This window comes from Anas platyrhynchos, chromosome 27 (assembly GCF_047663525.1).
Source record: "Anas platyrhynchos isolate ZD024472 breed Pekin duck chromosome 27, IASCAAS_PekinDuck_T2T, whole genome shotgun sequence".
NCBI lineage: Eukaryota > Metazoa > Chordata > Aves > Anseriformes > Anatidae > Anas > Anas platyrhynchos.
Window position 1 is genome coordinate 3,336,822 of NC_092613.1, and position 240,802 is coordinate 3,577,623.

Consider the following 240,802-nt stretch of genomic DNA (forward strand, 5'->3'; position numbering starts at 1 on the left):
CTCCTACATGCACACGCACACACAACTGCGTAGCCATGCAGCTGTGTGCACACCTGTACATACCCGTTGCACACATGGGGTGTATAAACACAGTCCCTGTCTGGGATACAGAAACGTGCTCATACACAAACACACACGCCAGTGCAGCACATGTGACTTTGCGCCTTGCTTTTTATCCATGCCAGAAGTTTTCCTGCAGGATTTCCTGCAGGAAAAAAGCCCTTGTGAGAAACTTCTGCCATGCAGAGGGTTTGGGACAGGGTGCCCCCCGCTGCACCTGGCAGGGTGCAGGTTGCAGGGCTCCTGGGTGCCCTGGATGCTGCTCAGGGCAGCGAGTGCCAGCAGGTGTGAGCAGGGCAGGAACAGAGGCATCCCGGGACAGGAGGATGATGAGAGACCCCAGGGCATTCGGCTGATTCCGGCTCCCCCCAGCTGCTTTTCCTATTGCTGGTGTCAGGCAGCTAGTGGGCTTGGAGGTGTGGGAATGGGTCTGCGTGCATCGTCACGCAGCGACAGATCCATGTATGCATGAACGGATGCATTCACATGGGCATGCGAGGACAGATCTGTGTGCACAGGTGTGCATGGATGGCTCCACGTGTGCATGAACAGCTCCACTTGTGAGGGTGTGCATGAAGGGATCCGCGAGTGCACGGACCTGTCCATGTACTCCTGTGCACAGAGATCCATCTGTGGACAGATCTGGGGACACGCCACCGCCAGGGACACAAAAGCCACCAGTGTTAGGCACTCAGCATGCAGAAAGCCCCACTCTCTGCTTTTGGGGTTTTCCTGCTCTTTGCCTGTTTGTTTTGCAAGCAACTGGAAACAATTAGTTGTCAAGAGGCAAAATGTTTGCTTGCAAAGTGTTCGTCACACCAACAAGGAAGCAGAAAGCAAAATACTCTGCAAACGCAACTAGATGTAAGCAGTAGCCCTGGGCTGCAGCGGTGACAACGGTGCAGTGACAAGGGGCCACGTGTCGGTGACAGCCACCACATCCGAGCTTCGAGGAAGCAGCAATATCAGCTCCTCGAGGCCGGAAACGCTAGCGGGGTTTCAGAAGCTGCTGAGGGTTTTTCTTGGAGCTGAGATAACCCCAGAGAGCGGGGGGACAGGGCTGGGGAACTGACAAGGAGCGATGGGGATTTGGGGTCAGGGCAGACCTGGGAGCCATCCCAAGATGGGGACAGCAGTGACAGCCCCCAGAGGGCATCACATCTGCACTGGCTCATGGGTGCCACAAACGCAAGCTCTCTTCTCACCCATGGGTGCCCTTTAGGATCCGTGCTCAGATAAACATCGATGCTGAGGATGGTGGGGAAGGGAGAGGAAGGATGCTGGGGTTAAAAGCGAGCTGCACTCCTGAGCACCCTCCTTCTCCCCCCGCTGCTGAGATTGTTCTCATTTTCCACCATGAGCTGTCAGAGGCTTAGCGGCGCCTGGCAGTGGGAGGAAGCCGAGGTGGGCACCCAAGGGACGTGGCCGGGTGACGCCGGCCTGGGGGTGACTCACGGGGACCCCGTGCACATGCTTGGGGCCCTTGTGTGCCCAATGAGGGCTGTGCTGCTCCTTCTCTCTTGCACACTCTCCCCCCTCCTCCTCTTTAAGTGACCAGATAATTGTCACAGCCCAGAGTCATGGGACAGTGTTGTATTGCTGGTGAACGCGGGGTTTGGACGGACTGCGCCACGCTCGGGTTAATAATCCACCCCCTGCGCGCGGGAAGCAGAGGAAGCAGACGCCTCTTTTATTTTGGCAGGGAAGTGCTGTCATGCCTCCTCCCCTCCCAAACCTGCCGAAATCCCTGAGTCATGGGGCAGAAATAGAAACGGCAGCAGGAGCTTAGGGGTGACCAGCAGCAGCATCTGCTTAGTGATGCCAAATCTGTGGAAGGGGGGAACAGGGCAAGGGCCCCTTCCCAGTTGCAAACTGGGACCAGTGGCCCCATCACCACCCTGGTATTGCCTGGTGGCTGCTGTCACCATCTCCCCCACAGCCATCCCCAAGCCAGGGGCTGTTACCTGGGGGAGAAAGGCAGGATGAAGCCGTGGGGCTGAGGGCATCGTCCTGGGCTCTGCTCAGCTCTGGGCTGCCGATGGTGGCTGTGGTCCCTGCGGCTCTGGCGGGGGCTGGTGGTCTGTGTCTGCTGGCCCCCAGCCCCAGCCAGCCCCAAGGCAAGGGGCAGGATGCAGGATGCTCCCGGCTCCAAAGGGCCAGGCACCAGCAAGATCCCATCTGCAGCCACGTCTCCTCCTCTGCACCCAAGGCTGGGGCACCCAGGAAACCTCAGCACAACCCGAGCCACGCGGGGAGCTGGGGGGGTGCGGTGTGGTCAGACATTCCCCCTCTTCCCAGCCCCGATGGGAGCAGAAGCACAGCACAGCCCAGTGCCTCCGTCTGGCAGGCTTTTTGGGGATGGCAAACACCAAGAGGATATTGGGGTGAACCCTGCAGCACATCCAAAGCCATCCCAGCTCCCTGCATGGGACATGCACTCAGGCTCAGCCCACGTCTCCATCGGCTTATCTGGAAATCTGCTGAAGTCACATCTGCCCACTCACCACACTACAGAGAAAGTTATTTCCAGCAAGGAAGTGCTGCGAGCTCCTCATCTGTTCCTTTCCTGCTGATTCACCCACGGGCTCAGGCTCTCTTTCAGGCTCTGCTTTGCCCCTGTGCCAGTGCTGCTGTGGGACCGGGGTGGGCAGGGAGGTGCATGCCAGGCTGGAAATCCCCGTGGGAATGCCCCGCACCAGTCCTTGAGGAGCCGGAGGAATGTGGCCAGCAGTGCTGGAGACTGAGGGTGTCACGAGAAGATGACGGGACAAGGCTGAAGCCATCACCCCACAGCAATCAGTGCCACAAAATCCCTTCTTCTTCCCTCCTGCACCCTCTGCCCCCTGCTCCTCAGAAGGACCCACCATGCACCTTTGTGCACCCCCTGTGCACAGGGCCCTACGCCCCCTTCCTGGGTGGGTGCTGGGGTCCCCATGGGAGGGCAGTGCTGCAGGACAATAGTGCAGGGATTTGGGGATTTGGTGGCTGCTGGCAGGACAGGCTGGGAACCGCAGGGTCAGGCTGCATCTGCAAAGAAAGTCCTGTTTATAGTTATCGTAACCCAAGGTCCAGCCGCTTGCAACCACCGTGACTCTCAGGGGATTTCCTCCCCGCCTCCCCCCAGCATGTTGGGGGGTCCCTGGGCAGGAGCCAGCAGGATAAATCCCATCCCTTTCATTCAGGAACATTTCCCCACACCAGCGGTGTGTGCCATGTGGCTAGGGGGGACAGAGGACAAGTGATGGCCCCAAACGCGTCCCCAGCGCATCCCCAGCACGCCGTGGCTGAGTCACGCCAGGCTCCAGCCCCGCTCCTCCCTCCACTGGCACTCTCAAGGCCGAGGAATGCAGCCAAGCCCACGGCAAAAGCCTTCCCGGCCGTGGCCCCAGCACCCATCAAGATTTGGGGGGAAGGGAGAGGGGGCAGGAGTTGCCACCAGCACCCCACGGCTGCAGCAGTTACAGCGTGGCAGCAGGAGGCTCTGCACCCCGTGCAGGTCCATGCAGCAACACGGGGGCTGCACCCATGAGCGCCCAGGGCTGCAGCCAACGCTGAGGTGCTGGGGTGCTGGGGGGGTGTGCAGCCCCCAGCTCCCTCCACCTCCTGCATAGCCCTGCGCTCTGCTGGCTTGGCACCAGCCGCTGCCTGCGGTGTGGCGTGGGCGCAGCCCCAGCACCCTCCGGTCAGCCCGGCTGGAGCCAGGCGGGTGCCACCCCACGGGGGGGTCCGGGGGCTGTGCTGGGAGCAGCTGGGCACAGATGGGGAGGGACGGGACACAGTGCAGCTCCGTGCCAGGAGCGGGGGATGGATGGGCAAAGGGCTTGGGAGCACTCCAGGGAAGCCCAGCATTGGCGCCATGGGGGGGGGGAACCGTCGGCACCCAGACCGGGGGGGGTCAGGGGCTCCCGGATGCCGCAAGGGCCAGGCAGGAGCTTTGCCACAGCTCTGGCTGCTGCATTCAGGCTGCTCTGCTGCACAACACAATCGCTGTGCTTTGTGTGCACCCAGATGGCCGAATCCCCACCACCACCCTCGAGTGGGATGCCTGCACCCCACAGGGGACAGTGCCCAGGCTGTCAGGATGGCACCCCCGTGCCGGCCCCACACACGGGGCAGGAGGGGTGCTCTGCTCCACCAGCCCCACTCTCTGCCATGGAGATGCTGCCTGGGCAGCGCGGGGAGGGTCTGGATTGGGCCCGGCTGCCCCGGGCGCGAACAGAGGAGCTGCTTGTCCTCCCCAGCAGGGCTGGTTGTTTATCTGCAGCCAGAGCTGTTTACATCAGCCACTGGCCCCGATCACACGCAGGCCCCGTCCCCGCCTGCGCCCCCGCCATGGCCCTGGCTCCCCAGGTGCCGCCGGGGCTGTGCTGGGGACGAGGGAGGAGAGGGACGGGACAGGCTGTGTGCGAGAGCTATGCAAGGGCTGAGTCACGGCCCCAGCCTGCTCCACACCCACCTCCCTCCTGCTCTGGGGCCAGGAGCTCTGCCCTGTGCAGGATCCATCCCCAGGAGATGCTGAGCCCCTTCCCCTGCGCACATCCATCTTTGGCATCTGGGGTGGCCCCCAAAGCAAGGGCATCTCCGGCTTCTCCCTCCTCTGCCAGGCAAAGTCATGCCCCGGGGGACAATGACCTGTCCCCGGGGTGCTGTGGTCTGTGCTGGAGGTTGCAGAGTGCAGCGGGACTCAAACGCCATCATCTTCCTCACTGGGGACGGAGGCAGAAGGAGACAAACATCGATGGGGCCATCTGGATGGAAAGGCAAATGGACAGACAGACAGACAGCTCAGCTACAACATTGACCCCCTTCATGGCACAGAAAGCCATAATTTTACAGCCTGGTGCTGTCCTCAATGTCTGGAGGCTGCCCCATGCCTAGGGGAATGCCAAGGGCCTCGCTCGCCAGGGAAAGAGCCCGCGCCTCCAGGAGGAAGTGGCTCCTGCCAGGAATGCGAGGCATTACTTAGCCTGCCGGCCGCGGATCAGCTGTTTGGCCACTGCGAGGCTGTTTTTCATTAGGAGCAGTGATTTCAACAGTTTCGCCATAAAGCTGCCTCCTCCCTCCAGCGCACGGCTCCAGGACAGCCCCCAGAGCCCCAGCCCTACCTGGGGACCAGGGTGCCAGTGCAGCCTGCCAGCGGTTTGGCCCTAACGAGCCTTGGCTGCAGGAGAGTGTGGGCTCGATGCCTGGATGCAGCCCTCCTCCACCACAGGGCCATGTTCTGAGCTGGTCTGGATGTGCACTTGCCGGCTGGGATGCTCAGAGGGACCATGTGGCATCGAGGGGGCCACCACTGCCACCACGCTTTCATGTGCCCTGTGGCACACGAGCCCAGCTGGGCCCCAGCACTGGCTGAGTCAAACGGGTCGCTTTGGGCTGAAAAGGGGAGATTTGGACCCACTACAACTGCGTGAAAGGGAGTTGGGGGTGTTGCATAAAGCTTTCCAGCCTTATTCTCCAGCCAAACTCTCTGCTTGGAAATGGTCTGGAATCCACTTGCTTTTATTAAAATCATCTTTTGGGCTCTGGGAAACCAAATGCCTCACAAGCAACACCAGTTCCAAGGCCCCGCTACTAGGCAGCCCATGCCCCGTGTCACGAGGGGGGACACGGCGGGACCGAGGAGCAGCCAGGCTCTCGCGGTGCAAGGCTGCCGCACAGCACACAGAGCTGCTCCCACGCTCCCTGGTGCTAAATTCGGCCTCCCCTTTCCTCACAGCTGGCTGAGGCTTCCCCAGCCTCCATCCTGGTGGCCTCAGCTTCCCTCCTGTGGGGACGTTTCCCACCCTGACACCTTCACTTTCCCTTTTTCTCCATCCTCTTCCATGACCCCCATCCACAGCCAAAAGCAGAGCTGAGCAGCCTATGGCGAGGGGGTGAGGGGACTCGGACTGCTTGCATCGTTGTGGTTGTAGATTCAAGTTTTTGATGCAGTTTTGTTTTTGTTTTTCAAAACAGGGCCCTTTCAGCATGTGAATTGTTTCCCTCAGCCTGCAGGAGCAGATGCTGCAGCGCAGCCTCGCTCACCCTCCTGCCCGGTCGATAGAGCCTCGTGTGCCCGGCCGCAGGGACATGCACCTACGCCAAGAGCATTGTATCATCCCCGGGACAGCACAAACAACCTTCATCCACCACCAGAAAAACAGTCTGATGCATCTTGGCATGTGCTGCTACGCCTCCACCCATCCTTCCGCCGGCCCCTTGCATCCCCCGTGAACCCCGCTGCAGGCGGCCGAGATGCATCGGCAGCAAGAAAACACCCGGGGGCTTCTTCCAAATGCCCCTCGCTCGTGCTGGCGCAAGGATGGCTGCGGAGAGCAGAAGCCTGCAAGGGGACATTTGGTCACCCCGATGGGCTCACCCCAAGCTGTGTCGTGCCTGGGTGCACGCTCTGCCCTGGAGAAAGGTGCTGTCGCAATGCAGCCAGCGGAAACAGTGCCCAGCGAGGCTGAAGGGCACGAAACCATGGTGGGGAACCTGCGAGGGCAGGGCCGGCCCTGGAGAGAGGGCAACGCTCAGGGGCACGGGGGGCTGCTGGGGCCCCTCGCCTGCTTGGCCTGACCCTGAGTTTGGGTCATCCTCTGTGCCTCTGCAAGGGTGGGATGCAGGACGGGGGCGGGAGGCAGGGCTGGGACAGGAGGCTGAGCACCTCCGAGCCAGGGAGAGTCAGCACCTCCCAGCGGGATTCCTCCCATCCCAAGCAGTGTCAGAGGACTGGCCCCAGGATCCCTGAGGATCAGGGGATGGCTCAAATCTGGGGGGGTTGACAAGAGCCAAGCAAGTCCCAGCTCAACATGGGACCCACTTGCCCATCCTTCCCCAGGGGCTCCGTGCTGCTCCCCCTGCCCAACGGTGCAATGGGGCCAGTCTGTCAATGCTCCCCCCACCCCCCTCAGTGCTCCTAATTAAGCATAATGCAGCGGAATTTAATCCTGCGGCCACTGCTGTCGTATCTGGAGGCTCGTGTGGTCTGCTTGCAGCCCTGCTCCATTCCTGAGCAACCACAGGAGTTTTCCATCCTCTTTTGATTAGCGTGCGGTCGCCGCCCCACAGCTCCCCGCCAGTTTGCCCCGAGCGGGGCCAGCAGCCCCCCGCGCACCCGGGGAGGTGGGCCCTGGCCTCACCAAGTGGTCCCCTTCTGACAAAACTCACAGCCTCCCCCCAGCACGGCTGTCCCATCAGCTGGGGGGGACTTTTCTTCTGCCCCAAATCAACTCTTTTTTCTCAGAAAACCATCCCAAGACGGAAGTCAGCTGCTAATCAAAAGGGAGCTGGCCCCTGACCTTCCACCGCGGGGCTGCCAGGCCAAGCTGGAGGCTTTGCCGGGCTCTTAAGCATAGCCAAAGAAACAGGGCTTTGCTCAGCCAAAGGCAGTGGCACCACCCCACAGGCCAATGATGGGGGACCTGGGTGCTTCCCCCACCCCCTTTGGGGATCACCCAGCTGTGGAGGGGACACGGCCCCCCCAGCCCAGACTCCCTGATGAGATAAACCCTACCAGGAGCTGTGAGGTCCCGGCCACCAGCAGGTCTCTCCTGCTGTCCCTATGCCCCCAAACCTTTCCCAGCTCCCCCCCAAACCCTCCTGGGCCTTGTCCCTGCTCGGAGGAGCTGCAGCAGCCGTGGTTCAGCCACATCTGTGTCTGATTTTCCAGGCGAAGCCACATTCGCCCGTGGGACGCAGAGGCTGCTCTGGGAAGCCCCGCGGGAGCAGAGGACGCAGCCAGATGCCAGGCTCAGGATGTGGTCACTTGGCCAGGAGGAAAGTGGGGCTGGAGGGGCACGGACTGAGCACCACTGGTTTGGGGCAGAGGCAGGAGAAAGCTCCCCCCCCAGCCTGCTTGGAGGGGCCCAGCCAAGAACAGGCTCAACATGGCCCTGGAGAGGGGATGACGCGGAGCTGGAAGCACGTCCTGCTGTGAGCCGAGGCGCTCCATGACCTCATCACCACATGCTCCTGATGAGGAAGGAAAAGCATCTTTTATAAAGAAATAACCTTTGCCCGGGCTTTTCCTCGGGGAGAGAGTGTGACCCAGGGCCAGCACCATTCACCCTTTCCACGACAGCGAGCGATGATGAGCCCTCCAGCCACGAGGTGCCCTGACTCTGCTCCCCCATGCGCAGGACATGGGGACAAATACAAGGACGGGAGGATAGATATGGGGACAAGGGGATGTAGCTCAAAGCCATGCCATAGCTGAGATCCACCTCCCCAGCCCACCTCTGCCATGTCCCTGGGGCACCCCAGGTTGCCACCGTGCTCCTGTGGGTGCCGCGTCCCCCCCATGTCCTCAGCAGGCACAGAGCTGAGCTGAGCGGCTTCGCAATGCAGTGGCCAGCATTGGGAAACAGGGGCAGGGGAAGTCGAGCCTGGGCTAATAAACACATCGAAACCGTTTGTGGTTTCCGTGTGGATCATGTCCCTCCCCCCCTCCATCCACTGGAGACGCCCCCACGCTCCCTGAGCATCCCCCGCAGCCAGCCCCATGCCAGCACAGCCAACAGGCGAGCACAGGAAGGGAAATGCCAATTAATGAGAAGGAAAACAAATTCTTTCCAGGGAGCATGACACAGTGCTGGGCCGGGGCCCATCTCCATCCCCAGGGATGCCCAGCCAATGTGAAGCTGCTGGTTCCTCTTCCCCAGCATCAGGGCGGTTGCTTGAAAGCTCCAGGGCACTCTGCCTTTGCCCCATCCCTTCCCCGTGTAGCTGGGGCTCAACGTCACCACAAAATGTTTGACCCCAAAAGCAGCACCTTTGCTTCAGGGGGAAAAAACAAACAAACCAACTGAACCCCAGGGAAGCCATGGGGTTGCTCTGCCTCCCCCCACCCCAGATGGAAAAATGCGGTTTGAAACTGGGGCCACTCATGGGCTGACATCCCTTTTTGGGGGAAGGTTTGCAAGGAGCAGGGATGGGAAGCACGTGTGCCTGTGCCGCCCCCGGAGGTGCTTCACCCTGCTCCCCATCCCGTTCCCTAGGTGAAGGTTTTGTTTGGACCAAAACCCTCAGAGGCAGAGTGCTCGGGGCTGCTGACGGAGCCGCTGAGACACCGCAGGACCGGAAAGCAGAGGGGAGACCTCGAGGAAACGCCTGACTGCCAGCCTCAAACACCCCACCAGCCGCGTGGTGACAACGGGTGACACCGGTGACTCAGAGGCAGCGGGGAGGGAGCACATTCCCCATTCCTGCCTTGGTGCCACTGTGCTGCCCCCGTCCCCAGCACACCGAGCCCAACACCTGGCCCAGGCTCTGCGGGGACAGACTGGTGCTGAGGATCCTGCCCACAGTGCCCACAGCCAGGGCAGGAGGCACCTGCAGCAGGACCATCTCCACGCTGCAGGTTTCAGAAGAAATAGAGCCCCAAAAGGTGCAAACAAATCGCTAGCTCCTCTTCACATGGCACCTGGCACAAGGCACGGGGCAGGAGCTGAGCTGTTATTGCAATTGAGAGAAGATGGATAGGATTTAGGGGCAGGACTGGGACAGGAGCCCAGCAGCCTCCCTCCTTCTCTCCAAAAAATCATTTACTGAGCCTGGAAGGCAAATTTATCCTCCCCAGTACCAGGGCAAACACTTGCCCACTGTTTTCTATTAGCTCCCAGGATTCACCTGGACCCAAGTGGCTGAGCAGCAGCCAAGCAGTTTTCTCCCCTCTGGAAAGGGAAAACTGGATCCTGGCGGGGGTTTGCTGGGCAGGCTGGGAGCGGGGGGGGTAATTCCTGCGAAAAGGCAAGCACCGGGGGGGTGAACTCAGCACTATGCCCACACACAGCTCTCAGGGCTGGGCTGGGAGATGGAGCCATGAGCAGGATCCGTCCCCAGTGGTTCTGGAGCAGGTGGCTGCGTTGGGGGATGCTTGGCGAGCTGGAGGCACGGATCACACCTCCCCACACACAGCACGCTGCTTTCAGACCGTTTCCCCCTGGGTTTCATGCATTCCAGCCAGGCTCCGCTGCTGAGTCACACTTGGCCGGCAAAGAGGACCTGGCGGAGGAAAAGGGACTCCCCCCCCATCTGACACCCTCTTGGTCGCCCAACGGGCCAGGGCCATGCAGGGACACCCACATTAATGGGGTGCTCATGTCACCAGGGGTCCCGGATTAATGGGGCACCCTCACCTCTGGGGTCCCCTCACCTCCAAGGAAATCTTCATGGGACACCCTTGTCCCTGGGTACACATGGTTCTGGGGCACCCTCATCTCCAGGTCCACTTTGGCTCGACAACGTCTCTGTTAACAGGGAACCCTCATCTCTGAGACACCCTTATTAATGAATTGCCTTCATTAATGTGACAGCCTCCTCTCCAGCACATCCCACTCCGGTCCCATCGCTGAAGGTTGCCAGCCCTGTCTGGCAGCCCTATGGTGCTGCATCCCTTGGGTTTTGGGGTTAGATGCCTTCGGGGTACTGGAGGTTGCATGGGGCTGCCAAGCATCACCTCTGCCCCCCAGCGTGTGAGCAGCTCTGGGCCTGGCTTTGCACTTGCAGAGCAGGAAAACAGCTGTGGCTTGGAAGAAAGGAAAGATTTAGTTTTCCTCCTCCATAGGAATGAGACCAGGGGAAGGAGAAGCAGCTCTGTCCTGGGCGGTCCCAGCAGCTGGTTTACTTTCCTCCTTGCATATTTGGGAGGGTTTTTATTTAGCTGATACAAACGATGTTTGAGGTCCTTTTTATTCTAGTTTCCTCCCGGCAACAGTCCGAGATGAGTCAGAAATAAAAAAATAAAAAATAAAAACAAAGAAGAAGGGAAGCAAAGGCAAAACTCTCATCTCTCTCACCCAGCTGGTGCCAGAGCTGCCAGTGGAGCCACAGAGGTGTTGGGTGCTCAGCCCCAGATGGGTCTGGGGGGATTTGGGGGAACACTTCTGTTCCCTGCACTTGGGGTGCTGGCATCAATTACTCAAGGCTGTGTTATGCTAGGCGCATTCCCTGGTCTGTGCCGTTCCTGAGCAGGATTTTGGCAGGGGCGAGGATGGGCTTACTCAGGCTGGAAGGGAGCTGGCTCCTCTGGGGAGCAGGGAGGAGATTTAACCCCTCCGGCGAGCTGGGCACTGCTCCCACCCCACTCTCATCCCAAGTCCTTCCCAGGGACCAAAGGTGACGCCAGCAAAACCCTGGTGAGAAGCAGCACACTTCTTCCTTTGCCCCAAATATTTGGGGTGATGAGGCCAGGGAGGGGAAAACCAAGCCAGGCAGTGAGTCCCCACGTGTGTTTCAAAATAGCCAGCAGCAGGGTTTGGCCAGACACAGCGACCGCTGACCCGTGCATCCCGTTCTCGCCGTGGCCACAGATCCCCACCAGCGCCAGCACCATCCCTCCAAGGGATTTTGGCAGAAATGAGCCCAAATCAGTGGCAGGAACTGGGGCCACTGCTGTGCTCCCACTGGAGAGCAAAGCCACGCCATGCGAGGGAGCCGTGTGGAGCTGCTGCTGAGCGCCTGCTCCATGGCTGGTGTCTGTCCCAGCAACAGGAAGGCAACTCTTGCCAGATCATAATTAATGAATATTATCAAAATACCTGGAGATAGCGTGAAAAGCCCTAAACAGAGAATATTCCCCCATCACAGCTTTTTCTCTCCATCAGTGCCACTCAAGCGGCCCCGTGCTGTGGAGTGGTGCCAGAGGCAGACACGCAGCTGCCCCACACCACTGAGCAGCGCTGTTTACAGCCAAAGAAACCCGCAACAGCAGTCAGCACCCTGAGTGGGACTTTGGCAGGCAAAACAGGCTTATGCAGGCTGGAAGGGAGCCAGCAATTCCCAGGAGCAGAGGAGGAGATTTAACCCCTCCGGTGAGCAGGACTGCAGGTCAAATGCACCTCAAGCCCCCTTTTATTGGCACAGGGTCACCCTTGTGTCCCGGGGAGACCTGGAGCTGGGGGCCACCTTGCTGTATGTAGGGACACCTGTGCTGTGCGTCCCATGGGGTGGTGTCCCCTCCCTGGGGCTGGTGTCCCCAGCTGGGACCTGCAAACCCTTTTCCGTTCTTCTGAGAAGTGGCTGCATCCTGCACGCTGGGGCTGGCTGTATCTGTCCTCCCTGCAGCCACGAGCTGTTGCTCACAAATAAAAACAAAAGGGGAGAGTTATAAATAACCAGCCTAGTAGCCAAAAAAGCTATCTGCGAAGGCGACAGTGAGGATGGTGCCGTATGGAGCATCGCTTATGTGGTCTGAGCTGCTGCAGAACTGGGCTTTCCTCTCCATCTGCTGCTCCTCAGCCTTCCCCAGACTGCCCATGGCCCCAGGACTTTGCCGTCTGTGTTCTTGATGTCTGGCTTTGCACCACCCTGAAAGCTAGAAGCATGCTGCTTTATTTTTTTTAGTGCAAGCTGACATTTTCAAGCAGTCACCCAATTTCAGCATCTGGAGCCAGATGCTGAAGCCTTTTTATGGGCTGGAGTGCCCATGTGCGTGAGCCGTCCTGGCTGGCACCCTCTGCATAGCCCTCCGGTGTGGCATCTCGCAGAGAGGCTCGAGGAGCATCCTGCAGCACTGCTCTGGACATCACCTTGAGGGCACCTGAACCCCAGCACGTCTGTGGACATCTCTTGCTGGCAGGGACTGAGACAGCTCAGAGCTCCCCCTTAGGCTCAGCTCCCTGCAGTCCCATGGGCCAGCCTTGGCCAAGGCATCTCCAAGCAGACGGGCAAAGACCAGGGAGGCACCAGCAGGCACTCTGCAGGCACCAGCATCACTCCGGTGTCAGGCCCAGCTCCGACACACATATCGCTCTAGGACCACCTGTGTCCCATGACAGCAGTGACACAGACACTTAGTGGCCCCAGGACGTTCCTGGAGGCATCTCAGGAGGCCTCCATGGTCCTCTGGCCGGGCTGGCATGATCCATCCCCTGTCTCCCAGGGCCTGGATGCAGAGGTGAGACATTCAAGCATCTTCATGCACAAGCAACTGGAAGACATCAAATCCTAAGCTCCTTTCCCAGCCCTGTTGGCATATTCAGCCCTTGCTGATGAGAAGCCTGGTGACTTGTAGTTATCTTCTAAACAGTTGGTTAACCACCTGGTTTTACTATTCTCTTACTTTTGCCATGTCTGTCGGTACCACAGACAGCAAACACCTTCCAAACAAGGAGAAAAAAACACCAGCTTTTGTTTTGGTCTATTCCGAACAAGTTGCTTGGGTCTTGCAGATAAGACAGATTGAGATGTGCCAAAAAAGACAGAGCGAGCATCCAAGTCCTCAGAAGTTTGGAGAATCTTTTATAACAGTTTACACAGAGCATTTTTAGGACATTGATCAGGCCCTTGCTGGCTGGCAAAAGGTCTTGGATGCTCATGGCATCCAGGCACACGTCCCTCCTGGTGTCCAGCAGAAGCTGCACTGGGCTGAATAAGACTGGGAGCCAGCTCCTTCTACTCCCTGGCCAACTTCCCATGGAAGTCACACAATAGGGAAGGTCAAACATTTTTCCATTCTGAGTATTTATCGATGGAATGACGTTTTTCTGGCAGGAAGCACTTGCCTTTCAGGGAAAAAACAGCCATATGTGTCCACTCAGCAACCGCATGTCCCCAGTAAACCCCAGCTGCATTGGTCTGGAAGCAGCACAGGGGGACTGGGGACCATGGGTGTCTGCACCCATCCTGGACCAGGGAGCACCGGGGAGTGCAGGAGATGCCACCTGATGGTGAGAGCAGCAGGAAAGGTGAGATTTGGGTTCACACACTCACCGCCCCACTGCTGTTTCCCCTCTCCAGTTCTGCCCCCTTTTTGCAACCAGCTTTGACCATGTGGGGGTTTCACTCAGCTAGGCAGCTGAGCTCCACCACAACCACTCCCTCACTCCTCCACCTCAAAGGGAAAGGGGGAGAAAATTCGATGGAAAAGGATCAGGGGTTGAGATAAGGACGGGCAGATCACTCAACAGTTATCGTCATGGGCAGAACAGACTCACCAGAGGGAGATTAATGTAATCTATTACCTATTTCTAACAAGCTAGAGCAGTGAGAAACTAAAACTAAAAACACCTTCCTGACATCCACCCTCTTCCACCTCCTCCCCCAAAGGGGTGCAGGGGAACAGGGGCTGCGGTCAGTCCCTGATGCTTTATCTCTGCCACTCCTTCTCAGTCCCTCTCTGCCCCTGCTCCCCGTGGGTCCCTCCCATGGGATGCCGTCCTTCCCGAAGTGACCCTGCAGGGGCTGCCCACAGGCAGCAGCTCTTCAAGCAAGGCTCTGTAGCACAGGGAGCAAACTGCTCCAGCACAGGGCCCCCACGGGCGGCAGCTCCCCCCAGACTCCCTGCTCCACGTGGGCTCCTCTCCACAGGCTGCAGCTCCGGCCCGGGGCCTGCTCCTGCAGGGCTCTCCATGGGCTGCAGCCTCCTCCAGGCCACATCCACTGCTCCAGCGGGGGCTCCTCCAGCCATGGGGGGGCTGCAGCGTGGAGATCTGCTCCATGTGGGACCCATGGGTGCAGGGGGACAGCCTGCTCCACCAGGGGCCTCTCCACAGGCCGCAGGGGAACTGCTGCTGTGAGCCTGGAGCACCCCCTGGCCTCCTGCTGCACTCACCTTGGGGGCTGCAGGGCTGCTTCTCACTCTTCCCTCTGTCAGCTACTGTGTGGCAGTGTTTTTTCTTCCTTAAATATGCTCTCAGAGGCACAAACAACATCCCTTATGGGCCCAGCTTTGGCGAGCAGCAGGGCCCTTATCTAACATGGGGCAGCTTCTGGATTCTTCTCACAGAAGCCACCCCTATGGTCCCTGCTACCAAAACCTTGCCACATAAACCCACTACAGACCCAGCTCCTCCAACCTCCAAGGACAGACTGGACCCAAGTGACTCCCCATGGCAGGTCTGTCCACCTCAACCTTCCCTCATCCCGCCCCGGTGACACTGTGGGAACCTCCTGGCATGGGTTCCCCGTAGCTCGCACTTCTTCCACTTCTCGATGCAGACGGCATCTGGCCGCCCTTTCACAATTTCCTCCAGCATTACTTGGTCAAGTGTCAGCCCGGTGCACGCTGCACCCACGTGCTCGGTGGCACGGTCCCCATGTGTCCCTGCTCTCAGCAGCCCCAGGCTCAACGCACCGACCACGAGGCCACGTTGGGCTTTGACGCAGAGGAGCGCGTCACCAGTAGGGTCCCCTCGTATTTTGGGGAAGGGAAGCACTTATTGCAATTAAACACAGCGTTGCCTGGTCACAGCCTTTTTTGGCTGCATCCTCTGCATCCCGACCAGCTCAGAGTCATATGTTCGCATCGCCTGCTGCGTCCTTATTCACAGCCCTCATCACCCACCCGGGCTCCTGGAAAGACCCCCTCGCAAGCACCATCACCCCATCCTCCCCCAGCCACAGCCACATTCACCCATGCATGAAAGCAAATCAGATGTCGAGGCTGCATCAGCAATGGGACCAAGTCCCCTGACCGGCTCTGCCTGCTCCACCCAGGCAAGAAGTTTGACTCACTGTCTTCGAGGAAAGCACTGGGGCTCCCAGGATCTGCAGGGTTGCTTCCTCTGCCAACCCCATGAGGGATTTGGTGGCTGAACTTTGATGACCTCTGAATTTGTGGGGTTTTAGGGGCAGAGGGAAGTGCCTGGCATCCCTGGGATGCTGCCAAGGGCCAGATCCTGCTGCTAGGAAGGGTGCTGCTTGGGAGGGAGGGGGCAGGTTGGAAGCTTTTAGGTTAGGCTCACCCCCAGGCTGGGCAGCAAGGATAAGGAGGAATGGGGTGGGATGCAAGGGATGGGCCTGTGGCCATGGAGATGCCAGCTCTTCCTGTGGGGGGATTCATCCCAAACACCAAACAGGAAGCAGAATAAAAGCCTGGCAAGCTCTCCCTGGGCTCACCGTGCTGCTCAAGCCTCCCCACACTGTGCACAGCAGGGAACGATCTTGTGTCCCCAGGAGGGGCACAGCCCCGGGCATGGACAACCCCTGAGCTCTGCCCTTCTGCCCCCCCCCCGCTGCACCTCTCACCCACCACTTCCCCCAAAACCCATCCTCCCGACTATTCCAGGGCCTGGGAAACACCAAGAAGCACCTCCAGCGCCTGCAGCCATTTGCAGCAGCTCAGCCGCCCCCGGCTTGGCTGAAACCTGCTCATTTGCATGCTCTCATCGCCTCTAATTAAACCCATGTGCTGCCACTGCCCGTTTGTCTCCCACCGCCTCTGGAAATCCCCGGGTGCCGCCGCTGTCTGCGGGTGCTGCTCTGTGCTGGGGCTCGGCCGCGGGTCCGGGGCAAACCCCTTGCTGCTGGCACAGGGAGTACAGCTACACCAGCAGCGGGTTTGGGGGGCTTCTGACCCTCATCTGGGGGCAGGGGGGTGAAGCCTCCCTCACCTGTGGTGGTCAGAGAGGAGTAGGGAAGCAATGAGGGGGTGGCATGAGGGTGGCCCCAGGGACGCCAGCTTTCTTTCTTCACCCCAAAACCTAGCTGCTTTCTGCAGGTGTGCAGCCAACGCTATGGGTCTGGCTGCTTCTCTGGAGGAAAAAAAATTAATATATATAATATAAATATATAAATATAATTAATATAATATAACTTTTATATAATTTATATAATATAAATATATAATTTATAATTATATATATAATTATATAAAAATTATAATTTATATATATTTTATATAATATAAATATATAAAAAATTATTTTTTTTTATATATATATATATATAAAACTTTTTCCATGGGTTTCTCCTTCACCAGGGGTCGTATACCACACCTAGGTGGCTGGGACAATGGCCTGGGACTTGGAGGGACCCGAGCAGTCCCTGCCCTCTGCCCCGCAGCCTCCCGGCACTCCTCAGCCATCACAGCTCTGTGGCTGCTGTTTTACTTTTTGGCCTCTGCAGAGCAAAACCTTAACACATGAAGATTACCAGCCTGCCAGGTCTCTGCAGCTCAGCTGGGGCCACCAACTGTGCAGCTGTTCTGGCACACCGGCCGCCTGCGAGCATCCTCTTGGGCACCCTGCAGAAATGAGAGAGAGGAGCAGCAGCGGCGGGGTAACAGAGAGGAGAGGAGGAGGCTGCTCAGGTGTGGCTTTCAAAAGCCTCCGAGGATGCTGCAGCAGGGATCTGGGGAAGCTGGTGCACCAGTAACACCCTGGAGCTGTCCTCCTGCTCCTGCAAAGGGAACACCACCCAAGGACTCACAGGAGCGAGTGGTTTGGTGGGCACACCAAGAGGTCCCTCTGGGGATGAAGGTGGAGGGGAGGCAGCACCCCCAGGGCAGAGAGCCACAGCGGGGTGACAGGGATCCAGCTCTCATCACCTACACCAGCTTCATGATGCCCTCATGTGGCAACCGTGCGGTGCAGGCGCCACCCAGGCAGGATGCGACCCAGGAGTGTCACCATGGCTGCACACTCACCATAAGAGAACCAGATGCGCCCCAGCCCAGGGTGACAGCGGGGAATGAGCCAGCAGGACATGAAGAGCAAGCAGGGACAGTGATGTCAAGGCGTCACTGAGCATCCCTGTATCTCTCCACTTTTCACCCCAAAATGGCATCCCAGCCCATTGCCAGGACAGCTGGGTCATCTGGGCACATTGTCACTGCCACTTGGAGAGGCCACACAGTGGGCAGGAGGACTTGGTGGATTTGGGCATCGCCGACAGGGACATCCCGGCCCTGGGGGCTGTGCCAAGCAGCACACTGAGCCATGCCAAGCTGTGCTGAGCCATGCCAACCACTCCTCTGGCCCAGGCAGAAAGGTTCGGTGCAGTTTCCCAGCCCCCGAGGGGTTAACGGCCCCCCACGTCCCTGCCCGGTGGTGAAATGACGAGGAGCTGCCAGTCCCCAGCAATTAAGCAGCAGGTCCGGGTACACCGCGGCCCACCCCGCGCTTCGCCTCGCTGACGTGGGGACGGACCCGGGCTGCCGGTGGTTAGCGCCGCTGGCCAGCACCCAGCCACCAGAGCCGCAGCTGCTCCCCGGTGGCACCTGGCCGGGAGCGATGTGTCACCGGCCCTTCCCGGAACCCGCGGCCCTGCTGTCCCTCTCTGCCTGCACACCCCCAAGTCTGCCCCAACCCTGAGGCCGGATCCTGCCCCTGCAGCCTCAGCAGATGCAAGAGAAAATCCCCGCACTGGGATCAGGACGTGTCCCCTGGGCTGTCCCCTTCGCATGTGCCTGTGTCCCCCCCCCCCAGTCTGGAGCAGAAAATTCCCTCGGGGCTCCTATGCAGCAATGCAGGCCAACGCTGAAAACCTAGCCGGGGGGACACATGGGAGCTGCAGGACGGGGCCTTTTCCTCCCCAAAAGCGCCGTGTCTGGTGGCCAACCCACTGGTTTTGCTCATTTTGACACCTGGGGGTTTCCAAACCCAAAAATGGCCCCAGGAAGGGGAATGGGGGGGCAGCAGCCCCCACCAGCACCCAGCACTGCTTCTAATGTCCCTCTGGAAAAAAGCAGCCCCCAGGTTTTGCTCCAAGTCCAACTTGTTTGGGTTGCCTGGAAACGGCGTTTTCGGATGGCGGGCACTGGAGCGGTGGCCAAGTCCAGCTCCTTGCTCTGTGCTCTGCCCCATCCTCCGCCTCCGCTCAGGGCCGCTGGGCTGGGAAAGAGCCTCCAGCTCTGCTCTTGGCTCTTCCCAAGGATGCTTTTGGTCCCTGGGGACTTTCCGAGCCTGGGGAAGGGCAACGGGGCCCAGCGGGGCTGAGCACTGGCAAACACCTCTGGTTGTGAGCCAGGGCGGTCGGTGGGGGAAGAAAAAATAAAATAACACATTTCGTAATATTTTACAGTAGTGCTGCAGCTGATGCCATCCCCAGCTTGCCTAGCGGGGTGACTGGGAGGTGTGGGGCAAGAGGATGGGAGACAGCATTGGAATTGCCAGAGAAAAACCCCGCATGGGGTTTTCACGATCCCTAAAACAGTGATGAAATAATTCCCCAACATAAATCCCCGGGGGCTGCTCTCCTGTCCCTGCTGGCACCCAAGGCTGAGCCGGTGTCACTGTGTCCCCTGCGGCAGGGACCGGGTGGTGCCGGCACCTGGGTTAATGAGTGCCCAAAGGACACAGGGTTTATGGCCAGTGTGGGGACTTTGCTTCCTCGCAACGCCACGGCGCGTCACATCCCCAGGGCCACCGCTGGGGACAGTCCCCAGGGCAGAGCCTGGTACCACAGGGCCCGGCTGGGTGGGAGGGGGCACCCCAGTGCTCCCAGTAAGGGTCACTGGGTGGCCCCCTGCCCGCTGCATGATGCAGTGCCATCGTGCCACAGGGCAGCCAGTGCTGGCTGGTGGCAGTGGGGGCGTCATGGGGATGGCACACTGGGTGGCCGCAGATCCCAAACACCATGTACGCTGCCCCGAGCAGAACTGGGCTTCACAGGATGGGTGGGAGGCATTTTGCCCCGTACCCCAACCCCCTCCCCGTGCCCCCCCTCTCCTCTAGGTCCCCTCCCCCTTGGGGACAGGGAGGATGAGGTTGGGGACACAGACACAACCCCTCACCTTGCGTGTCTCTATCTACTGTTGGGGTTGGCATAGCAGGGGGTGGCGGTAGCCCCAAACCTCCCCCGGGCTCTGTGATGCCCCACAGCAGGACCCCCGTGTCCCCCTTGAGAAGTGTCACACAAACGTTCCCAGCAGCAGGGAGCAGAGTGGGGCCGACAGGACCCGGGCTGGCAGCGGGCACATCTGGGACCCTGCAGGCCCGGGGGGCCGTGAAATGGGGGGGCGCGACCTCTGGGGACGGGGAGCACGGGGCCGCGCTGCCCCCTGGTGGCCAGGGCTGCGGGCTGCGCCGCGGGGAAACTGAGGCACGACCCCGACCCCTGCACCCCCCCCTGCTCCCTGGGGCCGCCCCCAGCCCCCTGCCCTGCTCCCACCTGTCCTCCAAGGTGAGGGGAGCCGAGCGAGGGGGGCACTGGGGACAAGGGCCTCTTCTGAAGTGTCGGGGGGGGTCAAAGGGACATGGTGACTGCAGCCCTGCCACCCCTTTATCTGGCCCAGATGCATCAGGATCAGGTCGGAGAAGCCAAAAGCCTCAAACCAAACCCCAAAGCCCCACTGCTCCAGGAGCGGAGGCTTGGTGTGTCGCCCCCCGGCACAGGGACACGTGCCTGGCCACAGCCCGGCCAGTGCCCACCTCCCCAAGGACCAGTGGTGGCATAGAGCAGGGCTGGAGCAGGGGGGTCTCCTCCCTGATGGGGGGGGAAGGAGGTAGCAGGAACAGATCCTGCAAGGGGGAGACCCCCCCGGGACCAAGCGGGGCTGCCTGCCCACGGACAAAGGATGAAGCCCCACACTGCGGGGTCACCACTGGGGACCCGCACGCCGAATCCAGCCCCTCCTTGGCACCCGGGAAGGGCTCCCCACCCGTTCCCTTCCACTTGCCCAGTTTCGGCCGGGCCAGGCAGGCCAGGGTTACCCAGAGGGCAGAGGCGCAGCGGGTTGTGGGAGAAAGGCTTGGGTGACATCGGCGTGAGACGTCACGGGCTCACCCAGGGGCGGGGGGGGAGCCTGGGCTTGGGGTGGGGGCACCCAACCTGCTGGGGGCTGCATCTCCCCAGGTGCCCCCAGGGCAAGGGACCCACGGCACAGGGCAGGTACCCCAGGGATGCCCAGGGTGAGCGGGGTGGCGGTAGCTGTTTGTGCCAGGTGTTCACACCCACCCCCCTGTTTTCCTATTCCATCCCCCCCCCCGCCCGAGGCAGATGCCTTCGGGCAAAGAGCAACCGGGTGTGGTGCCGACGTCAAGCCCTTACCCCTGCCCTGTGCCACCCTCAGCTGCGCAATTCCAGCCCGGGCACCCGAGGGAACAGCACCGGGATTGGGGTGAGCTCGGACCTCTGGGTGTCCCCCAGATCGGGGGGGGGGGGAACAGGGGGGGCTCCGGCCACTGGGTGAACCCTGCGAGGCTGGGATGGGGCAGGGGTCCTGCTGGTGACCATTGGTGGGAGGGGGGGGATGGATACAGGGTGGGTCCTGGGCCACCAATGTTTTTGGGAACCCACGGGGGTGACGCAGCAACCTGGGGACCTTGCTGGGTGGTGGGCTCAGGACCTCGCACACAGACCGAGCCCAGTCCTCGAGGCCAGATCCTGGACTCCAGCAGGGCGCTGCCCACCCTGTGTGGCCCTAAACCAGTTGGGTCCACACCGGGTGCCCCGTACGGGGCTGGTGCAGGGGCAAGCACACCGTCTGCATCCCCTCCAGCAGCCACACACGGCCTCCCTCTCTCCCCCCCCCCCCCCCGGCCGGCGCTGCCATCGCTGCCCAAGAAGATGGGAGACCCCTTTGGCCGCTGGAGCGGCCCCCCGTCCCGGTGAGTGCCCAGCAGGGTGGGTGCCCCCCCTGCCCCCCCTGCCCCCAGCGATGGGGGTGCCGTGCTGCGGGGCACGGTGGCCGTGGGACTGTTGGACTCACCGCCACCCGTCTGTCCGGCCAGGGGCGAAACCGAAGACATCTCCCACCTCCACCGCTCCAACAGCTTTGCCCGACCCAGTGGGAAAAGCATCTACAGTGAGTAGCAGAAGCCCCCCGAAACCCAGCCCCCCCCCCGCGTGCCCACCCCTGACCCTGTGTGTCCCCCCTAGACCAGCGCAAGGACTACAGCCAGAGCCTGCTCAAACCCCAAAGCAATTTCCAGCACCATGTGGAGGTAGGAGCTCCCCCCGACTACCTCCCTGGTGCCCCACGCTGTGGGGAGGTGATGGGCGCCCCATGGCACCCTGTGACCCCCCGTGACGTGTCCCCCCCCAGCACCTGCTCACCATGCGGCTGGACAGGGACATCCGCAACACCGATGACTGCCTGGCTCGCCTGAAGGCGCTGGAGGCCCAGGGCCGGGTCTGGGGGCAGGACCTCGTCCTGCAGGTCAAGAACCAGGAGCTGGTGCTGAGCGATGTGGAGAGCAAGGTGCTGTGCGGCCAGGGCATCCCAAAAAGCTGGCAGCCAGCCAGGAGCAGGCACCCACCCCGGCAGCCACCCATTCTGGACCCAGCTCCCCATAAATGCAGTGTTCCCCCAGCCACGGCACCCCTGTGTGCCTGGCACCCCCCTAAACCCCAGCACAAGCATCAGCCTTCCAATGCCCCCTGTCCCTGGCACCCACCCTGGCCACAAAACCTACCCTGGACTCTTCACCCCCATACATCTCTTATTGCCCCACCCGTGGCACCCCACATAACCCCGGTACCCCTGCCATCACAGCCCTATAAGCTTGGCACCCTCTTTGCCCTGGCGCCTCGCACAAACCTTGCACCCCTCTAAGCCTGGCACCCCGCTGGCCGTGGCACCCGCAGCCCTGCCTCGCGGCACCTTCCCCAGGAGCCCGATATCCCCCTCACCCCCTGCTCCTGCCTGGGCACCACATAACCCTGACACCCACCTTCTGTGCACCCCAATAATCCTGTAATCCCCCTGGCCCCTTGCACCATGATAACCCTGCCCCTTGTGCCCCTATAACCCCTTGTGCCCCTATAACCCCTTGTGCCCCTATAACCCCTTGCGCCCCCGTGTGCAGGAGGAGCTGGAGAGCTACCCGCTGGGCAGCGTGCGGGACTGCGCGGCCCTGCTGGATGCCTGCAGCTACGACTCGGTGCTGGCCGTCAGCGTGCAGGAGCAGAGCCCCCCCGGCACCAGCGTCCTGCTCTTCCAGTGCGACCGCATCGGGGTGAGACAGGGCACGGGGGTTGAGGGGGGGGAGGGGGGGGCTGCGCACCAGGGTGGGAGGCTGATGGTATTATTGGGGCTGTGCCAGGCCCAGACGCTGAAGAGCAGCCTGGAGAAGCTGGTGAAGCAGTGCAAGGAGGAGCAGAACCAGTATGGACACAGGTAAGGGGGCACGTGCCCCCACCCCCTCCATGGGGGCAACCAGGCTGGGCCCTCCCCAAGCCTGCCCCTAGCCCAAGCCGGGGGACCCCAGGTGGCGGGGTCTGGGGGGGGCTCTCCCTTCTGGTGGGGGACCCCCGCTGCGCCCCACCCCGCTCCAAAGGGTCCCTCCCCATGGGCACGGGCCCCTTCTGCCCCTGCCTTCCTCCCTCCCGGTGTAACCCCCCCGCACCCTCCTGGCGGGTGGCCCCCTGCTGCCCCAGCCCCTGGCTCTGCACCCACCTTCCCCTGCCCATGGGTACAGACCCCCGGCACCCCCATAGCCAGGGGCAAAGCCCCATACCACAGGCACCTCAGCAGCCCCCCCCCATCTCTCCTTGCCCAGGGCCCCTTCGGACCTGTCCGACACGATCCCCCCGTACATGTCAGCCCCCTACAGAGCCCCGGAGCGGTGGGCAGGCACCCCAGAGCCCACCTCACCTGCACTGCCCCAGCACAGATCATCCTCCTTGGACTACAGTGAGTCCCGGGGGGGCCATGTCGGGGTGTGGGGAGGGTGCTGGGCACGCCTGGGTCCCCTAAAGTGTCTCATCTTCCCCGGGAGCAGGGGGGGGCAGCTGGGACCACCCCCCAGCACCAGCCACCCAGCAGAACACCTGGGTCAACCCCTCAGGCCAGGCCATGTCTGAAACCGACCGAGACGTGGTAAGTGGCACCCTGTGCACCCCCATCCCCACATCCCCCCCCATTGCCCCCTCCCGGCTCACCAGGCCCTATGCTGTTCCCACAGATGGTCCTCAACCACGTGCTGGACGACATAGAGCTCTTCGTGAAGCAGGTGAAGGATGCCCTCAGCCTGACGAGCACCAAGAACCAGAAAAAGAAGAAGAAGAGCAAAGGTGGGAAGGGGGAGGGGCTGTGCCAGGGGGCGGTGGGGAGATGCTGGGGGGCTGTCCCAGTGCCAGCCCCCCTCTCTTCACCCCTCTAGCTCTGCCACCCGAGGCCAGCTACAAGGACTTTTTCCAGAAGGTGAAATATGCCCTGAACCTCCTGGTAGGTCCCACCCGGCAGGACACGACCCCACGGCTCTGGGGCATCTTCGCTGGGGCTACGGGGGGTGTGGGGCTGGGGGGGGGGCCACACGGGGCCACGCTCTGTGATTTCTCTCTGCGCAGGGAATCACCCACCAGCAGCTAGAGAACCCGGACCCTGCCCAGCTGCTGCACCTCATCTTCGATACCCTGTCCTTCGTGAGTGCCCCAGGAGCGGGACCCCCCACCCAGCCAGGGGCTGCCCTCAGCACCCTGCCTTTGGGGCAGCTCTCGGGGTGCTGAGGGAGCCCCCCCCCCGCCCATTACCCAGGTCCTGGACAACTGCCCCAACCACAGACTGGCGCCAGCGGTGGATGCACCGCTGCTGATCCCGGAGGCGGTGGAGCTGCTGGAGAAGACCCTGCACCCGCAGGAGTACAGCACCTGGAAGATGCTGGGCATCGCCTGGAACAAGACCAGGTGGGCTCTGGGCCTCCACCACCGAGGGGGGCTCCGAGCGGCACCCCCCGGCTGGGGACACCCCACTTTGGGGGCCGCACACCCACCACCACCTTCTTTGTGCTTTGGCAGGGCCGAGTACCCCAACAGCGAGCAGGTGCCCCCCTACATCCCCACCTTCTCTGACGGGTGGCTGCCCCCACCCATGATGAATCCAGAGCAGCAGCAGCAGGTACGGGGCATGGGGGGGGGCAGCAAGGACACCCCACTGTCTGCCTGTGTTTCCCCACCTTGCTCTGAGCACGCGTCCCTCTCTGCTCCCCGCACAGTCACCAGCCACCAGCTACAAGAACACCCCCAGCTATGGGAACATCCCCGGCCATAGGAACGAGGACATTCCCAGCTACGGGGACGTTCCCGGCTACGGGGGCACTCCTGGCTATGGGAGCATCCCTGGCTATGGGAGCACTCCTGGCTACGGGAGCACTCCCAACCGGGGGGACGTTCCCAGACGCGGGGACATTCCTGGCCAGGTGTAAGTGCTCCCGCTGCCCCACGGACGCTGTAGGGGCAGGACTGCAGGAACAGTGCTGGGCGGGACCCAGCCAGGGTTGGGGGCACCCCTGGGTGCTCACTGCTGCCCCCCCCTCCTTCAGGCCCTTTTCGCCCCCCCCCAGGCTGGCGCGGGCTCTGTACGAGTTTCAGGGCAGGAACCCCCAGGAGCTGAGCGTCAGGATGGGGGACACGCTGGAGGTACAAACTGGGGACCCCCAGCGGGTATTCTCTGGGGAATCAGAGCGGGACCCCCCCCGTGTGTGGGGGGTCGGGGGAGCTGCCACATTGTCACCGCCTGCCCTAGGTGCTGGACCAGCAGAAGAAGTGGTGGCTGGTGCAGAACAGCATGGGGCACAAGGGCTACGTCCCCAGCAACATCCTGGAGCCGCTGGGGCACGAGGACGGCTGGAGCCAGGTGGGTCCCCCCCGGATCCCCCCCGTGCCTCCTCCACACCGACAGCACCCGGAGGGGGGGTGCAGGGATCACCCCACCACCCTCTTTCCCTTTGTCCCCCCTCCCAGGTCAGCCCCCCCAACCTGCACATGGGCTCCTCGCCGGCGGAGGTGACGGCCTGGCTGAAGGACAAGGGCTTCTCGCGGATGTGCGCTGCCCCCCGAGTCCCCAGAGCGTGGCCCCCCCTTGGAGGGGTCACCCCCCCTGGCTGAGCCAGGCCCCCCCGACCCCTCACAGTCTGTCTGTCTGTCCCCAGCACGGTGAGGTGCCTCGGGGTGCTGTCGGGCCACCAGCTGCTGCAGATGACGCCGGAGGAGCTGCGCGCCGTCTGCCCCGAGGAGTGGCGACGCGTCCTCTTCAAGCTCTCCTCCGTCAAGACGTCCCTGGGGGTGCGTCCCCCGAGCCCCCGCACTGTGACACCCCCCCCAGTGGGTGCTTTCAGGGAGCAGGGTGACGAGCCCCGGGCTCCCCGCTCCATACTTGTTCTCCCCTCCCTACAGATGAGCCCCAGGGACTGAGCCCCAGGGACCACGCCGACGCCGTCCCCAACATCCTCCTGCTGCCACCCCAGGACGGAGCGACCCGGGGGGGGCAGCCCTGCAGGACTGGGGGGGCCTGGCAGCAGGAGGTTCCCCAGCCCCTTAGGGCACCCATTCCTCCCAAAAGCACCGGCGGTGGGAAGCTGCTGGGGGGGCACCAGGGATCCCCCGGGGAGAACTGCTCTGCAGAAGCCGGGGGGAAGCCGGGTACCCCCCCGGGGGGGCCACGCACCGCGAAAGGCTCGCACGAGCCCTGCAAGGCTGAGCTGCTGCTGTGGAAAATAAAGAGAATGACAGCACCGGGCTCTGCGTGGAAATGGGGGGCCCCACACCCCTGCCCCACACCACCCCCCCTGCTCCACCCCAGCCCAGCAGGGAGGGGGGCTGGGGGTGACACCTCTCACAGGGGTCCCAAGGGGCACGGCTGTCCCCATGGGGGCACAAAGCCCCCCCCAGCACCACCTTGTTAGTGGGCAGATAAGTGCTAATGAGCACCCCCCCCAGTGAGAGGGGACTCAGGGCTCCTTTCCCACGGGGACATCGGAGGGGACAACCCACAGAGGAGCCCAACCCCTAGCAAGGGGGTGCCGGGGGCACAGCAGGGTGACAGCCCCCTCCCACCTCGCTCTGCCCCTGGCCTCAAGCCCCCCAAGATGGGGAGGGCCAAGTCCAGTGCCTCCCCCCACACACACACTCAGGAGGGACTCAGGGTGCTGGAGCTCCACAATTTATTGTGTTTGGGGTCCTCACACCCACAGAGCCCCCCAGCCCCAGTATGGGGGGAGCAAGCCCCCCCCACCCCTACTCCTTCTTGTTGCCCCACTTGGCCATCTTGTTGTTGATGGGCATCTTCTGGAAGCGGCTGGACTTCATGTAGGCAGCGACCTTCTCCAGGGCCTGTGGGAGCAAGGGGAGTGCTAGGGACCCATCGCCCCCCCGAGCCATGACCTCAGGGGTCCCCACCCACGGCCCCCTCCTACTCACCCCGAAGCGGTCCATGAAGTCCTTGAGGTTCTTGTAGGGCTCCAGGCACTTGGGCTCAAAGATGCTGTTCTGCTCCAGCACGTCAAACATGAGGAAGTCCACGAAGGTGAGCTGCAGGGGGGGGGGACACACGGTGAGGGGCAGCGTGGGGATGAGGATGACCCCCCCACCCCATTCCCCAGCCGTACCTTGTCCCCTGCAAACCACTTGCGGTCCCCCAGGAAGTTGGAGAAGAGCTTCAGCTTCCCTGGCAGCTGCTCCAGGTACCCCGGCTTCAGCTTCTCCTGCGAGGGCAAGGAGGCAGCTGTGGCTCCCGCTGCCCAGTGGGGTCCCCGAAATGACCCCCCCCCACCATGCAGCCCCCGGGGGGTACTCACGAAGTCGGGGTTGTAGCAGACCATGACCAGGCTCATGCGGAAATCCATCACCTGGTTCTCCAGCATGTCCACGCGCAGCTTCTCCTCCTCCGTCTCCCCGCCTGAGGGATGGGGCAGGCGTCAGCCCCCCCCCGACACCCCCCCCCGCCCCGCAGCCCCCCCAGCACTCACACATGTTGTGCTTGCGGGCGATGTAGCGCAGGATGGCGTTGCTCTGGGTCAGCTTGGTGCTGCCGTCAATGAAGTAGGGGAGCTGGAAGGGACATCGGGGTATGGGGACACTGGGGGGGGGGGGCAAGGGAGGGGACACAGAGCTGAGTGCCCCCCCATGGCTCCCCCCAGCCCCTGGCCACCTACATTGGGGAAGTCCAGCCCCAGCTTCTCCTTCTCGTTGATCCATTGGCTCTTGTCGTAGTCGGGAGCTGCGGGGGGAGCAGGGGGGTGAGGCCGTGCTGTGCCCCCCCGGTGGGGCAGGGAGCTGGGTGCCCCCCCCCAGGACACAGCCCCTCTGTTTGGGTCTTGGGAGAGGGCAGAGGCGCTGGGGGGACCCCCCCCCCGACACCCCCCAGCCCCATTAATTACACATCGCCCCCCCCGGCGGCGGAATCGGGGCGTGGGGCCCAGCCGCGTGCCCCAGGGGAGCAGTGGGGGGGCTGAGGGGGTCCGGGGGGGTCCTGGGGGGGGGTGAGATGTGCCGCCCCCCCCTCACCTTCCCCGCAGCTGTACAGCTTGTCCTCGTACGGCGTCTCGGTGTGCTCCAGCAGCAGGCGGATGGCGTGAGCCAGCTGGGGGGGGGGGGGGGGGGGGGAAGGCGGAAATGAGCCCCCCCACGGTGAGAACCGAGGCACGGAGCAGAGCGCAGAGAGCAGAGCCCTTAACGCCCCCCCCCCCACAACCACACCGGGGAGACCCCCCCCGCCCTCCCGTACTGGGACCCCCAAACCCTCAGGGACCCCCTCAGGGACCCCTGGGCACAGCACGAGGCACTGAAGGGGGGGGGGGGGGGGGCTTCACACACACCCCCCCCAGCAGCATCAGGGTCCCCCCCGGCCTTGAGGAGCCCCCCCCGGCCCTGAGGAGCCCCCCCCGCCCCCCCGGCCCCCCACGCACGCCGCGGATGTCCCAGTATCCCAGCACCGCCATGGCCGCGATCGCTGCGCCCCCCCCGAGCCCCCCCCCCTTCCCCTTGCCCTTCGCCTTCCCGGGGCGGGGTTTGGCGGGGGGGGGGGGCCCTTAAAGGGGAAGGCGGCTGCATGCGGGGGGGGGCCGCGGGGCGCAGCCTCAACCCTGGGCCCTACGGTGTGCGTGCGGCCCCCCCCCCCCCCTCCACCCACCCCCACCCCCACCCACCGGGGGGGCTCTGCACTGCCCCAGATTGCACGGGGGGGTCTATTTTCTCCTCCCCCCCCCCCGGTGCAAAGTAGCAGCCCCTGTCCTGGGGGCCCCTTCCACCCCCGCACGGTGCATGGGGGTCTCATTACCCCGGGGGGGGGCGTGGGGGCCCTCCCGCCTCCCTTTATCCGGGGGGGGGGCATGGAGGGATAACCCCCCACCCCCCCCGGGATGCGTGAGGGCGCCGTCACCCCCAGGAGCTGTCCCCAGGGTCCCCACCCCTCCCGGCACCCTGCGGCAGCTCCATGCACACAGAGGGCAGGGTGCGGACCCCCAGCTTTATTCTGCAGGGGAGGGGGCTGGGGGGGGGCACATGTGGGGGGCACACATCTCGGTCACTCCTTCTTGTTGCACCACTTCGCAGTAGGCCAGAAGATGGGGGTCTTCATGAAGCGCCCCGACTGCATGTATGCCCGGATCTTCTCCAGAGCCTGTGGGGCGGAGAGGGCATGGGGACTGGGGACAGGGGACAGGGACGGGGACAGGGACAGGGACAGGGACGGGGATGGGACGGGATGGGGATGGGGACAGAGCTGGGACAGGATTGGGGACAGGGACAGGGATAGGGATGGGACAGGGATAGGGATGGGGATGGGGATGGGATGGGGATGGGGACAGGGATAGGGATCAGACAGGGATGAGGATGGGAACAGGGATGGGGATGGGATGGGGACAGGGGTAGGGATAGGGATGGGGATGGGACAAGGATGGGGACAGGGACACTGGGGTGTCCCCGCTCACCTCGAAGCGCTGCAGGAACTGGCTCAGGTTGCCCTGCAGCTCAGGGCAATCGGGGACAAACATACGCTGCTGGTCTAGCACGTCGTACGCCACAAAGTCGACGAAGGTGAGCTGCGGCGGGGGGAACAGTAGGGTCAGAGTGCCACCCCCCACCCCCAGCCCCCCCAGCCCCCCCAGCCCCCAGCACCCACCTTCTCCCCAGCAAACCAGGCCCGGGAGCCCAGGAACCGCGACAGCTCCCGCAGCTTCCCTGGCAGCTGCTCCAGGTACGCTGGCTTCAGCTTCTCCTGTGCACGGGGGGGGGCAGAGCTGGTGCAGGGCCCCCCCAGCCCCCCCAGCACCTGGGGTCCCAGCCCCATGGCCAGGACCAGGCAGGAAGGGGCCCATTCCCAGCGCACCTTTGCAGTGGCAATTAGAGGTTGTGTTGTGTTTTGTGATGACCCCATGTCTCCAGCTGCCCAGGGACCCCAGGGGGGGTCCTGTCCCCCTTTCCCCCCCCCCCCATGGCACTCACAAAGTCAGGGTTGTAGCAGAGCCGGATGAAGCTCATGCGCAGATCCATCAGTTGGTTCTCCAGCATGTCCACGCGCAGCTTCTCCTCCTCCGTCTCCCCGCCTGAGGGATGGGGCAGGCGTCAGGCCCCCCCACACCCCCAGCAAAGCCCCCCCCCCCCGCCCCGCAGCCCCCCCAGCACTCACACATGTTGTGCTTGCGGGCGATGTAGCGCAGGATGGCGTTGCTCTGGGTCAGCTTGGTGCTGCCATCGATGAGATAGGGCAGCTGGGGGAGGCAGCGGGGGGGGGGCGGAGGGGGGGGTCAGTCCTGGAAGGCCCCAGCCCCACCGTGCGCCCCCACCCCGTGCCCAGCCCCCACCTACGTTGGGGAAATCGAGGCCCAGCTTCTCCTTCTCGTTGGTCCAGTCACTCGGGTCAAAGTCTGGGGCTGGGGGGGGAAAGGAAGATAAGGGGAGCAACGAGGGGGGGGAGCAGGGAGGGAGGGGGGGCACAGGGAGATGGGTCCCCCCGGCTCCCCCCACTGCACCAAGGAGGCAGGGGACTCGCAGAGGGGGCTCCCCGGGGGCAGCCACCCCCCCCCCCCCGGCTCCCTGCCCTCCAATCCCCCGCCTGCAGGCACTGAGCCAGGGCCGAGCTCCAGGGCCGGGGGGGGGGGGGGCAGCCGGGGGTCCCCTCCTCGGGCCGTGCTGCCCCCCCCCTACCTGGCCCGAGTCTGTACTGCCGCTCCTCGTAGGGGGTCCCGCTGTACTCCAGCAGCAGGCGGATGGCGTGGGCCAGCTGGGGGCAGAGCAGGGGGCCGGTCACCCCGCTCAGTGCCCCCCCGGATTAGGACCCCCCCCCGGATTAGGACCCCCCCCTCCGGACCCTCCCCTGTCCCCGCTCACCCCGCGGACGTCCCAGTAGCCCAGCGTGACAACCATGGCGACTGCGGGGACAGCGCTGGGGACAGCGCCGGGGGCAGCCGGGACGGGACGGGACGGGGCGGGGCGGGGCGGGGGCGGCACCGAGAGGCCGAGCCCCCCCCCACCCCCCCACCCCCTCCCCCTGCCCCTCCCCGCCTCACCCCCGGAGCGCGAGCGGCCCCCGCCCCCCCCCGTGCCTCAGTTTCCCCCGAGCTGGGGGCTGCGCTGTGCCCCCCCCCGCTGCACCCCAAGCTCACAGCACCCCGGCTCTTACTTAAATACTTTTATTTCTCATGCTTTTTTTTTTTTTCAGTTGTTTTTCTTTTTTTTCTGGTGGCCGTGTGGTCACCAGCACTTGACCTCGGAGCCCACAGCAGGGGCACAGGAAAGGGGGAACACACTCGGGACGGGGCGATGCCCCCGCGGGACGAAGCGACCCCATAGGGCCCGGAGCCCCCCCCAGCAGCACAGGGGATGGGGGCAGGCAGCGCCCCAGCCCCACGCCTCCCTCGAGGCAGCCCCTGGGCCACCAGGTCCCCAGCAGGACAAGGGCACAGCGTGGGCGAGGGGCTGGGGTGGGGGCTGCACCCAGCCTGCCCCCACAGCCCCTCGTCGCAGGGCGAGAAAGAGGACGGAGATTGGGGCAGGCCCTTCACGGGCAGCAGGACCCCCCCTGCCTGGACACGGTGGGGGTCCCGCACGGCATCCCCGCACCCGGCACCAGCAGCCCCCAGCCTGGCACCGGGAGGCGAAGCCACAGCCCCCAGCAGGGCCCGTGCCCACACCAGCCCCCGAAGGCTGGCCCCAGCAGGGCCCAACCCGGCTGAGAGAAAGCAGTGGAAAATAACCAAGAAGGCACAAAAAAAAAAAAAAATAACACTACCAAGAGAAGGGAACAAAGCCCCCAGGGCAGAGGCACTGGCACAGCCCTGGGGAGGAGCAGCTCAGGGCACTGGGCAGCAGGGGGGGGCAGCAGCGGCAGAGCCTGGCAGGGACACGGGGCCGGGAGCAGGGGGGGGTCAGCGGGGGGGCAGGGTGGAGGTGATGGTGAGCGCGTCCTCCTCCTGGATGGTCTCCAGCTCCTCGCTCTGCACCGCCTGCGTGATGAGCGTCAGCTCCTGGCACAGCGTCTCGAAGCGGTAGCTGACGCGGATGTCGGGGACGTTGGTGCGCCGAATGTCATTGCCCTCGGGGCCCTCCTTCAGGTAGTGGGGGCCCAGCCAGTAGCTCTTCACCTGGGGGCAGAGCGAGGGGAGGCTCCTGCAGCCGCCCGCCCCCTCCCCACAGAGGGAGGGGTCCCGGGGGGGGGGGCCAGGGGCCAGGTACCTTGTGGGAGAAGCCGCTCATGAGGACGCTGTTGCGGGCCAGCTCGCACATGTCGCAGGAGCTCAGCTTCCAGACCTGCGTGGCGATGCTGTACTCCTCCATCAGCGGCTCCTGGGGGGCACAGCCTCAGCACCCACCCACCCAAAAAGGATGGGGGGGGGCCAGCTTTTCCCCCCGCTGCCCTGGGCCTCCAGCAGCCTCCGCAGCCCACTGCCCTTTTCTTCCTCCAGGCCCCCATCCTGCAGCCATGGTGGCTGCCCCATGGGGGTTCTGGAGGGGTCGGGGGCCCGTGGTGCCCTACCAAAGCTCACCTTGGTGAAGTGGAACTGGAGGGGGTCGTCGGTGGAGAGGGAGACCATGAGCCCCCGCGAGAGGTACTCGGGCAGGGGGTTGCGGTGGTAGCTGAGGAAGAGGCTGTTGTTGCTGAGCGGGGACATGGCGATGCCGATCTGCGCCAGGTAGTACAGGTACTGCAGCACGGGGGCCTGGGGGGCACAGCGGGGTGAGGGGGGGCCCGGCCGTGCACCCCAGCGTCCCCCCAGCGTCCCCCCCTGCCCTGCTCACCTTGCGGAGCAGCAAGCCGTGTGAGATGTTCTCCGACACCATGAAGCCCGAGACGAGGTGGTGGATGGGGCCGGCCTCGCCGCAGTGCGGGCGCAGCACGAAGGTGTGGAACCCGCGTTTCCTGCCACGGGGGGGGGACAACCATCAGCACCCACCCCCTGCCAAGACCCCCCCCCCGAGCACCCCCAGGCGCGGAGCCTTACCGTCGGAGGTGGTTGAGCACCGTCATGTTGGCGTACATGTAGTACAGGTAGTAGGAGTAGGGCGGGTTGTCCTCCTCCACCCAGTTCCCGGGCAGGGGGCTGTCCAGGTTGAAGATGTGGTGCTCGGGCTTGGACTCGTCATCCACGCTGTCGAAGCCGTCCACCTGCAGGTGACACACCGCCGCGGTCACCCCCCCACCAAGGACGCCCAGCCCCAAAGCTGTGAGGAAGGGAGGGAGCGGGTCCAGGCTGGGGGTGCCGGTGCCACTGGTGGCCCCCAGCCCCCCTGCAGGAGGCGGCGCTCACGTGCTCCAGGAAGAGGTGCAGCTCGGGGTGCTGGGCAGGGTGGATGGTGGCCTCGTAGAGGGGCAGGAAGATGTTCTCCAGCATCTCCTGGAAGTTGGCCAACTGCTTCTTCGTCCGGTAGACATCGCTGCTCGGGGACGGACGACTGTCAGAGCACGGTGCCCCATCCCAGCCCAGCCAGCCATCGGCTGGGGGTCCCCAGTCCCCACCCCCCCCCCAGGACATGGCCCAGGTGGGGGCAGCTGCCCCCCGGCACTCACAAGAGCCGGGGCACCTGCACAAGCCAGCGGACGTTGTTGGAGTGGACGCGGTGGTTGACGGCCCAGCAGGCCAGCTTGTCCCACTCATCCCGGGAGCGGCCGTAGATGGAGAGCCGCAGCTCGGCGTTCTGGTACTTGCTCTCCTCCAGGTCGGACATCACCTCCTGCCAGGGCGGGGGAAGCGTCACCCTTCCGCCAGCAGGAACAGGGACATGGGTGGCATTGCCACTGCGAGCGCTGGAGGGAGGGAGGCACGGGACCTCACCTTGATGATGTGGGCAAAGTACTTCCCCGAGACGCGGTTGTCCGTCTTGATGAAGATCTCCCGCAGGATGGACTCGCCGATGGGGTTGTACTTGGCGTTGAACTTGTCGAAGCGGTGGAAAGTGTTGCGGTCCTGAAATGGGGGCACAGACGTGAGCTGAGGCTCCCCAGCACCCTGGAGCCACCAAAACATCCCCATCCAGAGCTTTGGGCACCCCCACCCCACCATGGGATACCCCTGGAGATCTCCCACCCTGGCCAGAGACGAGCTGGAGGACCTGCTCATCTCCAAGATTTGGGGATGTTTCCCCGTACCGCGTGCACATCCAGAGTGTCCACGCTGAGGTCATAGGCAGTGAGGTTCATGGTCTCAAACACCTCCTTGAGCGTCTGCTCCTTGCCCTTCTCCACGTGGACGATTTCATCCAGGTGCTTCTTCATGGCCCGCTTGATGAAGCGCAGGAGATGCTTCTGGTTCATGCAGGACGAGGCGTGGATGTGAGTGTCCACCTGCAAGCCAGAGGCGATGTCAGCCCTGAGAGCCGCTGGGTGCTCCCTGCCCGAGCCAGGACCCCCCCACACGCCAGCAGTACCTTGCGGATGTTGTAGAAGTCACGGTGAGGCACCTTCTTCTGGGCCGCCAGCTCCTTCATCTCGTTGAGCAGGACGTGCATCTGGAACTTGGAGCTCAGGTACTGCAGCCGGCGGTAGCAGAAGGATTTGCTGCCCGAGGCAAGGAGCGGGCATCAGTTTTGGGGAGAGAAGGGAGAAAATCTATCCCCAAAAGGCTGGTGCCCACCAGGAGGAGGGGACATGGCTCTGGACTCTGGGGCCCCCCACCCCTTGCATGGTGACCATGAGCCAGGACAAATGTGGGGGCTGCACCAGGACCAGGTGTCACAGACACAGCCACGTCCCCCGGTGCTGTCCCCAAGGTGCCCACCCCCCATGGCAGGGCCCTTCTCCTCACATGGGCCCGTTGATGATCAAAGCCATGAGGAAATTCATGTCGGCGATGAACTCCTGCAGGTCCGGGTACGGCAGGTCCAGCTCCGTGCTCCTGCCAGGCACACAGACGGGGCGGTGGGGTCGGGTCCCCCCGTCCCCAGCCACCCACCGCAGCCCCTCGCCCAATCCGTCCCAGCGGCGAGCCTCCCCATCTCACTTGTCGGTGGGGTCCTGCTTGGTGTAGACGTGCACCACGCCATCCACCATCTTCAGCCCGAAGCCCAGGTCGGCCGGCATGGTCTGGGGGTCGCACTTCTCGTAGGGGTGCTGCTCTGCGAACGGGGGGTGCACGGGGGCATCTGCGGCCAGGAGAGACCCCACGGTCACGCACTGGACGGCTCCCCACCAGCAACCCCATCCCCAGCGCAGGGATGTCCCGTGCTCACCAGCGGCCACGGGGGTCTCGGGCACCTCCTCGTAGCCGCGGGTCTCCAGGGGCTTCTCGGAGAGCTCCTGCAGGTAGCGGGCGGTGGTCTTGCAGAAGCTCTGCAGCGACAGCCCCATGTACTTCTCCCGCAGGAACAGCGCCTTCACCACGCTCTTGGCTGCATCCAGCAGGTCCGTGAAGGGCACCTGGGAAGGGACACAAAAACAAAGTGGGGGGGATTTCACCCCAAAACCTCCCATGGGTGCGGAAGGGTGCCCCTCGTGGGGGGCAGAGGCTCACCCCGCACTTCTCCTCCCCGGAGATGGTGACGCGCTGGAACTCCCGCTCCAGCAGCGCGTCACGGTCCTTGGGGACATGGTCCACCAGGTCCTCGCTCTGCTCCTTGAAGAGCCTGCGGGCACGGCCAGTGGCCAGTGAGATGGGGACACGGCCTCGCGCCCCCCCACCGGGGGCTGCACCCGGTCCCCAGAGGCAGGAAGGTGGCGGCGTCCCCAGGAGTGTCACTGCTGGGTGCCACATCCCGGTTGGAGGCAGTTGTCCCCCCCCCTCCACCCCCCTATGCCCAGACGCATCCCCCAGCCCCACAGGAGCACAACGAAAAGTTGGGGGGGGACAGAGAACGAAACAACTCGTGACAGAGACAACTCCCAAGCGGAGACAGGAGGGAGGGGACACGCAGCGCCGGGGGGGTGACAGGGCCAGGCTGGGGACAGATCTGTCCCATGCCAGCAGCAGGGACCCCAGCTCACCCCAAATCCCCCATCCCTAAACCACCCCCGGGCGCATTAACCCCTTCACTACCAGCCTCGGCAGCAGGGCTGGGGGCACCTCTCGGCTCTGTGCTTGGGGGAGCGGTGGGGGGGCCAGAGTGGGGCTGGGGGGACCCCAAGCCCCTGGTGTCACCGAGCCAAACACTCACTGTAAGTCCGCGGCACTGTCAACTTTCAGGAAGTCCTGTTTGGCTCTGAGCAAAATGTCGGGCTCGAGTCTGGGGACAGCGGAGGGGACAGCCGGGAGGGGACAGCCAGGAGGAGAAAGGGGCCAAGGCGTTGTGGGGGGGGGAGAGAAAACATCCCATTAATGCCCAACCCAACACAACCACACAGAAACCAGAAAAAAAAAAAAAGAAAAAAAAAGAGAAAAAGAAGACAGCAAGCGCAACACCCACGGGAGAGGAGAGGACACAGAGCTGGCACAGAGGACTGACAGCCCCCAGAGCAGGGCCGGGGTGCCCGCAGTACCCGGGGCGGTGGCTGTCCCCGTGTGGGGACCTGTCCCAGGGGGACCCGGCTTACTTCACGTCCTGGCTGATCTGGCGCTCCAGGCGCTGCCGCCGCTCCTCCAGCTGCTCGATGGGGCTCTCCTCGGGGAACTCGTATGGCGCCGTCCGCATCTCGCTCTCCGCCAGCGAGCGGCAGAACAGCTCCTGCGGGCCCACCGCTGCCATGAGCTGTGCCGGGTCTCAGCCCACACCCAGCCCTGCCACCAGCTGGACCTGCTCTCAGCCCGTGCTCACCGCTGCTATGAGCTGTGTCCAGTCTCAGCCCACAGCAGCGAGGAGGCCACGCTGTCGGGCTGGGGAGACACAACCTTGGGGGTGGAAGGGGAACAGCCACGGGGCTCCCCCCCAGCCCCAACCCACTGCAGAGCCCTGAATGGGGGACACAGGTTTGGGATCAATCAGGGGCGTGGGGTCACTTCCCTGCCACCACGGCCCCTGCGCGGGCAGGGGGGTGGACGCCAGGCTGTTGCTGTGCCCCAGGGAAAAAGGAGGTAGGTGAAGCCCCCCCAGTGTGAGACCTGGTGGCAAACCCGGGGTGCGGGGAGGACCCACCTCAGCGATCTCCTTATATTTGCCATCCATGGAGGTGCGCAGGTCGACAGGGAAGTGCTTCAGGCAGTGGGGTGTCCCGGGCAGGGAGCGCGCCGACTGCAGGGGCCGGGACCCTGGCCCCCCCCGCAACTCTGCAGGCACAGGCACAGCGTGAGCATGGAGCGGGGGGCTGCCTGCGCCCCCCCTCCCAGGCAGGAAGGGGTTAACCAGGCCCCCCCGCAGCCCTCTGGAACTGGGACCCTGGTCCCAGCGTGGTGGGGGAGAAACTGAGGCAGCGCAAGGGCAGGAGCTCCCTCGCCACCCATCGGGGGACGTAACGAGTGCCCGTGTCACCCCACGGCACCGCGGGCTGCTCCGGTGCCACCCAGCGAGCCCTGTGCTGCCGGGACATGCCCAGCGCCCTGTGCCACCTGCAACGCCTCTGTCACCTGGTGCCACCGGGATGTGCCCAGCACCTGGTGCCACCCCAGTCTGAGAACAGCCCCCTCTGAGCCCCCCCTGAGCATCCCCACCGGCGAGGTGCCGACCATCACCTGCCCTGTGCCACCATCACCCCGTGCCACCACCACCCAGCGCCTCGAGACCCCCAGGGGCTGACACGCGAAGCCCCCCCCAAGCCCCAGCACCCCCAGGGGCCGCTGCCCCCCCCCGCTGCCGGGTGTGCCGGGGGGTGCCCTGGGCCCCCATCCAAGCCAGCCCCAGCCTTCCTCTGCCTCCTCCTCCTCCTCCTCCTCCTCCTCCCCGCCAGCGCGCACAGCCGCTGCGCCACGGCACCGCCGCAGAGCCCCCCCCCGGCCCCCGCTGCCATCGGGGGGGGGGGCACCCGGCACTGCCCGCGACCACCGGCACCCCCCGGCCCCCACCCCCGGCAGAGAGGAGCCCCCGCCGAGCAGCCCCGACGCCACGGTGATGGGCGCACAGCCCCCAACACCCCCCGCCCCCCCCCCCCCCAAAAAAAAAAAAAAATCCCCCAAAGCACCCCCCCGGGGGCCACCACCCGAGCTCCCCCCCACCCACCGCAGCAGTGCCCGCCCCCCCCCAGCTGCCTGGGCCGCCCTAGGGGCTGCGGGGAGGGGGGGGGGGAGATCTGGGGAGGGGGCACCCCTAGCCGGGGGGGGGCTCACCTGCGGGGCCGGGGGCCTGCAGGCTGCCCCGCTTCTTGAAGGGGAACTTGGCCGGGGCGGCCGAGGACATGGTGGTGGCTCCGGGGGGGCGGCGGGGTAACGGGGAGGGGGGGGTGAGGGGGGGCGGGAGGGGGCGGCCCCCGGGGCCCCGCGGGACTCTTACGGCGGCGGGGCCGAGCGCTGGCCGCCGGCTCCCTCCCCGGGTTGATGATTGATGCGGGAACCGGGGCTGGACCAAAGTCCCCGGCGGAGGCAGCCGGAAGCCGGCCCGAGGAAGAGGATGGGGCGGAGGGAGGATGTGGGCGCGGGGCGGGGGGAGGAGGAGGAGGAGGAGGAGGAGGAGGGGGGGGGAGGAGGCGGCCCGGGGTTGTCGCAGCAACCGGCCCCGCTGCAGCCCCCGGGGGCGGTGCTGCCCCCTCCAGCCCCCGCCGCAGGCATCGCCCCCCCCCTGGGACGTGGAGTTGCCCCCCCCATGGCATCAGCACCTCCAGCAGCCCCCCCTCTGCCGGGGACACGGCTCTGACCCCCCCCCCCCAGCACCGCACCCCCCCCCGTCCCCCGGCCCATCAGCGCCCCGCAGCGAGACCCCCCCCCAAGACGAGCATCACCGCCCCCGGACCGGGTGCCCCCTCCCCAGAGCCAGGCCTCGAAGCCCCCCAAAGAGGGGTACCCTCATCCCTGCCCCCCCGCACACACAGCCCCCCAGGAGGGGGCCTCCCCCCCAGCATCACCCCCAGACCCTGCCCGGGAAGGGGGGGTCTGTCCTGACCCACCCACCCCCGGCCACCCCCCCTCTGTCCCCCAGCCAACCCCCCTCAAACAGGGCAGGGCTGGGGAAGGGCTCGTGCTCCGGGGGTGTCGCCCCCTGTCCCCCCCCCCCCGTCCCGTACCTGCGCCGCTGCTCCCGGTGCGGTGCCGGTGGGTGCCAAGTGCCCCCAATCCGGCACCGGAGCCGGGGGGATTTTGAGCTGCCGCCGCCCCCCCGTGCCCCCCAGCCCCAGTGACGGGGACAGCGAGGGGACAGCGCCCTTCAGGGCCACCCGGGGGGACACGGGCTGTCGGGGAGGGGGCGGTGGGGCCCCCCCAGCCTGAGCTCTGGGCTAAAGCCGTGCCCCCCCCCCAGCACCACCACCACCCCCCACGCCTCTGGGTCGGGAGGTTGGTATTTTAATTGGACCCCCTTCGTAAGCGCCAAGTTCATTAGAGGCTCAGAAGGGGCTTTGTGTCCGTGGGGACAGCGGGGACAGGCTGTCCCCATGCCACCGCCGCTGCTGGGCATGGCGGGAGCAAGTTTGTGGGGGGGGGAAACGCGGGGATGCCACCCCCGGTGACACCACAGGGCGCGGGGGGGTCACAAACAAACCCCTGGGGCCTGCAGCACCACCACGGGGACCCAGCGGCTGTCCCCTGTCCCCAGCACTGCCACCTCCCCGGAGCCAGCCCCAGCAGCGCGGGGAGGGGGCACCCCCCCGGGGGCCCTGTGGTCCTGCTGGGCTGGGGAGGAGGAGGAGGAGGCAGGGGGGAGGAAGGCTGAGCACCGTCCTGTTAAAGAGCTTAAGGCAGCAGGAGGGAGAGGGGCCCAGCGAGCGGCACTCAGCAGTGCAGGGTTACGGGTGCTCGTTACTGCCCGCAGTAATTAGCTCCATTTCCCCAACAGGAGGAAACCCCCAGCCCCGCCATCCCCCTGGCACCACCCCGGCAGCACCCGGGGTCCCTGGGTGTGACGTGAACTGAGCTGAGCCCATCCCCAGCACAAAGCCCAGCCCTGCAGCCCCACGGGGGGGCACCCAAAAGTGGGGTGCCCCAAACCCACAGAGCCCCCCAGACACCCCACAGGACCTGGGGTGTCCCCGTCCCCGGCGGGTGGGGGGTGACATGCCACCTGCCCCCTTACGTAAGGCACCGTGCCCACCTCCCTGGCCGCCTCCCCGAGATGCTCTTTCTTTTCCGAGCCCTAATCTTTGCCATCTTGGGCTAATTGGATTTCCTGGGTCACATGGAGAGATAAAAAGTCCCCAAATCCGTCAGCCCAGAAATTGGGTTATCCATGGGGAATTAAGAGAGAGCTCGGGGGGCAGCCAGCCCGCGAGCACCCAGGCGAGCGCTCCAGCACCCCTGGCACGGCGCGGGGCAGCGGGCGCCTGGTTCGGCCTTTCGGGGCTTCCCTTTCTCCCCCCTCGCCCTCCGCCCGCCCCTGGGGTGCGTGCGCACCCCCTGAGAAGAGCTGGAAGAGCCCGGGGACCTAGAGGAGCTCGAGGCGTTGGAAGAGGAAGACGACGCCATGGGGAGCGGGGCGAGCGCAGAGGATAAGGAGATGGCCAAGAGGTCCAAGGAGCTGGAGAAGAAGCTCCAGGAGGACGCAGATAAGGAGGCGAAGACGGTCAAGCTGCTGCTGCTTGGTAGGGTGGAGGGGACATCCCCACAGGGGGTGGCTGGGCACAGGGAGGACACAGGAACTGTCCCATGTCCCTACCTGGCACAGGGACCCCATCGGTCCCCATCGGGAGCTGCATCCTCTGGGGATGGGCACAGAGCAAAAGCAACTGGGGCAAGGGGACAGAGAGGGGCTGGGGCTGTGGTGCCAGGGGTGCCGCGTGCCCCAGAGGTGTCGGTGCAGGGACACGCAGCCCCTGGCCCCATCCTCTCCTCTTGCTGCCCCTTTTTGTCCCCAGGAGACCCCCTTCCCCTCAGCACTGGGTGGGTTCTCGTTAGTCTGACGAGCTGTTCTTAGCGAGCAGAGGGTTGTCCCCCCACTGGGTGTCCCCCAGGGTTGTGCCTAAGAAGAGCCGGGGGTGGCATCTGCTCTTGGTGGCATGTAGAGGGGTGGCGGGGACCAAGGGGACACCATGGGGTTGGGGAATGGAGTGGCTGAGGCCAGGACACCTTGGTGACACCTGTGGGGATGGGCGTGGGGGGGTCAGTGGGACCCTCAGCATCCCCAAACCTTGCCCCACTGCTGGGCACAGGAGGGGACTGTCCCTTGGAGGACCCTGTTCCCCGCTCAGCCATCGGGGTAACCCCGCGGGGCGCGGGGGACAGGAGCAGCAGCGGGGGCTTAGCCAGGTGAGGGGGGGCCAGGGTCAAGGCGATTAGCACCCTAATTCTAAGCAGCTTCCTGTGCTGCCCTAAGCCGCTTAAAGCACCAAGGCAATCGCCGAGGCAGCGCAGGGATGGTGGCAGCCTCTGCAGGCCTGAAGCCACGGTGATGGGCAGGGCAGGGGGACAGAGCAGTGCCCATCACTGCGGTGTCAGGCATGCGGAGTGCCCCAGCCACCTCTGAGGTTTCCTTTGACTCCTTTCCAGGGGCTGGAGAGTCGGGCAAGAGCACCATTGTGAAGCAGATGAAGTGAGTACGGCTGTGGCAAGGGCTGTGCCCCATGGCGGGGTACCCAGATTTGGGGGAGGGGGGACAAGGACTGAGCTCCGGAAACCCCTGGCAGAAGCATGGGGCCGTAGGAGCTGGGGGTGTCCCCAGCGCCATGCTGGTGGTGGGCTCCCAAAGAGGGGGTGATGCTGGGGAAAGGGGGGGCACCCCAGGGTGCCGGGCTCTGGGACTGAGGCTGACGTGTGGCCCCCAGGATCATCCACCAGGACGGCTACTCGCCCGAGGAGTGCATGGAGTTCAAGGCCATCATCTACGGCAACATCCTGCAGTCCATCCTGGCCATCATCCGCGCCATGTCCACGCTGGGCATCGACTACGCCGAGTCGGGACGGGCGGTCAGTGGGGGCGTCCCGCCCCGGGGGACGAGGGGAGGGGACAGCGCGTGGGGACGGTGGCAAAGGGCTCTCTCCTGCAGGACGACGGCCGGCAGCTCTTCAACCTGGCCGACTCCATCGAGGAGGGCACCATGCCTCCCGAGCTTGTCGACTGCATAAAGAAGCTGTGGAAGGACGGGGGGGTGCAGGCTTGCTTCGACAGAGCCGCCGAGTACCAGCTCAACGACTCAGCCGCGTAGTGAGTGTGGGGGCGCGCACGGGTCCCCCGCCCACTGCAGTCGCTCCCAGCTCCAAAATCCCCTCCCTGCTTCTGGGGACAGCCGCAACGCACCACATTGTTCTTTGCCCACCCAAGGGCCCCACGGGTGCTGTCTGGCCGCAGCCCCCCGTGTCCCCATGTCCCCACTGCGTGGGCAGGGTGAGGCCAGCTCAGGGCCATCTGTGCCCAGCTGCAGTCCCGCTGTGCCCCTCAGGGTGTGGGTTGGAGCCACGTCCTTCACCAAGCCCCAGCCCCAGACACCCCTTAAAAGCCCAGCTGTCACCCGGGGCTGGCATCGCACCCCCCGCAGGGACCGGGATGTCCCCAGCCCCTCCACAGCGTGTCCCCTGCTGTCCCCGCAGCTACCTGAACCAGCTGGACAGGATCACGGCCCCCGGGTACCTCCCCAACGAGCAGGACGTGCTGCGGTCCCGGGTGAAGACCACGGGCATCATTGAGACCAAATTCTCTGTCAAGGACCTGAATTTCAGGTGGGCGCACACACACCCACCCACACACACACACACCCACCCACACACACACACACCCACACACACACACACACACACACACACACACCCCCCCGTGAGCACGGGCAGCCCCTCCAGCCCCGACAGTGGGAACCGGGTCAGGGACGAAGGTACCAAATTGTCCCCCTGATGCTCTGGGGCCACCTAGACTAGGGGGATGAGAGATGGGTCACCGAACCCGTGCCCCCCGAGTGCTATGGGGGCACCGGCACCATCCCAGCGGGGGTGGCAGGAGCAGACGTGTCACCGCCCCGTCCTTGTCCCCTCCCCAGGATGTTCGACGTGGGAGGGCAGAGATCCGAGCGCAAGAAGTGGATCCACTGCTTCGAGGGCGTGACCTGCATCATCTTCTGCGGGGCGCTGAGCGCCTACGACATGGTGCTGGTGGAGGACGACGAAGTGGTGGGTTTGGGGCTGGGGAATGGCTCAGCAGCGATGGGGAGAGGAGCTGGGTGACAGCACCCACGCGGGTTGACCGCAGTGGGGCAGGTGAATGCTCTGGGTGCCTGGGGCACAGCCACGGGACGGGGCGCAGCGGGGGTGGCTCAGCCCGGCCCCAGCCCCTGCGTGCACCCGCGCTCCCCCCGGGGCAGGAACAGCCCAACCAAGCTGACGCTGGGGCGGTTGTGCCATGGGTTTGATCCTGCTGACCTTGAGGAAAAAACAGCTCCTTCCAAGGAGGCCTGGCCAAGAGCTGCCATCCTATGGGAACAAACACCCAGGTGCAGCAAAGCCCCGCGAGCCAACCCAAACACACCGAGACAACGCAGGAGGGGAGGGAGCCCCAGCAGAGGGGCCCAGAGAGCCCTGGTGGAGGAACGAAGCAAATCAGGGTGCTGGGGGGTGGAGGAGCAGCAACACGGCACAGCTTTTACCCTCCTCTGCTCCCCACGAGCAGCAGCACGGGGAAGGAGAGCAGAAGCTCACCAAGCGAAGCCTCTGGGCTCTGGGCAGGGGCTGCTCCGGCAGGGCCGTGCATTGCTCGGGGAAAGCAGCTTTGAGGGCAGAGACCTGGAGAGCAGAAACACGATGGCCCCAAGAAGGTGCCTTATTTCTCATCAAAAATAAGGGGCGAAGACAACCAGGAAAAGCAGGCTGCCATCTCCCCTGCTCCACGGCTTGGGGCAAAGTCTCCTTGCTGCTGTCTCCCGTAGCAGACGGTCCCGCGGATGCTCCCCGGTGTGCTGAGCTGGGTGCTGCCAGAGCTCGGCTCTGCTGCCTGGGGCTGGGTGACACCGGGTGTGCCTGGGCTGCCGCCAGCCCTTCCCCAACCCCTCACAATGACACCTTACTCACTGAAGTCCTTGGGAGGGGCTGTAATGCTTCCCCTGCAAAGGACAGGGCAGGATTAAGCCAAACTGTAGGAGCCGCAGACACCGAAGCAATACAGGAACGCTGCCACAGCAGGGACCTAGATGAGGAAAACCCATCCCCATCAAAGCACCTGCCTGCAGCGGGCAGCTGCAAAGGTCCAGCTGGAAGGAGCCTTGTCCTCCCTGCAGCGAACTGCAAAATGCACCTCTGCCCCCAAACCAGAGCAGGGCGATGCTTCCCCTTTCCGTGCTCCTTCGAAGCCAAGCTGTGGGTAACAGCTGAGGACTGCAGTACCCCGGGGAAATCCTGCAGCATCGCAGCACCGCATGGCCAGTGTGGAGAGGGGCACGGGGCCCTCGCTTGGGGCTCCTCCTGCCAACGATTCTCCCATGGGGATCAGTGCAAGCTGGTGCTGCTGACCGTCAGGACCAGAGCCCCAGAGCCCCACACTGCCTGCAGCTGCTTTGCTCCCCACCATGAGCAGCACCCCAACACACCTGGGTCGCTCGCACCATAGTGCGGGGGCTTTGCAGCTCTTCAGAAGAGCAAGGGGGCTCTTTGGAGGGCAGAGCCATTTGCTGCCGTAGCAAACAGCACAGCCCCAAGGGTTGCTCCACTGCTGCTGCCCTTTGCTTTGCAGCTTGGGGCAAAGCACCCGTCATAGCACCGGGGCACAAAAGGTGGTTTGGTTGTAACCAAGCGCCCATGCCCTGTCCCGTTTGCTTTCAGAACCGCATGCACGAATCCCTGCACCTATTCAACAGTATATGCAACCACAAGTTCTTTGCCGCCACATCCATCATCCTCTTCCTCAACAAGAAGGACCTTTTCGAGGAAAAGATCAAGAAGGTCCATCTCAGCATCTGCTTCCCCGATTATGATGGTGAGTGGGTCTGGTGCCCCTGGGGGCTGCCCTTCACTGGCTCCATTACGCTGGGAGCAGTCCCTGGAGCCGGGAGCAAACCGGGGGCAAGGCCAGCATGACTGGTGCCATCTGGAGGATGGAAGCAGGGCAAAACGGCTTCTTTTAAAACTGAGTTGGTAGCTGCGGTTAGCACCCAGCTGGGAGGCAGGCTGCGGGGCTGAATCCCAAACACAAGCCCCAGGCGTCCCCAGGTCCCCCAGCCCCGAGCGTCACCACCCCGGCAGAGGCGCCTGCAGCGAATCGCTCCCCTCCCTCCGCAGGTCCCAACACATTTGAAGACGCAGGAAATTACATCAAGACCCAGTTCCTTGATCTCAACATGCGAAAGGACGTGAAGGAAATCTACAGCCACATGACCTGTGCCACAGACACACAGAACGTCAAATTCGTCTTTGACGCAGTCACAGATGTCATCATCAAAGAGAACCTCAAGGACTGCGGGCTCTTCTGAACATCCGCGTGGCAGGTACTCCCCGTGGCAGCCAGCAGCCACGAGCAGCAGCCTCTGAGCCACAAAAAGCGCTGGGGAAGGGGGGTGGGGGGGCACAGCCAGCAGGGTGAGGGCAGCCCCTGAGCCTGGGGCTGGGAACCTCCGGGGGTGAGGGACGTGCTGGCAGCAGCAGGAGGGCAGCACTGCCTGAGCACGGCTTCGCTGCGCTCCCTGAGCAGCCCGGTGCTTGCTGCAAAGCAGCCTGACAAAACACGTTCACACCCCTGCTTTGTGGAGAGAGATGGAAACAGCAGATTATAGCCCAAACTATGCACTTCAGCAGGATCAGACGCCTTTATCTCAGGCCTCCTGTTGCCACAACACTCTGCTCACTGCTCCCTAAAAACAGCAGCAGGAGCTCCCCTTGTGCCTGACTGCTGAGAGCTGCAGGGGAAATGGGGCAGGCGGGCGGCAATAGGACAGGGAGAAGCCTTGGGCCAGGGCTCCCCACACCAAGGCAGCCCCCTTCTGCTTGGAGCACGCGGCAGGCTTCGGCTGCGAGCCCGCTGCTGGCACCACGGAAAAGATGAGCACATCGAGTGCTGGCAGCAGCCGGGGGGCCCTGCCTTCTCCCTGGGTTACAGGCAGCAGCGAAAGCTCCAGCCAACGATCAGCTAGGGAATAACAGGTTTACACCACCCTCACCCTCCAGCTACGTGCTGCCGCCCGGGCCCTGCTTTTGAGGCCGGTGGTGCAATGCAGATCTGCCTCTACAAGAGCCCTTCCCGGGCGTTACGCTGGGAACACCTTTGCTGTGTTTAATACCCTCTTCTTTCCTCCTCCCTGCCAGAAGAGAAAATGACTTCAGCTTCACATCGCCGTTCTGCTGAGCAGAGCCAAAAGGATTAAAGAAAAAAAAAAGCTACCTGGCCCCCACTTTTTCTATGACCTACTCAACCAACCACCTGCGTTCAAGCCCGTAATAGGCAGGGGCTGAAGCCGAACTTCCTGCTCCCTTTCACGGCCATTTCCTCTTTTTAAAGAAAGAAACCCCGGCTCCCTGCAGTGCTGGGAGGTCAGCGTTGATCGATGAGATGCGGAGCGGTTTGACACCAAAGAGCACACAGACCCCAGTGCATCAGAGAAATTAACGCCGAGCTGCCACACGCCCCCCTGCACAGCCGAAGGTGGCACCGCCACGGGACCGGTGCCAGGCACCCGCCCTGCCCTCGCCCGCTTTGTCAAACCTTAATTGGGTTGAACAGGGAATTTCTGGGCAAGGGGGGTGCCGCCTCCGAGTCATGCCTGGTAGCCAGCCCTGTGGCAGGAGGAATGAATTATTTTGTGCTGTACATAAGTCCCGAGACTTCGGTGAATTTCTCAGAAAAATCTTCCTACTGGAAAAAGGTCGAGAGCTGCTGCTGCCCCCCCTTGTGCTCTGCCCCCAGACAGCCTTAAGCAGACGAGCGGCCGGTCCTGGCCACCTTGCCCCGTGCCCACCAGCCAGGGCAGGGGACGCAGGAGCACTGGGGGCCAAGGGATGCCACCACGCCTCCAGCGGAGGAAGGGGTCGGATAAAGAGGAAATGGTTACTTGAAAGATTTTCATTCTGCTACTTAGAGCTGTATTTGCTCTTACTGTTTGTAAATAAATCCGTGTCGGTACTGTAGACAAGTCCCGTATCCTCTCAATGTCTACTGCAGGGTCACCTATACGGCTTCACTAAACAGTAGGGGAAAAAAATAAAGAACTATGCATGACATGGATGTCTCATTTCTCCCACTTGCATGTCTCTGTGATGATTGCTCCCAAGCCCCTTTCCTGTCTCAGAACGCCTGAAGCAAGGAACATTTTGTGTTCTTTGCCTGAGCTGCTCTCCCCACGTGCTGCACACACGGGTCCCCCGCCACCATCAGCTGTGCCCAGGCGGCACGGAGCAGGGCCACCACCACCCTCCTTGTCCAGGGGTGCACATGGGTGCCACCAAACCACTGCCAGCTGGAATTAAGCCTTCCCAAAACACCCCCCCCATGATAAGGGACGTACCTGGGGCTGCCCTCCCGCCCGGCTCCAGCAGCGGTTGGAATGCGATTGCAGGGAAGCTTTGCATTAATTTGTTTAAAAGACAAGGCGAGCTGTGTCATGCATTAGAGTGAAGCTCAAGTAAAGCCTCGAGGCCTTGCTAAAAGGGAATTGTCAGACAGGCAGTAGAGCTCAAGGTAATTTGGGAAAAAAAAATCTGAACTATAACCACAGTCTGTAGAGCTGCTGGGCACTGCTGCATGTTTGGCACCCAGCAGACACCGTGACATGGCCATTTCCCACACCCAGAAGCACCCCTCAGGTTATCTTGCTCTTGCAGCGCTGCACTTCTAGGCAAGAAGCTTCAGAACGGGTTACAGCCACGTCACCTAACAGCAGCCCAGAGCAGTGAACAACTGGATGGATGTCTGCTCTCTGCCATCTGTGCCAGCACAACCCCAGCCCTCGGGAGCAGCAGAGAGCACCAAGAGCCATGTGTTACACGGCCCGAGGAGCCCTCCCAGGCACATCCCATCAGCTACGCCCGCTTCCCAGCCAAGTGCGTGCCTTCCTGCAGCTGGACGGGCAAAGCGCAGAAGGGGAGAGAACTTCTGGAGGAATTACAAAAACTAGGGAAAAGGCTCAACTGTTTACTCACCATTTTAATACTGCCAACAACTATAACAGATTGAAACTGTACACATGACAAACTGGGAAAAGAGTCTAAATGCAATGGTTCAGCAAAGGAATGTACTGACTGGTTCTGAACATTACTACAGTAAAAACAATGGCAAACAAGAATTTGGCACCACATATACAAAGTAAAGGCATGCTGTCAATACAGTTTAAGAGTCTCCGAACAGAAAAAGCCATGGTAAATGCAGAACAAAGTGCACCCTTTAAAAAATTGCCCACCGGTTTAGACCAAAAATGCACAAGAATCTAAGTGGTTGATTTAGTAGCTCTGTAGCAGCACACATTTTCCATCTAATTTGGAGCTCGGCATTTCAGCTCTCCAACTGACACAGCCCGGGTACATGTCCACCACAAAGCTGGCTTGATGCTTACCACACAGTATAAATCCCATTTGGATATCAGCATAAATCAGGTTCACCCCTAACCATAAACTAAAAAGACTTCATATATCCTGCTGCAGAAGCTTCTTTAAAAAGCCTTATGGTAGCAGGACGGTAACAAACTACACATCAGAAAAAGCCGAAGCTATCGCCATAAGAGCTCTAAGGATCCATTAAGTAGTTGCAGAAATATTAAATTCTGACCATACCAAGTGTTAAAAACAAAGAGTTCCTGCTAAGAGGAATACTTTCTGCATGATCTGGTCACATGTGCATAGTTAAGTGATTTTTTTGTTTTTATTTTTAAAACAAGATTTGTTTGCAAATAAAGAAATAAAATTTAGTAAAGTTATAGTTTTCTTGATGGAAAAAACCTTAAAAACAGACTAGTGGTGGCTTGTTAACCAAAGAAAGAGAGAAAGCTACATATCGAAGGTCTGGAATCCAGCACCTTAACTTCACAACAGCTGTACACATTTGAGATTACACCATCCAAACGATGCCAGGATGATCTAGTCACACTAACAGTTGTTCCATCTTGACCTAACTTCAACATCCCATATCAATAAAAAGGTCCCTAATACAGAAGATTGTGCTAAAGAATGCAACGATTCTGCATGCTGTTTTCGTTTCCCTGGTCCTGTTCATGCTTGCAGCTGTCCCCATGAGGCAGCAAAGAGTCTGGTTCTCAAAACGCCACATCATAAGAACTGAAAAGAGAACACGGAGCATTAGTGCAGTACAAGACAAAGCCAGACCAAGCTGGTGTGCAAAGCTTAAACTCTGCGCGCAGCCAAGCAGCTTAGCTTTACCTTCTTCCCACGCCCCTTCTCAATAGAGTCCACATTCCTTCAGGTTGTTCTTAATGATAACATCTGTAACAGCATCGAACACAAACTGCACGTTCTTGGTGTCAGTGGCACAGGTGAAGTGTGTGTAGATCTCCTTGGTGTCTTTTCTTCGGTTCAGATCTTCAAACTGACACTGGATGTACGCAGCTGCTTCCTCGTATGTGTTGGAGCCTGACAAAGAGAAGAGCCCTTACTTTAGCCAGCAGTTCACAGCAGAGAGTTTTTGCACAGATCTTTTAAGCACATATTAAGCTGCTTGCAACCATCTGCCTTATCCAGCTACAAATCCAAATCCACAATTAACCCCTTCTTGCAAATCTGAACTCTATTCCCAGCTTCTGCCCAGTGACCTTGGACAAGTTGTTCACTGCTGCACATCTCCGACTGCTCCCCACCCCAGACCCTCCGCTCAGAGACTGGAACATCACCATCACGCCTCTTCACGAGCAACCTGTGAGATCCAAAAGGGAACGCTGCACATCGGCTACCAAAAGGCTTTGTGCTAGAAACTGTTATATTGCAAGAGCGACAATGTCAGGAACAACCAGGTTTGAGGGAAGGGCAGCTTCAAAAATCTAAATGCCTCAAGCACTGACCGTGTAACACACCATCCCTGTGCAGGTGGCAGCAGGGAAGGGCTGCAGAACAGACTATTGCTGAAACAGACACCAGAGTGAAGAAGGGCCTTACCCAGGATGCGGATAAACTTGATAGCCTCGAAAATAGAGGTTAAATGGAAGCATTGTCCTAGTACAACGTGGAAAACACAGTGACCTTGACTTGCAGTGCAATACTGTTCAGTGTCTTTGCTTTTCAAACTCCAGGCCATAAAACACGTGGACAAAGGCTATTCCAAACCACAGACATGCACAACCACGTCCCTCCTGAGAAAATGAGTTATCAGCTAGCTGGACAGCTCAGAGATGCTGCCCGAGAGACAGAGTGATGGGAACAGGGAAAAAGATAATCTTGGATTTTGTAGGCTTTAACTGACTCATTCCTGGCCCTGGTGATGCAAACAAGATGCCATTTCATGAGCCCAGCCTTACCTGTGTATTCTGGATAGCAGATCGTTAATGGGCTTTTCTTAATCTTTTCCTCAAACAGGTCTTTCTTGTTCAAGAAAAGAATGATCGAGGTGTCTGTAAACCATTTGTTGTTACAAATGCTGTCAAACAGTTTCATACTCTCATGCATCCGGTTCTGAAAAGTAAAAAAAGAAGAAGGCGATGCATCACTCCGGAGTTATTTAGGGAGGATGAGGTGGGGGCAGACAGGCTTTACTACAAAGGCCAGACTAAGGCACCAAGCATTACACTGCTAAACACGCACGTCCTCACTGTCACCGCATCAGGAACAGTGCCCGTGGCCCTGAGGCTGGTGCTGCCTCACCCCGCTGCTCCCCCAGCCCATGCCCGATCCTCCATGGAGGAGCTCCCACCTCGGGAAGCAGGCTGCGGGGCCAGCACCACGAGCCACCCTCCTGTACACAGGCCCTGGGGAAAATTGTGCATTACCGTTATCTTTTTCTGGGGCAAGATACCGCAGGCTGCTGCAAGGAAGTGCTCTTCAGGGAACAACCACCACATAACAAAGGGACCGATCTAGAGACGTGCCCGTCCCACACAGGACAAGGTCTGCACTTGCTTCCACCTCCCTTCTGCTACAGGGCCACCCAGCCAGGCGTTAGCAACTCCTCGATGACATACCATTTCTTCGTCCTCGGCCAAGACAAGGTCATAATCACTGAGGGCCACACAGAAAATAATTGCTGTCACACCTTCAAAGCAATGGATCCACTTCTTCCGCTCTGACCGCTGGCCACCGACATCAAACATCCTGGGAGAGGCAGAAGAAAAGTCTCAGAAGCTAAGGAGACCTCTCTCCCCGGCCACCACCCCATCCACAAGAGATGGGGAGGCTCAGCTAAGGACTTTCCAACAAGCGGGGGTTAGGGAAAAACAGGTACACAGCCTTCCATCAGCAGGGCCAACAACGCGGAGCCTCCCTTCCTCAGGAGAATTCACTGAATTCTTGTTAGAGCAATTTCAGCACGAAGAAGTAGAGGTTCACCTACATCACTATCCAGAAGTCTGCTGATTCATCAGGGCATGCTTATTTTGTTCTCTGTCTCCTATTTCCTTAGCAACAATCCATTTGCTTGACTGGACTCCAAACACCTACTCACAGCCAGCTCTTCCAGTTCATTTACACTGCCTCTCACAAAGGATTATCTGGAACACACTACCTGCATGCTACTGCTGGGACTCGGAAGAATTAATGAGGTTAAGAAACAGCTTTTGTTTGTTTGTTTGTTTTCAAAAAGAAGTGTCTGTTGTCTACTGAAGTTTAAAGGCTTCAGCTACTTACAGAATTTCTGGCTATAGAAGAGAGGCAAGCACCTCGGATAGTTACAACACCCTGCTCACTGAAGCGTTTTGATGAGATGCAGGGTTGCCCACTATGTTCTGATGCGCTGTGACTTAATTAAATGAAGCCAGATACAAGTCAATATCCAAGAGCTATGGAAATCATAAACATCGATTTGTTATCACAGCAAACACATAGACAAGAGACACTACCCAGTGTGGGCCAAAAGCAATACAACTTAATGACAGCAAACGAGGGAGCCAGAAGAGCAGTTCAGCTAACTCCAATTTTCTATTTAAGGTAAACTGTCCCAGTGGAGCACGGAAGGAAAGATGAAAATCTCTGCAAAGATACCGGCTGTTTACTTAGTTTGCATTATTCGCCATTACTCGCTGCTTTTAGCACACAGTCATCTGAAGAGGAATAGCATCCCTGACAACTCAGCTTCTCCACACTAATCCAAATTCAAGTCACAGTTACACTAAAGCTACCTCAGCCCATTATTAATGTCTGAGATTTAACATCAAGGCTTCCGTCGCAGGAAAGATGGCAGCTTCAGGGTTTAAGATGCATTAATGCTTTCCTTTGCAGAGCAAATCCCTCTGAGATGAGACACCTTGTGTGCCTCTGGGGAGGTGGGGGAAAGAGCAACCCCCTCTGAGGCACGTGCACAGAGTGCTCAGTCATTTCACTTTGAAAGAAGGGCTACAATGATTAAATCAAATGTGCCTGCTACCTCCAGCTCACTCTCCCATTAGTCAGACGTGATGATTTTTGAAAGAGCACCACACACTGCAGCTGGAAATACTAATCCCAATACATCGTGATGGAAGACGAGTTTTCCCTAGATGAACCACAAGCCATATAAATAGTTCCGAGACGCCAAGTGTTTGGGCATTTTTGTTAGAACAGTTCATAAGTTAAGACATTTCAGAAGCCAAAACGTACTGCTCTCCCAAACAGCGTGCAAATGGATCCAGTTTTATAATCAACGCCTGGATTTTTGCTATAGCTCTTCCAAACTGTTTTCAAACACAAACTAAAAATAAGCCAATAAATGCTTATTTAAAGGTTTTCAGCAACAAAGGCTTGAAAACATTGCTACAGGATGAAGGGAATTTGCCCAAGATACAGACACTGTTTTTCTACATCCACGTCCTGCAACAGCACTGCTCACCCCCAGGGCCCCAGGCTGGTTGTTAGGAGCGCGATCGCGACCCAAAGCGAGGATTTTCTAAGGAGCAGACCAAGAGCAGGGAAGACAGCTCGACTGCACACTAGCAGCTGCTAAGAGGTTAGAGGGAGTTTGGTTAGTGATACTGAAAGGGACACTGCCAGCACCAGACTTGGTAGCTGAGCCCCTCAGGGGCTGAATTTAGGAGGCAGAGAGGGGAGGCAAGTCCCATCCTCCGCAGTGCCACGCGGAGGCAGCCAGGCCCCAGCACTCCTGCTCTGCAGCAAGTGTCAGTCAGCAATCACTGGCTTTGTGAACACCATGCACCCCAGAGCCAAGGCTGGGTCTTCAGGGAGAGCCCTGCTCTTCCACTTCAAAGAAAGGGGTTAAATTCAAACTCAAAACCCAGGAGTCAGTGTCCTTTTAGTATTTTTTTTTCTGATCCTGTAAACAAGCAGTCAGTACCTGTGTGTGCGATCCCAACATAAAAGCAGCTGAAAAGAATAGAAGAAGGCAAATAAAAGTCAAACCAGTATCTCCAGTGGGCAACACCAGTAGAAAGGGAGTACAACGGAGGCGAGGACACTTAAGAGTACGAGGCGTTTTGCACCGGGGGTGCAGATCTTACTGCCACGCACCGAGGAAATCAGCACAGTCCACAGGGACACGCTGCCCTGCACTTACTTGAAGTAGAGGTCCTTGAAGGTGAAGTGAGTTTCCACGATGCCTGTAGTTTTAACTCTGGTCCGCAGAACATCCTGCTGAGTCGGAATATAGGTCGGCTGGGATATTCTATCCAAGTCATTTAGGTAACTAAACCAGAAGAGACAACATAAGATGAGCTTTTTTTAGCCTCTGTGTTTGCTGTGAATCTTTTATAAACTGCAGAAGAAAGTCATCACAGAACTTCTTCACACAATGCAGACCTCAAACACGCAGCAAACAGACAAACCCCCTTGGGTCTGCCTCAGGATGGTTTTTATCTTTTTTTTTTTTTACCCCCCTCATGTGGCCTTGCAGCACGTGTTAGGTTGAGTTCAGCTGGTCCGGAGCAGTGCTTAATCAGAGGCTAGCACAAGAGGCTGATGCAGAAGCCGTGCCAAGACTGGTATCTCTTGGGGCAATTCAAAGTAGTCAAGGCTTTTCACATCAAAGCACAAGGCAATAAATCCAGTGGCTCATTTTAAAGGGCAAGAATACATCAAACAAACTAGCAGGAAGGAATTAAGCACAAAGACCAGTGCCATAGCAAGCAGACTCATTCACCTACTTCAGCAACAGCAAACTAACAACCAGAGGTGCCTTAATCCCAGCTTTTGGAAGGATGCAGCAGGAAGTTGTAACTCTTTCAAGCTGCAAACATGACATGCTGGGAAGCCCGCGTGCCTGTGGGCGGCCCCACAGAGCCCAGGGCTGCTGGAAGCGCCCGTTTCTCCATGGCACCACAGCACCGTGCTCACCAGGACCCCGACTCCATTTCAGCTTCAGAAGATTCCCTTTGAGGTTTGGCTCTCGGGTACATCATTTCCTGCAGCACCATAAATCGTGCCCTAACCAGCAACACCTCCGAGCTCGTTTTTGCCCGTTATGAGGACGGTGAAGCCTTCTCGCTGGTGGAAGCAGGAGATGAGCGCAGCTCCATTTGGAAGGGACCCGAGATGAGAGCATTACCTCTCACAGCTACGGGCACACCTTTTCCCTGAGTGTCTTTTTAATCAGCACAGAACCGTACAGCTGTTACGGTGGCACAATGGTGTTACGCTATCTTAACGACCTTGCCATGCCAAGCGAGCAGCATCACAGACCATTAGCGGGCAGAGTTTGCTCACAAGCAAACGTTGTGCCCAAAGTTCACTCGCCTTTTTCACCAAGCAGGCAGCCCACCGAGCGGCATCTCCCTCCTCTGCCAGGAGCACCAGCGGGTGCTGGCAGTGCTGACCTGTGCTGAGCTATTTTCTGAGCCCCAGCAGAACGCAGCCCACCCGCCAGCCTCCTGCCGGTGCTCACCCTGCACCGCAGGGCTCTTCTCCAAGCACTGGGATCTGCAAGCAGTTTTAGCCCAGGACAGGCCAACTCCCCTCGTTCCCTCCTCCTGCCCAGTGGGATGAGAGGTTTGCAAACTGCTCTTTCACAGCAACACGGCGCCCGGAACTCACACTTGGGATTGGCTTTAGATTCAGTTTGGTACAACGGAATTTGGAAGGCAGCTCTCTTCGTTAGGCTTCTCGTAAGCATTTCTGCTGAGGATTTAACTTGCCCAAGTGGTTAGCCTCTTTCCTACCAGTGTTAGTTCAGCTGGGACACTGTGGTTGAGAACCAATGGAAGAGATGGAAATGAAACCTAGGAACTGACCCAGCAACTTTTAACAGCTTGGCTTTGATGCAGGTCACAGGGCTGCCCCAAATCACTGAAACGATAAATGTGCAAGCTGAGGCCGTAAAGCATCTGCTCCTAATTGCCAGCTTTCAGCATCAGGAGTTTGGGCAATGAAACTGGCATAATTCCCACTTAAGGCTTTTTAGGCAGCCAGGAGTGAATAGGGGCATCTCCCATCAACTGCACTGCAAAGTGCCGCTCGAACACTTGCGTATCGATCAGCAGAACAAGGTGTATCAGGTTAAGCAGTACCCCATCTGCACGTTCCCTTAAAAATAAACTCGGCTAGATTAATTCAGAGGGACTCCAAGGGCAAGTAAATACCAGACCCCATGACAGTGCCGAAGCAGTTGGATTTTTGAGCAGGGGATTTTTTGGTACCAGATCCCATGTACACGCAACCCCCCACCAGCTATCTGGGGCTCGCCAGGGGCAGATGACTTTGTGGGCAGAAGCCACCGTGCTGAAAAAAAGGAAAAAGCATGGTCTGAGACTCATAGCTTTGAGCTACTCATCACTCAGTTTGCCTCAGAGTTTACAGATGTTCCTCTAAAATCCTGTTTCAAGAACTGAAAACGCACACCTTACTGAATCTTGCCACATCCCACGCAGCCTGTGCAGCCCTGTTCACGACCTCCTTTGTCACTGGGCTGCAGTCATACGCTGAGGCTGTGACACTTGTTCCCCACCTCGTACCCGTGTGTTTACAGAACCAGCTATTTCTCATGCTCAACACCACCTTGCAAATGCAAGCGTGCAAAAAGGTGGTTTTTTGTTTTGTTTTGTTTTTTTCTTTTTCCACACTGAAAACTAGGCTTTGGGCACAGAAGTGCTGACCAAAAGCCTGCAGCATAACTCATGTTTGCGTTAGTGACCCTCCAAGCCTTCTCAGGACAGCCCTGGTTCGATACCGACGTGTGTGTGGATGTGTAGTTCCAGCCTGATCAGCTTCAGCACCATCCTGACACGCTCAGGCCGACTGCTCTGCTAAGGAGCACTGACAGCAGCGGCAGGACTCTGGAGCGGGCAGCTTTCAGGAGGGGAATAAAACACAATTCCCCTCCTCCACACACTCACACGAACCCTGGAGTGGCATTTTCCTCACAATTCAGTCATGCTTCTTCCTTTCAGTGCTGGAAAGAATGCTCCCAAGGCCAGAAACGGCTCTGAAAGATTCATACAAAGCATTTCTTACGAAAGGCGCTCGCAGCCGGAGCTGCGGGAGGGAGGGGCGGCCCCAGCAGCCGGGAGGCAGAGCCACAGACAAAGCCTGCCTCGGCCCTGCTGCCAGGAGAGGCGCAGCCTGGTGCCCAGCTGGGTTTTTGTCTGCAGCCACCGAACGCCGAGCTTTCCAGAAGCCTTATCACAAGAACCCATCCGTGTCAGCCTGAAAATGCGAACGGTATTCCTGCTTCCACAGGAGGTCGGTTCACACAGACCTGATCTACAGCCAAGCCTTCCTGCAGCAAGAAGAAAAAGGGTGAAGACCTGGTGAATCCTGTACCTAAAAGATGTCTTTTTCGGAAGTTTGCCTCCTCTTTCCCTGCATCTTTAGGTCGGTTTTGGCAGATGTTGACATTAAACAAAGCAGAGAACATGGTAACAGAGCAGGATTTCCAGGAAAAGGGAATGCTGCGTGTTACCTTTATCAATACAAATGCTCATTTGGAGCAGTTCAGACAGACCCGAAGTGTACCACACAGACCTGCAGATGAAAAAACTCTCATCTGAAACTTGAGCTGTGATCCCAAGGCGGTGTGTTACTCGAGAGGAATCACAAGAAAGTAGCGCCAGGAGACACACGGGAGAGGTTCTATTTGAAAGTGAAGAAAATAAAATAAAAAGAAATCTAGGTTTTACCCAGCATCATAACTGTAAGGGAATTCAGGCCAGAAATGGCACTTGGGAGCATGACAAGAAATGCCAGGATACGGAACAGTTCATCAGAAAGCGTGCTAATTGCCTGCAGATAGCTCCCAACAGTATCTGCAGTTTGGTGCCTGCATGACCTTTGGAAAAAGCAGCAATACCAGCAAGCAAAATATTTAGAGCATTATCCGCTTTCCAACACTTCCAAGTATCAGATAGAGGCGACTGCAGAGATGTGCAAGACAATAAGCCTTAGCATCCACACTGCTGCCTCATCGCAGGTTTTTGTTTGCTGTAGCTGTGACACCAAGAATCGTGCACAGGGTTCCCAAATGCTTCTCCACAGCACCCACAGGAGACAGGAGAGGTGATCTAGGGAGAGCTGTTTGTTCGTGTCAGAGGTAAAGAAGAATAGGAAACAATATGACAAACAGGGACGGTCAGAACATCACACCAAAAGAGCACAGCAGTTGCTAGAGGGACGTTATCAGATGGTGCCTAAGAGAAGACACGGAGCATTATGCCAGTGTTTGAACATCCACAGCTTACACCAAGAGTTAACTCAGCTGTTCTAAAAACTAAACCACGCACAAGAGAAAACGTGCAGAACACTCGGGTTCCAGGACAGATCGTTGGGATTGGTGTTACCGGCGGTTATCTTCAGCAGCTTGCCAACACCCTTTGCATATGCACACCAAGCACACCCTTACAGGGGTGATGTCCACGCGATGGGCAGGATCCACGCTGCACAAGGGGAATGGCTCAGGCAGGCAACAGTGGAGAGAAGAGTTTTCAGAAGAATTTGACACAACCTTCAAAATCCTAGCACTCCGCCATCGCACTCCTGTCAGTTCCCGATGATGGTCAAACCACCTCGTTTTCACAAGTGATCATTTGTATCTTGCTCTTTTTCCTTTTCAGGTGTCTCAGCAGAGGCCCTCAGGTCTGATCTGATGCCAGGAGCCCAGCACCAGGGTTGACGCACAGTGCAGTGCAGAATTTCAGCTGGAAAACCAGCCACCCCAAAAAGGGCATGGGGCCAAGCCCAGTCCTGCTTGTAACAGCCACTGAAAGGACCAGAGAGGTGACGCTCCCCCAGCAGTACTGCACACAAAAGCTACTGCCTACAAGAAGGGATTGCAAGCCAGCCATCCTTTCAGCATGGACTTAAGAAACACCAGAAGATAAGGCAGGCCAGGGGCCACGTGCTGAGCAAAGAGGAGCAAATGCTGGCCGCACGCTCACTTGGCCACTCGTTCTGTACATTAGCAAGGCAGGGGGCCCATGGCAGAAAACAGGTCCTGAACTGTGTGATTGTGCTGTGCGCTCGCTCGCAGCATTTCCTAACCGCGGAGTTGCCTGGCGACTGACTCAAAAAACAAGGCTGACTTCATGCAACTTCCTGCTGTCTTAGGACAGGAAGCAAAATTCTGACGCCTGTATCAGAAAAATGCCACACGGGTCATCACCAGCCTGAAATCTCTTTGCTGCAGATTTGACGCCAGCCCATTAGAGCAACTCCTCACAGCAGGGCTCCACACATACCCGAGATGGGACATGACGCAGATACTGAGGAACGGGAACAACCCGCTAAAGCCCAGTCTTTGAAAAGCAGGCAGGTGAAGCCATGCAAGCACTCAAGCAGGCTTACACCCTCTCTTCCCAAAGCTGCTTTGTTGCTGGCCCCTCAATGCCCTGTTCTCCAGCCTGCCTTCATTCACATTATCTACCCCGGCAGACCATCAAGACCACATCAAGCCAGGGCTCCCCATCTTCGCTTCCTCCTTAAGCTCCACTCAACCTCTTAGGTTTTCTGCCTTAGATCCTGTGCGCAAGAACTTCAGCTTTCCTTCTCTCTCCCACGTCTTTTTTTTATTAAATCTATTCTCTCACTCATTCTCATCTATCCTTTTTTCTCCCTTTGAATATGAAGCTTCCTCCTTGTGTGCTGCAAAGGTACTCAAGAATCTGAGCCTCTTCTTGTCAACTCACTTAACCTTGATCTAAACCCATGATCATCTGCCGAGGTGTTACAATTTAAAAAAAAAATCTTGCTTATTTTCAAGCTAAAATTTGCTCTGCACAGACAGAGCCTGCAGGCAACTCAGCTGTGACTCATCTAAAGTTTCTTTATAAAGCACTTCCAAACTAATTTTTCAAAGGCATAAAACTTGGCCAAACTGAAGAATTTTCAGGTGGACATCAGGAAGCATGCCTGACCCCAAAGTCATCCCTTCTGACTTATAAAACATTCGCTCTAGAGAGACCAAGCGTGCAATTTTTTCCATAAAGAAAAAAGCAACAACTGTCTTGTTTTTTTACAAGCAACAGTTTCCCCTCCCTGCACCAACCTGCCTCTTAGAAATAGATGAGGCATTCTGGTCAAAATTCTCATTAATTCCAGCCAGCTGCCAGCAGCAGCCTATAGCGTTCCTCTCTATTTATCTAGTCATAACTTTCCAATTGTTAAGCAATTGTGTGCATTTTAGAAATAGAACAGTAAGCAGGTTTATAGCTCGCCTGCAGCACTGCCTTTGTGATGCTAAGCACAGAAACAGAAGTGTAGTGAGAGCTGCAAAGAAAACAACTATATGAATATTGAATTGCCAGTATCAGGAGAGCCCAGTATTGGAAATTGTTGGTCACTGTGAATTTGGTAGTTAAATCAGAAGCTCAGTTTCAGGAAGAGTTACTCCCTTCTGCAGGGAAGGAGTAAAGGTCATGTCGCTGATCATCTGCTGCAACAATTGATCTTAATGCAAGGTGGTGCATTGTTCTTCCACTACAAGCAGATCGCCAAGTTCACCTAGGCTCAAGGAATGCTTTTTCTTTTTTCTAGTCTTATATTCAGGGAAAAGATAGAGTAAAACTGACTGATCAGCTAAAGCTCCAAGTCAGCTTGAGAGCCAAGCCCTGAGAAAACCCAGCCCAGCTAACTACGGTTTCTGTCCGCCCACTCTGGAAGCGGTTTCTGTCTGCTTGCAGCCACGGAAATCCTTTTTGAGGACCAGTGTTTGGTTTGCTGTGAAGAACCCAGAAGCCAGTAACGGTCTCTTACTATGATGCAGAGTCATTAAGTTGATATTCTCTTGATCTGCTGAAGCAGGCCTGAACCCCAGCATCTCTCCATAATCGCTTGATCACACCAGCTAGCTCAGCAGTCATCACTCCCTCCTCTGCGCTTCCAGCTAATACAAACAGCTGACGGGCGTCGTCCTGCAAGGAGAGGTGAAGAAAAAAAATAAAAATCAAAACTTAGCATCAGAAACTGTCTTAGAGGCTGCAGCAACTGCACTAAGGAGTCATGTTCCCCTCTGCCATGCTGTCCAGTCTTCTCCCCCAAATCACCACGTTCTTCTTCATCCTGCAGTCAGAAAAGTGAGATCTGTGCCAGAAACCACCTCCTCCAGCCTGGGGGGTGGGATGCACTGCTGGCGGGTGGCAGCCTGGGGCACACAACACTTCTGTAGCACCAGCACCACAGGGATCTGCACCCCAGCGCAACAGGCAGCATTCACATCAGAAATGCTGCATTTCAGTAACGTGGCACACGATGCCATCATCAGAGGAGAGGTAAGAATGCCAATGTGCTATTGTAGGCTAAACCATAAATAATGGCTTATAACTGAAAAAGCTTTATTAGAGCAGTGTCATACAGTATGGTAACAAGGAAAATCTCAGTATCAAAAGCAAGTTTTGGATGATTGCAGGTTTAAAGCTTTGAGGATACGCTGTTTGCTGCAACAGCTGTCAGAAGGAAAGGAGACTGATTTCCTAATCAAGTGTTTCATCAGGAGATAGGACAGACTAATCCGCATTTGACTCTCTGCCCCAGAGCACAAAAAATTCTTTTCAGAAGTCTTAACGCAGGACCTTACTTCCCAAGCAGAAAAGCAAGCTTTTGCTCAAGCTTTTCAAACTAAGCAAGTTAACAAGCAGAATTTGAAAGTGGAAAACAGGCTGACCTACATCCCACACTGATGTTTACTTCTGCAGTGATCAGACCTGCCAGCTTCCTTTCAGATGTAAGAGACCTTTCACTATCCCAACAAGTTCTCAACTGCAGCAGACTGTCTCCCTCCTAATATCTGCTCCTCTCCAATGAGCATCTGTACCTCTACTGTCCAGCATTTACAAGCAAAGCTTGGAAAACAGTCAAATCTGCCTGCTACTCCAAAGGGTACTTCTCCCGAGCACAAGGCAACAGCCACCTAAATTAATTTAATCAAGGTTTAAATCACTGCAATACAGAGCTGGAGCTCAGTTATGAGTCTTTGCACGTGCTGCACTTATGGCTACAGCGCTATGCTGACAAGTCATAGGCTGTGGTTTGCTGGGAGGCAGTAGATTTAGTTACCCTGGGTCTTGTCCTACAAAACTGTAACAAGTTGTTTGCCCTTCAGGGTAGTTTGGGGCACGGGAAAATTCTTGGCATTCAGCTCTTGTTCTGCTTTTGCAAAGCAAGCTAAGCCTGGGCAGGTCAACTGAAAAAAAGGAACTTGGATTTTAACATCTTCCTCCTTCCAGCCACATTAGCCAGGCTGAGATCATCACTCAACCTGAACAAGCTCACAGGAAAGGTGGAGCAGAATGCCAGGGTGGGTTTGGAGAACAGTTGAGTAACAGCATAGGTTAGTGTGCAAGTGAACATATGCCCTTCAGCAAGGACACTTTGTATCTTAAGTTCCCAATATCTGCAGTTGCGACACAAAGAAGCAAGGTGTGTTACTTCACTTACCGTGTATTAACTGTAGCACCAGGAATCAGTGCAAGTCAGCAAACGTCACAGGCTGTGCAGCCACCGCCCAGAATACACAGTTCCCATCTCCTACTCATTTTCAGGAGCTTCTGACTTCCCATTCTGCCTGTGCCTTCCCCCACCTCGACAATTAAGACTTCCTCTCTTCAGTTTCTACCAGCTTGAAGTACTGATGGTGAACACCAGTAAGAAAGAGCACATGGAATCAGCAGAACTGAATGGTAAAGGAGGGCCTCCAATCCTCAGAATGCTAAGACTGCAAGTGTGATCAAGGTTTATTCGGTTCAGCTTAAAGCCTAACTGGCACAACGCCTTGAAACACTAATGAGGACTGACGTCCAAAGACAAGCAATTTAAACCAAAACTAAGAGCGTTGTTAAAAATTCAAATACCTTATACAAACGGTTGGGGGTTTTTATTTATTTATTTGAGCATTCAAACTACAGATTGTGAAGTGTCCCACTAATGCGTCTTGTAACAAACGTACTTCCACTATAAGCGCCATGGGCAGAATTTCCAGGATTCATTAACACAAGTCACAGCACCAACTCAGACCAAGGGAAATAAGTGAAATACTTACTGCTCTGGCAACTTCCCCAAAGTCTATCTTTAGCCTTCCCATGGCTCTTATGATTGCAATGATGGACTGGATAGTATTGCTGTAGACAACCACTTTATATTGTTTGCATTCTTCCTCCGAATAGCCATCCTCATGAATAATCCTGGAAGAAAACCAAGCCGTCACTCCCAAGCCAAAGCACAAGGGCACCACAGGCTTCTTATTTCATCTTGCACTGAAATGCAGTTCACATGACTGCACTCTCACTTACTTCATCTGCTTCACAATGGTGCTTTTGCCAGATTCTCCAGCACCTGAAAAGCACAAACAAATTCCAGTTAGCAAAGTTAGAAAAAAAACAGATTGTGCCCTCCTCACTTCCAACAGAGAGGTTGACAGGGTTTGGAATAAGATGCCTCCTGTGCATTGCTGCCGCTAGCAGAGCCCCACAGCAGCTGTACCGTCCCCGGGGGAGGGATGGCACCCATAGCTGCACCCTCCTCAGGTTGTATTTACAGATGTTGCTGGTCATTGTGCATCCATCTGCTCAAAAAGTAGAACTGCTGAACGTCCAGAGCATGCTTCCTAGTCAGCACGGGTAGCCACCTGAGAGGCACATCTGAAAAGCTGGGACAAGGATTTATCTAACAGACTGCCGGCCTGCCACCCCTCCTTTCCAGCTCACTAACTCCAGTCCGAGGCAGCCCAACAGCTAAATGCATGGATGCCATCAGGTCCTGGCCACTATTGCCAGGCTGAGCAAGAGAAAAGCATTGGCCTTGAACAACCAGGTGGGGATAGCCACAGATCCTGGGGCACTTTCACAAGGAACAGCTAACTCAGAGCAATATTGCGTAGCATTCAGAAGAAGGGAGCAGACTCAGAAGAGAGCTCAAAAACATGCACAAATTCTGCGCACAGATCCAGGTGAAGCAGCTCAGGACATTAAAGGCCAGAAATGTGTTACTGTGTCAGAGCAGGAATACCACGATAGATCTTGCAAGGTCCCTCGGCCACTTTGCGGTCAGCCAAATGCTGCCCATAATGTTCTAAACAGGAAAAACCCAGGCGCGCTCCTGTGCTCCATTAACACAGCACAGTGGTAAAAGCACAGCAACAGCACTCCCGAGCCAGGTGCCTCTCAAGAAGCCGCAGCAGAATCCAACGAGGCCTGCCCAGACTTGCAGTGGCAACTCCCGGCCACCCGTGAGTCACCAGCAGGAAGAGCAGGGACCTGGCCTCACGCTGCAGCCGCTCGCTGCTTCCCACGGGGGAGCACAGCCACGGGACAGGTCGGGCACCTCCGCCACGGCACGGCACACCCACAGCGCACGCAAGGCAAATTGCAATTGATTAACAAGTTCTATTCTCCACCATTTCCCACAATACAAGCTTTATTATTCTGGGGAACTGAGGACAAAGAGACCCGCAGGTTTACTTAGGAAATGAGCGCTTGCCGCAGGATGACTTCCAGCTGAAGTATCAGAGCTGTGGGCAGCAGCACCTGGCCACGCCTGCATCGCAGCCGGCTTCCCTTCAGAGGATGGAGCAACCTGCCCTGCTGAGCCCTGCACACCCCGGGGGGCTGACTTATTCCAGCCCGCCGAGTCAGAGGCTCTTTTCACCAATGTTGCTTTCAATCCAAGGCATCGCAGAGCGCTCTGCACCCACTTCCCAGGGTGCAGCAAGGGCAGCAGCCACCTCTGCCCACCAGTGCAGCGGGCACTGGCTCTGTGCCCCAAAGCCACGGCATTATCACAGCTCGTTATCACAGCTCACCCAGCCCCGCAGCAGCAGCAGCCAGGGGGCATTGCCCATGCGAGGCCCGTGCCCGTGATGAAGCACGCAGAAAGCACGCAGCAGTCCCTGCGTGCCAGCAGACAGCTGGCTCTGCTCTGCCCCGTGCGACCACGCAGCAGGAGCTGCCTGCAAACAAGCTGGACCAGCCGTGGGTTTCAGGCTGCTCGGCCTAAAGGGCTCGCTCCGAGCTGCAGAACTGGGTTTGCTGAAGCCCAAAGAATGAAGCTGAGCCTGTCTGGATTTGGTTACGTGACTAAAGGTGTCCTGGCTGGGCCAGGGGACCCAGCCTGCCGTTCGCTTCCAGCACAAGGACTGCAGGTGCCCCAGTGCGCACTGAGAACTGGCGGAGTGGTGACCCTGAGCAGCATTGCTGCCAGCAAGGCGAGTTTTGTTGGGAGAGGAGAATCCCTTTTAGGTTATCAGACTGATGGGGAAAGACCAAATTTCAGGTATAAAAAGAGGCTGTGAGAACCGGGCTGTGGCGTACTTCTCCAGAAAAAAGTAGATGAAATGCTCTTCCAGAAAAAGAGCATTTCCCAACCTCTTGCAACACCCAAAGCGGACTGTGCTGCATTCCAGTTCCACTCCTGTATCCCTGGAGCCTTGGGAAAGCCGGCTCCTAGGTACAGCACCACAACTCGGGCATGAGAGCAGTGCTGCTGCTCAAAAACAAACAATTCACTGCCCGGCCTCACTGCTCGATGCCATGCTGGCATAGGAACCCAGAAATCCAACTCCCAAAGACAGAAGGTTGCTCTGTTGGGTTTGGGAGCAGGATAGGCACGCTGCTTCCTCGCTTGGAACTGCACACATGTTCTAGCTTGCTCATTTCACCTGCCCTATTCAGCCAACAGGGTTTTGGTGGAGGAAAGGGCAATACTGCAGAGAACCTGGAGGAACACGAAGTACTTGCGAGAATGTCAGGGTAGGGCTTACAGCACGGGCTGGGAAGGAGCACACAGGACGGCTGCTTTCTGCCAAACACAAGCTGCCGTTCACCGGCTGTGAGCGCGCTGTGCCAGCCTGAACCCAGATCTGCCGTCACCCTGGGAAGAAGGCAGCAATCGTCCCAGGACTGAGCGAGGACAACGCTGCCTTTACAGACACGCACTGTGCCCACTCCCAGCGCATCCGTCAGTTCCCAGATGTTGACGTGGATTCCTGAGGCTCTGCTGCTGTATTAAATTACAACAGAAAGCTTCCCCAACATCAGACAAGGTCGTTTTCAAGCTGAATGTGCATTTCCTCCTAGGGAGCTTCAAACCCAGCAAGCGGTCAAATATTTTTACAGCTCTTGGTGGCTGAAGACAGGAGATGCAGAGCTGGTTCTTCACCCAGCAAGAGCTTTCGCAGCAGGACAAGCAGCTGGATGACAGGTTCTCAGGCTGTCAGGTGGGAGGAAACCAAAGTCAAATGAGGCCTTAACATGTTGTATCACAGGGCTGTGCCTCCAGCCTCCGTACGCAGAGTGGCTGGACGAGGGTTTCTGCTTCTTCGGAGAAGTGCTGAGGGACACGCCGGTGTCTGAGCAGCAGAGTGCCACTGCCTGGGGCACGCGGCCGCTCTGCTTGCTTCGGCTGGGAGCAAACACCTTTAAGCACCGATTTTGCAGATACTGCTTTGAGTTTAGCTGCTTCACCATCCCCCTCGGGGACGGCAGCACTAGCAGCTGCCCTGTGCAGCAGGGAAACTGCTTCCGAGATAGGGCATGTGGTGCAATTTAAATCAATTAGCCTTTAGTCTAGGCTGAAGGGTTACCAGATGAGAGTCTCTCATGACAAAGTACTTCCATGTCTGGAAACCAAAGAACTCAACTTTTAAATTATTCCTAAGCATAAGTCAATTCATTATTTTTCCTTCCCTCAAGTCTTAAAGAGAAGATATTGCCAACTCAGCTCCAGGCAGAACAGGCAACATAAGACACATTCCATCTTTAAAGCCGTTGAAGAAACGTTAGCAAGAAAGCATAACGAGGCAAGCTTTAAGCAGAATCCCCCAAACCTTTATTCAGATCTCCGAGGGAATTAACACCTTACACCAAGCAAACCCCAGAGGCCTGAAGCGCACGACGCAGCAGGGCTTCCCCCCACAGCCCGCTTCTGTGGGACTCCATCCGAATCCCAGAGCTTGCAGGAAGCCTCCTCCTGCTGAGCGGGCTCTTTCGTCTCGTTGTGCCCCCCGGGATGCCTGCCTCTCCTGGGGCAGGCACGCTTCTAGCAGGGGTGACACCCAGCGCAGTGACCTGCTGGCTGCACGCTGGTGACAACCCCAGGCACAGCTGGGTGCAGGAGCATTAGGGCTCCGTGTACCCGGCGCCTCCGCCCCGCTCTGCACAGGGGCTCCTCCACGCAAGCCCTCGTGTTTCTTTCCGCAGGTAAGCATTCCCCTCGCTTGGCCGTTGTGATGGGAAAGCCGCAGCGCTGCCACCTCCCCGCAGAGCCCTGCGCAGGGATTCGGGGGAGGCTCCTGAGCACAACCTCTGGCTCTTTTCTCATCGCCAGACTCGCTGCCATTTCCTCAGATTACCTTAAAATAATCCACTGCTGCAGCAGGCATCGCCGAACTTGCACTGCCTGTCAGCTGAGTGACAAAACAATATCAGATACAATTATGCCATGACAACACAGCCAAGTTGGTTATACAACACTAATTCGAGCCACATTCGTTTAACTCTTTCCCTTCTCATTTCCAACCCCACGCACCTCAGCAGCGGCCTCAAAAAGCAGCAGCCCGTGCTTCTGGGGACCGGGGTGCCCGTTCCTCACCCCACTGCTGCTAAGGGACCGAGAGGCAGGAAAAAGGGACTGACGCCCTCTGCCCCTTTCCCTGCCAAGAGGCAGCCCAGGACAGGCTCCCAGGGCTGCCGCGTGTCACCTCCTCTGGGAGGGGATTCCCGAGGGAATTTTTCCGTCTGTTCCCAGCCTGGCCCCCTGGCCCTGCACCTCATTAAGCCCTCGTTTTAAAGCGCCTGCCCTCCAGCACCACAATCACTCGCCAGGAGCTCCTGCTGGGGCAGCAGCTGCTTACCAAGGCAAGGGCTGGCATCAGGCACGGTCTCCTCCAAATTGCTCAGGAAAAAAACCAACACATTTAACACTGCCCCAGTCTATTCCATGACACCAGTGCTGCATGCTGCCGTGCAGCTCGTGGCATTTTCAGGGGCCCCCTCTCACTGCCTACCTGTGCTTTTATCTCCCTCCTCTCCAAATTTTCACAGTTGTTTGCATTTTACTTAGTTTCCAGCCCCAGCTTGAACATCTCCAGGTCTCATTTCTGTCCTCTGACACTTGCCGTTTGTCTAAATATTTGCACGTACTGTGCAAGCTGCTGCTCTGCCTCGTTCCAAGTCACTTGAGTGGCTGCAAAGGGTTTGCACAAAGCGATGCACATCAGGCCCTGGGGAACCAGCACTCAGCGCACCCTTTGCTCCCGGGCACACACAGCTCCATTTACCCTGATGCCTGCTGTTTGCACTTACAGCAGGGCTTAAGCTTCAGTCGAGTACCTTTAGCAGGAAAAAGAGCAGGGACTGGAACGCTTTGCATAGCGCGAGAGGGCAGCGTGGCATTGGAAGCGCTCGTGGGCCTGCAGGTCTCCAGAAGAGCAGGCAGCCGGGAGCCGGAGTGCTTTGAGGAGCTGAAAAAACAGGAAATGAGCCACTGGATGTCACTGGGCCCAGCGACACCAGGGCTGGAACACTGCTTGGGCACTTCTCACTGTCACACAGCGAGCCTCTCCTCTGTGCTTCAGGTAGCAGTTACAGGGAGATCGCCTTTCGCCAGCAGAAACCACGGCTGACCGGAGCAGGGATGCGCAGAGAAGGCTTCACAAGCCCAGCGCCTCTTCTCCCAGCCTGGCAGCAAGGAACACGCTGATCCCACAGCTCTGCCTGCACGCCCCAGGAAGGGCAATTTCCCCTCCCAAACCTCCTGCTGCTTTTGGCAGAAACGGCTCCCCCCCGACTGACCCCGCAAGACCCCCCTGCAGTCACTGCTCCTCTGCTCACCCCGCAGGGCCAGGATCGCTCCCCCAGAAGCCGGCTGGGACGAATGCCCCCAGCCAGCCCCTGCTTACTCCCGGGGTGGACGGGGGGGAACCTGAGGCAGCCCCGGGCCCTGCTGCAACAAGCGGTGCAGAGCCAAGCAGCCCCGCACAGCCTGGAGCTCACAAGATTTCGGGGAAGAGGGCAACGAGCATGGCACCAAAACACAGAGCGGACCGGGAACTGCAGCCCTGCACGGCTGTGCTCCAGGTACAACAGCCGCTTTTAAAGAAATTACCTCTTCATTCACACCGCCGAGGAAATGAGAAAGGGAGGCCAAAGACTGCCTGCACCTTCCAGACACGAGCACCGAGCAAGCTCACTGTTTCAGAAGGTATTTTAAGCAAAGTGCTCTTTCTAAAGCTCGATCAAAACTTCAGGTGAGGACTTTTTCCCCCCAGTTAAGGGGAGAAGCCCTGAAGCATCTGAAAGTTTCAGGAGGGAAACCAGGTTACTGCCAAAACAAATTCTTACTCGAGACTTGGAAGAGATGCACCTGGAATATCCATTAAAGCCCAAAAATTTAGCAGGCTGACACGCTGCTGATCCCTAGCCTCTGGAGGAGGCCACGCACAGCTCGTAACTACAGCAACAGCCCGCATCCGCTGCGAAACCACAGCAGGAGCTTGGCAGAAACCTCGGCAGACCGCTGCCGAGACAGGGGATGCTCAATCCTTGCCGAACCCCAAAACCCACCGAAGCTCACAGGCACTGCCAGAGCCAACAGCCTGGGAACAGCCCCGGGAGCGACGTGGGGTCACCCAGCTGGGAAGGAGCCCAGGGGCTGGAGCACGGAGCCGGGGGGAGCCCGGCCCCTCCAGCACCGGGACCACGGCAGAGCAGGGGCTGCTTGAGCGCTCGTCAGCATCCCCGGGGGGACGCTATCTCCCCAACAGCACAGATGTTTCCTTTTGTCAACATTTATTCTAGCCCCTCCCTAGCAAACAGCCGTGGATATTTGCCTTTATACACAAACACGCTTCTAGGACGCGGTTTTCCAGGAGGCCACGTCCCTGGCACGCGCTCCTCCTGCGCAGGCTGCACCCCCGGCCCCAACACCCCCCCCTGCTGTGCACACTGCTGGCCCCGCCGATACCCATCACATCTCCCCTTGCAGAGATGTTTTATTTATTTCAGCGCAGCCCCGGGAAGCTCTCGGATAGCACAAGGCCAGGAGAGCTTGGCTGACTCCAGGACCCAGCCCCGGGAATCAGGGAAAGGAGATGCCATCAGAAAGGAGGGCAGCGGTGTCAGGCCAGCGGGCCCCACGAGACACAGCTATTGTTAGAAAAGTCAACAGGAATCAGAACGGCTGCGGCTGACACGCTGTGACAGCGACAACCACACGCTGGAAAAAAAAACAACACCCGTACCCAGACGGGCCTGTGGGCTGCCTAGGGCCCGGCTCTAGCAGGAGCCAACGGTACAGGACGAGCCATCGCTGCCTCTGCACACAGCAGAGGATCCTCTGCAGGAAGCCCTTCCGAAAACCTCACCTCCGAGAGCCCTGGCACCACGCTGACTCCCGAGGCCCCCCCGGCACCCAGCACGATGTGGGGGGTTCCCGGCACAGCCCCGCAGGCAGCCCTCACGCTGCATGCCACTGTGCATCTTTGCCATATGAACCCCACCTCATCCCTGTACGGAGAAGGAAGGGAGAGAGCCTTGCCTGCATTATTTGGCCATCGATGTCTGTGTAAGCCTGAAAAATTAAGGCTTGAAACCACAAAGCTGCAAACGGCTCGTAAGCAACACGAGCTCCTAAGCACCCATCCTTCACCTTTTTCTTTTTGCCTAGAACCTTCCTAGGGCATCAGCCTTATTTTACATGAAGGCTTTGAACGCCTGAGCGCTGCCTTAAAGCTTCAGGGGAAATTTTTAATGCAGCCTCCACGCGGGGCTCACAGGGAGCTGGGGGAGAGACCCGGGGCAGGGCCAGTACCTGCAGCACGCGAAGCAGGCGGCATCACCCCACAGCCAGGCAGGCGAAGCCCTCACTTTGAGGCTCCTCGGCCAAACATGGCCAAAATCGTTGCTCAACCGTTCCGGGGGGGCTGGATACAGCCCAGGGAATCCCACATCCACCCAATAGGCTCCAGGCTGGCCACAGCTGGAGCAACCCCCGGCACCGAGAAACTGCAGAAAGAGGCACAAAACCAGGCAGAGACATACCTAAAGGTGTCAAAAAAAAAAAGAAAAAAAAAAAAAAAAAAAGCTCCCCTTTGGTAAAATTAACAGTTAGAAACTGGGGAGAGAAGAAAAGGCCAGCGCTGGCAGGACGCAGGCTGCTCTTTGTCCTCGCACGCTGCTGCAACAGGGCCAGATCCTGGTGCCCACGAACCCAGCGGCTTCCAAGCAGGCTGCAAGCGCTGGTGAAGCGACTCCGGCTGCACCCGGTGCGGGATGCCAGGGGGGCCAGGGGAGCCTCCTGCACTGCAAAAACTGAAGGCTAGCTGCAATAAGATTTGGGAGACAGCGTGAGGTAACGGGAACAGCCTGAACTCTTGCGACGTCCATTTTACCTTTGATACAAAATTTTTTCTCCGGAAGGAAAACAAACAACAGGAACTATTTTCCTCCATGGCAAGAACCAAATCAAAGTTCATGTCTGATTTACAGCCGCTTCATCTCATCCCAACCCCCCAGCGCACAGAAAGGCTGGTGGAGCTGACCCACTGCTGCGAACCACAAACTGAAAGGCCCAAGAACAAGCACAGACAGCGGGACAACCGCCCAGTCCCCACCATTAGATGGCCAGCCGGCCAGAACCACCTGCACCAGCCGTGCCCTGCAAAGCTGGCACCAGCTCCCGGCAGCCCCACGAGCACCGCAGCCAGCAGCACCCTGACCCCCAGTGCTGTGCCAAGGGCCCCGACCCCCCCGCCCCACCCACAGCCCCGCAGCACGCTCTCGTGGTGCGGCTCCCGGCCGAAAAGCAAGCGACCCCCCCTCCTGGCTGCCTGGGCGCCCCTCCGAGCCCCCAGCCTTTTGCCTTCAGCCTCACCACGCGCTGCAGGAGCGGAGCTGAGCGCTGCGCCTTCCCCAACCTGCTGCAGAGTCAGCCCAAAGCCACGTTCAGCCTGCACGGAGGCAGCCCTTCTGGGCAGGACCCAGCACGGGGGTGCGTGTAGGGCCACGGGAGGAAAGGCACAGGCCAGGGACAGGGGTGGGGGGGGCAGGCAGACCCCGCCACCAAGGCTCCCGAGGTGGGAGCTGTGCCCCAGAGCAGCAGAGACCCAGGCTGGGCAGACATGGAGGGAACGATGAAGACAAGGGTCTGAAAAAAAGTTCCTCGCTAGCACTGCTGCCTGAGTGTCTCATTTTCCTTGTGACCCGGGTGAAATGACGTTAAATAACCGCTGAATTTGATGGAGGAGCAACAGCCCTGAGATTTTACAAACAGTTATCAAAAGGAGCAGGCGGGCAGGGGACAGCCCGCGAGCCCCCCGCCAGGAAGCAGCACGTGCTGCCTGCTCGCTGTTTGCTTTTAGAGCTGGCCCAGTTGGTGCCACCACGGTAAGGAGAGAAGGGTAAACGAGTCCGAGCGGTTACCAAACACCAACTGGGAAAACACGAAACAGGAGACGTGCCTCTGGTGATGGCCACGGCTGCTCGGGATCGCTGTATGGGGCCGGGAACAAAAGGCGGTGGCACGGCGAGTGAGGGAGGAGCACCTTGAGGACCAGAAGCGAGGAGCACGGTGCCTTTGCAGCTGCACGCAAGCTCGTTGCTCAAAACTTTTAAAAAAGCTGTGTTCAAATTAAAAAATCCCTCTTTGTTAAAAAAAAAAAAAGTTATTTTGATGCTCTGCCTCTGTGTTTAATGAAACTTGAACCTTGTCCAGAGAGCCCTGGGAGGATGGGGCACAACACTGAACCCCCAGCCAGCTGCTCCGCCTGCAGCGCCATCAGCACCGCGCCCCTCGGCTCTGCACGAGCACACGGCTGAAGCAGGAGCCTGCCCGGCACAAGGAGCTCGCGCTGTGCAGCGGCACGCGAAGCTGGCCCTCACCCTGAGCGACCAGGGCCAAGCCTCAAAGACTGAGATGGATTTTTGTGAAATCTCCCATCACCGCTCTGCGGTGAGCGCTTCGCACCTCGCTGGCCTTCACCTGCCTGTACCCCATCCTGGGGGGTGAAGACCAAGCAGCAGGGTTTGGATCCTGCACCCGACCCCTGCGAGGTGCAAAGTGGCAGCAACAACACGGGCACAGCCCGGGAGGTGGTGGGCACACAGAGAGCCTTCCTCAGCCCCAGCCGGGCACCAGGCGCCACGAGCCGGGTTCTCATTCACACAGAGCTGCTCCCAAACGCCCGGCAGAGCTAACGGCACGGAGATACTGAACTGCCTTCTGAAAACATAACCCTGACTGCTGCGCCTGCGAGAAAACCTTCACGTGGCCACTCACGAGACCAGAGCTTGCAGGAGGAGCGCTCCAGACGCGAGGGCAGCACGTGGCAGCCACCACGGGACGGGGCCAGCACCGCCCCGCAGGGAGCACCGAGCAGCTCCGGAGGCGAGGGGCAGCCGGGCCCGGTGCCCCAGCAGTCCCCTGACACCATCGCTGTGAGAAGCAGGGGAAAGCTGCCTGTAGGGACCTGTGGTATGGACGGCAACAACAGCTTGGCCTGGATTTGCATCCCTAGAACGGCCGTCTCTGCGCTTCACGCGAGCACAGCCACGGCCGGCTGAGCACCATGAGGTGAACTGGGGGAAAGGAGGGGGGAACGGCAGCCTTGGAAAACAGCTGAAGTCTCCAGGAGTAGCAGAGCTCGCAGTTTGCTGGGGTAGTTAGGCAGATGAAGGCTATTTTAGAACAAATTTATGCTTTTAATTATTTTTGCACGAATTAGCAAGAGCCCTTCCATGTCACCACGCAGAGCATCCCAACCCCGTAGCACCGCAGCGCGCTGGGTACGGGCACGTTCTGCACACACGCGATTTGGGGCTGGCTGCACCCACCCACCCCAGGCCTTTTCCACACCTCTCCGCAGCGTGCAGCGGGACAGCCACACGCACCCGGCAGTGACTTCGTGCCTCGGAGCTGCCCAGAGCCCTCCGAGACCCGGCGCAGCCCCTCTGGAAGGTGCAGGAGCACAGAGCCCCCGGCCCTTCTGCGCTTTGCTGCTCACCCTGGCTGGAAAATCCCACGGCTTCCTACGTCAGGCAAATCGCATGCCCGCGCCTGCACAATGGCACTGTCCCAGGGGCAAGGTGGAGCGGGGAGGCAGCAGTCGGCGGGGCTCTGGGGTGAGCCCTCGCCCACCGCCACGCGCTCAGACCCTGCCCGGCCCCGCTGGCGGTGGGCACGCACCGAGCAACCATCGCCTCGCAGGCAGGGGGTGGCAGGACCCGGGCTCAGCTGCTGTGCACCGCTCACGTTTATTTCTGGGAAACACCAAAAAGCCTCGCAGGAGTTCCTCAGCAGGCAGTGCTGTGGAAGCGAAACGCTCCGGGTGACCTGAGACCCCCACGCGGGAGCCACCGCACAAACCTGCAGCTCCCGGACCTTCACCCAGTGAGCGGCGCTACCTCGGCCAGCACCCAAACCCCTGCGGGGTCCCATCTCCCACCTCAGTCCTGGGGAGGCTCTGGGAAGCAGAAGGGGACACGTCAACCCCCTCTCCTTCCTCCTCTGCCAAGGAGGAGAGGCTGTTTAAGGAACAAAAGCCCTGGGGCTGGGCGCAGCGCTCACTTCCCACCAGACCTGGCACAGAACGCACGTGAGCCTCCCCTTAACCTATGGGGCTCTGCGGAGCCCCAAGTAGGGCAGCGATTTTCACAGGGCTGGGGAAGAACATACGGAGTCCAAACTTTTCTCTCTAGAGAAATGCGTTTCTGCTAAACTTCACTGCATCAGCAGAACGGCGGGAGGCTCGCTCCGGTTACATAAACCACCGCAGGAGCTCCGACGAGTTAATGATACGAGACACTACTTATCCGAGACATCTTAATGCTACGTTGGGAAAAAAATGCTTGCTCAAACAATGGAAAAAACTCGTGAACTTTTCCATCAGCTCCTCGATGCCTCCCCGAAAGGGCGTTTGTTCCCACTGCAGATTGTTTTCTGCTGGCAGCTGGCTGCTCTGCTCTACCTGCTCATTAACAGAGCTGCACGTGGGGAGGGCACATTTCAGCGCCACCAAACACCCTTTGATCAGCAGGAATCCTTCCACTGAATTTTCAACTAGAAAACTGTGACAATGGGGACAGGATGCAGGTCACGGCCAAGCGTGAACCCAATCCAAGGCCCGACACAGATCTCCTCCCAGTTATCCCAGAAGAGCTTCACTGGGCTTCAACGTACGTGACCCCACTACTGACAAAGTACCCGAAGGCACAGCAGGCAGGCATTTCGCTGCCTCCAAAGCCATCAGAAACCCCAAAACACAACTGCTGCTTGGGTTCTGGAGTCTCACCCGGGCTCTAGGTTAACGCGCTCTGAAGACAATTATTGGACAACCTTTTGGGTAACTCTGTCACCCGCTGCCAAGGTCAGGCAGTCCTGCCCCAAAATCCTTACAGCCCTTCCCACGTTGCCACAGAGAACACCAGACCGCAGAGAAAAAACCTGGCACAGGAAACACAAAGGGAGAACTGTGCCGGGCGCTCTCCCTGGGAATGTGCGAGCGTTGCTTACTGTCAACAGCACAAATCCCCGCAGAATAAAGGATTATCCTGCCCCTCGGCCGGGAAGCTCTCCGTGTGCGCAGATCAGAGCTCAGAGCGCGTTTCTCGAGGACAGGAGCAAAAACAAGTTAAAAGGGGGAGAAGAAGCGTTCACAGGAGGAGGACCCCTCGGAAGGCAGGATCCTTCTGTTCGAAGGGGAGGACCCAGGCGCCTTTGTTCTGGCCCTCAGCGACCCCACCCGCCCCCACCTGGGACGGGGCCCAGCGGCGCTGCCCCAAGCACAGGCCCCGGGCGGCACAGCACGAGGGGGCCGTGTCCGGGGGGGCTCCCCCTGCCCCGCCCCACAGCAGAGCAGCAGCGCGGGGGCAGCCCCGTGCCCAGCGAACCCCCGGCGGGGCAGCGCCTCCTCCTCACGGGCAGGAACCCCCGGCACGGCCCCGGCCCCGGCACGGCCCCGGGCTCAGCGCCAGCCCCGCCGGGAGCGGGGCCCTGCGGGGACGGAGCCCCCAGGGGAGGGGGGGGTTGGAGGGGGGATGAGGGGGGGCCGAGCCCGGGCAGGCGGCGCCCGCTCCTCACCGAGCAGCAGCAGCTTCACCTCCTTGGCCGCCTTCTCGCCGTCCTCCCGCAGGTTGCGGTCGATCATCTTGCTCCGCTCCACCGCCGCCTTGTCCTCGGCGCTCAGCGTGCAGCCCATGGCGGCGGCGGGCCGGGGCCGGGCCGGGCCGGGCCGGGCCGGGCCGAGCGGAGCGGAGCGGAGCGGGGCCGCGCCTCTCGCCTCCCTCCCTCCCTCCCTGCCGCCTCCCCCCCGCCCGGGCGGCGCCGGATTTCCGCCCGCCCGCCGCGACCGTTACGCGCGGGGCCTGCCGGGAGCTGGGAGGAGCGCGCCGCTTCCGGCCCGGGGCCGCGGGGCACGACGGGAAGCGAGGGGCACGCGCTGCGCTTCCGCCCCCCGGGGGCAGCGGGGCACGACGGGAGTTGTAGTCCCGAGGCCGAGAGGGGCCTGGCAGCCCCCCTACGCCCCCCACACACCCCCCCCAACCCGGTCAGGCGCTGGGGGCCCGGCCCCGAGCTCCCCGGGGCACGGGGAGGAGGCCGAGGACGGGGCACGGGGCAGCAGGGCCGGGATTCCCCCCCGCTGCTCCCCGAGGTCCCCCCTGGGACCCCCCCGGGACCCCCCTGGGACCCCCCTGGGACCCCCTTGGGACCCCCCCGGGACCCTAGAGCCGGGGCTGGGCTGGAGCACGGGGCCCCCCTGGGACCTGCCTGCGGGGCCGCGACCCCCCCTCAGCCCAGGGAGCCCGGAGGCCTCGCGCACCCCAGGGTGGGGGCACGGGGCACGAGGAGGGAGCACCCCCGGGAGGTCCCCAAACCCCCCGAGTGCTGTGAGACCCCAAAGCACGCAGAGCAGAGCAGAGCAGAGCGGAGCGGGGCAGCCGTCCCCGTGCAGCCGTGTTTGAGCCGAACGCGACCGCGGGGACGCTACAGCCCCGGGGGGACGGGGACGGGGGCGGCCGCGTGGGTCCCGTCAGCACCGCGCCGCTCCGGCCCCTCGGCCCCGTCCTCGCCGACCTGTCCCGGGATGCGGAAGTCAACGGGGGGCTGGTCCCGCTTGGGGCTGGGGGTGTCGAGGCGGGGCCGGGGCTCGGCGGGGCAGCCGGTGCCCTGCAGGAACTGCAGGAAGTTCTCCTCGATGGAGCCCTCGCGGCTGGGCAGCCGCAGGTCCTCCTCGGGCGGCTGCTTGAAGAAGCAGGTGAGGAGCCGGCCCAGCTCGCCGCGGATCTGCCGGTTGAGGCACCCGTAGAAGAAGGGGTTGGAGGTAAAGCAGAAGTAGCCGAGCCAGGTGACCACGGTCTCGGCCGCTGGCCCCGCCAAGGGCTGGGCGCTCAGGGCCGTGTAGAGGTGAAAGGAGAAGTAGGGCAGCCAGCAGAAGAGGAACTGGCCCCCCACGGCCAGCAGGATGGCGGCTGCTTTGCCCCCCCCGAACGTCCTCTGCGGGGTGGTGCGGGGGGCCCCCGAGGTGGTCACCATGGTGGAGCGGCTGCTGAGCGACTCGGAGCGCCGCCGCGGCGTCTCCATCCAGGTGGGCAGGGGACCGTGGTGCATGGCTGCCACCCGCGCCACCTTGAACATGCTGCAGTAGACCACCACGATGATGAGGAGGGGCAGGAGGAAGTAGAAGGCTGCGAAGAAGACCACGAAGAACTTGCAGTAGGGGCCGCGGCTCCATTGCAAGGAGCAGCCGCGGCCGGCGGGCGCCGGCGGGCGGTCGGGGGACAGCCAGCCCAGCACGGGCACGAGGGAGGTGGCCACGGCTTTGAGCCAGACGCCGACCAGCACGCAGGCCACCAGCCCCACCGTCATCCGCACCTCGTAGCGCATGGGGTGCACCACGTAGTAGTAGCGCTCCACGTTGATGGTGGAGATGGAGAGGATGCACATGCTGATGAAGCAGACGCTGAGGAACAGGTAGACGCGGCACATGGCCTCGCCGAAAACCGGGCTGTCAAAGATGGACGAGCCGGAGAGCATCTCCAGCGGCATGAGGGTGAGGGCGGCCAGGAAGTCCACCAGGCAGAGGTGGAAGACGAAGACGAACTTGCGCAGCGCCGGCGTCTTCACGATGACGGTCATGACGGCGGCGTTGCCCACGATGGCCGTCAGGTCGATGAGCAGCATGAAGAAGAGCCCCACCGACTTGGAGGCCACGTCCTTGGGCTTGCCGTCGGCCGTGCTGTTGGGGGGCATGGGGCCCGGGGAGGGCTGCAGCGCCCGCGCCGCCCTAGAGCCGTTCCAGGCCCAGGGGGCGGGCAGGGAGGGCTCCATGCTGTGCCGCTGCGCTCACCGGCCCATCGCCCATCCTCGGGGCCTCCGGCGCAGGGCCGCGGGGCATCGCTGGGTGCTCACATCTCTGCCACCCTACGCCCGACACCGGCTCCGGGCCATCTCCCGGCCCCGCTGTGCTGGTGCGGGATGGGTTCTGCCGAGCCCGCGGCACTCAGTGCACCCAGGGGTGCCCCCCGGCCCCGCTCATCTCCCCGCTCCTCTCCGCCGGGCAGAGCCGCGTGCCTGCGGGGAAGGGGAAGGCGTCAGCGGCGTGGCACGGCGGGGGTGCTGGGAGCAAACTGGGGCCCGCGAGCCCCCAGGTGGGTGTCCCAGCTCCGCTGTGACTCCCAAGTGCAGCCCCCCACACCCTGGGCACTGCTGCGTTCCCCCACATCACGACCCCCCCGCCAAACCCCTTTTCCAAGGAAAACCCTTGCTCCCCTGAAAAATGAGCGATTCTGGGGCTAAACCCCCCCAAAGTCCCCTGCTTCATCCCCAAACACCCACCTGCATCCTTTGCCCAGAGCCTGGGCACCGTGCGTGGCTGTGCCGGGACCGGCTCGGGGACACCAGGTCCTGGGCGCCCGGGTCCCCCCCTCACCTGGGGGGGCCGCGTGTGCCCCCACACCCCCTGCCCGTCCCAGAGGGGAGCCCCCCCACACACACACACCAAACACAGCCCGGAGAGAGTGGGGACCGGGGCGGGGGCCCTCCGGGAACCCCCCCCCCGCCCCTCCCCACCCATGGGTGCTCCCCCGGTGCAGGGTGTGGGGGGGTCCCCGAGACCAGCCGGTGCCCCCCGGTGATGGAACGGGGGTGCAGGGGGTGCCCCCACCCCCGCCTGACCGCCCCCCCCCCCCCCACCGCCCCCAGCCCTGCCTCCCCGACCCCCCCCCCCCCGGCATCGCTCCGCCGCGGCCCCGGCACCTACCCCGGGGGGGGCTCCACGGGCCCCCGGCCGGAGCCGGGCGGGGATGCTCGGGGCCGGGGCCGGTGCTGGAGCCGCTGCGGCGAGGGATGCTCCCGCACCAACCGGGCTGCTGGGTCCTAAACGCCTCCCGCCCGCGCCGCCGCTCCCCGGGACCACCGGGCCCCGGGCAGGGACACGGGGGGGGACCCGGCCCCGCCGAGCCCCCCTCATCTGCGGGGTCTCGAGGGGGGGGTCGCGGCTCTGCCCAACGCCCCCAGGGGATGGGGTTTGGGGGTGGGGGGGGGAAGCGGCCCCGAGCATCGGCCGTGCCTCAGTTTCCCCAGCCCCCCCCCGAGGCTGGGGGGTCCTCGTGGGGGCGGGGGGGGCGCTGTTGGCCCGGAGGGTCCGTTCTGAGGGTGGGGGGTCGCTGAGGGGGTGGGGGCGTGTAGTGAGGGTGGGGGGGTCTCTGTGAGGTGGGGGGGTCTCTGTGGCACCGGGGTGGTCCCAGTGGGGGTGTGGGGGGGCAGTGCCCAAGGCTGGGTGCTGGGGAGGGCTCTGGAGGCACTGGGGGAACTGGGAGACCGAAGCCCCTGGGGGCACGGGGGGAGACAAAGGGGCAGGCGTGGGGTGAGGGGGTGCAGGGGGCACCTGGGGGGGATCTGGGCCCATGGGGCAGCTTTGCAAGGGGGGGGCACAGAGTGGGGATGGGGACGGGTGCAGGGGCACAGGGCCAGCAGGGTGAGGGACCTGGGGGGGTTGCAGGGCACCTGTTTCTGCCCCCCCCCCTCCCAGCACCCCATCACCTCCTCCCAGTTCAGCAATGAAGCCACTGGGATGGGGGTGGGGGGGTGCCCCCGCCGCGTGCTGTGCCTCAGTTTCCCCAGGTGCCCAGCCCGCAGTTTGCAACGTGGGGGAGTCCCCACCACCCCCCGGGGGCCGGCACCCCCCTGAAGGCCTCCGCAGGCCGGGAGCTTCCCCCGGCAGTGCCCTGGGCCCCGTCCCCCCCCCGGGACGTGCGGGTGGGTGGGCGTCGCGTGGGGCCGCGTGGCGTGGCGGCCGTGCCGGGGGCAGGCGGCGAGCGGGCACCGTGTCCCTGCCGCAGGCCCGGCGGTCACGTGCGCATTGCTAGGCTACGGGCACCCGAAATAAACCTGGCCGCACCGGATTAGGAACGCAGGACCTCGTGTGAACCGGCACCACCGGCACCGGCACCGGCACCGGGCTGCCCACATAACCCAGCGGCACCCCGGTGGTGCTTTGGTGCGGGCGGGGGTTCGGCCGTGCTGCTCCCCCCCCATCCCCCAGCACCCCAGCATTTTGGGCATGTGGAGGAGCAGGGCCAGGCCCAGCACCCCGAAACCATCCCGGAGCTGGGAAGGCACCGGGAGCATCCCCCCCAGCAGGGTGCCCGCAGCGGGGCCATGCAGCCCCCCCACAAATGGGTGCTTCAAGGGGAGGGGGGGGGAGACCCCAGGCCCACCCTTGACCATGCTGTGGCAGGGAAACTGAGGCACGGGGGGGCAGGAGGTGAGGCTGCCGCGGGGGGGCTCAGTGCAGGGCGGGGGCCGGGCTGGCAGTGGGCACAGGGCAGGGATTAGCATCTGGATTATGGCAGAGAAATTGAGGACGATCAAAGGACAAAAATCCCGGTCCAGCAGCAGGGGACAGTGGCAGGGGGGGGGCAGGGGGGGCAGCATTGGTGTCACCCGGCTCGGGGCGTGCGCACGGGTGCAGAAACCCCAAGTGGGGCAGGGAGTGGGCAGTGGGGGCGGGGGGGGGACAGGGTGAGGGGCAGCCCAGGGACACCCCGCTGTGCCTCGCAGGAGCTCCCCTTTAATTACTCCCCCCCCCGCCCCCCCCCTGCAAATAAAAAGCTGCATCATCACGGCGCTGTTTGTTCCAGCTCCTTTCCCTCTAATTTTGGACCCAAAAAAACGGCACAAATGTTTGCATCTAAAAATACGCCCGGGAGGCAGAGAAACAACTGTGCACATCGGGGAGGGGGGGGAAAGGGGGGAAAGGGGGAAAGGGGGAAAGGGGGAAAGGGGAGAAAAGGGGTCACCCTCTGCCTGGCCGGGGGCAGCAGCCCCAAGGGTGCCCCTCAGGGGGGACCCAGGGCAGGGGGTCCCCAACTCATCCTGAGGGTGGCAAGTGGCCTGCTGAAGGCCAGTGCTGCTGGGATGGGGGCGGGACTGGGGAAACTGGGGTGGGACTGGGGGGTCTGGGGCAGCACTGGGGGTACGGGCTGGTACCGTGGGGGTCGGGCTGGTACCAAGGGATGCGGGCCAGGGCCTTGGGGTCTGTGCTGGTGCTGGTGGGACCAGGGATAGGGATGAGATGGGATGGGATGGAATGGGGATGGGGCGGGGATGGGAATGGGATGGGGTGGGACCAGGGATAGGGATGGGGATGGGATTGGGATGGAATGGGATGGGATGGGGTGGGGATAGGGATGGGGATAGGGATGGGGATGGAATGGGGATGGGGCGGGGATGGGAATGGGATGGGGTGGGGATAGGGATGGGGATAGGGATGGGGATGGAATGGGGATGGGATGGGATGGGATGGGATGGGATGGGATGGGATGGTGTAGGGATGGGGTGGGGATATGGGATGGGGATATGGGATGGGGATGGGGTGGGGATGGGGCTAGCATGGGGATGGGATGCAGATAGGATGGGATGGGCCCAGGGATGGGATGGGGCTGGCATAGGGTCAGGGTCAGGGTCAGGGTCAGGGTCTGATGGGTGCTGCTGGGGCCGGGGTCGGGGCCGGGGCCGGGGCTGGGGGCGGGGCGCGGCCCACGAGGGGTTAAGCGGGCGGCGCTGCCATTGGCCGCGTGCGGCGCGGCGGCAGCCAATCAGGAGCCGCCGTGCGCGGGGGCCGCCGCGCCGGGGCCGCCCCCAGGCTCTGTCCCGGGGCGGGCGCTGCAGCCCCGCGGGGCCCGGCTCGGCCCGGCCCGGTTCGGCCCCGTTCGGCCCCGTTCGTTTCGGCGCGGCCCGGTTCTGCTCGGCCCGGTTCCGCTCGGTTTCCTCGCCTCAGCCCCGTTCGGCCCGGCCCGGCCCGGTTCGCGTCGTCGTGCCTCGGCCCGGCCTCCCCCGCTGCCCTCCTCGGCACCGGCCCGGCCCCGGGCCCCGGTAACGCCCGGTGGGGAGGGGGTGGGTGAGGGGGGGGTGGGGGGGGAGCCGGGCATCCTCCCGCCCGCCGCGGGGGGAGCGGGGCCGCGGCGCGGGGCTGAGGCGGGGGGGGCGCGGGGGGCACCGGGAGCGGCGCGGAAGGGCCCGGTCGGTGGGGGGGGGGTGGGGGGGAGGCAGCGGGAGCGCGGAGCCGCCCGGTGGCAGCGGGGCCTGGCACCTGCCGGGACACCGGGTGGCCGCAGCCACCCCGCGCCGTGACCCCGGGCCGCACGAGCCCCCGCGGCCCCGTCCCCAGCCCCGCGGCGGGGCCGGGGCCATGGCGGGGCCGGGGGCGCTGCTGGCGGTGCTGGCGCTGGCGGCGGGGGCGGCGGGCGGGAGCTGCCCCCAGCGCTGCGTCTGCGCCTCCAACATCCTGAGCTGCTCGCAGGCGGTGCTGAGCTCCGTGCCCGCGCCGCTGCCCCGCTTCACCGCCGTGCTGGACCTGAGCCACAACAACCTGAGCCGGCTGCGCGCCGACTGGGCGCCGGGGCGGCTGGCGCACCTGCACGCCCTGCTGCTGTCCCACAACGGGCTGGCCTTCGTGTCCACCGAGGCCTTCGCGCACGTCCCGCACCTGCGGCACCTCGACCTGTCCTCCAACCGCCTGCGGGCGCTGGAGGAGAACCTCTTCAGCGACCTGGCCGAGCTGGAGGTGCTGCTGCTCTACAACAACGAGATCGCCGCCGTCGACCGCACCGCCTTTGACAACCTGGGCCGGCTGCGCAAGCTCTACCTGGGCCAGAACCACATCGCCCGCTTCCCGCTGGAGCTGCTGCGCGAGGGCAGCCGCCTGCCGCAGCTGGCGCTGCTCGACCTCTCGGCCAACCGCCTGCGCAGCCTCCCCGTGGCCGAGCTGCAGGCGCTGCCGGCCTGGCTGCGCGACCGCCTCTACCTGCACGGCAACCCGCTGGCCTGCGACTGCCCGCTCTTCCAGCTGGTGGCCCGGGGCTGGCGCCGCCGCCTCAGCGCCGTGCTGGACTTCCAGGAGGAGCTGCGGTGCCTGCCGCAGGACTCGGGGGTGCCCGTCAGCATCCTGGCGCTGGCCGGCCGCGAGCTGCTCAACTGCAGCGAGGCACGCGAGGCCGTGCTGGAGGCGCACCTGGGTGACACGGTCACGCTGGGCTGCGACAGCCGGCTGCGGGCGGCGCACAGCCGGCACTGGGTGACGCCGGGCGGCGAGCGGGTGCCGGAGGAGGCCGGCAACGGCAGCGCGGCCGTGCTGGCCAACGGCAGCCTGCAGCTGCGGGCGCTGCGCCCCGAGGACGCCGGCACCTACGCCTGCCGGGTGGCCGGCCCCGCGCTCAACGAGACGCTCTACGTGGAGCTGCTGGTGCACAACTTCACGCTGCACGGCCCCCACGACGGCCTCAACACCGCCTACACCACGCTGGTGGGCTGCATCCTGAGCGTGGTGCTGGTGCTCATCTACCTGTACCTCACCCCCTGCCGCTGCTGCTGCCGCGGCGCCGACAAGACGCCGGCCCCCCGTGACGACAGCCTCAACTCCTCCGTGCTCAGCGCCACCCCCAACCACGCCGCCGGGGAGCCCCCCCAGCCCCGCAGCACCGCCGGGCCCCGCGCCCCCCCGGGGGGGCAGAACGGCAGGTTCAAAGCGGGGGGCACCCCCCCGGCCGTGGCGGTGGCGGGAGCACGGGAGGGCCCCCGAGCGCAGAGGAAGCTGTCGGACCCGGACTCGGTCAGCTCGGTGTTCTCGGACACCCCCATCGTGGTGTAGGGGGGACACCCCGGTGTGCCCCCGCCCCCCCTCAGCACCCTTCCCCTGGTCCGTGCTGGATGGGGTGCAGGAAGGACAGCCGGCCCGCCCCCCCCGCTGCGTGCATCGCAGCCCTGGGCTCCACAGAGGTCGCCTCCGCCACGCCGAACACAAGGGACACGGGGACTCTGGCGGGGATGGCGCGACCTGGAGCCCCCCCGGGGGTCCGCGCACTGCAGGACCCCCACTGACGGCACCCAAGGACACGGAGCCACCTCTGCCCCCCCGCTGCACGGGCACCCCAGGGCCAGCAGCCAGGTCCCGGCCCCCCCTCCCCACGGCGCTGCCCCCCCGCATGTTTATCGCGACGCATGACCCCCCCGGGAAGCATGTCCCCAAGGCCACAGCTGCCACCCAGAGACCACCGGGGGGCCTCGGGGCACGGCCACCCTCGCCCCCCCCCCCACCCCCCACCCCCCGTTCAGTGCAGAGCCAGGAGCAGACCCCACTCGGCGCCCCCCTCGGGGTCCCGTCCCGGGGTGGTGACGCCGCCGCCCCACGCGTGGGGGGGTCCCGTGGCCGGGGACCCCCCCAGCCCCTGCCTGCCCCCCCAGCCCCCCCCCCACGCCCCCTGTGCTGTCCCCTGGCCGCGCTGCTGCATCGGTGACAATAAACGTGAGCTCCCCGCCCGCTGCTGCTGCCACGCGCCGAGACCGTGACCCCCTCAGGGCCCCCCCAGCACCCCAGGGACCCCCGGGCGGGACGGGGCCAAGCCGCGGGGGGGTCGGTGGGAGGGGCCTGGCAGGAGGGGGGGGGTCTTACCTGATGGGGGCGGGGCTTGGGGCGGGGTCTGCCCATCCGCAGGAGGCTGCGGCGCGGGGACAGCGACACCGCGGGGCTCCGGAGGACGCCCCCGCGCCCCCCCCCTCGTCCCCTGCGGTAACCGGGGCCCCCCCGCCCCGTCCCCGCTCGGCTCCCGGGGGCGCCGCCTTCCCCCTTCCCCCGCCGTCCTGGGGGGCCACGTCCCCCCCAGCAGCCACCCCTGGCACCGCGGGGACCTCAGGGGGACCCCCCCACCGGGACCCCCGGGCCCGGCCCCAGGCACCCTGTGCAATACGGATTTTCTTTTTTCCTTTTTTTTTTTTTTTAAAAAAAAAAAAGAATCAACCAAAAAAAACAGCAATAGGAATTCTTATAAATATCCGCAGCCGGCGGTGGCCCCGTGGAGGCCCCGTGGCCGCTCCTGCACCGGGACCCCCGGCCGCGGCCACCTCCTCTCCCCGGGGGTTGGGTTAGCAGCAACGGAACAGGAACAAAGAGTCTTGAGGTATTTTTCTGGAGGTTTTTTTTTTTCATCTTCTTCTTCTCCTCTTGTGTTTTTCTCCCCTCGGCAGCTTTTCGGTGCTTCCTGGCGGCAGCGCGGGGCTCCATGGCGCACAGCAGCCCCGGGCGGTGATGGAAGCCCCCGGCCCCTCCGTTAATGGGCTTTGGACTGCGGGGAGGGAGAGGCGTCGGTCAGCCACGGGGTGACCCCTGTCCCATGGTGTCCCCCACCCAGGGACAGGGCATCCCTGTGGTGTCCCCAGTACAGGGTTAGTGTATCCCCACGGCAAACCCATCCCAGGGTTAGGATGTCCCCAGAGGGTCCCCATGCCGGCCACCCCCTGAGGGCAGCCCCACAGCACCAGGATAACCCATTAGGACCACGGTGTCCTCCATGGAGTCCCCTACCTGGTGCCAGCACCCCCAGTCTGGGACATGGGTGTCCCCTAGGGGTGTCCATGGCATCCCCAGCCTGGGGCCAGGGTATCCCCAGAGTCCCTGTGGCATCCCCAACGTGGGACACGGATGTCCCCAGAGGTGTCCCACACATCGGGATGATGGCATCAGCACGGTATCTCCCCTGCCATCCCCCACCATACCACATTGTCCCATGGTGTCCCCCAACCAGGACCAGGGTGTCCCTCATGGAAGGGACACACACAAGTGGCCCTGAGCCCCAGGAGGAGGTAGGTGCCATCCCATCCCCCATATGTGCCGGCGGCCCTGTGGGGTCCCCCCATTTCCCTGCCCCGTGCGACCCAGCTGATGCTGCTCGGCTCTCCTGTGGCCCTTAATATGCCTGGGGGCACCCCAAAAACCCACTCGCGCCCTCCAGATCGGAGTGGGGACCCCTCCAGCGCCCCCACCACCTCCTTAGCCCTACCTTCAGGGCGCTCCGCTTCTCCTCAAAGCCCAGGGGGGTCCCCGGCTTCTTCCTGCGGACGGAGCAGCCCGGGTCAGGGGGCGCCGGGCCGGGGGCGGGTGGGGGAGCTGGCGGGGGGGCGGCGTGCTTGGGCTTCCCGGGCCGGCAGTACGTGGCCGTGTTCTTGCGCTTCTTGGCCTCGTCCTCCGAGATGCAGCGGGGGGGTGGGGGGAGCACCCCGGCCCCATGCAGCGGCGAGCCCTGGGGCTCCGGCGTGGTGCTGGGGGGGACGCGGCAGTCCGGGGGGGGGCCCCGCTTCAGCCGGCCGCCGGTGCACACCGAGCCATTGAGGGCAGCGGTGGCAGGCGATGACACCGGGGTGGCTTTCGTCTTGCCGGGGGGGTGCGAGACCTGGCAGCCGGGACTTTTGCTTTTCGCCCCGTCCCCGGGGCAGGTCCGTTTGTAGGGGGGGCTGGCGGCGGCGCCCAGGGGCTGCTTGCGTTTGCGGGCGACGGCGTCCGGCTCCGTGCTGCCCGCCGCCTCCTTGGCCCGGGAGGATTTGCTGGCCTTGGTGGAAGGCAACTTGCTGAAGGAGGGCGAGGGGATGTTGGCTGGCAGCGGGGAGGTGATGGACTGGCTGCCGCCCCCCCCGCACTCCGGCTGGCTGCAGGCGGCCGCTGCGTGCGGGGACCCCACCGTGTAGTTGATGCTGGCGGAGCCCCGGCTGTCCCGGGGGCCGGCAGGGACTGGGGGTGTCCGTGTGTGGGGCGGGGGGGCCGGGGCGGCGGGGCCGCAGGGGGAGGCGGCGGGGCTGGGGGGCGCCGGGGCGGTGTGGAGCTGGGGCTCGGCAGCCGGGGGGATCTTCCTGTGGGGTGGGACAGGAGATGGTGAGAGGGACTCCCAAATTGCTGCTCCCTGCCCAGATGGGACCCCCAGCTCCCCACCCCTCTCAGGGAGCTGCAGAGAGCAATGAGCTCTGCCCTGAGCCTCCCCTTCCCCAGCCCAAACACCCCCAGGTCCTTTTCCTCTGCACAGCTTTCCAGCCACCCTGCCCCAAGCCCATAGCACTGAGTGGGGTTGTTGTGGCCAAGGTGCAGGACCCGGCACCGAGCCGTGTTGAACCTCGTCCCCATTGACCCAACCTGTCCTGCTCCCCCTGCGGGGCCTTCCTGCCCTCCAGCAGATCGACTCTTCCCCCCAGCTTGGTGCCAGCTGCAAACCTACTGAGGGTGCGCTCAATTCCCTCATCCAAGTCATCAATACAGCTATAAGAGGATGGGCCCCAACACAGCAACCCCGCAGAGACCTCGCCCTGCAGCTTTGGCCCCACTCGGTGCCCTGGGCACCCCTGGGTCCCTCCCAAAGCGCCACGCTGGCCGGCAGGATGCCCCCCGGCTCCCCCCTCACCTCCACATGTGCGAGCTGAGGTGCCGCTCCAGCATGGAGCCCAGCGCCGAGCAGAAGCGGTCCAGGCGCCGGTTGAAGACGTAGCAGCCCGGGCTGACCAAGCGGCTCCCAAAGGTGCAGAACTGGGGAGGGGGAGGGCACAGGGTGGGGGGCGTCAGGGTGGGCACCCCAAAGCCCACCCACAGCAGTGCGAGGAGGCACCCCCCAAACTCACCGCTTGTGGCCGCGGCGGGCGTGCCGCGTAATGGCAGTCGGGGCGGTGGGCGTCCTCGGCCCCCTCCTCCTCGCTCTCCTCGCTGGACCCCCGGCTGCCCCCCTTGGGCAGGGGCAAGGGGAACAGCCCCGCGTCCCCCTCCTCGGGGTCGCTGTCGGAGGAAAGCCTGGCCCTGCACCGGAGAGGGGCGGTGAGAGCCGCAGCCACCGGGCACGGCCGGGGCTGGTGCCGGTGGTGGGGACGGCGGGCGCTCACCTGGGGGGTGGGCAGTGGGAGTGGGGGGGCCTGGCACGGCAGGGGGACGCGCTGGGTGGGACGGCGGGGGGCTGCGGCAGCGCGGGGGCAGCCGGGGCCGGGCGCTCGGGGAGCGGCTCCTTCCTCACCGGGCTCTTCTCCTTCGGGGACTCCCGGCGGGAGCTGGCCTTCAGCTCGGCCACCAGCACGTCGAAGTCCTTGGCGCGGCCCTGCACCTCACGGCGCTGGTGCACGGAGTGGATCTGCGGGACAGGGGGGGGTCACACGAGGTGGGGGACACCCTCTGGGAGGCACCGCGTCCCCCCGCCCAGGGCAGCCGAGGCGCTACCTTGCAGGTCAGCAGGCGGGTGCAGATCTTCTTGGTGTCGGGGTTCAGCACGCCGCACTGCTTGTTCAGGTCGCACTCCTTCCCTGCGGGCAGAGCGAGGCAGTGGGATGCCGGGGGGGCTGAGGGGGGCGCGGGGCTAAGCCACGCACGACGACCGGGCTGCCGCCGCCTCTGCCAGCCCCGGTGGAGGCTCCCGCGCTGCCTGAGCCCCCCGGTGAGATCAGCACCGGGCTCCCCGCCGGAGCCGGGCGAGACCCCCCCGGCCCCCGGCCTGCGCCTAGGTTGTGCCGTGGCATCGCTCACTGTAGCCTGAGAGTGCCCGCGAGCGCCGCAGCATCTGTCCATGTCCCGCTCGCGGGGCTCAGCCCTGGCTCGCGCTCTTGCTCACGGCGCAGGGCTCGCGGCTCCCGCGCCGCACGCAGCTCTTCCGGGCACCCCCGCGGCGGGGGGCCCCAGACCTGCCGGGTGAACGGGGGGGCCGCCGTCAGGGGCCGCCGCGGCTCCTCCGCGGGCGGGCGGAGGGACGGAGCCGCCGAGGTTACCTACCCCGCCGCTGCGCCGAACCCAGCCGCCGAGCAGCCGGACCCGGCCTGGGAGCCCGCGCCACGGCCCGCAGCTACGCGGCCCCCACCGGCACCCCCCGCCCGCGGCCGGCGGGGAAGCGGGACTCACGCGCCGGCTTCTTGTGGGACCTGGGGGGCGGCTTGCAGGCGCCCGGCTCCTTCTCCCCCGGGGCGGGCACGCTCTCTGGCTTGTGCACGGGGCCGGCGGCGGGCAGCGCCGAGTCCCCCCCGACCCCAGCCGGCACCGGGGGCTCTTTCTGCGGCGCTGTCGGGGAGGGTCTCCCCGGGGGGTCTTTGGAGCTGGAGGAAGGCTGCGCGGGCAGGGCTTTGGGGGGCACTTTGATCCCATGCCCGTCCGGCTTGGGGAGGCTGGGGATCTTCTCCAGGTTCACCACAGGCATGAACAAGCTGGGAAGAGAAGGGGCCGGTGAGAGGCGCCCGGCGGCACCGGGGGGGCCGTGCCGCGGCCCGGCTGCTCACCAGAGGTTGTCCTTCTGCGCCTTGTCGGGCAGCGGCTGGGTCCGGCCACGGGCGCCCGGCGGCTTCTCCCGCAGCGCCTTGGCCACCGGCTGCCCGTTGACGGCGTGGCACTTGGGGGTGCCGGCGGCAGCACGGGCGTACAGCTTGCTGAGCGGGCCGTGGCGCCGTTCTGCCAGGGAAAGGCCCACCGTCAGCCCGCTGCAGGGGGCTGTGGCCCCTCGCCCACCCTCCCCGTGCCCCCACTTACCGCAGTGCTTCTGGAAGGCCTGGGGCTTCACCACCTGGCTGCAGTGGTTGCAGACCACCAGGTAAAACTCGTCGTGCGCCGGGCAGTGGCCGAAGATGGACATGTCTGCGGGGCAGAGGCTGGTCAGGGGCCTCAGGGCACGCGTGGTCCCAAAACCACGGGTTTTCTCCCCAAAGCGGGGAGCTTACCTTCCTTAATCAGCGTCATGGCGTCCAGTTTCTTGCTCCCGCTCTTGCTGCTCTCCTCCGGCTCCAACCCTGCTGGGGACCAAAACTCATCAGCGGCACACCTGGGCTGGGTCCTGCAGCAGCACCCAACGGCTGCCGGCCCCATCCGTGGAGAGAGCTCAGGACCCCAGGGTGCCGTGGGCCGGGAGCTGCTGTTGGCTCCGCCACTCATTGCCTCCGTGGGTAAAACCTGGGCTGCAGTGAGTGGGTGGCTCCTGCTGGAGAGCCATCGCTGTCACGAGCTGTGCCGGCCTCAGCGCCCGTCTGCGCCGTCCCGCAGCCAGCACCGGGCACAAAGGCGCGGGTGCTGCCCTGTCCCCAGCCCCGCAGCTGCAGCCACCGAGCCCTCACCAGCAGCACTGCCACCATGTCCCCTGGCTGGCAAACACCAGCCAGCGCTCCCAAAATGATGAAAAGAGCTAAAATTACATGCGGACGGGTCCCTCAGCTGACCTCGGGATCAGGTGATGCCGTGGGGTACCCGTGGCCCCCCATCCCCTACCCCCCTCCAGGCTCAGGGTGGCACCCGGTGGGTGCCATTCAGCTGCTCAAGGCCTGGACCCACGAGGGCTGGGGACAGGGGGTGGCAGTGACCATGGCACCACAACAGGCACCAGCAGGGAGGGGCTCCTGGGCACAAGGGGAAGGGGCAGAGACCACTGAGAGCACCCGAGACAGAGGCTGGTGCCCAAAGCCACCACGGAGGTACCCAGCTATCAGGTGCCCGGCCCTGCAGTGACCGCGGACATGGGGGCTCCTGGGGACAGCCCCCCCCCGGCTGTGACACGCTCGGTAGGTGGCCAGTGCCACCCGTGTCCCCACCAGCTGTGCCAGCAGCACGCAGCCCTGCTGGCTGCACTGGGTGGCTGTCCCAGCACTGGGACGCGCTGTGTGGTGTCCTGCATGGCCGTGCCGTACTGGGCACCCAGTGCCGTCCAGTGTCACCCAGCTGTGCTGTACTGGGCACCCAGTGCCATCCAGCCACGCTGTACTGGGCACCCAGTGTCACCCAGCTGTGTCATACTGCGCACCCAGTGCTATCCAGCCATGCTGTACTGGGCACCCAGTGTCACCCAGCTGTATCATACTGGGCACCCAGTGCCGTCTAGCCGTGCCGTACTGAGCACCCAGTGCCGTCCAGCTGTGTCATACTGGGCACCCAGCTCCGTCCAGCCGAGCCCGTGCAGTTGGAGCAGGGGAGCCGATCGGGGCAGTGCCGGTACCGGGGCTCTCGGTTCCCTGCCGGGCGCGCAGCCCTGCTCGGTGCCCGGTGCCCGCCTCCCCGTGTCCCCGCCGTTCCCGGTTCCCGCTCCGCTCCGCTCCGGGTGCCCGCTGCAGGACGCCCGCCGCCCGGTGCGGGGCGCCCGCCGCCCGGTGCCCTCCGCCCGGTGCCCGCCGCGCGGCGGCGCTAGGACCGGGGGGAGGTGGGGAGAGGGTGGGGGGGGGGGTGGGTGGGAGCGGGCGGGCGACGGGCGCGGCCCCGTCCGGCGGCGGCCCCCCCGCCCCCCCCCCAGCCCCCCGGTGCCCCCCCCGCCCCGCCGCCGCCCCTCACCCGTGTCGGCGGGCGGCCCGGCCCGCTCCACCCATGCGCTCCAGCTCTGCCCCGCGAACTCGTCCAGGCTCGGCAGCCGCCGCTCCGCCGCCGCCATCGCCGCCGCCGCGCGCCCACGCGCCGCCATCGCCACCGCCGCCGCCGCGGGAGCGCGCCCCCCCCGCCGCCGCCGCCGCCGCCGCCCCCGCCCCGCGCGCCCCCGCGCATGCGCCGCGCGCCCCCGCCCGCCCCGCGGCCCCACGGGCGGTGTAGTCCCGCCGCCGGCCCCGCCCCGGGGCTCCCGGGGGCAGCGCGGGGATGGGGGGGGGGAGCACCGGACCCCCCCCACACCTCCCTCCCCCCCCAAACCTCCCGCCGGGCCCCGGTTGCCGGCGGCGAGCCCCGTGCCGGGGGGTGCCCGCGGTCGGTGCGCGGCTCCCGGCACGGCCCCGGGCAGCGCGTCCGGGAGGGGGGGCACCGGGGCGGGCACCGGGGCTGCGAGGGGAGCCCCCGCGGGGAGCTGCGCCCCCGGGCGCGCACACAGCCCGGGAGGGACCCGCTTAAGGACGGCCCCATAGGGACCCGGCCCCATGCACAGCCGGGCCCCCGGGGCGTGAAACGCACCCGCACGGAGCGCTGGGCACAGCCCCACAGGGAGCTGCCCCCCCCCTGCTCGGGGATACCCCCCCAGAGGACCCCCCAGGCTCACGGACATCCCCCGGGAGAGCCGGGCCCCCAGGTGCCGGCCGTGCCCTCTCACCGAGCTGAGCACCCCAGCGCTCCAACCCCCCGCAGCCGTGCCACGAACACCCCCACACAGAGCCGGACACGGGGGGGCTCCACGCACCCCACACAGAGCTGGGTACCCAGGACCTTTATGCGCCCCCGCACAGGAGCGGACTCGTGGGGTGCAGAGCAGGACGCCCGGACCCCAAATACAGCCAGACAGCAGCGGTTAATGCCCCGACCCCGTGCCCCCCCACAACTGGGGGCGCACGACTCTGCAGCAGCCGCCCCCCCACACCCCCAGGGCCCGCAGCACCCCGTGTCCCCGGGCTGGTGGCCGGCGCGAGGGGTCCCCCGGGGACAAGCGTCACCCCCCCCGCGTCCCCATGCCGCTGCCACCCCGGGGCGGCTACTGCTTGTCGATGGCTCCCTGCTCGGCCGCGCTGTCGCGGGGCGCAGCCTGCACGTGCCACGCCGTCTCCTTGAACACGAACCAGCAGTTCCCGGCCCACAGCAGGAAATTGATGAAGCCGAAGAGCTGCAGGGAGAGAAGAGACCCACGGCATGGGGCACCCAGGGGTGACCCAGCCCCAGGCACCTCCTGTGTCCCCCACCGCCATGCCAGGGGCTGCGGTGCCACCGCCTGCCCCGGGGACCCGTCTGGCTGGGGGGGTCCGTGCTGTCCCCGGGGGCAGGGGGTGCAGGACGGGCCCCCCGTCCCGTGCCAGCAGCAGGCTCCGTTAGGAGCGCAGCTGCAGTGTGTGTGTGACAGCTTCCCACTGCCCTCTCCCGGCTGAGCTCAGGAATCCCACACGTGTGTGTGTGGGCACAGCTGTGCATGCGTGTGTGTGCACGTGTGCGCACGGCGTGGCTGTGTGCTTCTGCGTGAACGTGTGTGTGCAGGTTTGCAATTCGTATGCACAGGTTTGCCGTGTGTGTGCGTGTGTGGCCCAGCAAACAGATGAAGGCGTGTGCCCGCATCCACGTGTGCACACGGCTGTGTGTGTGTGCGTGGTGTGCGCACCGTGCCCTCACCACCGAGATGTTGGCCAGCCCCATGGCCGGCGTGGCGCCCGCGTTGCACACCACGTCCTGGCCCTGGCACACGCTCATGGAGGCGATGAGGCTGGAGGGGCGCGTGGCCGCCTTCACGTCACTCAGCCCCTTGCCCCACGCGGCCGCCGCCACCAGCCAGAAGAAGGCGAAGCAGACGGTGACGCAGAAATCCTGCCGGGACGAGGCACCGGGCTCAGCCCCCTCCCTGGCCAGCGCCGGCTGTGGGGCAGGATCCGGCCCCGGGGCGCAGCCACCTTACCACGAAGGGGAGCTTCTTGTTCTCGCCGTAGAGGGAATGAAAGCGCAGGTAGAGCACCAGAGCTGCCATGGCGTAGAGGAAAGAGAAGACCCCCAGGGTCACGAAAAATTCGGCGGGAGCAGAGAAGTCACCGACGAGGTGCAGGGTCCGGGGCTCAGATTCGCCCCCGCAGTCCGGCATCTCAAAGGGGATCTGGTATAACCTGGGTGTGGGGACAGCGGCGGGGTGATGCCGGTGGCCCAGGAATGGGTGGTGTGCTGGGGACAGCTCTGCTGCCCAAAATAACTGCTCTGGGGCATCCCTGAAGGATGGAGGGGAGGAGGACTGGGCATGGACCGCAGCCAGGTCTGATCCATGGCGACTGAGGGAAGGGGCTAATGCTGCAGCTTGTGGCTGGCACAGCTCCCTCCTCGCTCTCGCTGCTTAATGAAGATCCCTACGGGAACAGGGTGCGGCGCCAGCAGGAGGACGGGGCCCTCACAGAGGGATGCGCCCTGGGACCGGGGAGACCCAGCAGCTCCCATGGCCACGCCTGAGCTCCTGCGTGACACAGCAGAGGAGGCTCCTCCAGAGCAGCTTGCACTTCTAAGCCATCACCGATGGGGTGGACAAAATCCCACATCCACCCAAAATGCACCAAATCCCTGTGCTGGGCAGGGACCCTTGCTGGATGCGGCCCCTTCCTGGCCACAGTGCCACAGCCACAGAGTCACAGCCAGCACTGAGTGCTGGGGACAGGGTTTAACCCCCAGCCAGCACCCCGTGCCCCCCCAGCCACATCGAGGTCTCTGCGGGGCCATGCTATATTCACTGGGGGGGACCCCGGTCTCGCCCCCCTCACCTGAAGGGGTACCCGAACTGCACAGAAATGGCGCTCATCTCCTTGGTTTCGCCGTTGCACTTCACCGTCGCCCCGGTCTCGCCGCTGAAGGAGCCGCACGCCCCGAAAGCGAAGATGGCGAAGAGCTGAAAGAGGGGAGCAGTGGTCGGGGGGTGCACAGAACCCTGGGGACCCCCCCCGGACCCCACAGCTGGCCGGGTGTCCCCCTGGCGCTGAGTCACGGCCGCGGCGGGCAGGGCGCGCTGCCACCCCGCAGCTGTCGGCCGCGTGCGCCAGCTCCTGGGCTGCCGCCTGCACCGGGCGGGGGGCGAAACGGGGACGAAACGGGGCAGCGGGGGGGGGACAGACACCGGGAGCATCCCCACCGAGGGACCCCGTGGCCTGTCCTGCCCTGGGGGTGGCAGCGTCCCATCCCAGGAAGATGTCGGCAGCGTCGGGGAAGCCACCCGGCCAGGGGACGCTGTGGGGGCACCGGGCAGCTCCCGCCACCGCCACGGGAGTTTCCTCGCCGGGGCAGGAGTGCTCCCGGCTGCCCCACACCCCCCTGGCACGGGATATCCCCGCGCTGCCCCGCTCCAGCGGGGCCTTTGCCCCCGTTCGCTCTCCGTGGGTTTTCCACCCGCATCCCGTTTCAGGCTGCCCTTGCTGGGGGGCCTCATCCTGCCCGGCAGCCACGAAGGCGGGGGGTGCTTGGTGCCTCCCCGGGGGGACGCTCCGGAGCTGTGGGGTCAGCACTGTGGGAGAAGCCCCCTCGGGCAGCAGACACCCAAAGGTGCACGGCCTCGGCCCCGTGGGCCCCGTGGCCGGGCTGCCCCGTGCCTCAGTGTCCCCAGTGCCGGAGCCCACTGCCCACTGCGTGGCCGTGCTGCAGAAATGCCGCCCTCCCCGCAGCCCTGAAATACAATCCTGGAGCCATTCATAGCACGGCGGGGACGGGGCCATGGAATTGGCCCCCCCCATGCCCAGGGTGCCCCCTCTTGGGGCTCGCTGCCCCCCCTCTGCCCCCTTCCCTGCACGCCCGCTGCCCCCCAGACCCCATGGGAAGGAGGGGGCCCCAGCACCCCGATGGCACCGTCCCCCCCGGCGTGGCCAAGTGAAGCCACCTGCTCAAGGTCACCGGGGGGGCCGCGGGGCCCGAACCCAAGTGGCCGAGCGGCCCCGCACCCGGAGCCCCCCCAAGAAGCTCTGTTTGGGGTCCCCCCGCCCGCAGCTGCTGGGGTGGGGGAGGATCCGGGTGGGCTGGGGACTGTGGGGTCCCTGGGGGGGGGGAGGGTCCCGCAGGCTTTAGGAAAGCAACGGGGACACCCCAAATCTGGGCTTGGGGTTAGGGCCGGATGGGGGCCGCAGGGCGGCAGCACCCATGGGTGCCGGGGAAGGGGCCGGGGGGGTCCCGCTGCGCTGGGGGCGGGGGGGCACTCACCCACTCCAGCACCTTGACGAAGCCCAGGGGCTCCAGGAGGCGGCCCCAGCGCATCCCGCCCAGGACCCGGTCCTGCGGGAGGGAGAGAGCGGCGTGAGCCGGGGGGGCCCCGGGGGCTGCCCGGGGCGGGGGGGGGGGAGCCGCGCCGGGCACCGGGCACCGGGCGGCCGCGGCGGGGACGTGCCCCCGGCAGCGGGGGTCGCCCCGGGGCCCCCACCTGGAGCCGGGGCGCTTTGTCGCCGGCCGCGGGGGCTCCGGGCTCCGACATGGCCGGGCCGTCGGGGCCGTCGGGGCTGCCTCCGCCGCCCGCTGGCGCCGCGCCGCTGTCAGAGCCGCCCCGGCGCCGCCACCGGGAGCCCCAGCGCCCCCCGGGCAGGCAGCGCCGCCCCGCCCCGGCTGGCCCCCGGCCCGCCCCCGGCCCGGCCCCCGCCGACCACCGCGCCCGGGACGGCCCCGGCCCTCCCCCCGGCCCCCCCCTACCCCCCCCCCGAGTCGGGCGGCCCCGGGGCTCCGGGCGGGGGCTGGGGGCGGCCCGGGGGCTGCCCCCGGTGTCCGGCCCCCCCCCAGCCCCGGAGCAGCGCGGGGTCGGGGTCGGGGTCAGGACCGGGACCGACGCCCCCCCCCCCCCGGCCAGGAGACCCCCGCCCCCCCCCCCCATCCCGGCCGGGGATGGGGGATGGGGGAACCCCCGGCCCCCCCCGCCCCCCGCCCCCCGCCGCGTGCTGCACGGACCGGGAGGAAGCGGCGGGGGGAAGCGGAAGGGTGGGGGAGGGGCGGCCCCCCCCGGGGCTCCGGGGCCCCACGCCCAGGAGGGGGGCACCGGGGGGGGCACCGGGGGGGGTCCGTGGGGGGCTCCTGGGGCCGCCCCCCGCCTCCCCGCCCCCCCCCCGGCCCCGCGCCCCCCGCCGCGCCCCCCGGCCCCGCCCCCTGCCCGTTTGGCCCCGCCCCCAGCCCCTGGCCCCGCCCCCTTCCCGCTCTGGCCCCGCCCCCGAGCCGTGGCCCCGCCCCCTCCCTCTGGGTGCCCCCGGGCTCCTCCCCCCCGGCTCGGCCCCGCCCCCTCCCTCCCCTCAGCCAATCCCCGCTCGCCCCCGCTCCTCCCCTTCCCCTCCCCTCCCTGTCTCCCTGAGCCCGCCCTCCCCCCCTCCCTATTGGCTGCGCTTCCCCCGCGGCTGCCCAATGGCCTTGAGGCGCGGGCGGAAGCCGCGCGAGCGGGACGGGACCGCGCATGCGCGCCGCGGAGCAGCTTGGCCGGAAGTGACGGCAGAACCGGCTCGGGCACTGCGGCTCCCGCCTCCGCCGCGCTCCGGCCCCGGCTCCGCGCCCCCGCCCCGCCGCCGCCTCCCCCCCTCCCCCCGCCGCCATGTTCCTGACGCGCTCCGAGTACGACCGGTGAGTGCCCGCCCGGCCCCGCCGCGCCCCGCCCGGCCCCGCGGCCTGCGGCTGAGTCAGCGGCCTGCGGCCGGCCCTGCCCGCGGGGCGCCGCCGGGCCCGGGGGCTCCTGGCAGGGCCCTGGGGGCGGCGGGGCCGGGGGAGCCCCCGGGGAGCGGCCACCCCCCGCCCCCACAGCCCCGTCCCTGAGCACCGGGCCCAGCCCCGAGCACCCCCGAGGACGGCGCCGCCCGCCCCGGCGCCTCCCGCCCCGTCCGAGCAGCACCGGGCGCTCGCCCCGCACCGGAGCCTCCCCTGGCACGACCCGAGGCCGCTCCCCCGCGTTCTGCCCGGCGCAGGCCCGGGGAGCAGCGCTCGGTCAGAGCGGGGGGCAGGGGCGTGGGGGTGCCCAGGGTGTGCTGTGAGGCAGAGCCCCCGGCCCCGGGGCAGGTCCCGTGTTCTGCTTTTTACACCATCTCTGATGTTTTCCTTGCAGGGGGGTGAACACTTTTTCTCCGGAAGGGAGGCTCTTCCAAGTGGAGTATGCCATCGAGGCCATCAAGGTACCGTCTGCTCTCCTGGCTGCCCCCCTGCGCTGTTCAGGGCCCTTCCGAAGTGGCTCTGCCCAGAAGGAAGCCGGGCGGGTTCTTTGCTTTGGTTTTGCTCTGCAGAGAAGCAGGGTTTGGCCGGCTTCCCAGGGCGACGCAACACTGAGCAGGACCAGGAGGACGCTGCTGCTTTCCCAATAGGTGCTGTTGTTGCCTGTGGCTGCTGGCAGCTCTTTCCTGGCCTTTTATGTGCAGTCTGGAGAGCAGGAGTTGTGCCAGGGTTCAGTCCCTTCCATCCAGCTGTGCCTCCTGCAGCTCCTCAGGAGCTGCTGTTTTGCGCTCCTTGAAGCATCGGCAGCCCGGAGGGGCTGGGCCGTGCTTCCCTCTGCCTCCTAGGCAGTGATTTACTCACCAAGCAAACTCAGTCCCAAGTTGCTAATCCCCAAATCAAACCGCTAAAAGCTAGCGCTGAAGCGAGAGGTGCCGAGTGCTCACATGCTGTGACTCTAACTGTGCAAGCTGGCACCTGTGATGTTCCTAAACGCTCCTCACACAGCAGAGGAGCGCTCTGCTTTCTCTTTGCCATCCTCAGCCAGTGAAGCTTTGCGTTCTGCTCCGTGTGCTTTAGGATTGTGGAATCACTTTTAAACAGCAGCAACAAAGTGTCAGGCCTTCTCTGGGTGGGCTGCCTTTCATGTTCGTAGCTTGCTGCTGTGGGGGCTCAGAGCGGTTCGTGGTTTGCTCAGGTGGAGTGTGAACTTCTCAGCAAAGGCAAGAGGCAGCGTGCTTGTGGGCAAACTAACGCATGGCTGCAGAACCACATGGCCTCCTCGGGTCAGATGGATGTCCTTGTTCCTGAGGATTGGTGTGGAGGTTGGGAGCACGATTAAACTCAGGGAGAACTGGTGGGGTGATGAAGCTGAGAAGCTGTCAGCAGCCCTCTGTGTGAACTGGGGGGAGGGGGAGTGTGTGGTGGGGTCTGCTAGCTTTGTCTTCCCTCTGCTGCTTTAGTTCGGTAAAGCATTCTTTAAACGAGGAGGCAAAAAGTAATTCGTGTTTATCAAGGCGCCAAGAGGTCAGAGCTCTGGAGTGCCCGCCAGTCGTCACGCCACGTTTTGTAACTGCAAATACTTCTGGCAGAGTAGAAAGCGTCTGGAAGCTTTTAGAGTTTGCTGGTTCCCAGATGAGCTGATAAGCTGCAAACACAATTGTTTCAGCTTGGGTGGCTCCTGTGACGTGTTATGTGCGGTGCCTGCGCTCTGGGGATGTGGGATGAGTTGTTGTTCACATGCAGTGGCTTCATGGACAAAAATACTCCTGGAATAACAGCAGGTGTCCTTTTTTCACTTGGGGTTGGTGCCCAGCTGTGGCAGGCGCGCGCTTAGAGGACAGGAGCTGTTGGGTGATGCCTAAACCCACGAGCACTGCGGCGGGGAGACTCCTGCCTGCCCCTGGCAGAGCCATGGTTACAGATCTGGACACGCTCACTGCTCAAATTCCCCCTGGTGCTCTGATCTGAGCATTCCTGAGCAAGCTCCTCTGCACGACATCGGCATAGTCACACCGGTAAGGCCCAGAGCTCCGGTGTGACTGAGCCCCGAGGCGCTCGTGCCGGCCGGTTTGTGGCTGCGCTGGGTGTTTGCACCACCTGCACAGCGGGGGAAACACCTGCAGGTGGCTGACCTCTACCTGGAGCGTGGTGTATGTGCGGTTCACTCTCATTCACGGTAAATTTCACAGACAAAAGGCGTTGAGAAGAAAAGGAGCTAACTGAAAGAACAGCGCCTGAGCCAGCAGCCAGGTACCGTCAGAACTAAAGGCCGTTCTGTGAGCTCCATGTCTCATGTCAGCATTTTCTGTCTGCCTTGCAGAGCCAGGTTCACACGGCCTTTTCTGATCATAAGGCTTTAAGCTGTAAAAATTGACGTTGCTCAGGGAAGAGATGGAATTATTTGCCCCAGTGCTGCTGGTCCTGAGGAGCTGATCAGCAGGAAGTAGCACGGGCTTTGCCCTTCCAGCTCCCCAGTTTGAGCTGTAGCACTTCCAGTTTGGTGTGCAGGGCTAGACAGTTTTGCACACTGGTTTTCTGTCTCCATGATGTGTCTGGCCCCAAAACAATGTCCCTATAAATAGCAGAAAGTGGGATTAGCATTGCACCGTGGTGTTGATGCTCTATCGTGGTTACCCTGCGTTGGGCGCGGCGCTGTAACTGTGCTTGTTTGCAGCTTGGCTCCACGGCCATCGGGATCCAGACCTCGGAGGGCGTTTGCCTGGCTGTGGAGAAGAGGATCACCTCCCCGCTCATGGAGCCCAGCAGCATCGAGAAGATCGTAGAAATAGATTCCCACATAGGTAAGGAGAAAGGAGAAACACGCGTCTGCTGCCCCTGGGCATGTCCCTCAAGTTTTGTGGGCGTGTACGTAGTAAAGCTGTCCCCTGCGAGTTTCAGAAGCTGCATTTCAGGCCTGGCCTTTCCTGCAGGCAGCTCTGCCGAGCCAAGTGGGAACTCTCACCCCTCACGGCGAGCAGCAGGGCCTGGTCACTGGTTTTCCAGGCTGCAGGCCAGCAGGACATAGCTACGGGAGCAGGAAGAGGCAGCTGAGGCACCCCTGCCCCCCGCCTTCCATGACCTCCCTCGTGAAGGCTCATCCCAAAATTAGCTCCGGGAGGGCAGGGAATTACTGCAATGTAAAGGCTTGACTCTGGGCCAGGTTCCCTTGGAGCACCAATGCCCGGACCTCTGCTCGCAGCAGCCTTCTGCACCCTGACGGGGCCCACCAAGTTCTCATTACCAAATATGTCACTTGAGGAGCGGGAGACCTCCAAAATACCCGTGTTGCCGATGATCTGGGCTGTGGCAGCCTAGGAGCCCTTGCAGAGTCTGATTTCCTCCTCCTGTGTGCCTGCGATGTGCCCTCCTCAGAGCAGGGAGCAGCTCCATGCTGCGGGCTCCCCAAAGGGCTGCTCCAAAACCCCCAGCGCGGAGCGAGCCAGCCCTCCCCACAGCAGGGCCCAACGCGTTCCCCTTCCCGTGGGCTGTTGGCTTCTCTGGGAAGGCCTCGAATGTGTCCCCTCGAGCTGATCCAGACCTGGGGTGGGTGGGAGGCATGCCTGGGAGCAGCCAGCCACGTGCCTGCCCCTCGGCTGCGCGTCCATCCCCTGCTCCTTGCTCCCTGGCGAGCTGCTGCGTCTTGGGACGCCCCCACACAGGGACCTGCGTGCTGTGGGAAGTCTGGGGCAGAGCGCCTTGCAGATCGGTGCTGAGGTGACGCCTGGTTTCCCTCTGCTTGCAGGGTGTGCCATGAGTGGCTTAATAGCTGATGCAAAGACTTTAATTGATAAAGCAAGAGTGGAGACGCAGGTAAGACTTGATGTTTCTCTGCTCAAAACACCAGCGTTGGTCTCCGGGGCGTCTGCCGTGGGAAGGTTGTTGCAGCAAAGGAACCGATGTGGGGTGGGAGGCCTGTGGGGAGCCTGGCTTCCCACATGGGGCTCTTGCAGAACAACCAGGCGGAGTCTCCCACGCTGCGTATTTTCCTTTCTGGTGTTGAATGTTTGGTGGGGATCTTAGGGCGTGTTGTCCAGTGCCCATGTAGCCTCTTAACGCTGACAGCGCCTGCCACTGAGTGTGTGGTGACGTGTGTGTCAGGCTTCACTTTGTCAGAAGATTGGCTCAGTTGTAATTTTGGACCCTTAAAATTCCTATGTACTTCAGGTACTCAGGTCCTGGTACAAAGCACTGCTCTGTATTTAAAAACTTATCCCGGGGGGGCTTTCCTGTGTGCCAGCACTGCTCCTGTGTCGGCAGAGTTGGATCACCCCACCCATTCAGAAACCCGCCCTGGAAGCATGGGGGCAGAGTGCCCTGGCCTTGCATCTTCCTCCTTGGGATCCCAAGGCCCAGATGGCCGCAGCTTTTCTGTGGGATTCATTCTGAGCTTCTCAGCGTGTCCTGCACTAACGGCTCCTTTTGGTGCTCCCATCTCGGGGCTCAACGTGCAGTGCCCCGCGTGCCACCACCTGCCAGGAGCAGCTGGGCGAAGCTGTCTTTGTGGCTGCACGGGGCGTTGCTCTGGACCACTGCGAGTGATCCAGGATGGTCATTTTAGGGGAACAAGGCAATAATTCTAATCCTTATGTTTTCTGCAGAATCACTGGTTCACCTACAATGAAACCATGACAGTGGAGAGCGTGACGCAGGCCGTCTCCAACCTGGCGCTGCAGTTTGGAGAGGAGGACGCAGACCCCGGCGCGATGGTGTGTAGTGGCAGGGCTGGGGTGCTCCAGGAGCCTGCTCTTGCCTCTCCTCTGACTTTGCCATCAGCCTTGCCTAACCTGTTGGCTGCTTTCTGTTGCAGTCTCGCCCGTTTGGTGTCGCGCTGCTCTTTGGAGGAGTTGATGAGAAGGGACCCCAGCTGTAAGTTCAGCTCTGTGATCCAGGCCAGCTTTGGGAAGAGAGGAAAACCTCAAACTGAATCTTTCCAGGGCTCTTTAATGACTTGATTCTGTGGTTTTCTATAAGCTAAACCCTTGGGGTTTATCCCATTGTGTACCTGACGTGTTTGTTAATGCTTTTAAGCCTGCCTTTCAAAACAAGGCTTACAGCAGTGTGAGCACAGCCTGCTCCTTCAGGGTTGAAGAGTGTGCTGTGTCTACAGCGAATCTTTGCTTTTCTGTATGTGGCTTCCCGTGCAGGAGGGAGGTGTTAAAGCTCTCCTTGTCCTGAGTTTATTCTTACCTTTCCCTAAAGGACTAGCAGAGCCACCGGTAACATAATATCTGCAGCCTGCTGTAACATTCCTTGGGGAGGTGGAGTGCTTGTAACCTGAACTCGTGTGCTTGAAACACAGCCTCTGCTGGAGGTGGGATTGGCTCTGCAGAGCCAGCCCAAAAAAGTCTCCCTCCCGAGAGCAGTAGTGAAAAGTTGCTGATTTTCTTAAAAGGGAAAAGGGCAAAAAATACTCTGCTATGAGCATGGAGGGCAGTGTCAGGAGCGCACAGCTCCCTCCGAGCTTACCAGCCCCCTGGGGGGCTGCAGGAGACCCCTGGACACTCCTCAAGCCTCCTCTGGGTGCCTGGAGGAGCAACCTGCAGCTGCGTTGGTGCAGCAGCCCCTGAGGCCAGGCACAGCAAGCGGCTGCTGTGAGCTCAGCCACATGCTGGCAGACAAGCTGCTGCTCCTGCAGGGGCCTTGTTCCTCCCCAGCTTTGTGCAGTGCTGAGCACTCTGCGGGGAGGCTGTGGGCCTGGCAGAGGAGAAGCCCTCGTGATGCTGCAGCGCGGAGCAGGGTGCACCTCTGTTCACTGTCACCTGTGTTCCCGGCAGGTTTCACATGGACCCCTCGGGGACGTTTGTTCAGTGCGACGCCAGAGCAATCGGGTCCGCCTCGGAAGGCGCGCAGAGCTCTCTGCAGGAGGTTTACCATAAGGTAAAAGGCCGGGCTGGGTTGACGTCGCACAAGTTAGAAGTAGCTCGTGACTCACAAGGATCCACTCGTTTCCTTACTGATGAGTGATTCGCGAGACTCGAGTGCTCTGGAGGAGGTGCGTGAGCCTGGCAGGGTTGGGCTCGGTCCTTGGCAGCTGATCTGGTGATTGGATGTCAGCCGGGGAGCTGCTGGGGAAGGATCTCTGCGGTGAGGAGTGCTACAACCAGCAGCTTCTCTCCAGGCTGTGGCTGCTGAGGCAGCTTCGTGGAACGCGAGCCCAGAGCCCGAGATGCCGGTTTCTGCCTCCAGCGGGTGATAATTGAGTCCATGTCGGGAAGTTCTCTATAAATAAAAGAGCTGCTGCATGAGCATGGCCAGTCAGCAGCAGGGCTCGGTATGGATGCAGCCCAAAGCATAGGGAAGTAAAGCAAGAGTTGTTTCGCTAGGCTTGCAGATCTGTTGAGCCACTGAAGTTGATGGCTTTGTACTGCAAGTCCTTGTCCTGTTGGATAAGCAGTAAAACATTCCTTCCCTCCGTGACGGGGGGCTGCCTGCTCTGTGTCAGAGGAAATCAAATACTGTAATGAAAAGTGTAATTGATGCAGTTGATTGCCTTGAAGACTTCCAGCCGAAGACTCAATAATCTAATTTATTAAGTAGCAGAATTGCCAGAGTTCTGGGCTCCGTAGCTTGTTCACCATCTCCCAAGCGCAGGGTTATTGCAAGCACAGCTATCATCCCTCTGAACACCGCACAGCCGTCAGGCTCTAGTTCCCCTCACGCAGGGATTTACGATGCTAAAGCATGAAGACTTCTGCCAAGAGTCCAGCTTTTCAGAGCTTCCAGTGGAGCTTGGGGGGGAGCTGCTTGACAGACAGTAACTGGTGAAGGGAAGCGGGCCCTCGTGCCCTGGTCCCGACAGCAAGGTTTGTGTGCCCAGATTAACAGTTCTTAAGCTTTATAAAAAGTTATACAGAAACAGAAAGTCGCCATCATCGCAATTGCCGCTGTCCTGCCTGAACTGCGCGCTTTGATCTCTTGTTGATACTGTAGATAATTTGATAAGCTTTTAAGTTTGCTGCCAGTGACAGCTTAAAGGATTTGAGAAAAAGAGCAGGGAGAGAGCAGCGCACTTCTGCAGTCAAAGGGGTAGCGACAGTACGAGTGCTTGCTTGAGCATCAACAATGCAACTAATGAGTGATTTGTTTTACAGTCAATGACGCTGAAAGAAGCAATCAAATCTTCCCTTGTCATCCTGAAACAAGTTATGGAGGAGAAACTGAATGCAACCAACATTGAGGTAACTATGACTGTTACCAGCACGCACTTGTGGCTTGCGACGTAAATTAGTCTGTGCTGCACGTAGCCCGGGCTTCCTTGGTGCAAATCCCACCGGCTGCACAGCAGGCGTGTCAGTAGCGTGCTGTGTTTTAAACACCCGGGTAAGAAAGCTGTCTGCTTGGCTGCTGGAGAGGAGGGCTGCCTGCGCTTGTAGAGCAAGGGCTTGGCAGGCAGAGTAGCTCAGGACTCCCCAAGCCAGTGGCTGGCTGGCTGCGGATGGTCTTGTGATTTGAAACTGCTCGTTGTAGTACGTTGTAGAGTGCACTGGAAAGCTTTTGGAGCTTTCTTTGGTTTCTGGATGTGTGCAGTCAGGTGCATTTGCCTGGCTTGAGCGGGGTGCTGGTGCAAGCAATTCTCCCTGGGCTGGGGCTGGGTGGGAGTGGAGCCCCCCCGACCGTATGCAGGCAGGCAGCCCGCGTGAACCTGTCGTGCCAGCAGGATTGCTTTTTCTTCCCCTGGGTTTAGCCATTCTTTTTTTCCCTGGTACTTGTAATATTAGAAGGAATGAAAATTATACAGCTTCTGGACTTGCTATATTCAGTCCTGGATGGGTGCCAAAAATCTGTCGGACAGAAGGACCAAAGAGGTGAAGCCTCCAGCAATGAGTTTGCTTCGCTAACCTCCAGCTCTTGCCTGCGAGGCTCGCAGAGCTCAGCCTGACCCAGGCGTGCAGCTCTCGGAGATCACCATGGGAGCAGTTGTACCTGTCCCCTCAAACCTTGATTGTTGGGCTGTGACGGTTCTCCTTAGGTAGTAAAGGTAAACCAAACAAACTAAACCTTCCAGTTTGTTAGTGATAATGGACAGATGATGAGCAAGGCTGGCATATAGAGTTTGCTTCTATTTCTGGCAGGTTATGAGACACTAGACCTTTTCAGATTATGTCGTTCTGACTCAAGCTGCTCTTCTCCTGCTGTTCTCCCCTTCCTTTCCTCTGAGCACTGGGAACCCATTTCCCAAAGACCCTGACAGTGTGCACCCCATTGTTTTTACCAAATATTCCTGCTGGGGACCCCTCTGACATCATAACTGGCTTCCTTTGAAGGGAAGGGGCCCGCAGGCAGGGAGCAGCATGCTGGAAACTTTGATGCTCTCTCCAGAAACGATGCCAGCCACCCGAAATCTGCTTCCCCAGCTGCGCTCCCATCATGGGCAGATCAGTTCTCTCCTGATCAGATTCAGGGCTCTTCTGCAAGATCCGCAGTACAGTGCAAAGGAATTTAGCATGTACAGTATCCTTATGTCATGTCCCCGTTTGACAGGGCTTAACTGTGCTTGGCAAAGTGCTGAACGTATTGAGGAATCATATCGGGGTTAAGTACGAGAGGAATGTGCTGAGGATTAAAAGGTCACTATTGACTCAAGTCACCCTTCTGGTTGAAAATCTTTCACCTGAAGTTACTGCTTTGCTTTCTAGCTTTTGCAGAAGTATGTGGTGCTTCACTTCATTTACTCAAGTCACTTCTCTTTCTTGTGTGTTTTTTTTTTCTTTTTTTTTTTTTCCACCTAGCAGCAAAGGGAAGGGGAGGGGGAGTGTGGTCATGGAACAGTTAAATCCATTGGCAGCCACGTTCAGGAACCTTAAACAATGTTATGCTTTTTAAATTAATTACTCCCCTGTGAAGCCTGTAACGCAATAGTTAAGTAAAGTTTTGGTGTGCGGGCAGTGAGGTACAGGCTCGAGCAGACATGGAGAAGCTGAGCAGTGTCTGTGAGTCCTGGTGTGGGTAGCAGGGTGCAAACACGCGTGTTCAAGGCTGTTGGGTCCATCAGGGCCGGTGTCAGCACACGCAGCAGTGGCTCGAGGTGCTTGTAGGAGCACCCGATGTGTCTGAGAACGCCTGCTGAAACCTGGGCTGCGCAGGGGTCTCACCCGGAGCATGCAGGCTGTTCCTCCTTGGTGAAGGCAGGCGCCTGCCCTCCCTCTACCTGCGCTGTTCGTAGGGTGACCTCGCGATCCAGGAGGGGCTGTGGGACACGCCAGGACCCCCTGAGCCATGCTCACTGCAGCCACGCATGCAGATCCCTCAGCAGCGCAGATGTGGGTGCGGTGCTGGGTGTTGAGGGATTTTTTGAAACAGCAAAAATCCCATGGCTTGCTGGAGCTGAGCAAACCAAGCTACCAGGGCAACTCTAAGAAGTTCCCATGACAGTGTTCCCATATCGCCCAATTGAGGAATTCAGAAAAATATTGTTACCAGCAGCTGGCCTCAAGGACAGGGTCTACGTGACTGCTAATCACAAGGGGTTGTTGGGTTGTTTTCTTGCAGGTGGGGTTGTTTTCTTGTAGTTGTTTGTCTGAGTGCTTTTGACCAATAATCTTGTGTGAAACACTGTCCGCCCCTGTTAAGTTCACTATAAAAGTTAGGCTATTCGGGCAATAAAAGGGGAGCATGATCTGACTCTACTACTGTCTGTTGTGCGTTTGGCCGTGCTTCCTGCAACAGCCGGGGGCATCTGCGAGCGAGCTCTGGAGCATCCCCGGAGCTCCTGCAGCTTCTTGGCTCGCCCGCCTGCAGCAGCTGCCTGCGCCTTGGGCTTCTGCGCCGTGAGCTAGGTGCAAACAAAAGTCCCACTTGCATTCCTCTGGCAGTCTCACAATTCTTCAAGTATCTCTTGTTCTGGTGCTTGCCCTGTGAAATGTCTCAGCTGTCTGCCCTGGACGCTGCCTCACGCTGTTCCTGGCACGGTGGCAGGGCACTGTGTTGTCCCCTGCTCCGTCCCTTGGGCTGTGCCTTGTAAGACGTTGTCCTGGCAGTGTTTGGCCCTCTTGGTAGGGCACCAGGCAGTTACAAGGTGCATCCTGGTGACCAGCTTGCTTACTGGTGGTGTTTAGTGATCAACAGGCAGTTTGCCTCAGTTCTGCAGAGCAAATCTGCATTCCCCTTAAGAGTATTTTGCTGCCTCTGTCCCCTTAAAGCCAATAATGGGCCAGGATTTGTACCTTCGGTTGCTGGAGGAGAAGAGGCTGCAGGGGTGGGCTGAGGTGCAGCGCAAGGAACCCCTCTTGCAAGCAGTGTTTGATGCAGAGCTCGTGTTAACGGGGTCTTTTTCCACAGCAAGCAGAAGCAGGGCCTGAGTGTTCCCAATAGATGTTCCCTGCTGCTGCTACTATGAGGAGACTGAGTCAATTAAAAGCTATTTCTGCAGCAGGCGGCTATTTTAGGGAATCAAAGAGCATGTTACGGGGTGGAATGATCTTGCTGGGCTGGCAGATCAGGCCGCCGAGAAGGAACAGCTGTTCTGTCTGCTGGGGCTTCTCTCTGTTCCCTGCCCCATGCTGTCACTTCACATATGCAGGCACACTTAACCCCTTGCTCCTTCTCTTTCAGCTTGCCACTGTGGAGCCTGGGATGAAGTTCCACATGTACACGAAAGAGGAGCTTGAAGAGGTCATCAAGGATATTTGAAAGGGAGAGAGAGACTCCCTCAAAGGCTCATTCCCCCGATCAAAGAACCGACTCTCAGTTCCTTCCAGTACCTGTGATTTTATTTCCAGCAGCATCTGTAATTGCTCTCCTCAGAAGGCTCTTGAGGTTTTTTTTTACAGTTTCTGTACATAACTGATCTCTACAATAAGAGGAAATGATAATAAATCATTTTGTTACTCTACCCTGGGTTCCTTTTAACAGGGGGGTGCTCAGAACGGCCACGGGGGGGGTGGGTGAGGATGAGGACACGCTGCAGCCGGTGCCGGGCAGGGGTTGCGCTGTCCCTGTCCCTGCAGCATGCGGTGCTCGCCCTGCGCCGGTCACAGGTCTCCCTCTCGTGGAGGATGCGGAGCTGGGCTCTGACCCAGGGAGGAAATCCACAACGGAGGGCGTTTGTGTTTCCTCCTGGTGGGAGGCTGGAAATGCCCATAACAGTAACAGAGCCGGGGTGGGATGGATCTGGGTTAATGGGACAACCCCTGCCTGTTAAATGGGGCAGACACCACTTCGTTTGGAGAGCAGGCTGGCAGACTGGCAGACTGCTCACCCACTTAACGGGGCGTATTGCTCTTGTTTCTGGTTATCTCCTGCAGCTATCTCTGTCCTTATCCTCGAAACAACATCTCAGAACCGGAGGCTGGTACAGGCGTGGCAGTAAGCGGGGCTCAGCGCAGGACTGCGCAGCCTCGGGCTCTGCCCTGTGCCTGGTACCCCGGGAGGGCAGCCCGGTCCTGTGGGGCCGCTCGCTCTGCCCTGCTCCACGAGGTCACGGCCTCATCCCAAACAAAACGGCGTTGTCTGCTGCGGGAGAAACAGCTGCTGCCGGGGGGAGTGCCCTGGCACGGGGCCGCTTCCAGCGCTGCGTTGGGCTGAAAGCACTGGCTTTCTGCTCAGCTCAGTAGCGGGGACTCTGCGTGTCCCTGCTGCCCCACAAAGCCACACGCAGCCACCTGCTGCTGCCCATGGCCCAGCAGCCAGCCTCGGCCCATTGCGGAGGGGAACAGGCCGGTCCTGCTCATTTTTCCCCTCTTTTGCTCCTGCCAAACAGACGCAGGAAGGGAAGCTCTGGAAGAGCAGTGCTGGGATAATGCCAGTGCTCAGAGCTGAGCCCCCTCCTTGTGGCACAGCAGCCAGCGGGATCAGTGGGATCGGCCCGGCCCTGCAGGCGGCGGAACAGATGTGGGGAGCTGTGGACTTCGTCCCGCAGGGCGCTTCCTGCAGCCGTGCCTGGCTCTGGCTCTGCCCACTGAGCCCCCAAGCTGCTGCCCTGGTCCCCAAAACGAGCCTGGGCAGTGGCAGGGGAACGTCCCTCGTCCAGCTACTGTCCTATGTGATGTGCTCATAAAACTGCCCCGGGAGCAAAACCGGGGCTGGTACCGGCCCGTGGGGGTGGAAGAAACAAACACCCCGCAGCCCCTCGTGTGAGCTCAGCCCCGCTGCCGCGCTGGACCCCGCGGCGCTCCTCCCAGGCTTGTTTGTGTCCTGGAAAACACAAAAAGCTGATTCTTCCTGCTGTGCTCCCTCCTGCCCTGCCCTTGTCACGCGGCTGCTGGCGGCGGTGGCGCACCACAGAGGCTGCTCCGTGGCCATCCGGGCGCTGGGCCCTGCTGGGACGGGCGAGGGGCAGCAGCCACATCCCAGCCACGCACCCCCGGGGGTTTCCTCACAGCTTTCACCCGGCCACTTCTGGAAAAGCCGCTTTTCAGGGGGGAAAAAAATAAAAACAAAAACCACAGAAGGCTGAGGCGGCAGGAATACGGGCTCCAGCTCTGCACTGACAAAGGGCAAAGGGAGCACGAGGCCGGGCAGCTCCTGGGCCTGAGAGCGGGGAGCTGGGCCCACAACCTGGGGCCGTGCCCCAAAATGTGGGGTTAGGTCCCAAAACTCGGGGTTCTGCCTCAGAACCTGGCGTTATTTCCCAACCCTGGGGTTTATTTCCCAAAATCTCAGGTTATTTCCCAAAACCTGGGGTTTTGCTCCAATCCCAGCCCTTGTGCTCCTAACTCGGGAGTTACGTCCCAGACCTGGGGCTCTGTCTCAAATCCTCGGGCTTTGCCCCAGCACCCGGGGCAATGTCCCAAAACCCAGGGTTATGCCCCAAAAGTTGGGGTTCGGCCCCAAAACTCGGGTTTATGCCCCAAACCACGGGGTTATGCCCCAAAACCTGCATTTGTGGCCCAAAGCCTAGAGGTATGGCCCAAAGCCCGGCGTTGTGCCCCCAAACCAGCACCGTGCCCCACCCCCGCCCCTTTTGCCCCAAACCCCGCGGTTCTGCCCCAAACCCGCCGCCCCCCCCACCTGCCGCCTCGGCCAATCAGAAAATCGCTCCGCCGCCCCCCCGGGCTCCACCAATCAGAGCGCTGTCGCTAGGTGGATTAGAGCCCGGGGTCAACGCAGAAGGGGGCGGGCTCGCCCCCATCGTGCTACGGCCGTTGGCCAGTGGCGGGAGGAGGCGGGCTCTGACTGACGCGGCGGGCGGCGAATCGCGAGGCGCCGGAGCGCCGTCCGGCGAGGGGGGCGGGCCTCGGCGGAGAGCGACATCCGCGCTGACCAATCACCTCAGGGGGGCGCGGCGCGGGGGCGGGGCGAGGCGCGGCGCCGACCAATGGGGCCGGGCGGGGCGGGCTCGGGGGCGGGGCTTGGCGGCTGCGGGCGCGGGGCGGCGGCGGCGGCCGGAGTCGCCATGGGCCCGCGCGGGGCGGCGCTGGGGCTGGCGCTGGCGCTGGCGGCGGCGGCGGCGGCCGCGGGGCTGCGGCCGGGCCCCGGTGCCGGGCAGGCGGCGGCGGCGGCGGCGGGAGGCGAGGCCTGCGGAGGCCTCAGGGGCGTCCCGGCCGCGCTGGGCAACAACACGCACCCGGTGAGCGGGGGGGGGCGGCACCGGGACGGGACCGGGACCGGGACCGGGACGGGGACGGGGCCAGGCCGGGACGGACGGGCCGGGGGCGGCGGGGGCGGGGCGGCGGCGCTGTGCTGCCCGTGGGGACACACGGACACACGGACGGACCGAGCCCCCCGTCCCCACGCCGCAGGGCCCGGCGGTGCCCCCGACCCCGGTCACCCCCAGGTCCCCGCCACCGCCCGCCGCAGGGTGCGCCCGTTCCGCCGGCCGGGCCGGTCGCTGATTGCCGCTAATTGCCGCTAATTGGCACCCGGCTGTGCGCTGGGACGTGGTGCGCAGGCGGTGCCGGTGTCCCCGCTGTCCCCACCGCGGCCAAACCGCCCCCAAACGGCCACGGGCAGGGGCAGGGGCAGGGGCAGGGGCGGGGGTCCCGGCTCGGCCACCCGCGTCCCCCGGCCGGGCGCTGCCCCGTGCCCCGGCTCCGTTTCTTCCCCCTTTTCCCCCCCCCCCGCCTCTCGGGGAGGGCACAGGGTGGCACAGGCTGGCGCGGGTGCGGCTTGGGCAATGGGGACAACGGCGGCGCTGGCCTCATTTCCTCCCCTTCCTGGGCAGGGCTTCCCCGCGCCGCTGGCACAGCCCCGCTGCCCGCTCCCCGCGTCCCCAGCCCGACCCAGTGCCGGGGCTGGGGGCAGCCCAGTGGCACCGAGGCAGCCGCGGGTCCCTGTCCCCAGCCCTGTGCTGCGGCCTCGGTCCCTGCGCCGACTTAGGGTCACTTCTCCCTTCTCCCCCCGCAGTGCGTCTTCGACGACCTCAGCGGCTCCGTGTCCCTGTCCTGGGTGGGCGACAGCACGGGGGTAAGATGGGCCGAGAGCCCCGGGGGCCGCCCAAGGGGTCTGGGGGTGCTGGCACCCGTGGGCAGCCCCCCACCACGGGGGGCTGTGGGACCTGGTGCCAGGCCCCGTGTCCCGGGTGGGGGGCTGCCGGGGGTGTGAGTGCTGAGCCCTGCCCGCTGCTCCCTGCCAGGTCATCCTCGTCCTGACCACGTTCCAGGTGCCCTTGGTGATCATGAGCTTTGGCCAGTCCAAGCTCTACCGCAGGTGAGCCCCCCCCCAAACCCCTCCCCAGATATTTTGGGGTTGCCGCACGCGGCGGCACGGTGACCCCCCTACCCGAGGGCTCCTGGCGGTGCTCACGGCGCGGCCGCGCTCCCCGTTGCAGCGAGGACTATGGGAAGACCTTCAAGGACATCACCCACCTCATCAACAACACCTTCATCCGCACCGAGTTCGGCATGGCCATCGGACCCGACAATTCGGGGAAGGTGAGCGGAGGGGGCGGCAAGGCGGGCCCCCCGGCAGCCCCGTGCCCTGGCCGCGGAGGCTCTCAGTGGCGTTCCTGGTGAGCGTCCCCAGGCCTGGGGCTGAGCCTCCCTTGTGCCCCCCAGGTCATCCTGACGGGCGACGTGTCCGGCGGCAGCCATGGCGGCCGCATCTTCCGCTCGTCCGACTTCGCCAAGAACTTCGTGCAGACGGAGCTGCCCTTCCACCCGCTGGTGCAGATCTCCTACCACCCGCACAACTCCGACTGCCTGCTGGCCCTCAGCACCGACGTAAGGACCGGAGTCCACACGGGGCTGGTGCCGGGTGCCGGGGCTGGTGCTGAGCTTCGGGCGTCTCTTGCAGAACGGCCTCTGGGTCTCCAAGGACTTCGGGGAGAAGTGGGAGCAGATCCACAAAGCCGTCTGCCTGGCCAAGTGGTGAGCGGCCGCTCGGCACCCCTCAGCGCCGGGAAACGCAGCGGCACCCCCGTGCGCTGTGACACCCCCGTGCGCTGCGTCCCGCCAGCGCTCTCATCCCCGTCTCTTCCCAGGGGCGCGGACAACACCATCTTCTTCACCACCTACCTGAACAACTCCTGCAGTGAGTACTGCCCGCTCCCAGCTGGGGCGCTGCGGGGACGCGGGGGCAGCTGCGGGGACGGGTGACGGAGCCCCTGGGGGGCTGCTGGGCCCCAGCAGCATTAACCCCCTGTCCCTTCTTCTTAAGAAGCTGATCTTGGGTTACTGGAGCTGAAGAAAACCTCCGACTTCGGCAAAACCTTCAAGGTCATCGGCACCAAGATCTACTCCTTCGGGCTGGGCGGCCGCTTCCTTTTCGCCTCCGTCATGACAGAGAAGGTGGCTGTCCCACCCCCCCCCCATCCTGGGGCACCAGTGGCCCGTGGGCACCAGCAGCTCCTCCACGCCCCCTTTGTCCCTGCTGCCACGCGAGGGGAGCAGGGCTGAGGGTGCTTTGGCTCCACAGGGCACCACGAGGCGCATTCACGTCTCGCTGGACCAGGGCGAGACCTGGAGCATGGCGCAGCTGCCCTCGGTGGGCCACGAGCAGTTCTACTCCATCCTGGCCGCCAACGACGACCTGGTCTTCATGCACGTGGATGAGCCGGGCGGTGAGCGGGGACAGGGACGGGGACAGAGCTGGGACCACCTGCGGATGGCTGGGGACATCCCAGCAGCAGCAACGTGAACTAAAAGCCGGCTCCGCTCCGAAGTGTGGGGCTCTCCAGCTCTGCTGGCCGGCCTGGGCAGGGCTGTGCCTTTGAGGAAGGAATTTCTCATTAAGACGTTGCTAATTAGCAGGCAGCGGGTGCAAGAAACCTTGTTCCTCTTTGCGGTGTGCGGGGAGCGTGGCCACGCTCTGGGGCACGGGAGTTACTCCTTGCCCTTGGTTCCTCTTCCTGCATGGAGCTGGGTCAGTGCCCGCGGAGCCCCCGTTACCTCTGCCCTGTTCCCTCCCCAGACACGGGTTACGGCACCATCTACACCTCCGACGACCGGGGCGTGGTGTACTCCAAATCCCTGGAGCGGCACCTCTACACCACCACTGGCGGGGAGACCGACTTCACCAACGTCACCTCGCTGCGGGGCATCTACATCACCAGCGTCCTCTCCGAAGGTGAGGATGTGGCAGTGACACCCCCCTGGGGTGGAGGCGCGGGGGACGTGGGGGCTGGCGGTGGCTCTGTGGGGACGTGCTCGGTGTCCCCCCAGCCCTGCCATCTCCCTCTGCTCCCACCAGACAACTCCATCCAGTCCGTGATCACTTTTGACCGTGGCGGGGAGTGGGTGCCGCTGAGGAAGCCGAAAAACACCACCTGCGACTCCACGGCGAGGAACAAGGAGGAGGTGGCTCTGTCCCTTGTCCCCAGCTAGGGGCTGGTGCCCACACGGTGCCCGGGCTCCGTGTCCGTCCCCTGTGGGTGGGCTTCGGCCATAAACCCCTGCTGTGAGCGGGGGCTCTGCCCTGGGCAGGGCTGGTGGCCACGCGCGGTGCTGGGGGGCTTGGGGGCATGAGGATGCGGGAGGGCAGGGACCGATCCTGCAGCCCCTGCCCAGGGGGTGGGGTTGCACCATGGGGGGGTGCTGGGCATCCCCCAGCAGGTGGGAGGGGTCCCGGTGCTGCCCGAGGCGAAGGAGCCGTCCTGGCAGCTCCTGGACGGGCTCGGTGCTTGCGCTTGCAGTGCAGCCTCCACATCCACGCGTCCTACAGCATCTCCCAGAAGCTGAACGTGCCCATGGTGCCGCTGTCCGAGCCCAACGCCGTCGGCATCATCATCGCCCACGGTACCCGGTGGGGACGGGGGTGGGCAGCTGAGGGTCCCCACACCCCGCTCACGCTGCCCCTGTCTGGCAGGGAGCGTGGGGGGGGCCATCTCCGTGATGAGCCCCGACGTCTACATCTCGGACGACGGGGGCTACACGTGGGCGCGGATGCTGGAGGGCCCCCACCACTACGCCATCCTTGACTCGGGCGGCCTCATCGTGGCCATCGAGCACACCAGCCAGCCCGTCAACGTCATCGAGTGAGTGCTGCGGGGGCGCGGGGGGCTGGGGGAGCACCGCCAGGGCGGGCGGTGGCCCACGTTTGGGCACTGCTGTGGGTCCCGGTGGTGTGAGGTGGCGGTGGCTGTGGGTCACCCCGCGGTGGCTCCGGTCCCCAAGCGTCCCCTGCGTGCCAGGTTCTCCACGGACGAGGGGCAGTGCTGGTACAAGTACACCTTCTCCAAGGACCCCATTTTCTTCACCGGGCTGGCATCCGAGCCCGGCGCCCGCTCCATGAACGTCAGCATCTGGGGCTTTCGGGGGAACTTCTTGTCCCGCAAGTGGGTCTCCTACACCATCGACTTCAGCCAGCTGCTCAGCCGGAGCTGTGAGTGCCGGGGGGACGGGGACACCCGCGGGCCCTGGGGTGGTGGCAGCGGTGCCACCCACGGGTGCTGAGCCCTATTCCTGGCAGGCGAGGACAAGGACTACACCATCTGGCTGGCGCACTCCAGCGATCCCAGCGACCCCAGTGACGGCTGCATACTGGGCTACAAGGAGCAGTACCGGCGCCTGCGCAAGTCCTCGGTGTGCCAGAACGGCCGCGACTACGCTGTCACCACGCAGCCGTCCGTCTGCCCCTGCACCCTGCAGGATTTCCTCTGGTAGCCCCCGGCCCCGCGTCGCGCCCCCTCCCTGCCCCTCTGCGCCCCGGTGCCGCCCGCCTGGTGCCAGCAGTGCCGGGGGGACGCTGAGCTGTGCTCCCCCCTGCCCGCAGCGATTTCGGGTATTACCGCCCCGAGAACCAGTCCGTGTGCGTGGAGCAGCCGGAGCTGAAGGGCCACGACCTGGAGTTCTGCCTCTACGGCCGCCGCGAGCTGCTGCGGACCAGCGGGTACGGCCCCAGCCCCGGCCCCTTCCCCAACCCTGACCCCAGAGCAGCCGCGAGGCGCAGGGGGGGTCCCCGGGGCTCATCCTGCGTCGCCCCCCCCAGGTACCGCAAGATCCCTGGGGACAAGTGCGCAGGGGGGGAGAGCCCCAGCCGGGAGGAGACGGACATGAAGAAGAAGTGCACCAGCACCCTGCTGAGCCCCAGCCAGCTGGTGGGTGACACGGACGTGGCTGCCCCCACCCATGGGTGCCACCGGCCTGGTGCCCCCCACCCAGCCCCGTCCTTGCCCCCCGCAGGCGGCGTCCCCCAGCTCCGTGCCCATTGTCCTGGCCGTGGTGGCCGTGCTGCTCATCACCGCAGTCACCGGGGTGCTGCTCATCAAGAAATACGTCTGTGGGGGCAGGTGAGCCCCCCCCCGGCCCGCGGGGCACCCTCGGGGACAGGGTCCCCACCTACGGGGGGTGATGGGGAGGTCCCCTTCGTGCTCTGGGGCACTTCTTGCTGCTGCTGCCCCCCACCCCGATGCCTGAGGGGGGTGTTCCCATCCCTGGGGGGGGCCACGCGCTGCCCCCAGCCCCCCCGTGCTGTGCCCCCCCCCAGGTTCCTGGTCCATCGCTACTCCGTGCTGCGGCAGCACGCCGAGGCCAGTGGTGCAGAGGGGACGGAGGGGACGGACCCCAGCTCGCCCCCCCGCAAGGGAGGGTACCATGACGACTCGGATGAGGTGAGTGCCCCCCCCCTCCCCCCAAAGACCCCCCTCCCATTGGGGTGTCCGTGGCTGACGCTGCCCTTCTCCCCCAGGACCTGCTGGAGTAGCGGCGGGGACGGGGATGGTGCCGAGCTGCCCCCCCCCGGCGGGCAGGGCCTGGGGGGCTTCGCTGCTGGGGGACACACGGGGGGGTTGAGTTAATGCTGCTTTAAGGTTTCTTTCTGGCTGGTGGGGAGTCTTTTTTTGGTTTTGTTTTGTTTTGTTTTATTTTTGTTTTGCTTTTGTGGTTTTGGTTTCTTGGCGCTTTTTTGGTTCTTTTTTTTTTTTCCCTTTTCCCTCTCTTTTTCCATTAGCTTCTTCAAGGCCCCCGACCTGGGGGTCCTCCACCTGCAGCCCCCCCAGCCCCCTCCCAGCCCCCCTTACAGCCAGCACCCCCTGGGGGTGTGCCCCCCCCGAGCAGCCCCCCCCAGCCGCTGTCGGGCCCCTCAGGCTGCACCGTGCAGCAGTGCAGGAGGGCACGGGCAGGGAGCTGGGGGCCAGGGGCTGCCCCCCCTTCTCCAAAGCAATACCCCCGGGCTGCCCCCCCTTCTCCAAAGCAATACCCCCGGGCTGCCCCCACTGCCGGGGGGGGGGACACATCCCAGCCTGGCCCCCCCCCAGGCTGCCCTTGGCCGAGGGAAACGCAGCAATAATGAATTCAGGCTTGAAGCTCTTTTAACAAGGGGCCGAGGGGGGGCTCGGTCCTTGCTCCCCCCCCCCAGCTTTTACCCCGCCAGGTTTTGGTCCCAGCACTGTCACAGTCTCCTTACACTGGAAATGCCCCCCCGGGGGTCCTGGGGCTCTCCGTGCCCCCCCCCGGCCGGGGTGCAGGGTGGGGGGGCGCAGCCACGCCGCTTGCATGTGCTTCAGCAGCGCCGCGACGGGGGCAGCGTGTGCTCCCCCCGAGAAGCCATAGCCCCCCCCACCCCCCCAGCCCCTGGCCGCAGGGAGGGGTTGGGGGGACGGGGGGGGGGCGAGGCCTGTGTAGAGCCCTGTAAATAAACCTGGATGTGTAATAACTTTGTACTGGCATTTTTCTGTATATTTGCAATATTTGGGTTATTAGAAATAAAGCCAAAAAGGACCGTGTGTGACCTGATCTCTCTTGGGGGGGGGGGGGAGGCACGGGGGGGGGGCAGCTCTTGCTGGCAGGGGTGGGGGCTGCTGTCAGCGGATTAAAAAGACCGAAATTTATTGCAGTTTAAGGCAACGCACCACGACCCAGCGCACAGGCACACAACACGTCCATGCACGTAGAAAAATGATGGGGGGGGGGGAAATGTAGGGACCCCCCAACCCTCACTACAGGGACAAAGGGTGGGTGACCTGGGGTCGGGGGGGGTGACACAGGTGGGCTCTGGGCATGGGGGGGGGGGGCACAGGGGGTGCCCCAGGGGCTCCCTGTGGGCAGTGGGGGGATCCTCATTTCCCCCCCCCATAGGTACAAGGGGTCAGGGTCCTGGTAGGGGAGGAGGGGGTGCAGGATGTGGCCAATCCCCCCCCCAAATCCAGTTTCTGTGGGGCAGGGAGGGGCTGGGGGTGCCTGGCAGTGATTTATCCCTCAGCTGAGGATGGGGGGGGCTCCGGCCACGTCCCCAGGTCCCCACCCATCACCACGGCTGGAGCGGGGTCCTGGGGGACACAGCGGGGCCGGGAGCCGTCAGGGCTGGGGGGGGGGCGGCGGGGGGCCGGGGGGGTCGGGGCTGGGGGGCGCGGGCTGGGGCTTGATGCCACGCGCCTTCATGTAGGAGATGAACTGGTCGGGGATCTCGGCCAGCACGTCCTTGGCCAGGCGCGCCATGCTCAGCACCTGGTTCCCCGTGCGGTCGATGTAGTCACGGAAAGGAACAAACTGGGGGGGGGGGGGGAAAAGGGGGGAGGGCATCGGGCACGGCCCCATGGCACCCCCCAGGCCCTGGAGCACCCCCATAGCCCATTGCATCCCTACCTGCCCAGCACCCCCGTGTGCCCCCATGTCCCGGGGCACCGCGGTGTCCCACAGTGTCCCCCGCACGTCCCCATGTCCCAGCGTCCCCCCCCCCCCCAGCTCCCCATCCTCTGCCTCGCCCTCATGCCCCAGCACATCCCCAAATCCCACCCCGCATCCTGCTGTGCCCCCCCCAAGCCCAAGTGCCACCCCCATGTCCCACGGCACCCCTCCCGTCCCCATGCACCCATCACCCCATAACCCCCCCCCCATACTGGGACCGGCCAGTGGCCCCCAGGAGAGCAGGGCCTGGTGGGGGACGCTGGGGGGGGGTCGCGCTGTGCCATGCCGTGCCGGGCTACCTGCACGATGTCGCGCTCGGCCACCTTCCCGCGGGAGGAGATGCGGATGTCGTCCCCGTCCAGCTCCACCATGGCTGCAGGGGACACACGGGGGGGGCGGGGGGGGGGTGAGCAGCACTGGACCCCCCCCACCACCACCACCCCAGCGGCACTGGGGCAGTTGCCTGCTGACACCGCACACAGGCAGGGCCGGTTCGTCAGCATCATCTCCTCGGAGAGCTTTAATTGAGCTTTTTGGCGTGCCCCCCCTCCACCCCCCCCACCCCCCCCCCCGAGGGAGGCGAACCCAGCCATAACGAGCGCCGCAGCTCATAATCACCGGCTGTGGGCTGCGGCGCGCCACGCTGAGCCGGAGAAAATTAAACTCGGATTTCCCCCGTGGCCAGAGGCAGCTGCAGCCCCCCCCTGTTCAGCACCCCCCCCCCGCAGGCCCCGCAGCACAGCCTTACCATCAAACTCGGCCTGTCCGACCCCCACGATGATGATGGACATCGGGAGCTTGGCAGCCTGCCGGGCCCGGAGTGTGGGGGGGAAAGGCACAAGATTTATTGCGCGCTGCTGCGCCCCCCCCATGTCACTAGCAGCACCCCGCGGTCCCCAGGGTGCCGGGTGTTTGCCCGCAGTGACCGTGGGGGTGGCAGCAGGCAGTGGCGTGTGACACCCGTGGGGCCCCCACATCGCTCCCCATCATGTGTCTGTGTCCCCCCCCCCCAGGCACCGAGTGCTGCTGCTGCTCGGCGTGGGAGCGCGGCAGCTCGCGGCGCTTTGTGTGCCCGCTGCTCCCGGCACTGCCAACACCTGCGCCCGGTGCCACCACGGGCATCCCGCACCCGGCACCACGCATCGCGCCCCGGTGCTGCGCTGTGGGTGCCGTGTGGGTGCCGTGTGGGTGCCGTGCCGTGCCCCCCGTGTGGGTGCCGTGCTGTGCAGCCTGCCCCGGGTCTGCGGTGTGCATCCCGCGTGGGTGCCGTGCTGTGCCTCCCGCGTGGTTGCAGTGACGTGCAGCCCGCGTGGGTGCCGTTCTGTGCATCCCGCGGGGGAGCTGTTCTGTGCAGCCCCTGTGGGTGCTGTGACGCGCATCCCGCGGGGGTGCCGCGCTCTGCATCCCACCTCGGAGGCACGGAGCGCATCCAGTGCTCGCCCCTGCGCCCTGCATCCTGCCTCGGGCCCCGTGCACATCCCTGCACTGCCCCCCCCCAAACAACCAAAACACAGACAGGAGCCCCTCATCCTCCCGGGACCCCCAGCCTCCAGCCCCAAACTCAGCACAACCACGGCAGCCGGAGCCCTGTGAGCCCCCTGTGCCTGCTGCCAGCCCAGTGCCACGTCCCCCAGCCTGGCCGGCACGGTGCTGGCAGCTGGAGGGCAGGGGCCAAGGGCCCACAACACGCCCCAGTGCAGGTGACGGCACTGAGCTGCCCCCACCACCCCCGCACTGCAGCTCTGCCACGAAATATTAAAAAGCAGCAAGCAAGAAGCACAAAAGCTTCTCGCCCTCCTGCTCTGGCCAGCAGCCGAATTGCTGGGAAGCGTGGACCCAATCCTCCTGCCTGGTGCGTGGCAGGGGGGGGGCAGAGGACAGAAAAAGTTCATTTATTAGGTTATTGCACGTTCCCCCCCTGCCCCTTCTTGTGCACCAGCATCCTGCCCCCCCGAACCCCCAGCATCTGCCTGGTTGGAGCACCCCAGCTCAGAGCACCCCCTGCGCCCGGACGATGACTGCACCCCAACACCCCGGGGTGTCCCCTGGGGGGAGCGCACCCTGGTGCCTTGGGACTCCCCGTGTCCCCTGTAGGTCATTGCACCTTGCAGCGAGCCCGAGCACCCAGCCTCGTGCTGCACCCTAATGCTTTGGGGCACCCAGCCACACACTGCTCCCCAGCGTTTTGGGGCTCCCCATGCACTCAGCCAGGCACCCCCCACCCAGCCCCGCGGCGCAGCACTCACGTTGACGATGGCCTCCTTGGTCTGCGCCATGTCCGAGATGACGCCGTCGGTGATGATGAGGAGCACGAAGTACTGGGAGCCGTCGGGCACCGCCGCGGCCGAGCTGCGGGACAGCCGGTGAGCACGGGGCACGGGGGGCCGGGCACAACCCCCGGGCACAACTGGGGGGGGGACTCGGGGCAGCAACGCCCCCCTCCTTACCGGGCCACATGGTTGACCACGGGGGCGAAGTTGGTGGGGCCGTAGAGCTGGACGCTGCGCAGGCTCCGGTGATAGGCCTCCAGGATGCCCTCGATGCCGCTGCACGAGGGGTTGGCGGCGTCGCCGTTCTGCGGGCACGGCGCCGGGTGACGGGGCCGCCGCCGCCTCCCCCCCCAACCCCCCGCGGCACCCCGGGGCTCAGCCTCACCAGCGGGAACTCGTGGGACACGCGCCCGTCCGGAGGGATCTTGGCGCCGAAGCCGAGCGCCGGGAACATCTTGTCACTGTCATAGTCCTGGATGATCTCGCCCACGGCCTTGAGCGCCATGGTGTAGGCGTTGAGCTGGTAGGGGCTCAGGTAGTGCAGCGAGGTGGACTGCGAGGGGTTGCCTGCGCCGGGGGGGGGTCAGCCCCTGTCCTGTGCCCCCCCGGCCCAAACGTGGCACCGTAACGAGCCCCCGGGCTGTAGCCAGCGGCTCCGCTCACCGTTGGACGCGGTGAAGTCGATGGCCACCGTGAAGTTGATTTGGGTCCTGGGGAGGGGAAAGCGGCTCTGAGGAGCTGGGGGGGGCCCAAGGACCGGCCGTGCCCCCACCCTGTTCAGAGCACCCTCTCTCAGCACCGGGGTTTCATGAGGGACCCGCTCTGGGCACCCCACTGGGTTCTGGGGATGCTGGGCCCATTTCATGGGGGGGCTGCTGAGGCTCACCCGCCCCTGATGTAGTCCAGGAAGGTGTGGTCGGACTCCACGGCGAAGGACAGCAGCGTCACCTGCCAGGGACAGCGGGCTGAGCAGGATGGTGGCAGCACCCCCGCGCCCCCCCGCCCGGCCCTCACCGTCCCCGAGTTCAGGTACTTCTTCTTCTTCATCTTCTTCCGCGGGTTCACCACCTGGGAGAGGGGAGGCCGGGGGGGCACTGCTGGGCTGGGGGGGGGCCGGCCCCAAATCGACCAGGAGCCGCGGCACCAGGGTGCAGTGGGGGCACCCCGGTGCCACAGCACCCATCCCCGCGCCCCGTCCCCCTCCTCACCTCGTAGACGTTGAACTGGCTCTGCCCCCGCGCCAGCTCCCGGTAGCTGGTGGTGAACTCGCCGATGAAGTCGTGGCTGCGGGGCATGGGGGGGGCACCGTCACCCGGGGCGCGGGGACGTGGTGGGTGACCCCGGGGCCCCCCCCCGGCTCACCTGCCGTCACGGTCCCAGTCGTACACCTCCACCTTGATGGCCCTGCAAGGAGCGGGGGGGTCGCGGGTGGCAGCTGCAGACTGGCCCCGCGCTCGCCCTGCCCCGTGCCGGGGGTGTCAGCGGGCACAGCAGGGGCACCCCCAGCGCCCGCTCCCGGCGAGTTTGTTTTGACGCCTCCGTGGGCCTTTTCTCCTTCCTCCTCCTCCTCCTCCTCCTCCTCCTCGGCCGTTTTCGGTGGGATATTTTTATCCGCCGTTGCCACAGCAACGTCCGACACGGGGCCAAGCCGGCGGCGGCAGCGCGACGCCGAGCCACCGCTCACCGGGAGCCGGCACCGGGGCTGAGTTGGGGGGGGGCCGTGACGGGGGCGCGGACCCATTGCTCAGACGGGGAGCCCGAGGCGGGAGGAGGAGGGGGGGGGTCAGGCACAGGGCGGCCCTGTGGTGCCGCGGCCCCCGGTGCTCACCGGTCGTAGTCGCCGTTGCAGAGGGCGCGCACGGGGATGGCGAAGGCCGGCCAGACCGGGTTCAGCGTGTTCCTCACCACCTCGGTCTTGTGGCAGATGGTGAAGCTGCGGGGATGGGGTGGGGGGGACACAGGGTGGTCACCCCCCAGTGGCTGACCCCCCACCCAGCACCCAGGGGTGGCTCTTGGAGACCCTCTCCCAGCGCCACCCCCACCCCACTGGGACGCACGGGGGGTCCTGTGCCAGCCTCAGGGCTGTGACCGCCCCCCCCAGGTGGCAGCAGGGCCACGTCCTGTTGTGTGTCCCCCCCCACCCCCCAACCCCAATGGCCGCGTTTTGGGGCTGCTCACGTCCCGTCCTCATTGCTCCGGTAGAAGACCATGAAGGGGTCGGACTTGCCGAAGAAATCCTTCTTGTCCAGCTTGTTGGCGCAGAACTGCAGCGTGGCCACGTCCTGGGGCGAGGGGGTGTCACCGCCACGGAACCCCCCCCCACGGACCTCAGGGTCCCAACGGGAGCAGCCAGGGTGGGGGGGGGGGGGGCTCCGGCCCCCGTCTTCACCCCACAGCAGAGTGGAGGAAGGCCCCAGGCATGGACGTGGGGCTCTTCCCCCCCCCCACTCACCCAAGTGGCACAAGAGGGGGGTCCCCAAACTGCCCCCCCCACCCCTGGGGCCGCTCACCCTGCAGTTGCCCAGCTCCTCGGCGAGGAGGATGATGGTGCCGCACTTCTTCCCAGGGATGCCCCTGTGGGACCGGTGGTGAGGGGGGCACACGGTGACACGGGTGTCCCTTATGGTGGGGGGCGCAGTGACCCGTGTGTCTGGGGAGCCGGGGGGGGGCACCCCAATGCTCACCCGTTGGAGAGGGCCGGAGCCGGCTTCTTGCCGCGGGATTGTGCTGTGACCGTCCCCATCCTGCGGGGACACGCAGCGGGGTGACGGAGGGGGGGGGACATCGCCCCCAGCCAGACCCCACGGGGAAACTGAGGCAGGGCTGGGAGCAGGGGGGGGGGACACTCATCCTGGGGGGGAGCAGCCCGGAGCCGCGCTATCTGCACCGGGCTCTGCTCTCCATCCCAGACACCGCCGGGGCGCAAGATAAGGACCCGGGCGCCACCACCGTCACTGTCACCCGCGGGACGCCGGGCACCCAGCCCGCTCCAACCCCCCCCACACCCCCCCCTGCACCCCCCAGCCCTGCTCACGTCAGCGGCTTCTCCAGGCGGCTGCCGGCCGAGCCCACGATCTCACCGAGGGTGCAGAAGGCCTGGCCCAGGAAGTCCTGAGGGAGTGTGGGGTCAGCGCGGTGTCCCCAGCACTGTCCCCATCCCCATCCCATCCCATCCCATTGTCCCTGTCCCTGTACCCCGCAGCCCCACGGGGCTGGTACCACACTCACGTGCTTGGACAGGTCGGGGCTTTTGGAGTCCACATCGTACCTGTGGGATGGACGGAGCGTGGCAGGGGGACGGGGATGGGATGGGGCCGGGGCTGGGTGGCAGCACGGCACGGTGCCGGGGGCCGCGGCACTCACAGGTCGAAGCGCAGGTTCTGCTTCTCCTCGAAGAAGTAGTCCAGCACGAACTTGCGCACGAAGTCGGGGTTCAGGGAGTTGTCGATGACCTCGGTGCGGCCGAACTGGGGGCAGCGCCGGGGCCGTGGGGCCGGGGGGGCCGGGGGGGGGCCCAGGTGCCCCTTTGTGCGGCAGCGCGGGGCTGCGCCGCCCGGCCCACCCGCTCATTACGGCCCGGAGCCCCTCAATTAACCAGGCGCTAATTACAGGGCAGGCGGCGGGGCGGGAGCAGGGGCTGTGGAGCTCCCCCCCCCCCCCCCCCCGGGGCTGGCAGCGCTGCTTGGCCGCCTGCCCGGCACCCCAATGTCCTGATTGGCTGCCTGCCAGGCACCCCAACATGCTGATTGGCTGCCTGCCCAGCGCCCCAACATGCTGATTGGCCGCCTGCCCGGCACCCCAACATCCTGATTGACCAGTGAGCTGACACCCTGACATGCGGATTGGTTGGTTGGGCAGCACCCCAGCATGCTGATTGGCTGGTACCCCAACATGCTGATTGGTTGGTTCAGCAGCACCCTAACATGCTGATTGGCTGACACCCCAACATGCTGATTGGTTGGTTCAGAAGCACCCCAACATGCTGATTGGCTGGCACCCCAACATGTTGATTGGCCAGCTGTGCAACACCCCAACATGCCAATTGGTTGGTCTGGCAGCACCCTGACATGCTGATTGGCTGGTTCAGTAGCACCCCAACATGCTGACTGGCCAGTTTGGCAGCACCCCAACATGCCGATTGGTTGATTCAGCAGCACCCCGACATGCTGATTGGCCAACTGGGCAGCACCCCAACATGCCGATTGGTTGATTCAGCAGCACCCCAACATGCTGATTGGCCAACTGGGCAGCACCCCAACATGCTGATTGGTTGATTCAGCAGCACCCCAACATGCTGATTGGCTGCCCAGCAGGGCAGGGCCGGGCTCTCACCTCCCGCCACTGCTTGGTGTCCAGGCCCTGGGTGTAGAGGACGCAGACTGGGGGCAGAGGCGGCCGCGCTCAGCAAGGCCCCGGCCCCTGGGACCCCCCGGGATCCCCCCGGGACCCCCCGGGCCCCCCGGCCCCAGCCCCACTCACGCGGGTCGGACTTGGAGAAGGTGTCCTTGTCCAGCAGCTGCCTGCGGGGAGAGGCCGGGCCGCTGGGGAACTGCAGCATGGGGGGGGCTGGGGGTGTCCGTGTGTCGGGGCGCACCCCCCCGTGCCGGGGCGCGCACCCCCGAGCTGCGGCACGGAGCAGCGGCTCGGGGAGTTGCTCCAGTCCCCGATGGAGTGGGAGGAAAATAGGTCGGAGCGGCCGCGGGCAGCACGGCCGGGGGGGGGGCACCCAGCACCGCACCGGGAACCCCCCCCCTGGGCACCCCAACCCCATGCCCCCAGCCTTCATGAAGGGGTGCGGGGGTCCCCAGGGGGTCCCAAACGCAGCGGGGCTCAGCCCTCGCTCAGGGCTGGGGGCTGGGGGGGATCTGAGGTGGGGAGGGGGGTGGTGAGGCCCCCCCCGGGCAGCGAGCACAGTGCCAGCGCGGGGGGGCCCGGGTGTCCCAGGGTGCGAGGCGATGGGTGACAGGTGGCAGCGAGCCCCAGCGGGCACCGGGCACGGGGGGGACACGGGGGGGGGCTGTGCGGGGAGCCCCCCCCCCAGAGGGGGGCAGGATGGAGAGGAGGAGGCTCAGGGGGACGGGGTGGAACGGCCCCCCCCCCCGCACACCCCCAGAGCCCCCACTCCCTGCCCCTCCAGTTCTCCCAGTGCCCCGCACCCCTTTGCCTCCCAGTGCCCCCAGTGCCTCCCAGTACCCCCCCCCCGTCTCCCAATAACACCCCCGTGCCTCCCAGTGCCTCCGGCCGTGCCCTGTGCTTCCCAGCACCATCTGCTCTCCCAGTGCCCCCCAGTGCTTCCCAGTGCTCCCCAGTGCCCTGTGCTTCCCAGCCATCTCTGCTCTCCCAGTGCCCCCCAGTACCCCCCAATAACTCCCCTGTGCCTCCCACTGTGCCCTGCGCTTCCCAGCGCCATCTGCTCTCCCAGTGCTCCCAGTGCCTCCCAGTACCCCCACAACCACCGGGTTCCCCCAGCGCTGTACACCCGCTGTGCTCCCCCCGGCTCCCCAGTGCCTCCCAGTACTCCCAGTGCCCCCCTCCCGCATCCTCCCCGGCTCTCCCATTCCCCCCCTCGCCCCCAGGTCCCCCCGGTACCGTTCACCCCCTGACCCCCCCGCTCCCCAGTGCCTCCCAGTGCCTCCCAGTGCCTCCCAGCGCATCCCAGCGCCGCACAGCACCAACCGCCTCCCGCTCCCCCCGGTGCCCCGCGCCCGGTGCCGCTCCCCCACCTGCAGGACACGGTGAGCTCCACCTTGGTGGCCGGGACGGTGCCGGTGCCGGTGCCCGGTTCCAGCGCTCCCAGGCCCGCCATGCCCCGGCTCCGCCCCGCCCGGGGCCGCCGCCGCCGCCGCCGCGCTGCTCCCGGGGCTGCCCCGGTGCGGCTCGGGGCTCCCGGTACCGCGCGCTGCCGCAGCGCCGCCGCCCCCGGGGCTGCCCCCGGAGCCTCCTGCGAGACCGCCCCGGTACGGCCCCGGTACGGCCCCCGGTACGGCCCCCGCGCCGCCCCCGGCATCGCGCGGGGCTCCCGGTGCCCCCCCCCGCTGTGCTCCCAGTATGGCCCAGTGCTCCCAGTGCCGCTCTGCTGCGCCCCTGGTACCCCCCAGTGCCACCCCACTGTGCCCCCAGTGCTCCCAGTGGTGCCCCACTGTGCTTCCAGTGTCTCCCAGTGCTTCCAGTGCCGCGCTGCTGCACCCCCAGTATCTCCCAGTGCCACCCCACTGTGCCCCCAGTGCTCCCAGTGGTGCCCCGCTATGCTCCCAGTATGGTCCAGCGCTCCCAGTGCTACTCTGTTGTGCCTCCAGTATCTCCCAGTAACGCCCCACTGTGTCCCCAGTGCATTCCATTGCTCGCAGTGGTACTCCGCTGTGCCCCCAGTATCCCTCAGTGCTCCCAGTCCCACAATCCTGCATTCCCAGTATGGCCCAGTGCTCCCAGTGCTGCTCTGCTGCACCCCCAGTATCTCTCAGTGCAACCCCACTCTGTGCCCAGTATGGCCCAGTGCTCCATGTGGTACCCTGCTGTGCCCCCAGTATCTCCCAGTGCTCCCAGGGATCGGTCCTGCTGTGTCCCCAGTACAGCCCAGTGCTCCCAGTGCCATGCACACAGAACCTCCCAGTGCTGCCTCACTGTGTCCCCACTATCTCCCAGTGCCACTCTACTGCATCCCCAGTATGGCCCAGTGCTGCTCCCAGTGCCCCCCAGTCCCACCACCTGCAGGCCCAGTGTCCCCCGGTGTCCCTATGTCCCCAGTGTCCCCCCATGTCCTGCTGCCTCCCAGTGCCTCCCAGTGTGCCCAGTTCCCCTGTGCTCCAGTGCCCTGCGGTGCTCAGAGTGTCGCCCCTGTCCCCATGGTGGGGGTGTACTGGGCGCACCGGTCAGCTGTACTGGACCCATGGGTGACATCCTCGTGTCCTTATGGGTGACATCTCTGTGCCCGTGGGTGACACCTCCACGCACATGGGTGACACCTGTGCCCTCAGGCGGCACCTCCACGTCCCCATGTGTGATATCTGTGTCCCCTTATGGGTGACATCTCCGCACCCACAGGTGGCACCTCCACACCCTGTGGGTGACCCCCCCGTCATCAGTGTCCCCCCATGTGTGACACCTCCATGTCCTGCAGGTGACACCCCCAGATGACATCAGTGTCCCCCCACATGTGACTCCCCCCCCCATGAGTAACCCCCCCATATCAGTGTGCCCCCGGGTGCCAGCTCCATGTCCGGTAGGTGACACCCCCCAGATGACATCAGACTCCCCCACGGGTGACACCTTTGTGTCCTGTGGGTGACACTCCCCCAGATGACAACAGTGTCCCCCCCATGGGTGCCAGCCCCATGTCCTGTAGGTGACACCCTCCCAGATGACATCAGTGTCCCCCAAGGGTGACACCTCCACACCCCATGGGTGACCCCCTCCAATTGGTGTCCCCCATGGGTGTCCTGTAGGTGACCCCCCCATTAGTGTCCCCCACGGTGCCACCCCCCCGATGACATCAGAGTCCCCCATGGGTGACAACTCCCCCCGGATGACATCAGCATTCCCCAAGGGTGGCTCACACCCCATGGGTGCCCCCCGCAATCAGTGCCCCCCATGGGCGTCCCGCAGCTCACCCCCCCATCAGCATCCCCCGGGGTGCCACCTCCGTGTCCTGTGGGTGCCACCCTCCCAGATGACATCAGTGCCCCCCAAGGGTGACACCTCCACACCCCATGGGTGTCCCCCCAGGGGTGCCAGCCCCACATCCTACCGGCGACCCCCCCGTCCCCATAGTGCTGTCCCCCCGCCACCAGCCCCGTGTCAGTGCCGCACTCCGGGGCCGTTCCACGCCTTTATTGCCCGCGTCACCCCGCGGGCACGGCGCGCAGCACCTTGACGTCGTCCAGGGGCCGGTCCTGGGCGCTCGTCTCCACCATGCCCACGCGGTTGAGGACGCCGATGCCCTGGCAGACGCGGCCGAAGATGGTGTGCTTGCCGTCCAGCCACTGCGCGGGCGCCAGCGTCAGGAAGAACTGGCTGCCGTTGGTGTCCGGCCCCGCATTGGCCATGGCCAGGATGCCGGCGCCTGCGGGACGCACCCCGAAAAGCGGGAAAAAAATATTATTATTTTTTTTTCCTATTTTTTTTTTTTTGGGGTGGGTTTGGTGAAAGCGGGGTTGGGGGAGCGCTCACCGGTGAATTTCAGCTCTGGGTGCAGCTCGTCCTCAAACTGCTTGCCGTAGATGGAGGCGCCGCCGCGGCCTGCGGGCATGGTGGTCAGAGCCCCCCCCCTCCAGGCACAGGGGTCCCGGTGTCCCCATCATGGGGCTGGGGGGGGTCTCAGTGTCCCCATCACGGGGCTGGAGGGAGGTCAGTGTCCCCTGATGTGGATGGGGGGGTCCCAGTGTCCCCACCATGGGGCTGGGGGGGGATTTGTGTCCCAGTCATAGGTTTGGGGGGGGTCTTGGTGTCCCCATCATGGGGCCGGGGGGGGGCAGTGTCCCCTCATGGGGCTGGTGGGGGTCCCAGTATTCCCACCATGAGGTTGGGGGGTATCTCTGGTGTCCCACTGGGGAGCTGGAGGGGTCCCAGTGTCCCTGTCATGGGGCTGGGGGGCATCAGTGTCCCCTCGTGTCATAGGGCTGCGGGATCCCTCGTGTCCCCACCATGAGGCTGGGGGGGGGTCTCTGGTGTCCCACTGGGCTTGGGGAGGGTCCCCGTGTCCCCATCCCACAGCTGGGGGCTCCGGGTGTCCCTGTAACAGGGCCGGGGGCTGTCCCCAGCACGGCCCCGGGGTGGTCCCAGTGTCCCCGTCCCGCGGCTGGGGGGCTCCGGGCCGTGCTTACCGGTGCCGGTGGGGTCCCCGCCCTGCACCATGAAGTCCCTGATGACGCGGTGGAAGCGGGTGCCGTTGTAGTACCCCCGGCGGCACAGCTCGGCGAAGTTCTTGCAGGTGCGCGGTGCGTGGCGCCAGTACAGCTCCAGCACCAGGGTCCCCATCCTGCACCGGGACCGGGACCGTCACCGACACCGGCACCGGAACCGGGACCAGCACCGGGACCGGCCCCGGGGGCTGAGCGGCCCCGGGGGACAACACGGGGAGCACCGGGGGGCACCGGGGAGGGCCCGGGCCCGGGACAGGCGGGGGGATGGCGGGACCGGGGCGGCACCGGGGAGGATCCGGTACCGGGGGGGGGGGGCGGGGAGGGCACGCAAAGGGACCGAGAGGCCGCGGGGAGGGCCCGGGGGGGTCCCGGTACCGGGGGGGGGGAGCAGGGGGAGGCTCCGGAACCGGGGGGGGGGGGCGGGGAGCGGGGGGTGCCGGTACCGGGAGGGGGACGCGGGGGGGTCCCGGTACCGGAGGGTTCCCGGGGGAGGGGTCCCGGTGCCGGCGGTGCCCGCGGCGGGCGGCCCCGGCCCTTACGTGGTCTCCATGGTGACGGTGGGCGGCTGCCAGGAGTCGGGCGGCACGGCCGCCATGCTGCCGCCGCCGGAAGCGGCCACCGGGAGCCGCCGCGCGCGCTTCCGGAGCCCCGCCCCCTCCCGGCCGGCGGCAGCCAATGGGCGGCGAGCGCGGCGCGGTGGGCGGGGCCGAGGCGCGCGGTGGGCGGGGCCAAGGCTCGCGGCGCGGAGGCGGGGCCAATCGGCGCGGCGCGGGCGGGCCGCCGCTATTGTGACGTCACAGGAGGGAGAATTCGAAGGCGCGGGCCCCGCCCCTCGCCCCGCCCCCTCGCTCCGGCCCCGCCCCGCGCCGGCACCGAGCGGGACCCGGGGGCGGCGGTGAGCGGGAGGGGGGCGGGGGGGGACCGGGACCCCCGGGACGGGGGCGGCGGGCGGGGGGCGGGACCCCGGGGGGGGGGTTGGGGCCGGGAGCCCCCGGGCCTTGGGGCCTCGGGGCTGGGACCCCCGGTACCGGGACCCCCAGGGCTCGGGGGGGGCCGGGAGCCGAGCCCCGGGGGGGGGGGTCCCGGCCCCCCCCGGCCCCGGCCCCGCGCCGCCCGGTGCCGTCCCCGCGGCACAAAGCGCGATTGTGCCCGCTGCCGGCACAGCCCGGCCCGGAGGGAGCCGTGCCCGGACCGGGGGGGGGGCACGGGGGGGGGTACGGGGGGAACCGGGGGGGGGGGGGCTCGGGGTCACCGCCGCTCCCCCCAGGTCGCCCATGGGCCGGGGCCCGGTGCCGCCCGCCGAGCGGAGGCGATGACGGAGGAGCGAGGCAGGGCAGCTGCCCCGGAGGGGGCCCGGCCCCACGGGGCTCCCCCCGACGGCTCCCCCCGCTGTCACCCCCCGGGTCCCCCCCGCGCCCCCCCGGACGTGCGGTTCATCACCGAGGAGAGGTTCGACTTCAGCGTCCTGTCCCCTGCCGACAGGTGAGGGGGGGACACGGGGACACGGGGCAGGGGAGACACGGGGACACGGGGGGGACATGGGGGACACGGGGGGGACACGGGGGGACACCACCCCACGGCCTTGGCCCCGGGGTTTTGGGGTACACAGGGGGACACGGGGGGACACGGGGACGTGCCACAGCCTGGGGGTGCCGTGTCCTCCAGCCAAGGTGCTGGGGGGCACCAGGGACGTGGCACCCCACGGCCAGGGTCACCCGGTGGGGTGCCACCCCCCTGTGCCACCACGGGGCTCCGGGGCAGGGCTGACGCTGGCCTTCACCCCGCAGCCGGGAGGAGGATGAGGAGGATGAGGAGTCCCCGGGGGGCGTGCGCTGGAGCCCCCTGAGCGGGGCGCAGCTGGAGGAGATGGTGCGCGAGGCCACGCGGCTGGCGGCCCAGCTGCAGCACAGCCACCTGCCCCCCCTGGGCCCCGGCCCCAGCCCGCCGGGGGGGGGGGGCAGCCCCCGAAACCCCCGCCGCGAGACCTTCGTGGTGAAGGACAGCCCCGTGCGGGAGCTGCTGCCCACCGTGCCCCCCGCCCGCGAGGTAGGTGACGGCGCTGCGGGGGGGGGACACCACGTGCGGGGTCATGAGGGGGCACGGGGTATGGGCTGCGCCCCCCCCGTCCCGCTCCCTGCCATCTCTTTGCTTCCAGGACACCCCTGGCTGTCACCCCCCGCCAGCACCCAAGGGACCCCCAGCTCGGGGCAGGGGAACCCTTGGCCGGGGGGGCCCTTCCCGGCTGTGCCCCCCGCGTGGGGCAGGGGCTGCGGCACGGGGCAGGTCCGAGCCCCTCCGGAAAGGGCCAGCAGGTAACGGGGTGACGGGTCTGGGGGGGGGACAGGGACAACTTGGGCATGGGCAGCTCCTTGGCACAGGGACACGGCCGTGGGGCGCCGCCCCGTGGGGACCCCCGTGCGGTGGGGTGTCACCTCATGGGGACACCCCCGCCATGGGGACACCCCTCCCTTAGGGTCACCCATCCTATGGGGACAGCATGGGGACAGGGAGCAGAGACCCCCTGGACACCAGCGCACCCCACGGGGCTGGGGGCTCAGTGGGGTCCCCCCCCCAACCCCCCCATCTCTCCCAGGCCAGCCAAAGGCGAGGGGTGGCGCTGCTGCCGCCCCCCCAACCCGTGCGCCCCGCGCCAGGGCCACCACCGCCGCCGTCCCCGTCCCCAGCAGCCGCCCCCCCCCACCCAGTGCCATCCCCAAGCCCCCCCCCGGCCGGGCTGGGACGTTGGGGACGGCACCAGGCGGGAGGGCCCCCCCGCGGGCCAGCGTGGTGGCACCGAGAGGTAAGGCTGGGAGCTGCCCCCGGGGACACGGGGACGGCCCCTCTGCGCCCCCGGTGATGCGGGGCCGCCCCGTGCCTCAGTTTCCCCACGCCTGCTCTCCCCCCAGGTGCAGGGGCGGCCCCTGGGGGGGCTGGTTCAGGGTGCAGAGCAGCCCCCCCCAGCAGCCGCCTGCGCCCCCCCCGGAAGACGACGGCCAGCAGCACCCTGCGGTGACAGGGGAAACTGAGGCACGGGGGGGCAGGGGGCAGCAGTGCCCCCCCGCACTCCCCCCAAAAGGAGGAGGCAGAGGCTCAGGTTGGATTTTGCTTTAATTACAAAAGGTCGCACCAGCAGTAGGAAACCCCCCCCGGCCCCTCCCACCCCACGCACCCAGGGGTCCCTCACCCCCCCCCAGCGTCCAGCACCCGGTGCCACCCCCACCCTGGTGACACTGCCTGAGCCTCGTCCCTGGGGGGGGGGGTGGCCAGACACCTCCACCCCCGCCGACCTGCCCCCCCCGTGCCCCAGCACAGCCGAGGAGGGGGTGACTGCACCCCCCGGCCATGTGCCCCCCCCACTCCCCTCCTGGGGGGGGTTGGCACGGTGAGGGGCCCCCGTATGTCCTTTTTTTTTTTCTTTTTTTTGTATTTTTCATGTATTTTTTTAAATAAAACTCCATTGGGCATCAGTGCCGTGGACAATTCCTGGGGGTGCCCCATGGCACCGGGGGGGGCACCCCATGCCGGCAGAGCTGCCCCATGGCCCCCCGGGGTGTGTGGGGGGGCAAAGCCCTGCCTGGCATGGGGCAGGGACCAAAGTGCAATGGGGGGTGCGTCTCCATGCCCCCCCCCTCCCAGTGCCACCCCCCTGGTGTCCCTGGAGCAGGGGTGGTGCCCGCCGGGTCCCCGTTAGATGGAGGTCTCGTCGCTCCTGCCGGGGGGGGTGGGCACGAGGGGGGGGGGGATAAAAACGAGACAGACAGATGCATGATCACGGGGGGGCCGGGAGCAGGGGTGCCCGCTGTGCCCGCAGCACCCCGGCGCTCGCCCCGACAGACAAGGGATGGAGAGGGTGGCGGGGGGTGGGGGGGTGCAGGAGCACCCCCGCTCCCCCCTTCCAGCCCCCACATGTTAATGGAGAAAATTAAAAAACAGAAATCTGGGCGGGGGGTGGGGAGGAGAGAAGAGCAGGGTTAGTGCGAGCTGCCCCCCGCTGCCCCCCCGCGGGGACAGAGCCGGCACCAAGACTGGGGCCAGTGCAGGTGCCCCCACTTCACGGACACCCAAAAAGACCCTGGGCACCCAAGGGACAGTGCGGCACCCACTGAGCACCCCCACACCCAGTGGGCACCCAGTGGGCACCCAGTGCCATGCAGCGTGCACCCAGGGGGTACCTGGCACCTGCTGGGCACCCACACACGGGGTGAGCACCCAGTGGGGCCCAGGGGGAGCCCTGGCACCCAGTGGCCACCCCTGCACCCAACAAGCACCCAACAGGCACCCAACAGGCACCCAACAGGCACCCAGCAGGCCCCGTGGCACTTCATGGGCACCCGATGGGCACCCCTGCACCCGGCTGGCCCTCCTGCACCCAACGGGCACCCGAGGCACCCTGGCACCCGAGGGGAACCCTGGCACTCTGCTGGCACCCAGTGGCCACCCTCGCACCCAACGGGCACCCAACGGGAACCATGGCACCCGGGGGGCACCCCAGCACCCCGGGGACACCCCACCTGCGCCCAGCACTCACTCGGAGCCGGAGGAGTCCTCGTCCACGGTGCCCGCCCGGATGCTCATGGCGATGGGCGCCGCGCCGCTGAGCTGCTCCTGCAGGCTCTGGCGGGGCCGGGGCGCCCCAGGGCCCCCCCCGCGGCTGCCCTCGCTGCCCGAGGAGGCGGCGGTGCCGGCGGGGGGCGGTGGGGGGGGCACGGGCTGCCCGGGGCGCAGGGCGCTGCTGCGCTCGCTGATGGGGGGCAAGCTCTTCTTCTTCAGGATGCCTGCGGGGACGCGGCCGTCACCGGGAGTGCCACCCTCGGGGCACGGCTCCCCGGCACCCATGGGTGCTGCCGCCCCATACCTTTGTGGGGATGAGGCAGCGGCAGCAGTGGGGCAGGCCTAGGGGGCACCTCGCCCCCCACCGCCGGCTCCACCCGCAGCGTCTCCGAGCCCCCGTGCCCATCGCTCTCGCTGGCTGTTGTCACAAACTCCCCGGGCCAGTACGGCCGCGCTGGGGCCACCGGGCTGTCACCTGCGGGTGGGGACGGGGGAGCTGAGCCAAGGTGCACCCCCTGGACCTGCTACCCCCCCCCCGGGGCCCCCGTTGCGGGATTTACCCGTGGGTGCGGGCGGCTGCTCGGGGCGCAGCAGCGCGTCCCAGCCGGCACCGGCGGCCTCGTCCTCGCTGTCGGAGGAGTGCGTGGAGCCGTAGGAGCCGCTGGGGTCATCCTCCAGTGACAGGTCGCTGTCGGAATCGGTGTCGTGCTCTGTGAGTTGGGGGGGGGACACACACAGAAGTCAGCGGGTGCCCCCACCCCGTGCCGCCCGTGGGCTGAGGAGGGACGAGCTGGGCGCACCGACCCTGCTGCTGCTCCGCGGCGTCCAGGAGGAGCCCACCCGGCTCGGCCAGCGCCGGCTGCACGCGGCCACCGCTCAGCCCCGCGTCCTCCCTGCAAGACAGCGGTGACAGGGGCGTCCCAAGGTATGTGCGTGTCCCCGGAGAGCCCCCCCCGCCCCGTACCTGCACACAAAGGGGATGTAGCTGTGCTGGCTCTTGGCCACGCTGTGCAGGGAGCCCGTGGAGTCCCCGAAGGGCGCCTGGTAGAGCCGGCCGGCCACGTAGGTGGTGTCGCAGCTGTATGCCTGCAAGGGGACGGGGACGTGGTGGCTGTGGTGGCACCCCCACCCCTTGTGTCCCCCCCTCCCTACTCACGGTGGTCAGGGTGGACTTGGTGGCCAGCGCGGGGTCGGGGCCGCGGGCACGGGCGCAGCTGGAGCGCAGGCTCTGCCGCACCTCCCTGCTCAGCACCACGCAGAAGAGGAAGATGAGGGGGCCCTGGGGCGGAGAGGGGGGGTTGTGGGTGGGGGGCATGGAGGGAGCCCCTGCCGGCACACCTGTGGGCCATCGGCAACCGGATGGGCAAGGGACCCCCTTCAGGTGCCCCCCAGCCCCGCATTGGCACCCCAAAGTGGGTGAGGGTCCTCCCATACCCATTGGGTGACCCTGCTGATACTGCAGGTGGGTGAGGTACAACTGGTGCTGACTGGGTGCCCCCCAGTGGCACCCCAAGGAGGTGAGGGTCTCCCCATACCCATTTGGTGCCCCCCATTAGCTCCCCAAAGCAGGTGAAGGCCCCCCCATGTCGGGTGCTCCCCCTCCCCTCACCCACCCCTGTGCCCCCATGGGTTCCCCCATCAGCTGCAGAGGGAGAGGAGCTGGAGCGGGGGCGGTGCAGAGATCTCGGGGCGCATCGGGCAGTGTTGTGCGTGGGGTGGGGGCACGGGGGGGGGGCTGGGGTACCTGGAGGCAGTTGGAGATGGCGAAGAGGTAGTGGAAGAGGATGGCGTCGCTGTTGACGGCGAGCAGGGCCAGCAGCCAGGCCAGGCTGGGCAGCACCAGCACCACCAGCGCCGTCTGCAGCCCGGAGCTGGGGGGGGCCCCGCATCAGCACCCCCCGTGCCATGGGGCAGGCACCCGCGTGGGGCAGGACCACCCAGGACCCCCTGCTGCAGGGACACTGTGTGGGGCTGCCCATGGGCACCCCGTGCTGCTGCCACCTGTGGGCAGCCCTGTCCTTCGTGTGCCCCAGCACCCATGGGTGCTCTGTGCTCTCTGTGCCCGTGCCACCCATGGGTGCCCCCAATGCCTTTCTGTGTTCCTGCCACCCATGGGTGCCCCACTCCTTCCTGGCACCCATGCCCCCCTGTGCCCTCCGTGTGCTCTGGGCACCAACGGGTGCCATCCCTTCTGTGCCCCTACCACCCATGGGTGCTCCCTGCCCTTCCCACACCCCTGCCACCCACGGGTGCCCATCGCCCCGTGCCCCCACTCACCCCGTGCCCTTCTTCTCGAAGCCCTGGGGGGCGGCGCAGGAGGCCCTGGCCGCCAGCACGAGGAAGAAGACGCCGACCTGTGGGGCGGGGGGCGGTGAGCGGGGTCCCTGCAGGTCCCCAGGGTGCCCCGGGGGTCCCCTACGCACCGCCACGGCGCAGGCGCTGGGCCCCGCCAGGCTCCAGACCAGGCTGTCGTGGATGGAGAGCCAGCAGAAGTCGGGGTTCCCGTAGCCCTCGGGGTCCAGCCCCACCGCCAGCCCTGCGCAGACACGTGGTGGGGCGGGGCCTCCGGGGGGCGGGGCCTCGGAGGGGGCGGGGCCTCCACGAGGGGGCGGGGCCTCCGCGGACAGGGGCGGGGCCGGGGAAGGGCAAGGGATGGGAAGGTGGCTGTGCTCCTGGGGGCGGGGCTTAAGCACGTGGGGGCGGGGTTATGCAAAGTGGGGGGGCGGGGCTTAAGCACTTGGGGGCGGGGCTTATGCAAAGCGGGGCGGGGCCATGCTGCAGGGTGCCGGTGCTCTCAGGGCTGGGAGGTGTCAGAAGGGGCGGGGCCAGGCGCTAAGGGGCGGGGCTAAAGCCGTGTGGGCGGGGCTGACTCTTTGGGATGGAAGCGCTGGGGGCGGGGCCAGGCACTTGGGGGCGGGGCTAAGGCCCTGGGGGCGGGGCTAGGATCGTAGGGGCGTGGCCATGAAGCTGGGGGTGGGGCTAAGCTCCTTGGGGGTGGGGAACCAGGCCCACCCCCTGCCAGCTGATCGGGGCTGGTGGGCGAGGGGGCAGGGCCCTCACCGGTGATGAACGCGGGCAGCCCCCAGCCCAGCACGTGGTAGAAGCGCATGGGCCCGCGGTCGACGTGCCGGGGCTCGCTGCGGCGCCGGTAGAGGTGCAGCGCCTCCAGCAGCGCCCAGCCCACGGCGCTCAGGTGCAGGAACTGCAGCAGGATGGCCACCACCGTGCACGCCAGCTGCACCGCGCACACCGCGTCACCAACGGTGCACTCCGGGGGGGGGTCTCCTGGAGCCCCACCCACTGCACCCACACCCCCCCATAACCCACACCCCTCGAGCCACGCCCACCGGGGAGCCCCGCCCATCAGCTGGCCCCGCCCCTTTGTTGACCACACCCCCATTTAGCCCCACCCATCCCAAAAACCCTTCCCCAGCTCCCCAGGCCCATGGCCCCGCCCCCATGGACCCCACCCTATTAAGCCCCGCCCCCATATCCCAGCCCCACGTGCCCCCCCCCCCCTCACCGGCAGGTCGGCCTGGTTGATGCCCAGCATGAAGACGAGCTGTGCCAGCAGCAGGGCGGTGGCGCCGTGCCGCCGGATGCTGTGGCGGTTGGAGCGCAGCCCCCGCAGGGCGCCCAGCACCAGCACGGCCAGCAGCAGCCCCGCCAGCGCCACCCCCAGCGAGGCGTAGGTCAGCGCCGCCAGCGGCAGGATCTCCCCGTTCTGCCGCATGGGGGGGGGGGTGGGATCAGGACACGCCCCCCGGACACGCCCCGAGCCACACCCATCCCGAGCCACGCCCCCAAACAATCAGGAGCCCCGCCCCCCAGCGCCCCGCCCATTTTGGGGCCACGCCCCCTATATGAAGCCCCGCCCACTCCTGGGCCCCACCCATTGCATGGCCCTGCCCCATATGGGAAGCCACGCCCACAACTGGCCCCGCCCCATGGAGCCCCGCCCATTTGGGGCCACGCCCCCTATATGAAGCCCCGCCCACTTCTGGACTCCACCCTCTACATGAAGCCCCGCCCACTTTCAGGCCCCACCCATCACAAGGCACTGCCCCTATGGGAAACCACGCCCACATGTGGCCCCGCCCATTGGGAGCCCCGCCCACTTTTTGGCCACGCCCCATCCGTGAAGCCCCGCCCACTTCTGGGCCACGCCCCCTATACGAAGCCCCACCCACTTCTGCCCCCAGCCCCGCCCCCTTCTCAGCCCCGCCTTCCCATCCCAGCCCAGCGCCCCCAGCCCCGTGGCCCCGCCCACCCCTCAAGCCCCGCCCACTCCCTCCCGGCCCCGCCCCCTTGCCCAAGCCCCGCCCCCTGCCCCGCACCTCTCTGCGGGAGATGTCCATGAGCACGGCGAAGCTCGTCATGTGGTTGCACTGGCAGCTGACGTGGCTCTGGTTCCGGAACACCACCTCGCAGCCCCGCGCCGACCAGCCGCCCGCACCGCCCGCCCTGCGTGCCCAGCAGCGTGGGGCCCGGCACGGGGCGGGGGGACACCCCCAGGGACACCCCCAGGGACACCCCCTGCTGGGGACACCCCCAGGGACACCCCCAGGGACACCCCCAGGGACACCCCCGAGGACACCCCCAGGGACACCCCATGCTGGGGACACCCCGTGCCATGCTGGGACCCCCCTCGCCGTGCCCCTGCCACCCACTCGTGTCCCCAGGCTCAGGGCAGCCACCCCGCAGCTCCGTCCCCACGCCACCCACCTGCACCACTGGCACCAGGGCTGCCACCCCCAAGCCCCGTCCCCGTGCCACCCATGGGATGGGCTGCACAGCACAGCCCCAGCCCCTCGCCACCCTCCCGTCACCCCACGGCCAGCGCCATCCCCTCCCTGCAGTGCCCACCCCGTGTCCCCATCCCTGTGCCACCTCCCCCCGGGGGTGCCAGGCCACCCCCTCTCCCTGTGCCCCGCTCACAGCAGCGAGTGGTTCCAGAAGACGCAGATGGGCTTGGAGCGCTCCTGGGTCTCCAGCAGGCGGAACTGCAGCGTGATCGGCTTCTCCAGTGCCCGCGGTGCCCGCCCTGCCGCCGCGTGCACGCTGATGCTCACCACCGGCGTGTTGATGATCGGCCGCTTGGGCACCCTGCGGCACAGTGCGGTCAGGGCCATGGGCACCCACCCCACAACCCCACAGGTCCATGCAGCAGCCGCAGGCAGCCCTGTCCAGCCCCTCCCTGGGGACACTCAGGCCCCCGGTGTGTGTCCCTTGGGGGCTGCCCCGTGTCCCAGCACCCCCAGCTCCCTCCCTTACCCTAGCACCCTATGGACACCCTGTGCACCGATGCTCGGGTACCCCACAGCACTCCCCTACCCCCTGTGCTCCCCGTGTCCCAGACCCCTCCCAGTGCCCTTAGTGGCCCCCATGGCACCTGAGGCTGCGCTTGTCGGTGTCGTACTGCTCGGGCAGGAGCCCGGCCAGGGTGCGGTAGATGATGACACTGGCAATGGCCTGGCCCTCGCTCAGCTCCGGGTGCCGCTTGTGCCGGGTCACCAAGGTCACCTCCTCCTCCTCCTCCTCCTCCTCTGCAGCCTCTTCATCTTCCTCCTCCTCCTCCTCGTCCTCGTCCTCCTCCTCCTGCCCTCCCGGGCTCGGCAGTGGTTTCCCGTGCCCCGTGGGGTGGTCTGGGGTGGGCGGGCAGGGGATGGTGGGAGCCTGGCGCCCCGGCAGCCCTATACTGAAGACCCTCAACCTTGCCAGTCCCTTGGCCACAGTGGGGTCCCCAACCCTGCCAGCCCCATATCAGGGACCCCCAACCCTGCCAGTCCCTTGGCCACACCGGAGTCCCCAACCCTCCCATCCCCACAGATGTGCAGGGGTCCCCCATGGCCATGCCCACCCCATGGCTGTGGGGCGTCCCCCCCAACCTGTGCCACCCCCCCCCCCCCATTCCCAACACCGCCCAGGACTCACGCCTGCCCTCGGGGGGCCGGAAGACGCTCTCAGGCAGGATGACGGTGGTCTCCAGGTCAGGGGGCTTCTCCCCCCGCAGCGCCTCGTAGCGTGGCAGCCGGGCACCCGCGAAGCTGCCCTTGTCCAGCCGCACCACCGACACCACTGCGGCACCGGGAGTCACCGCCAGCCCCGCACCGGCACCCGCAGCCCCTGGCACCCAGTGCCCACGTGGGCAGAACCCCGCTATGTTACGTGTCCCCCGGGCATGTGTGGGGCCGCATCCCCAGCAGGTAAACGCACACATGTGGCCTTGGGCATGTGTGGCAGCATCACTGTGCACACATCCATGTCCCTAGCTCTGCAGGTGTCCCCAGGCACACACAAGCCCCCTGGGCACACGGAACGGGGACACAATGATCATGTCCACAGGTGTGCGCGTGGCCATGTCCCGGGGCACAGGCGTGTCCCTGGGTGCACACATGGCCCCATGCTTGGGCACAGCGGGGTTCCCAGCCCCAGGGCACACACATGCCCATGTCCCCAGGGGCACAAGTGTCCCCGGACCCACAGCCCTGGGCACACACGTGCCCATGTCCCCAGGTGTGCACATGTCGCTGGGCACCCCCCCCCCACCAGCACCCACCCACCCGCGGGCACACACCCATCCCTGTCCCCATCCCCGTTCCCTCACCGATGTTGGGGGTGACGATGGTGAAGGGGCTGAGGTAGGTCTGGCGCATGTTCTGTGCCAGGGCGCTGGCGTAGTCCTCGAAGTGCTTCAGCAGCCAGGCCGTGCCGCCCTCCGTCTGCTGGATCAGCTCCCAGTGCCGCTTGTTGCTGGCGTCCAGCAGGGCGCTGCCCACCCGCAGCAGGTTCTGGGGGACGGGCAGGGCTGGGACAGTGCCTCGTGGTGCCCGCGGCCGTGGTGCCCATCACCACAGCATCTGGACATGGGTTTTCCCTCCCCCTCTGCTTTGCTGCGCTGCAAGCTCTGTGGTGGGGGGCCTGGCACTGCCAGGCTTGCTGTGCCCCCCATCCCGAGTTAGGGGGGTGCCCATCACCCCGGCACCTTGGTTTTCCCTGGGGGGCACCAAGTTCACCGCACGCAGAGCTCAGCTCCTCCCTGCGATTGGGGCACCATGCGGGCACCCAGCACTAAGGGCTGGTCCCCAGCACGCTCGACCCCTGCACCCCCCACCCTGCATTCTAACGGGAGCCCATCACCCTGACCTCTGGGCCCCAGCCCCGCTCCTTGTCACCTGGGGAGCAGGACGAGGAGGAGGTGTCCTGGAGGTGTCCCAGTGCATCTGCCACCCGCCTGGTCCCACTGCGCACCCCTCTCCGGCGAGGGGACCCAAGTGTGTGCCCTGTCCTCCCCCATCCCAGACCACCTCCCCAGGACCGGGGGCGCAGCGGGGTCCCCCCCGTACCTCGGTGAAGTGGACGTCCTGCGTGGCGGCCAGCCGGAAGCCGCGCTGGGCGCTCTCGTGCTGCAGCAGGCGCGCGGCCAGCCGGTACGCCAGGCGCACGTCGCTGCCGAAGTAGGCGGCCGTGTGGCGCGTGGCGTTGTGCAGCTGCAGGGCCACCCGCTGAGACTGCGCCGTGTCCAGCACCGACTCGTTGCGCACCAGCCGCTCCGCCTGCCGGCATCACCGTCCTCAGCCCCCGCCGCCACCCCCCGCCCCGCTCCCTGTCCCCCCACCCTCTCCCAGTCCCGGTTGGGGACACTTACGAAGCCCTTGAGGGCAGCGAAGGCCAGCGAGGTGCAGTTGAAGAGGTTGGGGGGCAGCCAGCCCTTGTGCTCGTCGCAGTGACGCACTGCCGTGCCTGCAGGGAATGTGGTCAGCGGGGACACCACGGGGACACCGGCACGTCCCCATGTCCCCTGTACCCGTGGGGACCTTTGGGCACAGGTTGGCATCAGGGCATGGGATGGCAGCGGGCAGCTCTGTCCCCATGTTCCCCCCCGCTCCCATGGAGCACTCTGGGCACGGGGTGGCACTGGGCAGCCCTGTCCCTGTGGGGGCACAGGGTGGTGACAGGCAGCCCTGTCCCCGTGTCCCCCCCTTACCGATGGAGCCTTTTGGGCATGGGGCAGCAGCAGGCAGCCCGAAGCGCGTCCGTGGCCACCAAATGCTGGCCTCGATGGCACGGGGACAGCTGTCGTAGTTGACTGCAAAAGCCAAAGGGGCCGGGCATCAAGGCTGGGCACCGCTGGGGACGGTGGCACCCAGCTGCCAGCACCCACCTTCGCAGCCGCTGGCCGTCACCTCGGCGAAGGGGTTGTCACAGCGGTCGCAGTGGCGCCCGATGACGCCGGCCTTGCAGGGGCACTGCCCGCTGGTGGCATCACAGAGGCGGGACAGGGAGCCGGTGGGGTAGCAGTCGCAGAGCAGGCAGGCGTCGCTGCCCGCCGGCCGGTAGTGGTTCTCCTGGGGACGGGGGGGCACAAGGGGGCTCGGTGGGGCCGCAGCAGGCAGGGGGGGCACGGGGCCAGGCAGGGGGCACGGGTGCTCACCTTGCAGCGACACTCGCCCGTTGTCTTGTTGCAGTCGGGGTCGAAGCCCTTGGCGACGTCGCAGCTGCAGGGGCCGCAGGTGGGGTGGCCCCACCACCCCCGTGGGCACGGCTGGTCCACCCTACGTGGGCAGCACGGCACAGCATGGCATGGCACAGCACGGCATGGCACAGCACGGTGTGGCACAGCATGGCATGGCACAGCACAGCGTGGCACAGCATGGCATGGCACAGCACGGTGTGGCACAGCATGGCATGGCACAGCACAGCGTGGCACAGCATGGCATGGCACAGCATGGCATGGCACAGCAGCACGGCATGGCACACGTATTGTGCATGGCCACTGGGCTCCTTGCACAGCCGCTGTGCCTTCCTCACACCCACCCTGCCACTTGTGTGGGCTCCTTACCCTTTGAATCTCCCCCAGGAACCACGGTGGTCCTACACAGGACACGGTGGGGACATGAAGGCCACCGTGGCTCTTGCATGGCCTTTGTGCTCCTGCAGTGCCCACTGCACCCTTACACCGCAGCATGCCCCTCTCATGCCCACTCTGTCATGTGCAGGGCCACCATGGTCCTTGCATGGCCACTGTGCCCCTCCTGTCCCCAGCATGTCCTTGCACACCCACCCCTACCCAGCAAGAGGGATGGGGCACGCACGAGTGTGACGGGCACCCAGATGGGCACCTGTCACACTCGCGTGTGCCCCGTCCCTCCCCACCACTCACTTGTGCTCGCAGTATGGCCCGAAGTAGCCCTGGGGACACTCGCAGACGTAGCCGTGGGTGGCACCGGCTCTGCGCACGCAGGCACCCCGGTGCTCACAGGGGTCGAGGGCGCAGGCGCTGATGCAGCTGTCACCAAAGTAGCCTGTGGCACCGGGCACGAGGACAGGCACAGTTGGGGACACGCGCCGGGCAGCCAAGGCAGAGTCCCCAGCTGGTGTCCCCAGAGTCCCCTGTCCCTTGGTTAGGGATGGGTAAGAGTGGCTGTGAGGGGGTAGCGGTGCCCTGGGTGGCAGTGCATGGGGACACCAACGGGAACGTGGCAGTGCTCAGGGAGGGTGGCAGTGGCCATGGGGGGACAGTGATGGGGGGGCAGTGCCCAGGGACGGTGACAGGGGGTGGCAGTGCCCAGGAAAGTTGGCAGTGGCCATGGGGACAGTGAAAGGATGGTGGCAGTTAGCAGGGAAGGTGACAGTGACAATGGGGACAGTGACAAGGGTGGCAGTGACCAGGGAAGGTGGCAGCGCCTTGAGGTCTGTGCCTTGGAGGTGGCAGTGCCAAAGGCAGAAGTGACAGGGGGTGACAGTGCCCGGGGGACAGTGACAGGGGGAGGCAGTGCCTTGGGGACTGTGCTTGGGGGTGGCCACACCAAGAATGGCAGTGCCCAGCAGGTGGCTGTGCTTGGGGAGGTGACAGCACTGCGGGTGGCAGCGCCAGGGGTGGCAGCGCCTGGGGAGGTGACAGCGCTGGGAGGGGACAGTGGCCTCGGGGCGTCTCACCCGGGTGGCAGCTGCAGGAGAAGCTGTCCCAGTCATCGCTGCAGTAGCTGTGGGGGGGGCACGGCCCCGAGTCGCAGGGGTCGGGCAGGGCGCAGCCCCCCTCCACGTTCACCCGCGCTGCCGGTGCCACCGCCAGTGCCACCGCGCTGGCCGCCGTCTCGCCCATGCGCACGCCCTGCGGCACCGCCCGTCACCACCGCGCCCGGGCCCCCCGGGCCCCCAGCCCCAGTCCCTGTGCCCAGTGCCCCAGGTTGTGTCGCTGTGCCCAAATGTCCCCATGGCCCCGCAGCCTGTGTCCCTGTCCCCAACTCCTTAGGCCCACAGGCACTGTGTCCCCCTTCCCATGTCCCCATGACCTACACCGTGCTCTGTGCCCACAGCCCCATGCCCATACCCATGTCCCACAGCACCGTGCCCACGTCCCCCTCCCCTGCGCCATGTCCCCATGCCCTGTGCATGTCCCCATGCCCTGCCCCACGTCCCCATGCCCCTGCCCCCCTCCCACTTGCCAACCGATGTCCCATGTCCCCACGTACCTGCAGGCAGCCGCGGAAGCCCTGCTCCACCTGGCCGCTGTCCCCCGCCAGCCCCCCCACGCTCAGCGTCCGCAGCCGCAGCCCCTGCAGCCCCCCGGCCACGTCGGCCACCGCCTGCGGGGACAGGGGCTCTGAGTGCGCCCAGCCCCAGGGCACCGCGGGTACCGGGGGGTCCCTGCCCCGGGGGGGGTCCCCACCCTGCGCCCTGCCCCAGCGCCCCCGCGTCCCCATCACCTGGTGGCGGCCGTAGTCCAGGGCGAGGAGGAGGAGGGTGGCCGGGGGGGCGCGGCCGGGGGCCCCCCGCAGCTCCAGCTGGAGGTGGTGCCAGGCGCCGTCGTTGACCCTGGCGTGGGGCAGCCGCAGCCAGGCCAGGCGGGAGCCCCCCTGCCACACGCCCGCCTCTGCCTGCCCCTCGCTCAGCTGCGGGCAGAGGTGTCAGTGCCCCCCCCGGTCCTCCTCAGCACTGCCCCCCATGGAAACCTTCCCCCCCCCCACCCCCCCATGGTTCCAGCACCCTCCTTGATAGGTGATGGCCCCCAGGGCGATGCCCCCTGCACAGATCCCCCCCAGGTAATCCCCCCTCCAGCCCCCTGCTCCCAGGGGCAATCACCCCATAAGGGGATTGCCCCCAATGGCCCCCAGCATCGTCCCCCACCCAGAGCAGTAACTCCCCCAGGACAATATCCCCCCCCCAGCACTGACCCCCCAGCAATGCCCCCCCAAGGGCAACACTCCCTGGACAACAGACCCTGCCGCAACCCCCCTGCCAAGGGCAGGAGCTCCTAACCCTAAGGATAACCTTAACCCCGCACAGTACCCCCCCACCCCATACTGCCCCCAGAGCAATATGACCCAGAGCGATCCCTCCCCCATGCATGTGCCCACCCCCCATTCCCACAGCCCCCCCAGAGCAACAGTCCCATGCCCACAGACCCAGGGCAGCACCTCCCATGCCCGGAATCCCTGCACCCACAGACCCTGTGCCCACAGCCCCCCACCCCATACCCCAGGGCAGTACCCCTGTACCCATAACCCCTGTGCCAATAACGCCCATGCCCGTAGCTCCCCAGGCCCATACACTCTGTGCCCCGTGCCCCCCCCCTTGCCCCCCGGCACACCTGCAGGGTGAGGGTGGCCGTGGGCCCGGCGGAGGCGCGCAGCAGCAAACCGCGGGGCTGCCGCGTGCGGAACATCAGCCCCAGGTGCCAGGGCAGCGTCAGGGGCAGCGCCAGCCCGCTCCAGGCCACCAGGCTGCTGCCCAGGAACCTCTGGGGACTCGCCATCTCTGCGGGGGCACAGAGCAACGTGTGCACCCACCGCCCCCCCAGCCAGCCCCGTGCCCCCCCCCCCCCCTTGGCCCCAGCCCCCCCGTTACCTTCCTGGCACGTCTTGCCCCCGAAGCCCAGCGGGCACTGGCAGCTGAAGCTGTCCCACTCGTGCACGCAGGTGCCCCCGTTGTGGCACGTGCCGGCGTCACACACCGTCTTCTTGGCGGGGCAGCCTGCGGGAGGGCGGGGGGGGGGACGGGGTGGTGCGGGGCTGGTGCCCCCCGAGTGGCGGGCGATCCCGGCACTGTGCCCCCTCGCCCAGCCCTAAAGTCTGCAGCCCCCTGACCCAGCGCCCCCAGGCACCCCGAGTGCCCCGTGGCACGGTGATCCCTGGCCACCCTCTGCCCCAATGCTCCCCGCACGGTGCCCCCGCCCGGCCCCCATCCAGACCCAGAGCCAGGCACCCCCCTAACCCCACATGCCCCAGCCCCACACCCCCATGGCCTGGGGCCACAGAGAGCCCTGCCCCAGCCCCATGTGCCCTGACCCCCCCCTGCCTCAGCACCCCCCTGCCCCCTATCCCCACATCCCCGTGCCCAGGGCGCACGGCCCCCTCCAGCCCCCTGCTCCTGCCACCCCCAGCCCCACGTCCCCACGCCGAGGGGGCACGGGGAGCTCTGGGCATTTCCCCAGCCCCCCCCAGCCCCCCCACCTGGCACGGTGCCATTGTTGGCGATGAAGGCTGCCAGGTCGACCGGGCGCTCGTCGATGTGCAGGTGCCGCATGCAGCCCACGAAGTGGCGGCTGCGGATGGGGAAGCTCTCGGGCAGGGTGGGCACCCCGCCCAGCAGCAGCGGCCCCGTCAGATCCAGCGACCTGCAGCACCAGCGTCACCCGCGGGGGCCCGGGGGGCACCCCCAACCCGCACCTTCACCCCCCCAGTCCCCGGCCTTACTTCTTGGAGCCGGACTGGGTGCCCTGCGCCGCGCACGAGTAATTGCCCAGCATGGGGCCGAACTTGAGGGCCATGCCTGTGTCACAGTCGTCCACCGCCACCACGGCCACCTTCTGCTCCGACGGGCCCTGGGGCAGCCCTGACTTCCCCAGCACGGGCTGGGGGCACGGGATGAGCCATGGTGCCAGTGCTGCCCCCTCCCCGCTGGCCTTCATCCCCCCATCATCCTCCCAGCTGGGCCCCAGCCCTTCTTCCCCCCATCCCTGAACCCACATCCCCGCTCCCCTCTGTCCTCTTCCTCCATCCCCGAACCCACATCCCTTCTCCCCTCCATCATCTTCCTCCATCCCCAAACCCACTTCTTTACTACCCTCCATCCTCTTCCTCTGTCCCCAAACCCACATCCCTATTCCCCTCTGTCCTCTTCCTCCACCCCAAACCCACATCCCTTCTCCCCTCCATCCTCTTCCTCCATCCCCAGTGCCCCATTCCCCTTCACCCTTTCCCTCATCCACCCAAACCCCCACCCTGCTCCCCTTCATCCTCCTCCTCCCCTCCCAAATCCCACAACCTCCCCGCTCTTCTCCATCCTCTTCCTCCATCCTCAGCCCCTCGCCCTCCTCCATCCCCCCTTTACCCACCCCCAAACTCCCTCTTCTCCCCTCCATCCCACTCTTTATCCACCCCAATCCCCACCCCAATCCCCTCCATCCTCTTCCTCATCCCCAAGCCCACCTCCCTGCTCCCCTCCACCCTCTTCCTCCACCTCCACCCCCCTGCTCCCCTCCATGCCCCCCATCAGCCCCCACCTCCCCATCCCTCTGTCCATCCCCCCACGCCACCCCATGCAGCCCCATCCCCCTGTCCCCCCCCCCAGCTGTGGCAGCCTGGCGGCCCCCCCGCGCCCCCACCTTGTTGTAGTAGTGCAGCTGCACCCGGTGCCACTGCCCATCGCTGACACCGCCCGGCACGAACGGGGACACCGTGGTCGTGGTCTCACCTGCGGGCACCGCGCGGCACGTCGGGCTGTGGGCACGGCACGGGGGCAGCGAGGGGGCACAGGGAAGGGGGCGGGGGGGTGACAGCGGGGGGACGGTGCCACAGGGCAGCGCCAGGGATGGGTGCATGGGACATGTATGGGATGCAGAGCTGGGGATCCAGGGCCAGGTAGTGCCAGGGATGCAACAACGGTGATGTGATGCCGGGGATGTGGTGCCAGGAATGCAAAGCACGGGACGCGGTGCCAGGGATGCGGACACGGTGCCAGGGACGCGGTGCCGGTGCCGCGGTGCGGTGCCAGGAGGAAATGCCGCAGATGCCGTGCTGGGGAGCGGCGGGGCCGTACCTGCCGAGAAGGTGAGCTGGATCTGCTCGCGGACGATCTCCAGCGCCACGAAGTCGTGCTTCTCGTTGAAGCGCCCGTTGTAGAGCAGCAGCGCGTCCCGCTCCTTGGTGGCGAACCTGTGCCCGGGGACAGGGGCTGAGTCCTGTCCCCAGAGCACTCGGGGCCCTACCCCATCACCCCACATCTCCCTGGCGTGCCCCAAACCCCAGGTGTCCACCGGGATGTGCTGCCACCCCATGCCCCGCTGCCCCCTCCCCATGCCATCTGGGAGCCCCCACCCCTGCCCCGTGTCCCCAGGCCATGTCCACGGGGCCTCCACAGTCCCCAGTGGGGCGCCCACCACCCCACGCCCCACTGCCCAACCCCACATCCATGGGTCACTCCCCCCCCCATGCCCCATTGCCCCCCCATGCCTCCTGGGCACCCCACTGCCCCTGCCCCATTTTTCCTACCCATACCCCCTGCCCTACTGCCCCCAGTGACACCCACGGGGCTCCCGCCACCCCACACCCCACTGCCCCCACCCCATGCACACGGGGTGCCCACCTCCCTGCCTCACAGCCCCCTGCCCGTGGCCTCCCCATGGCATCTCCCCCTGCCCCCCCCGTGGGCTCACGTCAGGGCGAGGGTGAAGTGGAAGCGCTGGCGGAGGCCGCGGAAGGTGACGAAGGAGCGGGGGGGGAAGCTGCGGGTGCTCATGGCGCAGAAGGGCTTCTCGTAGTGCCCGGGGGGGCACTCACAGCGGAAGCCCCCCACCAGCAGGTTGACGCAGGTGCCCCCATTGCGGCAGACCCCCGGCACGCAGCGGCCACGGCGGGCGCTCAGCTCGCAGTGCTCCCCTGCACGAGGGCACCTTGGCACCAGCCCCCCCGGCACCGGGGTCGTCGTCCCCCCCCCAAGCCCTGGGGGTCCCCTCCCCACCTCCCACCCCCCCCCCCCATTGCATCTCCAAAGCCTCTTTATCCCCAGCTCCATCACCGTGGCAACCGGCTCCCATTGCCACGGCAACCGAGACAAAGCCCCCCCCCCCCCCCAGCCCCCTCCTCCAGCTGGCTGCCCCCCCCCAGGGGACTGGGGGTGCCTGGGGGTCTCCAGAGCCACTGCTCCCAGGGTGACCCCGTGATTGTGGCGTCCCTCCAGCAGAGCCACATGTTGGGAAGGGGGGAGCAGGTGGCCACGTGGTGGTGGCAGCCTGTCCCCGGGGTGTTCCCAGGGTGTCCCCAGGGTGTCCCCGGGGTGTCCCCGGGGTGTCCTCTGGGTGTCATCCCAGACGTCTCCCTCCGCCCTGACATCCTGCAGGGATGGAGGGACAGAGGGGACAGGGAGGAGGGGACAAGGAGAGGACAATGGGGGGTGGTGGTGGTGCACAGAGGGATCTGGAGGGCGGGGAGGGGCTCAGGGGGTTGGGGAGAGGGGCTGGGGGGCTGGAAGGAGGGAGGGGGGGAGACAAAGGGGAGGATGGGGACAGAGGACGGACGGGGGGAGGCTGGGGGCTGGACAAGGGAGGGCTGACGAGGATGGGTGCCGCGAGGGCTGGAGGGGCGCACCACGAGGGGACGGGGGGACGGCCGGGGCGCACCACGAGGGGACGGGCACGGCGCACGGAGGAGCAGCAGGGAAGAAGGGCCGGGAGCGCAGGGGTGACGAGGGAGCCCGGGGACGGTGCCGAGTGCTCACCGGTGAAGTCCTCGTGGCACTCGCAGGTGTAGCCGCCCTCGCGGCTCCGGCAGCGCCCGTTGCTGCCGCAGGGGCTGGAGAAGCAGAGGTCCACCTCGGTCTCGCAGTAGTCGCCGGTGAAGCCGGGCGGGCAGCGGCAGCGCAGGCCGGTGACGGGGTGGATGGGGCGGAACAGGACGGTGTCAGAGGCCAGGAAGGGCGCCGAGCTGTCGAACTTGAGGACGGAGACGCAGCGCATGTAGTTCTCGCAGGGCTCGCGCAGGCAGATGTTGTCGTCGAAGGGCAGCACGCGCTGCGCCGAGATGGCGGCCAGCAGCGAGCGGTTGAGGTACAGCCGCTCCTGCAGCTCCTCTGAGGAGAAGAAGCGGGCGCCGCGCGCCGAGGCCGGCAGCCGCACCGAGAGGCTGACGTTGAGGATGCGGGCGGCCCCCACGTCCGTGTCCGTCTGGATGTTGAAGAGCACGACGCGGTGGCGGGGGGCCGCCAGCACCGCCGCCACCCCCTCCAGGAAGAGGCTGAGCAGGGGCGAGAGGAAGCGCTCCTGGGACATGTCGGCCAGCCGCAGCGTGATGCTGTTGCTCAGCATCTCGTCCGTGATCACCGTCACCCGCAGCGTGCACTGCGCCGTGGCGCTGTGGACCCCATCTGCGGGCGGGACAACGGCCACGGTCACCGCGGTGGCACCCGGCGGGGATGGCTGTGGGGCGACCACCCAACCGCTGGTGGTCACCACGGTGCCAACCGGTGGGGATGGTCACGGGTTGACCACCCACCTCCCTGTGGTAGCCACGGTGGCACCCAGCGGGGACGGCCATGGGGCAAAAAACCTGACTTGTGGTGGTCACTGCGGTGGCACCCGGTGGGGATGGTCACGGGGCGACCACCCAGCCCCTCATGGTCACTGTGGTGGCACCCAACGGGGATGGCCATGGGGTGACCAGCCACCCCTTGTGCCCTCCACGGTGGCACCTGATGGGGATGGCCATGGGGCACCAACCCAACTGGTCCCACCCTGGGGTCGGTGCCTGCGGTGCCTCCTCCTCCTCCTCGCTGGGGTGGCGGAAGGACAGACGGACAGATGGAGGATGGGCAGGGCACCGGCAGATGGACGGATGGACGCAGCCAGGGGACAGCTCGGGGACGTGGGGACTGCGGGTGGCACCGGACAGGGGGCCGTGGGCTCAGGGAACGGTGACAGGCGGTGGCCCCATGGCAGTGGCTGGTGGCCGGGGGGGGGTGGGGGGGGCGTTGCCATGGCGGTGGCAGCGGGGGCCCAGCTATGGCCGGACCCTTTGTTCCCCAGCCCCTGTGCAGGGGGGGGCGCAGGGGGGCTCCCAGCGACCCCCTCCCCACCCCTTTGTGCAGCTGGAGCAGGAGCAGCAGATGGGTGGCTGGGGGACGCGGGGCTGGGGCAGGGACATCGCGGCACCAGGCAGCGTGCTGTGGGGGGCTGGGGCTGCCCCCCCATCCCGCTGGGGCTGGGGAGAGAAGTGGGAGGGGGGGCTCTGTACCCAAGCTGCCCCCCCCCCCATGAGTGAGGGCCCCCACGTGCCCTCAGAAGGGGTTAAGGGGGAAACTGAGGCAGGGAAGGGCTGGGTGGGGAGAGGATTTGGGGAGGGGGAGCCAAGCGCCCTCAGCCTGTTCCCTGCCCCCAGATTCCCCATGGCCGAGCACTGGGAACCCCAGTAAGCCCCCCCCCGTGCCGCAGTTTCCCCCAGCACAGTGGGACATGGTGGCTGTGTCCCCCCCCACCCCCCCCCACGTGTGGTCCCCACTGTGCCGGGTGAGCCCAGCCCCCCAAAGCTCCCTGGTCACAGCCCCATCGGGGTCCCTGTCCCCCCGCTGTCACTCCCACACAAGGCAGAGGCCCTGGGGGGGGATGTGCAGGCCCAGGACCTCGCCCCCCGACATGGAGCCACTGGGGCAGGAGGGGCCTGGCCCCACGAGGTGTCTGTGACTCAGTTTCCCCCCCAGTCCCCAGGGTGGCACCGGAACCACTCCCCTCCCCCCCTCCAAGTTGGCCCCCCACCCCCCTAGAGCACCCTCCTGTTCTACCCTGGGCCCCAGACATTGGGTGCTGCCCCCCCCCAGACCCACACTGAAGTGCCAGGACCCCCCCCAGACACATGCACAGGGTCCCAGGGCTCCCAAACCCATGCAACAGCGTTGTGGACTTCCCCCCCCCCCCCAAAAAAAAAAATCCATGCTCTGCAGTATTGGGCCCCTCTCAGGCCCCCCAGGACTGAGGGCAGACAAAAGGTCCCCAGGATGTCCCCAGATCTGGAGGGGGCACCCCAAAACCTCCCTGCATGGGGCAGGAGGCAGCAGGGAGCACCTATGGGGGCTTCCCCAGCCCCAAACTCTGGTGGAACCCCCCTCAGACCACCCCCCTCCTCTCCCCAGGTTTCCCCCCAGGGGTTCTTACCCGAGACGGAGACCCTCATGACGGCCTCCAGCGGGCGGTTGTTGTCCAGGGCCGGGCTGAGGCGCAGGTCCCCGGTGCGGGGGTCCAGCAGCACCAGGTTGAGCTCATTGCCCTGCTCGAAGGCGTAGGTCAGGCTGTCGGAGACGTCGGGGTCGCGGGCCGGGATGCGGCCGATGATGCCGCCGGGGAAGCTGCCCGAGCGGTTGGTGATGTAGTTGTTGAAGACGATCTCGAAGTTCCTCAGCTGGGGGCTGTTGTCATTGGTGTCCCGCAGGCGCACGTGGACGGTGGCACGGCTCACCAGCGGGGCCGAAGTGGCCTGCACCACGATGACGTACTCCGCCTTGGTCTCGTAGTCCAGGTCGGCCAGGGCGGTGAGCTCGCCGGAGAAGATGTCCAGCTGGAAGACCTCGGGGATGTTGCCCTCCACGATCTGGTACATGATCTGGGCGTTGGTGCCCTCGTCGGGGTCGGTGGCCGTGATGCGGGCCACCACCAGCCCGATGGGGCTGTTCTCCTCCACGAAGATGTCGAACTCATCCCGCTCGAAGACGGGCGGGTTGTCGTTGACGTCCAGCACCGTCACCTGGATCTCCACCGGCGTCCGCCTGGCCGGCACGCCCTTGTCGACAGCGTACGCCCGCAGGGCATAGAGCGGCACGTTCTCCCGGTCCAGGCGGCGCAAGGTGCGGACGATGCCTGAGGTGGACTCAATGATGAAGTCGCCGTCGCCATCGTCACCGCCCTGGAAGGTGTAGAAGACCCGGCCGTTGAGGCCCGAGTCGCGGTCGGTGGCTGAGACCTGGAGGACGCTGGTGAATGCAGGCACGTCCTCGTAGATGGAGCCCTGGTAGGAGTCGCGGAGGAACTGGGGTGCGTTGTCGTTGACATCGCTCACCAGGATCTCCAGGTAGGTGGTGTCGGACTTCTGCGGGATGCCGTTGTCGCGGGCCGTGATGGCCAGGGTGTAGGACACCTGGTCCTCGTAGTCCAGCTCCATCTGGGTGGTGACAGCCCCCGTGTCGGGGGCGATGCGGAACTGGGGGATGCTGTCCTCCATCAGGTAGGTGATGCGGGCATTCTCGCCCGTGTCCTCATCCGTGGCGCTGATGACCACCACTGTGGTGCCCACCGGCCGGTCCTCGTTGACGTTGACAGTGTAGTGGGAGCTCTGGAAGACGGGCCGGTGGGTGTTGGCGTCAGTGACATTGACGACCACCTGGGCTGTGTCCTGGCGGGTGCCATCGGAGGCGGCGATGGTGAGCAGGTACTGCCGCTCCAGCTTGTAGTCCAGGGGCAGGGCGAGCGAGATGAGCCCGCCGCCGCTCTGGCTGGTGATGGAGAAGCGGTTGCGAGTGTTGCCGCTGGAGATCTGGTAGGTGATGACGCTGTTGGCGTCACGATCGACGGCAGAGACGGTGAGCACGCTGGTGCCCACTGCCGCGTCCTCGTTCAGGCGGGCACCGTACTCCCGCTGCGTGAACTCGGGGCTGTTGTCATTGACGTCCAGGATGGTGACGCTGACGCTGGCCGAGGATGCCATGGGCGGGCTGCCCTGGTCCTGCGCCTCCACCCCAAAGCTGTAGAAATCCACCGCCTCCCGGTCCAGCTCAGAGGCCACCACGATCCACCCCGTGCTGTTGTTGATGGCGAAGGGGAAGCCGGCGCCGGTCTCAAGGAGGGTGTAGACCAGGCGGGCGTTGTCACCCGAGTCAGCGTCGATGGCTTGCACGTGGATGACGGAGTAGCCTACGGGCACGTTCTCCAGCACGGTGGCCTGGAAGGGCGTGCTGACAAAGATGGGCGCGTTGTCGTTGACATCCAGCACCTGCACGGTGACCAAGCCACTGATGTTGGAGAGGGGCGGGCGGCCGCCGTCCTGCGCGCGGATGCGCAGCGTGTACTCCTTGCTGGCCTCGTAGTCCAGAGGGCTGACCACGTCCAGGGCACCCGTCTGCGCGTCGATGTAGAAGTGGCCGCGGGTGTTGCCACTGACGATGCTGTAGTGCACCAGGGCATTGCTGCCCTTGTCACGGTCGGTGGCCGTCACCCGCAGCACAGCTGAGTTGGGCGCCACGTCCTCGGGTACCTGCGCGATGTAACGCTTCTCACTGAACTGTGGTGCGTTGTCGTTGTCATCCTCCACCACAATGCGCACGGTGGCCGTGGCACTGCGGGGCCCCGGCTCCTGGCCCTGGTCCGTGGCCTCCACCAGCAGCTCGAATGCCTCCACGGCCTCACGGTCCACGGGGCCGCGGGTGCGGATGACGCCTGACCGGGGATCAATCTCAAAGACCTCGTTGGCACCGCCGGCGTTGAGGAGGCGGTAGAGGACATTGGCGTTGGGGCCGGCGTCGCCATCGGTAGCCCGCACTGTCAGCACCTCGTAGCCCACCTCCAGGTTCTCCCGCACGCTCTCACGGTACTCGGGCTGCTCGAAGGCTGGGTCGTGGTCATTGGCATCGCTCACCGTCACCGTCAGCGTGGCCATGGCACTGCGCCGCGGCACCCCATGGTCCACCGCCGTCACCCGGAAGACGTGGGTGCTCTTGCTCTCGCGGTCCAGCGGGGCGGCCGTGGTGACGGCACCGGTGACGGGGTCCATGGTGAAGAGGGCGTCGGAGCGGCTGTCAAAGAGCGCGGCCATGGCGTAGTGCAGCCGCCCCGCCTCGCCCGCGTCGGGGTCCACCGCCGTGAGCCGCGCCACCGCCGTCCCCGCCGGCCGGTTCTCCGCCACCGACGCCTGGTAGCTGGAGGGCTGGAACTGCGGTGCCGTGTTGGGGCTGCGGCGCTGGCGGGAGCGCCCCGTGCCCGTGGGGACCTGCATGGTGCCGGCGGCCCCAGGGCTCGTGGCGGCCCCTGCGGTCGCGGTGGCCCCGGGACTCGCGGTGCCGCTGGTGCACGCGGTGCGCTCGGTGCTCCTGGCGCCTCCATGGTCTCCGGTACCCCCAGGGGTCCCGGTGCCGCTGCGCTCCCCGGTGCCGCGGGAAGCCCCAGCGCTCCCGGTGCTGGAAGCGCCGGCGCCTGCTTCAGGCCCGGAGCCGCCGCCGTACCCGCCGCCGCCGCCGCCGCCGGGCGCTCCGGGGTCGGGATGAGGCCGGGCGCCGCCGCCGCTGTCCCCGGTGCCGCTGGAAGCGCCGGTGGCCGAGAGCGGCCGCGCTCCGCCGCTGTCCCCGGTGCCGCCGTGCGCTTCGGTGCGCGGGGTGGGCCCGGCCCCGCCGCTGTCCCCGGTGCCGCTGGAAGCGGCGGAGCCTCCGCGGCGCAGGGGCAGAGGCAGGAGCGCGCCCGGAGGCGCGGCGGGCGGGCAGGTGCCGGTGCCGGTGCCGGTGCCGGTTCCCGGGGGCGGGCGGCGGGGCTGCCCCGGCGCGGGCAGCAGCAGCAGCGCGAGCAGCAGGAGCGCGGCCCCGCGGGCGGGCGGAGCGCCCATGGCGCGGTGCGGCCGCTGCCGCCGGTGCCCGCTGCGCCCCGCGCCCCGCGCCGCCGCCGCGCCCGCCGCCCGCGCGCACCCGCCGGGGCGGGGCCGCGCTCGGCACGGGGCCGCGCCGCGCTTAAAGGAGCCGCCGCCACCCCCCAAAACGCCCCCCCCGCACCTCCCCGCACCCCGGCACCTGGCGCACGGGCACGGCTGGAGGGGGGCGCACACGCGGGGGGCGCGCACACGCCCGTGCAGACACGCGCACGCCCGCCCACGCGTGCACACGCGTGCACACGCGCACATATGCGCACCCACGCGCACAGGCATGCACACACATGCACGCGCCCACGCACACGCGCGCCCACGCACGCACATGGCACGGGCACGGGGGGCACACGTGCACACACGTAGGACACGCGTGCCGTGCACGCGCGGCACAGGACACGCGTGTGCGCGCACACTCGGGGGATGCACACGCGTGAACCGCCCGCGTGCAGCACCCCCCGCACCCAGCTCCGGGCCCCCCGACACGGTGCCAGCCGCAGCTCCGGGGCCGGGCCGGAGGACACTGGGGGGCACTGGGACAAACTGGGGGGCTGTAGGGGGCATGGAGCGGAGCACCGCGATGGGTGGGGGGCTGCAGGCGGGGACACCCCCGTCCTGCTGCCCGCACGGGGCCGCGCCGCGGTGCCAGGCAGACGGCGCGGAGCCGGGCCCCGGGGCGCAGAACGGGTCGGACGGGTGCGGGGGGGCGGAGAGGGGAAAGGAACCGGCGCCGAAGCCGCCCCGGGACCCCCCCGGCCCCCGCCCAGGGCTCGCTGACTCAGCCGGGACCGCTCCCCGCCCTGCCCGGGGGCCCCCCCGGTGCCCTTCAAAGGCGCTGCCAGGCGGGGAAGCAGGGCGAGGGTGAGCAGAACCGGCTGGTCGGGCTGCGGGGGGGCCGGCGCCGGGGCCCCCCCAGCTCCCGTGGGTGCAACCCCGGCTTTCCCACGCGCGGCACGCAGACGGCTGCCGTGGGAGGCACGGCCCAACCAACCAAGCCCCCCCCCCTCCAACTTTCCCACCCCCGGCTTTTGGGAAACTGAGGCACGCCGCCCCCGCCCCCACCGCTGCCCACGGGGGTCCCGGGCAGCAGCTGGGCGAGCGGGGCCCCGGCCCCTCGTTGAATTACAAATGGGATCTGCCGAGCGCGGCCTTTGTCTGTGCCATTGTGTGGGGCCGGCGGCGGCCCCGCGCCCAGCTGCCGCTGCGGAGAAAGGACAGAGAAGGGGAGAGGGGACCGGAGTCCCCCCCCCAACGCTGCAGCGCTGCCCCAGCCCCCCAGCAACCACCCCTCGCTGTGCGTGGACCCCCAGAGGGGCACAGGCAGCCCAACAACACATCTCAGCAGCTTTGCTTTATTGGATTGAAGGAGAGGAAAGTTTCTGCCCCTGGGATGAGCCCGCAGGGCAGCGACCCAGGGGCGCATGGCCCCGCTTGGGGGGGGGGGGGACGGGGGGGCCGGAGCCCCGATACTGTCAGTTCTTCATCCCGGCGCTCCGGGCCGGGGGGGCCGGGCGGTGACCAGCAGCTCCCTGACGCAGACGGGGCCCCGAAGCAGAGGTGATGATGGATGGGCGCAGCCCGAGCCGGGGAAGAAGCCGAGATGATTCAGGAGGCCTCGCCGGCGGCCCTGGGGCCAGCATTTAGGCGCTGTTCACGCCCATGTTCTGCATCTGCTCCTCCAGCACCCGGTCTCCTCCTGCCGACTTCTTCTTGCTGCCCTCCTGCTGCTTCTTCTGCTTCTTGGAGAGCTCCTGCTCGATGGGGGCCGGCTTCACGAACGGGATCATCTCTCGGAGGTCTGGGGGAAAAGCAAGTGGGGCAGATCGCACCGGGGGCACGCGGGGTGCCCGGGGACCCAGCCATGGAGCCCGGGCAGGGCAGGGCAGCGGCTGCTACCTGGGGGCATGAAGTCGCGCAGCCTCTCAGGTATGAGGATGCCCTCCTCCGTCTGGTAGTTCTCCAGGATGGCGCAGATGGTCCGGGTTGTGGCGCACATCGTGGCGTTGAGCATGTGCACAAACTCCACCTGCAGCAGGGTGGGGGGGGACGCAGTGAAGCAGAAGACGGGGAGAGCAGGACCACCCCCCGCCAGCCAAGCCGCGCGCCCTCACCTTGTCCATCATCTTCTTGGTCTGCCCGTAGCGGATGCGCAAGCGGCGTGCCTGGTAGTCGGTGCAGTTGGAGCAGGACACGAGCTCCCGGAAAGCCCCTGACCCCGGGAACCAAGCCTCCAGGTCCAGCTTCTTGCTGGCAGCGTGATTCAAGGCGCCTGCGAGATGGGAGGGCTGCAGTTAGCACGGTTCAGCCCAAGCAGACCCCCTGTTAGGATGGCAGCGGAGGCTAAGGCTTGAATTCTACAAAGCAGCTTCAGCAGCACTGTGCCACTGCTCTGCACTTGTCCCAGGGCAGCCGTGTCCCTGCTCAGCAGAGCAGAGGCTGGAAGGAACCACTACAGAAGCCAATTCCCCTGGGAGGAGTCACTCAGACTGTCCTTCCCTTCCAGAGGGACAGTGGGGACGCAGCAGGGACATGGTCCCAGCACGGTGGGGGTGCCCACGCAGTGCGTGTCCGTCCTGGTGGGCCTGGAGTGACACAGAGCATCGCTGCAGGAAAGCTGACGTCCCCTTCCTCTGTGCCCAGCGCCAAGGCGCCGCCTCCCTGCACCAGGCCTGGGGACTGACACCGTGGGAACGCGAGCCAGGGATGCTCTCGGACAAAGAAAGCTGTGCCGGGAAGTGGGTCAGGGCACGGTGGCACCCGAGGCGCTGGCACAGGCGCCTGGTCTGCTCCCAGGCCATTGTGGCAAGGAGATGGAGCAGGGAAGTCCCCACCCCAAGGGCTTTCCCAGTACGCTGGCACCCCGCACGGCCCCACGGCGGGGACCCCTACCCGAGACGATGTTCACGATGTGGTAGGGGATGCCCAGGGACTGGTAGAAGTCCTCGGCCGTGGCGATCATCTCATCAAACATCTCCCACGACTTGTTGTCGTGTGGCGAGGCGTAGACAAACTGCTCGATCTGCGGAGAGACAGCGGCCCCCCCGTCAGCTCCGGCCTGGGAGGGGGCACAAATGCCCCGCGGGGGCTCCCTGCTCCTCTCACCTTCTCGAACTGGTGGACGCGGAAGATGCCGCGGGTGTCTCGGCCGTGCGAGCCAACCTCCTGGCGGAAGCAGGTGGACAGCCCCGCGTATTTGATGGGCAAATCCTCCGGCTTCAGCCACTCGTCCCGGTGCAGGGCTGCGATGGGCTGCTCCGAGGTGGCGATGAGGTACTTCTCGTCGATGGAGCTGTCCTCCGCCTTCTCGCTGCCCTTGCCAATCACCTGGGGAGCAGGGGGAACCACGTGGGGACGGGAAAGAGCCTCTGTCCCCCGTCCCCAGCTGTCCCTGCACCTCTGGGGACAAAGTCCCCCAGCCCTGGCAGATGCTCGGGGCAGCCAGCACAGGCACCCGCGCTCCCCAGCAGCGAGGCTTCCCAGGAGGGGAACAGGACGGCTCCGAAGTGGGTCAAGAAAAGGGGAGCAGCTGCCGTGCGCTGCTTGTTTGGCCTCCTTTCTAGGCCCCAATGGCCTCCTGCCAGCTCCCGATGGCGAGGCTGGGGACGAGCTGTCACCCGTCACCCTATTGCCTTGACAACCGGCTGCGTCTGCACTGGGCCTTCCTCATCCCCACCGGGCCTTCCTCGGAAGAAGACGGACACAGGGAAGGGGAGCAGCAGGGAGCCGATGCCACGGCCTTGCAAAGGGACAAAGGGACAGCAGCCGGCTGCCTCCTGGGGAGGGCATGCAGCAGAGGCCGGGCTGGATGTGGGTGCCGGGCGGCGAGACGCAGAGAGCCAGCGGGCGTCGGGCTCACCTTGTACAGCTCCTCGTCGAACTGGCTGAGCTGGGCCACCTCCTGCATCACCTCCTTGCGCATGAAGAAGGGGGTGTAGACGGGAGTGTAGCCCTTGGCGCGGAGGCTCTGCAGGGCGTACTGGATCAGGGCCTGCTCCAGGAACACCAGGGGACCCTGCGGGACAAGGGGAAGCCACCGGGGGTCACACTGCCCCGCTGCGCCGCCCCCGCTCCCCCAGCAGCGCCGCAGGGCTGGGCTCTCACCTTAAGGAAGTAGCCCCGGCTCCCCGCGACGACGGCTCCCTTCTCTCCCTCGTAACCGTCCACCATCACCACCAGGTCCACGTGGGAATACTTCTTCCTGCAGCTGCAGTCACCCCAGACCCGCTCCACCTTGTTGTCCACGTCCTGCACAAAGGCAAGGGGCAGAGACCATCACCTGTCCCCCCTGGGCTGCAGCGACACCAGGCTGCTCCTCACCACGCTGTCCTGAGCCCAGGCTGGGAGCCGGGGCCCCAGCCTCTTCCCTTCCCCTTCCCCACTCCCCGGCCCCCTCCGGGGCCAGGCTTTGCCACCTGGCAGCGCCTGAACCCAGACCCCCGAGGCAGAGCTGGAACCCCAGTGCTGGTCCCTGCTGGTCACTCATTGTGCGGCCACTTGGCAGCCGGCCCAGCCCAATTGTGCTCCCCCAGCAAAATATTCCTGCTGGATGAATGAGGGCAGCCCAGGGAGATCCCAGCCCCCAGCTCCCAGCGAGTTTCCCATGGATTCCCCGAACAATGGCCGTGTCCCGCGCTGTCTGAGCTGCTCTTTGTGTGCTCCCTGCAGGAAACGCTGCCTTGTCATGCAGATTTCATTCACCGCCCGCGGATCTGGGGGCACCTCCCCGCAGCGCGTCCCACTTGCAGTGGTTTCTGGCTTTGATGCACCAGCAGGGCTGGCTCTGGTCAGCCCCACGGCTCCCCACACTGCAGGCAGCCGTGCTCCGTCCGGCCCTACCTCGTCGTTGCTGATGGGCACCGAGGGGTGCAGGAGGTTCCCGATCTCCCGGAGACTCTCGAAGCGCTCTGCCTCCAGCCTGACGCGCTCGGCGTCGCACTTGAGGATGGCTTCGTCGATCAGGAGACGGACTTTCTTGATCTGGGATACCTGCAGCCCCTGTGTGCAGGCAGCGGGGTGAGATGGGGAAGGGAGGAAAACCGTGGGGGAGAGGGGGCTGGCAGCTGAGGGCAGTTAATCACAGACCCCCACCCACCGACACGGCCTCTGGAGCGAAACCATGGACTGAACACATCAAACAACAGCCAGGGAGCACAAAGGCCCAGCATAAGTCAAGCTCTGAAAGGCCCTGAGCAAGCTACGGCGTCACGCAGCGCCTGGCAGCGACAAGGGGGAGCAGTCAGCTCCCATGGCAGCAAAAGGCGGCCGGTGCCACGCTCATTAAACATCTCAGCTAACGAAGAGGGGAGGGGAACGAGCAGGGAGGAAGGGCCTCACAGAGGACACGCAATTATTGAGGCTGCTCAAATCCCCCACAGAACCAAATGACAAGCTGGAGACCAGGCCAACACACACAGAGACTGCAACGTCCTTAAGACGAACAACACCGGGCAAGAGCCGGTCACCACTGGTGTGGGACTGGGAGAAACTGGGAGCTGCCTGGGGGGCTGCAGGCAGCCGCCCTGCCCTGCTGCTGGGGTTTCCACACACCTCACGCTGCCAGTTTGGGCAGGGACAGGCGAAGCCCTGGATGAAAGCAGCAGGGAGCCGGGGCTGGACTCACCCCGAGGATGTCGGCCGTGAGCTCGTCCAGGTTCTGCGCGCTCTCCGGAACGGACTCGTCAGTCCCCACGGGTTCTTTTTTCTGCAGCGGGAGGAAAGAAAAAAAAACCCACCGTGCGTAAAGACTGAAGGAATGAAGGAACAGAGTAAAAATATTCTTTAATGATGCTAGGAACAGGCCTGCAAGGCCCCCACCTTCATCTTGTCCCCGATTGTTTTGCTGCACAGGTTCTTCAGCTTGTTCAGGTTATCGGCACGAAACCTACCTGGAAGGAGGAGCAGAGGAGGCTGTCAGCAAGGCACGGGAGGGGGGCTACAACCCCAACCCCCCAGTGCTACAGCTCGACCTGACCCCCTCCTACCAGTGCTGCCCCCCCGCAGACAGCTCCCACACCAAGGATTTGTTGGAGCCCACTGGGGCTGTGGCCCCACCGGGACCCCCAGGCTGGACTGGGGCTGTCGGGGTGCGGGCGGACCCAGGGCCATGGGGTGACAGCCAAGAGATTTGGGTCATTCCCCTCTCCCTGCTATTGCCTGGGAAAGCCTCAAAGAGCCGGGGAGGAGCTGACACGAGGACGAGGAGGGGACACGGGGCAGGACCGGGCAGGAGGCAGGACACAGCTGTCCCTGCTGGCAGCAGCCCCGGCACCCACACGGTGACATGGGGACATGGTGACACCGGCACGGGGGGGAAGAGCCAGCCCCTGCCTCCGGGAACATCCCTGGGCAGGAGGAGAGCTCTGGGGGGGGGGCACCTGGCACAGACGGGCAGGACGAGGCTCTGGGAGCGGGGGCTGCCGGGGGGGCACCGGGCAGGATGCAGGGCCCTGGCGGCCACCCCAAGGGCAGCGTGGTGAGGATTGCATCAGCCACGGCTCAGCCCCGCAGCGCGGCGGCGCAGGGCACGATGCGGGGTGACGGCCACACGCTGCGGGGTGGCAGCGGGGGGGGCAGCGGGGGGGGTGACAGCGGGGACAGCAGTGGGAGCAGGGGTGGTGGCAGCGGTGCCAGCGGTGGTGGCAGCCGGGGGACGCGCTGGGCGTGATGCAGCAGGGCCGGGCTCAGCCTCCCCCCCCTCCCACCCCCCTGGTAAGGCCGAGCCCCCTCTGCGGCACCGGGGCGGCGGCTGCTGCCCCCCCCCCCCCCCAGCGCCCCCTCCGGTCCCCCCGCAGCCGGACCCGGGGCTCGGTGCCCGCTCCCGGTCCCCACCCGGTGCTATGGGGGGGGGGGTGCCCGGTGCTGCCCGGGCTCGGGGCGGCTCCGCGGGGAGGGGGCACCGGGACCCCCGCACCAGGGCGCACCCGGGCACTGCGGGACCCCCCCGGGACCCCCCCCCCCCCGAGACCCCCGGCCCGGGGCATGGGGGGTGGGGTGGGGGGGGCACCCCCGGGGCCAGGCGTGCGGCCGGGGCCGGGCCCCGCAGAGCCGGGGGGGTCCCGGGGATGGCGGGGGGGTCCCGGGGGGGGGGTCCCGGTCGCGCCCCCCCGCCCCACGTACACCTCCGCCAGGCGCCGTCGGCCCGCACCAGCGCGTCCACCAGCGCCGGGTCCTTGAAGCGCTTCCGCTGCATCTCCCGCATGGCGCCGGGGTCGCCGCCTTTATCGGCACGGAACAGGTCCAGGTCCAGCACCATGGCGGCGGCGGCGGCGGCGGCGGCCTCGGGGCGGCCTCGGAGCGGCGGCGGCGGCGGCAGCGGCTCCCCCGGTGCGCGTGCGCGGGGCGGGGCCGCGCGGAGACACCGCGAGGGGGCACCGGGGGTGGGAGGGGCACCGGGGGGGGGGCGGGGCCGGGAGGGGCACCGGGGGGCGCTGGGGGTGCCCGCGGCCCCCCCTGAGCACCCCCTGGCACCCTGCGGTGTGTCCCGTGGCACCCCAGGGTGCTCCGTGGCTCCCCGCGGCACCCCCCCAATATCCCACGGGCACCTCCCGGCACCCCACAGGACCCTTGTGGGACCCTCTGGTGTCTCCCATGGCACCCCCGGGTGCCCCATGACACCCCGCAGCACTGTATGGCACCCCAAGGAACCCGATGGCAACGCGCAGTGTTCCAGGGGCACCTTCCAGCACCCCACAGGACCCTCGTGGGACCCTAAGGTGGCTCCCATGGCACCCCAAGGTGCTCCATGGCATCCCTTGGCACCCTATAGCATCCCCACAGCACCCCATGGCACCATATGGCATCCCCATAGGACCCCATGTCACCCTATAGCATCCCCACGGCACCCCATGGCACCATATGGCATCCCCACGGCACCCCATGGCACCATATGGCATCCCCACAGCACCCCAGCTTTCCCCTGCCCCTCTCCCTCCCCACCCCTGGGTGCCAGGCTGGGCCCCCCGCCCTGTGCCAGGGCCCCCCCAGCCAGCCCCGCTCCCCCTGCAGCACGGAGTCACCCCCCAGGACTCAGAAACGTCGCCTTTATTGCACGGCCGGGACATGCGGGGCCTCCCGGCGCCGCCTAGAAAACGTGGAGATCGCTGTAAAAAGGGGGGGGCTGGAGCCGCGGGGCTGGGGGGCAGCAGCCACCCCCCCGGGGAGACCCACGGGAGGGACCCAGCAGTGGGGGGGGAACACTGTGCTGGGGGCTGCCAGCATGGGGACACCCACTTTGGGGCAAAACCACCCCAATTGGTGCTTCCCAGGGGGGGCAAGGCAAAGAGAGGGGAGCGGGGCTGGCACGGCATGGCATGAGATGGCATGGCACGGTGTGACATGGCATGACATGGCACAGCGCGGTGTGACAGGGCACGACACGGTGTGACACGGTGTGACACGGCACAGCCAGCCCCCGCCTGCCTCCCTGCCCCACACTGTGGCTGCAGAGCACGGGGCACACACGCAGGAGCTCGCACACGCGTGTGCCATGTGCACACAGCCCCATGCACGCACACACCCTGCAGCCCGGCCCACGTGCACCCACACCCACGTGCAAAATCACCTGTGCACGAGCACACGCCTGCCACACACGTGTGCACCCCCCCCACACGCAGGGGCTGCTCCCGTTGTTCCCGTGCCCAGGGCCGGGTTGGGTCCCCACCCCCTGCATTTGGCATTTAGTGGGGATTCCCAGGGGACACGGGGGGGGTACAAAAGCGCCCCAGGGCTCCGCGGGTCTGTAAGGCCACGGGGACGGGGGGGTGGGGGCGGGCACGGCCCCCTCACAGCTCCAGGTCGGTGCTGCCAGACGACGGCTTCAGCGGGACGGAGTCGAAGCCGTCCGGGGTGCGCTGCGGGGAGAAGGGACACTGAGGCACTGGGAGACCCCCATGCCGGGGACACCGCATCCCTAGGACACCCCGGGACATCCCTAGGACACCCCGGGACATCCCCACTCCCATCCCCTGGGACATCCCCACACTCTGGGATCCCCCCTATCTTTGTGATACCCCCATCCCCTGGGACACCCCTGGTCTTTGTGACACCCCCATTCTTGTGGCACCCCACCCCCTGGGGCATCCCCATCTTTGTGATGCCCCCAGTCTTCATGACACCCCCGTCCCCATGTGGCTCCTGCACCTGCCCCGTGGCCGTGCCCCTCCTGGCGGGCGCCCACCTTGGAGGTGAAGGCCTTGATCTTGCCCAGCAGCGACTTCTTGCTGGCGAAGATGAGCTCGTCCTCGGCGTCCTCGCCCTCCATGATGGCACAGCTGTCGGGCGCCGGCAGCTCGCTCTCCTTGGCCGCCGCATTCATCACCAGCTTGGAGTATTTGTACTCCAGCCTGGGGACCCCCGGCCCCCCGTCAGCCCCGGGAGGTGAGGGGGGGACCTCATGTCCTCCTCCTCCACCCCCTGGAAGCCCCCACTCACTTCTGGTTCTTCTTCCAGAAGTAGGCAGCCAGGGCAGCCAGCAGCACGGCCACGCACGTCCCCACTGAGACCCCCACCTTCAGCCAGAAATCGGCGCTGCGGCAGCCGCGGACCCTCGGCGGGGGCAGGCGCTGCCCCCCGCGGCACAGCCGGGGCTCCCGCCACACGTAGGTGGTCCTCTGTGTGTGTGTGTGGGGGGGACACAGGGGGCTCAGCGGAGCGTCCCCGTGTCCCCACAGCCCCCCACGGCCCCGCGGTGCCCCCGTACCTGCAGGCCACCCTGGCAGGCGCCCACGATGGCGCGGAAGTGGCTGGCGGAGCAGCGCGGGCAGCCCTCGGCCGTCGCCCACAGCAGGTGGAAGGTGCAGCCGTCACAGGTGCCCTCGGGGCATTTGCTGGGGACACGGGCATCGAGGACATGGGGGTGGCTGTCCCCAAAGCCGCCCTCTCCAGGGCAGTGCTGTGTCCCCAGCGGTGGCACCCGCCACTACAGCACGGAGGACACGGGGGTGGCTGTCCCCAAAGTGAGGATCCCGAGTGCCACCCTCCCTGTGGCACTGCGGTGTGTGAGGACAGGAGCTGGGGGGCTGCAAGGATGCTCCTACCCCCAGCCCGGTCCCCAGCTGTGGCACCCACCCAGGCACGGTGGGACACACACACAGGGTATGGGGGTGGCAACTCCCACAGCAAAGTCCCCAAGGACACCACCCTCCCTGTGCACAAGGACCACAGTGCCTGGGGACACCTGGGGGGCAGAATTTAGGGCCGGCTCCCCCCTTCCATGCTACCACCTGCGTCCCCAGTGGCGTCACCCACCTGGGCACAGCCAGGCTGCCGGTGCCTGGCTGCAGCGGGTCGCAGCGCAGGCGGATGGTGGTGGCCCGGCCCCCGCTGCACGACTGCGTCACCTCGCTGGACCTGTGGTGGCACCGGGGGGTGGGGGGTCAGCAAGGTCCCCGGTCCCCCTCCCACACTCCTGGGGGCTTGGCCCCCTCCCGACCCCACCTGTAGAAGAAGATGATGTCGGGCAGCTCGGGGTTGGCAGGGGGGAAGAGCTCGGGGGGCGCGGTGATGCCGTCCAGCGTGGGGCTCGTGGTGACACCTGTGATGGCAGCAGGGTGATGCCGTGTCCCTGGTGCCAGGGGTCCCAGCACCCGTGGGTGCCAAGAGCGCCTGCAGATGCTGAGCGTGCCCGGAGGCTCGCCAGGGGCTGGGACGAGGATCAAGGAGAAAAGGGGGCTCTATCCGCTCACCCACGACGCGGTCAGCCAGGCTGACGGGCTGCGAGGACACCACCGCCCGGTAGCCCACCACGTCAGAGGGCACCACGATGGCCTGGCACACGTGGGACGTCACCACCCGGCCCGTGCCCCCCTCCTCCGGCAGCCGCGCGTCCGTCACGTTGTCCGTGCACGAGGCCACCTTCCTGCCCTGCCGGCGGGGCACACGTGTGACACGAGGCGGGGGCACTGCGTGTGCATGTGCGGGCAGGGCTGTGTGTGTGTGTGTGTGTGTGCGTGCACGTTTGGGGTGTGCATTTGCATGACCGCGTGCACGTGTGAACGTGCATGCCCGTGTGTATGCATGCTGCCCTGAGTTTGTGCAAGTGAACACGAGCATTTGCACAAGTGTGCTCATGTCCACATGCAGGACACACTCACTGGGAGCGTGTGCTTGCATGACCGTGCGTGTACGCACGCGTGTTTGCACAACCACGTGCCTGTGGCCATGTGCGTGCAGGCGTGCTTGCATGCTTGAACATGAGCACAATTGCATGACTACGCACGTGTTTGCACAGCCGTGCACGTGGCTTTGCATGTGTGTTTGTACAGCTGTGCACACACACGGTGCACACAACTGCCAGCACACATCTGCACGCCCCCACGCACCCACGTGGCTGCATGCCCGCGTGTCCCCCCCTGCCCCATGCCCACCCCCGTGCGCCTCCAGTGCCGCACTCACGCGGTTGCCGCAGAGGCTGATGTTGAAGTGGTGGAAGTACTTGAGGCCCTTGGAGGTGAAGCTGGGGCCGCTGGCGAACGCCGTGCTGGTGGCCAGCGCCGAGAAGTCGTAGTGCAGCGTGCGGCCCGGCAGCGCCAGCGAGAAGCTGCAGTTGTTGTAGCAGAGGGAGCGGACCTGGCCGGGGGGGGCACTCAGGGACCGCTGCGGGGGGCTGGGGTCACCCAGCTGGGGTCCCATCGTGCCACCCAGATGGGATGGCCAGAGGGGCCGGTGTCACCCACTTGGGGACATCCAGGGGGGAGTAACAGCCCTGCAGGGCTGGGTACTGCCAGCTATTGGAGCTACTGGGGGCTGAATGGAGAGGGGATGGTGCCCCCCCTTGGGGACCTAGGGGGTGGTGCCAGCCACCGGGGGCTGGTGCCAACCATCAGGGGCTGGTGCCAACCATTAGGGGCTGGTGCCACCCCCTTGGGGATGGCCAGGGGCTGGTGCCCCCCTCTGGTGCCCAGAACATGGCCCATCTGGGATGCCTGGGGTCTGGTGTCACCCCTGGGGATGCCACCCTTGGGGACAGGTGGGGACAGTCACCTGGTTGCTGTGGGTGCCGGGGCCACAGGGCTGGCAGGTGGGGGTGCTGCCGGGTGGGTGCCCCTGCAGGTAGGTGCCGGGGGGACAGGGCTGGCAGGCACCGGTGGCGTGGTCCAGGGCATGCCCAGGGGGGCAGGGGGCGCAGGCCCCCCCTGGCTCGGGGGCGCAGCGTCGGCAGAAGGAGGCCACCCCGCCCAGCACGTTGGTGATGTTGACGGAGTAGAGCTTGGCCACGTCGCTGGTGTACCGCCGGCCCTGGCACCAGGAGCAGCCGTCAGCATCCCCCGAAGGGACACCGCTGTCCCTGTCCCTGTCCCCAGCTCACCGCCTCGTGGTAGGGCGTGCGCTGGAACGCCCAGGTGAAGCTCATAGTGGCGTTCTTCTCCACCACGTAGGTGTACGACTGCTTCCCCTTGGGCCCCGTCCACGTCTCCACCGGCGTGTTGGTGCGGGAATTGACACCCTGCGGGGACACAGGGGGACGTGGGACACCCCGTGGCCTGGCCCCACCACCCCACCGCCACCACTCACCACCATGAAGTAGAGCTCGCAGCTGACGCTGCACATGGTCTCAAACACAAAGGTGATCCTGGCCACCTCCTTGCTGTCCCCGTCCTCCAGCGCCGGCTGCGGGGGACTGGGGACGCAGGGGACAGTGAGGACCACTGCCCGCCCCACAGCATTGCCACCGTCCCCGTGGGGACATGCTCACCTGAAGCCAGGCACCACCAGTGTGAGGATCATGAAGTCGTTGTCGGAGGCTCCTGCTGCCGTGTAGATGTAGTCCCCGGCCACCTCCCAGCCTGCAAGGACGAGGTGACGACTCGGCGAGGTTCCCTGCTGCCCGTGGGGATGGGGAGGGGACGGCGCCCACCAGTACCTGCCATCCCCTTGTACTCGAAGTTGATGCCACTGAGCACGGTGGTCTCCATGTTGGGGGGCAGCACATTCCACCACTTGTACTCCAGCCCCAGCACCGGCTCGGTGCCAGCCGGGCAGCGGATGCAGCCTGGGGACACCGGGGACAGCCCTGCAGGGGGGCAGCGCCCACGGCCCCCCCGAGGTGTGAGGGTGCCCGGACACCCCACGGGACGGTCCCGGGGACCTCCTTACCTGAGCCGTTGGAGTAGGAGCCGTAGGGACAGGGCTCACAGGCGCTGCTGTTGCTTTTGAAGAAACCCGGGTTGCAGGGGGGGCACTTGGTTTTCACCCCCGAGGGGGGCAGCTGGGCTGCCTGCGGCAGCTCCTCGTTGCAGATTTTCGGCTCTGCCCACTTGAACATGAGCTGGGTCTGGGCAGGCAGGGGCACAGGGTGAGCTGGCACCGGGAGGGCGTGGGGGCAGCACGCGGGGACCCTAGGGAGCAGGGCGGGGGGGGCGGTGGGGCTGTACCTCCCCGTTGGCATCGCAAGCTGTGTGCGTGTAGAAGTAATCCTTGTCCGTGCAGGGCGGCCGCACCTTGCAGGACGCGGAGCCTTGCTCTGCCGGGCGGTGACAGCGGTGAGGTCCCCAGGGGGCACCCCGGGATGTCCTCCACGTCCCCGCGGGGACATCCCTCGGAGCATCCCCGAGCATCCCGGGGCTGCAGGGGCAGCGGGGACGGGGACACGCGGCTCTCACCCGCGTAGGTGGCCAGCTCGCAGGGCTGGCAGGCGGTGGCACCTTTGCTGGAGAAGGTGTTGGCGGGGCAGAGCTGGCAGAAGGAGGAGCCGGCGGCGGCGGCGTAGGTGCCAGGTTTGCAGGGAAAGCACTCGGAGGTGTAGGCGACTCCTGGCAGCACGAAGGTGCTCAGGGTGGGGTGGGGCACAGCAGGAGCCCCCCCACCCCGTGCCCACCTACCTGTGATCCCGATGTTCCTCACCAGCACGGGCTTGGGGACCTTGGACCAGACGGAGAAAGCCGTGGTCCTCCAGTAGAGCACGTTGTTGCCGCGGCTCAGCTCCACCTGGGGGGGGAGCGGGGGGATCCCAGTGATGGGGAGGGGCTGGAACCCATTGGGGGTCACGGCACCCACCCCTGTCTGCCTCCACCGACCCTCCCCTTTGTGCCCTCAGAGAGCATCTCCCTGTGCTGGGGTGACAAGGGAGCTGTGAGAGGAGACAGATGACCCCAGGGGGGCTGTGGCGAGGGACCCTTCAGGGGGGGCTGTGACAAGGACCCTGGGTGGGAGCCCTGGGGGGGCTTCCCCAAGGAGCTGTGCCGTGGATCCCCCTGTGCCACCTCCGTCCCCCTCGCTCACGCTGTGGAACTCCCAGCCCTTCTCCGTGGTCCGCATCCAGCGCGACTCCTCCACCGTGGGCTGGCACTGGTCGTTCTGCACCTGCGGGGACAGGGACGGCGTCACGAGGGGGACACCCCCCTGTGAACCCAGGACCCCTGCCCTGCACCCCGCACCCACAAAGAACTCGAAGACGATGCTGCTGTCGGGGTAGATGTACTCGAAGGAGACAGTGCCCGACTGCTTCAGGTTGACGGCGTACATGAGGGTGGCCGTGCACTCGTCCGTGTTGGAGGCGATGTAGTCACCCAGCGGCACCCACGTCGACCTGGGGCAGGTGACACAGAGCAGCACGGGGTGACACGGGCTCTGTCCCCAGGGCATCTCGAGGTCTGAACCTTGCCGTGGCCAGGATGCTGGGAAAAGGGCAGTGGGGACAGGTGACAGCCCTGGGTGGCCCACGGGAGCAAAACGTGACCCAGGGCACAGCACACGAAAGCACAGGGATGGAACAGCACAGGGTGCTACTGCTGCACCTGCAGGGTGCTGGGGAGGCAAGGAGTTTAGGGGTGTGCTAAAGGGCTGGGGGAAATCCAGGTAGCTCCGGGTGCTGGGGAGAACCCAGGGGACGTCACAGCGTGGTGACAAGGGGACATCCCCCTGCCAGCCCGCCCCTGGTGCTGCCTCAGCCAAGTGGGCTGAGACGCGGGTGGGCTGCGGGAGGGGGATCCTGCAGCGCCGGGACCGCGGGTGAATAATTAAAGGCTGCTGGAAGTAGGTTACATTTGCAAGCTGCATCAACGCTGCGGCGCGTGGCAGGCGCAGGCTGCTGGCACGGCGGGGCTCGACGGCTGCCACCGGCACTGATCAAAGGCCCGCGGTGGAAAACAAAGGCACCGCTCGTGCGGCAGCAGCGGGGAGGGCCCCAGGCACCAGCTCCCTCCGTGACGGGGGCTGCGGATGGGTCCTGCCAGGGGGCTGCAGCCAGGACAGGGTGGGACGAGGCTGCTGGGATGTCCCCTCCCTGCGACTGGGCTGCTTCAGGGCTGCCAGGGATGGGCAAGGAGGGAGCAGGGGGGCAATTTTCCGTGCATGGACGTGTCCCAAGCACGCTGCAGCCCCCGGGTGTCGGTACCCGGGCAACAGCGGGGCAGGAAGCCCCCAGAACACGGCCGGGGCCACTCACGCCGTGCAGTTCTCCACCGTGTCACCGAAGCTGTCGTCGACCTCCAGGTTGGTGGCGACGTTGGCGAAGCCGTGGGGCACCTCGTCCCACTCGTCGAAGCGCACGCCAGTGCCCAGCGAGTAGGTGCCCTCGGCACAGGGCTTGCACGACTGCGCCTTCATGTCGAGGAACTCACCTGCCTTGCAGGAGAAAGCTGCCCGCGTGCAGGGGGGGCATCAGCGTCGCCGCTGCCCCCTCCCACCGGTGCTGCTTTGGTTTCACTGCCCCCAGCTCTGCTTTTCCAGCGGGACCCCCCCCCCAGCCCTGTCCTGAGCATCCTGCACAGCCCCCAGCAGGAGGGAGAGCAGCCCTGGACGGGTGACTTTGGCCGTGCCGCTGCCTTACAACGCGGCAAGTGGCAGCTGGGAAGGGACCCCGGGACAAAACGTGGTGCGGGCCAGGCACAGCCCCCAACCCACCCTCCTCAGAGGGGCTTCTGTCTGCCCCACGGTATCCCAGGGACGGCCCCGCTGTAACCATCCGTGTGCCGCACCGACGACTCCGTTAATGAGTGTTTATTGCTAAGGAGCAGCTGGATCCTGCCGGCGCCTTTGAAGGCACCGCGTTGCCACCAGGCTTCTGAGAAGCCGCGTTTCGGCTCGCAGCTGCTCCTCGGGAGGAAGGCTCAGCCTTGTCCCCCCCACCCCCTCCCCTTTCTGCTCCACTTTTACCCCTGCTGATCATCCAAAGCCCCCCCCGCCGCTCCTGCACCCCAACCTTACAGCACTCGGTGCCCTTGACGGGGTCCGGCAGCCCGGTGCAGAGTCCCGGTGTGTGCGGCACGGCCACCCTCCACCGCGACCCCGCGCTGTCGCATGCCGTGTACTCGTAGTGGTACTCGGACTGGAAGAGAGAACGCACAGGAGAGCAGGGACCCCACGGGGCCAGATCACCCCCCCATGTGCCCACCCTGTTGCTCTGAACATTTCATTTCAGCTGCAACGCCCCAAGCGCACCGGCTCGAGCAGCTCAACCACGCCGGACTCTAGGGACCGTGCACGTGGCGGGCAAGGATGCTGGGGACAGAGGGATGCTGGGGACAGGGTTAGGCAGGGCGACATCCCCCAGCCCTGATGTCTACCCCACAGGGTGCCAAACCCCCAGAGGGCTGTGGGGACAACCAGGCTGTCCCCAGGGGACGAGCCATCCCCAGCACAGCGAAGGCACCCGGCACTGCCAACCCTTCTGTGGGCAGCCACGGCACCAGCACCGCTCCGGTGCGGGGACAAGGGACACCTGGTGCCATCACCGTGCCACCTCTGCAGCACAGACCCCAAGGGCTGGGGGACCCCTGGCCCTGCTCCGGAGGCAGCCGGGCCCTGTTTGCCTTGGCGTGGCCGCGGCACGCGTTGCTCATTAAACACGCTGCCGGATGCACCGTCCTGCTCGGGAGCCGCCCAGGCTGCAGCCGGGCACCGGGAGAGTGCACAGGGACGGGGGTACAGGGCAGGGGGGGGACAGGTTGGTAGCACCCCCTGGGTGGATGCACGGGGCTGCTGAAGCGCAGAGCACCCGGCTGCATCCTCCCCATTAGGAAATAAGCCGCCAGCTGCCTCCCAGCCGGGACTTGCTCAAGGCCAGGAGGAGGCGACGCTGGCAACACGCGGCACATTCAGTCCCCGAGGCCAGGTCCGGCCGCCCGGTGCTCACCGTGCCCACGGGCAGCTGGCGGGGGCGAGGCAGCGGCACCGCAGCCCCCCCGGCCCCTCCAGAGCACGGAGCCACAGCTCAGTGCCGGCAGCAGATGCGGGAGCGTGGCAGGTTTGTGCGAAAACAAAGCTTTGATGTTTTCTACCAGCACGAGGCAGCGGTGGGGGGACGCAGAAGCGCTGGTAGCCCCCAGCCCCCCCAGATTGGGCATAGAGGAGGTGTCTGTGGTGCTGCAGGGGCCGGTTCTTGGGGACACGGGGGTCCCTATGGCCACGGGCAGGACGGGGGCACCCTCACAGAGCCCAGAGCAGAGAGCAAGCCCCGAGCATCCAATGTCACACATGCTCGAGGCTCTCTGGGGCTCGCACCTCGGTGTTTTCCTCTCCCCAAACTTTGCACCCCCCCCCCTCCAGTCTCAGCGCATGGCTGGCAGCGTGAAGCTGTCAACAGCAGCGAGTCGCTCGCCTTCACCCGCTGTGTGCTCATTAAAGCCAACTCCATCGACCCAACTCAGCCCCGGGGCGGCTGTTCGGTGCTGAGGACCCCAGGTGCTGCCACGAGCCCTTCCCAGCGAGCGATGCCCAAGCGGCAGGGACAGGCAAGGGGACAAGGGACAGGGGGCGAGGGCAGAACCTCGCTGGGAGCAGCCCCCCCCGGCGCCAGCACCGGCTGCAGCCCATTGTTTCCAGCTCTGGGCCGTGGAACAAAAAAAAAAATAAAATTGGATCACAGCAAAAAAGAATGGCCCAGATGAAAAGCAGCCGCTGGAACGGGGCGGGGGGGGGCAGCGGGGAGCACACGGGGCAGGGAGCCCCCCCAGCAGGTGCCCTGTGCTGCTGGGTCGAAAGGCAAAGAGCTGCCAGGCGGGGAGGGAGATGTGGAGGCGGCGAAGGACGGCGCTGGTGGGGCTGGAGCTGGGGGCAGCTGGGGGCAGCTGAATGCCCCCCCCCAGACGGTCCCTGTGCCCGGCACCTCCCCGAGCTCACCTGTGCAGGACGTTTTGTGCCTGCCGGACCCGAGATAAGAGCCGTGCCGTGACCGCCTGCCGGCCTGGCAAAGGCGCACGGGCGAGGGGACGCGTGCCCCGCTGCCACCAACACCACGGGGCAGGGCTGGGGACCCCGCTGGTATCCCCCGGGGGGGGTCAGCGATGGAGGCACCGGGCTGCGACGGGGCTCACCCCAGAGCCCCCCCCCCAGCAGCGGACCCCAGCCGGGCCCCGTCCCCGAGGTCCCCGCCGCTGTCACCCGTTAACCCCCGCTCCTCCCGGCTGACAGCGGCCCGGAGCCGCCCGGTCCCGCACCGGGGGCCGCTCAGCCCCGGTCCCGCGTGGGACACGGCGACAGCCCCCCCACCGGGCCGGGGGCGGCGCGGAGCCCCCCGCACCCTTCCCGTTACGGCCCCCCAGCCCCGTCCCCACGGCACCGGCGCCCCCCCAGCTCCCCCCTCCCGCCGGTACCTCCTTGCAGACGTGCAGCCGCTCCCCGGCGCGGCCCGGCGGCACGGCGGCGGCGGCCACGCACAGCGCCAGCAGCAGCCGCCGGGCCCCGGCCCCGGCCCCGGCCCCGGTCCCGGCCATGGCGCAGCGGCGGCGGCGGCAGCGCTCGGCCCCGTGCGGGCACCGGCCCCGCGGCCCCGCCCCCCGCCAACGGCCCCGCGCGCGCACCTGCCGCCACCTGCACCGCCCCCGCCCCGCCCCCGGCACCGGGCACCGGCACCGGGCCTCGTCCCCCGGGGCATCACCGCCGCTCCCCCTCCCCATCACCCATCCCGGGGGCGGCACCGGCACCGGGCGTCATCGCCCCTCGGGAGCCCGGTGCCGGGCATCACCCCCCGTGCCCCGTCCCTCCCGGTGTCCCCGTGTCACGGCGAAGCATCCCCGCCGTGTGCCCCCCCCCCACACCTCCGCCACGCACCGGGCAACCCCGGTAACGGCCCCGCCCTCGCAGCTGTTACCGGGCAACAGCCGCGGCCAGCACCGGCCCCACCATGGAAGGCGGCGGCGCCTCGTCCCCGCCGGGCCCCCCCCGGCCCTGGAGCCGCCTCCACGCCACGCCCGCGCGGTGCACCCGGGACCACGGGTGAGTGCCCGCTGCGTGCCCCCCGCTGCCGCCCCCCGGCCCCGGTGCGGCGGCTGAGCCCCTGTCCCGGTGCAGGGCCCCCCGGCAGCCGGAGCAGCCCCCGGAGCCCTCCCCGCGGTGCTGGGTGAGCCCCAAGAAGGAGTCGGTGCACAGCATCCAGGGGGGCATCGGTACGGGGATACCGGGATTGGGCGGGGGGCACCGGGACGGGGCGGGCGGCACCGGGACGGGGCGGGGGCTACCGGGACGGGGTGGTTGCGGGGTTGGGGGTGTCACCGGCTGCAGGGGGTGCCCCCGGCCCGGTTATGGGGACGCGGGGGGGGGTCCGTGGGGGCGGTTCCGGTGCCGCCGCCACCCTTCGCGTGTCGCCCCGCAGAGTGCCCGCACAGCGCGGCCACCAACAGCGGCTACTCGCGCAAGGCGGACGGCGGCTTCTTCTCCCCGTAGCGCCGCAATAAAAAGGCCCCGAGCAGCGGCTCGGTGCCGGCGGGCGGATCAGAATCGCGGCGCGCTCAGGGGCCGGGCGCGGGGCCGGGCCTCGCCTATCTGATCGACTCATCCCGCCCGCCCGCCGCACAGCGCCCGGGGGCTTCGCGGCGCGGCTCTTCTCATCTCGGCCGGGGGCCGATCAAATAAGATCAACGTGTAGGCGGCACGCGCAAAGCCCACGCACACACTCACACTCACGCCCCCCCCCCCCCCACGCAGCCCCCACCCGCACACGCCCGCGCTGCCGCCGCTCTGCGCGCGGCCACGCCCCTCCCCGCCCTTTTATAGCCTCCCCCCCGCGCGGGGCACGCTGGGTAGCGGGCAGGCCCCGCCCCGCCGCCTCGCGCCTCCTGGCGGCGGGAGGACCGCGGAGCCCCGCCCACCACGAGGCCCCGCCCCTCCCCTGGCTGAGCCACGCCCACTCAATCGGAAGCCCCGCCCCCTCCCACCGAGCCCTGCCCGTTTCGCAGAGCACCCCCGGCTTAGCCCCGCCCCCTCCCACGAAGCCCCGCCCACACCCCCGAGGCCCCGCCCATTTCCCCGTAGCCCCGCCCAGTCAGGTCCCTGCGTGCCGCTCTCTGCTTTATTGGCCCGGCCCCGCCGCACCGGGACCCCCCCGCGCCCCCCCCCCTGGCCCCGCGGGTCCCCCCCGGCCGTGGGGAGGGGCCGGCGGCACCGGGGGCTGCGTCCTGCCCGGGAGGGGGCCGAGCCCCCCGGCTGCTGGCGGCGGAGCAGCGGCACCGGGATGGGGGCCACGGGGGGCACCGGGGGCGCGGGGGGCTTCACTTGAGGGCCAGGACGTAGAACGCCATCAGCACGCAGGACACCGACACGAAGGCGTGCAGCCGGGTGCCGATCACGGCGGCTGTGGGGGGGGAGAGATGGGCACGACCCCCACGGCCCCACCCCGATGCCCCCGTCCCCGCCCCATGCCCCCAGCCCAGCCCCACACGTTCCCATGAACCCCATGCCGGGAACCCCGTGCCCCCAAACCCAGCCCCCAGTGTTCCCATCCCGGCCACCACACCCCAGTCCCAGACCCCAGTGCCACCACCCCCACCCCGTGCCCCCAAACCCAGCCCGCAGTGACCCCATCCTGGAGCCCCACGTCCCCATCCCAGCCCCATGCCCCTGTCCCGGTCCCCGTGCCCCCATCTCCCCATCCCAGGCCCCGTGTCCCCGTCCCACACCCCAACACCGCCGCTTCCATCCCGCATCCACAGCCCAGCTCCCCGTGTCCCCATCCCGGGACGTCCCATCCCATATCCCTGCCGCAGCCCCGTGTGCCCCTCCTGGTCTCACGTCCCCACTGCAGCCCCACGCCCCCAGCACCCTATCCCCACAACCCCATTGCTGCCCCATCCCCCCTGCAGCCCCACATCCCCATGCCATGCCCCCAGCCCCACATCCCCAGCCCAGAGCCCCTGGTCCCCTATCCCATGTCCTCATCCCAGAGCCCCGTGTCCCCATGTCAGAACCCCATGTCCCCAGATATCCCCCCTGTAGCCCCATGTCCCCATCCCACAGCCCCATGTCCCCATTGCAGCCCCGTGTCCCCATATCAGAACCCCACATCCCCAGATGTCCCCGTTCCAGCCCCACACCCCCACATCCCCCCTGCAACCCTGTGTCCCCATCCTATGCCCCCAGCCCCATGTCCCCAATCCCAGAGCCCCTTGTCCCCTGTCCCATGTCCCTTATCCCATGTCCCCATATCCCCATTATCCCCGTGCAGCCTCACATCCCCATCCCATGTCCCTATCCCAGAGCCCCGTGTTCCCCATCCCCAACCCCATAACCCCAGCCCCGTGTCCCCATTCTGGAGCCCCACATCGTCCCCACCTCCCCACTGCAGCCCCATCTCCCCATCAGAGCCCCACATCCCCAGATGTCCCCGTGCCAGCCCCACACCCCCACATGCCCCCTGCAGCCCCTTGCCCCATCCCAGAGCCCAGGTCCCAGCCTCCCCATCCCAAAGCCCCATGTCCCCAACCCCTGTCCCTTGTCCCACATCCCCATCCCAGAGCCCCATGTCCCCAGATGTCCCTGTCCCAGCCCCACGCCCCCCCCAGCAGCCCCTGGTCCCCTATCCCCCATCCCCAACCCACATACACATCCCGGAGCCCCACGTCCCCATGTCAGAACCCCATGTCCCCAAATACCTGCCCTGCAGCCCCGTGTCCCCATTCCATGCCCCCAGCCCCATGTCCCGATCCTGGAGCCCCGTGTCCCCATCTCCCAACCTCATGTCCCCAGCTGTCCCCGTGCCAGCCCTGTGTCCCCAGCTGCTGTCCCCATCCCGGAGCCCCATGTCCCCATGTCAAAACCCCACATCCCCAAATGTCCCCCCTGCATCCCCATATCCCCATCCCATGCCCCCAGCCCCCTGTCCCCATCCTGGAGCCCCGAGTCCCCACTGCAGCCCCATCTCCCCATCAGAGCCCCACGTCCCCAGATGTCCCCATGCCAGCCCCACACCCCCACATGCCCCCTGCAGCCCCTTGCCCCATCCCGGAGCCCAGGTCCCCGCCTCCCCATCCCAAAGCCCCATGTCCCCAACCCCTGTTCCTTGTCCCACATCCCCATCCCAGAGCCCCATGTCCCCAGGTGTCCCTGTCCCAGCCCCACGCCCCCCCCAGCAGCCCCTGGTCCCCTATCCCCCATCCCCAACCCACATCCACATCCCGGAGCCCCACGTCCCCATGTCAGAACCCCACGTCCCCAAATACCTGCCCTGCAGCCCCGTGTCCCCATTCCATGCCCCCAGCCCCATGTCCCGATCCTGGAGCCCCGTGTCCCCATCTCCCAACCTCATGTCCCCAGCTGTCCCCGTGCCAGCCCTGTGTCCCCAACTGCTGTCCCCATCCCGGAGCCCCATGTCCCCATGTCAAAACCCCACATCCCCAAACGTTCCCCCTGCAGCCCCATGCCCTCCCTGCATCCCCATGTCCCCATCCTGGAGCCCCCGGTCCCCTGTCCCCCCCCCATAGCCCCCTGTCCCCATGTCAGAACCCCATGCCCCCAAACGCCCCCCCTGCAGCCCCATGTCCCCATTCCATGCCCCCAGCCCCATGTCCCGATCCTGGAGCCCCGTGTCCCCATGTCAAAACCCCACATCCCCAAACGTTCCCCCTGCAGTCCCACACCCCCCCTGCATCCCCATGTCCCCATCCCACGCCCCCCAGCCCCCTGTCCCCATGCTGGAGCCCCCTGTCCCCACTGCAGCCCCATCTCCCCATCAGAGCCCCACGTCCCCAGCTGTCCCCCCCCAGCCCCACCCCCCCACAACCCCCCTGCATCCCCTTGCCCCACCCCACGCCCCCAGCCCCCTGCCCCCCCCATAGCCCCCCTGTCCCCATGTCACAACCCCACACCCCCACACGCCCCCCTGCAGCCCCGCGTCCCCGTGTCACAGCCCCACATCCCCCGTGCCACGTCCCCAACCCGCGTCCCCATCCCCCCCGGTGTCCCTGTGTCCCGGTGTCCCGGTGTCCCGGTGTCCCGGTCCCGCCCCCCCCTCACCCTTGTAGCAGACGCCGCCGAGCCCCCTCCTCTCTCCGTGCAGCCAGGCGCGGAGCCGCGGCACCTTCCGCAGGTAGGCGCAGGTGCACACCAGGAGCAGCCCGAAGACCAGCAGCCCGTCCAGCGAGTACACTGCGGGGCACGGCAGCGTCCCGGCACCGCCACCGGGCACCGAGCCCCGAGCCCCGAGCCCCCCCCTCCCCGCTCCCCTTGCCCCCCCCCCCCAGCTCACCGTTGGTCATGGCGGCCCCGGGGCCCTGCCTCAGCGCCGCCCCGGCCCCGAGCGCTCTGCGCATGCGCGCGGCCGACGCCCCGCCGGGAGCGAGCGGCGCGGCCCCGCGGCTCCACAGAGCGCCGGGAGCGCGCGTTGTGCACCCCCACACCTCACGGTCACCCCCCCCCCCTAGAACGGGGGGTCCCCAGCCCCGTGAGGCCGCCCCGGGATGGCCCCCGGGGACAGGTCGGGCCCCGGTGCCGAGCCCGGCGCTGCGGGTGCGGCCGGGACCCCGCGAGCCCGAGCGGTGGCTGCAGAAATGGCTCAGGGGGGCGGGGGGGGCCCTGCTGGCCGCTGACCCCCGGCTGTTTGCCCAGCACTGTGTGTCTGCATCGCGTCCTGCATGCACACCGCCTTCCTGCATCCGTCCGTCCGTCCGTCCGTCTGCCTGTCCATCCGTCTGTCCACTCATCCATCTGTCCGTCCGTCCATCCGTCCATCCACCCATCCATCCATCTGTCTGTCCATCCATTCATCCACCCACCCACCCACCCACACACCCATCTGTCCATCCATCCACCCATCCAACCATCCACCCATCTGCCTGTCCATCCATCCATCCACCCATCCGTCCATCCATCCGTCCGTCCATCTGCCCATCTGTCTGTCCATCCATCCACCCATCCATTCATCCATCCACACACCCACACACCCATCTGTCCATCCATCCATCCACCCATCCATATGTCTGTCCGTCCGTCCGTCCGTCCATCCATCCATCCACACACCCATCCATCCATCCATCTGTCTGTCCATCCATCCATCCACCCATCTATCCACCCATCCATCCCCCCACCCCCCCACCCCCCCTTTCCTTCCCCCCATCTCCCCAATCTCTGCACCCCCCACCCCCTCCCACCGCTCACCACCCCACAGCTGGAGGAGGCCGCACGGTGGGGTTGGGTGGGGGAGGCTGGGCCATGGGGGCGGCCGGGTGATGGCCGGGTGCTGGGCTGGGGGCCGAGGGGTGCCCGAGGGGGGCAGGACCTGGGGGATGGCCGGGGGAGGCCGCACGGGGCGAGGGGAGGTTAAGGGAGACCAAGTCCCGGGGACAGGAGGGGCTCAGAAGAGGCAGGTGACAGCACGGGGCGCCCAGCAGAGCAGCTCGAGGTGTCCCCTGGGTGGGTGCCCCCCTCCTGGCTGCACCCCGGCCCCACTCCCATCCCCGGCCCCTCTCAGTTTGGGTTTTGGGGCCGTGGTGCAGGGCTGGGGCTGTTCACGGCCGTTGGGTGCAGGAGGCCTCGCACGCGGGGTCGGTGCCTCCTCTCCTCCCCCCCCTGTGCCACCGGGGCTCTGCGGCGCTCCCACGGCCCCGTCCCGTGCCCGCAGCCCGGTGCTGTCATTCCAGGAGCACTTGTGGCCGTGGGCGGCCGCGGGCATCGCTTCTCGGTGCCCCCCGTGCTGAGAACCAGAGCGCCCGGGGCTGGAATGAGCTGGCAGGGCCGGGGCATGGGTGCCGGCTCCCACCACAGCCCTGCACCTGCTGCATTTGGAAAAAAAATTAAAATTAAAAATAAAAATAAAAATAAAATAAAAAACCCACAACACCACAAAACCAAGGGTTTTGTGCAGTTTTTGCTAACCAGATGTGTCTGGGAAGGGGATGTGGAGGTTTGAGCGTGATGGAGCTGCGGCTGCTGCTTGGTGCCCCCCAGGGCTGAGGAATGGGGCCGGGGCCGGCACTGCCGGGGCTTTGCCCGTCCCCGTGGGCATGGAGCCGTCCTGCACCCTCCTCCCGGGGCTGGCTGTGCTCTGGCTGTTTTTCTCGTTGTTTTTCTGTTTCCAAAATTAACTGCGGCTCACCTCGTGCCTGCCGGCACCCATCCACCCCGCGGACCCTGCCCCGTACGAAAGGAAGTGCAGAAGCCTGTTTTGAGCAGAGCTCAGATCAACAACCCGACCGCCGGGCACCGCCAGCACCACCCAGGCACAGGGGGGGGCACCCGGGGCTCGGCCACCCCCATGGCTCCCGAGGCCACCGAGGAGCCGGAGGCTTCGGCCGACTACGAGTACCCGGCGGGCGGCACCGCGCCGGGGAGCCCGGAGCAGCTCTTCACCACCGTGGTCATCCCCGTCCTCTACTCCTTCATCTTCCTCCTCGGCTTCGCAGGGAACCTCTTCGTCATCGTGCTGCTGGCCAAGAGGAGCGGCGGCAGGAGGGCGGTGGACACCTTCGTGCTGAACCTGGCCGTGGCCGACGTCGTCTTCGTCTGCACCCTGCCCTTCTGGGTGGCAGCGGGGGCGCGGGGCAACCGCTGGCTGCTCGGGGAAGGGCTGTGCAAGGCGAGCAGCTACGCCATCAGCGTCAACCGCTGCTCCAGCATCCTCTTCCTCACCGCGCTCAGCGTGGAGCGCTACCTGGTCATCTGGAAGGTGCTGGACACCAGGCGGGGGGGCTCCAGGAGGCACGTCCCGCTTGCCTGCGGGCTGATCTGGGCCGTCTCCCTCCTGCTGGGCGCGCCGGCGCTCTGGTACCGGCGGCTGGACGGGGACGACTGCTGGGACGAGGACGGGGAGGATTTCAGCCTGGCCATGGTCTTCCTCACCTTCCTCCTGCCCCTGGGGGTCATCTCGTTCTGCTACTGCTCCATCTACTGCCGCCTGCAGCGGCACGTGCGGCTGGGCAGGGGCGTGCGGCGCTCCCACCGCGTCATCGTCGCCATCGTCGCGGCCTTCATCTGCTCCTGGCTGCCCCTCAACGCCTGCAAGGTGCTCCTCTTCCTCCTGGCCAAGGGGACGCTGGCGCTGCCGGCGGGGCAGGAGGGGACCCTGCGCTGGGTGGTGGCCACCAGCACCTGCCTGGCCTTCGCCAACAGCTGCGTCAACCCCGTCATCTACGCCCTGATGGACCCGCGCCTCCGCTGCCCACCCGCCCTTGGTGCCAGGACCCCCCCCTCCACCACCGCCTCCAGCCCCTCGCCCGGCAGCGGGACGAAGCTCCCCGCGGTCCCCAACCCCCGGCCGGGCACGTAAGGGGGGACGGGGACACGAACGTGGCTTGGCTGGGGGGGGGGGGTGCTGTCGGTACAGAGCCAGGGGGGTGCTTGGATGCTTCGGCAAAGCGGTCGCTGAGGTTTGTCCCCTCTCGGGGGAAGCCCCGGTGCCCCAGCAGTGGTTCCAGCCCCCCCGAGTGCTGCGCTCACCTGCTCCAAAGGGGTCCCGAGGGGCAGCCCCTGGCCACGCCGTCCCGTCCCGGTTCCTGCGCCGTCCCGGTGTGGGCAGAAAGCTGCAGCTGGGGCCGTGCGGGCAGCGAGTGAGGTCCCACCAAGGAGGCACCGCTGCACAGACACCACCAGGCTTGGAGCTAAACGGGACGGCTCGGGCAGCGCCTCGGGTTGCTTCTGGTCTTGCAGAAAACGAATACAGCTGTAGGCGTACCCACAGCGGTGTCGGTTGTGTTCTTTTTCACAGCCTGCCTGGGGAATAAAGCTGCCGCGGGGCTGAGCTGGGCCACACTGAGCCGTGGGCGATGGTGCGTCCCCAGGTGCTGGGGACAGTCCCGTGCCCTCCCAGCGGAGCCCTGAGCCATTTCTCTTCAAATTCACCCTTTTTTGGTGCAGGGCCCCACGTGCCAGGTCTCAGCCCCGCTCTTTGCTCGGTTCCTCCTCAGGGACCACCACGCGCTCCCCCCAGGGCTGAGGATGCTGCAGGAGGGTGGGTGGTCCTGCCGCACCCCACTGCTGTCCCTGTGCCTTTCCCTGTCCCCGTGGCACCTGCCAGCACAGCTGAGGCACACTTTCCACCACCTGCCCCACGCAGCAGTGCAGGATGTGGCTGACTCGCCCGTGCCAGCCACCCTGATTCATCTCACACTGCGCCGGCAGCCGCAGCCCTGCCGTTCCCACGGCCTGGCACTGCCTGGCATGGCACGGCACAGCCTGGCACACCGTGACACAGCCGGCTATGGCACAGCTCAGCACGGCATGGTACAACCTGGCACAGCACGGCTCGGCTCAGCCAGACACAGCTCGTGCTGCCCCTCGCCTTTCCGCTGCCCTTGTCCCTTCCCTTCTCCCTTCCCCTCCCCATCCCTGTCCCTGCCCAAGGAGGAGGAGGAGGAGGGTCAGTGCTTCTCCCCATGAGGCAGAGGTGGGGGACTGGGGACAAGGACAGGCCAGCAGGACCTGCGGGGCTCCCTGGCACCCAGCGGGTCCCTGTGCGGGAAGGGACAGGGATGGCGGTGGCATCTGGGGGACCCTGGGGCAGATGTCCCTAGCCAGGGGCCATGGGCAGGGGTGGGGACGGTGCCACTGCACTGTGACCGGCCCTGTGCTGCTGGCCCTGGGATGGGGCCTCCACCCAGCACCATGCCATGCCAAGCTGTGCCATGCCTTGCCATGCCATGCCATGCCGTGCCGTGCCATGCCGTGCCACACTCTTCCAAGCCATACTGCACGGTGCCACGCCACACTGTGCCACGCCAGGGTGCTCTGCGCCGTGCCGTGCCACGCTCACCCCTGCCACGCCGTGCCGCCCCACGCCGCGCTGAGCCGAGCCCTGCAGCCGGCAGGCCCCGCGGCGGTGGGGCCGGTGTTGCTCACCCGCTCCTCCCCTGCGTCTCAAGTCAAAACACGTCCCCACAGCCCGGGCGCAGCAGAGCCGCAGCGAGCGCCCGCACCAGGAGCCCCGCCGCGCCGGCGCCCAGGTAAGGCCGAGCCCCGGCCCTGGCTGAGCCCCGCGCCCACCGGGGGTCCCGGCCCCTCTAACACCCCCCAGCCAGCCCACCGAGCCCCCGGCCCTGCCTCAGTTTCCCTGGGTGTTCACCAGTGTGGCTCATCCCACCGGGGAAACTGAGGCACAGTGCCCCTGGCACCCCCCCGGCTGCTCGTGTCCCACCCGCTCTGCCCTAAAGGAGGGGACCCCAGGTTCGGGGCTGGGGGCAGGCTCCCAAATCCCGTGGCCACCCCCACCACGGGAAATGCCTGCAGCCCAGACGGGGAAGGAATAAAAACTGGGAGAGGCACCCAGCGAAACCGGCCCGCGCCCCCGCCACCTTTGCCCCTGGGATGGGGCTCATCCCGGCAGCCCGCGCTGCCAGGCACGTGTTTGCACACCTTTGTTTATCGTAGGACCTACAGGAAGGCAAAGCAAACACGGCCTCGCCTTCCTCCCCCACCGGTGCAGCAGCTGTGGCGGAGCCGTACGGGAGATGCTGGGGGCCGGGGGGAGCGCGGGGGGGGCAGCACCCATGGGTGCTCGGGGCCAGGGGCTGGCGCGGGGACACGGCGTCTGCTCGCTGTCACCCGCAGGGTCCGGCATGGAGGGCAGGGAGGAGGCGAGCGACACCGACAGCGGGATCATGCTGCACTCGGGTGAGCAGGGGGGGGCCGGGGGGGTGGGCAAAGGGGTTCTGCAGCCCGGGGTGCAATGGGTGCCCCCTCCCACAACCAGGGGCACGGCGGTGGTGTAAAAACTGTGACCAATCCCCCCCCCCCAGGGGACAAGGGGCTGTGCAGGGGCTGGGGGGGGGGGGGGCAGGCAGGGGTGGAATTTGCTGTTGGGAAATTTGGGGGTTCCCAGTCTGGAGGAGGGAGGGGGGCCGGGGGGGGCCGGGGTCTGCGGCTGGCTCTGACTCAGCGGCGTTTCGCTGCGGGCTGGGCTGAGTCAGGGTGAAACCTGCCCCCCCCCACACCCCCCCCCCTGCTGGGAAACCACGGCCAGAGCAGCCACGGGCACAGCCGGCACCCGTCCCGCCACCGGGAACCGGGAACCGGGGCCAATGGGGAGGTGGAGGGGGGGAAACTGAGGCAGGGAGGGGGGAGATCGGGCTGTGCCTCAGCCCGTCTGTCCATCCGACCGTCCATCCGTCCATCCGTCCGTCCGTCCGTCCGCCCAGGCCCCGGCAGCCCGGTGTCCCCGCTGAAGGAGCTGGCGCAGCGGGTGCGGCGGCAGCAGCAGGCGCTGGAGGCGTGCGTGCAGGAGCTGCGGCGGCTCTGCCTGCGCGAGGCGGTGAGCGGGGTGCAGGGGGGGTCTGGGGGGGGCCCTGACACCCACCCCACCACCCCCCCGGACACCGCTCAGCGTCCCCGTGCCGTCCCCAGGAGCTGACGGGGACGCTGCCCCGAGAGTTCCCCCTGAAGGCCGGCGAGAAGCCCCCCAAGGTGCGGCGCAGGATCGGGGCCGCCTTCAAGCTGGACGAGACCCTGGTGCTGCGCGGGGCGGTGAGGGGCGACCGGGGGTGCAAAGCGGGGAGGGGGGGGTCCCAAAAAGGGGCAGGCAGTGACCGGGGGACCCCTCGGCACCCGGTCCCAGGGGAGGTGCGCTGCTCCTCGGGGTGCGGGGGGCCACGCGCCCGTCCCAGTGAAGAAGGCAAAGTGAGTGGCCGCGGGCTCGCGTGGCTCTGGGGTACGGGGCAGGGGGTGCGGGGGTGCCGAGCGTCCCCTCTGTCCCCAGGACCCTCTGAGCGCCCTGGAGCGGGACCTGGCGCTGCAGCTGCAGATCGCCAAGGCCGCCCACCGCCTGTGCCGGGAGGAGAACATCAGCAAGCAGCTGCGCCGGAGGAGGAAGACGGCGGCGCTGAAGGAGGAGAAGAAGCTGAAGGAGCTGGAGAACACCCTCAGCCAGTGCCGCCTCCTGGCCGGCCACCGGCCCCTGCCCGCCAGCGGCTCCGGGGGTGCTCAGGGTGAGGCCGGGGGTGCTTCGGTTAAGGGGGGGTCAGGAACTGACTCATTTGTGTGGAGCCCGATGCACCGTCCCTGCTGCGTGCACCCCGCAGTGCTCCCCCTGGGTGCACCCCAACCCTTGTCCCCACTGGCTGCTTGCTGGCACCCTGTCCCCAGGGGTCGTGCCCCACTGAGTGCACCCCAATCTCCCACACCAAACGCACCCCGATACGCTTTCCCCCATGGGTGCACCCCAAAGCCCCGTCCCTGATGGAGGCACCTCATGGCTGCACCCCAAAATGCCATCCATGGTGCAGGCACCCCGCTGTGCCCTCCCCACGGGGAATTCACCCCAATACACCCCCCCCCAGTGACTGCGCCCTTGTGAACGCGCCCCAAACCTTCATCCGTGGTGGATGCACCCTCATGGGAGCACCCCAACACCCCCCAGTGACTGCACCCCGCTGTGCTCCCCCTGGGACCTCGCGAGCGCACCCCAACCCTGCGTCCGCGGCGGGTGCCAGCAGCCGCCTGGGCAGGGCTGGGAGCTGCCCCGAGCGCCACGGCTCGGCTGAGCCGGCCCGGCCGGTCCCGCCACCGTCCCCGAGCGTGTCGGGACAGGCGGGCGCGGGAGGGGAGTGGGGGCCCATGGGGACGCGCTGGGTGGCGGCGGGTGCCGGGCCGTGGGAGCGTGGGGCCGCTGCCAGCCCCAGGGGCTGCAGCTGGTGCCAGCCCCCGGTGCCAGCCCCCGGTGCCACCGCTGTCCCCTGCCCCGCAGAGCTCAGCGCCTCGGACGAGAGCTCGCTGTCTGACGCCGTCCTGCTGGAGGAGGGTAAGGGGCCGTTGGTGGGGGGCACCACAGAGCCCTGTCCCGTTCCCTCTCCCTCCACCCCAACCCTTTTTCTCTCCCGCAGAGGAGACGCAGCTGCCAGGACCCGGCACCCCGCGGGGGTCCCCATCTCTGTCCCCGTCCTCGTCCCCCTCCCCACGGCCCCGTTCAGTCCCCGAGGAGTGCTCTGAGGTGGAGGGGCCGGGGCACCCACCCACACCTGCCAGCCCCTGGAGGGAGACCAGCCTCGATGGGCCCTACGAGAAGGCCAAGAAAGCCGGCGATGACCCTGGGGACAGCGAAACCTGGGGGTCCCGGTGCTGCCCCACGTCCCCACCTGCTGTCGCCACCGCCCCTGGCAGCCCTGACCTCACAGTCTCGCTGGCGCCCAGGGCCACCGATGTCCCTCCGTACCGCTTCGTCCCCATCCGGACCCTGGTGCTGCGCCGGCAGGCGGGCTCCAGCGCCCCGAGCACCCCGGAGCCACCGAGCCGGCGGGGACAATCCCAGTCCCTGAGGTATGGCCTGTGCGCGGAGCGGGGACGAGGGTTCCTGGGAGGAGGATGGAGAGGGATAACCCTGTGGGGTGGCGGTTATAACCCCATGGGGAGGAAGGAGAGAAACCCAGGGGAAGGAAGGTGGAGGTAACCCCATGGGGAGGAGGAGAGGGATAATCCCATGGGTGGGATGGAAACAGATCCACGGGGAAGAAGAGGGCGACAACCCCTTGTGAAGAAGGAAGCACCTCCATGGGGAGGATGGAGCAAACCCATGGGGAGAAGGGCTGAGATAACCCCACGGGGAGGCTGGCGATGACCCTGGGGTGAGGAGGATGGCGAGAGATCCCTGGGGAGGAAGAGGGAGCTAAGCCCCCGGGGAGCCAGCACCCCACGCCCTCCCGGCCGCCCTGTCCCGGGGGCAGGAGGAGCAGGGCAGGAGGCAGCCGCAGCCCTTGTGCCCGCAGGGTGGAGGCGCGCTGGGAGCCCGGTGAGCCGCGGGGCCGCAGCACCGCTCCCCGCCGCCGCCCCACGTACTACACGGTGACGGTGCCCACCTCCTGCTTGACGCCCCCCGGCCCCACGCATCGCTCCGGCTCCGACGACAGCATCTCCGACGTCTCCAGCATCTCCCACGCCACCTCCCCGGGCAGCAGCAGCCCCGACGTCTCCTTCCCGCGCCCCCCAGCCCCGCCACCCCTCACCGAACCTGGTTACTACCCCCGGGGTGCCCCCCGGCTCCTGCCACCCTCCGGCCCCCCGGCTTTCCTCTACGAGCAGGATCTGGCCCCGCTGCGCTACCAGCGCCTGGTGCCCTCGCACAGCCGCATCGTGCGCACCCCCTCGCTCAAGGACTACGCGCCGGCGGGTGCCCGCGGGCTCTCCAAGGCGGCAGTGACGGAGGAGCTCAAGTCCTGGCACCAGCGCGCCCGGCTGCGGGGCGCCCGGCCCCACTCCCTCGACAGGCAGGGCGCCTTCCGGGGACCCCGCGGCGGGACCCCCCGTGACGGCCCCCCCATCCGTGGGGCCCCGCTGCGGGCTCAGGTAGGGCACGGGGCCGGGGTGGCGCAGGGAGTGGGGTGGGGACAGCGGGGGACAGGCGGGTGGGGGGCACCGAGGTGGCTGTCGCCTTGTGGGGACGCCCTGGGTGCTGCCCTGCGGGTGGGTGGGGGACGTGCGGTGTCACCCGCTGGTGGCACAGGGACAGGGGGCTGCGGTGGGGCAGGACCGGGGTCCTATGGGGGGCCCTGGGGCATGGCCAGGGTCCCGAGGTGCCCCTGGGGAAGTACTGGGGACCCATGAGAGTCCTTGGGGTGGGGCTGGGGACCCCCAAAGGTCCCTAGAACAGGACTGGGGAAGATCTCCAGGTAAAGGAGCTGGTCCCAAGGGGGTTCCCGGGGCAGGACAGGGGTCCCAGAAGGGTCCTTAGGGCAGAACTGGATCCTGTGGACAGCACCAGCGTCTCATGATCTGGTCTTGGGGCCAGGACCGAGGTCCTCAAGCCCCTTTGGGGCAGGACGAGGGGCCGCAGAAGGTCCCTATAGCCACAGCCAGGGTCCCACCAGCGGGACTCAGGTTCCCACGAGGACAGGAGGGTTCCCGCAGACATTTTGGGGCTGCCTCACTCCCCTCCTCCCTGGGGCTCACGCGGGGCAGGTCAGGACTCGCTGCCGAGACTCTGCCACCCCCACAGCCCCCCCCCATCCCTCCCTGGGGCCGTGCCCCCCAGGGCGCCATGGGGTGGGGTCCCGGCACCCACGGGCCCCTTCTCCCACGCAGGCGCCCCCGATCCGTGTCCTGCGGCGCTCCCCGGACGGCGTGCCCGTGCAGGTCTACGTGCCTGAGAACGGTGAGATTGTCACACAGGTGTGAGCGCGGCCCCCCCCCCGCCCGGGGGGGCATGGCCTGGCTGGCCCAGGGCGCTGGGAACAGGGGGCTGGGGCTGTCCTGCCCCCCCCCCCACACACACCTCCCCGGGCTTGGGGACACCGGGGGGAGGCACAGCTGCCCCCAGCACCCTGCGGTGCCCAGGGCTGGGATGGGGTGGCTGGGGCTGGCCCCCACCTGCTGTCCCGTGTCCCCTCATCGGTGACCCCAAGAGGGTCTGCGGTACAAAGACATTGTATTTGGGGCTTTTTTCTCTAATAAACGTGGTCATTTGGGATCTCCCTGCGGTCACTCCTGTCCTCGACAGCCCCTCAGGATTTGTCCTCTCCATCCCCATGCTTGTCCCCGTCCCAGTCCCCGTTCCCATCAGGGAAGGGAAGGGGAAGGGGAAGGGGAAGGGGAAGGGGAAGGGGAAGGGGAAGGGGAAGGGGAAGGGGAAGGGGAAGGGGAAGGGGAAGGGGAAGGGGAAGGGGAAGGGGAAGGGGAAGGGGAAGGGGAAGGGGAAGGCCCCGGGGCGCAGGAGGGGCGCAGGAGGGGCGCAGGAGGGACGCGGGGGCCGTGCCGGGGCCGTGCCGCTCCGCCCGGTGGGGGTGGGCAGGGGCCGGGCGCGGGGCCGTTGGCTGCGGTTGGAGGCGCCGCCGCGGGGGGGCACCGGGCAGCGACCGAGCTCCGCCGGGCTGCGGCGTCACTGCGGGCCTGCGGCGGCACCGCGCTCCCCCCGGCACCGGCACCGGCACCGGGGCTGCACCGGCCCCGCCGCACCGACCCCGGCCCCGCTCCCCCCGCCCCGGCCGCCCCCAGGATGGGGCCCGGTGGCCCCGGTGGCCGCTGGCCCCTGGCCGGGACCGTGCTGGTGGCCGTGGCCGCCTCGCTGGGTAAGAGACGCGGGGGGGGGGGGAGCGGGAGGGGGCGCCCCGCGGGGTGGGGGGACCCGGTGCCACCGGCTGGGCCCGCGGGGCGCCCGCTCGTGGGTCCCGGTGACCTCGGCCCTGCCACCGGAGCGCGGCTCCCGTGTCCCCCCGGTGTCCCCCCGGTGTCCCCACCCCGCTCTCCCGAGGGCTCTGCACGCTGCCGGCCCGGGGGGGCCGTGCCCGTGCCTCAGTTTCCCCTCTGGGGAGTCCCGCGGGGAGCCACGTGGGGACCGGGCGGGGAGGGCGGAGCGGGGCGGGGGGGGGCGGCCCCGGCTGCTGCCCGTGGCACCGGCGCCGCTTCGCCTCCCGCCGCCCCCGGGCCCCGTCCCCGGGGCTATTCTGGGCGCGCAGGTGGCTCCGGCCAGAAATAAAGCAGGGGGGCGGGGGGGGGATGTGGGAGGGGATGGAGACGGGGGGGACATGGGAGGGGATGGAGACAGGTATGGGGACATGGGGACAGGACGGAGCAGGGTGTGCGGGGGGCATTGCACAGGGTGGATCCGGGTACGGGAATATGGGGACAGGGTGGAGAGGGGGACAGGGGTGTGGGGACAGGATGGGGGCAGGTGTGGGGACATGGGGCAGGATGGGGGCAGGAATGGGGACAGGATGGAGCAGGGTTTGGGGCAGTGACACACAGGCTGCACCCAGCACCTGGGGGCCATGGACGTGGGCTGCTGCTGGGGGTCCCGGGGTGGCGGTGTCCGGGTGCAGCACCCGAGGCCCCGGTGACGGGCGGCTGTCCCCAGCGGCGGGCGACGAGGACTGCCTGTGGTACGTGGACAGGAACGGCTCGTGGCACCCCGGCTTCGACTGCGACTTCTTCACTTTCTGCTGCGGCACGTGCCACCAGCGGTACTGCTGCCGCGACCCGCTGCGCCTCATCACCGAGCGCCAGCAGCGCCACTGCCTCGCCTTCAGGTGCCGCGGCTGCACGGGGCTGGGTGCTGGGGCTGGGTGCTGGGTGCTGGGCTTCAGTGATGGGTGCATGGGGCTGGGTGCTTGAGGTTGGGTCGTGGGTCCTGGGGAGCTGTGTGCTGGGTGCTGAGCACTGGACAGGGTGCTGTGCGCTGGGTGCTGGATACAGGGTGCTGAGTGCCGGGGCTGGGCGCTGAGCATCCGTGAAAGGTGCTGGGCGCTTGGTTTTGGGTGCTGGATACAGGGTGCTGAGTGCTGAGCACTGGTGATGGGCACTGGCATGGGGTGCTGGGCACTGGTGCTGGGCACTGGTTCCCGATTCCTGGTCACTGGTTCCTGGTGCTGGGCACTGGTTCCTGGTGCTGGTGCCTGTCCGGATGTCCCCGTCCCACTGCCCCCCCAAGGGGGTGCTCCAAGGGTGCCCCTCGGTGCTGAGGGCACCACTGTAGGTGCAGGGCAGGGGGCTGCCCGGGTGCCCCCACCCCCCCCCGGCCCTGCGCCCCCATGTCCCCGCGGTGTCCCCCAGCCCCAAGACCATCGCGGGCATCGCCTCGGCCGTGGTGCTCTTCATCGCCATCGTCACCACCATCGTCTGCTGCTTCATGTGCTCCTGCTGCTACCTCTACCAGCGCCGGCAGCACCTCCGCACCCCCCTGCAAGGTGGGGGGCTTGGGGGGGCGAGGGGGACCTGGGGGTCTGCAGGGACATCAGGGGGGGATTTGGGGTGTGGGGTGGGGCTGGCAGGGTGTAAGGTGTGTGTGTGGGGGGCTCAGCATGCTGTGGGGTCCTGTAGGGATGTTGGATATGGGATGCAGTGGGGGAGTCCTGCAGAGGGGCTGGGGGAGGGATTGGGACACAGGGGGGAGGCTGGGGTGTGGGGGGGTTGTAGGGATGGGGGGGGCGCAGGGCAGTGGCTCACAGCCCCTGGGTTCCATCCCCGTGGATCCCAGCCCCAGCCCCATCTCTCCCGCAGGCCCCGAGATCCCCCTGGCCAGCTACCCCGCACCCCCCCCAGCCCCATTCCCTGTGGACCCCAAAGCCGGCCCTGTGCCCCCCCAGCCTGGCTTCACCCCCATGGCCATGTACCCGCCGGTCGGCCCCGCCGCCCAGTACCCGATGTACCCCTCCGGACCCCCCGTCTACAACCCCACAGGTGAGCACTGCACCCCCCCTACAACCGCACGGCAAACTTTTTGGGGGTACCCTCACTGACCCCCCCTTTCTCCGCAGCACCACCGCCCTACGTCCCCGCACAGCCCAGCTACCCCGGCGCCTGAGCCCCCTGGGGGACCCCGCTTCTACTGGTGACACCCTGGGGCACCCATGGGTGGCAAGCGAGCATGGCCTGGGGGCCCCCGTTGTCGTCCCCCCCCCCCAGGCCGTGACACCACCCTATGAGGCTGATGGTTGGATCTGGCCCTTCCCGGCCATCGTGGGGACGAGGAGCACAGAGCCGCTTTTGTCCCCACGCCCGCCCCGCACACTGGGACCTTTGTGGGTGCCCGCGGGCTCCAGCGGCCCCACACACGGAGGGGCGATGCCGGGGGTCCCCCTGCCTGCCGGCACTGGGGGGGCACTGTGGGACCCCCGCTCACCCCGAACCCTCGGCTCTTCCCAAGCGGGTGGCATTAAATTGTGTCCCCCCCCACGTGTTGTATCGTGTTGGTGGCTCTGTGCCCCCTGCCCTAGGAGCAATGGGGAGGGGAGGGGGGCACAATTTTTTTTTTTTGGGGGGGGGGGCCTGGAGGGTCAGTTCCCCTCTTCCCTCCAGGCATTTCTCCATCCAAAAAGAGGTGATTTATTTTTGCCCTCCCCCTCCCCCACAACGTTTTATTTCCCTCCAAACCAGCCAGGATGAACCAGCACAAAAACGGGGCGCAAAAACAACCCCCGCTGACATTTTGGGGCAAAAAGCAGCAAATCTGGGAATCTGAACCCAGGGCAGCCGATCCCCCCACCCGCCCTGCGTGGCGGGGGCCGGGACGCGCCTCCCTTTCCAGCCGGCGGCGCGGAGCAGGCGGCGCAGGCAGTGATTCACCCGGCTATTTTCGGTGTGATTCACACCCCGCAGCGGTGCAGGGGGGGCCCGGCGCGCCACGGGGGCTAAATTTGGGACCGCCACGTCCCGGCAGCCACCGGTGCCGCACGGTGCTCGCCCTCCTCCTGTGATCGGATCCTGCCCCGCTGCGGGTGCTTTGGCTGACGGGACGCTGCCCCATCTTGGGGGGGGGGGGGCACTGGGTCCCAGCACCCCTTCCCCCCCAAAAAAAATCCCGCAAGCCGTCTGCAACGAGCCTAGGGAGAGGGATCCGGGGGCCAGCGCTGAGTTTTATTGAAGTGGGAGGACAAAAAAGAAACCAAAGACGTGGGGGCCGGAGGAGCCCGTCCCGGCTCAGGGCTGGGGGGCCGGCGGCCCCCCGAGGTAGCGCTCGCGGATCTGGGCCAGGCTGGCGCTGAGGCCGCCCAGCGCCTGGGCGATGCTGCGCAGGACGGCGGCGGTCTCGCGGCGGCTCTCGGCGCACTCCCGGCGGAAGGCTCGCATCTCCTGCACCAGCCGCTCGTTGCACTGGATGAGGCGCTGCTCGGCCGGGCTGAGCCGGGCGCTTTCGGGGGTCCCCTCCGCAGTGCCTGGGGCCCCCCCCGGCTCGCCCAGGCTGCAGTCACTGAGGTGCTCGGGCTCCTGCTCGAAGATGATGCTGGGGAAGTCGCAGCCCGGCGGCTCCGGCTGCCCGCCCAGGCCGCCCAGGGGGAGGTCAGGCTGGGGGGGCCGCGGGGGGCTCCAGCCCTCGCCGGGCGGGCGGGTGCTGCCACGGGGCAGCCGCCGCGCTGGGACGCTGTCGGCGGGGTCGTGGAAAGGCTCCGTCTTCACCTCCACCGGCTCCTCCTTCACCGGCTCCTCCTTCACACCTGGCCGGGCAGGGAACGTGGTCAGGTCAACCCCTTGGTGGCACCCCCAGCCCCACACCCTGTCACCCGCTGGGGACAGGGCACATCCCCTGGGGCTGCCGTGCTGCTTCCCCGTCACCCCGTGGACGTCAGCTGGGCTGCCTGGAGCGGTGGTGCCAGCAGACGCATGTCCCCTGTCCTGCCACCACCCCACGGTGGCCTTTGGGAGCCCCCAGTGCTGGGGTGCGGTGCCACCGGGATTTGGGGCAGGAGGCTGGGAGGTGCCCTATGGTGGTGAGACCCTGTCCTGGAGCTGGTCCCCTCCGTGTCCCTGGTCCCTGTCCTGCTCCTTCCCACATCTCTGCGTGCCCTCAGCCCTGTGCCCCTCGCCCACCTCCATCCATGTCCCTTGTCTCTCTCCCAGTCCCAGTGACCCCATGTCCCTGTCCTGTCTCCCATGTCACTGTCCCGATCCCATTGCGTCCCTGTTGTGATGTTTGTCCCCCACGTCCCTGTGCTGGTCCTGCCCACGTCCCCATCCCCGTGCTGCTCTCCAGTGTCCCCGTCCTGGCTCCACCATGTCCTTGTCTTGGTCCCAGTCCCTCGTGCCCTTGGCCTGATCCTGGTATCCTCCCATCCCTATGACACTGTCCCTTGTCCCTTCCTTGGTCCTGGTCCCCCCATGTCTGTGTCTATGCCCTCATCATTCCACGTCCCTGTCCCCATCCCTGTGCCCCCACGGCCCTGTCCCAGTTCCCTGTCCTGGTCCAAGTCCCCCACGTCCCTGGCCTGGTCTCAGTGCTGCTGTCACCGTCCTGGTTCCCTGTCCTGGTTCCCCGTCCCTTGCTCCTGTCTGCCACGTCCCTGGCTGCCTTGCTGTCCTGGTCTCTGTCCCCTCTCCTGTGACCCTGTCCTGGCCCCAGTGCTCCCCCATCACTGTCCCAGTCCTGGTCCCTGTGCCCATGGCCCTGCCCTGGTCCCTCTGTGCACCTGTCCTGCTCCCAGTGCCCCCACGTCCTGCTCCCAGTGCCCCCACACCCCTGTCCCCCTGTTCCTGCCCCCACATCGCTGTCCCGTATCCCCCTACATCCCCATCCCCCTGTCCCAGCGCCCCACATCCCAGTCCTGCCCCCCACATCCCCCACACCCCTGTCCCCCTGTCCCCGTTCTCCCCATCCCACTCCTGCTCCCCGCCCCCCAGTCCCGGTCCCCGGTCCCGGTCCCGCACCCCGCTGCCCCCGTCCTCCCCACCCTGCGCCCCCCGTCCCGGTGCCCGTGCGCTCACCGTGCGGTGTCACCACCTCGACGGTGACCAGCGGCGGGTCGAGACCGGCGGCGGCGCGCAGGCCCCAGCCGGGAGCGGGCCCGGGGCCGAGCTCGGGCGGACCGGGACCGGGGCCGGGAGCGGGGCCGGTGCCGGTGCCGGTGCCGGGGCGCACGGCGGGGCGGGCGGCGGGGCCCTGCCGCTCCTGCCGGTGCCGGGTGATTTTATCGTTGGCTCGGCGGCGCAGCCCCCGCCAGCGGTTCTTCACCTCGCCGATGTCGCGCTGGTTGCGGCCGGCGGCGTTGATCTTGTTGGTGATGCGCCACCAGATCTTCTGCTTCTCGTACGCGTTCACGGTGCTGGCGGCGGCGCCGAAGAGCAGCGGCTCGTACCGGAGCACCTCGCTCATCAGGATCTCGATCTCCTGCAGCGTGAAGTTCGGTTTCCGTTTCAGCAGCCCCCGCCGCGCCGCGCCGCCCGCCGCCGCCGCCATGCTGCCCGCCGCCGCCGCCGCCGCCGCCTCCCGGTCATGCCGCCGCCCCGCCGCCCATCGCCCCCCGCCGCCTTTGTCTGCGCCGCCGCCGCCCCGGCACCGAGCGGAGCGGGGGGGTAGCGGGGCGGGGCGGGCGGCGGCACCGCGGCCCCTGCCGCTGCCGCCGGCCCCCGGTGCGCTGCGGTCGCCCCCCCGCCGCCGCCGCCGCCGCCCCCGCCGCCGCCGCCGCCGCCGCCGCTGCCCTCCGCCTGCCGGTGCCGCCGGGAGTCGCCGCCCCGCTCCCGGAGCTCGCCCCCTGCCGGCAGCCGGGGCTCGGAGCCGGTCGCCGGGAGCCGCACGGGAGAGGCGGGCGGGGGTCGCCGGCAGCCCCCCCGGTGGACGGATCGGGGAGGTGGCGGGGTCACCGGTTTGGGGTGCCCCCCAGGTGCCCGGTGTGGGTGCCCCACGGTGCTCCGATTCGGTGCCCAGAGGGCTCCGGGGGGCCTCCAGGACGGTGCCCGGTTTGGGTGCTCCAAGGCGCCCGGTTTGGGTGACCTGAGGGCTCCACGGTGCCCGGTCTGGGTTCCCCAAGGTGCCTGGTTTGGGTGCCCAGAGGGCTCCGGGGTGCCCCACCGTGCCCATTTTGGGTTCACCCCAGGGTAACCCACTTGCGGTGTCCCATGGGGTCTCTGGGTACCACGCCCCCACACATAGGTGCCCCCAGCAGGGTGCCAAGCACCCCCAAACTCCCACACCCCCAGACACCCCTGCTCTGTCCCCGTCCCCGATGAGCAGTGTGACCCCGGGGGGCAGCAGCGGGGCTGGGGGTGGTGGGGCCCCCCTCACCCCTGTGTCCTCATGCCTCCCCCCAGCCAGGCTGGCCGCCCGCCCGCGCTGCACGGGTGTCCTCGTGTGAAATGCCCAAATAAAGGCATTTCTCCCCGTTTCCAGAACCTGCCACTCAGCCACGCAGCCTGCAGCCAGGGGAACCCCAAGAAAGGAGGGAGCCCCCCCAAGGGCCCATCTCGGTGCCCACCTGCACTGCAGATCTGGCCTCAGCTGGGTGCTGCCATCACCGCCTCTGAGGAGCCCTGGCACAGCTCTGTGTGGCCCCAGGGTGCCCAGCTGGGGGTGACTGCGTGGCTGGGGGGTGCCTGGTTCTGGATATCCAACAGCGGCTGGGTGCCCAATTTGGGGTGCCCAGGTGGCCTCAGGGTGCCCAATTTTGGGGTGAGGTGCCCTTTTGTTTTTTTTGGGGTGTCCCAGTTGTGGTGTCCCCATGGCAGGGCTCTGGGTGCTGCCAGAGCTGCCCCAGAAGGGAGCTGCATCCAAACAACCCCAGGACCCCCCTCCCAGGACCTTGGTGTGCAGCAGGGGTGAAGTGGCTGTGGCTCCTGGGGGGTGACGGTCCCCCCAGCCCTGTCCCCGAGGCGCACGGAAGCGTTGGGTGAGCTTTATTGCTGATGCAGTGGCCGCAGTTGTACAAATCGTGAGCAATGCTTCACACCAGGGGTGGGCACAGCGGCCCCAAAACCCACTGCCCCCCCCCCAAGTCAGGGCTTCATGGGCAGACAGCATCCCCTGCCTGGCAGGGCTGCAGGTGATGCTGGCAGCACAGGGGGCCACTGCCACCCCCTCCTGCTGCCCCCCACCCCAGGAGCAGACCCCCCTACGAGCCCTGCTCTTCCCACGGAGCACTTGATCACCACACAGGGACAAATGTCTGGGTGCAGAGGTCAGGTCCCACATCCTGCAGGGGCAGGACAGCCCTGGGGTCCTGGGGACAGCCCTGGGTGCACGCCCCCACCCCAGCTCCACCTCCTGCTGCAGCTCTCCACCACCTCCTACCCCGTGTACCACCAATGTCCCCATCACCCTCCCAGCCACTCAGAGACCCCGCGGGGACACAAGCGGTGACGACGGCCCAGATGTCCCCTGGATGGGGCAGTCCATCTGCTCGGCCCAGGTTGGACTGGGCTGGAGGGCATCAGCCCCTCGATGCGCTCCCAGGGGACCCCCGGCCCCACTGCACCCCCCAGCCGCTGGCACTGCCCCCCTTCCACCACGAGCCCCCTTTCCCCGCGGTGGGGTTGGATGCAGCAGGGACATGGGGACAGCCACTACCCCTTCCTCGGTCCTTGACATCCCCGAGCGGCCGGACAGAGCGGGGCACGGTGCTGGCAGAAGAGAGAGCTTGAGGGCTTTGCAACCATAACAATAAATACAAGGTCTTCCTCACACACTGCATCGAGCGGCCGTGCTGGCCCTTCTCAGGCCCGGCCCTTCCTCCATCAGTCCCAGAGAGATCGCTGCTCCTCGGCGTCGGTCACTGCAGGGTCCCAGAGGGCTCGTCATGGCAAGAGTCACGAGGAAGGCGAGAGTCCCGGGGTCTGCCACGCCGGGCTGCGGGGGCAAAGCCGTCCCGCTCCCTACTGCAGCAGCTTCGGTAAATCCACCTGCCGGAGAAGACACCCCGTTACTGGGCAGAGCTGGGAGAGGTGGCAGGGGCTGCTGGAGGGGCTCCAGGACCTGATGCAGAGCTGCTTGGTGGTGCCGACCCCTCCCCAGTGCTGCTGGACCCTGCCCCAGTGCTGCTGAGGATGCTTGGAGCTCCAGGGCCACCCACCCCACCTGGCCGGGTTATGGCTGTCCCCGGGGCAGCCCACACAGGGACACAAAGCACTGGGGCAAAGCGAGGAATTTCAGGGCTTGGCGCTGGGATGAGGGGGAGATGCAGCCCCTCGGGGTCCCCCCCAGCCCCGGGGGTGCAGGAGCCTGGCGAGCTGCTGCCCTCAGGGACCCGCTGCCCACACAATCCTGCCTGCACTGGCAGCATTGCAGCTGAGCACCACTAACGCTCAGCATGGGGAAGTCCTGGATCCCCACCCCCTAGGTTTACGGGTTAAAACCGGCTCCTTTTCTGCATCCCAACCCCCTGGGCCAGGTCAGGCCACTGGAAGGAGGTGCACACCCCAGGGGCTCTGCCAAGGGTTGGATCTGCTGGCCCCATGCACTCCACAAGGGATGGTGCAGAGGGAAGGATCTGCCCACCCTGTGTGCTCTGCAAAGGGACGGACCCACCCCTGCCGCGTGCTGTGCATGGGGGCTGCAGCCTCAGACCCCAGGCTGTCCCCCCCCGAGGGCAGCCCTCACCCCCCACCACCAGGTGACAACAGACGTGGCCGCAGATCTCAGCCCCCACGCTAGCCCTGCCGTGGCCCCGCACTTGCCTTCTTGAGCTGTTTGAGGTTGCTGGAGCGGATGGCCGCCAGGAGCTGGTCCCGCGAGTTCTTCTCCTGGACCGGCAGCGCCCGGTCTCCCATTTTCCTCTGCGTGGCCGGCGAGAGCGAGTTCCTCAGGTTCTCGTTGATCAGCGGCGGGGCAAGCGGAGGAGGAGGCGGGGGCGGCGCAGCGGGCGCTCCCCCTTTCTTGGGAGAGTTTTTGGGGGAAGCCTTGGGGGATGGCTGCGGGGACCCCTTGGGGGACCCCTTCGGGGCTCCGACCTTGGGCACCTCCAGCAGGTCCTTCTTCTCCCCGCGCTCCTGTGCCAGTTTCTGCTCCTGGAGGCGTTTCTGCCTCTGTTTGTCCATGTTTCGGCTCAGCAGGTTGGTGACCGTCATGCGAGGCCCGGCCAGCTCGAAGTGGTAGCCCAGCTTGAGCAGCGTGGTGTTTTCCTTCAGGAGCTTGGCGATCTCCATCTCCGTCTTCCCCCCGCAGATGTGCCGCTGGTTGTGGAAGCGCAGCTCCGTCAGCGTGTTGTTCTGCAGCAGTGCCCGGAAAATGGCCAGGATGCCCTTGCCCGTGATGTGGTTGGAGTCCAGGTTGATGCTCGTCAGCACCTTGTTGGACTTGAGCATGATGGCGATGGCGAAGGCCACGTGGTCGTCGGCGCGGGTGTTGGCCAGCGCGAACAGCTTGACCACCGTGTTGAACTCCAGGGCCTCGGTGAAGCGCACCAGGGTCTCGTTGTTGATGCAGTCCGAGTTGTTCACGTTGACTTCGGTCACCTCTGCGTCGTTGTTCTTCACCTTCTCGATGAGCTCATCGAAGATGCTGGAAGCTTCATCTTCCTTGGCCTGGTCTGGGGAGGTGCCGGTGGCAGGCTTGGAGGGGCTGCTCTCGGCCGCCGCCGTCGCCTTGGCCTCCTGTTTCTCCTCCGCTGCCTTTTCTGCCTCTGGCTGAGGTTCCTCCTTCTCATCTGCCTTTGATTTTTTCAGATCTGAACTCTTTTTCTCTTCTTTTTTATCTTTTTCTTTCTTCTCTTCTTCTTTTTTGCCTTTTTCTTTCTTCTCTTCTTCCTTTTTGTCTTTTTCTGCCTCTTTCTTTGACGCTGAACTCTTCTCTTCCTCCTTTTTGTCCTTCTCCGTGCCCTTCTTCAATGCCGAACCCTTTTCTTCTTCCTTCTTTTCCTTCCCTGTCTCCTTCTTTGCTGTTGAGCCCTTCTCTTCCTCCTTTTTATCCTTCCCTGCATCCTTCTTTAATACTGAGCCCTTCTCCTCCTCCTTTTTATCCTTCCCCGTGTCCTTCTTTAACACTGAGCCCTTCTCCTCTTCCTTTTTGTCCTTCCCCTTCTCCTTCTTTACCACTGAATCCTTCTCTTCCTCCTTCTTGTCCTTCCCCATCAGCTTTTTCTCCATGGCCTTGACCTTGTCGTTGATGGCTTTCCCATCCTTGGTTTTGCTCTCAGCCTCAGCTTTAGCCTTTGGGTCTGTCTTCTGGGCACTTTCTTCCTTTTTCGAGTCTTTCCCCACTCCTGTATCTCGTTTCCGGGCCAGGTCTTTGGACGGAGCTTCCTTTCCCTTTTCTTCTCCACTCTTGGCTTCCTGCTTCTTCTCGGCCAGCCTGGTTTCCTAACAACAGAGAAACAGGGAGGCGTTACAGGGGCAGGGTCCCCGACCTCCAGCCTCACCACCCCGGTCTCATCGCCACAAACTCAGCTGCTCTCACACAGCCCGGCTCGGGGAGCTCTGGGAGCCCACGAGGGATGAGCTGCCCCGAAACACAACAGGCACCGTCTTCCTAAATTGCTGCTGGTGGCTCTCAGCCCATTTGTATGGGGCCAGCGAAGGGCTGGAGGCTCTGGGGGAGATGGGGAAGGCAGAGCCCCAGCCCTAGCACTGCTCAGGGTGGGAAATGACAATGGGGTGAAGGGAGACGTGGGCGGTTTGTGATAGAAAAACCTGCGGAGGGCATCGCACAGGGTCCCCAGGAGGCAATGGGGATGCCAGAGGGGAGCGCGAGGCCAGCTAAGCGATCTGCCCCAAATTGGGCTGGTTTAGCCCTGAATACAGGCCAGAGTCTCCTCATCTCACCCGAGTGATTTCCCAGCGCTGCTCAGGTGCTGCAGCCCGTGGCCCTGCTTTGCAAGAGGCTGCTGATCCCAGCCGAGGTCCTGGCTCCGGGGGGGTTCGGTGTGCGAGTGCCCCCCTGCAGCACCCGGGTGCACCGAGCTCCTGCTGCAGCTCCCCAGGGCATCGTTGCTGCAGGGTGACACGGGTGATGCTGCCCACCCAGCGGTCACAGCCAGCCCTGGGCTCTCTGAAACGGGGCTCCCCAGGTCAGGATTCTGCAGGTTTGAGCTCCCTGCAGAAAACCAAGGGAACTGGGACGTGGCCTTGATCTGCAACGCGTCTTCTGGTGTCCAAAGGCATCAGAGGAGGGAAGAGCTTCCTACAGGGCAGGTCTCGGGGCACGGCAGTGTTGCTGCAGCTGGCACCCCTTCCCCATGCACACAAGAAGCTGTGCAGCAGTGCTCACACCTCCTGAGCTTTCTCCTCTGTCCCCAGGCCAGTCAGGATGTCTGCTCGCTCCCTAGCGGGCTGGCAAACAGCAGCGCTTTCATTTTGTCTGCAGCTGCCTGCCTGCTCCTCCAAGCCAGCTTTGGCTCTGTGTTGTGTGCTCGGCACGATGCCCCTGCCGTGCCCGCGGGGCTCTGTGGGCAGCAGGGGCTCAGTCCAGCTTTCGGCTCGCCAGCACTGACCGCCAGGCAGTGACCACGTCCTCCCTGCATGCGGGCTGCAACCCCAAGGCTCAAGGGCTGTTTTCTTACGGGCTACCTCCAGCACCTAAGGATTTTCCTTTCCCTTCGTGCTTTAGGGCCATTTGATCATTTGTCTCTTGTCCATTACAATCCCTTTTTTTTTGGTACTTTTCACAAATGACTGATCCTACCTCAGGGGCAGCGTCTGCGTTGCTGCCGACCACAGCCAGGACTCAGCGTGTGTCCCGGTGCCACCTTCACCTGGGGTGGATGGGGCTGGGCAGCATCTCCCACCGGCACCACTTTGCAATGCTGTGCTTCTGCAACCCAAGGCTTTGCTGGGTGCAAGCACCCTCCAGCCTGCTGGTTTTCCTACAGCGCTGGGTTCACCTCCTCACGTGCCTGGAGTGATGCCGACACGGGAGCAAGAGTTGGTTACAGCAACGCAGCAAGAGCGGGGCAGTGGGGCAGGATTCACCTCTCCTAACACCAGCTGAGACCCCTCCGCTCCCACTGACGGAGATGAGTGGATGTTACAAAGCGATGCTGGGTGCACCTGAACCCCTGACACCGGGACCAGGTTTGGTGTGCAGGGGAAGAGCCTTCTGTAAGGTCTGCGGCTGGGTTTGGCGATTGAAGTCTCCTTCTCCTTGTTCCCTGCCTGGGAGCACGCAGGTTCTTCTCCTCCCGGCTCTTCCTGGGTGCTCAGTCGGCTTTGGTGGCCTCGAAGGTTTCTGTCCAGGGGAAGCAGAGGGCTGGGTGCTGTGGTCAGGACACGCTCAGGTCGGTGGTGTTGATCTGAGTGTCCTCATCTTGACCACAGCAATGCTGGTGGTCGAGTAGTGCTGCTGGCTGCGGGACAAGGGGGTGTCAGGGCAAGTGTCACCTTTGCTGGGGGGCATCAGGACTTCAAGGAAAGGTGGAAGAAATGCTTCTGGGAGATGCAGCATTTATGAGCTCATAGCACCAGGACACCACCGTGGCTTCGCCCAGTGCCTTGAAACTCCAAATAAGAGCCTGGAGACCCAGGAGTGCAGCCGGGGCTGTCGCCCCAGCTGGGACCCCATGGCCCAGGCTGCGACTCTGCCAGCCCCATGCCAGCCCTCTGGGATGGCAGCTTGGTGGAAAGAACTGGCCCAGCCGCCAGCAGGGCAGCTGTGGGGACAGCTTGTACCTGGCGTGTGCACAGATGCCATCTGGGACGAGAGTTGTTTGTTTAGTTAAGAAATTTCTTGGCTCCCTGGCACGGACCTGAACAGACAGCAGAAAGGCACCAGACCCCACAGAGCTGCCCCTGCGGCACTGCTGGGCTGTGGACCCCCAGGAGCGGGGACAGACCCCATTCTGGGGATGTCCTGATCCCAGCACCTCCCTGTCCTGGGGTCTGCAGGGAGCAGGCAGTGACACCACCTCCAGCATGGAGCTGGTGGCCCCTCTGACCCAGGTGTGCCCTGCTCCTGGGGCCGGGATGGTGCAGGGATGCTCGGTGACATCCCGAAGCACCTTGGTGAAGGGGAGCCAGGTCCCTGGCGGGAGGTGCACAGGATGGGGGCTCGCTGCCTTGCACAGCATTGCCCAACGGTGCCCTTCAAAGGTGTCTGGGGATGTCCCAGGCTGGAGGTTTCCTGCTCGTCCCTGCAGCCCCCCGGGCTCTGCAGCCCTCTGAGCTCTCCCGGACCCACAGGCCGCAGCTCCTGCACACCGAGTGCTCCAAAAGCCTTCTCCTTCCTGGCCCAAGCTCACTTGGTGATGGGGGCCTGGGGCTCCCCTAAGCTCCAAGACCAAGCAGAGCAAAGGCTTTGGCCAGGAATGAGCAGATCCTGGAGAGAGGGAGGAAAAACCTGGCAAGAAGGAGCTGCAACACCTCCCATACGCAGAGGAGGCAACGGATTTCTGCAAACAAGACAAAACCAGAGCAAAATAAGATGAACAGCAAATCCCTGCTAGGCAAAGTGGCTGCAGCAAGTGTATCTTTTTATCACATCATTAGCACTGTTCTAATTAAAGCTACCATCCCCTGACATGCTGCCACACATCCAGAGCAAAAAGGGAAGGGACTGGCATGCAACGACCACCCCAGGCGCTGCTGCTGCTGCGGGCAGCGTTTGCGCGCCCACGTTGGGTGCGCTGTCAGAGCTGCGAGCTCCAGCAGAAAGAGCCCCGTGCCTGCAGGGAAAAGCTCCGCCAGGGCCCACCTTGGGCTGAGGGGACACGGAGGGGACATCGGGGACCCCAGCCATGGGGTTCGGTGGCAGGATGGTGCAGGAGGGGGTGGGTGGGGGGAACAAGCGTGTCCCCTGCTCCTCTCTGCACCTTCTCCAGCAGCGCGGCCGCCCCACAGCCTCTCCATGGCCATCTCCAGCCCTGCTGCCCGCTCCTCTCCCCAGCGCTGACATATTTACCTTGGGCACCTAGAAACAGGCACCACGGCACCCGCTCCCGTGCCATTCCCTCTGCTGCGAGCGCGATTATTAGGGGAATATTTTTACACTGCGTGTCAGACCTTTAAAAATAAGCCTAATGAAAACAGCCTGGTACTTGGCTGATTAATCACCAGTGTTTTGATGAACTGAAATGCCTCCCCGTTTCCTCTAAATAGACTAAAATGAGCATTGCCATTGCTTGTTAGCATTTGCAACCCTCAAACCCACTCAGATGCTTCCTTAAAAGGCAAAGCAGAGCGGGAACTTCTTGCCTGGAATCCCGGCACTCGCAGCCCGCTGCAGCGGCCGTGGCCGGGCTGTGCCGCGTGGCTGAGCCCTGCGCCGGGCAGGCCCCGGGGTGGCTGGGTGGGAGCTGGGGGTGCCGGGCTCTGCTTCTCCCCCCCGGTGAGTGGGGGGCTCGACAGCTCTCGGCTCCTGCCCCTGAAGCCCCACGGCTTGTTTTGGGGTGGGAAATCAGCGGGTGCCGATCGGGCTGCTCGCCCAGCGTGGGGTTGGAGAGGGCACCAAAACAGGCTGTGACCCCAGGGCACAGGGGGGCCAGCACCCAAGGGGCTGCCAGCTCTGGGTGCTGTTTGGTGGCAGCAGGGATGTGGGCACCCAGCAGAGGGGGGGGACGTCTGTTCTCGGGGAGCACTGGTGCACAGCTCTCCTGCACCGAGAAGCAGGCGTCTGCTGACAGCTGGACCAGCTGAAGTTAATCACCCCAGGAATGATTTCAGCCTCGTGGGGTAACTACTGCATGCAACCTGGAGCCCACTGGAGCCCAGGGGTCTTCTCGTGGCTCCTCTCCACCACTCCTCCCCGGCAGAGCCATTTCTGCCTGCTGGCTTTTGCCACCGACGGGGGCTGTCCACCCAGAGCTGTGCTCTGCACAGACCGACCAGGACGTGGCTCGGGCAATGGGAACCCACCTGCACAAATCCTGAGTGATGGAGGGGATTTTGGAGTGGGGAGAGCAGGGGTGCAGGGGGCAGACATCTGAGACACAGCAGGGAGCTCCTGGACTGTCAAGGGAAGGGTTTGGTTATTTGAAGTAAGGGGTTGAGGCATAGTTACAGCTCCATAACTGACCACCCGATCTGGTATCTGTGCCCAAGGGCTTTCGGTCTGTCCTACACGTGCTTCTGAGTCCTTCAAAGGTCTCCAGAGCCACTGTGAGACTCCGAGGTCCAACCCACAGATCTAACTGGGCATCTGCAACATCCTCGTGGTGTGGGCTGTATGGAGCCCCCGTGTCCCCTCCGTCCTGCCCAACTCACCCGAATCCACCCAGGGGCTGTGGGAGGTCAGCAGCTTCCCACCACCCCCCAGCACGACTGTGGGTGAAGGGGGTGAGGATGCTGGGCATGAGCTGTGTGAGAACTCCCAGGGGACAGGGACATCCCCTGAGACTGTTCCACTGCGTGTAGAAGTCCCCTGAGACCCAGTGGCCAACCATCGGTTGTCATTGCCTGAGGTGCTGCTGGGTGTTTGGGTACCCGTTGCCATTGCGCTCTAGGGAAAGGTTGCTGGAGCCAAGCTGATCCACGACGAGCGGGCCGAGCTGTTCCCTTCCTCCATTCCTCAACCAAGTTTGAGTAACCCGGGGACAGCTCAGAGCCAAGGACATTCCTGGAAAAACGCCGTGTCCTTGGCTGAGGCCGGAGCGCTACTAAACCCAGACCACTGGAGAGCACAGGAGGGAACAGAAGCCTCCGGCTCCTCCACCAAGCCCAGGACAGCGCCGCCAGTGTGGACCTGGGGCTGGTCTGCCTTGGGCAGACCCCGGGCAGCCCTCCTGCTCCTCAGCCGAGAGCAAAGCTGCTCACACCCGTGGCTGTGCCTGCCGTGGGCTCCCTGGTAGGACCATCCGCAGGCAGCAGCCAGTTTCTCCCTTTTCTCCCTTGGCACGTTTGTTTTTCTTGGCATGGAGCAGGGGTGGAAGGATGCAGGCCCAGCATGACCCCCAGGCTGTGCTCTGCGTGCTGAAGCCCAGAGCGATGTAAACAACTTCTTGCCCCGTCCCGCCTCGGCTCGTACTGTTGTTCTAACGAGGAGCCCAGTTATTCCCCTTCCCCTTTGCTCAGGCCTTTCTAACCCCAAACATCACCGCCTCTTTGCACTTCCCAGGCCAATGTTGTTTAAAACATGCTCCTTCTGAGATGCAGAGCTGTTCTCCAGGGACCGGCCAGCTTCTGGCCCTGACTTTTGTCTTTCTTTGCCTTCATTGCTGAATTAAGGCGAATAACAAACATTTCAGCTGTTTCCTTTAGCTGGCTAGCCCCAGCTCCTCTGCAGCAGCACGCAGCCATTTTCCAGAGAGCCATTTTCCATTTCCATTTTCCAGTGGCCCTGAAAGCCGTGGGATACTTTGCAAATGGAAAGTTTTGTTGCTCTAACAAAACCTGTTTTTAGAAACCTGGGTTCTGCTCTTCTACCCATCAGTTTCCCAGCCCCTTCTCCCAGCAGAGCCGTGGCAGGAGGGGATGTTCCCAAGCTGAGGTCTTTGCTCTGCTCACCCCATCTTTGGCAGAGGTGGTGAAGGGCAGTGGATGTCAGCAATGCGCACCCCAGCCACCTCGAGGCTGGATTTCTGCCTGGTGCGGTTTCCGTGGGCAGCCCACAAAAAGCATTCCTTGGATTTTTAGGACAGAAGAACGTCAAAACCAGCTGTAGTGATCCTCACAACCCCCTCCTGCCCTCCACACCACTGGGAGCAGGATGCTGGAGCAGCAGGGCTCTGGCTCCCGGCCTCCCGGGGCTACATGGACGCGTCTCCAAGCCCCTTGCTGGGGCAGGACTCCCAGTGGGGCCACCAGCCAGCCCATGGGACCACCGCAGCCACCCCACGACATCCCTGCCAAAATTAGAGGGCTGGTTTGTTGGCCCAAACCCCAGGAGTTCCTGCGTCACCTGGGCTCCTCTGCCACGTGGGGGCTGCAGCCCCAACCCCGGCCCTTCATGAGACAGCGCGGCATGCCGGGGTCACGCTCTCTGCTTCCTAGGAACTGCAGACGCTCCCTGGAAGGAAGCAAACTGCAGCTCCCCTTCTCCTGCGGGCTGCTCCCATCCCCGTGCAGCTCGGTGCCAATTCCCACGCCGTGCACATCCTGGTCCCGGTCCCCCTGCCAAAATCAGGGCCACTCGGAGCCTTTGGCAGCATCCAGCACATCTCTGTGTGTGAATCCTGACCCAAACACTGGGACACAAATCTGGGGTCTCAGCTCTGGGCTGCTCAACCCAACATCAAGGGGCTGCATGCCCCAAAATGCCCCGGCACCCTGCATCTCTTTATCAGCACCTCTTTATCAGCAACACCTAAACAGAAAATGAACCCCCCCATCGGTGGCAGCTCGGCCCATATAAGCTGAACACCCCAAGCATTTCCATAGGTTTGTCTGCGTCCCCGTTGTGGATTATGTAAGTACAAACCTCAGCCGTTAACTGCTCTTTTTTCAGACTGACCAGAAACCCGGTGTTTTTTTGGGCTTGTGCCCTTAGATGGACTGGGTGCCTTCCAGGCAGAAAGTTTGCTCTTGGCACGAGCTGTGAGCCGCTGGGAACACCGCGTGCTGCGACTCGCGCTGGTCACAGCACGGCTGCGCTGCCATCACCCCCTCCCCACGGCACTACAGCCCATTGCTCCGGGCATGATGGAGTTCTCACAGTGGTTGTTCAAAAATGTAGCTCCGACCCATGTGTGTTGCCTCCTCTCCTGCTTCAGCCCTCTCAGCCACCCATCATTGGATCGTTCCTGCTTTCCTTCTTGCCTCGGAGGTCTGTCTCCTTGCCTGTGGCCAGCCGGAGCTCCTTCTTGATGCTCGTCCTTCTCCTTCCAGCGTTGGTGCATTTTCAGAGATGCAGAACTACCCATCCGAGCACAGGCAGCAGCAGGTTTTGGTTTTGTGCAGTGAGAGGTGAGAAGGGGAAGGGCTCTCCTGGAGGAGCTGGTCTGCAGCAGGCTGGAGAGCCCACGGAGCAGAAACCATCCGTGGCTGCCCCTAAGGGCCAGATGGGAGCCACTCAACACCTTTGGCTTCTTTCAGGACGTGTGACTATTTTGGATGTCCCCAGCTATCGTCTGCACCTCTTTTGGAGGCTGGGAGCTTGTTCTGATGGGCAGAGCAGGCACCGATGTTGCCAGAGCCTGCCCCAGCCTGGGCTGAAAGAACGGCAAAATGGGGAGCTGGTGGCGGCTCTTGGAGAGGGAAGGGAACAGCCTTGGCATATCGACAGATCGGCTGATAAACAGAGCAGCAGAGTTTAAATACATTCGTGTTAGTCACAGGCTGGTAAGATGCTTAAAGAATGATACAAGCACTTCTTTTCCCTCGTTTACAATTCCCCTTGAGTCTGTCCCAGCTATTTAAATCCGGAGCTTGTTTTTCTTCCAGATATTTCCATGAAAAAAAAAAAAAAGAAAAGAAAAAAAAAAGACAAGCTTTGAGCATTAATAGGCAACTTTAACTTGGTTTTCTGTAGTGTTGCAGAAGGGCTCGCCAGTAGGGATCATCACTTTTCCTGGTGTTTCCTTCCTCTATGAATCCACTATTTATCCTGAAAAGTGGCCTAAACTACCCAGCAGCATGCGTCCAGGTCTACCTGTGCACACTTCAGCAACAGGATAGGAAGGCAGCAGGACTTTCTTGAAGATCTTCCCAAGGAGTTCCATAATCCCCGACCATGGCACGAGGACCTGTGTAGGATCTCCAAGGATTGGTCCCAAGGCTTACATGCAGACATCAGCACACGTGCAAGCACCTTGCTAAAAAAAAAGCAGTTTTGTGGCCCTGGCACGAATCTCCTCCACTGGCAGGATGATGAACGCCCCCACATGCAATATCCCCGCACGTCCCCAGCCTTCCCTGCCTGAAGGAGCTTGAAATCTGTGCAGCCCCATGGGGAGGCAGGGCTGGGGGCTCTGGTGGGACCGGGACATCCAGGTGTCCTCTCCTTGCAGGCGTGGAGGGTGAGGGAAGGATTCTCCACCCAACCTCCTGGTGCCACGGCACGTGTGGGTCACGCCGAGCTGCGGGGCTCCTCACAGTGGCTCTTCTCAGCCTGGTCCCTCCTGGCTAGGGTGACCCCAGGGGGTCTGGGGGTGACCAAATGCCAATGGGGAAGATGGGGATATCCCCATGGTGTGCATCATGGTGCTACGTGGACGCATACGTGCTGTCAGAGGTGTCCCCAGCAGCCGAGGAAGAGGCAGACAAAGCCAGCTGGAGCAGCTCTCCCAAGTCGCAGCCCTCACCCAGCTCTCCTGGCAGCAACCCCCCCCCAGAGACACCGCACGCTCCAGGCCCTGCCTCAGTTTCTCCTCCTTTGAAGAGGAATCCCAGGCACGATACAAAAATTTCAAGTGCAAAAAAATCAGCAAGTCAGCTGGGCCCCTGCTAACTCACCGATTAATGCCACTGCTTCAAACTCTGCCGTGTTTGTAACCCAAATTTCTCTCTCATTATGTCTTTGCCTGCTACATGGAAAAGCCACAAACCATTAAAAACCTCATTTATCCCGTTGTTTTAATATTGGTTCAACCATGGCTCCCTTGATACTTGGGCCTGCGGAGAGGCCGTGCTGAGTGCATCCGAGGAGAGGCACAGCCCCGAGCTCCATGGTTGAACAGGGGTATGCCTTCACACGCCAGCAATATTTAATGAAGATTAATTAATTAATGCATCACCGAGATATGAATTTGGCTGCACGGTGTGGAGAAGTCAGGGCAAAGCTCACATCTATTTTGAGCTGTTTATAAACTGCTTCCTAGTTACCCAAGTTTGCCCTTTTCATCACAGAGAAAGACGACGTGTTATTGTGAAGTTACAATATTTCTAAATATACCCAACGCTGAGGAGGGAATTGGGGTGCCTGGAGCAGGTCCAAGAGCAGAGAAACGCCTGCAAGAACTGTGAGACTGGCCGGCACTGAGCCCTTGCCTTTAAAACCCCTTCCCTTTACAACACCTCCTTCCCCTTTGGCCAGCTCCTGCTGTCCCCACTGGCACCCAAACCCCACGAGCAACTGCACCAACGAACGGTGGGCAATGAGCGGAGCTGTGCAGGGAACTCCCGAATATTTTCTATCCTCTGCACTTTTGTGCAAGGCAGCTGCGGACCTGGGGACCTGTAGCTGCAGGACAAGATGCCAGCCTCCACCTGCTGCAGGGACAGCCCAGAGGCAGGACAACACCTCCCCGTGCTCAGGCTCCAGCTTCTCACTCGCTTTCACTCGATGCATTTCACGGGGGATGCTGTGTGCCTGAGGGTGCGGAGGGCTGAGAGCTGCCAAGGGGCAGAGGTTTGGGTGGGCAATGTTGGTACCCAGCCTGACCACCACCCTCTGTGCAAACCCGTGGCACTCCTGCTGGTGGGCACAAGCGAATTGCAGCCCACGGCACCGCGAAATCTGCTGATATGGAGAGGGAGCTGTCATCGCAGCTCCCAGCAGCCGGCTGAGAGCTGGGAGCCGCGGGATGCTCCGGAGGGCTCCACGCACTCACTTCATCCAAAACACCCCCCCCGGGGCATGGGGAGCGCTCTGCCTGCTGGGCTGCTCTCCTGGAGCACTCCGGTGTCCCGGTGATCCCGTCCTGCCCCCTGCTCCTCACGGCAGAGCCCGGTGGGGCCCGACCTGCCGGCACTGGCACCTTCTGGGTGCTAATCCCAGGTCCCAACAAAGCCAGGGAGGAAGGGATGGAGGGTATTTTTTCTCACCCTCCAGGGACTGAAATAGAAGAAGAAAGCCAGTTCTGCAATATCCAGTTACCGCAGCGCGATCTAACGGGGCCAGTTTCGCTGCCCAATTTGACGGGAAGCCCATCTGCTTTGTCCTCCATGGCCCAAATCTACCGATGTTGAAACGGGAGCACAGGGAGAGCCTTTGCCAGGAGCTCCCTCACTGTGCTCCCCGCCAGCTCTTGCACAGCACACTCCCAGGACACCTCTCCTCCCTGTGCCAACCCTTGCAAACCAGTGCAGACCCCTGCGATGCCACTGGGATGACTGGGGCAGGCCCGTCCTGCTGTGCTGGCAGCTCTCCGCCGGAGGAAGGTGAGTGCGGTGCCCTCAGCCAGGGGCACAGCGCTTTCTGCAGCGACCCAGCAGTGGGAATTGGTCCCCCAGCCCACGCCAACACCACATATAGAAGGTGAAGGCTGCCAGTGCCGTGTCCTCGCTGCCAGGGGAAAGCTCCCCGGCAGCTGGGAGAACTGCTTAACCCCTCGTGCAGGTCTCCAGAACCAACCTGCTCTTACTTCTCCTGCAGTTTTCATCTCTCTCTCTCCCTGTTTGCATCCTGGCTGCACCCCAGACCCCAGTCAGAAGAGGGGGTCCTATAATAAGCTCTGTACACATCCCCAGGGAGCCTTCCAGGTGCTCCCAGGCCACGTAGAGCTTGATTACTCTGCAGGGTGCTGCTGGGTGCCCTGGGACAGGGCAGCAGAGCCAGAGAAGCTCTGGGGAGCTCACACATGGCTCTGCTCCGCTCCCCCTATGAGGCTCCTCAGCCCCTGCACCGAGGATGCGGACCCAGCCTGGGACACAAAACCTGCCTGTGCTCCGCAGAAAAATAGCTGCAGGGTCCCCTTCTTTTGCTTTCTGGCTCAGCCTGTCATAAAAAAACGAGGGAAACCAAATGCTTCCCAGCCTCCCACGCACCGAGCACATACCAAATATTCTTAGTGCGGAGGTTAATAAATGTTACAGAGAAGTGGGACTGGCTCCCACTGAGGCGAGGCACAAATAGGCGGGATGAGGGACTGGCATGAAGCTTTCTGGCTCAAGGCGAGCTCTTAAAGGATTTGCCAAGTGCAGAGAAGGAGATAAATGTGCCCAAATCAAAATAAAAGAATGTGTTTTAACTGAACAATAAAGAGGAAACAAATGGCTTAGGACATAACCCACTTCTTAGGGTGATTTTCACAAATTAGCCAACTTTGCTCTTTTTTTATTCCACAAGAACCAGAAACTGTTTGAGCTTTTGCACAAGAGGGACTGAACGGACCAAGAATCTGGAGATCTCCAAAGGCAAAAGCAGGAGGACAGAGAAACACAGCCCGCAGGGTCGCTGTCACTGCAGCCGCCCCTCCAGCCTTCTTCTGGCTGTAGAAGCCACCTCTGCCACCAGCCCTGCCCCAGGATGCTGGAGAAGAGGCAGAGAGAACCCCCCTGGCACCAGCACCAGTTTTGGCTTTCAGAGATTTCGTGAAATCCCCTGTTGGCTCCTGGTGTGCCAGACCAGCTCCCCGCCTCATGCTCTGGTCTCTCCATGACAGCTATTCCTCTCTAGCACGCACCACACACCGCTCACGGAGCTCACGTTTTCCGTCTCGTCCCCTAAAACAGCCCCAACTCGCGGGTGTGCCCGAGAGCCAGCTGAAAAGCGGGGAGATGGGACTTACGTCTATCGATTGCTCCCTCTGGAGACGTTTCTTGGTGTCCTTCTCACAGTGGTTGAGCACCGCGTCGCAGTTCTGCGGGCTGGTCGGCGAATTCTCCGTTTGGTTTTTCTGACTCTGCTCCAGAGGGATGCTTCCATCCGAATCCACCACATCCAGCTCCTTCTCCAGCTCCTCCATCTCCTCTGGAGACAGAGTCGACAACAAGCTGTCGATGTCCGGATCTTCACTCACTTGTCGCCGATATTTGGCAACTTTGGACATCTTGGCCCGTTGGCGAGACACGGTTGCGGTTGTTGTGGTACCCAAAGCAAGAGAAAAAAAACAGAGCCGAAGCTCTAACACTGCTCCCCGCAGCGGCAGCAGGTGCTGAAGCGTTAAATCGCAGCAGCTCTCAACCGCTGCAGCCCCGGGGCTTGGTAGTGATGAAGAGAGGACACCCCTCAGCCCAAGAGTTGGCCAATAACAGCGCCCAGCGGCGATTCGGGTGCGGGGAAGCCAATGGAGCCCAGCGGGAGGCGGGGAATGGTGCTATCAGAGCAGCCTGAAACCCGAGGACATTCCAGGGAACCATGCAGAGCTGCATGACCAAATTTAGTCCGGAGCATTTAGCCTTTTAAAGGCAATGGGCCAACGTAGTGAGAAAAACACGCAAAAATGCACAAGCTGGCAGGCTGGGGAGCTGGGGGCTGGGGGTTGATCCCAGCACATGCCCATGGGTGCCTGCGGGTGAATAAAGAGGTCAGCCTCGCTCCCAAGTCTCCCCCGTTAGCAGGGGGCAGATTTTCGGGAGATGAGCTTTATGTTGGTGACAGCTCTTGGCTGAAATCCGCAGCAGCGTGTCCACCCCTGCGGGTTTTTTACCCTTACCCTGGTGCTCTCCAGGATCTGCGGGGTTAGCCAGAGCGCGCAGCCTGCCGGGCAGAGCTGCTCGTGGTGCTGGCACAGGCTGGCTCTGCACGAAGGACGTGCAAAGCCCGGCGCCTGCGAGCCCAGGAGGCACCAGGCAGCACGTGCCAGCCCAGCGCCCGCTCCTCGCTCAGCAAAGCCCGAGCCCAGCACCGTCCCCGGGTCGCCTGATCGGTGCTTCTGATGGTTCCCTGGCCCCTGCAGGGGGTCTGCAGCTGCTCATCCATTTCCCCTTGCCCAGCCCCAGAGACGTCCCTCCTGCACAGACCAAATTCCTGAGTGTCTTCTGCCTCTGGTTCAGGCCGTGCCTTAAGCCTGGGCTTTGGTTGGAGGCATCTACTTTCCATCGACCTAATCCGTGAAGAAGCTTACTGGCATCTGCAAGTTCTCCCGGAGGGACATGGCAGATATGCTCTTTCTCTCCAGATTTCAAAGCGGCTTTGCCCCATGCACAACGTTTTGTACCCATGTGATATACTGCCGACTTCACCCTTTTATTCATTCTTTATCATTCCCCTGCTATTTACTGCCTGCTCTCAGACCTCTCTCCTAGTCTGAGCAAGCAGTCCTTTGGTCTCCTGTAAAATAAGCTCTTGTAGGATTTCCCTCACCAGCTTCATTACCACCTTCTTTTCCTCACCACCTTCCCTGCCTGTCCCCCTGGGTTGAATCTCGTCCTGAACAGAGGCACAGGGTGCTCCAGGTGAGCCTCCCAGTGCCTTGTGCTCCAAACCAGACATTCCCCATCTGGACGGGAAATGCAGACTTGTTGCATTCTAGGATTTCATTTATCTCCAGCATCCCAGCACCCAGCCCCTGCTCATAGCCTTCCTATGATTCACTCGCACAACTGAGATGTTTTCCAGACTGTAGAAGAAAATGTTGTTTTTAGTTTCCAAGTGCATATTCTCAAACATTGTGGCACTTAATTTCATCCCAATTCACCCCATCATTTTTATCTCCCTGATCTCCTGATCCCCATCTGTACTGACTGCAGCAGTTCCAGAAAACTTGGCACGATCAGAAAAGCTACCAGCGCTCCTCAGGCCTGTGCCGAGGTCCTAAATGAAAATGTAAAGATCAAAGACAAGGCTGAACAGCGAGGGACCTCACTGGCAATCTCCTGATATTTCCTCCTCACACTGCTTCCCACTGCCAAGCATGGGGTGGGCAGCAAAAAAACAGTTTTAGTGCTTCGTGACTGCTTCCAGTACTGCAGATCTGGTTTTGGTAGAATAAATTCACCACTGATACTCTGTGTTTTTGTTCCTGGACCCTGACTGCTGTGCTGAGGGGCTCCAGACATTGAGCTCCACGAGGAGCTGTGTGCTCGACGCATCCATCCCTGATCCGTGGGTCCGCGTCTGCTGGGATCTCCTCCACTGAGCTGCAGAGCTGCCTGCACAGAGCTAACAGCCAGAGCCTCGCAGAGGAATGGCTCTTCATTAGCAGAAGCCCTTCAGCAAGAGCAGAAAGGCAGGGAGAGGAGCGGGGTCTCCTCAAACCTGTCAGTTCATAGCAGGAGGGCTCAGTGGAACTCATCTTGGCTGTCGCTCATCTCTTTAAAGGGGATGGCAGCACAGCTCCTGAACGCACCATATTCCAAAGAGCTCTCAGTTGCCATAAGAAAGGAAACGCTGGAAAGAAAGTCTAGTTTTCACCCAGGAATATAGAGGTGCTCTGGAGATGTGCGCTGCTCTTCATGGGCCAGCAGCAACTGGGACTACGCGGGAACTGTGTGCTGCAGCCACCATGGGATTGATGCCAGCCCCTTGAGGCTCTGCCAGGTGGGAGAGCGCAGCACAATACAGCACAGCACGGCACGGTGCAGTATGGTGCAACATGGCCCAGTGCAGTACAGCACAGCACAGAGCAGTACAGCACGGCATGGCACGGCACGGCATGACGCAGCACGGCACGGAGGAGCTCCAGCAACTTCAAATCTTCACCGAGGCTCCCCAGCCTCTGCACTTCCCCAGATCCCCATCCCCATAGCAACCGAGCACCTCGGAGGCACCGCTCAGTGTTTCTGCCCCACGCAAGGAGCGCAGCAGCGTTAGCAGCCGCGTCTCAGCAGTGAGGAGCTGAGGCAGCAGGAGGAAGCGTCTTTTCCAGGCACCCCCACAGGGTCTGGCAGAGCTCTCCGTGCTCCCACTTCTTGTGCCACCACCCCATGGCCCTCTGCCTTCCTCTGGTTCCCCCGATCAGCCGCTGGAGCACAGCTGCAACAGGGATGGATTCCTCCAGGCTGCTCTGTCGGTCCCTTCGTTCAGAGCCTGTAGGAGGAAAGGCCGAACCAGCGATCTTTTCACTTTGTAGCATCTTCCTTGGGACAGCAAGCAGCAGCTCCCCGCCCGCCTGCAGCACGCAGCCACCCTGGAGCACGCTGCTGCAGCTCCCCTCTCCCAGCCCAACTGCAAATTCGCACACATCCTTCCCCCGCAAAGTTCCCAAAATTCACATGAGAGCAGGGGAAATGCAGAACAGCCATTATGCATGGGGAAATTAAGCAGCTCCTGGCTGCAGGGAAATTCTGAAAGCCCTTGCACAGCTCCCAGCAGCCTGCCCGGGGTGCCACCGCTGTCCCGGGCTGGGCTATGGGAAGTTCTTTGGTGACTCTGGCTGCCAGGGGGGGAAGTTTTGGGTCCCTTGAGAGCTCTCCTGGAGCCCCAAGGCGATGGGCAGGGAACGATCCTTCAGCCTGATGCAATTAGGCCCTAACTGATTAGGGGAAAGGACGTGAGCCACCAAGAAATTGCCACCCTCAGAAGGGTCGGATCAGTGCCGGACTGGTGACAATAACGACGAGGATGTAAGGGCTCAGAGAGCTGCTGCCGGGCTCTCCCGGTGCACAGCAGCTGGGACAAGACCGAGCTTTTCCCCGTGCCTTCTCCCCGCCTTTCCCAAAGCCACACCACCACCTTCTGGCGATCTCCTTCGCTGCACCGCCGCGCTCCCACCCCGCCTTAACTAGGGCAGCAGAGCCTGAAGTCCACCAGGACTCCTGGACAGCCTTCAAAACAGCACACCGAAGCCGGCGGAGCGTTTCAGCTCCTTTCCATCGCTTCAGCCCATGATTTATTAGAGCAATTAAGTGCCTCGCTGGCGCTTGGTGCACAACCCGCACTGCCTGCTGCAGCGGAGCAATTCACCGTCCTGCAAGGGAGGTTAAGGCTAAATGAGGAGCACAAAGAGACCGAGCGCTTGCGAACACGGCTGGGGGAAAGCTCTGGGGCTTCACGGGCTGCCCTGGCACTTGCTGCCAGCACGGGGATGAATCCCGCGGCTCTGAGCTGCCTCCTGGGGGGCTCCCAGCCCCGTGTGCTGCTTGCCCGCAGCAGCGGCCCCACGGCCACCTCCTCTGCTGCCGGCCCGGCCTCAGGCACATGGGGCACACAGCGGGGCCGCCCTTGGCACAGCCGCCACACGCCGCGTCCCCAGCCCGGTGAGGGCTGTGCGGGGCCTGCTCTGTGCTGGGCTGCCTGCCCGCGGCCTGGCATTACAGGAACCACGCTCTGGAGGGGCCCACATCAGGCGAGAGCTGTGCGGAGCCCCGACCTGCACCTGGGGCGCACCTGGGGCGCAATAACCCCAAGCAGAACTACAGGCTGGGAGATGAGTGGTTGGAGAGCTGCCAGGCAGAGAAGGACCTGGGAGTGATGGTGGACAGTCGGCTGAATATGAGCCAGCAGTGTGCTCAGGTGGCCAAGAAGGCCAACGGCATCCTGGCTTGTATCAGAAACACTGTGACCAGCAGGGCTAGGGAGGTGATCGTCCCCCTGTACTCGGCTCTGGTGAGGCCGCACCTCGAGTACTGTGTTCAGTTTTGGGCCCCTCGCTACAAGAAGGACATCGAGGTGCTTGAGCGGGTCCAGAGAAGGGCGACGAAGCTGGTGAGGGGCCGGGAGAACAAGTCCTATGAGGAGCGGCTGAGGGAGCTGGGCTTGTTCAGCCTGGAGAAGAGGAGGCTCAGGGGTGACCTTATTGCTCTGTATAAGTACATTAAAGGAGGCTGTAGTGAGGTGGGGGTTGGCCTGTTCTCCCATGTGCCTGGTGACAGGACGAGGGGGAATGGGCTAAAGTTACGCCAGGGGAGTTTTAGGTTAGATGTTAGGAAGAATTTCTTTACTGAAAGGGTTGTTAGGCACTGGAATGGGCTGCCCAGGGAGGTGGTGGAGTCACCATCCCTGGAAGTCTTCAAAAGACGTTTAGATGTAGAGCTTAGGGATATGGTTTAGTGGGGACTGTTAGTGTTAGGTCAGAGGTTGGACTCGATGATCTTGAGGTCTCTTCCAACCTAGAAATTCTGTGATTCTGTGACCTGGGGACACCGGGGAGCCGCAGCCCTCCACCGGCCCCGGTACCGCCGCCCCCTCAGCCCTCAGCCGCACACGCGCAGCCACCTCAGCGCCCCTTAGTCCCGCCCCCCGCCTCCCATTGGAGGATCGGCCGGAGGGGCGTTGCGGCGGGCCAATCGCGCGGTGGGGGGGGGCGGGCGCGGCCGGCGGCGCGTGCGAAGATGGAGGAGTACGCGCGAGAGCCCTGGTGAGCGGCCGGGCGCGGGAAGGGCGCGTGCGGGGCTTTGGCGGGCTCGGGGCTCGCGCGTCAGGAGGGAGAAGGGGGAGGGGGGGGAGGGAGCGGGGGGGGCTCGGGCGGCGGGAAGGGAGGGGGGAGGGGGGGGGGAGGTGACCTTGGAGGCGCCGCCATGGCCGCCTCACAGCCCGGCCGTGGCCGCCCAGCCCGTCCCAACGCCTGCCCGCTGTGTCTGAGCAGAAATGGCTCCTCACTGCCCACCTCAGCCTCCCCTGTCCCAGCTCCATGGTGTCCCCTCGGCTCCTGTCGCTGTCCCCAGAGAGCAGAGCTCAGCGCCTGCCCCCCCCCCCGCTCCCCGTGAGGGAGCTGCAGGCCGCCATGAGGCCTCCCCTCAGCCTCTGTGTCGAACAAACCCTCAGCTCCTCCTCATGTCTTCCCCTCAGGCCCCTCACCACCTCTTTTCCCGGCTGCTGGGGCCCCACCCCACATTTCACCCCATTACCTGCTTTTCGCCCCGTTATCTCCATCCCCCAAAGCCCCATCCTTAAAGCCAGGGAAAGATGTAACAGTAACATTAAGCTTGATAAGTGCCGAATTAATAATGGAATAACCTCTTTTATTCTCTTCTGATTCTCCCCACTGCCGAGGTTGAGAACTGCCGGGGCTGTGGGGTGTTTTGTGTCAGCTTTCCGATGCGTCCGGCGCCTGTCTGAGTTGAAAGGCGCTGACGTGAGGTAGCAGGGCTGGCAGCAAAGGCGTTTCCTCGTTCAAAAGCTGCTCCTGTGGAGGCTTGGAGGGTAGTTTAAGAGGAAAATTAAGTACCCCAAAGGCAACAACTAATGAGCTTTACCTCTGAAGGAGGGTTAAAGATGGAAAAAATCTAGGAGAGCACTCCGTGATTGGGGTCTAATTAGTGAAGCTTCTGTAGAGAACAGTCACAGTTTGCTAAATTGGAATTCTTTGACCTTGTGGGTAAAGGAAGACCACTTTACATAATCTATTTAGATTTCCAGAAAGCCTTTTAACAGGATCGCTCTTAACAAGCGAACAAAGGCAGAGTTGTGATGAGATGTTTTATTCATAACAGTAGATCAAAATCTGGACAGGAGGCACAGAGAGAAGAAAAAACGCTGAGAAGAACGAGACGGTCGCTTTTCATCTTGGCAGATCTGACAACAGCGTGCCCGCAACTCTTCCTGATCATTGCTCGTGGGAAATAGGGGGCTTTGTAGGAGGAAAAGAAAGTATAAAACGGGGCTAAATTATTTAATTTCATCAAAACTGGAGGGGATTTGTTAGGAATGTGAGATGAAAGCTCGTGCCAGGCAGGGCAGTAGAAAGGAAGGGTGCTGCCTGGTGGGAGGTGTCCCCTCGTTCCACCTCTGGCTGCTGTCTGCATCGGTGTGGGTTTGGGCCCGGAGGCAGCTGGTGGTGGTGGCGTGGGTGGGATCCTGGTGCCCCCACAAAAACGAGTGACTCTGACCCGAAATCAACGTGCGAAGCAGCGTCACGTGCGAGCCAGCAATTCACCTTTGCTCTGCTGTGCAGAGCTGGTGCCACCACCTCACTGTGGGGACTGCACAGATGGGGAACGGGAACGGGTCGGGAAGGGGTCGTGGGAGTGAGAAAGCAGCCTGGGGCGGCCTCTAGGCAGAGGGAACAAAAAATTGTATTTTTTTGCAGGAAGCAAATGAAAACCCGTGACAAAATACGCAGTGTAGCAGGTGGTCAGGGGAAAAGAGGAGCTGTGTTTCCTTCCTTTCGGCAAAGAGCTTTTACATATCCTGTGGAACAGGAAAGTGGCGGATCCAGAGCAGGTGGATGGAGATGTGCTCTCATGTGCGGGACCGCGGAGCTGGGTGCTGCAGGGAGCTCTCAGGAGCAGAAGCACTGGATCCAGAGGGAGATCAGAAAAGCGCACTGATACCCACATCTGTGATGGCTCTCAGTGCAGGATTTGCTAACCTGAACACGGGGCTTGCCATCGGGTCCGGCTTTGTGAGCGTGCACCTTGCCGCAGTCTGCTTTCTGCTCGGCTTGCTGGGGATTGCCTGTGCAGCAGCTGTGGCTGTCAGGTTTTGCTGTAAGATGAAAGAAGCAGAATAACTCCGTGCATACACTGCAAAAATTCCCAGCAGCGGCAGCATGGCTAATTGCAGGCTGGTCCTCGCCCAGCTCGGGAGGTGTTTGGTGACAGAATTACAGGGCAGCGGGCTGCAGAGGACAGCAAACCCCAAATTAGAGCCCAGCTCTCCATGGTCGGAAGCCTTTGCTGGGGGGAAGGTGCCTGTTCCTGCGCTCCGTGAGGCTGCAGGCTTGGCCCCGCCGCCTAGCGCTGCGTGAGCGTTCCTGGGGTTTGTGTTAATGAACTTCAAAGGCCCAGGATGCATCGGAAAAACCTTTCCAGTTTAACAAAAGATGACTTTGAAGTCTCCCATTCAAATAAGCAGAACTAACAAAAAGTGTGAGTAACTCCGGAAAGCAGCGTTTTGTTCTCCTGTGGGCTGAGTCTCGTTTGAATTTGCCACCTACGTTTTCTGTAGGTCGAGATGAGAACGAGAAGAGTGAATTCCGAGTTATTTACACTACACAAGTAGGGCAGAGCTGACTGTAGCTGGAATTGTGCAGACGTTTTCCATGATGGATTCGCGTCTTGGTGCCACATGAGAGGAGTTCAAACAGCTCTTTGTGGAGCTGGCGCTGCCCATGGAGGCAGGGTGTTGGGCTCTGGGTGACCGTGAGCTCGTGTCACTGCACACCTGCGCGTGCCTGGTTTTGGGTACCGGGACATTCGTTCGGATGGGGAATTTCCTACAGGAATGCACCGGATGGTCGAGTGGAGGATCCCTCAGTTACTCACGCAGGGTGACGTGATGCAGCATTGCATTTTCATCTCTGTTTTTCGTTACAGTCCCTGGAGGATCGTGGATGACTGCGGAGGTGCTTTCACGATGGGAGCGATAGGAGGTGGCATTTTTCAAGCTATCAAGGGGTTCAGAAATTCCCCAGTGGTAAGTCAAACCATTTGAGAAGTGCAGTAAGAGCTCAACCCTGCTTCCTCTGTCCGTCAGCAGTGAAACTGGGTAGCAGAAGGTGAGGTGGAGGAAATCCTTGTCCACAGAGTGGGACTGATGAACAGGCTGCGTGTCAATAATCCAGACCACGAGTGTCCATCGGGTGAATGGCTCAGCATCCAGAGGGGGCCGTCATCTGTCTGGGTTAAAGTTCTGCCTTCCCCCTTTCCACTGACGGCAGCAGTGGGGCTCTGGCAGCTGGCTGCCCTCCCTGGGTGAGGGGCATCTCTCTTCAGGATAGGAAAGAATGGGGACAGCAAAATGTGTCCCTCAGCTGAGTTTCTACCTTTGGTCCTGGCTGCTGCACGTAAAGAAGCAGAGCCTGGGTTGTTCTTCCTCATCCGCCCTGTCCCTCTGCCTTTCTTTAAGAAACTGGAAGACTCAAAGAAAAAATCTTCTTCAGATTTATATTAGGGAGTGTTACTTTCTGTAACTAATCACTTATTTAAATACTAGTGTTTTTTAACAACTGGATTTATTTGAAAGGCAATTTCAGTTTAAATGCAGAAGTGTGCGTAGACATGGGAGTTCAAGTTTAGGCAACACTAGTCAGTGGTGTTCACTTTCAAGTTTTCTGCAAAAGTTTTACCACAAACATGTTGTACAGATGTCTGATAAAAATAAGATCCAACTTCTACTTGAACATTGTAAAACGTTCCACTGGCTTTTATAGAAAAGACTTAAAAGGGATGAAAGGTGTTTTATCAGAGGGTAGTTTTTGCTGTTACTATGTGACAATTTAATTGCCTAAATCTTCTTAATAAACTGTCAGTTTCATGTAAATTTTGTAAATAAAATTAAATAACTTTTCCAAAACTAGTCAGATCCTGCAGATACTTAACAGGAATAGGTTTATGTGCTTAACCACGTTTAAAATTTGTGTGAGACTTGTTAAGTGAGCGTATCCACACTTCTCAGTGCTTGTATCTAAAACAAAACTTGAGTGTTCCCAGTGCGCTTTAAATCTTTCAAAGTATTGGAAATGCATAGTAGTTATTGTTGAAATTCCTGGATGACATTTACTATTTGACACAGAAGGCTCAGAAGCACCTTTTAAACTTGAATTGCGTGCTCCTCTTGGCTACTGAGACTGCGCTGGTGAGGAGGGGAATAACTGCTCCAGCTGACCAGCAGGAGTGGCTGAGTTTGGGCCACCTGCTGGGGTTGCTGCTGCCAGCCGTGCCTGCAGCTTCTGGTGAAAAATAGCGCTGATAGAAACGTGGTGTTACAGCGTGCAGTTCTCTGACACAGCCCTGTGGTGCTCCTCCAGGTGGATTTCTGTGTTCTCCACAGTCTCCTTCCTGCAGTTGCGTGCACCCAATGTTGCTGTTTGCTGGTGTCAAACTGGGGGGAGTGGTTGGGCATCAGATAGGAAGAAAAAATTATATCTGTGACAAATAAATGTGCTTATCTTGCTAAAGGTGTTACGTTACATGTCTCATTCAACTCCCACCACACCCACCAAACAAACCTTGAACTTAAAGCCTTTAAGGTGATGTCTGCTGGCTGTACGTTGGTTTCGTAGCTTCCAGGTATATTGCAAAGGCATGACAAATAGTAAAATATCCGTAAAAATGCATTTTCTGTCAGCTCCTGATCACGGCCATTGAAGGTGCTTAGAAGTAGGTTGGGCCTGGGGCACGTTTGGGTGATCGCAGTCATTTTGGCTGTCAGGCTTCGTTCTTACATTCTGTCATTCTCTTCTGTTGTAGGGGGTAAACCACCGACTGCGGGGAAGTCTGACAGCTATTAAAACAAGAGCTCCACAACTGGGAGGTAACTAATTTTGTGTTGATGTTGCCATCATCTTTCCATGGACTGTTTGGGAATACCAAACACCCAGTTTGGGAATATAACGTGATGGAAGCGCAGGGACACCTGAGCTGCCTTCCAGCAGGCCAGATGCATTTCACCAGGGTTTGTTAGTCCAAGCAGAAAATAAATATGGTTCTGTTGCATCCAGAATTAGTTTTGGTGTGGAGGAAACATGCTTGTGCTCCTGGAGTGATAAACCAGAGTTAATCATTTTGTCATATTTGAGCCAGTTCTGTGCAGAGCTGCCTGCGAGCCTGTGCCTTGTGTGCATGGCTTTAAAGTAATGAACTTCACTCATCAGGAGAAATCATCAGACATGGAGAAACAGTGAAATAGGTGGGTGGATCTGGCTGGGATTTCAGATTTCCTCTAAGGTCAGCTAGGTACATTTCAGTCTTTTTTTTTTTTTTCTTTTTGTAGTGAATGTTGTGCACAAATGTCTGTAATCACAAACCGGCTGCTTGAGTTAAAATGACATTATGAGCTCTTAAAGGTGGTTCAGCATTAAAGTGAGTAAGCCTAAGGATCTGCTCTGTGCCATTATGCAGAAGGAGAAAATGGGAGAGTGATGTTGAGCAGGGGAATGTGTTGGCTGCAGAAGAACCTCTCAGAGAAACTGGGGCCACAGGCTGGAAAAACTCTACAGCCACAGCCTGAGGTGACCGCACAGAGAGAGGAATTCACCCTCCTGGTCCACATCTGATAGCAAGCTTTCAAAGGCATTAAGACACCTCCAGTTAATGAGAGTTGAACTTAATCTAAGGCACGCATTTTTCCCAAAATGAGCCTGGGGATGAGCATTCCTTTTCATTTATAATACCGGTTATTGTTAAATGACTTTAGAATTTGCATTCTGAGAATTGTCACGTTCTGTTTACATCTGCCATACCGTATGGACCAGCTCTGACCTCCTGAGATGCCAGAAGTGGTGTTAGGATAAGGTGCTAAATTACTCTGTTGTTCTCTGTGAGGAAATACGTTTAAAACGTTGTTTTTTTCCTATATGCTATTTTTTCCCTGAGCTATTCCGTCTTTATTAGGATGCAGGTTCCATTATAATCACTGCTTGGTAACCTTTTTCTCATGAAATACTAATTAATGAGATTATATACAAAATATATGTGTATGTATAATGTGTGTGTGACTTGACAAGTTTAGAGTTTGTCTCAGTATTGATTTTGACCTATGTTTGGTTCTTGCTGAGATTGGATGTGTCTGAAAGTGTGCTAACACCACACCACCTCTTGATGATGTGACTGCAGTGTGGCTGCTTGCCTGCTTTCTCTAAACTGGTTTTGCCTTTTTTCCAACTTTCCAACAGGTAGCTTTGCTGTCTGGGGAGGTCTCTTCTCCATGATTGACTGCAGTATGGTCAGAATGAGAGGTAAAGAAGATCCATGGAATTCAATCACAAGCGGAGCCCTAACTGGAGCCATATTAGCTGCCAGAAGTAAGAAATTGAGCTCTTGGGAGCACAGTAATTGAAAAAGCTTCTGTATTCTAAATGTACAGTTCTCATCGTTACAGCGAAGCAGAATTGTGTGATACCCAAACTGGAGTTTACTTTGTAAGAGAAATTGAAAGATAATCTTAGACTTTTGTCCTGTGCTTATGAAAGTAATAATTATGTTCTCAGACATTACTGTTGTTCTTTTGTTTCCCTGAGGAAGGGGGAGAATTGCTTAGTAATTATCTCTTTATTGATGATACTAATGAGGCTTAATGAATGCAAAATGACTGCTTCTGAGTCTGCCCATAGGAGAGATTATAACTATAGAAAGAGAATTACAATATGCAAAGTAATGCGCTGAAAAAAGAAAAAAGTGTTGTTTTGTACTTTTTATTTTTAGATGGACCTGTTGCCATGGTTGGGTCTGCTGCAATGGGAGGAATTCTCCTAGCTTTAATTGAAGGAGCTGGTATTCTCTTAACAAGATTTGCCTCCACACAGTTCCCTAATGGTAAGGAGCCATCGCTGCAGTAGCACGAGGCTTTTATTATGCAGTCTTTACTAATGTACCTCTTCCAGTCATCACTCTTATCATGGAGTAAATCTACTCAGCCAATTCCCAGCTTCTAAGGCTGTAAAAAGTGAAGGAAGAGCAGCACATTGGTGATGATGCAAGAGCTTTCCAGTGTTCTGTCTGTGGGATGACAGTTCTAGAGAAATCCACGTCTAAATGAAGGGGAAGATTGGCTGTCACTCAGCAACGTAAAGGCAGAGGAATGTGGAGCACCTGGGGGTTTCCAGGCCCAGTGGGACGTGGGTCATTTCTGGGGCTTCAGAGGGTGGAGAAGATATTTGGGATTCGACTGAGCAAAATGTGCAGATGTGGGTAGTGTTACAGGAACAGGCGCCCCAGCCCCGTCCTGCTGACTCAGGCCCAAGCAGGATTTGTGGGTTCTTGCTGCTCCTTCCCACTGCGTGGCCGGGTGCTGTGGGGCTGAAAGCGAGGATGTCCACGTGCCAACGTGCCAGGTCGTGGATCTGGTCTTTTGCCCCGTCCCCCAGTACATCCACACAGCCCTGACACGTGGTGGCAGCAGTAGTTCAGGTGGCAGTGAGCAACACGCCAGGTTTGAGGGAATCGCAAGCAGCAAGTTGGGTGCGAGATGCAGGGGTTTTGGCAGGCTGGCTATGGTCCCTGTGCAGATGTGTGGGTAACCCTGGCTCACATGAGGAGGTAAAGATCAGCAGGCAGATGCAGAGGGCAGATGTCAAAGAGGGGTAGTGCTGGTGCTTTGTTTTTCCTTTTTAAAACCACTCCAAAACCTGTATCCCCCTCTTTTCCTAAGAAAAACAAGCTGAGATGTCAGTGAGCGGAGTCTGTAACCATTTACATAAATACTTGGCTGGGTGAAACAATTAATATCTCCATTACCCCACCTTGTTTTGGGAGCAATACAGACAAAACCACTAGTGTTGAAAGGATTAGTGGCAAGCCACTAATTCCTGATAGGATTCCTCTCTCGGGTTTGTTCACTGACGTTCTTTGTTCAGTCTAAATTGTTACAATTTCTGTTCTTAATACCAGAGCATTTTAAAATGAACCTGCTTTAGTGAAAGGGTATCATCTGTCTGTTACAATTTATTCTCTCTAAACCTGGCATACAATAAGTGTATTGCTTCCCTCCAGCAGGACTTCAGTAAGAGGAGTCGGGAAGCTGGCTCCACAATGCCTCGTTCCGTTCCACTGCCTTGCCTTGTTGTGCGGCGAGTTACCATGGGTAAACCTGTACAGAATGGCCAGGTTCAACTGCAGGGCAATAAGGCATAGGTTTCCAGCTCCTTTAGGTGACTGAAAACGTTTCCCTCTCACTGCTCTGATTCATTTCCCGATTAGTAAAGGAGCTAAAAATATGTGCCTTATAGGAACAGGGCTCTTGTCAATGTGTAAAGCTCTTGAACATCTTTGAATGGAAAAAAAAATGTAATTTTTTGTTCTTGTTCTTGTTATTCTTGTTATTGGCTTTGTTAATTTTAGAAGGGATTTATATTAAAGAAAAACACTGTGAATGTGTTTCATGCTTTTAGTAGGATGAATGTCTCATCTTTTCATATTTATTATTTGACTCTTTTTCTTTCTCCTTATTCACAGGCCCTCAGTTTTCAGACGATCCCTCCCAGTTGCAGCCACCTCCATTTAGCGACTACAGACAATACCAGTGATTATCCTCATTCTGCTAGTTCTTATTGTACCTGAGCTGTAACTTAAAATGCTGGAGGACCAAGATGCGGTATGTCTTTACACCAGTGGTAGTCTCTTACACAAACCATGCCAAGAGGACCTTCAGCACTTGTCAGCGTAAAGCTGCACAGAACTGTTAGAAGATGACAGATCTATTTATTCATAATAGATTCCATTGCTGTAATGTTAATTCATGTCTGGTAGAATACATGGAGATTTAAGATAAGGACCAAATGGAGTCTTGTAATCCTTTGGACATGGACTGAAGTGAATGTCTGTGAAGTCTTCTCTGGGATGTGGCATTAGCCATCCACAGTGAATGCATCTGGAATTTATCCTCTCCCCTTTCGGATTTAGGTTGCTACACAGATTTCAGCTTGAGGAAAAGCATTATCTACATGCAGTTTTACATTCCTGAAGTGAATATTACTGGGAGAATGTGCAAGCCAGTGAAAATTGCTTCCAGCAATATTTATTTCACTGTTGTTCTTTGTTTACTGCACTACTGCCAAGTTGTTTGGTTAAAGCAGAATCTCTTTTGTGGCTCCACAGGCTGCAGCACACCTCTGTCCTTCCCCTAAATACACAAAGCTTTGAGCCCCTTTCTGCAGGAGGTGGCAGCATGGTAACTCCGTGGCTGTGCTGAGACCTTGGCTTCAGCTTGGCTGCTGCATACTGTGGCTTGCACAGAAAACTCGAACAGGTCTGCCATAGGCAGCTTCCCCTGTAGAACTGTTCCTCAAGATGTCTGTAGGGGATCAGGACTGAAAACAGGGAGCTCTCGGGGGTTGGAGGGTGAAGCACCTGCATGCTGTCAGCACAGTTTCTCACCTTTTCACTGTGGATCCAGTCCTTCAGTGCTCTGGAAGGTATCACAGCTCCATCTGCTCCATGTTTTTGCTCTTAAATTCCAGTTGTGAAGGCACGTTCCCTCTTGCCAGCAGTTAAAAAATTCTTATCTAGCAGGGTTTTCTGTTGAAGGCCCTAGCTAATGGTGTTGCTTGCTGCTGGCAGCTCCTGATAGAATACACATATTCCAGAAGACCTGTGTAGTTTCATCTGAGCTGCTTCTTGGCTTTGCTTCTGCCCAGGAAGGAGCTTGATCTCTGCGCTCCGTGAGGAAACCCGCAGACCCATTCAGTAGGAGAGGATGAAAATAACAGAAGTGGTCAGAGTAATGCCTGGCAAACGGGTGAATTAGGGTTGTACAATGTGTGTGTATGCCAGTGCAAGAGCCTGAACATAAAGCTCCTATGTTCTGTCATCCTGTACAAGGGACATTTTTTGTGGCTGTTTCCCCCACCCTGCCTGTCCTAGAACTGCTCCAGGACGGAGGTGTCGTGCTGCTCTGGTGCCTTGCTATTTCATGTAGTTGCTGCTGGTGTGTAACTTTCAGAAACCTAAAGGACAACAGCCCCGTGTTTGTGAAGGCTTGTCTTGCTTTGCCACTTACCTGGTTCCTCAGGTGAATCGTAAGGAATTTGCTTGATTTGTGTCACTCAGCCAGCCTGCTCGCTTTTATTCCTGGCTGAGACCCCAGCCACAGAAAAGTCTCTGGTAGTTGAGGGAAAATTACAGTCATCAGCAGCACAGAGCCTCCCCTGGGTATCCGAGGCTGTGTTAGTCACCAGATGTTTTCCTGTGCTCTCTCTAGGATTAGTGCACCGGGCGTTGTTCAGCTCTGTGTGCCTCCCAGCAGCCGAGCCAGCCTCTGCCCTGTGCCCTGGCTCCAAAGCTCGAGGGTTTCGTCCTCTGCCCCAACTCAGGCACTGCCCTCCGGGCTGTGCTGGGCCAGGAGGGGCCAGGGCCGCTGCCCTCGCTGCTGCAGCACTGGCAGCCTGCACAGGGTTTGTTCACGCTGCCTCCTGCATGGGCACAGGAGGGAGGCCACCGGGCACTGCTGGGTGCCCCCTGTGCCCGCAGCACCACCAGCCTCTACTGGCTGCCGTCAGGGGCTGGGCACACGGCCTCTGTTGCTCTTGGGCCATAATTCAGCAGCCTGAACATCCTGGGTGGCCTCTCCCAGCAGCGTCCAGGAGCTGGCTCTGGCTGTGCCAGGCACTGGGGTGCATGGGAGCTGCTGGAGGCTGAGCTGTGGCCCAGGACCAGCTGCCCCCCACTTTGGGGCTCCATCTGGGCCCTGCCTTTGCCGTCCCTAAAGCCAGGCCCCATCCAGACAGCCCCAAGCAGGGGCACTGCATGCACCTACCTGCAGCAGCAGCCTCCCCCTAGCTGCTGGGGCTGGTGGACAACAGGAACAGGAGCCCCGGGTGGCACAGGGGCCCCGCAGGCACTCCTCCCTCACCCTGTGTGAGGTGACAGACTTCAGCTGCTCGAGAAGAGCTTTATTCAGCTCAGCTCTTCCCCTCTAATCCCCTGTGACCGTCTGTGCTGGACAGTCACTCACACTCTCCTGCACAAGGGCAAGCCACGATTTGGGGTGCCGTCCTTCACTCCCCGCATGCTAACTGGGTTTTGGCATCTGTGCTGACCAGCCCAGAGCCTTTTGCCCTGCACCGTGAGCTTACAGCTCGCCTCCTTCCCCTGTTGAGCCCACAGAGGGAGGGCAGCAGGTCCCACTGCCCCCAGTGCACCACGTGCCCAGGGAAGGGTTTCCTGCCCCCAGCACCCCAGTTTCCTGTTTTCTTTCCGCCGGGGCTGTCCTGACTCACCACAGCCAGGATCCCGCAGCGCGGGCACTCCTGGCACTTGGCCCTGGCTGCCGGTGAGGGGCTGCGCTCCTCAGGGGTGCTCTCCCCAGAAGCAGCTGACAGCCTGAGCAGGTTTTTTGCTGCAACCACCCCAAAAAAACGAGACCGACACCGCTCGCACGACACTGAACTATTGACCTTTTTATTTCAATCAGCTACAGCAGCTCTACATTCCCCTAAAACACTGTCCTTCCTTCACTACCACAGACAGCGAGGGAGCCGAGTACACTGCGGTGGCAGCAAGTCTTTTTAAAGCTTAGTATTAAATATTAAATATTCTCTCATTTATGTTTACATTATTTTGTCAAGGAAAAAAAAAAGACCATTAAAACTTAATTTACGTGAATCTGTGCCTGTGCCCTGGGCAGCAGCACTGAGGGCCGCAGAGCTGCCCCCAGGAAGGCAGCTCTGCTGCGAGGGGTAATGCAAAATCTCCGGCCCTGGGCCTGGTAGTGCGTGACAGCTCGCTCCGGCGGTGAGCTCGGGAAGGGGGTGCTCAGCTGTGCCGGGAGCGGGGCACCCGCACCCTCTGCTTTCAGAAATCAGCATGCCTGGAAAGGTCGGATGGCCGCGGTGCTGCCAGAACACGGCCTGGAGGAGGCGAGGCCGTAACACTGCGGCTGGGGGGCTGCCAGGGCCGGCACTGCCTCCCCTCGGCCCCAACGAAGTGCACGGGGAAGGGGGTGAGGATTTGGTCGACAGAACTCTGCTAAAGAATGTTTCTTTTTTTCTTTAAAAAAAAAAAAAACAACAACCCAGTTTTGAGTCTTCCTTTGATTTTAGCAAAGACAGAGTTTAAAAAGCACTTAGGAAGCTTGTACTAAAACCAGGCGCTCTCAGAGGAGAGAGTCGTCTGTGCACCCCCCTTCAAGTCCGTAGCGAAACTCCTGCAGGTTCGACACCCCGTAGAAGTGGACGAAGGCTGCAGCCACCACGAGCACGTGGAAGATCTGATGCGACTGGAACTGCGGGGAAGTGAGAAAGCTCTCTGAGCCAGCCCGAAGGGGACAAAGCAGTGCCAGCAAGAACTCCTCCTCCTCCACAGTGCTCGGGCACCACCCCAGGACTGTCCCAGGCCGCACTTTTCCCCCTCCCTGCTCACAGGCAGCGTTTTCTGCTCTGTACTTTAGCCTTGCCCTGCCTTCAGCAGCCATCTAAGGGCTGGCTGCCAGCACGCACCGGGACACCCTCAGCCACGTTCTCGAGGATCCCCACCCTTGACCCCACTCCCCAGCTTCACAGCTGCCCCCGAAGCCCCTGCTCCACTCACCCAGATGTCGAACTTGCCCGGGAAGAAGCGCTCAGGAATGCGGGCAGCGTAGAGCCCCGCGCCCGTGATGTACATCACGGCCATGAGGAAGAACCAGCCCATCTGGCCGACGGTGGTGGCCTTCACAAACCCTTCGGCGATGGTGAAGTGCATGGTGGGCACCACGCCGCTCAGCCCCAGCCCCAGAAAGACACCTGTGGCAGAGAGGAGGCAAAAGGAAGGACACTACTGATCTGTAATGCTACCTCCCAGTCAAAACCAGTGCTGGCCCCCAGTGCCCGCTGGGCAGAGCTCGCCCTGCAGGGCCGGGGGTGCCCCTCTGGACAGGGCCGGCCCCGAGGGTCGCACCGCAGCGACATGAGCACGAGGAGCGTGGCCCCGCCAGCCCTTCCAGGAGCAATGCTGCCGGAGTCATTTATTCAGTGAAGCTGCTCAGAGCCTGGGGGAAAAGTGCTAATTAGCAGTGCTGGAATTTTCAGATCTCACATCTAATTAGTTCGGCAGAGAGCAAATGGCACTGCAGCAAGACACCCGTGTGGAGAGGCTGCAGCTTGTAGTGGCAGCAGGAGGGAGCTGATGTGAGCTCAGCTCTAAGAGCAGCACTGATCTCAGAGGGAAGCTCTGTCTACTGCCCAGCATTTCCACTCTGCCGGGAATCGTGTTTGTTTTGCTTCTTTCAATTTGGTTTCAATCCAAATTGGATCCAGCGGAGAGTTTTTGAAAACATCCAGCAAACTGGAAACTGCTGGGTCCCACGGCTGCCCAGTGAGACCAGGACCCCTCACCACACTGCTCCGAGAGGCGCAGAGGCAAAAGGTACCTCGAGAGCCACAGCCCCCAGGGTCCCTGTCCTCACAGACCACAGTTCCCGAGGAGCTGCCAGACTGAAGGTGCTCAGGCACAGGGCAGAGCCTCCAGGATCCTGCTCCTGAGCCCCACGCTGGATCCAGTGAATGCTCCTTTCCCCCAAGAACAAAACCTTTTGGAGCACGGCACTTCCCAAGAGGAAGCGCTGGGAGAAGTGAAAGCCTCCCACGAGACCACACGACCCCACTTGCGCTGACTCACTTTGAAAAAGTCCGCGAGACCTTCTCGGAGTGACAGTAGACAGTGTGGAAAAGCCAGGAGAAGCTGAGGCACAGCACCGCACCAAGGAAGAACATCCCAAACACCACCTTCTCCTGGAGAGGAGCCATGAAATACATGTTGGGCCGCAGCATGGTCAGGATCCCCAGGCAGAGGAACAACACAAAACCTGCAGGAAACACACCGAATGTCAGGCAGGAGCAGGGTGACCCAGAACACCCCACACAGGGTCCCCACAAGGGACACGGGGCAGGACAAGTTCCCTTCCCACACTCAGTCGGTTCCGGGGGTTCCTCCCTTACAGACCCTGCGCCCTGTTCGTCCGGGGCAGTCGCCGGCCTGGCTGCGCTCTGCAAGGCAGAACCTGGACATGTCCTGGGTTCCCAGGGAAAGGTTTTGGGGACATTATTTTGCCCAGGACATGTTTCTCCATCCCAGGAGCAGAACAGCTCGCTTGCAGAGCTCAGGCAGAGCCACCACGCAGCAGCAGCAACCCAGACACAACCTGAAGGCCTCAGAGCGCCCTGTGCAGGCCAGGACCCTCCGCAGAGCACCTGGCCAAGCCCCTCCCACAGCCTGAGGCCACCCGATGCAGTTGTCAGCCCCTAACGAGCATGGACAAAGCCACCAAGCTCAGGCTGTGGCCTCGATGAAAGGAAGTGCCCTGTGCTCCCTTCACCCTGAGCTCCAGGAAACCTCACAGCGTGTGTGTGCAGGACCAGCAGGGGTACGTGAGCCTAAACCAGAGATTTCTGGCACAGAGAGAACACGGAGCAAGTCCCAAGGCTTGATGTGGCTGGCCTGCACGCCAACCTGCCCCCCAAAGGCCACCCCAAACGGCTCCAGCCCCGTGGAAGCACCACGCAGCCCCAGAGCTGCCGCAGTCACCCAGGAGGTGCGTCCAGATGTTGCCCGTCTCGGTGTGTATCCGGAAGATGCTCTTGAAGCAGGCTCGGAAGGACGGCATCGGGGGCCGGTGCCCGTGCAGGAGGTAATCGTTGTCCTTCAGCCAGTCGGGCAGCACGTCGTAGGGGATCACGCGCCAGCGCCCTTCCCACACCTGCAACACAGTGACCTGTGCTGGTACCACCACAGCCAACGGGTCACCTTTGCTGCCTTTACTCAGCCCGGGAGCTCGGGTCGCATGCGGAACAAACCAGCGAGCCTTCCCTGCAGCCAGGGCCGTGAAGGCCCCGTAACTCTCCCCCGGGAGTCTGACGTCTGACTCAGCCTGCCTCTGGGGACGTGGTCACAGCCGAGGGAGCGAGAGGCATCATCACCAAGATGGCAGTCAGGTAAGGTACAGATCCCCCTGCCCCCCACCCGCTGTTTCTTCACCCAGGTTTTCTCAGGCTGCAGATAAAGGGTGCTTCTGGGCATCTCCGCTGTTGTACTGGTTGTCTAATGGAAAGCATCCTCGTGGAGTCTGTGCCTTGCAGCACCAGACCCTGCCCCTCCCCAGGCATCCCCACCTGTCTCCTGCCCCTATTTTCCTGCCCGTGGGGACACCCAGCTCCCACTCCCTGCCTTGCTGCTGGTCTGGGACCAGCCCCGCTCCCCTGAGTGCCCGATTGCGCCCCGTGCCGCGGTGCTGAGCCCACTCACACAGCGCCTCATCATCGCCTTCAGGCTCAGCAGCAGGTTGCCCAGGTCGCCCACGCTCTGCTGGTGGTGCTCGCTGCTCCTGATGGCGCTGGGCAGGACCTCCTCCATGTAGAACCGCATCATCTCCAACACCGACTGGCAGCCAAAGTTCCCCTGGGGTGAGAGGAAGGGGCTGTGTTGGTGGCAGCACAAACTGCTGCCTTTATGGTGGTCAGAGAGCTCGCAGCACGGGGGTGGCCGTGTGCCAGCCCTGCCGCAGCCAGCTGGAGAGCCGACACTGGGGAATGCCCCCGCCTAGGGTCGGCTTCCTTTCTTACAAAACACAGGCTGAAGGATGGAGGGCAGTGGGCTTAGGTGAGAATTATGATTCTTACCTTAAATTCATCCAGCAGATCGGAGCTGAGCAGCTGGATGCTAAGTTCATCGTCTTGGGATTGCTGTAGGAGAATGCAAGAGAAAGATGAGCTTTTTGGAGGCAGGCAGTACTGCTTCCCCCTGCGCTGCACCGAGGGGTTGTTCTGCGTGTTTGCGTTTATGGTCTCACCGTGGTGAGGCACAGAGCACCCTTCAGTTTCTAGCTCAGTAATGCAAAGTACAGAAATCCCTGTTTGTTTGTTTTTTTTTGGTGGGGCTGAGGCAGCAAGCTCACAAAATCTCGAATGCCAGTTTGATTTTTCCGTTAGATTTCATTAACCACACCACCCTGCTCCCCAGATAGGTGTCAAAGTTACGGCAGCTGCTTGAAGAGGGGTCTCCATGCAGCCTGGCTGCTCTTGTGCTCCTGGGGATAGGATGGTTCCAGCCCTCTGATGGTGACCTGAGGGTCCCCAAACACTGGGGCACCGGGCACCCCAAGGGGGCTTTGCCTCGTGGTGCTGCTGCTGCGCCTTCAGCTCCGGGGGGCTGGGGCAGTGCAGGGGGTGAGCTGACAGTGCCCAAAGCGTTGCCCTGTGGCACTCGGAAGCTTTTCTGAGAGGTGAACATTCATTCCTAACGTCAACTGAAAGGTTTACAGCTGGCTTGAAGTCTTAAATCCCCCCGGCAGTGTTCATTTGATACAAACCACAGCATCAGTCTGGCTTTGAACCCGGAGAGTTCTCTCGTTTTATTGCTAAATTGTACTGACACCAACTAAAATAGCAACCTGGGTGTGAGCAACCACCCCTGTCAGCCCTGTGCAGAGGCAGATGGATGCTCTGAGTGCCTCGTGCTGCTGGCCCTGCACCCTTCTCCCCTGTGCCCCTGTCCCTGCGGCGCGGAGCTGTGACCTTTCACAGGCACCCGACCAGGCGCCCCTTGCTGTCGGGTGCCCCGGTCCTTTGGTCGTGCTTCTGCGGCTCTTTCAAAGAAAAGTCGGTAGCAAAAGATTTCCCTTTTCATCTAGTATTGGTTTCAGAAGGGCCGGACCTCGTGGCCCTGAGGAAGAGTCTGGTCCCTTCCTACTAATTCAGTGAATAATTTGCTCTGCAGCGTTCAGGGGGAAGTCTGCCCGGCGAGGTCTACAGGGTTCATTATGAAATTGCTCAAGTTCATTACAACTAAAACTAGGAAGAAAAACCTTTCGTATTGTCTCTCAGCAAGCAGCGAAACAACTTCTCTTGCTTGCATGCAGCAGCCCATGACACCAAGCACAACCAAATAATTTTTGCCCAGGGGAAGCTGCTGTCCCCTCATCCAAATCACTGAACTCTGAGAAGAAAAAAAGAGAAAAAGAGAGACAAGGAGAGACAAACCGGTGTCATACTTACAAAGTAGTCTTTAATCTCCTCGAACTTCATCCTCAGCTCCTTGAGCTTCGCTGGTAGGAGGTCAGACAAGTGGAGGCAGCTGGGGTCGGTGAGCAAGCACCTGGCAGGCTGGGTGCTGGCAGCCAGGAGCAGCAGCAGCGCCACGCAGCAGGTTCTCATGCTGTGAGGATGAGTTCCTTTCCTCTTAGTCCAGCTCTCGGTTGAATTTCACTGGAGGGTAAAATGCAGATCTGCAGTCTTCACCTTGATGGAGCCCCTCATTTATACTCTCAAAACATCTCTCAGTTTCCTCTCCCCGCTTCCTGACAAGCAATATTAGGGTTATAAGTCATTCATTAAAAGCAAATGTCACTTGGGTTTCCCGTCAACTTGGGTTTCCCATCAACTTGGGTTTCCCGTCAACTTGGGTTTCCTGTTCTCTTGACTACTCTCCCCTCCTCACACCCGTCAACTTGGGTTTCCTGTTCTCTTGACTACTCTCCCCTCCTCACACCCGTCAACTTGGGTTTCCTGTTCTCTTGACCACTCTCCCCTCCTCACACCCGTCAACTTGGGTTTCCTGTTCTCTTGACCACTCTCCCCTCCTCACACCCCATCAAATCTTTCGTGCTTAGACTCTGCATTTTTTTTTCATTGTTTGCTTCTTGTAAATTTAAGTGTGTCTAAAGAGGAAAGCTTCAGATACAATGAGAAGAAGAAAAGGTGCTGTGTGAGGTTACTTCTGCATTCTCACAGCCACTCTTTTATTTTTAGAAGAATGCTGTGAGGCAAAAAGTGTTTCTATTTTTAAATCTCCAAGTCAAGCCTCCACATAGGATCACCAGCACCGTGGATAATGCAGCAGCATTGCTTTCAGTGAACTTGTTCAAATACATTGTCTCCTCATTTATCACCTCAATGCAAATACATGGCACTCTTAAATATTTTTCTGTTTATTATTCAGTTAATGCTTATGTCTGCTGACATCAACATGAATTTGTACAGGCTCCGGCAAGCTCAGGAGCATGCTCCAAGCTCCAGCTGGGATTTCACCTGGGCACTAACACGATCTGTCCTGTGCATTGGGGACGTGCTGGGGGAGCCCAGCCTGGCTCAGGCTGTGCCGCTGCTCGTGCCCCATGCAGGGGAGAGGGGCTGGAGCTCGGAGCTTGGTGCTAGGGCTCTCTCCTGCCTGCTTCCCCACCAGTAATGAGAGAATCAGTCTCTTTTTAAGGTGTTTCTTAGCAGCAGCCTGTGATTTTAATTGGGTTTGTGTCATGGGAGCAGCTGTTTGCACACTGGTGTGTGGTGCTCAAGTGTCCAAGCAGTTCACGAACATTTTTGTTTCTGGTTCTTGAATCTTATTGTATTTCCTAGAAATAGACAGTAACTTTGTCCAAGCCACGCAGCGCTGGCTCCATGAACTGGATGTGCTCTGCTAACCGAGACTCATTGTCCCAGCTGATAAAACTACCATTTCGGTGCTGAAGATAACTCCTCTGACATCTCTCTTTTCCATTTTCCTCTCGTTCACACTCTCTTTCCACATATTTCTATACACAGAGGCCCCTGCTTCCTCACGATAAAGATTTCTGCAACAAATCTGTTGCTCAAGAAAGAGAAAGTGAAAATAAATTTGGCCTTAGAGTGACCATGGGGGTCCTTTGAAAGCTTTTCTGTTAGTCTGGAGTAGTGCATCCCTCCCAGCTGACCTCCGGGTTGCTGCTTTGGACACATCCCTTCAACTCTCACCTTCCTCACTTCACTGAACCTCTTTTCATGTGAGCCTGCAAACATCTGCAAATGAGCTAGTTGCAAAAAAATGCTGGAAAAATGCAAAGTATTATTTGTTGCCCTGTATTTATTTTTTTAGATGTTTTAAATTATTTTAGGAGCAAAAGAGAGGTATATTCTGTGTCAGAGTATGCATGAGTAAGGGAAAAGTGATGACTTAGTAATTGAAGGCCTTGAGGTAACTGCTCAATACAGTACTAGTGTGGGATTTTGTGTTCTGATTTGTTTACCCTTTGATGTTATATTGCTGCTTTTCCAAGGGACACGAGGGAGAATCCTCCCGGTGAATTCTGCTCGTGAATCACTGCAGGGACAGACACCAGAAGTTTTATGTGAATCACAGCATGTGTCATGAAGTCAGTCCCCGCTTTTCTTCCCGTTTGAATGCATCAGTAGTGCGGTTTCTTCCCTTGACCAGCAAGAGAAGCTGTGAGAAAGGAGAAGAAAGAGCAGCAAAAATGAGTAGCTTTGGACATAACCCATTTCTACCAGTGCTTTCAACCCCGGCTCCCACACGGCGAGGTTTTAGTTTGGATTAACTCCAATCTGCCTCAGGTCAACGAGCTGCACGACCAGGACCTGGATGACTGCACAAATTCCACAGGGCCATCGAAATTTCTGTGCTGGGGTGCAGGGAAGGGGCAGGCTGCGATTCCCCAAGCACCTCGAGGTGGCCCCTGTGTATGCAGGGTGCATCTGGTGCAATAGCAGTGAATTAAACCTGTGTGGATTGGTGCAATTTGGAGAACGATGCAGCCTCAGGACCTGCTTTGCAAACCTTGCCCCTGCTCTGGGGCGTTGCTTTTTGCTCTCAGGTCTTAGCTCTTGGTTGAGCTGCTGGCGCTGCTAGTGAGCATCAGCTTGCAGGGGGCCGCTGAGCAGCTCCATTTTGCTGCTCAGAGGTGCAGGGAGCTCCAGCACTGGTGCTGGCCAAGGGGCTTCTGGGCTGGGGTCATCTCCACGGCAGCCGCCTGCCTTCCTTCCTGCCCAGGAGCTGAGTTTTGTTTCCAAACCTCTCTTATTTTGGGCAACTGGTGGCTCTCCATGAAGTCATCTCAGCTCGACACCCTGACAATTCAGAGCGGTTCTCACTCTTGTGCAATTCTCTCCTCCCTGTTTTGGAACCTGTGTTGTTTTTTTTGGTACACAGAGGGCATAAGCCCACTCGAGCAGAACCACAACAGTCCTTTTTAGCGCCCAACATGGGGCTCGAAGAATTTGAGATAAGGATGATAGTTGATAGAAGTAATGGGCAAAATATGTGCAGGATGATTGTTAGGAATGTACAAGTTGTGAAGAATTTAAGAAAGCAGTAACTGTGAGATGTTAGTGTGGTGAAGGGACGAGGGGTGGTATGCGTGTAAAATGTCCACCTTGTCAGTGCTGTGATGATGTTATGTTTATTTTGGTGCAGTGAATTCTTTTTTTTTTTGATGTAAGTGAAGTCTGTGAAGGTTGTGATAATTGTAAAGTAAGAGTATATTGTGAGTAATCTTAAATATGCTTTTAACAGAGGCGAGGGGTGGAATGTAGTGGGTTTACATGGCAAAGTTTTGGTAGCAGGGGGCCATAGGGGTGGTTTCTGTGAGAAAGATCTAGAAGCTGCCCCTTGTTTGGGAAGGGCCCCATTGTTTTCCAGAGCTGAGCCAATAAGCGATGTTGTTTTGCGCCTCTGTGAGAGCATATTTAAGTCAGGGAAAAAAACGCTGCGCCACACAGCAGCTGGGCGAGTCAAGGGAGTGAGAAACAGCCTTGCAGGTGCCAAGGTCAGTGTAGAAGGAGGGGGAGAGGTGCTCCAGGCGCCGGAGCAGAAGTCCCCTGCGGCCTGTGGTGAGGACCATGGTGAAGCAGGATGTCCCCTGGCAGCCCATGGAGTACCATGGTGAAGCAGGGTTCCACACTGCAGCCCGTGGAGGAGACCACGGTGGAGCAGGTGGCCCTGCACCGACGGAGGCTGCCGCCTGTGGAAGACCCCTGCCAGAGCAGATTCTGGGCCGGACCTGTAGCCCGTGGAGAGGAGACCACGCAGGAGCAGGTGACCTGGCAGGAGCTACTGCCCATAGGGGAGCCAGGTTGGAGCAGTTTTCTCCTGAGGGATGGACCCCGTGGTACGGACCCATATCTGGAGCAGTTCTGGAAGAGCTGCTGCCTGTGGGAAGCCCACGCCGGATCAGTTCAGGAAGGACTGCATCCCGTGGGTGGGACCCCACAGCACAGGGGACGAGAGTGACCGAGAAGGAGCGGCAGAGAAGAAGTGCTGTAGACTGACCATAACCCCCATTCCCCTGCGCCGCTCGGGGGGAGGAGGTGGAAGAGGGTGGATGGGGGGGAGGTGCTCTTGGTTTCTTTCCTTTGTTTCTCACTTCTCTAGCTTGTTAGTAATGAGCAATAAATCTTACTATCTGTCTTCTTATGCTGAGTCTGGTTTGCCCGTTACACTAATTATTGCGGGATTTTCTCGTCCTTATCTCAATCCTTGAGCCCTTTTCACATATTTTCTCCCCATTCCTCTTTGAGGAGGGGGAGTGAGAGAGCGGCTGTGGTGGAGCTTGGCTGCCCACTCGAGCGGAACCACGACAATGTGTTTCATGCTTTTAGTAGGATGAATGTCTCATCTTTTCATATTTATTATTTGACTCTTTTTCTTTCTCCTTATTCACAGGCCCTCAGTTTTCAGACGATCCCTCCCAGTTGCAGCCACCTCCATTTAGCGACTACAGACAATACCAGTGATTATCCTCATTCTGCTAGTTCTTATTGTACCTGAGCTGTAACTTAAAATGCTGGAGGACCAAGATGCGGTATGTCTTTACACCAGTGGTAGTCTCTTACACAAACCATGCCAAGAGGACCTTCAGCACTTGTCAGCGTAAAGCTGCACAGAACTGTTAGAAGATGACAGATCTATTTATTCATAATAGATTCCATTGCTGTAATGTTAATTCATGTCTGGTAGAATACATGGAGATTTAAGATAAGGACCAAATGGAGTCTTGTAATCCTTTGGACATGGACTGAAGTGAATGTCTGTGAAGTCTTCTCTGGGATGTGGCATTAGCCATCCACAGTGAATGCATCTGGAATTTATCCTCTCCCCTTTCGGATTTAGGTTGCTACACAGATTTCAGCTTGAGGAAAAGCATTATCTACATGCAGTTTTACATTCCTGAAGTGAATATTACTGGGAGAATGTGCAAGCCAGTGAAAATTGCTTCCAGCAATATTTATTTCACCGTTGTTCTTTGTTTACTGCACTACTGCCAAGTTGTTTGGTTAAAGCAGAATCTCTTTTGTGGCTCCACAGGCTGCAGCACACCTCTGTCCTTCCCCTAAATACACAAAGCTTTGAGCCCCTTTCTGCAGGAGGTGGCAGCATGGTAACTCCGTGGCTGTGCTGAGACCTTGGCTTCAGCTTGGCTGCTGCATACGGTGGCTTGCACAGAAAACTCAAACAGTTCTGCCATAGGCAGCTTCCCCTGTAGAACTGTTCCTCAAGATGTCTGTAGGGCATCAGGACTGAAAACAGGGAGCTCTCGGGGGTTGGAGGGTGAAGCACCTGCATGCTGTCAGCACAGTTTCTCATCTTTTCACTGTGGATCCAGTCCTTCCGTGCTCTGGAAGGTATCACAGCTCCATCTGCTCCATGTTTTTGCTCTTAAATTCCAGTTGTGAAGGCACGTTCCCTCTTGCCAGCAGTTAAAAAATTCTTACCTAGCAGGGTTTTCTGTTGAAGGCCCTAGCTAATGGTGTTGCTTGCTGCTGGCAGCTCCTGATAGAATACACATATTCCAGAAGACCTGTGTAGTTTCATCTGAGCTGCTTCTTGGCTTTGCTTTTGCCCAGGAAGGAGTTGGATCTCTGCTCTGTGAGGAAACATGCACACCCATTCAGTAGGAGAGGATGAAAATAACAGAAGTGGTCAGAGTAATGCTTGGCAAACGGGGGAATTAGGGTTGTACAATGTGTGTGTATGCCAGTGCAAGAGCCTGAACATAAAGCTCCTATGTTCTGTCATCCTGTACAAGGGACATTTTTTGTGGCTGTTTCCCCCACCCTGCCTGTCCTAGAACTGCTCCAGGACGGAGGTGTCGTGCTGCTCTGGTGCCTTGCTATTTCATGTAGTTGCTGCTGGTGTGTAACTTTCAGAAACCTAAAGGACAACAGCCCCGTGTTTGTGAAGGCTTGTCTTGCTTTGCCACTTACCTGGTTCCTCAGGTGAATTGTAAGGAATTTGCTTGATTTGTGTCACTCAATCAGCCTGCTCACTTTTATTCCTGGCTGAGACCCCAGCCACAGAAAAGTCTCTGGTAGATGAGGGAAAATTACAGTCATCAGCAGCACGGAGCCTCCCCTGGGTATCCGAGGCTGTGTTAGTCACCAGATGTTTTCCTGTGCTCTCTCTAGGATTAGTGCACCAGGCATTGTTCAGCTCTGTGTGCCTCCCAGTGGCCGAGCCAGCCTCTGCCCTGTGCCCTGGCTCCAAAGCTCGAGGGTTTTGTCCTCTGCCCCGACTCAGGCACTGCCCTCCGGGCTCTGCTGGGCCAGGAGGGGCTGGGGCTGTTGCCCTCGCTGCTGCAGCACTGGCAGCTTGCACAGGGTTTGCTCCCACTGCCTCCTGCACAGGCACAGGAGGGAGGCCACCGGGCACTGCTGGGTGCCCCCTGTGCCCACAGCACCACCGGCTTCTACGGGGTGCCGTCAGGGGCTGGGCACACGGCCTCTGTTGCTCTTGGGCCATAATTAAGCAGCAGCCTGAACATCCTGGGTGGCCTCTCCCAGCAGCGTCTGGGAGCTGGCTCTGGCTGTGCCAGGCACTGGGGTGCATGGGAGCTGCTGGAGGCTGAGCTGTGGCCTGGGACCAGCTGCCCCCCGCTTTGGGGCTCCATCTGGGCCCTGCCTTTGCAGCAGCCTCCCCCTAGCTGCTGGGACTGGTGGACAACAGGGACAGGAGCCTCGGGTGGCACAGGGGCCCCGCAGGCACTCCTCCCTCACCCTGTGTGAGGTGACAGGCTTCAGCTGCTCGAGAAGAGCTTTATTCAGCTCAGCTCTTCCCCTCTAATCCCCTGTGACCGTCTGTGCTGGACAGTCACTCACACACTCCTGCACAAGGGCAAGCCACGATTTGGGGTGCCGTCCTTCACTCCCTGTGTGCTAACTGGGTTTTGGCATCTGTGCTGACCAGCCCAGAGCCCTTTGCCCTGCACCGTGAGCTTACAGCTCGCCTCCTTCCCCTGTTGAGCCCACAGAGGGAGGGCAGCAGGTCCCGCTGCCCCCAGT

General features: G+C 63.6%; 26 protein-coding genes and 3 long non-coding RNA genes across 45 annotated transcripts; 12 read left to right on the top strand and 17 right to left on the bottom strand.

Moving 5' to 3' along the window:
- Positions 1–16,071: 16,071 nt before the first annotated feature.
- On the top strand, positions 16,072–19,144 carry LOC139999610 (uncharacterized). Its single transcript, XR_011805083.1, has 2 exons — positions 16,072–16,322; positions 16,745–19,144. It is a non-coding gene; the product is annotated as an uncharacterized lncRNA (long non-coding RNA).
- Positions 19,145–20,806: 1,662 nt separating this feature from the next.
- Positions 20,807–26,159, top strand: EPS8L3 (EPS8 signaling adaptor L3). 3 transcript variants are annotated; one of them, XM_038168259.2, is made up of 20 exons: positions 20,807–20,824; positions 21,274–21,314; positions 21,438–21,511; positions 21,586–21,650; positions 21,752–21,907; positions 22,515–22,664; positions 22,752–22,825; positions 23,208–23,341; positions 23,430–23,527; positions 23,613–23,721; positions 23,811–23,875; positions 23,998–24,072; positions 24,185–24,333; positions 24,445–24,544; positions 24,642–24,847; positions 24,969–25,065; positions 25,172–25,282; positions 25,390–25,469; positions 25,578–25,710; positions 25,822–26,159. In XM_038168259.2, exons 2-20 carry the CDS (start codon positions 21,274–21,276, stop codon positions 25,837–25,839), a joined length of 1,935 nt encoding a protein of 644 aa, XP_038024187.1. In that variant the 5' UTR covers positions 20,807–20,824; the 3' UTR covers positions 25,840–26,159. The 3 variants fall into 3 exon arrangements, with proteins under 3 accessions (XP_038024187.1, XP_038024186.1, XP_038024185.1); XM_038168258.2 differs by lacking the exon at positions 20,807–20,824 and having other exon boundaries at positions 21,017–21,314; XM_038168257.2 differs by lacking the exon at positions 20,807–20,824 and having other exon boundaries at positions 21,018–21,314; positions 24,990–25,065.
- Positions 26,160–26,571: 412 nt separating this feature from the next.
- Positions 26,572–28,467, bottom strand: LOC113839739 (glutathione S-transferase Mu 3). Its single transcript, XM_027443472.3, has 8 exons — positions 28,332–28,467; positions 27,931–28,006; positions 27,579–27,643; positions 27,393–27,474; positions 27,222–27,322; positions 27,033–27,128; positions 26,845–26,955; positions 26,572–26,757 (listed from the first exon to the last, which is right to left on the bottom strand). The coding sequence occupies exons 1-8, from the start codon at positions 28,362–28,364 to the stop codon at positions 26,662–26,664; spliced, it is 660 nt and encodes a 219-aa protein (XP_027299273.1). The 5' UTR covers positions 28,365–28,467; the 3' UTR covers positions 26,572–26,661.
- Positions 28,468–28,872: 405 nt separating this feature from the next.
- On the bottom strand, positions 28,873–30,910 carry LOC119713930 (glutathione S-transferase 2). Its single transcript, XM_038168260.2, has 8 exons — positions 30,754–30,910; positions 30,571–30,646; positions 30,232–30,296; positions 30,053–30,134; positions 29,869–29,969; positions 29,546–29,641; positions 29,355–29,465; positions 28,873–29,044 (listed from the first exon to the last, which is right to left on the bottom strand). Exons 1-8 carry the CDS (start codon positions 30,787–30,789, stop codon positions 28,949–28,951), a joined length of 663 nt encoding a protein of 220 aa, XP_038024188.1. The 5' UTR covers positions 30,790–30,910; the 3' UTR covers positions 28,873–28,948.
- A 176-nt stretch (positions 30,911–31,086) lies between these two features.
- AMPD2 (adenosine monophosphate deaminase 2) lies at positions 31,087–38,339 on the bottom strand. Of its 3 annotated transcripts, none has more exons than XM_038168254.2 (18): positions 38,212–38,339; positions 36,925–37,055; positions 36,386–36,516; positions 36,010–36,078; positions 35,370–35,481; positions 35,089–35,275; positions 34,860–35,001; positions 34,665–34,754; positions 34,288–34,417; positions 34,010–34,204; positions 33,696–33,827; positions 33,431–33,594; positions 33,171–33,297; positions 32,865–33,028; positions 32,662–32,782; positions 32,409–32,582; positions 32,098–32,208; positions 31,087–32,006 (listed from the first exon to the last, which is right to left on the bottom strand). In XM_038168254.2, the coding sequence occupies exons 2-18, from the start codon at positions 36,952–36,954 to the stop codon at positions 31,791–31,793; spliced, it is 2,295 nt and encodes a 764-aa protein (XP_038024182.1). In that variant the 5' UTR covers positions 36,955–37,055; positions 38,212–38,339; the 3' UTR covers positions 31,087–31,790. The 3 variants fall into 3 exon arrangements, with proteins under 3 accessions (XP_038024182.1, XP_038024184.1, XP_038024183.1); XM_038168256.2 differs by having other exon boundaries at positions 38,049–38,328; XM_038168255.2 differs by lacking the exon at positions 36,010–36,078.
- A 727-nt stretch (positions 38,340–39,066) lies between these two features.
- On the top strand, positions 39,067–47,008 carry GNAT2 (G protein subunit alpha transducin 2). 2 transcript variants are annotated; one of them, XM_027443471.3, is made up of 9 exons: positions 39,067–40,447; positions 41,352–41,394; positions 41,627–41,768; positions 41,849–42,006; positions 42,390–42,518; positions 42,830–42,959; positions 44,601–44,754; positions 45,057–45,262; positions 46,077–47,008. In XM_027443471.3, the coding sequence occupies exons 1-8, from the start codon at positions 40,330–40,332 to the stop codon at positions 45,245–45,247; spliced, it is 1,065 nt and encodes a 354-aa protein (XP_027299272.1). In that variant the 5' UTR covers positions 39,067–40,329; the 3' UTR covers positions 45,248–45,262; positions 46,077–47,008. The 2 variants fall into 2 exon arrangements, with proteins under 2 accessions (XP_027299272.1, XP_071884734.1); XM_072028633.1 differs by lacking the exon at positions 46,077–47,008 and adding an exon at positions 45,939–46,070.
- Positions 47,009–47,892: 884 nt separating this feature from the next.
- On the bottom strand, positions 47,893–75,555 carry GNAI3 (G protein subunit alpha i3). Its single transcript, XM_027443469.3, has 9 exons — positions 75,333–75,555; positions 62,555–62,597; positions 62,305–62,446; positions 60,024–60,181; positions 53,404–53,532; positions 50,885–51,014; positions 50,225–50,378; positions 49,137–49,346; positions 47,893–49,034 (listed from the first exon to the last, which is right to left on the bottom strand). The coding sequence occupies exons 1-8, from the start codon at positions 75,448–75,450 to the stop codon at positions 49,156–49,158; spliced, it is 1,065 nt and encodes a 354-aa protein (XP_027299270.1). The 5' UTR covers positions 75,451–75,555; the 3' UTR covers positions 47,893–49,034; positions 49,137–49,155.
- LOC119713932 (uncharacterized) lies at positions 64,722–75,324 on the bottom strand. Its single transcript, XR_005261068.2, has 2 exons — positions 66,786–75,324; positions 64,722–66,663 (listed from the first exon to the last, which is right to left on the bottom strand). It is a non-coding gene; the product is annotated as an uncharacterized lncRNA (long non-coding RNA).
- A 618-nt stretch (positions 75,556–76,173) lies between the features above and the next one.
- GPR61 (G protein-coupled receptor 61) lies at positions 76,174–78,760 on the bottom strand. Its single transcript, XM_038168261.2, has 2 exons — positions 78,511–78,760; positions 76,174–77,822 (listed from the first exon to the last, which is right to left on the bottom strand). The coding sequence occupies exon 2, from the start codon at positions 77,577–77,579 to the stop codon at positions 76,236–76,238; it is 1,344 nt and encodes a 447-aa protein (XP_038024189.1). The 5' UTR covers positions 77,580–77,822; positions 78,511–78,760; the 3' UTR covers positions 76,174–76,235.
- A 2,631-nt stretch (positions 78,761–81,391) lies between these two features.
- AMIGO1 (adhesion molecule with Ig like domain 1) lies at positions 81,392–84,069 on the top strand. Its single transcript, XM_027443612.3, has one exon. It carries the CDS (start codon positions 81,943–81,945, stop codon positions 83,398–83,400), a length of 1,458 nt encoding a protein of 485 aa, XP_027299413.2. The 5' UTR covers positions 81,392–81,942; the 3' UTR covers positions 83,401–84,069.
- Positions 84,070–84,553: 484 nt separating this feature from the next.
- ATXN7L2 (ataxin 7 like 2) lies at positions 84,554–91,044 on the bottom strand. Of its 2 annotated transcripts, none has more exons than XM_038168367.2 (11): positions 90,838–91,044; positions 89,247–89,318; positions 89,059–89,163; positions 88,812–88,980; positions 88,441–88,739; positions 87,769–87,851; positions 87,441–87,682; positions 87,186–87,357; positions 86,972–87,093; positions 85,586–86,429; positions 84,554–84,871 (listed from the first exon to the last, which is right to left on the bottom strand). In XM_038168367.2, exons 1-11 carry the CDS (start codon positions 90,962–90,964, stop codon positions 84,857–84,859), a joined length of 2,250 nt encoding a protein of 749 aa, XP_038024295.1. In that variant the 5' UTR covers positions 90,965–91,044; the 3' UTR covers positions 84,554–84,856. The 2 variants fall into 2 exon arrangements, with proteins under 2 accessions (XP_038024295.1, XP_027299412.2); XM_027443611.3 differs by having other exon boundaries at positions 89,247–89,315; positions 90,838–91,042.
- Positions 91,045–91,675: 631 nt separating this feature from the next.
- Positions 91,676–95,560, bottom strand: SYPL2 (synaptophysin like 2). Its single transcript, XM_027443613.3, has 6 exons — positions 95,336–95,560; positions 95,119–95,190; positions 93,699–93,823; positions 92,858–93,059; positions 92,578–92,769; positions 91,676–92,080 (listed from the first exon to the last, which is right to left on the bottom strand). The coding sequence occupies exons 1-6, from the start codon at positions 95,384–95,386 to the stop codon at positions 91,952–91,954; spliced, it is 771 nt and encodes a 256-aa protein (XP_027299414.2). The 5' UTR covers positions 95,387–95,560; the 3' UTR covers positions 91,676–91,951.
- Positions 95,561–96,354: 794 nt separating this feature from the next.
- On the top strand, positions 96,355–107,416 carry PSMA5 (proteasome 20S subunit alpha 5). Its single transcript, XM_038168410.2, has 9 exons — positions 96,355–96,507; positions 96,983–97,049; positions 99,260–99,386; positions 100,328–100,395; positions 101,184–101,291; positions 101,393–101,451; positions 102,360–102,462; positions 103,677–103,763; positions 107,137–107,416. The coding sequence occupies exons 1-9, from the start codon at positions 96,479–96,481 to the stop codon at positions 107,212–107,214; spliced, it is 726 nt and encodes a 241-aa protein (XP_038024338.1). The 5' UTR covers positions 96,355–96,478; the 3' UTR covers positions 107,215–107,416.
- Positions 107,417–109,899: 2,483 nt separating this feature from the next.
- Positions 109,900–116,623, top strand: SORT1 (sortilin 1). 2 transcript variants are annotated; one of them, XM_027443570.3, is made up of 20 exons: positions 109,900–110,092; positions 110,869–110,928; positions 111,098–111,171; positions 111,293–111,395; positions 111,519–111,683; positions 111,757–111,830; positions 111,944–111,993; positions 112,120–112,250; positions 112,378–112,522; positions 112,873–113,028; positions 113,152–113,258; positions 113,594–113,696; positions 113,767–113,935; positions 114,092–114,282; positions 114,370–114,559; positions 114,673–114,789; positions 114,889–114,997; positions 115,083–115,189; positions 115,387–115,510; positions 115,588–116,623. In XM_027443570.3, exons 1-20 carry the CDS (start codon positions 109,919–109,921, stop codon positions 115,600–115,602), a joined length of 2,364 nt encoding a protein of 787 aa, XP_027299371.3. In that variant the 5' UTR covers positions 109,900–109,918; the 3' UTR covers positions 115,603–116,623. The 2 variants fall into 2 exon arrangements, with proteins under 2 accessions (XP_027299371.3, XP_038024115.2); XM_038168187.2 differs by having other exon boundaries at positions 112,123–112,250.
- Positions 116,624–116,723: 100 nt separating this feature from the next.
- On the bottom strand, positions 116,724–126,961 carry LOC113839749 (copine-5). The gene is given in 21 exon segments (XM_072028602.1): positions 116,724–117,386; positions 117,824–117,897; positions 118,273–118,330; positions 119,771–119,873; positions 119,972–120,114; positions 120,117–120,361; positions 120,458–120,504; positions 120,681–120,742; positions 120,809–120,862; positions 121,003–121,078; positions 121,157–121,198; positions 121,623–121,727; positions 121,973–122,076; positions 122,305–122,368; positions 122,479–122,538; positions 122,829–122,905; positions 123,023–123,062; positions 123,158–123,261; positions 124,127–124,173; positions 124,274–124,314; positions 125,518–126,961. Coding segments are annotated over 21 exon segments (2,022 nt in total). The 5' UTR covers positions 125,802–126,961; the 3' UTR covers positions 116,724–117,194.
- A 645-nt stretch (positions 126,962–127,606) lies between these two features.
- PPIL1 (peptidylprolyl isomerase like 1) lies at positions 127,607–129,321 on the bottom strand. Its single transcript, XM_027443573.3, has 4 exons — positions 129,192–129,321; positions 128,614–128,768; positions 127,961–128,029; positions 127,607–127,853 (listed from the first exon to the last, which is right to left on the bottom strand). Exons 1-4 carry the CDS (start codon positions 129,245–129,247, stop codon positions 127,633–127,635), a joined length of 501 nt encoding a protein of 166 aa, XP_027299374.1. The 5' UTR covers positions 129,248–129,321; the 3' UTR covers positions 127,607–127,632.
- Positions 129,322–129,417: 96 nt separating this feature from the next.
- On the top strand, positions 129,418–132,119 carry PSRC1 (proline and serine rich coiled-coil 1). Of its 3 annotated transcripts, none has more exons than XM_027443567.3 (6): positions 129,418–129,547; positions 129,920–130,134; positions 130,440–130,698; positions 130,808–130,964; positions 131,126–131,452; positions 131,559–132,119. In XM_027443567.3, the coding sequence occupies exons 2-6, from the start codon at positions 129,965–129,967 to the stop codon at positions 131,663–131,665; spliced, it is 1,020 nt and encodes a 339-aa protein (XP_027299368.2). In that variant the 5' UTR covers positions 129,418–129,547; positions 129,920–129,964; the 3' UTR covers positions 131,666–132,119. The 3 variants fall into 3 exon arrangements, with proteins under 3 accessions (XP_027299368.2, XP_071884704.1, XP_071884705.1); XM_072028603.1 differs by having other exon boundaries at positions 131,246–131,452; XM_072028604.1 differs by lacking the exon at positions 131,126–131,452.
- CELSR2 (cadherin EGF LAG seven-pass G-type receptor 2) lies at positions 132,112–154,829 on the bottom strand. 5 transcript variants are annotated; one of them, XM_072028599.1, is made up of 35 exons: positions 151,349–154,828; positions 148,924–149,568; positions 147,863–148,085; positions 147,247–147,362; positions 146,813–146,901; positions 145,902–146,059; positions 145,659–145,822; positions 145,054–145,179; positions 144,797–144,963; positions 143,913–144,098; positions 143,679–143,792; positions 143,143–143,317; positions 142,367–142,508; positions 141,638–141,758; positions 141,368–141,551; positions 141,191–141,292; positions 140,852–140,946; positions 140,550–140,759; positions 139,811–139,994; positions 139,138–139,281; positions 138,596–138,848; positions 138,142–138,309; positions 137,541–137,667; positions 136,727–136,927; positions 136,264–136,438; positions 135,627–135,739; positions 135,481–135,557; positions 134,948–135,074; positions 134,360–134,482; positions 134,168–134,289; positions 134,008–134,096; positions 133,764–133,913; positions 133,508–133,678; positions 133,181–133,427; positions 132,112–132,361 (listed from the first exon to the last, which is right to left on the bottom strand). In XM_072028599.1, exons 1-35 carry the CDS (start codon positions 154,773–154,775, stop codon positions 132,340–132,342), a joined length of 8,937 nt encoding a protein of 2,978 aa, XP_071884700.1. In that variant the 5' UTR covers positions 154,776–154,828; the 3' UTR covers positions 132,112–132,339. The 5 variants fall into 5 exon arrangements, with proteins under 5 accessions (XP_071884700.1, XP_071884697.1, XP_071884699.1 ...); XM_072028596.1 differs by having other exon boundaries at positions 138,596–138,896; XM_072028598.1 differs by lacking the exon at positions 132,112–132,361 and adding an exon at positions 132,384–132,589 and having other exon boundaries at positions 134,168–134,244; positions 138,596–138,896; positions 151,349–154,829.
- A 1,315-nt stretch (positions 154,830–156,144) lies between these two features.
- SARS1 (seryl-tRNA synthetase 1) lies at positions 156,145–162,153 on the bottom strand. The gene is made up of 11 exons (XM_027444852.3): positions 161,925–162,153; positions 160,623–160,693; positions 160,429–160,509; positions 159,645–159,803; positions 158,910–159,053; positions 158,665–158,820; positions 157,911–158,132; positions 157,698–157,827; positions 156,920–157,077; positions 156,705–156,834; positions 156,145–156,606 (listed from the first exon to the last, which is right to left on the bottom strand). Exons 1-11 carry the CDS (start codon positions 162,058–162,060, stop codon positions 156,449–156,451), a joined length of 1,545 nt encoding a protein of 514 aa, XP_027300653.1. The 5' UTR covers positions 162,061–162,153; the 3' UTR covers positions 156,145–156,448.
- A 680-nt stretch (positions 162,154–162,833) lies between these two features.
- ELAPOR1 (endosome-lysosome associated apoptosis and autophagy regulator 1) lies at positions 162,834–173,533 on the bottom strand. 2 transcript variants are annotated; one of them, XM_072028600.1, is made up of 22 exons: positions 173,339–173,533; positions 170,952–171,072; positions 170,191–170,383; positions 169,185–169,332; positions 169,026–169,106; positions 168,626–168,731; positions 168,407–168,556; positions 168,179–168,267; positions 167,901–168,078; positions 167,668–167,796; positions 167,500–167,590; positions 167,319–167,424; positions 167,113–167,250; positions 166,788–167,042; positions 166,200–166,373; positions 165,491–165,668; positions 165,243–165,339; positions 165,054–165,155; positions 164,506–164,632; positions 164,238–164,416; positions 163,984–164,149; positions 162,834–163,657 (listed from the first exon to the last, which is right to left on the bottom strand). In XM_072028600.1, the coding sequence occupies exons 1-22, from the start codon at positions 173,456–173,458 to the stop codon at positions 163,589–163,591; spliced, it is 2,997 nt and encodes a 998-aa protein (XP_071884701.1). In that variant the 5' UTR covers positions 173,459–173,533; the 3' UTR covers positions 162,834–163,588. The 2 variants fall into 2 exon arrangements, with proteins under 2 accessions (XP_071884701.1, XP_071884702.1); XM_072028601.1 differs by lacking the exon at positions 173,339–173,533 and having other exon boundaries at positions 170,947–173,309.
- Positions 165,295–178,357, bottom strand: TMEM167B (transmembrane protein 167B). Of its 2 annotated transcripts, XM_072028605.1 has the most exons (4): positions 178,204–178,357; positions 177,972–178,103; positions 175,224–175,314; positions 165,295–165,306 (listed from the first exon to the last, which is right to left on the bottom strand). In XM_072028605.1, the coding sequence occupies exons 1-3, from the start codon at positions 178,265–178,267 to the stop codon at positions 175,232–175,234; spliced, it is 279 nt and encodes a 92-aa protein (XP_071884706.1). In that variant the 5' UTR covers positions 178,268–178,357; the 3' UTR covers positions 165,295–165,306; positions 175,224–175,231. The 2 variants fall into 2 exon arrangements, with proteins under 2 accessions (XP_071884706.1, XP_038024124.1); XM_038168196.2 differs by lacking the exon at positions 165,295–165,306 and having other exon boundaries at positions 175,019–175,314.
- Positions 173,998–174,435, top strand: LOC119713910 (uncharacterized). The gene is made up of 2 exons (XR_005261032.2): positions 173,998–174,130; positions 174,337–174,435. It is a non-coding gene; the product is annotated as an uncharacterized lncRNA (long non-coding RNA).
- A 1,850-nt stretch (positions 178,358–180,207) lies between the features above and the next one.
- Positions 180,208–181,744, top strand: GPR25 (G protein-coupled receptor 25). Its single transcript, XM_072028639.1, has one exon. The coding sequence runs from the start codon at positions 180,208–180,210 to the stop codon at positions 181,216–181,218; it is 1,011 nt and encodes a 336-aa protein (XP_071884740.1). The 3' UTR covers positions 181,219–181,744.
- A 1,063-nt stretch (positions 181,745–182,807) lies between these two features.
- On the top strand, positions 182,808–188,337 carry INAVA (innate immunity activator). 2 transcript variants are annotated; one of them, XM_038168318.2, is made up of 9 exons: positions 182,808–182,890; positions 183,495–183,557; positions 184,082–184,194; positions 184,287–184,406; positions 184,639–184,867; positions 185,626–185,679; positions 185,762–186,194; positions 186,641–187,217; positions 187,953–188,337. In XM_038168318.2, the coding sequence occupies exons 2-9, from the start codon at positions 183,503–183,505 to the stop codon at positions 188,043–188,045; spliced, it is 1,674 nt and encodes a 557-aa protein (XP_038024246.2). In that variant the 5' UTR covers positions 182,808–182,890; positions 183,495–183,502; the 3' UTR covers positions 188,046–188,337. The 2 variants fall into 2 exon arrangements, with proteins under 2 accessions (XP_038024246.2, XP_071884379.1); XM_072028278.1 differs by having other exon boundaries at positions 184,287–184,391.
- Positions 188,338–188,580: 243 nt separating this feature from the next.
- On the top strand, positions 188,581–191,537 carry SHISA4 (shisa family member 4). Its single transcript, XM_038168321.2, has 5 exons — positions 188,581–188,935; positions 189,721–189,892; positions 190,416–190,549; positions 190,863–191,042; positions 191,120–191,537. The coding sequence occupies exons 1-5, from the start codon at positions 188,863–188,865 to the stop codon at positions 191,164–191,166; spliced, it is 606 nt and encodes a 201-aa protein (XP_038024249.2). The 5' UTR covers positions 188,581–188,862; the 3' UTR covers positions 191,167–191,537.
- Positions 191,538–192,197: 660 nt separating this feature from the next.
- LOC119713946 (uncharacterized) lies at positions 192,198–194,735 on the bottom strand. Its single transcript, XM_038168319.2, has 2 exons — positions 194,061–194,735; positions 192,198–192,796 (listed from the first exon to the last, which is right to left on the bottom strand). The coding sequence occupies exons 1-2, from the start codon at positions 194,530–194,532 to the stop codon at positions 192,282–192,284; spliced, it is 987 nt and encodes a 328-aa protein (XP_038024247.2). The 5' UTR covers positions 194,533–194,735; the 3' UTR covers positions 192,198–192,281.
- A 1,213-nt stretch (positions 194,736–195,948) lies between these two features.
- Positions 195,949–211,767, bottom strand: LMOD1 (leiomodin 1). Its single transcript, XM_038168320.2, has 3 exons — positions 211,316–211,767; positions 197,742–199,361; positions 195,949–196,967 (listed from the first exon to the last, which is right to left on the bottom strand). The coding sequence occupies exons 1-3, from the start codon at positions 211,574–211,576 to the stop codon at positions 196,941–196,943; spliced, it is 1,908 nt and encodes a 635-aa protein (XP_038024248.2). The 5' UTR covers positions 211,577–211,767; the 3' UTR covers positions 195,949–196,940.
- A 4,864-nt stretch (positions 211,768–216,631) lies between these two features.
- On the top strand, positions 216,632–225,558 carry TIMM17A (translocase of inner mitochondrial membrane 17A). The gene is made up of 6 exons (XM_038168342.2): positions 216,632–216,766; positions 219,666–219,765; positions 221,541–221,604; positions 222,965–223,093; positions 223,494–223,604; positions 225,243–225,558. The coding sequence occupies exons 1-6, from the start codon at positions 216,741–216,743 to the stop codon at positions 225,311–225,313; spliced, it is 501 nt and encodes a 166-aa protein (XP_038024270.1). The 5' UTR covers positions 216,632–216,740; the 3' UTR covers positions 225,314–225,558.
- Positions 225,559–228,161: 2,603 nt separating this feature from the next.
- On the bottom strand, positions 228,162–233,991 carry LOC139999626 (adiponectin receptor protein 1-like). Its single transcript, XM_072028640.1, has 8 exons — positions 233,753–233,991; positions 232,379–232,441; positions 232,005–232,157; positions 231,288–231,459; positions 230,382–230,568; positions 230,134–230,189; positions 229,314–229,507; positions 228,162–229,008 (listed from the first exon to the last, which is right to left on the bottom strand). The coding sequence occupies exons 1-8, from the start codon at positions 233,909–233,911 to the stop codon at positions 228,880–228,882; spliced, it is 1,113 nt and encodes a 370-aa protein (XP_071884741.1). The 5' UTR covers positions 233,912–233,991; the 3' UTR covers positions 228,162–228,879.
- Between the last annotated feature and the right edge of the window lie 6,811 nt (positions 233,992–240,802).

What these genes read in the sequence shown, in the direction of transcription:
- EPS8L3 (XM_038168259.2), top strand. Translation starts at nt 21,274, where the DNA reads ATGGGAGACCCCTTTGGCCGCTGGAGCGGCCCCCCGTCCCG. An exon ending in TGGAGCGGCCCCCCGTCCCG is followed by an intron (nt 21,315 to 21,437) that starts GTGAGTGCCCAG and finishes CTGTCCGGCCAG; the next exon opens with GGGCGAAACCGAAGACATCT. An exon ending in AAAGAAGAAGAAGAGCAAAG is followed by an intron (nt 23,722 to 23,810) that starts GTGGGAAGGGGG and finishes TCACCCCTCTAG; the next exon opens with CTCTGCCACCCGAGGCCAGC.
- LOC113839739 (XM_027443472.3), bottom strand. Translation starts at nt 28,364, where the DNA reads ATGGCGGTGCTGGGATACTGGGACATCCGCGGC. An exon ending in TGGGGCTGGACTTCCCCAAT is followed by an intron (nt 27,475 to 27,578) that starts GTAGGTGGCCAG and finishes TGTCCCTTCCAG; the next exon opens with CTCCCCTACTTCATTGACGG. An exon ending in ACTTCATGGACCGCTTCGGG is followed by an intron (nt 26,758 to 26,844) that starts GTGAGTAGGAGG and finishes TTGCTCCCACAG; the next exon opens with GCCCTGGAGAAGGTCGCTGC.
- LOC119713930 (XM_038168260.2), bottom strand. Translation starts at nt 30,789, where the DNA reads ATGGTTGTCACGCTGGGCTACTGGGACGTCCGCGGG. An exon ending in TGGGCCTCGATTTCCCCAAC is followed by an intron (nt 30,135 to 30,231) that starts GTAGGTGGGGGC and finishes TGCCTCCCCCAG; the next exon opens with CTGCCCTATCTCATCGATGG. An exon ending in CGCCCGCAAGCACAACATGT is followed by an intron (nt 29,970 to 30,052) that starts GTGAGTGCTGGG and finishes CCCATCCCTCAG; the next exon opens with GCGGGGAGACGGAGGAGGAG.
- AMPD2 (XM_038168256.2), bottom strand. Translation starts at nt 38,118, where the DNA reads ATGTCCTCGGCCGCCCCGGCCAAGTTCCCCTTCAAGAAGCGGGGCAGC. An exon ending in CCGGGGAGGAGAAGTGCGGG is followed by an intron (nt 35,276 to 35,369) that starts GTGAGCCTCTGC and finishes GTCCCTTCCCAG; the next exon opens with GTGCCCTTCACGGACCTGCT. An exon ending in ACACTCTGGATGTGCACGCG is followed by an intron (nt 33,828 to 34,009) that starts GTACGGGGAAAC and finishes CCCCCATTTCAG; the next exon opens with GACCGCAACACTTTCCACCG.
- GNAT2 (XM_027443471.3), top strand. Translation starts at nt 40,330, where the DNA reads ATGGGGAGCGGGGCGAGCGCAGAGGATAAGGAGATGGCCAAGAGGTCC. An exon ending in ACCATTGTGAAGCAGATGAA is followed by an intron (nt 41,395 to 41,626) that starts GTGAGTACGGCT and finishes TGTGGCCCCCAG; the next exon opens with GATCATCCACCAGGACGGCT. An exon ending in ACGCCGAGTCGGGACGGGCG is followed by an intron (nt 41,769 to 41,848) that starts GTCAGTGGGGGC and finishes TCTCTCCTGCAG; the next exon opens with GACGACGGCCGGCAGCTCTT.
- GNAI3 (XM_027443469.3), bottom strand. Translation starts at nt 75,450, where the DNA reads ATGGGCTGCACGCTGAGCGCCGAGGACAAGGCGGCGGTGGAGCGGAGC. An exon ending in ACCATTGTGAAGCAGATGAA is followed by an intron (nt 62,447 to 62,554) that starts GTAAGTGAGAGT and finishes GTTTTCTTCCAG; the next exon opens with GATTATTCATGAGGATGGCT. An exon ending in CTTAATGACTCTGCATCATA is followed by an intron (nt 53,533 to 60,023) that starts GTAAGAGACCGT and finishes CTTCTGGTTTAG; the next exon opens with TTACCTAAATGACTTGGATA.
- GPR61 (XM_038168261.2), bottom strand. Translation starts at nt 77,579, where the DNA reads ATGGAGCCCTCCCTGCCCGCCCCCTGGGCCTGGAACGGCTCTAGGGCG.
- AMIGO1 (XM_027443612.3), top strand. Translation starts at nt 81,943, where the DNA reads ATGGCGGGGCCGGGGGCGCTGCTGGCGGTGCTGGCGCTGGCGGCGGGG.
- ATXN7L2 (XM_038168367.2), bottom strand. Translation starts at nt 90,964, where the DNA reads ATGGCGGCGCGTGGGCGCGCGGCGGCGGCGATGGCGGCGGCGGAGCGG. An exon ending in GCGCAGAAGGACAACCTCTG is followed by an intron (nt 88,740 to 88,811) that starts GTGAGCAGCCGG and finishes TTCTCTTCCCAG; the next exon opens with CTTGTTCATGCCTGTGGTGA. An exon ending in GTCCCACAAGAAGCCGGCGC is followed by an intron (nt 87,852 to 88,440) that starts GTGAGTCCCGCT and finishes CTCTGCCCGCAG; the next exon opens with GGAAGGAGTGCGACCTGAAC.
- SYPL2 (XM_027443613.3), bottom strand. Translation starts at nt 95,386, where the DNA reads ATGTCGGAGCCCGGAGCCCCCGCGGCCGGCGACAAAGCGCCCCGGCTC. An exon ending in ACAAAGCGCCCCGGCTCCAG is followed by an intron (nt 95,191 to 95,335) that starts GTGGGGGCCCCG and finishes TCCCTCCCGCAG; the next exon opens with GACCGGGTCCTGGGCGGGAT. An exon ending in ACAAGAAGCTCCCCTTCGTG is followed by an intron (nt 92,770 to 92,857) that starts GTAAGGTGGCTG and finishes TCGTCCCGGCAG; the next exon opens with GATTTCTGCGTCACCGTCTG.
- PSMA5 (XM_038168410.2), top strand. Translation starts at nt 96,479, where the DNA reads ATGTTCCTGACGCGCTCCGAGTACGACCG. An exon ending in ATGCCATCGAGGCCATCAAG is followed by an intron (nt 97,050 to 99,259) that starts GTACCGTCTGCT and finishes GCTTGTTTGCAG; the next exon opens with CTTGGCTCCACGGCCATCGG. An exon ending in AGAAATAGATTCCCACATAG is followed by an intron (nt 99,387 to 100,327) that starts GTAAGGAGAAAG and finishes CTCTGCTTGCAG; the next exon opens with GGTGTGCCATGAGTGGCTTA.
- SORT1 (XM_027443570.3), top strand. Translation starts at nt 109,919, where the DNA reads ATGGGCCCGCGCGGGGCGGCGCTGGGGCTGGCGCTGGCGCTGGCGGCG. An exon ending in TGCTGGCCCTCAGCACCGAC is followed by an intron (nt 111,684 to 111,756) that starts GTAAGGACCGGA and finishes CGTCTCTTGCAG; the next exon opens with AACGGCCTCTGGGTCTCCAA. An exon ending in GCCGTCTGCCTGGCCAAGTG is followed by an intron (nt 111,831 to 111,943) that starts GTGAGCGGCCGC and finishes GTCTCTTCCCAG; the next exon opens with GGGCGCGGACAACACCATCT.
- PPIL1 (XM_027443573.3), bottom strand. Translation starts at nt 129,247, where the DNA reads ATGGCGGCCGTGCCGCCCGACTCCTGGCAGCCGCCCACCGTCACCATG. An exon ending in ACCGTCACCATGGAGACCAC is followed by an intron (nt 128,769 to 129,191) that starts GTAAGGGCCGGG and finishes GTCCCGGTGCAG; the next exon opens with GATGGGGACCCTGGTGCTGG. An exon ending in CGGGGACCCCACCGGCACCG is followed by an intron (nt 128,030 to 128,613) that starts GTAAGCACGGCC and finishes CCATGCCCGCAG; the next exon opens with GCCGCGGCGGCGCCTCCATC.
- PSRC1 (XM_027443567.3), top strand. Translation starts at nt 129,965, where the DNA reads ATGACGGAGGAGCGAGGCAGGGCAGCTGCCCCGGAGGGGGCCCGGCCC. An exon ending in CCGTGCCCCCCGCCCGCGAG is followed by an intron (nt 130,699 to 130,807) that starts GTAGGTGACGGC and finishes CTTTGCTTCCAG; the next exon opens with GACACCCCTGGCTGTCACCC. An exon ending in CAGCGTGGTGGCACCGAGAG is followed by an intron (nt 131,453 to 131,558) that starts GTAAGGCTGGGA and finishes CTCTCCCCCCAG; the next exon opens with GTGCAGGGGCGGCCCCTGGG.
- CELSR2 (XM_072028595.1), bottom strand. Translation starts at nt 154,775, where the DNA reads ATGGGCGCTCCGCCCGCCCGCGGGGCCGCGCTCCTGCTGCTCGCGCTG. An exon ending in CTCCTGCAGCTGCCACCCGG is followed by an intron (nt 142,509 to 143,142) that starts GTGAGACGCCCC and finishes CCGGTGCCACAG; the next exon opens with GCTACTTTGGTGACAGCTGC. An exon ending in GCAGCCGCCCGCACCCACGG is followed by an intron (nt 133,679 to 133,763) that starts GTAAATCCCGCA and finishes CCCCACCCGCAG; the next exon opens with GTGACAGCCCGGTGGCCCCA.
- SARS1 (XM_027444852.3), bottom strand. Translation starts at nt 162,060, where the DNA reads ATGGTGCTGGACCTGGACCTGTTCCGTGCCGATAAAGGCGGCGACCCC. An exon ending in CGACGGCGCCTGGCGGAGGT is followed by an intron (nt 160,694 to 161,924) that starts GTACGTGGGGCG and finishes TCCTCCTTCCAG; the next exon opens with GTAGGTTTCGTGCCGATAAC. An exon ending in TCGACGAGGAGCTGTACAAG is followed by an intron (nt 158,133 to 158,664) that starts GTGAGCCCGACG and finishes CCTGCTCCCCAG; the next exon opens with GTGATTGGCAAGGGCAGCGA.
- ELAPOR1 (XM_072028600.1), bottom strand. Translation starts at nt 173,458, where the DNA reads ATGGCCGGGACCGGGGCCGGGGCCGGGGCCGGGGCCCGGCGGCTGCTG. An exon ending in ACGGTGGAGAACTGCACGGC is followed by an intron (nt 169,333 to 170,190) that starts GTGAGTGGCCCC and finishes CACCTGCCCCAG; the next exon opens with GTCGACGTGGGTGCCGCTGG. An exon ending in CTTGCGATGCCAACGGGGAG is followed by an intron (nt 168,079 to 168,178) that starts GTACAGCCCCAC and finishes CTGCCTGCCCAG; the next exon opens with ACCCAGCTCATGTTCAAGTG.
- TMEM167B (XM_072028605.1), bottom strand. Translation starts at nt 178,267, where the DNA reads ATGCGCAGAGCGCTCGGGGCCGGGGCGGCGCTGAGGCAGGGCCCCGGG. An exon ending in CGGGGCCGCCATGACCAACG is followed by an intron (nt 178,104 to 178,203) that starts GTGAGCTGGGGG and finishes CGTGCCCCGCAG; the next exon opens with TGTACTCGCTGGACGGGCTG. An exon ending in CGGCGGCGTCTGCTACAAGG is followed by an intron (nt 175,315 to 177,971) that starts GTGAGGGGGGGG and finishes CCCCCCCCACAG; the next exon opens with CCGCCGTGATCGGCACCCGG.
- GPR25 (XM_072028639.1), top strand. Translation starts at nt 180,208, where the DNA reads ATGGCTCCCGAGGCCACCGAGGAGCCGGAGGCTTCGGCCGACTACGAG.
- INAVA (XM_038168318.2), top strand. Translation starts at nt 183,503, where the DNA reads ATGGAGGGCAGGGAGGAGGCGAGCGACACCGACAGCGGGATCATGCTG. An exon ending in CGGCTCCGGGGGTGCTCAGG is followed by an intron (nt 184,868 to 185,625) that starts GTGAGGCCGGGG and finishes CCTGCCCCGCAG; the next exon opens with AGCTCAGCGCCTCGGACGAG. An exon ending in GGACAATCCCAGTCCCTGAG is followed by an intron (nt 186,195 to 186,640) that starts GTATGGCCTGTG and finishes TTGTGCCCGCAG; the next exon opens with GGTGGAGGCGCGCTGGGAGC.
- SHISA4 (XM_038168321.2), top strand. Translation starts at nt 188,863, where the DNA reads ATGGGGCCCGGTGGCCCCGGTGGCCGCTGGCCCCTGGCCGGGACCGTG. An exon ending in CGCCACTGCCTCGCCTTCAG is followed by an intron (nt 189,893 to 190,415) that starts GTGCCGCGGCTG and finishes GGTGTCCCCCAG; the next exon opens with CCCCAAGACCATCGCGGGCA. An exon ending in CCCCGTCTACAACCCCACAG is followed by an intron (nt 191,043 to 191,119) that starts GTGAGCACTGCA and finishes CTTTCTCCGCAG; the next exon opens with CACCACCGCCCTACGTCCCC.
- LOC119713946 (XM_038168319.2), bottom strand. Translation starts at nt 194,532, where the DNA reads ATGGCGGCGGCGGCGGGCGGCGCGGCGCGGCGGGGGCTGCTGAAACGG. An exon ending in CGAGGTGGTGACACCGCACG is followed by an intron (nt 192,797 to 194,060) that starts GTGAGCGCACGG and finishes CTGCCCGGCCAG; the next exon opens with GTGTGAAGGAGGAGCCGGTG.
- LMOD1 (XM_038168320.2), bottom strand. Translation starts at nt 211,576, where the DNA reads ATGTCCAAAGTTGCCAAATATCGGCGACAAGTGAGTGAAGATCCGGAC. An exon ending in AGAGGGAGCAATCGATAGAC is followed by an intron (nt 199,362 to 211,315) that starts GTAAGTCCCATC and finishes CTCTGTTGTTAG; the next exon opens with GAAACCAGGCTGGCCGAGAA. An exon ending in ACCTCAAACAGCTCAAGAAG is followed by an intron (nt 196,968 to 197,741) that starts GCAAGTGCGGGG and finishes CTTCTCCGGCAG; the next exon opens with GTGGATTTACCGAAGCTGCT.
- TIMM17A (XM_038168342.2), top strand. Translation starts at nt 216,741, where the DNA reads ATGGAGGAGTACGCGCGAGAGCCCTG. An exon ending in GAGTACGCGCGAGAGCCCTG is followed by an intron (nt 216,767 to 219,665) that starts GTGAGCGGCCGG and finishes TTTTCGTTACAG; the next exon opens with TCCCTGGAGGATCGTGGATG. An exon ending in CTCCACACAGTTCCCTAATG is followed by an intron (nt 223,605 to 225,242) that starts GTAAGGAGCCAT and finishes CCTTATTCACAG; the next exon opens with GCCCTCAGTTTTCAGACGAT.
- LOC139999626 (XM_072028640.1), bottom strand. Translation starts at nt 233,911, where the DNA reads ATGAGAACCTGCTGCGTGGCGCTGCTGCTGCTCCTGGCTGCCAGCACC. An exon ending in ATCTGCTGGATGAATTTAAG is followed by an intron (nt 232,158 to 232,378) that starts GTAAGAATCATA and finishes CTCTCACCCCAG; the next exon opens with GGGAACTTTGGCTGCCAGTC. An exon ending in CATCTGGACGCACCTCCTGG is followed by an intron (nt 230,569 to 231,287) that starts GTGACTGCGGCA and finishes TGTTTCCTGCAG; the next exon opens with GTTTTGTGTTGTTCCTCTGC.